At 48.2% G+C, this 222,970-nt stretch overlaps 2 protein-coding genes, 1 long non-coding RNA gene and 1 pseudogene across 26 annotated transcripts; 1 reads left to right on the top strand and 3 right to left on the bottom strand.

Moving 5' to 3' along the window:
- Window positions 1–6,486: 6,486 nt before the first annotated feature.
- PTK2 (protein tyrosine kinase 2) lies at window positions 6,487–173,154 on the bottom strand. Of its 23 annotated transcripts, none has more exons than XM_074316391.1 (35): window positions 172,924–173,060; window positions 152,713–152,812; window positions 124,144–124,370; window positions 113,526–113,692; window positions 101,701–101,788; window positions 95,639–95,718; window positions 95,017–95,079; window positions 92,537–92,591; window positions 90,478–90,618; window positions 89,886–89,963; window positions 88,665–88,772; window positions 87,067–87,184; window positions 81,113–81,143; window positions 77,891–77,943; window positions 69,028–69,111; window positions 68,012–68,029; window positions 61,439–61,495; window positions 60,071–60,091; window positions 58,869–58,966; window positions 55,018–55,102; window positions 53,806–53,906; window positions 51,909–52,024; window positions 50,975–51,075; window positions 47,946–48,035; window positions 45,228–45,432; window positions 33,752–33,863; window positions 26,350–26,436; window positions 24,037–24,174; window positions 23,305–23,436; window positions 16,976–17,032; window positions 13,512–13,551; window positions 13,083–13,192; window positions 8,870–9,025; window positions 7,992–8,072; window positions 6,487–7,720 (listed from the first exon to the last, which is right to left on the bottom strand). In XM_074316391.1, the coding sequence occupies exons 3-35, from the start codon at window positions 124,336–124,338 to the stop codon at window positions 7,508–7,510; spliced, it is 3,279 nt and encodes a 1,092-aa protein (XP_074172492.1). In that variant the 5' UTR covers window positions 124,339–124,370; window positions 152,713–152,812; window positions 172,924–173,060; the 3' UTR covers window positions 6,487–7,507. The 23 variants fall into 23 exon arrangements, with proteins under 23 accessions (XP_074172492.1, XP_074172493.1, XP_074172478.1 ...); XM_074316392.1 differs by lacking the exon at window positions 172,924–173,060 and adding an exon at window positions 155,704–155,727; XM_074316377.1 differs by lacking the exon at window positions 152,713–152,812 and having other exon boundaries at window positions 13,083–13,189; window positions 173,050–173,154.
- Window positions 173,155–177,421: 4,267 nt separating this feature from the next.
- Window positions 177,422–182,923, bottom strand: LOC141567908 (uncharacterized). The gene is made up of 3 exons (XM_074316910.1): window positions 182,821–182,923; window positions 182,298–182,769; window positions 177,422–177,827 (listed from the first exon to the last, which is right to left on the bottom strand). Exons 1-3 carry the CDS (start codon window positions 182,921–182,923, stop codon window positions 177,800–177,802), a joined length of 603 nt encoding a protein of 200 aa, XP_074173011.1. The 3' UTR covers window positions 177,422–177,799.
- A 27,425-nt stretch (window positions 182,924–210,348) lies between these two features.
- LOC109435720 (ferritin light chain) lies at window positions 210,349–211,649 on the top strand (annotated as a pseudogene).
- A 6,816-nt stretch (window positions 211,650–218,465) lies between these two features.
- On the bottom strand, window positions 218,466–222,097 carry LOC109443816 (uncharacterized). 2 transcript variants are annotated; one of them, XR_002136752.2, is made up of 5 exons: window positions 221,973–222,097; window positions 221,428–221,643; window positions 219,968–220,863; window positions 219,399–219,577; window positions 218,466–218,944 (listed from the first exon to the last, which is right to left on the bottom strand). It is a non-coding gene; the product is annotated as an uncharacterized LOC109443816 (long non-coding RNA). The 2 variants fall into 2 exon arrangements; XR_012490878.1 differs by having other exon boundaries at window positions 219,399–220,863.
- Window positions 222,098–222,970: the final 873 nt, after the last annotated feature.

The following is a 222,970-nucleotide window of genomic DNA, read 5'->3' as shown; positions in this document are numbered from 1 at the left end:
AGCCAAGCCACTCCTGAGAAGGAAGCAGGTGGTCGGACTCAGCCTGCAAAGTACCAACATTCAGTATGAAGCCAGGTACATGAAGACAGGATGGCACTGCTGTGGCTAGACCAATGGAGGATTAGAGGGGCCAGACAGTGCCCACACGTATGTGGACACTTGATGTATGAAGAGGTAGGCACCTGAGATCGGCGGGGACAGGCTTTTTGCTAAAATGGTGATGGGACAACTCGGTCCCCATATGGGAAAAACACATCCAAACCGAATGCCAGGTGGGTTACAGACTAAATGTGAAAGGCAAAACAAACAAGGAGGCTGTTTTGTTGACCTTGAGGTTGGGAAAGATTTCTTAAATGAAACAAAAGAACACTACCATGAAGGAAAATAATGAAATATTGGATTTCATTAAATTAAGAACTGTTCATCAAAAGACACCATACATGTGCCACTTATTTGGATTTTTTTAAAATTAGACAAAAAATTGGGAGACTACTAGGAAAATATGAATTCTGACTGGATATTTGATATTAAGGAATAACTACTCATTCTTTTTAGTTGTGACAATGGTGTTTTGATTACGTCTATAAAAAAGCCCTTATCTGTTAGAGAATCACACTGGTGCACTTTCAAGTAAGAAGACCCAATGGCTGGAATTGGCTTCGAAGTCAGCCAGTGGGGGCGGGGCCTGGCGAAGAGAGCAGGTAGGTGCTGGGCGCATGGGGGCCATTCTACTCCTCTTTTGTACATTTGAACTTTCCATAATAAAAAGTTAAAGAACAGCGTCATAGAAAAGCTGAGGAAGGCCCTGGAGCGGGAGCAGACATTTGCACCGCATGTACCCAACAAGCAGGAGAGCCTCCCTATTCAGAATATAGGGAGTTTGAAAAAAAAATTTAAGGCAATCCGGCAGAAAAATTGACAAAACACTTGAACAGACACACTTCAGAAGAGAAATGCAAAAGGCCACCAGGTGGGGGCGCTTCAAAGTCAGGAGGAGGAGACCTGAACGTCCTCACTGGGGACACGGGGTTTCTGAGCGTGTGGCGGCCTCGCTGGGGTTTTCTGTTTGAAGTTCTTTCCCCATCACGGCTGCAGACAGGACTTCCTGAAGCACCACCTCTCCCCTCCTCGCCCTGCCCCATCTGCTGCTCCCTTACCCCTCCCCGTCCTCTGGTCTCATCTCCACATTTCAAAGCACGTGAGACTGAGTCACTGCTTGCCCCTACTTCCTGGGCCATCCCGCTGCGCTGCTTCTGGGGTGAAGTCGCACAGGGCTGTGGCCGCCTCCTCCGCTGCCTCCCCAGCTGTGCGGAGCCACCCTGCCCCCTCACCACTTGTCCTCGTCATGCCTGAGCCCACCTCTGAAGGGTGCCAAGAAGAGCTAACCCCCAAGGAAGCTGGGAACTCGTTTTCACCCCGCAGGACCACAGCGTTCTCTTCATCTGCCTCCACCTCTGAAAAGTGCTGGCGAGGGGCACTGATGGATCGGGGAGAAGCCCCAGCGTTTAAGTAGTGCTTGGGTTTCTGTGCCCTAAACACTGTCTCGCAGGCCTCACCTGTCAGCAGAGGCAGTGGGTGGAGTCCCACAGCTCTGGGCCGGTCAGCGTCCTCGCACCTGCTGGTGTTAACACAGCATCCTGGGTGGAACCGCACGGGCCAGTGTGCTCAGTGGTGAGGGGACACACGTCTCGTTCCTGCCGTGCGGCGCGGCACACTGGTGGCACTCCGTAAGTGGTGGCCCAACACTCACCCAAGGCCCCGTGTCCCCGTATCCCCCCACGGAGGAGGGCCATCTGGGTACCAGTGGTCATGGCAGAGGACGATGGGAATCGTCAGTCTGCGCTGCTGCGTCAAACCTCAGGCTGGCCTTCACGCTGAGAAGGGAAGAGTGTTGCTGTTTCCAGAAAAGCAGGCCTGAGTGTGGCTTCGGGAGAGGATGGCCTTGCAGTATCCATGGGCTGGGGCCCTTCCTGTTGGAGAGACGCTTCCATCAGGACAGTAAACCTAGCGAAGTGCGCTCCTGGCCCACGTACCTGCCTGGTTTCCGTCCTCAGAGCATCGCTCATGCTACAGAGGGGAAACTGAGGGAGAGGGGCCACACAGCCAGTGAGTGGCCCAGCCAGGCTTGGGACCTGAGCGGGGTGGTGTAAACCTCCACACCGGCCATCTCCCGTCAGGTGCAGTGGGGCTGTCGCAGCAAGGGAGGGTCTGCACCTGATCTCTTGGTTGCTTCTGACGGTGAGGTTCACAGGATGCACTTGGCGTCAGTCGTCTCCAGTTTTGTTCACATACTTCCTAAAATAATTTTAAATACTTTTATCCCCTTCACACATTAAGTTGACAACTAAAATGTTTTGTGTTTAAATAGTTACAAAGAATACAATTTCTGGCATATCGTAAATATTGACACTGAAAAATAAAACTGTCGTATCACCTTAAAATGTAAGCAGATGGAATGTAAATTCTGTGATCAATTTGCTATTCAGCACGATCTGTTTGTAAACAGCGCACGACCAACCTCTCCTTTTAACACACAGATACCTGACGTCTCTCTCTGCCCAGGGCACTCGTATGTCTGTTTGAATTCTTCCAGACATTTATCCTAAGGTAATATTGCTACATCTGAAAGTCTTACTGATCACTCTACATACTTCTCTCTACAAAAAAATATGTATATAAATTGAAATTTCAAAACTTGTTTTATTTCCTGGAGGCTTTAAGTGTTAGAAAAATTCTTCTGGATTTATCTATCATTACAATTAATCAGCTCATAACTGATCAAACACAAATACATTACTAATTTGGAATAATAATTACTGGCCATGAAAAGTACACCTGTTGGAAACACATCTCTTAAAGCAAACGGGCTGCCTTTTCCTGTTAGTTCAAGGGTCCGGGAAGGACGGTGAGTCAGTGCTGGGCAGAGACAAAGCTCGTCAATTCCACAACCGTTTCTCATTCTGGCAGGTGTCAGCAGCGCTCACTACACACATGGAGAGGGAAGGAAATGTCACAGCGGGGTGACTCAACTCTGAACCCCTTCCCAGGCTGTGCCAAGAATCGCAGTGACCTCCTCCCAACCAGTGTGTGTGTGTGTGTGTGTGTGTGTGAGACCAACAGTTGACAGTTCAATGAGCTCTGCCTTTGGGTCAGGATAGCCAAGCTCTGGAAGTCACCTGACTTTTATGACCCTGATATGACCCCACCAAGATCTTTTACGACCCTGATAGTTTGTGTCTGCAGGAAAGGTGTGGCAGATTAGATCACTGTCCAAGGTCATGGTGACAGAACCCTCTCCCACGGGGAGCTTAATTCTCAATGCATAGACGCTGGGCTCAGTCGTGTGACTTGCTTAGGCCCTGGGGTGTTAGCAGAGCTGCCCTAAGAGGTTTTAGTGTGGTTCAGCCTCAGGCTCGGCCCCTCCCCATAGCCCACCCAGGTCACCGCTGAGAGAACCGACGGGAGCCTCCTGGTGGAGCACAGCCGCGAGCCGGCTGCCAGCTGCCAGCTACCAGCTGGTGCACAGATGTGGAGTGAGATGAGTGAGTTGTTTCACAGCGAAAGCTAACTGATCCAAAATCCTAAGGGGCTTTTTAAAAGACGGAAATTGACAAAGTGATTGTAAAATTTAAACTTAACTGCTGTCCAAAAAAAAAAAACAACTTTAAAATGGAGCTGTAGCTGCCATGCCAGGGGAACGGCCTAGCCTGTCTTATATCTCAAGTCTTGGAAAGTGAAAACAGGGCACAATGACTGCTGGACTGGCCGAGAGCAACCGCGCCCCAAACAACTACACAGGTACAAGCAAGCAGGCAAGGTGGCCATGGTGCCATTGGCAGACCGATGACTCTGCACCAACAGAAATGCCTCCTTCCACAGCCGCCACTGTCCCCTTCCCTGCTCATATACAACCAACGCCTGCGTCTCCCCATCAGAACACTGTGCGGGCCTCGGCCTGAATCAGTGCTTCCTCAATCGCTCTTTTTGAAAACCTCAAGTAAATGCTGTTGCCTCTCCCCCTTTGCAGGCCTTTTGATTTCTAGGTTAACACTGCGAATGAGTTAGGAAAGCCCCTAGGAAAATATGAGAGAAGAAAAAACAAAGCAGACGACTCCAGCAAGACTTCCAGGCTGATTATGAAGTGACAACCACCACGCTGGGGTGGCTCGTGTGGAAATGTGCTTTTCTGAGACCGACATCTACGTCCTTTCATTTAGAGCCACCAAGTTTAACTGAATCTATTTAGAAAGCTTTGGGAGACATAAAAATATTATTAATTCACCTATGCCTTTCTCAACAAAATTTTTTTAAGCTGAAGTTTTTATTAGTTCCTTACATCCATTTTCATCAGACTCCTAGCGCTGCGAATTTCTTCAGTTTATGGGAACATACGGCACATGGTCGGATTTGCAGAGCTAGTCCTTGCCACTCCCGGCAGCCTGACATACTTCTTGCTGGAAGGTGACTTTATACAAATACTAATGCACATTTCCAGGAATATTACAGAATCCACTGAGAATTAAATTAAGGAATGTGTTTTGTTAGACAGATTACTAAAAGCAGCCAGGTTGAGATTAAATTGAGAAAGGTCTAATATAAGGAATGTATCTATCACATAATATGTTGTTGCAAGAGAAGAAACCGTCAGTATGCTCTCTAACAGGACTCAGCTGATAACAATACACTGTAACATGTATCCAGGGGCAAGTTACTGGGGAGGCAAGGGGTGTGCCAAAGGCATGGGTTTCCTTTGGTAAATGTGTGTGGATGTTAATATTGATGTGTACTTTTGGTTTTTGAGATTAACTGAATGAGAATCAAGTATAAAATTCAGAAATAATTTCATTCAGTTTGTTACACATCCTGGTCGGGCTTTCTTATGATATAAAGAGAAAGGTGTAAACTGTTTCGAAATAGTCGCTCTGGCAGCTCACGTGTCATATTTACTTTTTGCTGTTGGGGTAGCAAATATGAAGCATTTGATAAGATAAAGACGAGGATTGATCAAAGAGCACTTCTTGAAATGATTTAGTAAAATGAGTTTCAACTGCCTTGCTGACAAATGCCCATCCAAGGCGAAGAGCCTGTGCAGAAGTTTGATCTGGGTTTCATGGAATGTATGTTGACAAATGTGATAGTCCCCAAAACATGCCAGTTAGATTTCAAAAAATGAGCATCAATGTCAGTTTCTGCTACCTGAAGGGGCTTTCTCTTTCCACTTAATGACACGCCAACCAGGATCCTGAGATTAGCCAAAAGAGAACGGCTTAAATACATTTGAAAAGCTATTTTGAGCATGTACAGGTGGCCTCACCGTGTAGCTGTTACCTGCAGAATAAGGAAGCGGGATCACCGAGATCTGACAGTCCCTCGGGCCAGGAGCCAGCACGCATGGACAGTGCCTCCAGCTCGCGTGCTGACACGCCGCCCTCCGTTACCTGCCTCCACTCGTTCTCACGACCAAAACGTGTTTCTTTTTCTTTGACTTACGGGATGTGCGGGACTTACCTGTAACTCTGGACTAGAGGGAAAGTCAGATCAGGAAGAAAAGGGTACGGATCTCAGGCAGACTGTCACTCTGAGGCATTGGTTCTCACTGAGGCGGTTCAGTCCCATTCCCCAGGGACACTGGGCAACGTGGGGACAGTGTTAGTTGTCACAGCCGGGAAGGAGGCGTGCACCTGGCTTCTAGTGGGTGGAGGCCAGGGCCGCTGCTGAAATCCTACAGAGCACCGGACGGCTCTCCTGCCAAGCCCTGGTACCCGGTAACGTACTGCACCCGGCACCCTGCTTGTCGTACTCATCCTCACAATCACCTCTGCACAGATGAGGAAACCGAGACGCGGAGACTGAAGAATGGCAGAGAACAAGAGACACTCAGAAGGATGACACCCCCTTTCTCAGAGGGCTGAGAGGCATGGGAACAGATGGCCAACATCACTGACATCTGACGAAGTAGATGCCACAACCACAGCAGGAAAAAAGACGTGTTCATCTGGGGACATTTCCTCCAATCCTGCACCGAGGAGCTCTGCTCCTGGCCAGCTCCTTCTGGGTCCCCAGTGCTGTGGACCCCAGTGCCACCTGTTCCGGCTCCACGGCTCCGATTCCAGCAGAATTAGGCCGGGTCCGGTCTGAGAGAGCTGCCGCTGACAAGTCCCTTCACGAGCAGACTTCATTAAGAGTGGCTTCCCTGAGGCTGCAATGACACGACAGCATCAGGGCTGCAAAGGCAGCGCCTTCCCACATGATACTGCTCCTGTTCTCATTTCTGTGCTTAGTAAGGAAGACGGAAGGGAAAGAGTGAGCTACACTGGGCCATCCGTCTGTGGTAACATCCTTGACTGGTCTAGAAGGCAAAGAAAGAAAGAAACTGGTGATCACTGACAGCTTTCTGGTACGGCATTTTAGCTGACAAGTCACCTGGAAACATTTTACATCGTTTGGAGGAAAAGAACCAACAGAAAGGATATTACACTGAGACCGTTACTGGTAACACCTTTTTAATAGGTCAAAGTAACTGTACAGTTCATTATATTCTTCCTGAGAATAATTTATATCCCCCAACGAACTAAAGGGAGGGCATAGTTCTCAAAATTATTTAACAGAATTGACGGTGTGACTGGACATCAAAAGGAAAGCAAATCTGGTTGCTTAATTGTCCCTGGGAAGGCAGATACAACGAAGGGTTAGTTAACTCCAGTGGCTGTCAATAGTCAACATGGCTTTGATCTTTCTTTATAAATTATATAAAAATGGAAAACGGGGATGGTTCCAGAACCTCTTCTCAATGCAGTTTGGAGGTGCTCTGGTCCAAAGCATTTCTGCTTCCAAATAACATTGCTACAAAAAACTGGCACATTATTCTGGTGAAAGAAGACCAAAGTTTTTAGTGTGTTCTACAGCTAGTTTCCAACCAGACGCTTCACATATCACATGAAAAGTAAAGGCAGGAAAGACGAAAGGGATGTCGAGTTTTTTTTTCCTGAAATGACTCAGGTCTTCAAAATAGAGCTTTTATCTTCTTTCTTTGTAAAGTGGTATTAGCATATTGCAACTGAAGAGTTCTAACAACAACAAAAATCCCAGTCTGGGTAACATCCTGTGGTCGGCAAAGAATTCTCAGCCCCCTGGGTTTCCCGGAATTCTCCCCCCAGCCCCTCCTCTCCCAATACGCAGCGGGCGCGTTCAGGAAGCGACACGTCACCGCCGTGCCCATCTCCACGAAAACACAGCAGAACGCCCACGTCCTCTCTCCTTCGTGATCCTTAAAAGCTTCTCAGGTACAATTTTCATTCTCAGAAAAACGCCACGTTTTGGATCCTGGACTTTTCTGAACACCATGATTAAAAGAACAAAACCAGAAATGAACCCAAATCAAAATGTGGTTAAACTTCTACGAGAGACTTTCAACCAGCTGTCAGCCGAAACAGCCGGCCTGCAAGTGCTGGCGACCGAGGACGGGCGGGCGGGCTCCTCACTGCGGGCGGGCGGGCGGGCGGGCGTCTCAGTGCGGCCGCGCCTGCCCAAGCATTTTCAGCCTCGCCTGGTCAATGACGTCCAGTAAGTTCTTGGCGTCCACGGCCAGGGCGTGAGCGGCAGTCAGCATCTGCTTCTTGTACTCGTGCTGGAGGCTGGTCATGACGTACTGCTGGGCCAGCTTCATCTTACTGATGAGCTCCCCCAGGTCGGAGTTCAGCAGCTTCTGGGCCATCTCGATCTGAAAGGACAGGAGAGGGCAGGAGAGCCACCTTCAGCGAACTTCTCGGGGTTTCATGCACCTCTCTTAGGTGCCTCCCCGAGAGAAACCTTTCTTTTCTGCCCTTGAACAACCACCCTCAAAGGCAGCAGGCTGTAAGGGAGCTGCACACTGAGACACTGCCCTCGGCACCACAACCCTCACTTGCTGTCTGCACGGCTTCTGGACGGACCCCGCGCACCCCTGGTGCCCCACTTGCACTGCCCAGAGCAGCGGTGCAGGGCCGGCCTACCTCTCGGTGAGTGCTGGCTGGCAGGACGGGGATGGTGTCATCCACAGTGGCCAGCAGGGTCCGCAGGGCCAGGCCGACCTCCTGACAGACGAGATCACAAGAGTCAGAGCACGCAGGGAGTTTCACGCCGACAGTGACAGGCTTTCCTCTCAGCTGGGAGATGTTTTATGTCCTTCCTACCACGTCTAGGACATTTTCAATTTCTTTTCCTCAGTGCCAAGACTCATCTTATAGGTTATGAGGCAATTCCCGCCTCCCCCCAAAGATTCAGATCTCTGAATACTCATCACTCTACTCCCCTGGGGACGGGGAGAGGGACAGACACTCCTGCCAGGAAAGGATGTCGGGGGGAAGGGATTGGAGCCCCGTTTCTTCGCCTTCTTGCTGAGCGCTTGCACCCAGACCGCACCACCCTCAGGGTTCAGAAACGCGCACCTGCCCACGCAGGGGAAGGTAGACAACAGCCTTGGCCAACAGCACCCCTTCTCGGTGTCTTCTCTCCCCCAGGTGCTCTCACAGCCTCTCGAGGCGAGCAAAAGGGGTGTTCTCGCTGCCACAGCACACACATGCACACACCCAGGACCAGTGTGCATGTTTGTAAACTACACAAATGGCCATTTACCGCCTGCTTTTCTGCTGAGTGTTTACTGGGTGAACAGTAAGTATTAAATCTGTGTTGCTCCAGGACATTCCCACCTGGAGGTCAAGGCCAGGAACAGCAATTCGTGTAAGGGCGGTTCTGACTCAACATGGCCACCGGCCACCGCGGTGTCTTCGGATGGACATACTTTAGTGTCAGGCATGACCGAGGGCATGCGGCGTCCCCGTGCAATAGGGACGCGGCCCGCTGGCTGGCATGAGACACGAGTGCCCTTTACCTTCACCATGGGGACGTACTCCTCTGGCGGGGCTGGCTGGATCTTACTGGACATTTCGATGACCGCTTTCACCAGGCCCGTCACGTTCTCGTACACCCTGTCATTGGAGCGGTCCAGGTTGGCCGTGGGAGGTGGGCTGATGTCCTGTGGCGGAAGCTGCCAACACAGAAGCCCATTACCTGTCTGCTGTCCACTAGGTGGCAGCATGCCACTGCCACGAGGTTAGCAAGGGTCTTTAAAAGAGATCAAAGCAGATCACAGAACTGATTTCTTGTCTGCATGGGGTACAGTTCAGTTTAGGATGATAGTGAACTAATTCATCCGGAATGACAAATAAATGAGGCAGTCATTTTTTCTAACTTTGAGCTCAGTTAAAGGAAATGAGATGGAATCATACACATTATACTAAAAAGCCCCCAATTATTTCAGAGAAGTGATTCGACATCCCCCCAGAATCACTCAGCAAAAGAGAAAGACTCCATGTATCTTACATCTTGCTGGGGATTTTAGAGAAAGCTGGCTAAGGGGTCAGCTGTTCTACTTAAAGACTAAGAATTTCCTCTCACTTTGGATTGTGCACGAAAAACTGTATGGCTCAGCCACCTAGTGGAAAGCTGTTCCTTTTACGATTCTAAAGGGCTGACAAGCAAGACTTCTGCAAGCACACACTGTCTGCCTGCGATGGTGCTGGCAGAGCCCAGCGCTACACTTCCTGGTGGAGCCATCCCCCCTCCCCAAGGGCCTAGGAGCAGAGGACCACCCACAGGTGTAATCCAAGATAACCCAGGCACTGAGCTACACAAGGGCCACTGGGAAATCTTCAACGGTATGTACAGTGGCCACCCCAGGTTCAAAGGGCAGTCTGTGTATTTTCAGAAGACTGAATCACAGCAGAGTCGTTGTGGGCTCAGGAACCTGCTGCCAGGGCTCAGTCTAAAATGTTAGGTGCCCGTTTCTGAGCTCTCGGGACACCTTTGCCCAGAGACTGGAACCTGGGTGATCCAGGTCTGGGCACGAGACAGAAAAGGACACAATTAGTTCAATCATTGCAAAGATATTCCATCTCACTCTCTGGCAAATGTAATTGCTGTTTTTGGTGTGGAACCGAGCAAAAGTACCCTCCCTGGCCCCAGATTTCTGGTCCAGTTACATGCAGAGTGCTGGGTGCAATACAGAGCTGGACAGACACACAGACACGATGTGCTTACCCTCCACGGCTATTGTCGCACGGAAGGTGAGGAAAAGTTAAAGAAGTTATCAGAGAAAGGGAAAAAAGAAAAACAATATTAGTGAAGGCAGCAGACAAACCCCCATCCACACAATGACAGAAGTCAAAGGCGCGCTCCTGCCTCCCAGCTCTCAGTGCACTGGTTCTGGAAGCAGAGCCGCCGGGCCGCGTGTTCGGGGCACCGGCATGTTCCACACCAAGGTCTGCCATGCGCCGCCTGCTTCCATGAAGTGAGCGAGGAAAACAACATGCAAAGCCTGACAGTGACCAGCTGGCAGCCGTGCAAGGATCAAGAGAACGAGGGTCTTGAAAAAGGAAGGCGGAGGAGATGCGCTGTCAGCACTGACAGCTGCCGTCTGACCTCTGACTGACTCGGAGAAACTGTGAAACCTCGGCCCCGTGCCGGGGCCCCGGCACCCGTGGAACGGCCCGTCACCTACCCACAGCACCATAACAGATTCCTGCCTTAGGCTTCATCTAAAGACATCAGGAGCTGATTTTAAAAACAAAACTAAAAGAACCCTTCTTTTGAACCAATTCTTTCTTATAGTTAGGTTCCCTTAAACTTAGCATTTTTATTTAATGTTTTTTTTTTTCTCTACAGCTTAAACTAGGGCTATCCTACCATAAATTAAAAGGCAGAGTTAGTTGGGGGAAATGGGTATATCCACCTTAGGATTGTCTGAAAAAGTATAACTTTGGTATGTAAGTTGAGCAGAACCTTAAATGCGGAGGCCCATCGCTCATGGGCACTAGACAGAGGGAGGTCGTTTGTCTGCATTGTGTCCAGGAGATGATGTCCCTGGACCTCACCGCCTGCACTGAGGGTCAGTGTAGCCCGTGGAACGTGGCAGGAGGTGCCCTTCAAACGGGACTAACAAGAAAGGCGTGGGCTCCGAGGAGGAGCCGGCTGCGGGCAGAGCTCTCGCAGCCAGGACCACGCCTGGTCTAGGCCCTGGGAGGGCGGCGGCACTGCCAACCTGTGTAAAGCGTCTGCTCTCTTTTCCTTTGGATTTCCCCTTTGCAATGCTTCCATGGACATTCACAGTGACACTCTCAAAGCAAACGCTTACTCTGCAGAGACACGTTCTCAGCTTATGTGCTAGAGCTTCACAACTTGGAGACTCCCCGGCAGACACAGCCAGGTCCAACCACTCTGCTGGTGGCTTAAAGACTCAGCTAATTCAGAACTGAAAGCCACCAAGGAAAAACTGAGACTGATTTCTGGCTGAAGGGCATTTGGATGCACTACTTTCGTTATACCTACCGTAGCTAAAGGTAAGCATGTCTGTATTAAAACAGCAGTGTTGCTTTTTTAGGCTGATTTCTTAACCTCTACCGAACAGATGGGTAATGACTACAGATACACACTTCATGCTTACTAATTATTAAAAAATCCTCACTTAATAGATTTACGTAAGCATAGAATTTCCACCAAGATTTCTACTTGCCTAATACCCTATATTAAGGGTGTTTCCCAGTTACATCTATTCATGTTATTCCCATTGTGAAAAATGAACATATGTTGGAATTCTAAGCTGGTGTTTGATCTATTTCTAAAGTTGGTTGTTCTTTGTAATACAAGCCATTTTGAAAAGTGTGCTCTTGTGGCTTATGAAAATGAAGGAAGCTCATTAACCTAATTTCTCGCACTTTAATTTATGTCAAGAAGCCACATCAGGAAGGGCGTGTCTTCCTTTGCTCCCCCCCAGAGATCAGCCAGTCTGCTGCCAGCAGAGTCGCCGGGAGGCGTCCTTAGGACAGAGCCCTGGGGAGCTGGGGCACCACCCGAGGCCAAGCCCCTTGGCACTCACTTCTGGTGACCCGCCAGCCGCACTCGGGGAGCCAGGGGGACCGTGCTACACTCTGCAGTGGGCAGGCTGGGTGCCACCCTCTGGGCCACTGGCTGACTTGTACCCTGTGCACGGAGACGACATTCTTCTCTTCCACAGTACTACTTCTCTGACTCCCTGGGACCGCCAGGGACCAGCCTGTCAGCTCTGGAGGGGAACCTGGGAGCAGAAGCACATGTCTGGACAGCCAGGTCTACGGCTAAACACCGGCTCAGCTATGGGAGGCAGAAGCTCAAACAGGCTCCTTAACCTCTGCAGACCTTGGCCCCCTCATGCGACATGTGGGAGCAAGAATACCACCCCCAGAGCTGCGAGGACAGGCTGTCACAGCACTTGGCACCGTGGGAAGGTTGTCCTAACTGATACCTTAGTCATCATACTCTAAGGTCCTTCCAGGACAAGATGCACCCTTTACTTGCACCACTAAGAAAAAAATGTTGCCAATTAAACCAACACACCATGCAGATTTCAGAGACATTAAAACGTGAAAAAAAGTATGTCAAATTAAGAAGCAGAGTAAATGTGAGAGTAACGGCTGTCTAGTGGGGAGTGGAGGGGCACCTCTCCTTAAACAAGCACAACAGGGGACAGCTGCTTCCAAGGTGTTCTGGACAGGCCTGTGCCCTGTGGACTTGCTGGGGACGGGAGGGCCCAGAGGGTCAGGAACCCGGTGGCCCAGCCAGCACCCCCAGGCCTCACGCTCCCCCGACTGAGGGCCGGCCCCACAGCTCGCACTGCGTTTACCAAGGCAGTTCTGGCCCTACTGGAAAATGACGCTGTTTTCCACCAAGCCACACTGACAAACTTGGTGACCATGAGCCTCCTGGAGGTCTCACTTACCCCAGCACCGGCTTTAATGAATTTCTGCAACCAGAAGCCACCTAGCACCTTATTCCAAAGCCCGATCAGAAGAACGTGTATTTAGAAAGTGAGGATCTGACCGAGGCCCGAGAAATCTATCACGTGAGAGGACAATGGGAAGAAAGTTTTCCTGGAAGCGCGTTCCGGACTCTGGGGGTTCGGCACCAGACCAGATTGAGTCCCGGAGCCCATCGCAAGCCCACCCTGTGGTCCGCCTTCAGGCGCTGACCACTCCATGTCACAGGGTCACCAACCGACGCAGGACGCCCACCTTGACACCCTCGTTGTAGCTGTCCCCGGGGCTGCTGAGGCCGGCCAGGCTGCCCAGGTGGCCGGGGGCTCCGGGGCGCGGCGGCTTCTTTGGCGGAGCTGCAGGGTCTGCTAAAAGGAACAAGTCGCACTGAGTACTGCAGCTCATGAGGGGCCCGTGGACAGCTCCCAGACAAGCTCGGGGTCCTGGCACCATGGCAGACCCTGTCTAGACACGGCAGCCTGGAGGCACGCCCGGCGTGACACAACAGACTCAGTTCCCAGTATTCCCAGCGTGGGCTGAATTCGGGAATCATGGCACTTGCCACAGCTTGTAGAGGGAAATGTGTTAAAAAATCCCAGTATTCCAGAGCTAAGAAAGTGATACATTCAAAAGCCGCTCTCTCCAAGTCACACAAACTTCTGATACACAATTCCTTTCTTCACGTACCTGGTTTCCCCACAGGCTGATAGATGTGTTGGTTTCCAGTCTGTGGGAGGAGAAAAGGTCGGTCAATGCACCAGAGTGTATAACAGGGTCACGACGCCCCTCCTGCCCGTCCCATTCCCATGGACACCTGTGATAAACGCTGGGTTCAAAGACCAACAAGATGAAGGGTGGGGTGGGGGGTTAGGCACATAAGCCCATAGTGCCTCCAGGGCGTGATGTGAGAACTGTGTCAGAGCAAGCACGGGGCATGATGCGGGCATGGACACGGCACTCACAACCAACCTAAAATGTTCTTTAAAAAAATTACATCCATGGATGTTTCCAGATCCCCTCCCAGGTGTGAACTCCAAGCCTTCCCAGCGTGCGGGCCTTTGCTCAGGAAACTGCCTCCCTCCCACCTTCTGATTACAAGAGGGGTGCAATGGGGAACAGTGACGATGAGAAGAGATCTCACAGAGCTGGGGTGTCTACACCTTCCATGTGCCTGTATTGTCATTGTTACCTGAAGCTCTGTGCGTTCCAGGAGCTGGTGTTACCCTCCAGCAGACCCGGACCCTCCAGCAGACCCAGACCAGCCATAGGCCAACCCAGGTAGCCAAACCACAAGCCCTGACACCCAGCGCAGGGACAGGGTAAAAGGCAGCTCCACTTAACAATCCGACCAAGTTCAGGCTGTCGTGCTGCGACAGCACTTAGAACAGCCTGGCCCAGACTAGCTTCACAAAGAGATACTTTTTAGAACTACATTCTACTTGTGAAAAGAGACTTTCTTTGCTTATTTTAAAATAATAAATGGCATATATACGTCAGGTACTGTACTTCCTGGACACCCACACCTTTAAACCACGAGGACTGTGAAATGGCAGAGGCGATCAGCTGCGCCCCCAGCCTCGCTGTTGCTTGTGACAAGCCACTGGGCAGTCCTGCCTGCACAGACTGGCAAAGCCTCAAGCTGGGACGTAAGAACGAGGGAGGTCCTTTAACAACTTGCCTCTGCGGACCGCTTTGCAGTCTGCCTGTCATTTGTCTGCTGGACACCTGCCCTGTTCCAGGCGCAGGACAAGGCCCGCCCGGTCGGAGCTCACAGCAGTGGAAGGAAAGCTGATACCCAGTGAGCACACAGGACAGCACACTGTGCAAGCTGTTAGAGCGGCTGTGTCCAGTGAGAAAGGACCTGGGCACCGGGCTGCGAGAGCAGGAAACTGCAGTGTTAGGTAGGAAGGCTGGACCTTTGGAGAACACGACTTCTGGGCAGACTGCAGTGGGGGAAGGTGTGAAGAAACCAAGGACAGCAGCCCCCAGGACGGGCAGACTGAGAGTCTGAGGGACCGAGGTGCCCAGTGTAGCAAGGAGTGAGCAAGTGCCGAGAATAGTGGAAACGTGGCCAAAACTAACAAAGGATACAGTTTGTTGGCTGTGCTGTATCGATTGATCCAGGCGGGAAAACACACGCGTTTAACAACCTTAAATCCCACAAAAAAATTTTCTGGTTGACTCAGGTACCATGAAAGTTCAAATAACGAGAAAATTCTATTCTCAGAACATTCTAGATTAGTATCGCGCACCAAGAAGCAGCCGCCCAGGTGTGCTCTGGCAGGGCAGGCACAGAAGCGCCCGCCTTCAGGGTGTGGTCAGGCCATGTTCTCGTGCCGCTGCGTGACCAGGTGCTGGGCCTGCAGGCTCACTCAGCTTTTTGGAGCTTTGCTTTTCCCATAAACTGAAGCTAGTAACATGTACCCACACGAGGCTGGTGCCACAAAGTAAACGTGCTGTCAACCTGTGCACTATTTTGAAAATCCAAAGATTTACTTTTTATGCAAACTGATGGGCTCCATTTCCAGGAGGCAGCCGTTCGTGTTTATCACGGGCTCAGACCTAGTTATAGCTACACGGCTTCACCAGACAAAGGGTCTCCCTGAAATCGTGGCACGTTTCAAAAGCACTGAGTTGGAGAGCTTCAGAAGCGGGCCAAACCAAACCGTTATCTTCAGCAAAGGACAGAAGGAAGAAGACACAGTCACAATGTGTACCAAGGCCCGAGAAGGAAGCAACCACAACCTAAACTGCACGCATTCAGCGAGGAAGCCAGCTGACCCAGGCTGGCCGCCTGCTGTCAGGTGCGTGGCTGGCATCTGCCTCTGCGATGGTGGCTCTGGGCATGTTCTCTTCTACAAGCCTCAGTTGACTCGTTTGTGGAGCAGGAATGGCAAGAGCACCTGCCAAGCGTGCTGAGGATTCAGCAAAGTCGCATGAGCAAAGCACTCAGCACAGCACCCTGCAGTACTCAGCACCTTCTCCATCAGTACTACGCACTCTTGCTGTCGCCCAGAGCTGGCGGATAGCAAATGCTACGAGACCGCACGTGGACCCTTCACACGTTGTCTGTTTTACAAGGTGTTTCTGAGTAATCCTCTATCCAGGTGTAATCCATTCATTCCATGTATTTCCTGGGTGTCTTCTATATGCCACAGACTGCAACGCCCAGTTTTCCTTTTTTAATAAACTTCCCTATTAGTAATGTTCTTTCTAAACAATCGGCCCCGTCACTAGGGTTTGTTTTCATGCTGATTCTCACTTTCTCCTTGACAGCTTAAGTCAGACTGCTTGTCACACGTTCATCTCTTCAGTGGAAGGAAGGAGGTGTGTGTGGGTGACTACACCCTGGAAGGGCGTCTAATACTGTCTGTGGGCCCGGGGCACCAGCACTGGCGGGAAATGCCAGACCTTCACCCGCTAGCGGCTGCACTCCCCTCCCAGGGCCCCAATCTCAGGGGCGGCGGGATTTACATCCAGATGAGGGCGGGCTCCTGGTGGGGTCCGTGCGTAGATGCGTCGTGGAGCCCGCCGGCCGTGGTTTCCTGTGTGTATGCACGTGTGTTTAGAAGTAAACTAGGGGTTGATTTCTAGCCAGAAGTCTGCTACCTGGCAGGCACAGGTTTCCACTTTTTACTGGAGCTTCTTTAAGCATTTGAAGAAATCTGCATTTTAACCAGACATCTGCTGATGGAAATCCTAACACAACCATTTTAACAACTTCCCTAAAAGACTAGGGAACAGTTCTAGCAGGTTTTAAATACATTTGGAATAATCGTAAACTAGCTTTTTAAAGAGTATCAGGCATTTCTGCTCACAACACCTAGAAGAAAGATTCCTGCTTCAACGCGTTTTCTGACTGTGGAAACTTTGAGAACCATGCAGTGAGAGTACACAAATTCAGCAAATGACGCGTGTATCGACACTTCATATGTGTACACACTTCCTCAGGGCACAGAGCGTTCAGCTCACTATGGGGAAGACTTGTCAGTGAAGGGGCAGAACACGCCTGAGGGCCACGGGGCGTGTGTGTACTCATCTCGGCTGACACGGCCACTTGGTTTACAGCACGGAGACGGCGCCGCTTAGCACAGCTCAGTGCAGCTGCCACGACGCCGGTCCCATCCTGGTGCAACGCGGCGGCTGCTTACCGGGCCCTGAATTCCGTCCTCCCTGTCGCTGCCTCGAGACAGCCGCACGTCAGGTTTCTGCAGTGGGGACAAAAGCAAACAGTGTCACGCTTGGCTAGAAGGCCCTCGGCACAGTCTGCAGGCACGTCCTTCCTTTCAAGACACAATTGTCCTCCTAGTAAGAAGAGCTGAAAGGTCCCCAGTTGGAGGAAAGTTCTCAAAACAGAGGTGACAAGCCCTGGTTGGCGGCCCCTCTCTGTCCACATGTGCCTGTGCCACGGCTGCCTCCACACTGGGAAGCTGCGTCTCACCTCTCTTCGCAGCAGCGGAGTGAGTTTTTTCTTACCTAAGAGAACCGCCACCCCAGGACACAGCGCGGGCCCAAGCCCTGCCTGCTTCCCGGCGGTGTAGGGCCAAAGCAACAATGTCCACTTACAAGTCTTTCCCCCACAATGCACCCAGAATGCAGAAATCAAACAGAGCAGTCCGGATTTACCAGGAGGAGGAGGATGTGAACTTCACTCACAGTGGGTCACCTGACCCCACGCGGCAGCCTGCAGGCCTCCCACGCCCACACGCTCCAGTGCCTGGGTTTCGTGGAGCGCCGGCAGCCACGCTGACCACACTGCCCACGCACACGGCCACACAGCCTTCTCGGGGTCCATGCCCTGGTCCCCTCCAGCCACTGTGTCTCACACAATGTGGCAGGAACTGCACAGTCACTACTTCCTTTGCTGCACAGACACTGCCTGATGCCTGGCTCGTCTGCACCTTCCACGCCTGACGAGGGCCTGGCACCCGGGACACGACAGGAGTGCTGCCTGCCTCCCCAGTGGATCGCTACCTGGTACAACGCAGGACAGACAGGTGGGAGGAAAGGAAGGACCTGGCACGGTTTCCTGTGCACTGACCGTCTACACCCCTTTGGACAAGGCACCTCACCCCTCCAAACCCACCGCCGGCATCACACGGTTAGTACCGGATTACACAATGCTTGGCTCAGCCATGTGCACACATCGGACGTTTAGCAAACCCTTGCTGAAGGAATCTTTAATCCAAATGCGAGGCAGAAAGAGATTCACAGACGAGGAATGTGATGCTTAGAAAAGCGGGATTAGTTGTCTGAGGCAACACGGGGGCTTCCGTCAACCCGCAGATGTTTCGTGAGCACCGGCACCGGAGATGTTTTAGGTACTTTTTACATAAGCAGCTCAGGTCTCTCGTTGCTTATAGAGCAAGGTGCTGGGTTTCATGGATTTACAGGAACTGTCTATTTTCATTTCCACGTAAGTCACAGGCAATGACTTATTTTCATTCCTTCATGCACAATAGTCCCTAACGTCATACTTTTCCAGAGAGGATTTCAATTTTACCTGAGACAGGCCTGTCCGACATCAAGTCCATTGTATTCCGTGAGTGGGGAGAGCTACACTTTTTCCTCACAGCACCGACCCAGGCCACCTGAATGAAAGCTGAGCACCAAGACCGGGCCAGACAACCCGTCAGAAAGAAGAGACTCCGTAACTGTGTCTGCTACTGGGTGAGACTAAATTCTCCTGTTTCCCCCTTACAGAATATTCTAGATCTGAAGACAGTAATAGCAAAGATAAAGTGAGGCGGGGTGGCAGGTTAGCTCAATTGGTTAGAGCGTGGTGCTGGTAGCACCAAGGTTGCTGGTTCAATCAGACAAACAGGGGCCTCTTAGCTGCCTGCTAACACTGATCCACTCAAGGAGCTCTAAGGTTTCTTTGTAACAACACACGCCCAGTACAAGTGACGCTCAGGGCTCCCTGCAGAGCCCCTGTGGGGGCGGCGACTGCCTGTCCCACAACCGGGGACACTAATCTTTGGTCCGGAGCGACCCTAAGATATTCTGTCTACGGGAACTTTGTGTCATATGAGCCATACGATCCAGGAGTCCAGATTCTCATCAGTGCAGCTCTCTCGGCTGCTGTGGAGATCAAACTGATGAGGAGGAAGAGCGATAAACGCCCTTTGAAAGACTAAGGCATTTTCCCTACTGCCTCCACTGTTTACACGGCACACGTTTAATTCTCAACCCAACCCTGAGAAAAGTACTACCCACAGCTTACAGAGGATATTATTATTATTTTACAGATTAGTGAATGAAAGCCTGAAGAGGTAATACAACTTATGTGGGGGCAGAATCACCAGGATTTTTAATTCTCATCTGGCTGAGTCCAGAGTCCAGGTTCTTTCCAGTAACCGTCTTAAACAGGAGCGCCAGGGGGGGAAGGGTCATCCTGAGTGCGGAGCTGCAGGCTGCGCTGTTTCCCTGCCCCGCCCAGGCCCCTGGCCCCCTGCCGTGTGGTCTGTCTCCCTTCATTCTCTGCACTCTGGCCACTGTGGCTGTCCTTCCGACCCTCACATGTACGTGGCTCCTTCCCAGCTGGCCGTGCGCCCTTGCACTTGGTGTGCCCTTTCCCTGGAATGTTCTTCCGGGGCTGGTCCATCCTTTCAGCTGCTCAGCCCTCCCCGATGGCCTATATGTTGTGCCCCCCTCTGTGCTCAGTCCCCTTGGTCACAATCAGGGGCTGAGAAAGAGGACAGGAAGTACGGAGCCGGGAGGGAGGCGGGGAGGTCAGCTCACAGGCCAGGACCCTGAGCAGGTCGTCCTATGCTAACCACTGGCAGATCTGAACTCAGAGAGAGACACGATCAGATAGATGCTTGTTTTAGAAATATCGCTGTGGCTGCACAGGAAAAACGGCTGGGAAGGGACAATATTTCAGAGGTCCCAATTTAAAATGCCTTAGGTGGAACGCTTACACTTTGCCCTCGGTCCCTTGTTGGGGAAGCTACGACTGGTCCCCCAGCTCTCATGCCGGAAGCAGCCTGGCCTGGACAGCTGGCTTGCTCGCAGCCCCACCCTCGACCTAACCAGGTAGCGATTTCTCAGCTCATCTTAGGAAACCAGGACTGTGTTGCCCTCGAAGCCAACAATGACAACAAACAAATCATTCTCACTTATGAACATCAACACCAAACCCCAATGAAACGTCACAAACAGAATAAATCACAGCCTTAAAAGAATGATCAACTCTGACTAAGTAGGGACTTGTCTCTGGGATGTGGACCAGCATAAACCCACGCAGAACACGCCACATAAATCATCATGTTGAACCTTTCAGATTTCTTAAAACAAAAACAAAAAAACACCCCAAATATTTCAAATGTAGAGCCAACATTGTATTTAACAGAGAAAACTACTATAGACAATATCTTTAAAAATAAAAGCAGGAAAATGGGCAAAGATCTATTTAATACAAAAGTTGGTAAGAGATGCTTCAGGAGAGAAATATGCAGAATGAAACGAACAGTGAAAATGAAGACAGAACAAGCTTTTTAAAAAGCAACAACTGTGCATTCGGAAAATCCAAGGAAATCGTCAGAAAGATGTCACGTGATAAATATTGAAAAATACAAAATAAATTCCTAAAACAAACTGCATATGCACACACAGAAATACAGAGTGGACAAGTTCAATGAAAACGAGACGCCATTACATCAGCGACAGGAAGTCTCAATGGCTGGGTAGCAGTTTAACGGGAACTAAGACATGTACTTAAGGAAAATCATAAACGCTACTTGGGAGGAAGAAAAGTCAGGAACGAACTCTGGGGACCGTCCTTCCTCTGAGCTGAGGGGACAGGCTCACTGAGGACGTCACAGCACTTGGGTTGCCCTCCAGACGTGAGGCGACACTGATGAGAACCTCTGGGGGGCAGTCTATGCAACTTCCTAAGTGGATTTTGAACGTAACTTGGAAGCCATTTGGAGGGATAGAAACGTCTTGCATATGGGTATAGGTCACATGGACGCACGTGTGTATAAAAACTCATTGATCTGTAGTCCATTATATGTAAATTATCTCAATAATAATAAAAAAAAAGCCACCGCGACTGACCCGCCAGCAGAGTGAACACAGTGCTGAGCCTTCCGTTCAGAAGACGAGAAGTCAGCCTGACTCAGTGCCTGAACTCACTGTCTGCTTCCCCACCAGCAGGCTCTAGGCGCGCAGTGTGGGGGCTGCTGAGAACAGGCTCGTGACCCATGGCACCACACACGCCGTTCCGTCCACCTGGAATGGATTTCCTGAGCCTGTTTCCCTGGAAAATTCCAGTTTGTTTTCAAGCCTCGGCTCCAATGTTCTCGACTCCAATGCCCCCACCCGCCCAGCTCACTGCATGCTGGCCTCCGCCACACCATCAGACAGCAGTGGTTTCACTCGCTTGGGAGCAAAACCTTTGCTCAAATGCGACTGTACCGGGGTACCGGTATTAAAATACATAAACTCTAGCTCAGAGAATTTGTAACATTTACTTTTTAAAACACACGTCGATGTGGGAAAATAGGCTCTCTGGATAGAAGTCGAAAACGTAAGGTGGTTGTACTGTTAGAATCGATATGGTACCCAAACGGATCCACTCAGCTCAGTACAGGACGGAAGAACCACTTTTTGAAGCTTGCCTTATCATCTCAAGAATGCCGTAACTCAGTTCACTCATTCAGAATTCTGACAGTGTGAAATCACTCACCATGTCCACAAACAGCTCGGGAACCTTACTGTAAATACACATTGAGAAGAAAGGCCTGTGGGTGCAGTTGGCGTTCCAGCTCCCCGCAGCGAGACATTATCCAGCGTGTGCCAGAGGCAGATGGCAGCGAGGTCACAGCCTCGAGCCCTGGAACAGGGACCTGCCCACACTGCCTGGGCGGCCTGGCCCACTTCCTCATCTCTAAATGAGGGGAATAAAGGCACAGGTTCACATCCCTTTAGCCTCATTTCCAAAATCTAAAAGCACTGAAGACTGGTGAGACTGTTGTTTTCTATTTGAAGCAAACGAACTTCATGCCTAAACCGGACCTGACCTGATGTGGGTCTGTCTTTCTATCTGTGACTGTGGACACTTGTGTTCTGCTGTAGCAGTACTTGTGCTTTTAACTCTGGGATACCACTGAAGTAGCACATGACATATGGCACGTCCGTCCCGTTACATTAACCTTCTGAAAGAAGAAAATCCTGAATTCCAAAGCCCACAGAACCCACGAGTTTCGGACACAGGATTTTGGACCTGTCTCTTCCTCACTGGGTGGCTGTGATGCAGGACGGTGACCAGAATCTAGTAAATACTATGTGTTATCCTGCTACATCGTGACAAAGGTGTGTGCTCATAAGTGTGTCAGACCTGTCTGGCACTCAACCGAGGATGGAAGCATGTGTGACATTCGCAGGCCCCCCCCCACCCAAAAAGAAGAAAGCGCTCCTCTTAACGTGACCTCATTTCAAGTTCACAGGTGTGCATGGGCTGGCAGGCTCTGCCCCAACACACTCTGTCTGCAGTGAGGCCACTGGCCTCTCCAACAGGTTCCAACGTGCTTCACCTAGCCTGACAGTACAGGTCGCTTTGTTTAATTTTAAACTATGTGTAAAAAATGAAAGGCACATATAAAGAATGAAACAGGGTCACACAGTGATGAAATCTGCAGAATACAGTCTGAAACTGCTGCCTCCTAACTCCATTAATTGATTTAATGTTTCTGTGCCTGTACAACTAAGTGATTTCACAACAGGGCTGGCTCCTGCCTTCACTGGTACCCAGTCCCTCGGCAGAGCCTGGCAGAGTTGGCCTCCGCGAATGTCTACCGAGCCCAAGTACGAGGGACCAGCTCTGGACCACACCGGACATGTCAGCCACTCAAGGTTTTGTGGAAACAGCACGAGCCCTGGCTGTTCAGTGGTCGCTCTCCTCAGGATACTTTGGAAAGACTGAAATGGCCGTGTGGGGTGGGCGGAGTGGGTTCTGAGGCTCAGGGCGCAGAAGTGGGGCCATGAGTCCAAAAGGGCCCTGTGTCAACTGACACAAAGGCCGCTCTGTCTCGCCACTTCCTCTCTGTCCCCAGGGTACTTCTGAGGGAGTGTTGACAACAGTTGCCAAGACAGGCATGTGCACCCACAAGGCCAGACACACAGGGAAGGAGGTGCAGTCTGCCCGGCCAGCACGAAGGAAGGGCAGCGCCCGCGATTCTGGCCACGCGGCGACATGCCCTGCAGCAGCACGGTCACACGTTTCAGGTGCAGGCTGCCACTTCAGGGGAGTTGTTTCTGTGTGAAAACCCACAGGACTGCTCGCCTCGGAGCCCACAATGCCACCACAGAAACCGTATAAGTGTGTTCTGAAAAGGTTAAGTCCAGAAAAGCAAGTGCCCCCGTGCTGCAAGTTCAGGAGGCAGGTGAACCGCTGGCTGTCCTGCGTTGGAAGACACGACTTCCGGCCATACCGCAGGTCCCCCGGGGCTCGGGGGCCGCCGTCCCGGGATGTGCTTACCAGAAATCTCTCCTCTTTCTCCAGCCAGCGCTGGTCTTCCTCCATCTCCTGCTGCTGTCGGATCAGCCGCTCCTCCATCAGGTGGGGCGGCAGCACCTGCCCGAGCCCTCGCAGGTCCCGGGCCGCAGAGTCCTGGGCGAGTGAGAGACAGGATCCTGCTCTCACAGCCCATTGTGATGCCCTCACGTTTTTTCTGTCTGTCTTTCCAAAAACTCAAGCAAAACAGCAAGGGTGGTGGACATGGGGCTCTTAGGCTGCCTAAACGGGACTTTCTGGAAGCCACGAGTTGACACGTGCCCAGCGCATTTAAAAATCGCTGCACTCAGCTCAACTCGCAGGGCGTCATTCTAAGGAAAGAATCCACGCCACATGCAAAGGATGCAGCGTTGTTACCAAAAACGGTGGGAACAATCTGGGAGTGAAGTCGTGGTGTGTGCTGTCAGTACTAACGGGCTGTCAGTACTGACGGGCTCTGACTGTCTTCCAGTCTCTTCCTGGGCCTCATGGACACGCTAATTCTATTCAACTTGGGGCTCTGCCTTTCAGATGAATGGGCATCTCTCCTTTCTTTAGTAAAAAGGATTCAGAGCCAGAAAGCACATGAGTAGATGGAGTACCTTGATCTTAGAACTAGGTACTCAAAACCAAGGAATCTTAGGGTTTAGAGAGGAAAGGGACCTTGGGCAAAGCTTCATCCGTGAGCAAACTGAAGCCCAAGGACACCGCACGTACCTCCATGTTGGGCTGCCACATCGATATCTCCTGTGCTCTGTGGTTCCACGCATCTGTCTGGTCCAGCAGGGGTGCCGGCCCCGGGTAGACGCTGCCGGCCATGGCTGTCATTCCATGTGAGCCCGGGTAGCCAGAGACCTGCGGGTGAGCAACGGCCGGGTCACGACCCGACACAGGACGCTCCTACACAGCTCTGCTCGCTCTCCACGTGAAAGGAGTTACAGAGAGTGCCGTGCGGGCAGAATACTGGCCCCCCAAAGACATCCCTGGCCTGTCCCCACAGCACGGCACCTCACAAGGCAAAGGGACTTTGCACACGGGATTGTAAATGAGGCTCTTGAGAGGGCAGATCATCCTGCTTATCCAAGGGGACCCAACGTGACCACGAGGCTCTTGAGAAGCGCTCAAAGGAAGCAGAAGGCAGAGTGGGACGTGTGACCACTGAAGAAGGGTCAGACAGGGCACGCTGACTCAGGAAGGGGTCTGAGCTCAAGAAGGCAGGTGGCTTCCAGAAGCTGCTAAGGACGAGGAAACGGATTCTTAACTACATCTTCAGAACAGGTCCTGTTATGGTCGGGCTAGACAACTAATGCAAATATTCACTAGAAAATCAGAAATTACCTACTTTGGAATCTTACACTTACTGCAGTGCTGAGAGCAGACCACCCTCCGTGCAAAAGCAACAGGAGGCCACCAAGACGACCGCCTTGCACTGCTCGGGAACTCCCTTTCCTGCCAGACCCACCACCGCACCCCAGCAACAAACAAACAAACCCCTGAATGTCTGTCCTCTAGTGAACCAGTGCTGGTGGGGTGAAAAGTTACTCTTCGCACAATGTTCGAACAATGACAACTCAGCCAGAGAGAAGACACACAGGTGGCCTTGGAGAGAAGGGTCAAGGCTCAAAGAAAACCAGTTTCTTCATATAGTTCTGTTCCCCAATCGATAGAGAGAGAACGAAATCAGTGCTTATTCCCATCACGCATCAGCGTCCTATGGGGTGGCCAGGGCTGTCAGGTAATTTTTTAATGCGATAAAGCAGCCAAATTAGGATTTCTGCAGAGCAGCACACCCTTCAGCACAGGTTTTGTGTATCTGTTCCATTTCCAGACTCTGATTTATACCCAAATTCCCTACTGACAGTATGTAACCTATAAACTTTCAAATAAGATATACAGATAGTTCTCACAGTTTACTTGAATGAAAATATCTAATGATAAAAACTTCTACTAAACATAAAATGCTACATCACCACTATTTTTGGTCAGAATGAACACATTCCTGCAAGAGAACGTTTAGGAATTTTCACAACAAAGATTTCAAATGATCTCAGGCAGTTTTCTACACAACAGCAACCAGTGAAAGGAGCAGAAGAGCACTGAGGCTGAGGCAGAACATGAAACAAGCACAGGAGCTGTCCTACAGCCGTTGTCATGTGCACGGTGTGGAAACGTGCGGCTTGGGAGAGGTTACGCATCCATCTGTTCCCTGACAAAAATGAACGGTTAACTTATTCACACAACTCTAACCTACACACTGTTCCACGGAGGCACTTAAAAGCCGCCTCTGCTCGGGGCTTCTACTCTAGATGGGACAACCTCGAACAAACACGCCCCAAACCTCCCGGCCGTGAATGTGCCACGGGCCTGTGCCTAGCCCCTGGCGAAGCCCCCGAGGCCTGCCAGCTCTGAGTGCTTTCTCTTTCTGCCGTCTCATCAGCAGGCGATGTCGTGCTTTCGCTAAACAACTCTGGTACCCAACTCCTGCTCGGTGCCCGCTGAGCTGTGCCTTCCTGCACACCAGGAAAAGCAAATGCCTTCCCTCAAAAACAAGAACAAAAAATGGCTGACTGCTTCTGGCCCTTTTCTTTCAATGATACCCTTTTCTAATTTGTATAGGATAGTTGTCTCTAACTCTTTCCACATCGGTCTACATGGCATCTCATCGGGCTTTTAAGGCAACTTTCAATTTCGTTCTTCCCTTCCAGAAAAACTGCCTAGTTTAGTGTCACCTCTGCATAGCATGTGCCTGCCGGGTCTGCCCTGTACTTTCTCAGATCAGGGAGAAGAGAACGGACCTGACAACTGTGGGACATGTGACTAAGTGACTACTTATGGCTGCTGCTTGGGACAGGATGGCAAGACAACGCTCCCTTAGATAGTTACTAGGCTGATGGCACTCTTGTCATTCTGTTCACCAAGTCACACTCATAAATACACAAATACAAAGCACAGACATAGACAACATACCTCCCCACCCCAAACATGCCGAGGAATAAAGAACACATCTTGCGTCTGAAATGACGGGCATACCTGGTAATGGTTGGTCTGTACCACGTGCTGTGGGCTGGGGTAAAACCCTTCACTGGACCTCGGACTGGGATAGCCAGGCCTGCTGGGCTGTGAACAAACCAACAGAGCGTCACACGAATGAGTATTTTGATTATTTTGGTAAATCTATGTTTTACTGAAAATAATAGGAAAAGGTATTTCTCTAAAAAGCTTAGTAGGAAAGGATGATAAAGGATGCCAAGACATTTCAGTGGGGAAACAGTCTTTTCAGCAAGTGACGCTGAGCCAGCAGGAGGCCCACATGTGAAAACACGAAGGTGGCCGCCTCCCACACAAACATACACAGAAGTTGACTCCAAGTGGATCACAGATCTAACTGTAAAAGCTAAAACTAGAAAACTCTTACAAGAAAACAGGAGCAAATCTTTGTGACCTTGGGTTAGGCAACGGTTTCTTAGAAATGACATCAAAAGCCCCAGCAACAAAAGAAAAGATAAATGAGAAATAATCTACACCGTGGGCGAAGGACTTGAGACGAGGACCAACAGCCAACAAGCTCATGCCTGAGAAGATGCCCGATACCACCCAGAATTAAGAAAATGCCGGGGCCGGCCCGGTGGCTCAGGCGGTTAGAGCTCCATGCTCCTAACTCCGAAGGCTGCCGGTTCGATTCCCACATGGACCAGTGGGCTCTCAACCCCACAAGGTTGCCAGTTCGATTCCTCGAGTCCCGCAAGGGATGGTGGGCTCCACCCCCTGCAACTAAGATTGAACACAGCACCTTGAGCTGAGCTGCTCCCGGATGGCTCAGTTGGTTGGAGTGCGTCCTCAACCACAAGGTTGCCAGTTCAATTCCTCGAGTCCCGCAAGGGATGGTGGGCTGTGTCCCCTGCAACTAGCAATGGCAACTGGACCTGGAGCTGAGCTGCGCCCTCCACAACTAAGACTGAAAGGACAACTTGACTTGGAAAAAAGGCCTGGAAGTACGCACTGTTCCCCAATAAAAGTCCTGTTCTCCTTCCAAAAAAAAAAAAGAAAAGAAAATGCCAACAGGGACGCTTCTGTGCAGTGAGCGGACATTCGTCCTGGTCTGTCACTTGTCAGCCGGGTGGCAGAGAGCAATGAATAGACTGACTCGCTTTCTTTCCAGGTCTGTAAAACAGGAGTTGAGCGGCAGGCACCCTGAAGTCCTCCCAGCTCTAAAATCCTCCTCCTGCTTGTGAGACACCTGGATTTAAAGTTCCTAGTGAAAGAGCAGTTTGGTGTGACACAGAAGTCTAATCCTGAGGGATTTCACAAAATGGAAACCATTATTCCCCAGCCAAGTGACGACCAGAAAGAAAGGAAATGGACTGAGGCCCCAGCAGGCCCAAGGGAGGACAGAAAATGCTTCAGTGCCTGTCTGTCTTTCCCACGGACATGCTTAGTCCTAGAGGGAGATGTGCTTTGCACCAGTTAAGCTCTGAATAAGTTGGAAGCTCTAAAGTCTCCCCCTCCCCCACTTACAATGTCCCCTCCACCTGTAGAACGTCTCCTGTCCTGTCCTGGGAGTATTTCCCACATTACTTCCTTCATGCAGCGGCAACCGAGTTCTCCCACCTGACATAAACCTAAGTCCTCTGCTCTCCACAGGTGTTAGAATCCTGGCCAGGGCTGCAGGTGCTCTGTACCTGCTCTGGCCCGTCCATCACGGGCCTCTTACCCTGAGGGTGGAAACCGTTTCCTTATCCCTGTAGCACCGTCCTACCTCAGTGTACCAGACGCAGTCCACTCCAGACTGAACTACATATGAGGACAGACCCCCAAGCCGCCCTGACACAGGAAAGGGGCATGAAGGGGGCTTTACTCTGATTGCTCGGGGCAATTTCCTAAGGGTCTCTGAAGTCCAAGGGACTACCCTTCAGATTTAGTTTTAAAGGTGTCATTTGAACACGTATTAAGAGGAGGCAAAATAGGAGTCTGACTCTCTCCGTACAGTCATTTTGAAGGGATGTGTTGATATGTGTGCATTACAATGGTTGTTTGGGAAAGGCTTCCCGGAGTCCAAGGATGGACGCACACAGCCACGAATCAGGCAGTACACAGAACACCTGACAGCCGCACGGTGTGTCCTCTGGCTGACATTCTGGAGGTGGCGAAAATGAAAACTTTTACTCAGCCTGTGCTGTGTGCCCCAAGCTAGGTACTTTACATACCATTTGATCCTTCGGAGAGCAATGTACCAAGCAGTATTACCGGCCCATTGTACAGAGGATAAAACTGAGGCCCAGAGAAGTCAGGCAATGAGGACAGGCTGCACGGCAGGAATGGCAGGACCGCCTGCTCCAGAAGCTGCTGTGCTGTGATGCTACTCTGACAAGCGCACTTCTGTCTCACCAATAAAAGGCAAGCATAGAGGGATTTGCCAGAGAATGGCAGTCTCCACACAATGTCTCACAGGGAGGTACAGGGTAGCCAGTGGTAAGGTTCCATTTCAAAGTAAAACCAACAGGTACAAGATGGAAAGAAAACTGCTCCACAAAGGAGGGCACAGCAGCACCCCTGCTCACGACAGCGTGGGGTGCTGCGGCCGTCGCCTGTGCTCGCTGCACACACGGACTCGGCACGGCGGGCAGGAGGGCGGGCGGAGAACCAGGCAGCCAGCCGGTGACCGGGCACTTCATCTCCCTTGCCTCCAGCCTCAGTGAAGGAGTGGCTGCCGTGAAGATTAAATAAGCTAATAACACACGTCAAGTTCTTCCGCGTGAGCGTCCAAAAGTGTCACCGCGACTAAGCGCTACGATTTACCAGGAACACGACATGTCCTCCTCAAAGAGAAACTTGGATTGTAAATAAGCAGACTATGGAGCTGAGGGCATTTTTCTTGATACCTCCCGAGTGAGGAGGAAGAGAAAGGAACACCTGATGTGCCCGAAACGAGCGTTCTCAGCTGGGCGGCCGTGCTCCTGGCGGGCGTTCGGGGTGTCTGAGGGGCTCTGAGATCACGACGGTGGGCTCTTAGGGTGGCGGGCAGGCAGGGGAGAAATGGGTCCGAGCAACAGGACCGTTCCTTCCAGATGTCTCTCTCAACCTTATGGAAGTAAAACAACGCGGCCCTGTAATTGGAACCTAGAACCAACTGTCTGGCATGGGAACACAAGTAGTATTTTGCACAGTTTATCAGAAACTGAACTTTCCAGAACTGCAACTACTGTATACTGACAGCCAATTTATTTTGTTTGGTTTTAACTTTACCAAGATTTCCTGCCACTGTAGAAAATCATGTCATCAGGACCAATGAGATTCCTTCTCGGTCGTGGCTGGGGCTGTGCTTGTGTTGAATCCACACACAGGTACACCTGGCCCCCCACACGCCTCCCAGTGTCACCGACCAGAGTATTGCCTACAGGTGAGTGCATACGTTATTAAGATCTACTTTTATTTCTCTTGTGCAGTTAGCGGTCTCCTGGCAGAACTGGCGTTTTGAGATTAGCACGTCACTTGATTACCTATGTGTTTCACTTCAGAATTAGGAAATGGGACATTGTCGAGCATTTTTTATAGAAATGGAGTGCTAGGTCTGGTTAGTGTTGAGAAACCCTGTTCGGAACACCTACTCCTCAAAGGTTTCATTTTCAGGACCCTTTATTCTCAAAACTTACTGAGGACTCCAGGAGCTTTTGTTTATCTGGAATGTATCTACCAACACTTTCAGTATTAGAAATTAAAACACACCCTTCAAAATAACAAACTAATTACATTTTTAAAAAACACTATTTTTTACCCCACCCCCGACCCCCCCAAAAAAGCCAGTGAGAGGAGTGGCGCCTCCTCGTGGCAGGAAGGCAGCCGCTGTCCGGGCTGCGTCCACATCCAGCCGGCGTGACAGGCTGCAGAGATCCAGCTCCGCACAGCTACACGCTTGGAAGAGGGAGGAACATTTAACAGGGTCTTGGCACAACTGTGGACACTTTTCTGACACTACAAGTGGCATTTTCTTAAAAGCGACTTGCCACGTGGAACCTGGAACCAGATTGTTACGTTCCATTAAGTCCGTCTCTGTCTTGTACTGTGGACCTTTACCTACGTGCGATGTGACCATTCGGAAAATCTGGGTCACTGAGTAATGCAGATCTTCCCAATGTTGACACATTTCAGTATACAATATGAAAAAATAATCACATTTGTTAGTACCACCCTGAGCTCATCAGAAAAGTTTAAGCTATCAAGGTCACGGTGATGGATGTAAGTTTTTCAAAATTCGCATTTTTGCTTGAAAATTCCAGTTTTATCACTGGCAACAAATACCATCCGTTGTTCTCCTTGATGTGACAGTCTCGCTTCCTTCTTTTGAGAAGGTATCTACCACACGCACAACTCAGAACCACCGCCGTGTGTGTGCCAGCAGCTCTTTCACATCAAACTGGTCTTCACGAGAAAACCGGTCCGTTGAGCCCGCCCCTCAGCCACACAGCGAGAGCTGTACGTGGACTTCCTATGAACGCAGAGAGACGTCTCACGGCTTCACCAGCTCGGTCCTGGCACACTGGCATCTGTTCTTATTGCGTGAGCCCCGTGGTAGAGAACTCAGTGCCGGATGGTACAGGTGGTGCCGAGGTGACAGAGCTTTATCCACTGCTACGTCTGTCAACACAGTGCATGAGGCAAAGGACGTCTCAACGTGATTATGACACGGCTTTCGATCTCAAGGCTCTCTCAGTGGTCTTGGGGACCCCCCGGGGTCCAAGGAGGACACTTTAAAACTGCTATTCTATTTTTCTCCTGAGGTTCCGCTGATCTCATGGGAATCTGCAGGACACATGAATGAGCCCTAAATGGGACCATCCCCGCACTGGGCCCTTGTCAGGCAAACATCTCCCGATGACTAGTGTGTGAAAAAACTGGTACTGAGTGCTGATGAAGAGATCAGTAACATAGGCTGAATAACCAGCTTTGTGGTTATAATGCTTTTGTCATTAAGTAACAATAATTAAGCTTTTACTTTTGAATCTTGAATGGGTGAAAGAAAAATATGTCCCTTTAAAAAACTAATTAAACTACATTACAAATTTTATTTATTAGTACATAAAACTTATCTACAAAAGGCTGAGATCCCCCCTGACTAGACGAGTTCTAAGTGGGACTGAGCTGTCCTAAGATACCTGGGGCAGATTTACAGAACTCCCTCTGCAAAGGGCAGAGGAGCCGGTGAGAGGAAACGCTGGCCGGCCACGTGGACACGGCAGACCAGTTTCTGACTTCAGATACTGGCCCCATAAAAGCAGAATGTGATTCTACGGCTGGACCGACGGAGGAGAAGGCAGAAGGTGCACACAGGTCTTGATCCGAACTGGCAGGGAACCGAACGATCAGTGTGTGTGTTTGTTATCACCAAGCATCTGTGTATTTACACATATGTAGATGATTGTCTAGCTGTTAAAACTTTTAGTCCAGGGTTTTCCAAGCGTTTTCTTGAAGGGTCCAAGAGTAGATATGTTAATCTTCGTGGTTCACACTGTAACCACACTACTCAACTCTGTGGGTGGAACCAGCCACGACAACCACAGATAAGGGTGTAGCTCATTCCACTCCAACTTTAACAAGAAGAGCTGCAGTTCACTGACCCATTTCAAAAGGCAGAACAATCTCTGATTATAGAAGAAAAAAAAACAACTGAAGAGATGCTGCATTTTGAAACTTCTCAAAAAAGAAAGGTGAGGACATTAAAAATGTAAACAGAACTAGCTCATCTTTGTATTCCAAACAAGAAAAGCTGAAGCACCTCCACCCACGAACCCAGTGCTTGGCTTTTTAAATTTAGCCAAAGGAAAATGTTTAAAACTCCTACACTGAGGTTGAGAAAAATGTTTGGATAAAAAAAGTTTGTTAATTCTGTGGGTTTTAGGGGAGTGCAATACTAGCTGGTGCCCACCACCAAATATGTACAGGACCTTACGTTTCGTGATATTCGCAACGCCCCTAAGAGGGAGGGAATATTCACACCCTCGTTTCACAGGCGAGGAGAGTGAGGTTGGGAAGAGGCAGGTCACTTGCCCGGCGTCAGAGCCTGATGGGATGGGAGCAGAGGTGGGCTCCAGGCCCGAGCAGTGAACTCCGAGGCCCTCCCGCCTCCCAGTACCGGACGAGGCTGCGCTGTTACTGGGGTGAGAGCCGGCAGACTTGCACAGACAGTGCTGGGATGTGGAGTCAGAGCTTCTCTGTGGGTAACTAAGGATTCTTGTTGTTGTTGGCCTGGGAGAGACAGGGAAATGTTCTGGTTTCCTCACTAACTCGCCCAAGTAACATCCCTCGGACAGGGACAGGGCCTTTCTTCTCTGGCCTCAATTTTTCTGTTTGTGGAGGAGGCCGGGCTACGAACCCTTCAGCTCTGAGATTCTGAAGAGCTGCATCAGTCACCCGTGTTCACGTTAAATGTGCGACAATGGTCACTGTCGCACAATTTAAAACACTGACGAACAAAATGCAAGCATTCAGGCATCATGATGAAAAAACAGGCACAGTATCTAAATAGCACTTTGTACTAACAGATTTCTGAACATTTTTCAAAAAGCAAATGAAGTAACGACTTATCAAAGATAAGTCTTTATTAATGTATTTTTAGCTCATCAGGTATCAAATACCAGGTAACTACCAACCTATGACCTATTTACTTTCCAGAAACTGACCTCAACTGCATTGTTCAGGGCAACTAAGCCAGCGTGTGAAAACAGCGCCCTGTCAAAAGCCTAAGGGGTCTCAAGCACCCCTAACCCAGGAGTGTCGGAGGGCCAGCGATGGCCAGGCCCCGAGCACAGCACAGTGAGGCAGCGGGGGCAGCTGTGGCCGCCTCGCAGGGGTCGGGGATGGGCAGCGAGTGGCAGGCCAGGCTGAGGACGCTGCTCCCACACTAACCCCTCGGCTCGCAGTCACAGGCAAGAAGGTGACAGAAAACGTGCACAAGGTTCTCGACAAAACAAAAGCAAACCCAAAAGGAACAGCTGTCCTAAGATACCTGGGGCAGAATGTGACTCCTTTAAATTACAGCGCAATGTCAGGCACTCCTGGCCTGGTTTTAGTCCATCTGAGGTTTTGGCCTTGACTTGACATCTGGGAGGTCCCTGACAACCCACAGGGAAAAGCCTCCCCCACCCCAGGCGGTCTGCCGCTGAGGAGGAAGGGGGAGAGGGAGACGGACAGAGCGTTTCCAGATCGCATTGAATCCAATCACCCGCGACTGAAGGGCCTATAGTTGCAGTGCAGTTAGGAAAAGGCGTGCACAGGAGAGCACTACGCAGAGGGGCAAACCAGAAACAACAGCTGGAGTTGCGAGGATGCTTTTAGAATGAGCCGGTATTCGGCTTCCTCCCCGCCCACAGCAGCTGCCTACACAGAAACGCACAAGTCAGGAAGAGGAGTGCAAAGTTGGGGTGGGGGCCTTTGCTACCTTGGGCGGTGCTTCGTCGGGCCCTCCGGAGTCCCAGGACACTGTGACCTGTCTTCTGGACTCCATCCTCATCCGCTCTTCCTGCTGAGCCTTCTCCTCCTCCAGGATTGTGCTAGAGAGACAACACACGGTGTGAGGGGCGCTGCCGAGCACACGGAGTGAGCACACACCAGACCCACGCCGACTGGCGGCGGGGGCACCAGCCGCTAACAGAAGAGGGTAACGAGAAAGAAAGGGAGAGGGGCTCAGACTCCGCTTCCCCAGATGCCTCTAGAACAGCCTCGGTCCAAAGGCAGTGTAGTCGCAGCACAGCCACAGGGAAGGAGAGGACAGCTGATACGACAGGGAGACGCACAGGGAAACCGAAGCTAAGTCGAGTGGAACGTTTGTGTGCCAGCGTCTATTCTGCACAGCACAGTCACCCCGAGAAATCCCGGCAGCACTTCGTCAGGCAGAGACATGTCTCAGGACAGTCTTCACGGGCACACAGGCCCCCCGCCCCTGGCCAGCTCGTTCTGGGGGGGACACATTAGCAATCTGGCCATGACCTCCCGAAGCTGCTCGCTGCAGCCTTCCTACTAACTTTCAGCTTAACCAGAACTTTCCCTCCTCAGGAAAATGAGGAACTATGCAACAGCATTTGCCAGCGCTTCTGAAAGTACTGGCTGCCTCCAACGGGACAGACCGACAGACCGGCGGGCGTCACATGGCTACTTACCGCTGCCTGACTGCTCAGACGCTATCTGCTGCCCCACATCGTCCTGCTGAGCAGCGTCTCGTCTTGGCCCTCTGCCATCAGCTAGCCTACCCAGAAGGCAGCCCCAGGAGCCTCTGCTAACCGCCCATCCCACTCCGACTCCCTGGGGCTCTGCGGGCGGCAGGTCTTGGAAACCTTCGTCCCCACCGAGGCCAACAGCTCTTTCCTACATGCCTGCAACTCCGCGTCCTAACAATGCAGCGCGTTCAGTGGCCAGCCTGCTGGGGCAGCGCAGTAAATAACCACCCAGAATTACTCACGAGAGTGAGGTCAGCTGCAGCGGACCCTTTCTAATCTGGGAATTTGCTCAACTGTTTCAGACAGACATTCCTGCCTGCCTGGAGGCTGGGGCGGGCTTTCTCATACAACTCGACTCACGCAATCACCTTCTAAATCAGGAAAAGACAGACACAATTCATTTCATAACTACCCTGAGTCAGCAAACCATTACTACAGATGTAAGGTGTGGTTTTTTTTTTGGTTTTTTTTTTTAAGGAAAGGGGATGCTTCCTTAATGATCACATTAGCACTTAGGAAAAAGCTTTCAGCCAAATGATTCCACCCCTTCCTCAAAACAGGATTTCGGTTTTCTGCTGGCTCCAGCTAGATGATCAGACTGAAGAACAACAGGAAACTTTCATGATACTTAAGAATTTAGTGTCACCCTCGAGACTTCCGGGCGCACACTAGGCCAGCCCTGCCGGCCATCGGGCCCTGGGTCTGACGACCGTAAATCTTGTTCAAACGCCCTGTAAGCGTGTTTGCTTCACTTGTGCTCCCAGGAGGCTGAGGGCTGCTACTGGACAGCCCGTCCTCACACCCAGGGTGAGCACAGATCTGGCGCAGACTCATATTTGTGTTAATAACGACGGTGAAATGGCGAGCAAAGCCCCAGTCAGTGGGGAGCCCACTGACCAGTGGGGAGCCCATGGCCAGCTTCCTGCACACTCAGCGGGGAAGGGCTGCGGGCGACTTTCTCCCACTCGGGGCACGGGCCCAAGAGGACTGTCCACAGCTGGGAGTTTTCAGCGCCCTCTCTCAATCACCCAACCCCCGAAATAAATAACAAAGCCCGAATCAGAATTTCCAAAAATTTTAGTTTTAAACAACTGAAAAGTCCATAGAAATAAAGAAAAAAGAATTCAAGTAAAAAAAAATTTTGTCCTTTCTTCCAACTTCTTCAAATAGTTAAAATGCAGGCCACCTACGAGAAGGCCACGTGTGACACAGTCTTGAAGGCAAGGGAACCTCCATTTAAACAGCTGCCACTGAGGCAATTTATTGCACGTGGCTGTTTTGTGAATGGGGCCACCTGATCTTAAGGTTACTGTTCCCCACAAAACCCTCCAAATAGGGGTCTCGTGAGGTCCCGCCCATCAGGAGACCCTCTCAGGCTCTGTCCACCCCCACCTGCTTTCCCCTATTCTCTGACCTCCTGAATTTACGGTCTGAATCCTTCATTTCTGCCCTTCATCACACACCAGCGTCTACGTTATTCCTCCGCGTTTTGGGATTTAGGTTGTAAGCTTCCCACGGCCGTCAGGCTGGGGTCCGAGTTCTCCTGTCGGCAGCACAGCACCCGCCCCTGACAGGCACTTCAGCATTTCTCCTACCGAACGCGCCCGTCTTGTCCGTCAAAGAACAGTGATAACTGGGAAGGGAGTCCTTCCATCTTAGTACTTCATTCTCATCCCCAAATAGCAGCTCAACATGCGTCTGAGAAACCCTAGTCTGCTGCCCGGAGGAGTCAGGAACATAAACTCCTAAGATAGCTGTTTTCACAATGGGAAGACTCTCCCGTAGATGGAGGAAGGGTGCACGAGGAAACATTTCTGAACTCTTCTCTTTACAGCTGCTGGAGAACCCAGAGCAACAGCTGGAATGTGCAGAGTGTCACGGAGGTCAGATTTAAACATATTTTCCCAAACTACAAGTATTTTTAGTAGCATTCCATTCCATTTGGAAGCTCTGAGTGGCCTAATGTGAACTGGCAATGAGCCCCGTGGTTTTCCTGGGATGCTGATTTCTAAGTTTCAAACTTGCAGGCAGATGAAACAGTAAAAGCTAAGACACTTCATTTAACAAACAGAACACGCGACAACAGCGTCTTTGTTCATCCAGGAGTCTCATCTAGGAAGAGAACTGTGACGAGGAGCAAGAGGCACTTTAGTGAATGTTAGTTTTATTTTTCACAGCCCTGGCTTGAACAGAAAAAGTCATCTAAGAGACCAACTCAGAGTAAAAGGACACGGACAGCCTGAGGCTGCTCTGGCTGTGTCCTCCCGGCCTGCGACACCCGTGACACCTGCTCTCAGCCTCCGTGAGCTGGGATACAGAGGTCTTATGAAATTGACGTTCTGGAGCAACAAAATGTGACTTTACTTCCAAGGTATTTTCATGGACGGCAAGAACATGGTCTCATAGGTTCTGTCTCCAGTGCTGACCTGAGATACAAACACAAATCTCTAGCACAGACGAGGTTCAGAGTGGAAAAGGGCCAGCAGCCCAAGTGGCTGAGGAGCCCGTCAAGTTGTCCCAGGAGACAGGGCACAGCTAGGAGCTGCATCTCTGCTGAGGCAGGTGACACAGGCAGTCTGGCCTATTTCAACTTGTTTCCTCATTCATAAATGAGAATAATGTCTGTTCTATCCATTGTCAGATGGAAAAATAGAGTATGTGAAAAAAGTAAAACCCCTAAGGAAATGTGAGTTAGTTCTGTACTCTTAGCTGCCTTACAAACTACTAGGAAAAAAATGAGTATTTATACCTATTTCATTTCTGTAGTATTTTTCCTGAGAGTGACTATACTATTCTTTTCTTTGAAACTACAAAACATTTCTTCCTTTAAATGTAAGAAATACTCTTTGCTTGAATAACTTTAAGAAAAAAAGACTGGACTTTGATCACCTAAACAGAATAATTTTATGGTGACATCACAAAATTTGCTTTGGATATAAAATCAGTCTGGGTTCATAGCTACTTAGGCTAATCTGAAAAATATCCAGAGAAATAGCAGCAAAAAATTGGAAGGGAAAAAAGCCAAGAGGGAAATGGCTTGTTTTGGCAAGTTCATGGGAATACCGGTTTTGAAACATGATCTCTTTTAATTACCCACCATCGCCTCACCACAAAGGAATGGGATTGACCTTTTAAGAACAATACAACTCCTGGTATCTTTGCAGAAAACAAGGCTGGCGACTGGAGATGCAGCAGGAGCTGGCGTATTGATGAGGGGCTGGCCCAGTGGAGGAACGCCACACAGCAACGAGGCAGCGCCGGCCTCTGCTCTTTCTCTCTGACAAATATGCACGGCAGGCTGGACATCTAGTGTCATGAATACACCGAGACTGCCTTTCTCTCTCTACTTATCATGTATCTAAACCTGCAGGAAACATGCACTTCTGTTTGGTTGTGCTGTTACCCATCTCAAAATTAGAACAAAAGTGATTTCTACTCAAATCTTACTTTAAAAGAGTGACCTCTTGGGAGTTCTGGCAAGTCTGAGTAGCCCCTCCTTGACCAAGCCTCTTGCAGGTAGCGACTACGGACTATGGAAATCCCAAGTGGCTCCATGAGAGCAGGAGAGCACCCACAGCGGTCAGATCCTGGGGGAGCTGGCACCACAGGAAGGGAACGTCTCCACATTCTAATGGCCACTATAGTCAGGAGTAGCCCCAGTCTTGCGGGTTTGAAGACCCAGACGACCAAGTTTGGGTCAGCACAGCAGGTAGAGAGTGAGAGGGGACATCTCAGGGAGGGGGGTCCCTCAATTCTGGGTATAAATTCTGCCCAAATCTCTAGCTGACTGCAAGCCACGCACATACAAGACGGGCTCCAAGCAGCGCAGCTAAAGCTAAGAGAAATGAATTGACATGCGATGCTGCCCACAGCATGGAGAGAGTCTGCCTTTTGCAACCAGCCAAGTTAACTATCTGTTAAAACCAAGGGACCAACCAACCAACTAGTCAACCAGCCACTCTTCAGAGGAATATAACTGAATCAAGAATTGCAATGTCAAGGACAATCTAAAATTACTTGATATACAAAATAACATGAAAATGCGATCCATTCTCAGAAGGAAAAAAAAAATCTAAAGGAGGAAGACTCCCAAGATGACTCAGAAGTTGGAATTATCGGGCAAGAGCTTTAAAGAGCTATTATGTTCAAGGACATAAAGAAAAACTTGTTCATAATTAATGAAAAGATAGGAAATGTCAGCAGCGAAATAGCAACTGTAAGAATGATTCCTAGATAAGAAACGGTTAAGACATCATTTTTAGTAGAAACAATTTAAGTTTTACACTAAATTCCCATCAAATTTAGATTTACTATTTACTTTTTTATCACTGGGAAGGCTAAGGACCAAAACCAAACCAAAGCAAACCAAACAACAACAACAACAGCAAAACGCTTACAGTTCAGGTACTGTGACTGTTTTAAGGTACAGAGAGAGGGAGCTGAGAGACAGCCTCACACAGATCGTATCTAGACCCAACAGGAGAGCAGCGAGAAGGAAAATACTGTAACGATGACTAAGGAGGAGTTTATACTCCACCTTTGAAAGGAATTTTGGAAGCAAATAACAAACCACTGAACAAAACCCACACGCAGTGAGGAACCACACGCAACCCCATGTCACTAACCAGACCTAGAGCTTCCAATTCAGGGTCACGTTTTAGGATCAATGAAGAATCCAAAAGGATTCAGAATAACTTGCATAAGATGCTGCTCACAGGTTAAAAATGTTCAATCCTTGTCTTCATAAAACATTTGTGAAATGTCAGAAAGACACGCTCTGTATTTTGGCAATGACAGCTAACACTTTTCAATTCTAATAACCAGATGGTTTTTAAGGTGACCGACAAGTTGCCTGTACCCTAAGGTCCCCAGGTCCCTGTAGATCCTCAGAACAAGCTTTGTTGTTACTCCTGTCCCTAGAACAGCTCTCACAGTGTGTGCTTCCCGGAGCCACATTCCACTGGGAGGTTTTAGATAATTTCAGGTAATCCCGAAAACTAGAGCATAGGTGGGATGTGTGGTGCTGCTCTTAAAGGGAGGCGAAGTCACCTGCCCGAGGCCACAGAGCCTTTTAAAAATTCTTTTTAAATTCTAACCTTCATAATACAACACACATAAGTCTAAACAGCAGGCTAAGCTCCTCCAAACTCTAGTCTTGTCTGTGCTTATACGTACGTAGGTTACACACACATACACACACACACACACACACACACACACACACACCCATTCACTCTTAAGTGTTGCTGGCTTGAACTGGCAGCCTCACAGATCGACTGAGATGCAGTTTGTGTCCTAAGACTCTGTAACTTCACTTGGGTATGACACCGAGAAGTAATACGAAAAACAGAAGTAATAAGTTTGTGGCTGCAGCCAAGCTGTTACAGCCCTGATCAAACACATCTCTCAAAGGCAGCTTGGTATGATACAGTCAACAGCCAACATGACAATATTAAGTTAAAATAACAAACACCCCCTCGATTCCCGGCCCCCAAGCTAAGGACAGGCTCTGCATTACGTACACAGGACGAGCCCACAGCAAGTAGCTGCAGACTCTGGCTCACACGCTGGCATGGCCGGCCTCTGGCTTGCCTTGCTACCCCGGGAGCACGCGGCCTCATCGAAACTTCCCAAGCTGCTCCTCATTGCACCTGCCATCCCAGAGGGTCACAGCATCAACACGCAACACACTCAAGACGCAACAACAAAATACACATAATGAGTATTTTGAAACTAACATAGAGAGACCACGTCACCCTTCAAGGTCCTTGGGTGGAGGCCTCCATGCACAGGTCGGCAAGGCTGACGTCCGTTTTGGCGACTTTGGTAAGGAAACCGCTGAGGAATTCCTTGTAATAGTATTTTGTTTCCTTTCAACCGAACAATAGTAACAACTTGCTCACCAGTCATGATCCTAAGATGGAGAACTTCAGGACTTCCAGTCACGTCTCAAATCAAGGTGCAGAGCATGAGAGCTGAGAGCAGGGCCCGCGCTCGGGTGGACGTGCTTGGAATTCCTCAGCCCCAGCCTCCGCATTTGTAAACTGATAATGATTCCACCACCTACACCCCCAGGGATTGTGAGGACTAAGACGGAATCACGTGCAAAGGTTCATGGCGCAGAAAGCACTCAGTACACACTGGCGTTTAACATCACAACCAGTAAAGCTAACGGAGGGGATGGAGACTTGTTATCAGTGACTATGGCACTGGTTCCAAAGGTCTTCCCACTGGGCTCAGGGACAGAGACCCACCCAACCTCATGGGCCACACCGATCCTTCCTAGGCCAGTGTTCTTTCGCAGAGAAAGGTTCAGGTAAACTGCTTACATAGCACATACCTTCTTTGACCTAACCTTCATGGGTAAAAATGGCGTGCTTAGAAACAAGGAGGGATTGCCAAAGGTTTAAACAAAACTAGGCTGGCAGCTGCAGCTTCCGTTCACGCGGGGAGCGGCGTATCGGTATATCCGCTTTGGAAAACCGGAGCCAGGTACTGAAGCTGGACTTGTGCACACCCACGGACCCCTGGACTTACACCCACCTGAAATTCTCGTACACGTGCTCACACTTACAATTATGTTCATACAGCAAGAGTCTCCAAAGCCCCAAACTGGCGACGGTCTGAATTGCCAGCAGTAGTGGAACAGATAAATGATGGCACGTCCACAAGTGGACACGAGACAGCAGCGAAAACAAAGCACAAGCCCCCAAACGACAGGGACGACCTCGCACTGCATGCCGAGTCAAATAAACCACAAACAGGTAAGTGCATGCTGACACTTCTGACGTGAGCTCAAGCACGGTGTGTGGGCACCCTCGGGGGGTGGGCGGTACTGGGCAGGGCCTTGGTGGGTTTCTGGCAGCTGGCAGTGTTGTGTTCTGGTTCTGGATTCTGGTTACATGGGTGTGCCCAAGTTGTGAAAACTGAACAAGCTGTTTACTTCTTAGCCTGTTCATGTGTTCACGTTTGTATGTCAGTAAAAAGTTAAGAAAATATAGAAAGTATTGCATAAAACTTTAAATTGACAATTTTGTCTATTGCCCTCATTTGTCTAAAAAGGATTTAAGTAACTGCACATGAAGTTAAAATGTTTCCCTAAACTGACCATCTTTTTTCATAACGGCACAGACACCTCAGTCACTCACACGCAGGACGCCTGGGGGTAAATGAACATGAGCTCCTAAAGGGCAAATATTAACGCTGTTTCCTGCGGTTCCCTTGGCATCATATCTACCAAAGAATGAGCTGAATTCACCAGGAATCAAACGGCTTTTTCATTCAAAAACTATGCAGCGCACTCTTACAACCTTTAGTCACACAGTACGAAAATGCGAGAGTACACACGTTAAGAGGAGTTTTCACCGTATATCGCTGTAAAATGCTCCTACTGAGGAATTTTCACACTTGATAATAGGCCACCTGCGCTGAACCTCATTCTGGTCTCAGTGAATTCGCACCGAGGAATCAGGAGCTAGGAGGAGACTCTTTTGAGTCACTGAGACCAAGCCATGACAGTACGAGCCAAGTCCTTTCTCTTCTGCCTCACAGCATTCATCCTGACATCCACTTTTCTCAACTTCTAATAGAGGGAAAAGCAAATGTACGGCCCAAAGGTGAGTGGGATTCCACAGTCATTTGAGTGTATTTGCGAAATTTTCTTTTAAGGAAGAGGAAGCGAATAGGATTTGGGAAACGTTTTTAACTGCCCTGAGGTAAGGGCTATCCAAAATTTATTACTTTGCTAACATCGTGGATAATGAAACGTTTGAAAAACTCAGTAAAAGAACCTATTTAATTACTGTGATACATGTTACATGTATGTGACCAAGCAAGCTATTATATTATAGCAAAATTTTATTGGCCTATTTGGTAGCCATACTATAGTGTTCAAAATGCAAAGTTAAACTCCATTTCTGACTAAAACAGAGCAATACAGGATAAGTTAATGTTCAATGACTTGTGCTAACTGTGCATAAGAAGATACCATCAATTATCGTCCCGGTACACTCGTGTGTGTGTGTGTGTGTGTGTGTGTGTGTGTGTATAAGCAATTCTATTTAGTTCTAAATTCATTTTGGGTCGTTTGTGGAGCTAATTCCCCTAATGGGACAGTCCTAACTTAATGTCTGCCTGAGCTCACTCATGCGAGGCACTAATTCGGGGGCTGCCTGGTCCCTCCCTGGGTCTGGGCTCCTGGCCCGGCGGTGCGGGCGACACCAGGTGAGTATGACCATCCCTGTCCTCAAGGAGCTTCAGTCTAGTAGGGGAGGAGACATACTAGACTGTGAGCTCCTCGAGGGCAGGAAAAGTGTTTTAGCCATCCTGCCCCAGTGACCGGCACCAGACGCAGCTATGGTGGTGCTCAGTGTCTGGGCCACTGGGCACGGGCGCAGCCCAGCTTGGCGGCACGGGGGGGTGGGGGGGGTGGGGGGAATCGACGAGGAAAGTGCTCAGGGGGCTGCAGGCGGAGCCTCGTCAGCTGGGAAGTCACGGAAGAGCCAGCATAGGAAACGAGCCGAGAAAGATGGGTAGGATTTCAAGAGGAGAAGGAGGCGTCCCAGGCCAGGCGGCGATGAGTGGCCATGGGGTGACAGAGGACTGCAGCCCGTCAGGTGTGGTGGAAGGGGTCTCAGCACTGCTCTGCACGCCTCGACCCAACGTGGAGCAGCAGGAACCCACGACGGGTGTTCAGAGCATGGGAGCTACGATTCTTCCCCAGATGGGGGAGGATGAGGAGGAAGGAAGGGCAGGGACGGGGAGCGGGTCTGAAGACACTGCGTGGGGCCTCTCCAGCTGCTGGGGGGTGGGGTGCCGATGTAGACACAGGCCCACTGTCACCTGCAGGAGGTGAGGGTGCCAGCTGGCCGAGAGGAGAAGGGAGCACCTTTGCGTTAGGATAGACATGATGTCCAGCGGCAACTCAAACCTCAGGCACGGGACGGGACATGTGAGAAAAGGGCAGGACAGGGGTAAACAGACGGAGGCCAGAGGATCCAGAGGACTGGGGAGGAGGGGCCTGAGAGGACTCCCGCCCACACTCAGCAGGCCAGAGGGACAAGGGCGTGTCAGGGAGGCAGGGATCAGAGAGGGCAGGCATCTGAAGGACAGAAGCTGTCAAAATCTGAGGAAAGATCATGGAGGAACAAAACAATGTCTGAGCAAAACAAGAAACAAAGCATGTGCAAAATCCAGCTCTAACAGTGAGAGACCACACAATGAAGACGCATGAGAATTAAGCAGTGAGGTTTTTAGCTTGAAGAATGCTGTCTGGAGACGCTGGGTGCTGAAGACCCATCGTGAAATACAGAGCAGACTTGTTCTGTGCGGCCCTAGAAAGCGGGCCTGGCTGGGCGGGACACAGGAGGAGCCAGCACGCTTCTCACTGCGTGAGGACCTGCCGCCCCGCCCGGTCTCCTCCAAGGCTTTGAACTCTGGGGCCTGGTTAGCTGTTGAATCCACAGAACAGAGCTGGCACTTCGCAAGCAGCTGCTGACTGGATGAGTCGCTTACATTTCTACCTGTCGGCCTGAGTTCTTCCTAGCAGGTTAAGCTGCCTGAGATAAGGTGAGACCAGAGGACGTCTGGAGAGGGTTCAAGCACGGGGGGTAAGACTGGGCTAGATGAGCTCAGGGTCTTTTGGACGCAGATATTTGGTAATTTTTATGAAAAAAGACTAAAATATAGCAAATAAAAAAACAATCTCACATAAAATCAGGGAAGTATGAACTATGAAAACAGGTGATACAGGGTACCTTAAACCAAGGCATTGGTTGGTTATGTAATTAAGCTCCCTAATTAAGCTCCTTGCGTATGTATAATACAAAAGTCTCTTGTTTCTTAAAGTATTAAGTCTCAATGTGGACTTTAAGTCAAGGCGGTTTGACAAATGCTCCCTGAGCACTTGTTAGGTGCCCGGTCCAAAGCTCGGCCCCAGGCCCGTCAGGAGCTGGAGTCTGGCTGGGGACACAGACAGGTCAACGAGAGACCCTGCTGGCCAGGTGGAGGCCCGCTGTGCAGACACTGAGGGCTGAGCGCACCCAGAAGTCCCTGTGTGTCCCCGGGCGCTGAGAGCGCCGGGAGGTCTGGGTCTAACACGCCCAGCACAGAGCAGGAGCCACCAAACGGCAGCTGAACGCCGATGAGGCTGCCTGACCTCTAGCAACAGAAGCCCTGGAAGATGCCAAAGCAGGGGCTCTCTTTGGGGTGGCATCGGTCAGGGAGGTTTCCTGAAGGAGCAGATTCTGAAGACTGAACAGGGTTCACCAGGCGTCAAAAATGGGGCAGAGCATTTCTGAGAGAGACAACCGCGTGTGCAAAGGCGGAGGCGGTGCTGGGAGAAGGAGAAGCAGGGATGGCCAGAGCCTAAGTGTCAGCGAGCGGAAGGAGCCGTGTGACAGGACGGGAGAGGCGAGCGGCGACTGGCTACGTTAGGACAGACCTCATGCACCGTGCTATGTGAGTTAGAAGTCAGGGGAGCAGGAGCCCATCATAATCTGAAGTTCACTAAGATTTTAAGATACAGTCAACTTAAGACCATAGCAAGGCATAAATAAATGCAAACTAATTGGAAAAGTAATTAAGTTTGTCCAAGCAAGAGGTGAGCCTTAGACGTGCTGATAAAATGACTGTGAAATGCTACTGCTGCGGGGAGAAGCAGCGTCAGCCTGCCCAGCCCGGCCCTCTCCCCCCCACTCCTACCTGAGCTGAGCTTTGAGCTCAGTGAACCGGGGCCGCCGGCTGGGGTCGTAGGCCCAGCATTTCGTCATAAGGCTGTAGAGGGTAGGAGGGCAGTTTGGAGGCATTGGCAGTCGTTCCCCATTCTCAATCCTTCCGATCACGTCATTGTTCTTCACTCCTTGAAAAGGCTTCACACCGTGCATCAGTATCTCCCACATGCACACACCTGGGAGGGGGCGGACACAGAACAGTGAGCTCAGCAGGAACCACCTCGGAGCTGTGCGATTTGGGGTGATCAGCCAAATAAATCAGTATTCAACTAACTCATACAAATTAAGAACAGCAATACTAATTTGATATAATGTGAATAGTATTAAATTATCAAAGAAAAAGACAGTTTTTCTAAGATTTCTCTAAAACTCCTGTATTAGAAGATGGCCCAGCAGCTATGCGGACACTCCCAGCTTAGTGAACCAGTTCCAAACAAGCTGGATGAACTTTAGGACCCTCCTTTTCAGTCCAACTTGCTTCTGACCCCAGCAGCTGACCTGTGGCCTAACAAAGAGAACCCCCAAGGTAAGCCTTCCACGTCCGGAATGGTCCTTTAACTCCCTGATGGAGGCGGCTGGTGCTGGCCTAGGTGCACAGGGCACCAGCATCTTGCTTGCGTCAAATTCTCTAATTAATGCCCTTTAGTTTTCTTCGCCATGGGTTCTCTTCCTTTTAAGTCCATTTGTGAGTTCTACAATGCTTCTCCTTCTCCTGATCTCGTGGGCAGGCCCCACCTCTCCCCCATCGTGGGTGCACCGAGAGCTGCCCTGGAACACAGGAGCTGCGGCGTCACTTCACTTGTGTGTCCTCAGCACCGAGAATGGCACTTGCCTCCAAGGAGACAGGCCTGGTCTCATAGCAACGTGAAGGAGACCCTGAAATCAGCCTTAAGTCCGATCGTTTCAAAGTAAAGAGTGCATGGCAAAAAGAACGCCTTAGTTCTGCTTTTCTCACCAGATATTATGACACTATAGAAATACTAACACCAGGAACCATTTCTTGAGACCTTAATCTCTCTGCACTCTTCTTTGAATGTACGTATGCTACTGAATCCTCACGCCTTATATTGCTTTAAATACTGTATTTTACCAAATCTAAGAAGACACACTATTATTTTATATGATGACAAGGGGGGAAATGCTGACAACTAAATGATGATACAACCCTTTGGTACCTCTTAGAATTATTTTATTCTTACCAAAGAGGTTTTCTAACTCTTTCAGAAAAGAAAGGAACAGCAGTATGAACAAAACAAAATCCTCATGAGGGTAATGTATCCACACAAAACATGTCCCCAACTAACATCAAAGGTAAAATGCACTAATTTGTAACACACCCCAGTTCTGGAAACGTTAAAATGAGAAAAAACAGGCATCTTAGAATCTCTGAAACAAGGAACTCCCTTCAGAGGATAAGCAAGCTGCTCTCTGGTCACACACCTAACAAGCGAGGCCTTGGCATCTGAAGCCACGTCAGCTGGACTCCAGAGCCTTCTCTGATCATGTCACGCTATTTCCTGTCCTACAGAAGAGTTCCTTCCCGTACCGAGTATCAATTAGGGCTCCAAATGGTTAATGAAAATCAACAGCAAGAGAAGAAAAACTAAAAGCAGGTACTTGATGTCTACAAAGTTACTTTCTTTTCATCTTTTGTTATCATCATGTAATACCACACATGTATTACAATTTTTTTAAATTAAAGTTTACAAAATTATTTTTACTTACATACCTACTAGTACTCGGAAGTAGTTTAAAATCCAGCAGAGAATACACACACATAAGACTATTTATAAGATTAACGCGTGAGAGTTATGACAGAGAGAAAGGGCAGGAAACGCAGAAAGGGGAGTTTTTATACCTGGCTTCATGGAAGAGGGGACATTTCAGGTGATCTCGAAGGTCAGACAGAACTTCAGCTGGAGGAGAGGGTGTAAGAATAAGGTGTTCCAGGCAGAAGGAGTCTCACCAGGAAGGTGGGTGGGGGCGGGAGTATCGTCCATACTAAAAAGGTGAGTAACTTTAAAATCTGGATAACGTGGGTGGAGGAAGTGGTGTGGAATGGGTGAGAGCCACACTTTCACACCAGCTGTTAGGTGCTGTGATGACTCAGAGCGGGAGGAGGATGACACTGACTGACGTGGAGCCCGGGGCGGGGGTGGGGGGAGGAGGGGGGAACAGGACAGACATCCAAGAAGTAACAGCTACAAAAGACAAGGATCAGACTTAAGGCTTGAGACAAGTCAGAAAGGAGGTCAGGTTCCAGAACAGAGAGCTGAAGTGCGATTTCAGATACTCTGGCTTTGAGGGGCGACTCCAGAGCCAGATGGACGGCTTTCCTATTTAAAGTCACTCACATATAAGAACGAGTGAGGTGGCACAGGGAGAGAGGGGAGAAAGAAGGAAACAGGAGTCTCCCTGTGATGGGAGACGAGACGGCGAAGGGCAACAAAAGGGAGGAATTGGGAGGAGACTGAGAAGAGCAGAACAGCACAGAAGCCACATCGGGAAGCGGGCGCACGTACGCGCTCCACAACTGTCTGCGAATGAACCAAAGAGGAAGTTTAATGAAGGAGATGCCAGGTGAGGGAAGGCAAATCAACCTCCATGTTCTAGAAAGAAATAATGCTCAGTTTGCTTTGTAGAACGTATGAAAGATGAGTGAAAAACACACAAACTTCAAAATACTCACCAAACATCCACACATCACTAGCTGAGGTAAAACGTCGAAAATTGATTGACTCTGGAGCCATCCATTTAATAGGCAATTTTCCTTTGGAAGCTGGAAGATTAATTTTAGAAAGTGAGTTTTCCTTGTTATCAGCTGAAGAATGTAACAGCTATAGCTGAGATTTTAGTATCAAAATAAAAAGCTTCAGATATTTGACCCTTGGACTTTGTTTCTTTGGGAGAACTACTTTTCCTTTCCTTGATGTTCTGAGGTCATTTGGGGGCATGAGTGGTTACACTGCGGTGGGGACACGACACTGGTGTCTTTCTCTGGGGAGAGGCGGGGAGCAGGGAAGTGACACACGCTTCGCAGCTTCTCAGACTGGGTCCTCATCTACAGGCTGGAACCCTGGCTTTAAGAGTGGCCTGCTAAGGACCTATGGTCCATTCCCACTTGTGCAGTTATGTTCCGCAAAGTCACCTCAAACACAGAACCACTGCACGTAGGGAAATACGTGCACATACATACTTAGCTCACATAGACCTTAAATCCTAAGTCCACGGGTCCTGGTAGGTTTTAGTTTCTTTAGAAAACTAGAGTGTTCAGTGACGTGCCCAAAGCCACCCCTACTAACAGGTGTCACAAGTGGGATTTAAACCATCCCACTGGCCCAGAGCTAGAGCGCTGTTGCCGTGCTGACGGCCCCTTCCGCCCCCTTCCTCCAGCTGGAGCAGACATGTTTCACTGCTGTGCGCATGTCCTCACATGACGACAAAAGCAGCATGAGGACGGGTCTGCGGGGCTACAAATGTTAGCCAATAGGCGAATGTGCAAACATGGAACCCACAAATAAAGACACTGACTGCACCCTCATCAGTATGCAGAGTGGAGGGGGCGATGGGATGAAACAGGACTCTTCTGAAGGAAGCCTGGAATCATCCCTCTTTGAAGGCCTAAGAACTTTCCTTTGTGCCACAAGGGAGACAGCTCATAGCGTCACTAAACGGTCCTCCGACTGTTGGGTGACCAGATGAACCACCCAGGCAGCGTAACTCTCCATATGGACTTCTAATTGTAAGGTAGGAACAGTCTCTTCAAACACGCTACGGGGTATGACAGGATACACGCCAAGAGGAACCGTGAGCGTGAGGCATGCCAGGGAAGGCTGGGGGAGGTGAAGGAGGCCCAGCCCAAAAGGGTGGAGCAGGGGCCCTGGGCTCTGGCAGCCGCCCAGGCTTCGGACTTCCTCCTGTAAGCAGGCCGTGCTTCTGAAGACTTCCAGCAGGAGACAATTCTATTCGTTTCGTTTACTTGTTTCCATTTAACTTCCAGCACCTTCATGACAACTGAGGTCAGATCCTCTGTCTGAGTCCTCCAACTGTGCTCTGAACTGAAGCTCCCTAACCTTTAGGGCAGTTCTCCCGAAGCCTAATGAAGTCTGTGCTCACTGACCTTTCTGAGACGACAACACACGCGAGAGTGGTGCGCTGCCCGATTCCATGCTGTGTAAGTGATGACAGCCTGGGCCACCCTTACTGACTGGAGCTCTTACTAGGATTCTAGGCCCTGGGCCAGTTAGGCTGTGAGCTGGACATGAAACATGCTTTAAAACAGTGGACAGCTGACTTGGTCGTTTTTAAGTCTGATGATTAAACCACCAAAATGAGTCAACAACCAGGTAATCTTTTTTTCACACAACAAAGGGTCACTTTTAAAACTATTTCAGGCTGTAGTTTATAGGAAGGATGTGGAAAGAGAATAGTCACGAGCTGTACTATAAAATAAAAAGTCAAGCAACCTGAGGCAGAAACTGGCCCTTGTAAAGTGGTAGGAATCAGCATACGTACTAACAGCACGATAGGGACTTATAATCCAAACCTTAGCTGAAGTACCAGGAATACGAAGTTTAACTAATTAGAACATGTGTTCAATAGTAATTTAAAGGGCCAAGTCAGTCTGATTCCAAGATTGGCAAAATCAAAGAAAAATCACGAGCCAGATTTCAGTTCCAAAACTAATGGATCCAAGTGTCTGCAGTTAGTCAACAGGAGATTTCAAAGCCAAATGGCTTTCTCCTGGCCGATGTACCCGACCCTGGCGTGAGGTGTCTAACGACGTCTACCAGGTGAAGGACGCCTGTGCTGATTCCAATTTTTGCTGTTAAAAATAAGCTGCAACGAACATTCAAATACAGGCTTTGTGTGAACACAAGTGTCCAGTTCTCCCAGAGAAACGTCTAGAGTGTAACTGATGGGTCGTATGGTAGTTGCATGCTTAGATTTTAAGAATCTGCAAAACTCTTTTCCACGGCGGCTGTATCATTTTACATTCTCACAATCAATTTATGAGTAATTTAGTTTCTCTGCATGTTAGCCAGCACTTGACATTATAACTATTTTTCATTTTAGCCATTCTGATCGGTGTGCAATGATATGACTGAAGTTTTAATCTGCATTTCCATGAGGGAGAATGTGCTTATTTGCCTTCTGTATATCCTCGTCAGTAAAACCTTTCTTCCTGTGTTTTGCCCATCTTCTAACCATCTTGTTTCTTTTTTGACTCTTGAGTTTTAAGAGTTCTTTCTATATTCTAGTTGTTTGTTGGATAGATACGTGGTTGGCAAGTATTTTCTCCCACTCTGCAGCTTGTTTTTTCATCCTTTTAACAGGGTCTTTGCAGAACAAAAACTTTAATTTCCATGAGGTTCAATCTATCAATTTTTTCCTTTTATGAACCATGCCTTAGTTGTCAAATCTAAGGACTCTTTGCCAAGCCCTAGATCGCAAAGATTTTTTTGTTTGTCCTACAAGTTTGAGATTGTCAGGAAGCCTAAGACCCATCCTGAGTGGCTGTGGAATGAGGTTCAGGCCGGGGTCCACTTTCCCTGCCTGCAGATGCCACCGTTTGTTGGAAAGGCTGTGCTTCCCACATGGAGCTGGTTTTAGTTCTCTGTCAACCATCTTCTGAGCATGTTTCCTAAAAAATAACTTAGTCAGAAACAAAAATTATTACATTTCCTCACTCTCTCTTCTGTATCGCTGATTTCTTACCTTTGTAGTAAGTACTGTCTTCCATATACCGGGATAATCCAAAGTCTCCTAATTTCACACAATCATTTGAGGACACCAGAACATTCCGAGCAGCAATGTCCCTGGTAAGGAAGAGTTGGGGACAATAAATGTGCACAGAAACTACACACTCATCTAAATCATATAAGGACATGCACTTACTTTGAGAGACAGCTTATATACAATGCAAATGGGAGATTTATTTATACACAAAAAGAGGACACTTTCATTTTTTCCTGCAGCTGTAGTCCTTTTGGTAGATATTTACCTACTAGTCTGATGACCAGAATTGTGAATGGTGACAAAGTACATGATCAAATAATGAAACCTCATCACTTTCCAGACAGCCATATTACCAACTGCGTCACTGAGACGTCACACACAGCCGTGGTTTGTCCCTGCTGCTCCTAAGAGACTGCATTAAAGAAAATGAAAGTCTCTTCTGAACACCTGTAAATGCTCTTGCTGATGCAGTCTGCATTAACGCTCGGTAACAAAACTGACATAAAACCAGGCCAACAGCCTCTAACGGCTTTCACTTGTATCCCAACTAGAGACCCCAGGTACAATGAGACATTGCAAACAATGCCCACAGCTATCACTCGTGACACTGTGGTGTCCTGGGAAATCCCAGGACAATATCTGTTTTAAGACCATAGGTTCACTGTGCTAGTGCCATGGACAGGCTCTCAAGAATATCCGTAGGAGTAACTGATACAGGATGTTTCAAAGTCCGTGTGAGGGACAACGCTTTAAACGCGCATATTAGCGTGCACGGCACGTCAATCGCCTAGGGCTTGTACAGCACGACACTCCAGTGCTGTGTCCAACCGAGTCGAGGGGTCCAGAGGGCCTCAGGACACAGCGAGTACCTGTGCCCGATCCTTGTTTCTCCAGAAGGCTTCTTGGACCTCACCTGTGCACAAATCTTTTGCTCTCCAGGTACGCGAGAGCTGTGCTGAGCTGGTAGGCATACAGGATCAACGACGCCAGGTCCAGATTGTACTTCCTGACTTGCAGAAACGACCTCAGCTTTGGGGCAGAGACCAAGACAAAAGAAAAAAGAATTAGTGACGGAGAAGAGAAATCAACAGCAGAAGAGCCACATTCAACATCAATCTGCCTATCTGCAAACTCCTTTTTATCAGAATGGCTTCAACTGTCCCCTAATAAAAAAAAGCATAATGACTAAAACATACTAGCCCAGAAATCACAGTTAATCATTCTTTATTTGAAATCCTATTGTAAAATTGGAATCTTCACGACTGTAGACAAATTTATAAAAAAATACAGAAAGCGGCTTCCAGGGAATGAATAAAAGCATAGCATAAAATATTGCTAAATAATAGTTAGAAAACAAAAAGATCTAGTTACCATTCAACAAGCCCAATATACTGGCAAGGTCAGCTCGCCCCTCTCTAAACCTCACTGTGTCCGGGGCAGATCTGAGGTAAGGTGATGAGAAGGAGGGGAGGTAAGAAAGAGGTCTCCCCCCACACCATGGAGTTCTGGGTGCAGACAGGTAAAGTGGTCACATGCTGGGTATTTCTCCTACTGGGCTTAGCAATTCCTACTATCACTCATGACTAGTTCAACTAAATGCTAACGTAACAAAGAAAGGCAGAGGAATTTAACACTCTTAATTCTACAAAATCAGTCCATAAAGGAGAAACATTTAGCAATAGTTTTTAAGCCAGAAGAATTAGCAAATTCTTCAAAAGCAAAAGCAGAAACACAGGGTAAAAAACACACACAAAAACTCCATTTTATCTGGAAAGGTAGAGCAGAGGAAGAAGAAATGTTGTAGAAGCCTTAAAATGCTTGCTTCCTCGAGAAAACTCGGTTATTACGTGTGAGCAGAAGAGCAGTGGGGAGCGTTCAGGCCGGGCCCTGTGAGCGGGAAGGAGGGCTGGCGTCGCCACGGAGCAGAGGAAGGACCCAAACTACACTTTGGTTCCTGGGGACTGGTAACCCCAATACTCATTAAAAGCAAAAGTGTGGTATCCTTTTAAAAAGGTGGAATGTGTGTAACGTTTTAGAAGGTTAAATTACTAAATTTCAGGACCAGCAAGTCAAGTGTGGGCATCTGAGAAATGGACTGTGTTTATCCACAAGTGGGCCGGCTGCGGGCTACAGGGCAGAGCACAGACGAGACCGGTGCTGGGCCCACGCCCGCCCTGCCCGGGGCCTATTCCGCAGGCCTGGGTGGGGCCCAAGCATGTGCATTTCTGACAAGTTTCTAGGGGACGGTGATACACTGATTAACAGTGTCTGTCTTCTGGAGAAAGTCAAACAAGGAGACGTGTTCACAATCGGTTACTCATGTTTTAAAAAGAAACTCATGACTAATGCCAGTCGGTCTAAAAGACTACAAAGCAAACTCTCAGAAAGATTAAGGAACTGATTCGATTTACCTAAATTTAGCTTTAATTGACCCAAGCTCCATTAACACTGCTTCCTTTATCCTGAAAACACGGGGTGAGCTCTTTAGGCAACGGCCCCAGAGGGAAAAAGAACCACCTGAGCATGTGCTGCTTCCGGTGCTGGGAAAACTGTTGCCTGGGGAAGGGCTGCTACTGGTACTGAGTTAGGGGTTACCTGGGAACCTAATGATGGAGACATACCCGGACTCTGACTTATACCACAGGATATGTGTAGGTCACACACTTCCTTTCCTTAAACAAAGGACACCAGGTAGCCAGGGCAGCCCGGTGAGTACTAGGCAGGAGGCCCCGCCCCCGGCAGCCCCGCCCCCGGCAGCCCCGCCCCCGGCAGCCCCGCCCCGCCCCCCGGCCAGGCCTGGGCAGCAGTACCTCTCCCAGCGTGCACAGCTCCATGATGATCCAGACGGGGTTCTCCGTGATGACCCCGATCAGCTTCACAATGTGAGGGTGATCAAACTGACGCATGGTTACTAGGAACAACAGTCCACAGTTACTCTCTCGACAGGGTGTTAGGGGGTGGTGGCTGATGCATCTGTGCTTCCTTGGCCTAGACGCTCCGTGGAAATAAATTATTTGAGACAGAACCCCGCCAGGCCTTGTCCTGTACTCAGGCCGGGGACACCGGGACAGGATAAAGGACATACTTAGATGTAACTGATGAATTGAAAATACGACTTCCTCTATGACTTCCTAATCTATCGGACTGTCACGTGATAAATATTCATGGCCTTGGGAAGAAGGCAGTCAGTCGTTGTGTAAGTGACGAAACACACGAGACTCGTTCACACAACCCCTGTCGACCGCGTGCCTCTAACGGGCAAGCCCTGTGCTGGTCCCCGGGTCTGAGCAGTGGGCAAAACAGACAAGGTCCTTGCCCCCATGGAGCTTAGCGTCTAGAGGGAGGGAGAGGCAATATGATTTTAGGCAATGCATATGTAATTACAAACACTTCGGAAGGAAAGGACACAGCCCTGTGACAAAGCTTCTAAGGAGAGACTACTATATGGGGTCAGATGAGAAGGGACAAGCCACGTGAGAGGCAGAAGGACATCCCAGCTTGGGAGGAGGTGGGAAGGCACCCGATGGACAGATCCCGGCCGTCTGAGAGTCTGCACTCAGCACAGAAGACCTCGTCGGACATGGCTCTCCACAGGCAGCTGCCTCATGGGAGGTTACGCATCGCGAGCCAGAGGGTGGTGAGCCTGCGACAGGATGAGGGGACTGGTCGTGGCCCTTGCTCCCCACTAGTCTGTGCGAGCTATCGAGGCAGGGACTGTGTCCTGCTCACCTCCGAACGCCAGGGTCTGGTAGCACCTGGGCCGCCGCCACTTCTGTGTCTGCCCAATTCCAGTGCCAAGATGTTTAATGGTACGAGGTATTGGAGAATAAAGGGACAGTAAACCAACTACCTTTATACCCCAAACACCATGGCTTACCTGGAAAAATGTGCAGCTATGGGTCTCTATGAATAAGGATATTAATTTGTAATTGTCTCATAAAACTCAAAACATTATTTTTCTTCTTCACTTTGGATTTCACAGAAAGTCAAATGGAGTTCCACAGAAATTTCTAGAAACTTACAGGCTTCTTGAAGGAATTTCTCTCTCACGCTGTCCGAAGTACAGTTTTTACAGGTTTTAATTGCAACTGCCAAAGCTGGATTCTCCTGTATCAGGGAAATCACAGAATCACACACATGCAAACAGAGGGTCTTTATATGAATCGGTGGGCACAGTCATGAAAGCCTGTTGGTTCTGCAGCTACGTGGACTCTGGACCAGACAGGACCAGAACCGTGCAATCTTGAGAGTGACAGGACACCTAAAATACTCTGCATAACCCCCCAATAAGAATGGCCGTGTGTGTGAAATGTTGCAAGCCATGCCCCAGTTCATCTGGCCCACGTTTGCGGCCAGCCATGTTGTGGGCACTGTTGTGGGTGTCAAGATACACCAGTGGATGACAGGCAGCGAGTCGGTTCTACTCCAGCGTCCAGCTTCTGCTCCAGTGCAGAACATGGACAGGAAACCCCAGGAACAAGTCATTCTGCAGTGGGCGGGAAGGCATCGGCGTGTGTACTGGGAGGCGCCCATCAGGAGATGGCGGCAAAGAACTGGGGGGGTGGGGGGGTACTGTGGAGTCAAGGCCTGGGCGGGGTGGGGCTGTGAGCTCCGAGGGGCCAGGCACGTGGGGCCTTCTAGGCCACTGGGAGGACATGTACTGAGTGGGCCTGGCCGGTGCACGGTCTGGGCCGAGGCGTGTCACCGCTGACCTCCAGCTGAAGAGCAACTCTGTCGTGGTACCGAGAAAGGGCTACAGGGAGGTGACAGCTGCAGGTGGAGGCAGTGGAGGTGAGGAAGGGCTGAGATGCTGGCCTGGGTGTGACAGAAGTCGAGCCCAGGTTTTTGGCCAGAGAAACGGGAAGACAGAAGAGGAAGATGAGATGCCCAGCTCTGGACGTGACAGGCTGAGGTCACCCACGTCACACAGGTGAGGGGGCAGTCGGGTGCCGTGACGGGAGTTCAGGGGGAGACTCAGGGCTGGATAAGAAATGGGAAAGTAGTCACAATATGGACGGGACGAGAGGCAACTGCCCCAGGAGACAGAGGTCCCAGGACGGCGCCTCTGGGCTCTACAGTGACGTCAGGGAGGAAAAAACACAACGGGACTGACAGGGTGGCCCAAGAAAATGTGTGGTCCTGGGAGCCAGATAAGTCCATCTTTTCTTGACCAAGTTGAAGAGAGAGCGTAAGGAACGCAAGGAATAAGAGGCCACGTCAAGCAAAGCAGAAGAATCCCATCGATGAGTCTCACCAGCAGCGTAGGTGCTTGTCTTCTTACTTTATGTTGTCTTTTCAGACCATCTATGTGTCCTATGTCACACTGACTGTTTTGTAAGGTGACTCACATTCTGTTAGCGGCAGACGAGACGAGCAGGACCAGAGGGAAGGAGAGGAAAGAGGGAGAAGGTGGGGACGGGCACAGGTGTGAGACAGGCTGATAGGCGCCTCCCCGCCTGTCTCTGCAGTGGGTCCTGAGAGGGGATGAGAGCCACGGGCAGAGCCTGCAGCCCCAGGCGGGGAAGAGAGGAACCACGGGTGCCCGTTTCTAGTCTTTCTCTTCCTTCCCGGGGAGGGGCCAGCTGGCGTCACCATCACACAGTTGTGAGGAGAATGGAGCCACCTGGTCCCTTGGGAGGGCTGTGTGGCCTCGCTGTCTTTAGTTTTCTCAGTAGGTCTTGAGCATGTCTGTGCTTTATGGCAATCACGTCCCGGGGCTTACAGGGCATCTCACACTGGAGAACAGGTGGCAGGAGGACCTGGGCTGCCCACTGTGGGGGTGACGGGGCAGAGGCTGAAAGGTACGTGGCTGGCAGTGACATGCCCCCTCTGTGATAGGACACTACTTCCGGAGTGACTGAGGGCAGTGTGTAGTTGGGACAAACTGCAGGGGTGGCAGCAGCTTGGTGCCCCAGTGCCCAGTACCCCCAGCATAGGAGGGGCTGCTGCTTGCCCCACGGCCTGGCTGTGCAGTGGTGCCCACGGTGAGTGCCCGGCTGACGGAACCTGAATATGCCACACTTTGCTCAGAAGAGCTGTTGCTACGTAACTATGGGTAGCTGCCCACATAAGCTCTAGCCTCAGGCAGAAGACACTGGCATCGGAGGAGATGTGGGAAGACAAGCTATTACTTGTGACCTTCTCAGTGTTTAACACCCCTGGGTACAATCCTCAGGCCCACTCTAGTCTACGTTACCTCCTCCGGTGCCGAAGGACTCAGGTACCTTCACCTCTGGCTGACCCCCACAGTTCTGTCTCTAGTCTCACTTCTCCTTTCAGCCCAGACTCAGAGATCCAACCTACCCAGTCCCTGTCCTGACTAGGATGTGGCAATTATTTTAAACTTGATGTGACCTAAACAAAACTCTGGATATCCCACTGTGATAGTTAATTTTATGTGTCAACTTGACTGGGCCATGGGGTGCCCAGGTATTTGGCCAAGCATTATTCTGGGTGTTTCTGGATGAATGTGACATGTAAGTTGAGACACTGAGTAAAGCAGATTGCTCTCCCTAATGTGGTGGGCCTTGTCTAATCAGCTGAAGGCCCGAATAATGCAAAAGGCTGACCCTTGCTGAATAGGAGGGCACTCCTCCTGCCGCCGCCCCTGAGCTGGGACATCAGTTTTTGCCTTCAGATTAGAACACCACCATCGGCTCTGTTGGTTCTCAGGCCTTCAGATTCAGACTGGAACTAATCACACCACCAGCTCTTCTGCGTGTCCAGCCTGCCAACTGCAGATCTCAGGGCTGTCAGCCTCCATAACCATGTGAGCCAATTCCTAATAAATTTCTCTTTCTACACACACACACACACACACACACACACACACTCACACTCACACACGCACACCTTCTTAGTTGTTTCTCTGGAGAATGCTGACCAATACCCCCACTATCAAACCCGTTTCTTCCTTAGTCTTCTCCATCTCATTAAACAATCAGTACTCATCCAGTTGCTCAAGGTAAACAACCTAGCAGCCATTTTTGATCCTCTATTTCCCTCATCTCGTACACGTCCACAATCCAGGAGCAAGGCCCATGGCGCCCGCCACAGCACGAATCCAGGGCCAGCCCCGCCCTACTCCCACCACTGCTGTGAGCTCACCACCTCCACCCCCACAGCCACCTCAGTCGAGGGCTCCGTTCCCAACAGCAACATGGCTGTGCCCCTCTGCCACCGTATGCCCACAGGGCATCCCATATATGACACACAGGGACCAATCACTAAAGGCCACGTGTCGTATAATTCCACTTAGATGACATGTCAAGAACAGGCAAATCTACAGAAAAAGAAGAGAGATGAGTGGTTGCCAAGGGCTGGGGGTGGCGGGAAGGGTGCGAAATAGGAAGTAACAGGGGTTTCTTTTGGGGATACAGGAAGTGTTCTAAAATTGACAACTCCGTGAATGTACTAAAAAACCACTAAACGGCACACATTAAGAGTGGATTTTATAACATATGAATTGCATCTCTATGAAGCTATCAAAGAAATAATTTAAAAATTCACTGCTCTCTTTTGGAGGGCAATTTGGGGCAAATCAATGTTCTTTTCTCGAACATGCAGGTAAGTGGGAATCCTGGCCAAGCTGACGTTGTTCCTTCATTTGTTAATGCCACCTGACAGGACAATCCTCTATGGAATCTATTCCTGACGGCAGAGGCTGAAGGAGTAAAACGAAGGACACCAGGCCCAGCCCTCTAGGAGATCATTTTGCCATTTTTTTGATTTTGGAACCTCTCAAGTCAGTTGACATTACGATGAGCTTAAAAAAGACAACCGTGAATATACCTCGAAGAGCGAAGGGCTTGGGAAGACAGACAAGAGGCAAGCGAACTTAACGGTGAAAAGCGGCCCAGCCGTTTGGACTTACTGGGCTCACGTAAACGCCTTGGTGGACGTCTCCAAACTGGCCCTCTCCAATACAGCGCCCAAGTTCTATTCTTTCTCTCTGAATCTCATAATCCCTGGCTGCAAAACAGAATCCACATGTCAAGAAATACTTACGAACAATCTCATTAGTGCAGAAACAACACTTGGCACATTTCATTTTATCGTCATCCACAAGTAAAAGTTTCATCAGTGACATGTCTTTCCAGACAACACTTTAAGCGTAGTGGCATTCTCTTAAACAGCATGTTAAAGGAGTTGACGGAAGTGCCACGGCACTGGGTGAACCAAAACGATGAGTTCCAGTACAGGCAGACTTTTTGGGTAGGTTTTAATGTCTGCTTTAGTTCACATCTATTTGATAGTTTTCTAAATAATTCCTCCAAATAATAAAGTATATGCTTAATTAATGAGCACTATTAGTCCAGGTATTAATATATGCAAGCTAAAAACCAGTTATTTAAAGCAATTATTTTACAAGTAACTAAAGTTTGTCAATGTGGAGGCAACACAAATTGTGTCATGAGTAACTGTACGTCCTGAAAGTTTAAGAGTGTCCCACTTTACTGTAACCTCATCGCGACATTATTCACGGAGCTAAGAGAGTTTAAAGAGGAAGCTTCTAAAAACTGGTTTCAAAATGAGATCAGTTGTGATCAGGTTGAACACATTACGTAAATTATGAATATTTTATACTTTTGAGAGCATTTGCTTCAAATTAATATATAGATTGTTGACTTATATATACAAAACCAATTATGTACAGGCTGTTGAGTTGAGGCACCTGGAAAGAAAATCTCCACTAGGAACCGAGGAGCTTGATTCTAATCCAATTAACTGCTCGGCCCGGATTTTGACGCCTTCCAGTCAGGAGCGCCATCCCACAGCCCACACTGCACACACCCCGCTAGTGTGGTCGTCCACAGGGTAAGATGACGGTCAAAGAGCTTACAACTTTCTCCTCGGTTTATCAAACTCTATAGCATGTAGAAAATTCAACCCAAATTTTAGGTGGTATTTTCCTCTTTAAAATCACTTTAGCTAGTAGTTCCATTGATTTCACAGCATGAGTAAACCAATGAAAAATAGTTTAAAAATAAAAGGTAACTGAAAATGGAAACATCCGTATCATTCCATAGGTTGCAATTGCAAGCAAATGCAGTTATTTTAAAGGAATCCTGTTACCTTCATCTATTCCATAGCTTTCTGTATTGCAATTAAGAGAGAAAAAAATTGGAAGACCTTGCTTAGAAAGAACTAATAGCAATTAGGTTAACAACAATAAACTCGGAGAGTACATTTCAATAATATTTACTTTGTTACATATTTTAACACAAATAAGATTTAAAAAGAGGACTAGGTACAAGTGAAAAAGCTATATCTCCGCAAGTTAACTTGATGTAATGTAAACCACGCTTTAAGGTTCTCGCCCATTAATTCCTATATGATAACTCCTTTTTGTGGGGTCTGGACACGAGTTAGTCATGTTGCACATTTACTACTCACCTCTGAACAATAAACATACAAATAAAATTTTGGCTTTTCTCCAGGAATGTAAAATTGACTATATGGCTAACCCAAAATTCCAACCTAAATGGAAACATTTTCCAAATTGCTACTGCAAGTCAAAAATGTGCCCACTGAAGTCTTGGCTTTTGCCTCTGTTTCGAATGGCTCTCAGTACAGAAGCTCTAGAAAGAGTCCCCCAGGGTTATGCACGCCTGAGAGAGGTGGTCGTGTGTTTCTCCTTGTTTCGGTAACATCTCCTCAATGTATACAGTAAATGTAGATTTGAGCATCTTTGGGAAGATTTACACAATAGGGCATTTCTATTACAAACATGTACAGCTTTACTGAAATCAGGGCCTCAGATGTGAATTATTACAGCCTCTACGGCTATAAGGTGGACTCACAATTGGGCCTCTTTCAAAGGTAGGTTTACAATTTGTTTTATGTGAATGAAATGTCAAGGGCATCTCCAATTCAAAATCTGGTACTAAATACTCCAACTCGAAATCCGGGCTTCCAGTTCTCCTCAACCAACAAGCAGCACAGTGGAGAGAAACCGAGTGCTGACACTTCTGGAAACTCCTTAAGGGGTCTCCCTCTCGCCCCACACCTCCCACCCGAGCTGTACAGACTGGATGTGGGGAGCTTTTGATAACAAGGACTATAAAGAACAATATTTCAGAGGGGAAACGCAATTCACTGAATATACACATTTAAAGAATCGAATACAGATGTACGTATTTAACTTGAAATAATACTTTCTACACAGAGGAAACACTCCAATCAATAAAGCTTATATTATCACAGAGCCAGAAAGCGAGAGGACAAACGCCCATCACTGCACTGAGTCACTACAGATCTCTGAGTTTCAGGCATATAAAATACAGAATTCTGCAAGTTGAAGAGTATTTCTGTTATGCATTCGACAAGGTATTAAAAATAGCTCTAAAAGGACAACAAATATGTAAAACTTTTAAACGTGAGATATTTAAAAGTTAAATGCCTGTCAAATCTGAAGGAAAACAAAATCAGCCGTCTACTTACTTGAGGGCATAGTGTAAGTATCTTCTTCGTCTATAATCTCAGCATAATCGTCTGTTTCTGTAGGAAAGGAAAGGGTATGTTGGAAGAGGTTAAATGTTTGACCTCCTAGCCTTTAACATAATTTGAAAGGCAAAATGGTCTGCCTAAATCCCCTACTATGCTGTCATCTTCTTAAAACACTATTACTCAATTTTTGCTCACACATGAGTCATTTATGGAAATAAAAGTGACATCATGCACCAGTGTGTTAGAAGACACAGACTTGTTTCTCAGAGGGCAAACAGAGCTAACACAGAAAGCCCTTGTGAAAAACAGAAAGACATGAAACCACCATGTATATGGTTCAAATCCACCTATCTGTCCTGACTGCGCAACGCCCCCTCGACTGCACCAAACACGTGTTGAAAACCACAGCGTATCTACTGGGATGTCTCCAACCGAGACCGGTATCTCCAAACACAGTGTCTGACGTGATTCATAATTAGACTCTACAGGGTAACACGAATGTTCTTCGGAAAACAAAAACAGCAGCCCCATTTTTGAGATTACTGGACTAATTCATTTCATTTGTTCAGAGTGAAAGCAACCCAAGAATTTCTCCCTTGTAACTTTTTCACTCAGATATTTGAAGAGCATACATTAATGTCAAAGGGTGACAGGCCAACCAAAAAGAATAAAACGAGAACAGCATATTCAAGTGAGTTCTCTTCTGAGAGAAGGTCAAGGGTTCCAGTGTTTCCATTTCTTCCTTTCAGTGATACAGTAACGTAAAAACCCACCACAGGACAGAAGGGTTACTGCTGATGTATTGCCCGGCCCACCCACCCCGACTGTTTCCTTTTGCTGGTTTTGCTGAGATGTAAGTGACATGTGACACTATATTGACTGGAGGTGGACAATAGAACGATGTGATACGTCGATATTGCAAGATGATCACCACAATGAGTCCAGTGAACACCTATCACTGATATTTTGGGGGCAGATGACATGGTTGTATTTAGAAGGGAGTCCCCTCCTTCTAAGACACACATGTGGAAATATTTACAGGTGGGATGGTATGATGCTCGCTGCTAAGTAATTTAGAGTGAAGAGACCAAGAAAACACGAGTGTCATGAGTTGGTAATTGCTGAAACTTGTAGATGGGGTTCATTATACTAGTTTCCCTTTTTAATGCCTACATGTTTCCTAATAAAAAGTTTTTTGAAAGTCCACCACCATATTAATGGGAGAAAAACCCATGTGAAGGAATCCACCACTCACTCGGGTAATGATCCCGCTGGAACATCTGGAAAGAGGGAAACCTCTAGTTGCTGCACGTGTAAGGATTTAAGCTGCTGGGCCAGGAAAGGAGTGGAGGTCCTTTCTGAATTATCATTTAAAGAGAGCTCTATTTTGATAACTTCATCTGGCAGCCACTGTAAACCCCCAAGAAACTAAAAGCTCAAAGTTCTTTCTTCTGTGATGCCATTATTACTTCATTCAGGTATTAAATTATAGGCACCAAAGAAAACAGAGGCTGTATATCTAGTTCACGCCCTCTAGGATGTCAATCCTTCCCCCTGCTACTAGGGCAATGACTGAGATCAAACCTAAGCGCTCCTGGGAGAATTCCTTTCTTCATTTGTAATCATCATTTACAATGATTAAAGTTAAAAAAAATTTTCAGCTGGCAGAATGTAAAGTCAATAAATTAATTCTCTTTAAGACATTGAGCAAATATAACCTGTTTGTAGGTCCAATGTGCCAGGTGGACAACCTGCATTATTCCTACAGGTTTATAAATAATACTATGTACGGGATTAAAGGAAAACATCGAATCTTCCCCAAACCTTACAGTCTTTCGTTTCTCTATTTCTCCCTCTGCTCCTGCTCTTGGTAAACTGTCATGTTCTAGGCTTTCATGCAGGATGGCTTAACAAAAGACACTGTGAAATGACATCTGGGGACAGAGGGAGCGACTCAGGCACCTGTGAGGAACGGGACTAAGTGGCAGGTGGGGGAGGAAACGACTCTCACAGCAAGACCAGTTTCTCTCTCTATCGGGTAATCTACTAAGCTCAGCTTCATGCCACTCCCCTCAGAAAGCTGATGTGACTGAGGCTGAATTGCCACAATCAAACGCTGCCCTTCCTGCCTGCTGTCACACAAAGCATGGACCTTTGGAGGAAAGGGCACCGGCGGACGCTGCACTGGCAGGACGCGGGCTTGAGAGCTGCTCAGCCATCCTCCCTGCGTCCCTCCCAGCTGCTCAGGAATCTGCAGCAGCCCCTGCACTCGGCCCCCAGCTTCACTAAGGAAATGTTCTGGACCAATCCACTGCACAGGCACCGAGGGATCCCACGGCCGTGGGGGTCACTGCCCGCCCGTCCTCAAGCCTCTTTCTCGGAGGGCGGGTGTCTGCTGCCTGTGGAGAAGGTACGAGACTACCCACAGCAAAGCAGTGACTCTCGCGGGTAAGGGCTCCCCACGCGTGACAGCGCCTGCTGGCTCAGGGCCGCTTCCGCTTTCAGCCAGGGTGACCGCCTCAGAGACGCCTCCTCAAGCGAACCTGCCCCCCACCCGCACCCCCTATGCGCCCATCACTCTTCATCACATTGCCTCATTTCTCGTCCTTGGAACCTATCCTTGCCAGCTGCCTGGCAGCCCTTGGTTCCTTGTCCACTGCCTGCCCCGTGCCCAGAACGGGGCCCCCATGAGGGCGGGGCCCTGTGGGTCTTGTTTATCACGATGTTCCTGGCACCCAGGCAGTGCCCGGCACAGAGAAGGCACTCGGCAAGTCCTTGCTGAACAAGAACAAACGCACTGTGGTGACACAGGGAGTGAACGGCGTGTCCCGATGCTGGGGAAGGGAAGCCATGTCACTTGTGCGAGGCCAAGTGGTGAAGGTGGGAGCCGCAATGCTCAGGACAAAGCACAGACGACACATTTGGGGGGGGACCTGCTTGGCCTTGAGAAGTCACCTCCCGGGCTCAGGTGTGAAATGAGAACACGCACCCCAGGGGTGTTAGGAGGCTCACACTGCCACACAGCTTCTCCTGCTTCTTCTGGGCTCTGGGGACGGGGAGGGAGCTGGGCTTCCTTCCTGGTCTGACAGCGATGGCTTCCAGGGCGGCCTGTTTATAAAGCCCTCAGTGGAGATACTGACCTCTGCAACACTTTGAAGGAGTACAGACAAATGGCTAACATGTATCAGGCTAGCACACCAAACTGATTTGGGAAAAACCAAGTTGCAGGCACTTCAATTCAGCCACAGTCACTGTAAAGAACCTGTAAATCTCCCTTTGACGCTCTGTGAATTCTATATGAAGCCTTTGGGGACTATCAAGGCTTTCCGGGAATTATTCACGAGGACACTTGGGTGCAGGTGTGTGTACTGAGGGGTAATGGGAGTGGAGAAGTTCTGCTGCCACGAACGGAGCTCGTGTCGCTCCTGAGCTGGTTCTCATGGAGCAACAGCCAGCACTGCAGAAGGTAACGGACCCCCTGAGGTGCTGCTGGAACCCCCACAGGCGTCTGCACTGGCAGCACTCGCCGTGTTCCTCCAAGGATTCTGGATGCTGATTTGGTTCTATTCTGTATTTTTCTTTCCTGGCTGTTAGGATTATGGATAGTATGACACTGACAGAAGTATATTTACATACTCCAGGGCCTCTGAAAAATTGGAGCCCAGGCTAAAACTGCCTGGGCCTCCAAAACAATGGCATGATCCAAGGAAAATATAAGAAAAAGGGAGACAGGTTCAAAGAGCTGGGCACAAATGAAGCAGGTAGGTCTGCATCCCCACTTAGTATTGAAGATGGCAGCTATTAATAGTATTCTTGAGAGTGTTTGCCCCATGCCAGACATGCTCTGCACAATCCCGTATACTGCCATTTAATCCCTGGGAAAATCCAGAGGTGGCACTGTTATCATCACGCCTGTGTCACAGGCAGGGCACTGAGGCACCAGAGGACATGTAAGCTTCTCACGGTCCCACATCGATCAGCGCGGGCTGGCTGGCATCAGAGCGCTCCAGCACACGGCCTTCCACACGCTGAGGGGCACCTTTCCTTGTGAGACATGGACTGTCCCCCAGGGATATTCTGGGGACACCCCCACCCCCACCCCGGCCCCTGGCACACCTTTGCTGCAGGGCTGCTTGTAGGAAGGCTCACTGGGCCTGTGTACTTGGGAGACAATTTTGGATCCCTGGCCCATGAGTTAAATATTTCAAAAATAAACACCAAAAAAAAGAGACTTCTAAAACCCTGGACAGTGTTATAATTTGAAAGGCTTGGTATCACAATATGTGGTAAAGTAAAAACGACAGGGAGACATAGACAAAAGACAGAAACGCACAGGTCAGAAATGAGAAAAGTACTGAGTTCTCATCTTAAAGCAAGGTGAAAAGAGACGCAGTAAAGTCCCTTCTGAAAACATGGACACGCACAGAAAGAGCCTGGTGCGCTGGGGTCACTGGGCGGGGGTCGTCCTGGAGTCTGGGAGGGACGCTGGTGGACAATGAACATCATCCATTGCTTGGAAATAAAAGCAGCTGCACAAATGCCTTCAGGCTCCACATTCCTGAAACGCTGGCAGCCTGCTGAGCTTTCCTGGAAGAGGCTGCAGACAACGTGATTCTGTCACCCGCCTCCTCTGCTCGCCTGGCAGGAAACAGTGCGCTTTCCCCCTGGTGGTGCTGGTGTTGGCTTGGACACCTGCATTCTGACACCTTGTTCCCCTGCCTGGCCTCCCCGCCCCTCAGGAAGTGTGGATGAGTTGCCAATCCCGCAGGGTGACATCTGCAGTGACTAGACGGCTTCGGCAGCTCAGGGGACTCACCAGTTGCACTGCTTCTTATCCAACCTGGGAAACCCAGACTCGCCCTTAACCCTGCAGCCCTGGGAAGCGGTGGGATGAGTTCTTTCCTGGAAGCAAGGAAGCACCCCGCCGGCCCTGTGATACTCACGAGCTCATTTAGCTGCGACCCAGCCGAGGCATCGGCCACCTGTCCCCACATAAGGCCAGAAAGCGATATTTCAGACTTTGCTGGTCACACAGTCTGCACTGAAAGCCTTCAGCTCTGCCGTCCACAGCACAGCGTGTAAACGAAAGGTGTGGCTGTGTCCCAGGGAAACTTTACTACGGACACTGGAGTTTGAAGCACAGGGTTTCCATGCCACAAATACTATTCTTTGGATCAATCCCCAACCATTGAAAGACATAATAATTATTCTTAGCTCAGGGGCAGTATGACAACAGGGGGGGGGGCCTACTTGGCCCGGGGACCTGGGTTTGCAGACCCCCGACCTAGACCAAGTGATTAAATGCTTAAGGCTCAGCTTACGCGCCTGTAGAATGGGAATAATAGCACTTGCCCCACCTAATTTATAGTCCTGGGAAATTCAAACGTGGGCAAATGCACGGAAATGCTTTCCTTCCGTAAATAATGTGGGCACAGCCACCTAAGCAGACCTCTGTTTGAGTCCTTACGCTCAGTAATTCTTGTGACAAGCACGGCGACTTCACAGACGAAGACACAGCAGATGAAGCAGTTCGCTCACAACCACTCAGTCAGCCGGTGACAGGACGGGGCAGTGGGAGGCCAGACCTGACAGCTGACCACTCACTCATCGCCCAGCAGCTGCGGGCTGGTCAGTGTGGGCTGGTCAGTGTCTGAGCCCTCTGGTGGTCAGTGTCCCCACCTGCGTGACGGTGAGGACACATGCTCTGAGAATGAGGATTCACGGCAGACGTGCTCCTCCCAAGAGGCAATCTAGAAATGAGCTCGGCCCTTCGTGCTGAAGTCTCATGAAGAAGACACGCTTTCCCAAAGTCATAGTTACGTGCTCTCTGTGCTCATTAAGCTGAAGTGACCAATCCCACCACAAAAATGCACACAGATGAAATCTTCAGTAAAAGCGACCTTTCAGTTAATTGTGAGGGGAAAAAAATGCACCTCCCCCTTAATTTTAGTGTAAACAATCTTACTCCTTTCGTCTGAAAGAGTATAAAGTTTCATGCAGCCCGTGCACAAAGTAAATGGGAAACGTAAGACACTACACGTGACTTTTCAATGTCCAGTTTATTAAGTGCTATCAACAACTGCCTGAAAAAGCACCTTCTCACCACCGCTGACATTTCTCTAATTAGTTTGTGTGACTTACTCATTAGTTCGCATTCTTTCCTGTCCACTACCTCACTCCCAAACTCAGGATTACTGCATTTATGCACGTACTTGGGAAATAGTGGCTGGATCTCTCCCATTTCCTGCTTTCAAGTAGGACAAATCTTGCTGAATGATACTATTTTGACAGTTTTCCTACAACTCTGAAGTTTTAATCATGAAATCTAGAAAACTCACTATGAATACATACAACTCAAACTTACCACTCAGACGTGATAAATGACAGTTACCCTTTCCACGTCAAAGCCCTACACAATTTTCAGGAGATCATTTGTTCACACTGTCACTTTTCATACTTGTTCTCTTGGATCAAACCCCATTTTGCCTTTCATTGAATACTGAACTATGTTTATATCAATAAGTAATTATCTCATATTAGTAACATGAATGTGAAAAGAAATATTACCGTCCCCACTAATTTCATCTGCAGATCCAGGAGGCATGCAAAGAAAGGGGGGGAGCAGGAAGAGAGGGAAGGAGAGAGAGGAAAGGGGGGAGGGGAGAGAGGGAAAACACTATTAAAATGACAAGTAAATCAAAGTGCAAAGAAAACAAAAAATTTACCCCCCAAGGTCTAATTCCAAAGACAAAAGAGAGATTGCAGCAGGAAGTGTGCTGACACGATTTAAAGCATTTCGCGGAGTTCTAGGCAGGCAACACATTATACAAAGTTACAGAGCAGCGCTGTTGACTTTAAGTCGGTTTCTACCACACTGAGCAAAACTAACTGCATCGCCTCTCACAATTAAATGTCCAAAACGGCTTCTACCCCCTCACCGGGAATTTGTCCCCTTAGAGAAAACGAAAACAGCTGGTCCTGAGAGTGTGCTTAACGATGACCAGGGGCCCGGCCCTGCTGGGGCCCTTCTGGGGAGCCCAGCACGCAAGCGTGAGGAGTCGGGTACTCGAAGATCTGAGGACAAGTCAAGTTTCCATTTCCATTTATGCAGCATTGGAAGAAGTTCTGTTCCATCATTACAAATACTCTCTGCTTTTCTAGAACACCCTCTACAGCACGTGAACAGCTGCCCTGAAGCACAAAAGCAGACCACAGGCGCTCACTCTGGCCACTCATTCCCCTTCCCTGGGCCGCATGCTGCACCAGGAAACCCACACGGCAAACACGGGCCCTGCCGCCTCTGCGGTGTGACGCTGAGACCCACTGATGGACCCGGAGTGCTACTTCTTGCCCTGCCCTGCATGTACAATCTGCAAACAGGCCAACAAAGTCTTCCGTCAGCAGGGCAGCATGAAGACCTGCAGGAGAGCTCTCGCCGCTGTGTGGCTGCCGGGTAGTGGGCAGCACACAGGGACACCAGTAAAGGGGTGCCCTGTGCAGGGCCAGTTACAAGCGTCTGGTTAGACCCGCTCGCGGCCCGGGCGCCGGGTTAGTAAGAGCCTGTGCAGGTGTGAGCGCAGTACCAGCAGGAGGAGGGTCGTGGGCACAGAAGACCAGAGGGAGAAAGCGCCTGGCCTTCTTAACTTTATGCGGGCGGGGACTGACTCCTTTACAGAGAGGCAGGAGGAGGAGAGAGAAAAACAGAAACATTATTTCAATTCGAAAGGACACTATGTTACAAGTTAAGGTATACTATAAAAACAAACACAAAATTGTAATGTTTTATTTGACTACTGATACTATTTCTCACTATGATTGACTTGGGTTTTAAAAAACGTATTAACATTTTAAAACGCAATTTCCTCTTATAGCAAAGATTAGCATTAGATACAGAAACTTCTCAAGACATAAGCAGAGTCTCCACGGAGCCAAGTGAGGCATACGTATCTTTACAGGTAACAAATCCGAAACAAAAGGAAACAAGACAAAAAACAAAGACCAATAAATAATTCAAGGAACATCTAACATGCAACCATAAAGACAAAATGGCAGAATACTAGCAGATCTTGATTTGTGAAACAGCTTTATGAGCAATTTCCCCAAACCATCAGCAAAGACACCAACACACAGAGCTAAGGGGACATCTTAAATAAATTACCTTAACATAAAAACTGGTGATGAGCTTGTTTGGACATATAGGATGCAAAGCCCCTTCCCACGGCATCATTTACACATTCACTCCCTCATTCACACACTCCAAACTCATCTGAAAGCCAACTCTGTGTTAGGCAACTGCTGGACCACTAGATACATCCTAGTCCTCTAGGATCTCACTGCACAAAAGAAAACAGAGAAGCAACAATTATATGTGGTAAGAGCATCAGTGGGCATAACAAAATGAAGTCAAACAACGGACACACAGCAAAGCCCTTTAAGATGCAGCGCTGATAACATGTGACAGAGGAGACATAGGTGGCATGAACATTTAACAACAGACCCACAGGGGCCGATCAAGAAAAATGAGGACGTTAGGTGTGGGCCGAGGCAGAGCATGGGTCAGAGTCAAGGTGGCACAACTTACGGATGTATCAATGCATTAGGAGCAGAAATGAGAAGAAGCGACATAAAATCTAGTGGTATTTTCGGACGGTATCCTGTGATTCCAACAACATTTAAGGCAACATCAAGGGCATCACAAGCTCAGACCAAGTGGATAATGTACTTTCCTTTCATCTCTAGTTACACACACAAATAAAGCAACAGACCTGTCTGACCAGAACTCTCAATCTGTGCCTCTCCTCAGACGTTGGTTTAGTGTTGACAAAGTTGAACTTTATCTGAGCCCCGTGTTCCGAAAATGGTCCTTCTGGGAAATCATCCAACCTGGGGTTGTCATGGGAACAACCCTGCCCTCAACAGTGTTAAAGATCCATGAATCCCTAACGATGCTCAGAAGAGAAAACGCCATAAACAACAACAACAACATCTGGCTAGGGAGGCAGCTTGTTATTTAAGAATTGGTAAATGAAGGGAAAGAATAAGGCATTTCTCTTTAGCTGACGAAGGCAAATTATCTTTAGAAGTATTCCAGCTAAATAACCGAGGAAGAAATGACAGAATTTGCATGTCACTGTTTTACGACCGCTCATGAAATCCAGGCATGGACATCAGTAGCTGCCGAAGCCATGAGGTAAAACGCTCAGGGGAACTCTATAATGGATGCATCACAGGCTGACCAAACCTACCCATGGGTCTTACGTCACAGAGAGAGAGCCAGGTGTCATGCACGTAACCATGACTTATTCTTGTAAAAAACAAAATTCACGGAGCCCGACTCTGATCAGAGTTCTCTCGATCCTCACAACTGGCTTCCAGGAAATACCGGGGCCTGAGAGGAACGCCGTCAACACATCACAGAGATGTGATCGGCCATATCCAGTGTGGGGAACAATAGCGTGACACAATTTCTTCAACAAATAAACTGCAATCAGGAAAACAAACAAAAAAAGAGTCCTACCCGAGAGATACAGGAAAAGACAGGAGCTACAGCAAACCAAGTTCAACAAGCAATGCTCATCTGACTCTCAGATGCTTTAAAACGCCCACTGGGAGACACGTGCTTTTGAAAGGGGGCGGAGACAGAGATGAGCTGCAATTAACTAGTCTTTCTTTACTCTTTGTATGTCTGAAGTTTCCCATGATAAAAGGTTTTTAAAAAATGAAACATTCAAAAGCATAACAATATCCATTCACTTAAGTTTCTTGCTTGTGAAAGTATCAAATATTTTTGTCCTGACTCATGCAGTTTGATTTTAATAAATTACACAATTATTATGTAGCCACAACATGCTACAGACTGGTGGGGTGGGAGGGGAGGGCGGAGAAGCCTTGATATCAAATTCTAGAATTTATACTAAAGTTCCAAAGTTTCAAGCCGTCCTTTAAAATTTTTTTTCTGTAAAGGAAATAAATAAAATGGCCTTTTGATATTAGCAATATCTGTTTTTATATTTAGCAGGATGACACTTGGGCTGCTTGTATTTTAGGAATACAATTTTTAAAGATTATTAAAGTTCATTCATGATTGTGCTAATAATTTTGGCCAGAGGACTAAGGTTAGGAGCCAAGCACACCCAAACACTGTCCATCGTGACGCATGTTTTTATAGAGACAGAAATGCACTTTTGCCCCAAGTCTCTCGGCAGCAGTGCGTTACCCCGTACTGTATGGAGGCCACAGGGAGAAGACGGGACTACTCTCCACCTGGAAACAAAATTCACAGGTCAAGGGAACAGACGAGTGCGGCCAGGAAAGAGTCTGTAAAGAAAACATCCTCTTTCAATGTGTGTTGTGCTCACTACTGCTCTGCTTTGCCTTTGGGCTCTTCGTCATGAGACAGCGTCTCAGCTGCTCCCTGGCAGGGGCCCAACAAGTGAGCGTCTCCACCGTGCCTGCAGCTCAGAGAGGAGGTTCAGGTCAAGGGCGCTGCTTTACCACATGACGTAGACACTTCAGCGCCCACGTGCCACTGGAGCATTTCTCTCAACTCTCTCAGAAACTGAGAGGAGAGGGACGTACATGATTAAGCAGCACCCTCAGATGGCAAGAGGCAAAGAGAGCTTGAATGACGGCGTGGTGGGGGAGGCGGGCTGGGAGCAGGGCGGCAGGGCGGGGCATTGAGACGATTCACTTCCTTCCTCAGGCTCAAGCCACTTCCTGTCTATACCCAGTGAGAGACGAGGGCAAGCCTGGGGGCTGAGTCTCTGCTAACACCACTGGTGAGCTGAGGAGAATTCCCTGTGCGCCAGGTACTTACTGGGAAGATGTCAGTACCATCCAGTACTTACCACTCTGCACACAAAACGATCAGCGGCACTAATGTGATGAAATTATGCCATAAAGCATATAATTTACAAAAACTACTCTAAATGTGGCATTTTAAAAAAATTCCCGAAAGCTGGCATTTAAATCAAGCTTTCAGCAGCAGACAGACTACCCTGTAAATCCAGCATTATCAAAATTGACACTGGGAAGTAAACCATACAAAACAATTGCTTCACACCTGAAAGCAGGGCAGACTTTTGAATTTCAACCTGAGTGTCTGTCAGAAATGAGTCAGTGCCAGCTATTCCCAGCGAAGGGGGAGCCACGAAGGAATCACGCTTCTAAGTACCCCTCCCTTCCTTCCCCGCCCAGCGGACACGGCCCAGCCCCTGCAGGAGTCAGCGGGGTCTCACGCAGGGGCAGTGGGCTTCCAAGTGCAAGATCCGGCGCCCCACTCAGGTTCTCGAGCGCTGAGACTCTGAGCTGCCAAGTCTCCTCATCTGTACGTGGGGATATTACTGCAGGAACGGTCCTGAGGCTTACACAAGCTAACACACGTGAATGGGCCTCATTCATGTGTGACTACGTATGTCTACAAAGCAGTGACATAGCAATGAATGGATGACACACCTGTATTTCAGAGATGACAGGAAAAGAGAAAAAATGCAATAATTACTATGGACTATGTACACATCACCTTGTTATATTTTACAGAAGTTTACAAACTACTTTTGCATGTGTAAAATAGTTGTAGAATTTGTAATAAAGCAGGTTAATGAAAATAACATTTACTTTGTTAAGTATATTTCAGTTTAGAATAATTGTCAGTCACTAATGTGAAAAACCTAAAAATAATTTCATATAAAGGAAATGATATTGAATGATTAACAACTAAACCAAAAGAATCGGTTACAAAGTAAAAACAAACAAATGTTATTTGCAATAAATATTGAAAAAGTCTCCTCACAAAGGAATCAGCAGAGACATCCAACCAAACATTTCTGCCCACAGGAAACGGCCACTGTGCTGGTTTCACGACGGAAATGAAAGAGAAAACCTGTTTCACAGTCGCCTCATGCGCGATGCAGACAGTTCACAAGCCCGCAGGCACCAAGGCTGAGCCTGCAGCTCTCCTCGCACCCACCTGTGGCACCCACCCACTGTCCCCCCACCTACTGCCCCACCTACTGTGGCACCCACCTACTGTCCCCCCACCCACCTACTGCCCCCCCACCTATCTACTCCTCCCCACCTACTGTCCCCCCACCTATGGTTTTACGGCTTAACAGAGGCCTGGTTATTAACAAAACAAAGCAAATCCTAAGACACAAAACCAACAGAACAAAAACAATTGATTCTTTCAAGACGTTTAAATTCAGCTTTCTTCACTCATTTTCCTTGGAAATATCTGCTTCCGGGGACCTGTCACCCACACAGACTTCGCTCAGGCTCCCCTCCCGATCCAGGTCACACTCCGGCTATGACCGCCTACAGACCTCTTATTATAAGCACCAGCCTCTCCGTTCTAAGTTCTACCTGAGCTCCATAATATCTAAGTGCAAGTTTCCTAAAAACTGAATAATTAGGCTAAAAAAATTACTTGAGGCCGTGTAGATCTGTTCACCTTACACTTATTTTTATAGAGAAACCTTGCCTAGGTTCCAAAGAAACTCTTCATATATTCAACACCAATTGTAACTGTGATCTTACTGAAGGTCTGAGAACTACATTTCCTCTGCAAGGAAATGTGAATGAGAGCCTGGTATCACGTCTCTGGAAGGTAAGGACACTGTTTCATTTCCCAGCCAGGGATCCATCAAGAGCTGAAAACTCCAGTTATCATGACCCTTATTCTGTCACCTAGCCTCCACACCCCTTGCCTAAAACCTCCTCAAAAGCATCCAGGAAAACTGGGTGACCAGCTCCCGGGAATCCAGCAGCTGTCAGTGTCACTGCTGGCTCTGAGCACACCTGCCTTTCTGCCGTCTGCTCCCGCTACCTGGATGCATTCCTCCATGTCCCAGCTTGTGTCCACACCTTGCGCTGGCACTCATCGGTTCATTTGAAGCCATTACTAAGCACTTAAGTCCCAGACAATAAACAGACAGAGTATGGCTTTACCTATGATGGGGCTGCGGTCTAGAGGACAAGGGGCTTTGCTTCTAAAATGATTACATCCACGTAATGCCCAGAGAGCTGTACAGTGGGCTAGAGAACCCCGAGGAAAAAAAGTGCTGGAGTAGTCAGGGAAGGCTTCCAGGAGGTGGTGACATCTGAAGCTGGTCTTGAAGGTAAGGTAAGACCTTTCCAGTGGTGAATAGAAGCATCTTCCCAAGTACTTCTTCATCTATACTTGGGGCAAATTCCCTTACGTTGGGGCTAAAATACCATAGAGCCTGGAGGACAGTTATAACCTGAATTCCAACCCCAGCTCCATCCTTTTCAAGCTGTGTGAAACTGAACCAGTTTGTTTCCTCTCGGAATTTCTTTCCTCATATCTGTGAAATGGGGGGATGAAAAGTCAGGCTTAAACAAGACAATATCTAATGCCATGCGCAGCACGCTCAACCCTCAGGAAGAAGATATGTGTCCCTACTAGCTGCATGTGAGTCCTGACTACCCTGCCCCTGTGTCCCCTAGCCCTCTACGCTGCTCCTCGCTGCTCCCAACACCGAGGCCTGCATTGCCAGCCTCTGCTTCTGGGCCCAGTGCTCTCTGTCCCTCGGTGTCTGCGGGATGCCATCTCTCACTCCATTCAGTGACCTGCCCACGTCACCTGACCACAGGTGACAGCACCCCTCCACCCCCCGCTGCACAATGGCTAGTGTCTCTGGTCTGTCTCCTCCACAGAACGTCAACTACATGAAGGAGGGATTTGCCTTTGGTCATGATCACGCCCCGGCATCTAGAACAGTGCCTGGTACACAGCAGGTGCTCAGGAAGTATTTGCTGACTGAGTTAGCATAAAACAGGAAACGGACAGCAGAAGAACACCCAGTTTGTAGGGGTCATAGGCAGTAAATGAGACAGAGCATGACAGAAGCACAGTCACGGCCCGCAGGCCGACACACCACAGCCTCGGCCCACAGCCCAGAGACAGAGCTGGCACTGCAGACGGCGAGCTCCAACCCACGCGAGGGCAGCTGGGGCCTCTGCCCCAGTGTTACTGCACCCACATGGTCCAGGGTTTCCAGGTCACTGGGTAAAGAAATAGCCTTGAGCTTTAGTAACAGGACCGGGTTTCTAGGTATCAGCTTAACAGCATAGGGATCAAGCGAAAGACATAAGCTGCTGCTGGCTAGGCTGGTAAGAGGGTGTTTTCTGGTCTTTGTGGAAGATGCAAATACCCCACTGTTAGTCCAGTTCCACCGAAGTGAGCAAGCCATCGGGGAACGACGATGGATCAGCAGCAACCTACAAAGGCTGGCGCGCTCACCAAGTCACCCTGGGACACTGGGCGCGCTGGCTGGACCCGTGAGTCACCAAAGTGGTCTGATACGGACAGTGTTACTGACTGAGGGACGGAGACACTGACACGTGAAGATACAAAGAACATCCTGGAGGACAGAATGCTTGAGCAGAACCACAGGAGGAAGAAGGTGGGCGGAGGGGCAAACTCCCAAATTCATTTGGCTAAAAGCAATGTGGGGAGGGCGAGGGGAAGGGCTGAGCTAAGGAGCCTAAACTCCGTCTGATGGATCACAAGTGATTCCTGAAACCTGACCGGAGAATCGCCTGTTTAATTCCATAAAGCTGGAAGCAATCAAAGACTTCATATTGGGAGGGGACTGAAGTTGAACTTCTAGTTCAGCGATAACTAGGCAGAAATACCCGAGGCAGAAGCACAAAGGATGTACCACCCAGAGGCTGGGTGACGACCAGTTAGTCGCTAAAGAAGCTCCAAGGTTTGACAAGTGAACACCTGAGACGCGGATAAAAAGGGGTTGGGGAGTTAGGAGGCACGAGAGCCAAGGTACCAGGCAGACCTGCTGTGTTTCAGCACTGGCGGTAGAGTCCTGACACCTAACGGATGGAGTGACTGGAGCATGTGCACACACACACACACACACACACACACACACACACAGAGGCACGTCAGCAGCCCCGGGGCCTCACGCCTGGGCAGGCCAGCAGACGGCCCAGAGCACTGACAATTACTCAGAGCCAGCTCAAATGTCACCTGCTCTACAGAACACGCCACCCCCTCTGATGGCCAGCCACCGTTCCCTCCCCTGGCTCACCATGCTCATGCTCACACTCATGCTCACGCTCACACTCACGTGCTGGCCTTGTCTCTGCAGTGAGATTACAAACTCTCCGAAAGGCCTGGTTTACTCTCCTGAATCCCACTCCCACCACGGCCTAAACAAGCTCAGGCCCAACAAACCCAAGTGCTAAGCACCTCAGGGCCTCAGCGTCCCTCCCCGCCGGGGCAGGGAGAGTGTGGAACAGGCAGCGTGCAGGCAGGCACGATGCACTGTACGTCAGAACATGCTGGCAACCCTGCCGTCGCCAGGCCCGGGACACTGCCCGGCAGCCCCAGTGCTGGCACTCAAACCTCCTCTCCACCCTGCGAGGACGCGGCTACGCCTCGGCGCTCCGACACACACCCGTCACACGCAGCCCATCTCTAGAGTACCTTCACCAAGCACACAAATATGAGCACAGTATCTCTTCAGAGGGCGCTTATGGGATGCGTGTGCACAATAAAACAGTAACAAGCAATCACAGTTGTATGCTGGAACACAAAAAGAATCCAGTCACCAACTAGCCAAAAGCACCAAACAAAATTTCAGGAAAAATTAATTCATGCAAATTAAACTAACAGGAATTAGGTTTCTTCTAAGTCGGATTGTCAGATACTAGAGTTATTGAGAAGCTTTTATGTATTTTAGAAATGTAACATGTCTCTAAAACCAGATTGCACACGTGTGTGTACAGACACACATGTGTATCTGCGTGTACGTACATACAGCACTTGTATTCTAAGATACCAAACTTGGGTCCAGAGAAGATGCTTCTTCTCCCTCACCCCTTGTTTTCCACATTTTTCAATGGGGAAAAAGACATATATTTTGAAAACATACCAAGGAAAGTACACCACACTCATCATACCAACAAATAGTTAAGATAACGCTTATACCAGTATCTTAACTACATTTTTAAAAAAGCAACAATTCAAACACAATTTTATGTTAATTGTGAAAGACAAAACTGTTTAAAAAAGTTTCACATATCCTGAACTTTAAGAAAACAATAAGTATACAAAGTATATTGTTAAATTCTGCTCAATTGCAAAGATAAATGGTAACAGCAACTTCAAAAGTAAAAATTCACTCTGAATATGATTAACATGACAGTAAAACTGGAAAACAACTTGGAATTCATATATAACCTTGTGAGTAATCTAGTATTATACATGTTATATCTCATCAAGAAAAAAATCTATGAGCCATATTTAAACCTATTTCATGGTGGGAAAATTAGGCAAAGTGGGACAGTCAGAATGCATTACTTTTATAAGCTATTCCAGAAGGAGTAATCATAATAAAAATGAACAGACATCTAACACGCAATGCTCCTCCCCCAACTGCTGTAAGCGTTTCTATGGCAGTCTCTTACCTGACACGGAGACAGCATGTGTCCGCACACCTTGCTTTTCGCTGTTGGCGAGCCTGCAAGAGACGAACCTGCTGTGAATGCTGGGCTCTCAGGACCACACGGCTGCCACATTCGAGAACCGGGAGGACCACACCACCTCCGTGGGGACTTACATTCTAGAGGGTGGGGGTTTTAAAAATTGGATTCTACTACCCAAAACCCTTAAAAGAAACAGACTGCTTTAATGTTTTAAAGATTAGAAATTAAGATAAACAACTGAAGGAACATTGGACTGCTCTGAGAAAGCAATTCAGGACAGTGACTTAAAACACTGTAAGACCATTTAATGTGGTGGACATGGTTAGATACAGTTTTAAATTTAAATCCTGGGCTGCAAGGGATTGCCCAAAAGTTATAAAACAGAGGGAAAAAAAGAGCTGGAATTGAAATTTGCTCTCTAAAATATAATTTGAAATACTGTTGTAAGATTGCTCCTTCTTCAATTTAGAGCATGTATGAAAGCAGATAATATATTATTATTACTATTTAGACTGAAAAAAGGTAAGCTTAATGTATCTGCTACTATTTCAGGAAATGGCTCAACGACATTTGTATTTTACATATTTACACACATAAAATAAAATTTTGACCAAAAGTTTTAGGGACATTTAAAAACTGGAAGTATAGTTCAGTTTAAAATTTTTGGAAAGCACAAAAAACATACAATAAAGGAATCCTACTGTCTTCAGACATCAAAGTTACTTTGATCTTTTTGTAAAAGAAAACTTTTTTTCCAGACACATCAGCATTTACTATCGAAGTACTGAATAGAAATGTTTCCTAGTATATAAATTTACACTAGGAAATATTTGAACTTAAAATACTATATGATTTTTGAGAACTAGAAATATTCCATATACAACTATAAAATTTATATAATGAATAATTATAGCATAAAGCCACAGAATTGAGTTCCTTTGATTGAATTCACTAAATAATCTGAAATGATACTTTTTATAAAAGTTGAACCAAAGTTATTTTCTAACAAGCCATCAGTTTCTCTTGCATTGCAGCTAGCTCTGACCTACACTGACAGGAAGTCACAGCGTGCGGACTCAGGAGAAGGCCACGTCATCCGCCTGCTCATCTGGCAGCCAGGACACTGGGTCCCCTTCACCACACTGCCTGCCTGCTGCTCAGTCGCCTCCCTCACACCTGGGTGGTTTCACCACTTTCCTGGGCAGTAGCAAGAACAGGGGCTGTTGCACTATGATTTAAATAAAGGTTTCTGTGTTTATTCAGTTTTCCTAGTACCTATGACCACGTCTGACCCACCTCCTTCACTCACTTCCGGTCTCTGTTTATGGTTCCTGTCTGTTTTAGGCCTCAATGTCACCCTTACAGACTTTCCACGATTAAAGGTACTCTGAGCATGAGTTCCTGGCCTGACGTGGGACATTACTAAATATCTATTAAAGACTGATGATTTTGTGAAACACACGGCCTAAAAGCTACGAGAAAGAGGGCCTCCTCAGCCCCACTCACCTACACAGCTACTGTGCACCTACTATGTGCCACATACTGCCCAGTGTCAGGTCTACAGCGCCATATGACGCAGGCCTTCGACGAGCCACAGGGTGTGGACTGTGGTATGGTAAGTACTGCGGGGACGCAGCAGATGTCACAGGAAACGACAGAGGATGGGACCGGAGGAGAGCTGGCCTGGCTGAGGACAGGGGGCAGGAGGACAGCGTGGTGCTCCAGTGACTGAGACAGCCCAGTGGAGCTGGACAACAGCGTGAGGACTGGCGACACTAGGCCAGAGGCGCCGGCAGGGGACCCGCATGCAACCTCAGAGCACCAGCCAGCCGTGCCAGGGCTGTCACTACGCATGTCCTCACGCTGCAGAACCGACAATGGACAGGACGGTGGGCAAAACTGGACAAAGATGGGCAGGAGGTGGGCCAACAAAGCTAACCCAGCAGGCCTGAGGCCGCTGTCCTGAGGCTGCCCTTGGCTGCGGTTGGGGACTTGGATTTTAGGAGGGTTCCCGCAACCCCCTAACTGATAAGGGGATGATAACGTGGTTGAGCCTAAACTGTCTGTACCAACAACAGGGTGCATGCTGACGCCGGCTTTCGTCCTGGGAGCCTGGATTTGGGTACACGCCAGGCAGAGTGTGTACATGACCCAGCACCGAGTCTCCAATGGGCTTCCTGGGTAGACAATACTTCACGTTATCACAACTCACTGTGAGAGGAACTAGGGGGTTCCTGCCTGAGCCTGTCCTGCTTTCTTCTGGATGTCACCCCCGGGCCTTCTCCCTGTGCTGGGTTTGCTTTGTGTCTTTTGCTGTAATACAGCATAGCTGTGAGTGCAACTGTGTCCCTTTTAGACGCTGAGTCCCTTTTAGAGAATCCCAGAACCCGGGGTGGTCTTGAGGACCCCGACACAGGCTTCTAGTGGAGTGGCCAGACAGGTGACACCAACAGCTAAAATTAGAAGAGGGGCTGTGGGAAGGTGGTGCAGTGGACAGATGTGAGGGGTTTAGGACAGAACTGAAGGAATGACAGATGATTGACGATGGAGGCGAGGGAGCAGGATGGCACAACGGTGCCGCGTTCCCCTTTCCCCAGCGGCCTCCGAGGGGAGGGGCTGCTCTGCGGGTGCAGGGGGTTCAGTTCAAACTGCTCTCTGAGCTCTCGGCTGGGGCTGTTTACTGCCCTGTATGTCTGCAGGCCTAGATTTAACTTTCTTTGGGTCCCCAGTTCCTAACACACTGGCTGAGAATAGAAATGTTATTACATAAGTTCTTATGGAAATACTGTTCAGTTTTTTTAATGTTATAGATCAACACATCTATTATGAAATTCATGACAACCAACAAGTAAAAACTTAACATACGTTACTTATTGTTTAATTTTCTTATGTGTAAAATAGCCGGAATGGTAGCTGTTTTCAGGTTCTCACAAAAATTAGCGATGACGACAAAGGCGGCATCATCACGTGAGTATTTTTGAACTCCTTACCGAGCTTAAAATAAAGGGAAAAATTCACTTTAAACTTTTGACTCAACCTAAATACATGATTTACAAGTGATTTGATTTCTTTCTGGAAACACTTGTTTTCCACTTCCCTGTTCCTATGTGTGGAAATCTGACTATTCAGGCAAATGGACAGTAAAGCATCTGATTCCCTGACGTTTTTAGCACAGTGACTAACATATGACAAAGGAGCACTTACTTTGGTATTGATGGCAAAGCCCGTTCACCTTCTGGGGAAACAAAAAGAGAAGAAAATGGTAAGGTTGCTTCTACTCCTTTGGAAAAGATCATGAGCAGAAATGAGGGAGGACGCGCCCCACTGCAGATTTTAGCCACAACCCTTCAGAGGAAGCAGCTACACTGCCCCGCTTAGGCACTCACGGTTCTATTTCACTGTGTCCAACTAACATTATCGGACTGTCGGCGCACAGGGTGCAAAAGGAACCACCTAATGACAGCAAAGCTCTGCATGCTGAGGCTTCCTTCTGGTCAAAGCCGGCATCCCTGACCCGAAGCCCAACACTCTGCACCGTAAGTGACACACACGCATTAGCAGCACCCCCAAACCTGGGCAGAAACACAGAGACCACGGATCCACGCGTGTGGCTGCCAGAGGGTCTGAGGCACGGCAGGAGCCAAGGGACAGGCGGGCCTGCAGAGCTGTGACGTAAAGGACTTCCCCAGTCACGAGCGTGCCACGCGTGCCGGGGAGCCCTCTACCGCCGGCGGACGTCTGCCACCAACGATGGGGTGGGCACGTCCCCTGGGGCACAGCGACTGGCGCCTGCTGGTCTCACAGTGAAGCTCAGGACTTCGCTCAGTGGTGCAGGGGGCTCTCCCCACCCCTCCTTTTGTGAAGCAGGCAGAGTGGTGTCCCCCAGGTTAATCCCTTCTATCTGGATGAACTGAACAGGCTCCTGCCGATCCAGCTGTGTCAGGATCAGAATAATCCTCCCCCAGTGTGAATCCATCAAGTCACTCCCCTGCTACAATGTGTGTCCCTCCATAGCTGTTAGGAGGACGTCAGCAGCTCAGCTGAACCCACAAAGCCCAGCTGCGCTTCCATCGGCACTCAGCTCCTGTCTTCCGTGTTTGGCTGTGTGGGGGCTAAGGGTGGAGCTGGGATGTGCCCACCCACCACCCATTTCTCTGTGGCCTCCCCGGGCAGCTCCCTGGTCACACCCCGGTGCAGGCACACATGCTGTCCGTCCCAAACTCTTTTCCTGGCGTCCGCCCGGCCCTCAGTCCCTCAGCCCACTGCGTGGAAGTGGCTTTGTCAGTGGCCTCTCTAGTCTCGTCCTCCACCATTCCCTGACCTATGCGACTGCATGTCGCTTTTCCTGAATGTGTCATGCTGCCTTCACACATTCCTTCCCTTGAAAGACGCTCTTCCTTCTGGTGGGACTATCACCCCTTAACCTCTCCAGCCCCACTGAAGCACGATCTCCTCTAAGAGCCCTTCCTGGAATAATACCTCAAGAGGCTCTGGACGGCCCTTGTGCATTAAGCCAGCGTTTCCCACAAGTCAGATTATGCGAAGTCAGACTTCACCTGCCCGCGGAGGTCCCCAACACCTAGCAGAGCACCTGGCACTCAGGGGCTCTCAGCCACTGTTGGGTAAATGAATAACTAAACCAGCCGTGGACCCCAAGTCAGTGGCTCTTTCTGAATAACTGTTTATTTACCTATAAAACAGATCATACTGCCTCATCTGCAGGACCAGCTGTGAGCTTAAGTAACAGAGAATATATAGAGGGCGCCAAAAAAATGTAAACACATTTTAAGAAAGGAAAAAAAGTGCATTAAAATTGTAATGCTCGATACATACTGGTAACAGAAGATGAATACAAGTCATGTGTACACACGTTTTTGGCCCCCCTGGGACAGGCCCACCGCATCATTCCAGCCCAGTTTCAAGCAAAACAACCAAGTCAGACCATGGAGACCAGCCACAGGCAGAATCCCTGGAAAACCCCATCGCGAGTTTACCATCCCGCGGCACCAGCACCACGTGACGCTGCCCGGCACTGTCAATGAATGATGCGGCCTTCAAATGACACGTCAGGGCAGCTTCTGGGCGCTCTCTGTTGAAACTTGTACGTTCTCGTGGGGGAAAAAACCCGTTATTCAATATTTGGTTAGTACAGACTTCCTAAGTAGCTGGGCAGCAGCAGAGGGAAGGCGCGAATGAGGGGACTAACACCTGAAGGTCTTAGGCCAGCCCGTTTCCAGGAAGCCAGAGGTAAGAAGATTGAGGAAAACGGCAGCCAACGTACTGGGCGGCAGCGTCGTTACAGAACAAGTCCTCACTCACTGAAACGCCCAGTTCTGGGAGGTAACGGTGAGCATGGCTTTCCCTTTATGAGTTGAATGAGTAACAGGACTTCTCATGCCATTCCCGTGGTATGGATCTTACCTCACTGAATAAATTCCCCAGGAATAAGGGTGTGCCTTGTATTAACCCATGTATTTTTTGAGTTTTAGAACTGAGACTTTAAATTTGGAATAAAAGTTTTTAGCTGCTGTCTTTTAATTGAACAATGAATACAGGTTCATTGTAACACATTTAAATCATAGAGGTCTATAATGTGGAAAAAAGTGGAAAATTGAAGCCGCCCCCTCCCTGCTGTCAATACGACTGCATCCTCCTTAGAAGTATCACTGCCCACAGCTGGGTCCGTAACTCTCCAAACTTCCGGACTTCCTTTATGCTCACACACACACAGGTCTGGAGATAGACATGTATGCACATGTAGGTTTTTAACCCAAAACCAGTGCTATGTCATCATTTCTAACAGCTGCGTGGTACTGTGTCAGGTGTGCTCCTCAGTGATTCAGTCACCGCCTTGTGTGGACACCTCGCTGCTTTCCAAGTCTGTGCTGTGTACACAGTGCAGAGTGGCACCCTGTGCCAGTAGCTCTGCAGGGCTGACTTCTAGGAAGTGGCCTCCTGGGCAGGGAGCCACTGCTCCCCTGTCCTCCGAACACATAATGCCAATCTGCACTGGCACCAGCAGAGAGTGAGAGCACAGTGTCCAACAGCCTTGCCAAGAGTGGGTGCCAATCGCATAAACATAAGGTGGCGTCGTCCTTGTTTGTGTCCCTACATTTCCTGGACATCTGTGTGCCCGTGTTTATCTGTACTGGGTTGTCTCATTCAATGAGCTGAAAGAACACGTGAAAAATCAGAGATTTTAATCCTTCACTGTATGTGCTACAGGAAGTGCTTTCCCCTGTGTCATAGCTTTATTTCACTAACAAAATCATGTGCATATTTACATAATGGACTCTATTAATCTGGCTCTTTATATCGTCTGAGTTGTTTCACGCACCCCACCCCACCCCGCAACACACAGCAGTTACGAGTCATCCCACAAACAGGAATCTCCTTAACAACGAGCAAATGACGACCCTGTACTCATCTGCATAATTGTTTTCCTCTGAGAATTCTTCCAAAATTGAAAAACTGCCATCGAGCTTTCCTGCGGGTAAGGGGCAAGGTCACCCAAAACCTGGCGGATTCGGTTCAGGGCACTGGGCTTTGTGGCTCTTACCGTGTTGTCTGCCCACTAAGTACCACCCTGAAAAGCACCTGATAACCATGGAGGATCAGAGCGAGCAGACTGCACCTGGGCGTGCGCAGAGCTCGCACGGACAGCTTCTAGGTCATGTGTGAAGCTACGCTGTTACACACGTGAACATGCCAGGCACGCTGCTCACCGTGAAGCACCTTATGATCCAGAGAAGACAGATGGGGACGCATATACTCGCTATTTAAAGCACAGTGCCAGAAAAACAGTATATTAGAGTGGGAGAAACATGTTTTACATTTACGTATTTGAAATTTTAAAAAATCTAAATTAAAATGCACATGTGCTCTTGCCCACATCTTTCTGACTATAGTCCGTTCATGATTATTGACTTAAAATATTATCTCAGACAGGCAATGTATGTTCGCGTTAGGTAGCTGTTATAAAACAGTCGTGTAATAAATAAATATTCTGTGATTTAGAATACGGTAAGTAAATTATCAAGTGTAATAATTCATTCTATGAAGACAACACAGACTTGGTAACACCTCTGCTCTACCAGGTTTGTATGAAAAGCACTTTTGAGTTTCGGGTACCCCCCACCCGCTCCAGAGCCGCAAACTCTTCTCCTGCCTCTAATAAACTATTCTCTTTTTAAAACTCAAAACAAAACAAAACAAGACAAAAAAACAAAGAAAAGCATTTTCATTTATACTCTGTTCATGTGAATGAAGGACGTAACACATCTCATTTCATGAGATTTGATATCAAAACATTTTCCCCGGAGGAGAAGAAAAAGCCAATTAGAAACCACCCCAGGAAGCTGCTGAAGCTTTGAACATGGACTGGCTCTTTTATGCTTCATGGCTGCACGTTAGTTTTTTAATGTGTAATAACAAAATGATAAAAGAACATTTTGGTAAGTTAGGATGAAATTTTAAAAATTATTTACTAAAACGGACATAGACAATAAGTCATATTTAACATTTTTTTTGCAAAATATTATGTGGACTGCTCTCAAAATGTTTAAAATAGTATTTACAAGGTATCCAGCCCTGTTTAAAGCACAAAATGAAAACCCAAGAGCTTATGGCCACAAAAGTGTGAACTGAGAAGACGAGACATTTCTAAAAGCAACTTCATGACTGTATTTCCTATAGAGAAAGCTGCGACAAATCTATACCACATTTCAGAAAAAACTAATGAGTAGGGTTTACTGGTCTGATCGCAGTGGGAAGAACCTCTCTGCTGCGTTAGCCATGACCTGGAATCCACCCACTTACTGACTGAAGTTTTGGCTTATGGGGTTTGCTACTGTTTTCAGAGCACAACAGCAGGGCACTAACTTTTAAACAAAGGTTCCAAGGATTCCTCCACTTCACACACACACACACACACACACACACACTCACTCACACACACATACACACACAGACACACACACACACTCACACACACACACACTCACACTCACACACACACGCCCTCATCCTGCTCCGACCACACAGGGCACTGGGCTTTCTGCTGCGTCCACACCAGGAACTCACCACTTCATCTTCTGCTCTGTTTTCCTACTTCCTCCGCACTCTCACTCCCAGCTCCGCCTCCGTGGACACACACCACTAGGCCCTTCCTGACTCCTCCCTCCGAACTCGCCCTCGGCACGGAGGTGCGTGCTGGAAGGAACCCTGTGTCCACCGCCCCGGAGCTGCCTGCTTGATGGGCATGCAGTGGACCCGCCTTCCACACGACGCTACCAAATATCACTCTTCTCGCACAGAGGAAATCTCAAAGGCACGGGTCATGCAGTGTGTCAAGCTCACACAGCAACCAGTAGCAGCAATGGGGACAACAAGAGAACGAAACTTTGTGAACAGTATGTGCCAGGCTCATTCAGCTCACATCTGTCCCCCAAATACCAACAAGCGAGGTGCCACTCTTCCTGTTATACACACGAGGACACAAAGGCACAGAAACAGAAAGGTCAAGTACTTCACAGGCGGCAGCCCAGACAGCTCGTGACCTGAACCCGTAAGTTGATATGCCCCCAAAGCCCAGCTTTTCCTGCTGCCACTGCGCTTCACCCTGATGGGGATGTTTTCGTTGGATTATTTCAGAAGTCCCCATCTCTGAAACAGCCCTTCTTCCTGCCTTGCAAGAAGCCACCTCATTTCTGAAGTGATGTCACCTTCCCTTAGGCTAGTTATGCATTCTAACCGCTGATTTTCCGTCATGACTTAGAACCAATTTTGCTCTTGGATTGCTCCAAGCTTCTGAGAGTATAAGAAAAAATAGAAAAGAGGCTTTATTTACATGTATTATACAAAACTTAGAAAACAAAACCCAAAACATGATCCCAAAAGCTTATTTAAAAATACCAACGGTAACCTAGAAAATACTCCAAGTATGTTGCGCAAAACACAGCCGCTTTCTTTAAGCTCTATCCAAACCCAGCCCCTAGGCTGAGCTGGGTCACTTCCCTAGGAAAACAAGAACACAGATTTACTGAGCTGAATCAGGCGATCGGTCTTCATATTTACAGGTATCGAAAGGAACTGTGGCTGCTGGGGGTAGGCTCTCCTGACAGCTCAGTGGGCATGCTCCAACAGCGACAGCAGCTCACCTTTCTGGGGTCTGATGATGAAGGACTGCGTGGCCCCATTCACCAGCCGGCAGTACCCATCTATCAGGTCAGCCATATTCTCAGCAATGGTCAGGGACGGCGCTGTCACTGTCAGAGGCTGGAAAGGGCAAAGACCAAGAAAGAGCCGTTATTGTTCTGCCCCATAATCAAAGGGGCAGCTGCTCTGTGACATCAGAGCTCTACATACACTCAAACACAGAGAAGAGCGGGAGTGGAGCGAGCATTGTCCTAAGGTCTGAGCAAAACAGGACGTCTGACATTGGAGGACTTTATTCCTAGACTATACGACAGAAGGCAAGCCCAGATGAACACAGAAACAGCACTTAAACTGAGACTCCCTTTCTAGAACAAAAAGGGGTAAAACAAGTATTTTCCTTCAGAATATGTGGCTCCTCTGGCACATTCCAACTAAGGGAAGAATTTAGGTAATCAGTAAGTTCAAGCATGGCTTCTTTTAGGAACTAGACTAACGTGGAGTGCATTTTATCAACCATCCATCACAATTTTTCTAACATTAGAGAAAATTCGTCAAATCTCATTACTTTGAGCATGCGTAGCGTGTTCTGCCTAAGAGCTCAGGAATCACTCTAACATAAAACATGCGCTTTTGATAGACTTCCTGGAGACCTATCATTAAGTGCTACCCAGGAGATAAAGCTGCACCTTACTTTCAAATACAGGTATATGCTAATTCACGCAGTGTTCATAACCCTCTTCTTAATGCACAATTTACTTTACCTGCATTATCCTAATATTATTTGGGGGAGGGGAGAGCAAAAAGAAAGGACAGACTGAAAATGATATGGTGCCAAACAAGAACATTCCCACGCTACTTGCAGGAACTTTCAATTTGCAGTAAAGTTTCAGTGTTTTATGGTATCATCTGTTACCTCTGTGTGAGCATTGCTCGTCCATGTGCGGAAAGGGCCACCTGAGGCAGTGCTTGCCAAACGGTCATTTCTCACACCACGTCTGGCTTTACTTATGTGCTCGTCAACCACACAGGCACTGGGGACCAGTGGGACGAGCCCCATCTCCACCACTTACTACTCAGGACCCCGTCAACCTCTCGTACTCAGTTTCCTCAACTACACAAGGGGGACCACTACAGTGTCTCAGAGCGCCTCTTTCCTGGGTTCTGAGAATGGCAGTGCTGCTCCTGGCTTCTGTGCAAAGTGCTGGCACAGTGAGGGCCACGCGAGGCAGGAAGAAGCACCAGCTGCTGCTGCTGCGGTGTTTACTATAATTATTGCCACCCAGAGACCGTCACATACAACACGGTCTGGGAGATAATGTTCTACAGAACATACACATCTCTATAGAAGTCCAGCAAGTTGATGTCCTTGGTAACTCACAATAATCTTCCAGCATCTTCACGAGAATGCTCCTGACTTATTTTTAACCCCATCTCCTGTTCTACGCTTGGGAGCATTTAATCATTAGGATTTGTAAGCTAACACTCACTACACAAGGGAAAGGTGTGCCTTTGCTGGTCTGTGAAGACTTCTTCCTAAAACGCCATTATCCCACCATGCACTCCGTGCAGCCTCCCGTAACGACGCCTGCACTTGCCGTACCTCGGGCGCGCCGGCTATCTTCAGCTGCAGCGTTCCCTTCCTGTCCTTGTCTTCGCTGTTGGAGTACTGAATGGTCTGCACCTGATGGAAGTCGGCCAGATGCGTGGGCTTGGGAAAGAAAAGACACCAAGTGTGGGCCTCAGACAGAGCCTGGCCTCACTTCAGCTGTGACGTTCTCACAGAGCCGACCCCAGCCCACTCTCCTGCACACACCCTCCCGAGACGAGGTGTCTGCGCGGCACCCAGGGGGCCAGGGAGGCACATGCCCTCCTAGGAGGGGGTCACCGAGACCAGAGGGAGAAAACACAAGACAGACGGAAGGAAGTAGGAGGCGACCTGACTTGACCACTTGCCGGCCTGGGGTAAGGTAAGCGTGTGCAATTCTTGGTCGGAATGAAAACTCTGCTCTCCTTCCCACAAAGAGCGACCTGGGCCACTCTCAACACACCCTGCGCCTGAATAAGTCTCTGGAACTTCCTCAAGTTCCGAGTGGAATGGAGCTGGGGAGGTGGGAGGAAGCTGAAGGACCCTTCCCATGCAGACAGGCCAAGGCAGACTTCATTTTCCAAGCAGAATCAACTCTTTCCTTCTTATGAAGACAAAATACGCCCAGCTGTCTCGTATCCTCCTGGCATTTCACCACAAGGATCGCTCTGCACGCAAGGATTCCTACACAACTATACAAAGTGATTAGCCTGTTAAGGCCTCTTGTTCTCCGAATGTCATGGGGTATCAGCCTCGCCCGCCAAGTGTCCCACTCAGCACAGGTTGTGCCACTGGGACTGAGCTGGAATTCTGGTTCAGAAAGTGACCCACACTCAGCGTCCCTTCAGAGCAAAGCATCTTTACAGCTCCGCTTCCAGGCACAGGGATGTCTGTCTATAGGGCCGTCCTCCTTCACACGGGTGCCCCCAGGGAACCCCCATCCTCCCTGTCCCGGCCACAGGGCAGCAGCGGCGTTGCCGCAGGCATCTGCCCACTGGCGTCTCCTCGCCGCTCTCTGGCTCTGTCACAGTCCCTTTTCTAGCTTCTCCCCTGCTCAGCCTATAAGTGGTCACGTGCCACAGCACTTGAAGTGGGCCCCATTCCAGCCCCAGCTCAGCTCAGCTCAGCACAGCCCGGCCCAGCAAGGACCCTTTCCTTGGCTCAATCGCTCTTTACCCACAACCAAGCCCAACGGGGGACGTGTGTCGTGTGCACAGACAGCACTGCTACACTTACATTGCAGCCCTTGTCTGTGAGGTAACTGATGCCTTCCTCGGGGCCGATCGCCAACTCCACCGAAATAATCCAGCTTGACTTTTGAAGGCGAGACAGGTGAGCAGAGATGTGCCAGAGAAAACAGAAGACATATTTTAGATAAAGAGCCACGGACATTTGAAAGAACCAATGGGGAGTTGGCTTAGCTTGCGTTAATCTATGTAACCAAATAACATAAAACATTTAGAACTCCATCAATCCAATGTCTACTGAGCCCAGACAGAGAGATGCTGTGCTCATCCCCGTGGTCTGACGCTAATCGTTTCTCTGGGAAGGTAATTGGAATAAATAAACTAGCCCTTCGAGAAGAGCTCATCAATAAATCACTGGGCTAGGAAAAAAAAAAATCTAATTATGAACATGGGCATGCTATTAAAAAAAGGTAAGTTTATTCTCACATCATTTTTTTTGCATTTTTCCCACCGGAAGTGAAAAAGCAATATCTTCCTGTTGTTAAAAACGTGACAAATTCTAGCTCAATCAGAACTGTGGACATACACACACAAGAAGAAGCTAAAGAAATCAAGCCCAGTCACTCTGGCCCCACACTTACACCAAGAGCACACTTGAAGCATTCTTTGTCAAATCTGTACACCGGAGAAAGGATCTCAAAGAATTTCAGAATACTTTCTTCTCTGTTAAGGTTGGCAAACTGTCTAAACGTCTGTTGGATCAGTTTTCTTAGTGTTTTGGCCTGCAGGACACAATCACAAAAATCTTTTCAGAGTCAACAATGAGTAAAGACCATGGCGGTGCTAGTGAACAGAAAGGACGTGGCCCCCACCCCCCGCTGAGTTCCACCTGTGCTCGCATTACTACACAGGTCGTATTGATCAGGGACTTATCCCTTTTTGTAAATAACTGGAATAAAATACACGCAACACAAAACACACTATCTTAACCATTTTTAAGAGTACAGTGCAGTGGTTTTGCGCTTTATTTCTTAAATTGAAACTTATAAGGCAGTAATTTGCTCATTAGAACATGTCGAAAGTCAGGCATTAAAAGCAGGTCCCATATCTGCCCGTGACAAGGACACGATGAGCGGCTCAAGGTGCTTGCACGTCCACTGCTGGGGGGTAAGTTGGCGCAGCCTTTCTGAAGGGCAACTTGGTGATACAAATTAAATACCAAAAACCCCACGTCTGGTCCCAGAAATGAAAACCCCAGGACTTGACTCTTCACGGGTGACTACAGAATGTGCACAGATTCAGCACTGGGGGGCTCACTGCAGAGCTGCCCACAGTTAACACATGGCTGGGCCATACGGACAGACGGACACAGTGCCCGTCTGTCCACCCAACGCTCTGTGCAGCCCTAAGAGCTGACTGACCACACCAACGTCCGATCGGTGGCATGTGCAGAAGTCTGACAAACCAGGGTACACATAGACGCTTCTACAAGGAGAGCAGGTGGGATGCCTGCAGACACGTGTGAGCACCGTGAGCTCAGGCATGGACGCACCCCAAGGACGTCACAACCAGGTGTGTCTCCTTCCTCTGCAGGAAACAAGGCATCTGTGCACGCTGTGCAGTTTTACACCAATTCTCACACAGAAAACTACTCAGAAGATGATACTCCTTCTGAATGAAGCAGTATTATTAGGTTGAATCACGAGAAAATGCTGCTATTCAGCCATTTTGAACTACAAAAATCATTTCATATTAGTCAACCTAATATTTATCAGCTGCTGCTAGCAACAGTGGACCCGAGGGCTTCTCAAATGAAAATGTTATGATGTAATGCTACAGAAACTGTCCAATAAAAGAATAATAGGCTGAGAAGACATTAACTGAAGAATTATCCACCCACCCACCAAATGCTAAACATACGTATGTTACCACTATATGCAAAACATGTTTGAAAAAAGCGACGTATAATTGACATATAACACTATATCAGTTTTAGGTGTACGACATAATGATTCAATATTTGTATATATTGTGAAATGAATGCCACAAAAAGTCTAGTTAGTAACATCCATCATCTCACATAACTGCAAAAATATTTTTCTTGTGATAAGAACTTTTAAGACCTGCTCTCCTTACAACTTTCAAGTAAGCAACACAGTATTATTAACTACAGTTAAAACACGAGTAACTATTGATCTCTTAACATTTCTAGTTCTGAAATTAGATTTTTACTGTGAATTATATTCAAGGAAATGGAAATCTGGGTGTTTTTGTAGATTTGCTACCTAACCGTAGATGTTCAGAAGAGCTGTAAAGACAGCACAGAGGGGCGTGCAGGCTCTTCACCTCGCTCCCCACGCACATCCGACGTGAGCGGGCACACGTCAGACTAACCGACTTGTGCTCACCGTGCAGCAGTGCTCTCTAACCCCCGTGTGCCCACTCACATCCTTTTCCTGGCCCGGGATGCCGTGAGGCCTTCACTCAGGCCTCCTCAGTCTCCCGCAGCTGTGACAGCTCTGGGCACTTCTGAAGAGGTATGATCAAAAGCTGTCCTCTGAACACCTGGCTGCCATCAATACGACTAGAATAACTCAACTCTGCACATCCTACTTTTATAGGTAACGGAGAAACACACACCACGGGGCAGGTATTTGCACACTATGGTCATCTGATGCCGATAAACCAAGCTCTAGTTACCTTGACAGAATCCAGTAAACTCCTAGGAAAAAATCGCTTCAAACCAACATCTTTTCTGAAATATAAAAAGAAGGGTATTAACACATAACACCACCAAATCAATTAATATAGTGACACTGTTGCAAGAACAAAAAAGCAATTTAAATTATTTCTCCTCCCATATATTATTCAGGAAGGAAGGAAGTATAATAACGCTCCAGTTTACCAGCGAAGTCCCAGAAGGGGTGAGACATATCATTTTCTAGATATACGCAGAAAACATCAACACAACTTGCTTTAAAGAGAAAGTCTTTTTTTAAACACTTACTGAAAACCCATTTAAAATACTGCCTCTTTGCAAACTACAACGTATAAACTGTTACTTTCCAAACACTGCTTGAAGGTTAGCCTTATAAACGTCAGCGCCAAATGGGTAATGTTGTATTTGCAGAGAAAACAGGCTGCCCCATTAGGGAAAGATTTGGGAAGTACTATGGAACTCTTAAAAACAGAATCATTGCATTAGTACTAAAAGTCGTCTATTTTTAAAAATAAACTTTTTTGATTAAGGGACTTATTCACATAATCAAGGTTTATCATCTCATTTTTACATAGGAAACAAAAAAAGAGAAATTAAGTGATTCGCCTAAGGTCAAAGAGCTAAATGTGTGAAAACGTTGGAAACCCCAGTGACTTTATTTAAACGAGGCTACAAAATAAATCGTTATTATCAAGAGCCTCAACGCACCCTGGCCAAGCAAACAGATGGGAAGAGCAGATCATTCTTTTTGTCTACTTAGTGACCCGGGATTTTTGGCCACTAGATGGCAGTCATGTGCTGGGGAGGTGAAATTAAAGCCTGGAAACATTAAGGAACGTGAGGACAGACACGTGGGAAATAGTACAAAAGGGTCAAGACTTAGAAAAGTGAAAGGCAGGTGTTTTTTTTAAGGAGGGAGTAGCTCACAGTGGCCCATACGGGGATCGAACTAGCAACCTTGGTGTTATCAGCACCCGCTCTAACCAACTGAGCCAACCAGCCAACCGAAAGGCAGGTATCTTTTCAGATAATTGGCCAAATAACCATTTAGAGAAAACCACTCCTATTTTTTCTGAACCGCCACTTAAACTGAGGACTGACCTAGTATTCATCTACAGCATCAACTGAAGGGCAGGGAAAAGTCTCCTTAAAATAATTCTTCCTAGTAAGATATCCTAGTTGATCTCTAAAATTTTTCATTCAACTCCAACCAATCCCTTTTTGTGCTTCTCTAACCTGCTCAGGGGCACAGCAAGGCGACAGGTATGTCCACACACACACAGCAATCACAAAGATTTAGTGAGTGTCTACTGTGACCTGCACAGGGTCATGGCCCTTACGTCACACTAACATATGACACCGGAAGTCAAGCGATGAGTTAGCTTTCGGCGTTCTGAAACTACACAGGCCCCCTACGTCGTGCTCATTCATTCATTACACCTTGGCCCAAAGAAGGCTCCTGCAATTACCAAAAATAACTGTCACAGCTACTACTACCAGTTATTATTTCAAATGGTTGTACCTGTTTGCAACTAATTTCCAAAAATATTTACTTCTTTTATTTTTAAATAAACATAACTCCCCTGCAAAATCTTGTTTTCAAAATGATGAGCTACCAAACTTTCAGAGTATGATAGTAGTTGGGGTGACCTAGAAAGTCCAAATAAAACCCAAAGCCATGGAAAGACTCTATTTCAGTAAATTATGGAACCTTCCACTTTATTTTTTACCAACATCTTCCAAACGGCACAAGAATGGCAGTAATAATATGGCCTGAAAAGTGTTGACAAAAAGTTGCAGCACTGCTGATGAAAATAAAATTGACTTCTTCTAGGATGTACTGAATATCAACTATCTTTGGTAAATTATCAAAAGATGAAGAGCAGAACCTCAGCACCCCAAGATATAAGCCCCAGCTGGGCGTAGATGCATTTTACGTAATATAATTTTATAGTCTAATACACAAATCAATTCCATTGCGGCAAAAATTTTCAGGTTTTCTAAGTTTTCTGGTATACGAGCAACAAATAACTTCCATGTCTCTATACTTTTTTTTTTACTAAGGAAAAAACTCCTTAGTAAGCTTATAAAGAGAACATAAACAATAATTTACAGGCAATGATAGATTTCAGTATAAATGAGAAGTGAAACTTTCACCCCAATATGATTAAATATAAAGAGACAAATAATTTATTACGTGTATATTAACATATCATAGACCTCATCAGACTAAGACACTTAACAACGAATTTAAGTGTTTGCTCACACAACTACGGTCATCAAGACTTCTTTTCTTAATAAAACTTTCCCTCTTCCAGATAAAAAATTTCAGAAACAGTAGTGTTTCAGATTTAGTATTTAACGTTAAGTGAAGATAAACTAATAACAACCACAGTTTGAAGAATGACTCTGTCCTGAGTAGTTGCTTTGCTAGGGCCGTTTTTCTATGTGTAATACTTACTCTAATACTTCATAGTTAGACTTCTTTTCTAGTGCATTGCCCCGCATCTCCCAGTATGATCGCCTAGAATCAGGAAAAAGAGGCATTTTTACACGTATGCACGGAGAATGTCTATGTTGTTAAACGGTAACTACTCTGTGGCTCAGCCACAAACATTCTGATAAACTTTGAATAAAGAAGGAATTTGAATCACCGCATTGTTCCCACATCCTAATGAAGCATAATCAGTTAAGGCAGCCCTTATTTCTACTGAACAATCTCATTTGCCCTTTTAATGTGAAGCAGGTCTGGCTCTCTGTAAAGATAAGACAGGTTCCAGTTGTAGAGAGATCAGCTAAATTCACTCCTCTGTCCTCCCTCTTTTCTCAAGAGATAGCACGTGCCAGCACAGCAGCTACAGGCACACGAGACGGCTGCTGTGGCCAGCTGTGCACCACACCCACCCCTACAGAGGCACGGGGACACACGTCATGGAACGCTCGACCTCACTCAGAATCTTCTCCAAGTTTTACTCACATTTCATTGACAATCTTTATGAGGAAAAGGAAAACACTGGGGTAATTTCCAGAAATAATGAAAAGCACCAATGAGTAAAGCCCTCACTGCACAGATATCACCTCACCGTATTTCTAGACAGCCCAGCTTCAAAGCAGTGTCCTGGTCCACTTGGTCGGCGAGCTCTAACATGTAATCGCTCTTCACCTACAAGGAAAGGAATGGGGAAACAATGCTGTTTGACAAGAAACCACTTTAGACTTAGTCACTCAGTAAATGCTGTGGGGCCCCTTTTACATACCTTACATGTACCGTGTCATTAATTAGGTTACATGCTGGATATGAATATGAATCTTGATACCAAAAACTAGCGCAAGAAACAGAACGGTCTCTCCTCCAAGGAGAGCTTACATGATCTACGAGCACTTAGATGGGGATTTAAGAAACAACCAACACCGTCTGAATTCACGTCCCAGGCTGTCAAACTGAACATCAGAAGGAAGACCTCCATTTCCACACAAACGCGCAGTGGACGTACTTTCTGAACCCAAACGTCAATTCAACAGCATTTTTGGACCTTAGTGTGAGGGCGAAGAAAATTTACATGTTTCAAAATCCGTATGAGCCGCATGAGGTGCGCCCCTGCCCATCATGTGAGTGATCAACATGCGAAGTCATAACCTGCTCAACACCTGACGGAATTTTATAAATGCCTCCTAACAATGACTCCATCAACTGAAGTAACTGAGGGGCCACAGCAGTACTACCCACCAGGGCGCAGACATTTTCAAAGGTGAAATACGTGAAACCGTGCAGGTGAGCAGGCAGGGATCAACGTCGGTAACCTGACCTGGGTGACAGGAGCACCCATTCTGACCTCAGTGAAGGGAAAGCTATCTCTGCCCCCACGAGGAACTCCATTCTTCTCATGAGTAGATCCGTCGGACAAAAAACTGCCCTCAACTGTTAGATTATGAATTTTACCCAACAGAACTGTGAAAATCCGTCTTGTGTCTAGTACTTCACAGTAGCCTTGATCTTGCCTCTTGGTCCTCCACGCTACAGCCTTTACTCTCTGGCCGTCCCAGGAGACGTGTGCTGACCTCTGCCCTAGACAGATTCCAAACTTCTCGTCCCTAGCCTGTCGGTTCACCTGCACAAAGGATTTCTACTCCCCAGTCACCCTGCCACATCTTTCTTACAGGGAAAAGAACGGTCTTCAGATACCAACGCCCTCCTGGACGTGCAGAGAATTTATAAGCCGCCGACATGCACATGTACTCCCCGCCTCATCCCGCCCTGTGTGGCAGCAGCGGCTCTTTCTGCACCACACACCACGCCTCTCAAAATTTGTGCTTGATTTCCTGCATTAACACTTAGACCTTGGTGGTCAATGAATATTTACTGACTGAATGAGAGAGCAAATGAATGAATAAACAGTGACCAAACGAGTTCAGCGGCCTGTTTGTGTAAACATTATTTTCCACATAAGACTTACAAGCAATGGGAATTTCTATTCCTCACACACAGTGGGCATTGGAGACTGACTCAACGGAACTGAACTAACTACTCAATCCACTGAGTAAAAAGCTTTCATTCTAGAATCACTTTGTTTACACTTCAATTGGCTCTCTCTCCTACAGAGCAGAAAATAAACCCAAATTTAAAACCTAAGCTTTTGCCTAAGTAGATTTATTATCGAACACAAAAATAAAGGCACAAGAGATAAACCAAGAATGAGTTATACACGTCAGAGAAGCAGCACAGTTGTTCGGACTGAGACATGCGGGGTTAGATCTTAGTCTTATGGTTTAGTACTGACTTCAAAGCAACCCCAGCAGGGTATCAATTACATGTTGAGAAAAATGCATCATTACAAAATTGTCCTCAAGATGAATTACTGTCATTTTTAAACATTACTCACAGGTGGGAAAATGTAATCACCTGTTTTATTTCATTCATCAAAACCAAGTTCCTGTTAGTTGCAAAACTGGAGAGAGGGGACATGATCACTGAACAATCCCTTTGGGAAATCTCCTTTTTGTGGATGTGACTGTAAAGTTCTACGAGTTGTTTTTCCTGAAGCAACAACGTGCTGCTCTTGACCCTCAGAGCTGTGTGGCCATGGCCTGAAGTCCACTCACGGTCTCAAGCGCCCAGTGTATTCTGGGAAGTTCACTGATCCAAGACGGAGCAAGTCATCACAACAGGCCCTCAGCACCCCTGTCCCCCACAGGCCCTTCCGTGGCAGCTTCCCTTGGCGGGAGGACCAGGCACCATCCCCAGGGGCGCCCCGTGCAGTCCAGCCCAGCGCAGCTCCCTGTCACCTGTCACCAGGCGCTGTCCTCTGGAGCCACGGGCAGGGTCACATCCTGACGCTGGAACAAGACTCAGGGTCCTTTATGCTCAGTGTTCATTTCTTTTATAAGACATTTCTGGACTACCTTTCATCTCCTACTAACTCCCAGAGGAATTTATTGCTGTCATTTGTGAAATACAGGCAATTTATTGACCATTTAAGTGTGTGCGTGTGTATAATTGCTTAAGGTAAATATACTCAGCACCACGTCAGGCAGACTTACAGGTACTAACTCATCTAATCTTCACAGCATCACTGTGAGCTGGGCACGACTCCCAGCCCAACTTATTAGAAAAGGCCTAAGAAGAGTGTAGATGACAGCAGAGGAACCACGTATTACTCATTTAAGGAGCGTCTGCCAGGGCCCAGGTACCACACTGAGTGTTTGCATATTATTTATAATGTTTACAACAACTCTTCAAGGTAGGTTTGAGTAGTCCCAGTTTACACACAAAGATCAGCAAAGTGTACTTATCCAAGGTCACATAGCAAGTGTCAAAATGCCGACCCCGAAATCAGACGTGCCAACCCTCCCACTCAGGCTTCTGTCTGTGCCCGCGCTGTGGGCTTTCTCTACTGAAGGCACCTCAGTGCCCAGTGGGGACTCCTCACATCACCCTGGCATCTCCAGGGTCTACATGTGGCTTCACAGGCCTCTCCTGGGCCGTGTCACCACTGTCACTCGATCGTGTTCTCCTTTTACGCCTGAGATCATAGTGTTCGTCAAAGCCAGGGTCAGCAAATTTGCAAGTCTTCCAAGAGGACACCTCTGAAAGCTGTGTCTTGTTTTTCTAAATTGATCTGTTTCTATGTTGATATCAACTTCCTACTTAAAAAAATAGGATGTATTTGAACTTCCTGCTGTGGGCAAGTACTGCATTTATATTCATGAGTTTTTTCATCTTACTCTGCAATAGAATGAAGGTTTAATATAAAAACTGCCCACATCTCTGGTGGAAGGTATTAATAACCCTCAATTACTCCATAATGTATTCCATATTTGAACTCGACGCTTTGGCTACCACATGAGACTCTGTTTTGTTTTGCTCTCTTCTGAATACTCTGTCAGCTAACAAATTCATTAACTAGACCCAAAAGTAAGACTGGTCAACAAGAAATAAGTACGCCCAGCACCATGCATGTTCCTACAGACAAGTTTCGGTTCGATACCATCTAGTTAAGCGACGGTTCTGGACTCAGCATCGTCTTCCCCTTCCCACTGGATCTCTCTTTGTCAAAGAAACCACTGGTTACGTTACATTTAATGTCAAGAGCCAATGGATGGACATACTCATTGAAAATTTTAAATATTTGTAGGAGAAAACATTTGTAGAAGATACCTTCATGTCAGGCCCAGGCTTCCTGACAGCTGACAATTTCGATAGTGCCAAATGGTTTCTATACAAGCTCGTTAATATGACAACTTGACCATAAACATGGACATAGCTCTTCACACGAATGGCCACCACTATTTGCAAAAGGTTGTCAATCAAATATGCATTTAACAAACACAAGTTCAGAGAGAGAGAGCAGAATGCTGTATGGCAAAGGAAAAATTCAGTTTCACGATAAAACAATATTTTTCTTGCTTTAGAATGAGACATTAGCTTTAGCACCAAAACTTATTTTTATAGTCTCCTGCTCTACAGTGCATCGGGTTATAACAAGATTCTAGTTTATTTTTAGAGTGTGCTTATATCTTCCAGGATGTTCTAAAATGGGTCAAAAACTTTGAGTGAAGCATTTACAGTAGCTCACACTGGTCATCACATCTGGGACCGAGTGCATCCAGGAAACGACCTCCAGCCGGCCACCCAATGCGCGCTATGCCAACCGGGTGCCACAGACTGCAGCACGTCCCGTTAGGAGGAGAAAACCTGGGGTCCCGGGAAGTGCAGTGCTAACTTTCATCAGACGAGTGGGGCGAGGTCTTCCGAAAGGGAAAACTAGGACAACCTAGTAACAGCGTGAGAGGAACAAAAAGTTGCCGACTTGTAGGTTGGCCTAGAAATTATAAAAAGGAGTAACTGTGAGCCACTTAGGCCTGTATCAGGCATCCTGGAAATCAGTGTCACTAAAGTAGTCGCAGATTTCCTCCCTGGCTGGCTCTTCTCAAGGAAATTATGCCAATAATAATACAGATCATCTACACAACAGAAAAATACAATACAAACATGTCAGTGAACTGAGCTCTGCCATCACCTGCTTCACCGAAACCTGCAGTGCCCCGTGTTGCAGAAGGAGGAGCCGTGCGCACGTGAGAGAAGCCGCCCCTAAACTGGAACTGACTGCAGTGCGCGGAGGCTCCCAGCAATCGCGGCTGCAATCGCAGCATGACCTCCCTCTCCGCTCCGCCAAGTGTAACTCTTTCTCCCACTCACCTGGCGCCACTGGAACGTTCCCAAGTTTCCACGAGCCCTTTGCCTAACACCTTCCACTGTCGGTAGGACTGCCCCAGACAAGAAAACAAACCCCAGTGGGCGGACACCTCCTGGGCTCCCTGCTCCCACAGCTTGGATCCTCTAAGCAGGAACGCCCTTCTGTCTCGATCACACAGGGAAATGCCCCACCCTCTCCCCTGCCCCCGAATCCGAGCCACCTCTTCTCTCCCCTGACACTGGGCTCAGACTGACGCGACTGGCGTCTCTCTTCTTCACTTTCATGCTCTGTCTTAGTTCGGTCTCTGAGTTCTAGCACATCCACTCACCAAACCTGCTTTCTCCCACCGCGACACCCCATGTACTCTAATTTCTTGCCTGCGTGGCTGAAGCGCCCCCTAACTCACTGGCAGCCCTTTACAAACCCGAGCCATCCCTGTCCTGCCAACACATCAGGTGGTCTCGTTTAAAAAACATTCCGATCAAGGCCCTCCCTAATGAAATTCTCTAAAAGCTCCCAATAATCGCAGGAGAAAAGCAAAACCCTCTCTTTACATGGTGCCGTCCTACCTCTCTGACCCCGCGGCTTCTCAAAGCACACTGGCTCCGATTCAAACGTATGGTGTTTTCTAAAGGACATCGCTTCCCTGTCTACAAAGCTGGAGGCTCCTCACGTGGCAGTTGTCAGGGGAGAACCCTGGACTCCAAAGCTCTACTGGGCAGCAGACCCTCTGCACGGCCACGCAGCTGCCCACGCACCAGACTGAACACAACGGGGCTGTCGCCAGGACTCCGCCACTAGACCGAGGGACTGACAGAAGGTACGCAGTATGTGACGCGTGTCTGCACTCCTGACCCACAGGAGATAGTTAGTGATTATTTTTATTCAACCAACAAATTCCCAAGTGCATTTAATGGCAATATTGTACGTACAAATGTCTCTTTGATACTCAGAAAATTCTGGGGGACACTTTACTAATGCTAACAAGTAACATTTGGTCATAAATTGTGTTGGTTCATGTAAGCCACATATAGTTACTGCGTAACTAATACCTTAAGGGGTAAAAAGCAAGCTACCCTTAGTGTAAAAAAGTCAGTTTGGGCTTTATTATACAAATCGCTTTTGAGCTATTGTTAGTTGGTCTAACAATAAATTCTCCATCTGACAAATGGGTTGATATTCAGGCATGAGGGCGACACTTGAATGAAAGGCAGAACCACGGCTGTGTCCCCCAGGACTTACCGTCTCCACAAAGAAGCATCTGGGGAGCTCTGCCCACGCACACAAAATTCACAAAGTTCTTAATTTCTCACTAGTTAAAAGATGCTCATTGCCACACAGTGAGAATTGTATAGTCTCCCAAATGTTGGATTTAATTCTAAAATAAAACTAGGTAAGAAATAGGATTCAAAGGAACAAAGGAATATGTATGTTAAACCGCCCTCCTGTACCTGTTGATAGAAGAAATTCAGAGTTGGCTTGTCTTCAGTAAACTGGCTTAGAAATCCTTTTGGCAAATAACGAATTCTCAATTCATATCTAAAAAGCAATGCACAAAATAGAACAATTAGAAAGAAGTAATTTTCTCAATTCATACTCTATAATTACAATATGATGGTGAGTATAACACTGCCAATTACTCTGAAATATTATTTTAAAAATATGTTAAAATATAATCAATTAATCTGTAAATGCTTTATTTTTCAGCACAAAAACATGCACCAGTACTGTCAGCCCGACCATTCTGCAAGCAGACAGAGCGTGAGGAGAAGCCCAGACGGGGCCGCAAGTCCGTCCAGCCCTGAGTCACTTCCCACCACTGCCCGAGGGCAGCACCACCGTCCAGTGCCCTGTGGCCCACTTTGTCTGCAGGGAATCACACAGTGTCTGTCCCCTCTGGTGCCAGGCTTCTGTCCTTCACCCCTAGGCTTGTGAGATTCCTCCAGCTCCGGTAGCTGTAGTTTGCCTGAAGCTGCAAGTATTCCGCTGTACGATACACCACAATTATTTATCCACATTACTGCTGACGGCCATTTGAGTTCTTTCCTCTTTTTGGCTATTGGAATACCTCCTTTATCTTCCTCTAAGAATAATGTGTTTGCTCAGGAAGTCGAGCTTCAAGAACTGGCTGTAACAAATTAATTTCACCACACGCTCTCTCATCGCTTTTGTTCTCTCCCTCCCTCCCTTCCCCCTCTCTACCCCTGTGAACACTTTTATGTATCTATTTTGGTGAACGTATGTCCACATTTCTATTGGGTCGCCACTAGGAGTTGAACCACCGGACAGTAACAAATACGCACGTTAGCTTTAGCTGTTATTACCAAAGAGGATGAAGTTCCAATTTATACGCCCACCAGCCACATGGGGCTCTGGTTCCTCTAGACCCCCAGCTCCACTTGTTATTTCTAACTTTGTCGTTTTAGTTACTCTGACAGTTATTGCAACAGTACGTGGTGGTTTTAACCGGCGCGTCCCTGATGGATAGTGAAACTGCATGCTTCATATGCTAACTGGCCGTGTGCGGTAGCGTCTCTTCTGAAGTGTGTTAAAATGTTCCTGCTTCTATCTGTTGAGTCGCCTGTCTCCTCGCACTCGCCCAGGGACCTGCAGGTGTTCTGAAGTGCTCTGGGCGGGAGTCCGTCCTTACCCTGGGACTGGCCTCTCTCACGCTGCGGCTTGCCTTTCACTCTCTTAATGGTATCTTTTAAAAATGACTTTTAAAATCGTTTTATTTTAATGTATCTTTTGAGGAGGAAAGGTCTTCATCTTTATGTAGTCCTATTTATTCTTTTCCTGTTTAGTAAATTCTTTTAGTGTTTTGTTTGTAAAATATGTGTGTACCCATACATTATAAAGATATCTACTTTTTCTAAACATTTTGTTAATTGATCTTTTAAAAAATGTAATAGGTTCACAAGGAAAAAAATGCAAACAAAGTAACCAGTACAACTCTTTTGGTTAAAGGTGAAAAAAGTGGGAGCTCACATGCAGGTTCTGCTGAGATTTCCAGGGGTCCATCTCATCGAAAAGCACAACTGTAGCCCATGGGGTCTGTTTTACTTACTTTTAGAAGGAGTGCAACAACTTATTGCAGACAGTCTGCACTGGCCAACTATTTCCAGAAGCAGAACAGAGCTTGTGTATTTTGAATTTGGGGCTTAGACACTTTATATGCACTACTTTTCTGACTCAGCACCACCAGAGGACAGACGTGATTATTCGTATCTAGCGGACTGGGAAACGCTGTTCAGCAAGCACAGCGCCCAGTTCCAAGGCGGCACGCTCCGGATCACGCCGGGCGCAGGGGCTCTGGGTATCACCGCGATCCCACTGCAACGGTACGGAAACAGGTCCCAAATCAAACATTTGGCAGCCTGCCTCCATTCCGTGCGTCTAACATGCAGCACGCTGAAGGGGATGGTGATGAGATGGCAAACACTAGTGACAACTCAGTACATGGCCGGAACTGGGACGAGCATTTTAACCACAGGACTTGTTTTAATCGGCACAAGCCTAGGAGAAGCAGAAAGAACGTGGATCTGGATCAAGAGCACCCCCGCCTGGACCCTGGACCCACCCCTCGGTCACTGTCCGCCATCACCTCTCTGTGCCTCAATTTCCTTACAAGGATGTTGGGAGAAATAAACGAGCCAGTAAACGCAAAACACCTAGCACAGGCGCTAGCACATAAAACCAGCGGGCTCTTGGGTTGGTTTATTACAGGAATGATGACTCCACAAATATTTATGTCAGCACCCATCATGGACCAGCACAGGGAATAAAACAGGCGCAGAAAGCTCGTGTTTTTGTGGTGAAGTCAGACAGCAGAAGCACAGATAGCCGTGAATCGTAGGTCACGTTACAAAGACAACAGCAAGGTGAGGGGAGTGAGAAATGAGGAAGTACCGTAAACAGGGCAGCCAGGGCAGGACACTGATTTAGTGGCATCTGAACGAGACCTAGAGGAAGTGAGGCAGGGAATTCAGGAGTTACGTGCAGGGAAGAGTTCTGCTCAGATGGAGGAGAATGCGTCACGGTCCTGGGGTTGCAGGATGCTTGCGAAGGCAAGTGCGGCTAGAGCCCATGAGTGGGGACAGCGAGTAGAAGAGCTTCAGAGAGCAGGGAGATCACGTGGGACCTGCACGTTGTGACAGTGAGAAAGGAGCCCCTGGGGCAGCATGCACAGGGCAGCCCCCTCACAGGAAACACATGCTACGGACTGGTCAGGGGACGCTATGCAGAACGGACAATGGGGCCAAAGGAAGCAGCAGGAGACCAGGGGCAACTGCAGTACTGTGGGGGAGAAATAGTGACCAGGTGACTACTGCACCCCATTTTCACAGGTGGGGGGAAAGTTTCAGGGAATTCGGTGACTTGCCCAAGGCCCCACAGCTATCAAGAGGCAGACACAGGATTCCCCTCCAGCAAGAACATGCAGATGCCAAAGGCAGGAGACTACGAGAAGGCACCTGGGCTTCAACATCGGACACTCACTGGTCCTGCTTGTGTGCAGACAGGCAAGGTCCTTAGATCGTGGGAAGGATTCTGGTCCCTGCGTCAACCCCCGCAGTCCGGCATGGCTCCCCCCACACGCAGCTGAAACTTGTTTGCCCAAGGTCACCAGGTTCATGCCCAGTCCCGTCGACGGACTGGGCCCCACAGCACAGCAACCACAGCTGACTGCTCACTAGTGCCGACATCCCCACTCGCCTTCTCTTCAGGAAACGTGCCGTTTTCCTTCCCCTTGGTTACTATTCTGAGAGCCTGGCTACCTGCGGGGACATTTGCACTTCTCTGCCACGGGCCCTCCATGGGTTTCTGAATAGCACCTAATGTAACATGCCCAACGTGAAATCAAACCTTTGCATCTACGCCGAAGTACTACATTCTTATCAGTGCCACTGACATCTAACTTCCTCAGTCTATCACCAACTCTGAGCACCAGGACGGCCACAAGCTAACCACCTAATGGTGGGAGGAGCAGGAATGTTCTTGAAAAGGTGAGTTGGACAAAGGAAGTGCTAACCCTGACACCGAGGACGAGCCAGCCAGTAAAGCAAACCAAGCACCACTTCACGGAACAACAGAGGTGGCCCTCGTGACCCACGCGGTGTGGACACTCTTTCTTACAACAGACTTCCAACTGAAAGCCCTAGAAGGAAGGATGGAAACAGAAACTCATCATTTGGCAGAAATTACAGTATAATGGCTGCAAGACTCATCAATGACGCTGAGATGGGGGGTAGGGGGGACATAATGAGAAACAGGTATGTGGACAGTCTCTGTATCTCTCCAGAAGATGCTTCCTACTTACAAAGGGAAAAGAGTAACTTTATAGAGAAGAAACCTGGCCACCACATTAACCAAATGACCCAGGTTAAAACCTCCAGGAGGAGGAGTCATGTGTCATTACAGGTTCCTGATAAAATGGGACAACGTCCTGGCCGTGGCTCTCTTGCCCCGAATGCGTAACCTTAATACAATCCTGGGGGGAAAGACCAGCCAGTATTCCTCCCAGATGTCAAGGTGATGATGGACAAAGGCAGATGAGGAGCCGTCCCTGACCAGAGAAGACGTAAGGAAATGTGACAGTTCTGAGAGGCGACGTGGGATTCTGGCGTGGACCGTGGACCAGAGGGAAGGGACGCTGCTGGACAACTGGGAACTCTGGGGTGCGTCTACAGATGAGTTAGCACTGCGTCCGTGTGAATTTCTTGGTTTCAATAATGTACTATGTTTCTGTGAGATTTTAACATTTAGGGAGGCTGCTATTTTTGCAACTTTGGATATATATTGAGAATGTTAAAAACTCTCACACGTGAGACTGATTGTTCTGTAGCTGTGGCAACAAACCCACCAGAACCCGTTGTAAACCAGCTTGGCCAGTAAGTACCTGCTGTACAGCCAGAGACGACTGGAAACTTACGCATCTTTGTGCTGTCAGTGTCTGGTGCAGAACCATCCAATTAATGTCTAATTAATAAATCAGCCAATGTAGAAGTCCATCCTACTTTTCAAAGGTGTCACTTCCAAACTTGCCAGAGTGTTCCTCTAATTGCTGCCTTACCGCTTGAAATCCTTTTAAGATCTCTTGCTGAATTCTGTGCTGGAATGAAAGACTGGCTTTTCAACTTAAGGTAAATGCATATGGAATGTCACTTCAAGATAACATAAAAAACTGTATCAAAATACAACCCAAGACTTCCTAAACTATCAGTGTTCGTTTTCTTTTGTCATCTGTGAAAAAGGACACCTTTCCTCTAGATAAAAGATTTTTTTCTCCTGCAAAGGTCTGGCAAAGGAGCGCTCTCTTTCCAGAGTGAGGAGCTGCTGAAGAGCAGGAACAGAGCAGCGCTCGCTCGGCAGGGAACGTGACCCACATCTTGATAACAATGAAAAGGGCTTTCTTTTTCAAGTGGGGCTCTGCAAAAGCCCCACAACACTTTCTCAAACGCCAAGAGAGCCTTCTCTTACCTGGCCCTCAAAGCCCAGATTCAACATCTGAAAGGGCTGGCGTTTCCCCAAAATCTCTTACAGTCTATTTATAACTGATTAACCCACTCAGAAGCGGAACAGCACATTCCACGCAGGTGATCCCAGAGAACTGAAATTTAGTTATCAAAAGTCAGTCAAGCGGAGTTTAATTATCAAAGTACATACAAAACTTTTACGTTTAAATATGTTTGATGGCAATCTCTCAAAACTGTGCAGCTCTGTAAACTCAGTATGGTTCTGCAACTGAAACTTTTTTGGCTGACTGATCCTACCAAACACCACCTACTTAACTGGGATCTCCCAGGAACCCAGTGACGGGTGGGCCAGCTCCCGCTCCCAGCTCCTGGACAGACCAGGAAGGAAGCAGGGACAGGAGGTGCACGTACTAAGTGAGGGATTTCAAACTCTGCCTCAGGACTCGGTTCACCCCAGTTGCTTTGGGGCCTCATGGAGGTTGGGGGGCAGGCTGCCCCCCTGCAAAGGCTCTGGCCCATCTATTCCCTCTGACACTTTATTTCTATCTTCCACGTTGCCTTACTCAACTGGAGTGTTTCCAACAGTAGTTTCAAGTTTCTTTTGCTTTTTACTTTATAAAATTGTATCATGCTAGCTCCTCTTCTAGAACTTACTTTTTTTTTAAATATTGAGGGAAAATTCACATAACAAAGAATGAACCATTTTAAAGTGTTCCATTCGGGGCGCTGGTGTTTGTCCCCTCAGCACGTGGTCCTGGGCTGACTTCTGCACAGTTATGGCTGAGATCCACCCCACTGCTGCACGTCCCCACGGTTCATTCATCTGCCCTGTGGAACGGCCCGCCGTGTGTTAGTCCACAGCTGACAGCACGGTCCCGGGTTCGCCCCTGAACACTCTGCATCTCCAGCCTCGTACAGAACTGGGAGTGGAGCAGTGGGGCGGTGGGGTACGTGTGACTCAGTTTCAAGGGGACGCTACGCTGTTTCCCCAAACGGTTTACCAATTTACATTCTCCCCAGCATTGCAGGCGAGACCCTGCTGGAGCCACAACTTCTCCAGCTACTGACACTGTCAGAGAACCTCCCAGAACCTCACTATGATCCAGACAGGACCACATCTCCCTACCTGATCACAAATGACGCAGACAGTGTTTTCCCAGGAATACTGGCCAAACCTGTTTTCTCTTCATGTCTCTTGCCCATTACAGAGTGGCTGCAGATTGCATATTGCTCAGAACTCTAGGAGCCACCTTTGTGGATTACATGTACTGCAAATATCTTCTCCCAGGTGCAACTTGGTTTTTACATTACAAATATATTTTTAAAAATATATTTTTTGACAAACAGAATGTCTTAATCTCAATAAAGTCAAATTTGCCATTCTTTCTTCTTACAGTGAACATTTTTGGGGTATTAAGAAAATCTTCCTACTCCAGGGCCATAGAGACAATCAACTACATCTTTCATTAAACGTCTCTTTTTAAAAACTTGATCTCAAGTGGATTTCTGTGTATCGTTTGAGGTAGGATCTAATTTTGTTGTTCTTCTCCCTATAAGAATAGCCACTTATCAAACCAACCCTCCTGTCACCAATGACATGTCCTGGCCATCGGTCAGGCCATCCTGCCTGAGACAGGTAGGAGTAAACATGTGCTGCGCGCCCGCTTCCTGAGGCATCTGATGAACAGAACACTCAAGGGCACGAGTGTGTATCTCAGGCTGAGCTAACAATACGCCAGATCCTACAGCGTAAAACATCTTCCACACAAAAAATGCTCCAGCCGCACAGCACGGAAATTGAAACCCAGTTATTCTCTGAGTGGAGCTCTTCCCTCTGGACATGGAGATCTCACTTCTCAGAATTAAAGCAGAACTGCAGACGCCCTCACGGGCCCACCTATGAACTGAGAGACATGTCTGCGGGCCCGAGAAAACAAATCATAGAATGCTCTCTTTCTTGTAGTTACAAATCTAACACAGGAGCAGAGAAGGAACAGCTGAACATCTGGACTCGGTGTCCACTCTGCCACCCACATCAGCTGCATGACCTTGGGAAAGTTATCACGTGTCTCTGAGCCTCAGCTTTCTCCTGAAATGGCAGAAGGAGAACACCTCCTGGAGAAGACTCTCGTGATACGAATTCATTTTGGAAGCCAAGTGCTTAGCATGTCTGCTTAGCGTGTGTAAACGTGGGAACAGTCTCACGAACATGAACTAGCCCTGCTCAGTTCCTACTTCAGTACAAGTCACACACCTTCGGATTATTCTGCCTCGCGCTTTACTTTACAACGTCATTATCAGGGATTCAATTTTCACTAGTTTCCTTGTTGAGTACCTGCTAGTACCAGGCAGAACTAGACCCAGGACCAGAGCAGGGACAGAAACAAGGTCCCTGAGGAGGAAGAAGGTACCAGGAGGCAGTGGGGTCCACAGACAGAGTGGGCGGAGCCAGCCACGGGGAGGCCCCCGGGGAGCACCTGCCCTGATGGCGGGAGTCCCAGCCACGCTGGACATGGCAGAAGAGCATAGTCGGCAGTCACAGCAAGATCAAAGGCCCAAGGAGTGATGCACTTGGCTTGTTCAAGAACCAGGGAGCCAGAGGGACCAGTGGGGCAAGTGAAAAGTTCTGAAAGACAAAGGCAGAAAGAGAAAAGAGGTGGGGGCTGTTCTTAAACCAGCACGGGAGCCGGCAGGAGAGAAGACGCCATCAAATCGGGTGCAAACCCGAGTATCTGTGAAAACAGAAAACGGCACTTCCAAAGGGGGGGGCTGCAGGAGGAGACGAGCGCTGAGAGGGGCTCAGACTCGGGGCTGGCTCCGGGTGCGATGCATGAGGCACACGCTTCACCGGATGCTTACACTTTACGACCCACCAGCACACCCCGTGAGCTCCGCCTTGGAAGCACAGCCCTGTACGGCCGCTTCTCCGTCTGCGACTACTTCCCAGTCGTCCACCTGTAAGGTCTTTTGCCTGGGTTACTGCCACACTTGTTTACGGTTCCCTGTGTCAGCCAAGTAAAGGGTGAATTCAGTGACAAAGGCAGGTCTCCAGAGAGTGGAATGAGGGAAAGGCGTCCCTAGAGCAGCCCCAAACTTACAGGCTAAGCAGAGACTGAACGATCAGCAACACAGGAGGAAACCCTTCACCAGGACAGTCCGGGATCCCGGAGGCTGCGTGAAGAAAGTACTTAGAGAGAGGGAGCGACAGCCGGGGGCCTGCAGGACGACAGAGAGCCCGTTGGGGGTTTAGAGCAAAACATTAAAGCCACACCCTCCGCAAGCTGGATTTTGTACATCGAACCATGAGTTATTTGAGGATGTGTTTTTAAACTGATTAATGTACTGTTACGTGCACAACCCTGTATTTCCACGTTAGAAAGAATAAACACATAATTTAAAAACTGTTTACTTACTATTGTGTTCCTTCTGTTTTAATTGTTAGGAGGTAAGCTTTATTCTTCTATTAATATTTTTGCTTTATACATTTTGAGAAATGTCTTTAGGAATTTACAAGTTAAGGCGTTATAGCTATTTCTATACTTACGAAATTCTTGGTGAAATTAGAATTTTATTATTATTATTATTAGTGTGCTCTATATCCCTAATAAGGCTTTTCTGCCTTTAAACTTTTTTCATAGAATATTAATAGAGCAATACCAATCCACCCCCGCCACCCCATTATGGGTAGTGAAATTCTTTTGTCTGTCTGTCTGTCTATCTACCCACCCACCTCCTACCTACCTACCAACTACCTAAATGAAGTAGAACAGAATAGAATGACACTGAAGAGAAAACCTTAGACTTTAGTGTAAATAGTAAGGTTAAGTATGGTTTTGTGGGATATATGTAGATCCATTCCATATAAATAGTTCTAAGATATACACACATCTACATGTGTACTGGATCTAAAGGTAAAATATATTTCTCACTGTAAGTCAAAGAAAAATGTTTGCCCATCACTGTTTTAGATAGCTCTTATAAATAGCAGACAGCTGGAATGTATTTTTTAATCACACACTAATCACCTCTGATCATTTTTGGTTAGTATACTTGCATTTATTTCTAAAATCTCATTTGTGATTCCTCTTTATCCTGTTTCCCCATGCTTTCTTTTTCTCCATTTCTTGCCTTCTTTTGGTTGCTGCATTTCTCTAACACCTACTTACCTACCTACTGTTTAAGCTGTCAAATCTGTCCCTAATGCAGTAGCTGTTACCCTAACATAGAATTTTAAAGCTTTGCTGACAGAGCTTTAGTTCTGACCACCTCTCTTCTGACACACATTCAGTATCTGAGCTCTACTTTAATATAAAAAAGTCAGTTCTTATCATTATTTGTTTTTAGAGCCAATGTTTATTTAGATCTACCCAGTTTTTTTGCTAGCATTCCTTCTTGCAAATGAAACCCTCCGTCAGAAATCATTCTTTTTCCAGAAGGAAAAATGTTTGTACGGGATTCCTGTGGCGGTAAACTCTCTAAGGAAAATATCTCTGTGTCCCCAAGTCCCTGGGCAGACAAATACAGGTTGCCAGTTACTCATTCTCACCACCTTGAATATTAGTCCACTATTTTCTTGGTATCTCTTATTGCCGTGGAGAAAGAAATCTGAATTTTTCTCTGATTGCTTTTAACATCGTCTTTTTCTTTTCTACAGCATTATTTTACTATATTCTGCCAAAGTGTGGACTTAGTTTTATTAACCCTGTTTGGGATCTTACGTTAACCCTACATTTAAGGAGGCATGTGTCATTCATGGATTCTAGAGAATCCTCAGCCATTATCTCTGGATTATTTCCTCCTCTTCATTCTTCTTCTCGTCGTCTAGAGTTCCTCGCAGAAACGGGCTGGTCTTCTCATGCCTCATGGGACATACACTTGCTGTCCTACTTCCCATTTGCTCATCTCTCTGAGCCACGCTTTGGGCGTTTCATTGGATCCACGTTCTTGTTTACTAACTTTTCAGCTATACCGAATCTGCTGTTCTATCTATCTAATGATTTCTAGAACTTCTGTTTGGTTCTTTCCCAAATCTGCTTGGTTATTTTTGATAGTCTCCTCTTCATTAGTGACACTTGAAATTCCCTCTCCTTTTAAATATTTGAAATAATCAGTATTGACCCTTCACACCCTTGAAAACACTGCAATGATATCCACTGAGGCTCACATTCTCTTTCATTATCCCACCCACTCTCCACACAACCTTCACTAATCTTATAAGCCTAAGATTACATTATTCCTACTGAGAAAGGCATGTTGATTTTAAAAACGTGCTAAATCCAAGTCGAAGCTGTGTCCCAAACCACCATGGCTATACAACTTAAATCCATTTTGTCGTGTCTGTTTTCATCGGTGAAATAGGGGTAACAATAGTCTTTACCTCATAAGGTTTTGGGAGAATGAAATGAAATAGACATTGTAAAAAGGACAAACCTGCACATGGTAATAACCAGCACGGAGCGGGCCCCGCACCTGACTCTCCGCAGCCCCTCCATGGTGACGGCCTAAGTGTCTTCATCACCAGCTCACCCCCGCCCTTCACGTGGGCAGGGTCGGCCTGTGGGAAGCTCTACCCACCCCAGTTCAACATTTCCTTACTTTTGAGAATTCAGGCCCCATCAGAGAAAGTAGTGCCTACTCATCTTTACTTGAAAGAAAGTAAAATAAATGGGCTTAGAAAAACAAAAACAAAGCTCACATACTCAGATTTACATCCAACCCACATTTTATAGAGCACTAAGAATATCATTACAATGACCTACGGCTCTGACGTGTTGATATAAATAAGAGGATAACAGAATTGTGTCAGATAACTCACTTTGGAATAGTCTTCATTGTTAAACATTTATTCGATTAACTGACAAAATAGTTGGAGGTCAAATCTTCACTAGCCATTGATGTTAACCAAGCAAACTGTACCATCATGGAATTCACTCGGTTTCAGTTATTTGATAAATCTGAAAGTACAATTACATTTCTCTGCTAAATTCTGTAGCCGGCATAAGATTTTATTCAACTAGAGACTGAAGAACCTAAACATGTTAGTTTTTCTTTAAAAATCTCTATTCTAAGGGACAAACGTGGGTGCCTGGACTGGAGCCGCCGCCACCTGACGCCCTCTTCCGTCTACCGTCCCTTTTTCCTGCAGCCTTACTGAGCAACACGACAACCCCATTTTTACAAGTTATATTTCACTCCGATGTAAGTGTTTTAGACGTACGATTTCCAACTAACATGTCAGTTTACATAATAGTGAAACAAATTATTAGGAGAGACCCAGAGAAAGGTCAATTGTCGGGAAGTCTTTTAATTGACCGTGAATCATTTCCGTTTCCTTAAGGTCAGCAGGAATCACTAGATCACCTCCTAATTTAATGTCACATGTGAATGCCAAACACATCCCCCTGGGCACAGTAAAGCAAGGTATGGAACCCATAATAAGACAATCAGGTGTGGTCTCCCGGGGGCAGATCAAGTCCTGCTGCACGAAACGATGCCACAGAACAGAAAGGCCAAGAATCAGGCCTGGCATTCTGAGAGCAGAGGGTGAAACAAAGTGGCACCAGCAAGGAAGCGTGGCCAGAAGGCTCAAGCACTCAAAAGTCAAAGGTGCCCCAAGGACAGACTCAGCGGAAGTGCAGAAGAGAAAGGCAGACCCCATGGTTAAGAGTTACCGACCAGCTGGACACGGAGGTCATAGGACAATCAGGGTGAAAATGCAGCACAGACATTCATCCTCGTGTGCGTGATTTAATACCCAAAACGAATCAAGTGTGAGCGACACCAAAGTAGGTTTGCGATCTTACTTCCACTCCTCTGGGGGGTGTGCCAGCTCATACTTCTCCCTCACGTTGGAGACACCCATGTCCAAGTGGAGCCAGTGAACCTCCTCTGACCGCAGGTGACTGAGGCGGAATCCATAGCAGGCCACGTGCTTTACTCTGTGGCTGTCCACTATCTTCTGAATGATGCCCTAAAACACACCCCCACAAAAACGACTGTTATAAACAAAAACTGCATGCTGAAATTAATGCAACATTCATTTCTTTTCGTTAATTATCAGAAATCTTTGGTAAACAAGTTAAATAAATCACATCATTTTACTGAGGAATCTTTTTTCTCCAATAGTGTTTTTATGAACAAGGCAAAGTTAAAACACAAAAGGTGGCTCTTCCCTTTTCTTGATTGATAAACAAGGCATGGAAACATAAAAGACATTTCTGCAGCTCCCCCTGTGAACCATCCCCCAACTTCCCACCCTTCAGGCGTCACCTGCTGAGGACCAGACCCAAGGAGGGGGCCACACTCTCTAAACCAAGGACAGCGTATTGTTCGAGACCAGGCTGCAACTAAAACCATTTTTTAAAAAGCACACATTTAGGAACATACGATGAAGGCCATGTTTCTGATAATTTGGATGATGTAGGACAAGTTATTCGAGGTAGGGCCTAACCAATCTGTCTGCTCTCTGCACAAGAATACAGAGCAATCTAAAACAGCCCCCAAATCTGATGCTTCCAACATACGTGGCCCATGAGGTGAAGATAATCTCTGAAGGGAAGGCTCCCTGGAGGGAGTGCACACCTGACTCTGGCCCTGCACCTGCACAGGTGCAGAAGCTCCACGTGTGTGTCTGTGACTGGGCGCACGGGGACCTCACTTGGAAATACGATGGAAACCACCCGCCGCCCTTACACGGTGTGCTGCTCTCTCCCCACAATCTTCTCAACTTCTCAGGCCATTAATAAGTTGTTTTAATGATGCTGATTATTAACACGAAAATGTCTACTAAAGATATCATCATGGGTTTTTTAAAATGAGCAATTCACTGAGGCTATAATATAACTTAAAACGTACGACACATCTTACAAGTTCCCGCACACACTGTACATACTCCTTTTTCACAGCATGATGTTGCTGATAACGCAGTTAATGATGCCCCAGCCCTCCCAGGAGAACAGATAAATGGCACGTACTACACACAGAAACCGACCGGCACCCAGTGTGTCACACGGACGGCAAGTCGTGTGCTGCGCTCCTGGTACCTGCACGTGGCCGACCTCCCTCTCAGCCGGCTCAGGCCCGGGGACAAGGTCTGTATCAAGCCCAGGAGACTGGCGGAGGGAGGACGGAGGGAGGGAGCAAACGTGGCATCCGTGAACAAAGGACCAGGCGGGAAGAGTCAAAGGTAGCTTTATAAAGAGGAATTCTCACGGGACAGGAAAGATGGGTGGAACTGAGATAGGCATAAAACGTCCTTTCTGGCTTTTGGATTCAAGGCCAGGAACTTCTGACAGGGCCACCACGAACGACAGTGCAGGCTGTGCCCTGAGTGAGGGCGCCCAGCCGAGGGGCCAGTGGGAGCGGAAATCCAGCCTGAGCTCATCTTCAAATCTTGCGCGCTGGGGGTGGGAGACGTGCCTAAGGGAAGGGACATCTTTTTCTAGTAGTTCTCTCCAACGCGCCTTCTGCAGCTTCTCCTTGCCAACACACAATCCTTGAGCTGCAAAGGACGGGAGCTGGCGCCTCTTTCAAAGCCCCACAAAGGTGCCTTTGTGTGCGTGTCTCAGCCCTGCCAGCTCACTCCGAGTGCACACCAAGCCGTCACCCTTGCTGAAGCACAGGGCATCTCCTTACTGCACAACAGCTCATTGGCACTGTCGATTCCAGAGCGGCCTTTCTCCTGTTACAGCCACACCTCACGTCTGGACCTGTCCGTCCCAGCGCACCTGTCTGTCCTTCCGCGCCCAGACGCAGTGTGTAAATGCAGGGCACACACCATCCTGACGCTTGCATTGGCCATCAACACCCCAGGAGAAACGCCACATTTCTGGGTGCCCCCCACCCCACAACCCTTCACAAAGGTTACTGTCCTGTCCTCTGACCTCCAGGGGCTGCCCAGGAGCCATCTGCAGAGAAGCAGTACTGACGAGACAGGCCCAGTCCAGAACTGCGGTGCTTTGAGGAGAAAGCGGGTTCCCAGTCTTGGGGTTTTACGGAGCAGGTAGGATTTTAGTCAGTTCATTTGATCAGACTGTCCAACGACACCCGGAACGATTTCAGCTTTGGGCTCACATGGCGAAGCGTTCCTGTGCTGTGGCACCTCGTGACTAAACAAGGCCACAACTTTCACTCTCCACTAACACTTGAAAGGCAGTAACAGACACCTTTTATTTCCTATTTTGCTTTTTCATTCTATCTCCATCTTGTGTTCTGTCCTATTTCCCATCCTCTAGCACCCCTGTAAATTTCATCTCTAACTCAGTGTGGATGAACAGCAGCCAAAATTATGACTACACCAGGGACATAAACATTTGATGCTGAATACATATATTCAGGAACTCAAATAATTCTGAAAACCAAATAGGTGGTTCTGGGTAACCGAACAAATAACGTTGAGAACTATTTAGTGAGGCATACATACTGGACAGTACTTTATGGAAACCACACACACAGACACACATGCATGTATATATTATTTCGGGCATACATACAGTTAGAAAATTGGCTGTCTCTAGGGAGCTAACAGGCCTGGGGTACGCTATGCCTCTAACGGTGGCTAAATTAAAGTTTCTCATCCTGGCTTTGCAGGTCATGACAACCTGGTCCTGCAGCAAACAGGACAATAGTTGGCCACTCTGAAATCACCATTTATCTGTTTGTATCATACCCCAAGCTTTGGACACACACAATTTTCCTGATTAAATTGTCATAGTAAAAGGATTCTCCTTAAGGTTGAAAATAAAAGCAGCCAATGTCTGCATCGTGCGTCCAGCGTGTCAGGAGCGCAGCACAGCGCACACAGCTGACGGGGGACAGGTGGGTGCATTTTCACGTCCATGTTTTGGGAAGAAAGGGAGGTGGAAATGCAAATGCAATGCTGTGAACATCTTTCTAGCTGTTGTCACACATACATACAAGCACTGCTTAGAAACAGACATGCTGGGTCAAAAGCCACTCAGAATGTGACATTCTGATAATACAGCCAGAATGCCCACCAACAAAACTACCCCAATTACACGTGACACATAACGTTAGAGACAATCCCATGCCAATATCGGCTGAAATCAACCTTAAAATGTTTACCAACTTGATGGACCAACAAAAGGGGTAGGGAGACTTCTCTGTTGTTATAATTTCCATTTCCCTGACTACTTGCTAATGAGATGAGGCTGCAATTTTGTTTGTTTCTAGAAGTTCTTTTTTATGATTTGCTTGCTTCAACTTGGCACTTAAGTTTTAGACAGCGCTTCGAAAAGCAGTGACGTTTTCGCACTGGCAGAAAGAAGCCATGCAACCTTCCCCTTCCCGTTCATCCATCTGTGAATGCGCATTCACTCATTCGTTCAGGGAACATCTCGAGAACCAGTGTGCGCATGGTGCTGGCGACACCGTGACGGCTGAGACACGCTGTCACCCTCAAGGCAGAGCCTAGGAGGGAAGTCATGATAACAAACACATGCAAAGGGCTAGTCAGTCCGTGGGGAAGGTGGGGCAGGGGGGCAAGACAAACGGGATATTTGGTATTTTCAGCGATCGTCTCACGGGTAATTACCAAGATTTCTTTATTACTAGGAGAGATACCTAAGACCACACATATTATTTGTCTCTTTACTTCCTCTTAAGAATGACCAAGTATTATCATCACTAGTGACTCATGTTTCACTATGTCCAGTGGTTACTTTTCTGTGTTTCTTTCCCTCATATTCTTCACGTTTGGAAAATGAGCCAGTTCCCACAGCTCTTCTCTGATGGCACGTGTACCGACCGGAGGCTCTCATCACTCAGTTACCAGGAGGACCCGGAAATCCAAAGCCCGTCCATCTCCCCCTCTTGGGTCAGCAGCACACTAGGGGTTCCCCTAAAGCTCCTGAGACAAAGCGGTTGCTCTCTCAGTTCCCTCCTACACCGTAACAAATGGCCCAACCCAAGGGGCTTACTGTAACAAACCCGTTACTTTCCACTTCTGCAGATCCCGAGTCTAAAATGGGTCTTTCTGGGCTAAAATCGAGGTGTCAGGAGGGATGTGCTCCTTTCTAGAGGTTCCAGGATGGCCTTTTCCAGGGGCGAGAGGCACCTGCATTCTTCGGATCACGGTCCCCTTCCTCCATCCTCAAAGCCAGTGACACTGCCTCTGACCTTTCTTCTGCTGTCACCGCCTCGGAACCACAGCCAGAAAAAGTCTGCTGCTTTTAAGGACTCAGTCTCCCCATCTCAAGGCCTTAGCCCTGGCCACACGTGCACAGGCTCTGGGGATGAGGGTGTGGACATCTTTGGGCTGTTATTCTGCTACCACAATCACCATCTCTAAGGAATAAGGGACACAGAATTCTCCTTTCTCAGGCTCTGATGTCTCAGATTCCCCTTCTCAACACTGCTTTTGGGTCTGTTTATCCTTAAGGTTTTTCTTTCTACCTCTCTTCCTATGTGACACTCTCCATCCATTAAGGAAATAGCTGAACTTTCTAAGGACTTTATAGTCCTCTCTGGCACCACAATTACTTGAATCCGTAATAATCAACGTCCCAGTTTTAAAGGGTGCGCTCTCCCGCTCCTCTATGAGACAGAACCGCTGACATTTACATCGAGTGATGCCACCTAACAGCAAACCCTCCAGGCCTCCGTCTGGGCTTGAACTCAGGGGAACAGCCTGAAAGAAGGGTTCCTTCCCCTGCAGCTACTAGTCGTTCTTGGCACAAGACAGCTCTGCACACAACTCTTTTAACTTCCACAAACTCACAGAATCCCACATTGTTTGTGCATTTTCCCACTCCAACCAGAAAGCTGATTTTAATGGATCAGAACGTTGCTTTCCACTGCTATGCTGTATCCACTAACAGCTTGGTCCCAATAGCTAATACTCACCCAACCACGTACACTCTCCTTTTCACAAACTACCTGGGGGGGACACACTTTGTCTACTTATTACTACGGGGTCAGGTAATCATGTCAGCCTTTCTCTAGTGGCTCAAGAGCGGTACTGAACCCTGAGAGTGTGCTACCTGTTTACAAAACTTCCCTGAGCCTGCTAATAAATCTGAAGATGTTTTGAATGTGATGAGAATATTGCCCAAGAAATTAACTGCAGCGTTACACCGTACTTGCCTGAATCTGGTGTCAGAGCATAAAGTGAGTTGTTCTAGGCCTTGCGATTTAAACAGTCAGAATGGTAAGGTAGGGATGAGGGTTTGATGGACACATCAGTAAGGCCAGGCATGGTTTTGGACAGGTGTAATCTCCATCAATTCAATTTCTTTTGTGGTTATTAGCCTATTAAGGCTTTCTACTTCCCTTTCCTAACTTATATTTCTCTCAGAAATCCTCCATGTCATCTAGGAGATCATGGAGTCATTCAGAGAAGTGTCTGCTGAGCACAGGCTGCGTGCCTACTAGGCACCACTGACACGCCATGAAGCAGACAGGTCCCAGCTGTCACAGCTGCCAGCTGAGTGGAGGAAAGTGAAAATAAATGAGCAGTCAATCAAGAAACAAGATAATTTCAATACGGAAAAATCAGCTCAAGAAAATGTAACAAGCCAGGTGCTGGGACAGAAAAGGTGGAGGACGGACACCCTTGGGCAGAAGGAGGCAGGCGTGGGAAATGAGATGACAGTGGGCGACGGGGGCCAGGGCCTGAGGGTCCTGTCGGCCACCGCAGGAATCTGGCTTTTCTCTGAGAAATGGGGACTTCTTGGAGTTTTGAGCAAATTACTGACTAGAACAGTGGATGTTAGAAAAACAGTCCAGGAAGCGCAGAGTAAAGCGAGGCACGAGTAGGACAGGTCACCGGGCATGACAGGAAAGGAGAGGGTGACGGGCCCCTGAAGGACTTGAACGTCACCCTAGTGAGGCAGGAAGCCTCTGGAAGGTTCTGCGTGAAGGAACGATGTGCTCTGGCTTTCGTTTTAACAGGGTCATTCTGGCTGCTGGGCTGTGAGCATCCTGAGGGCGCAGTGGGGAAGGCAGGACATCAGGAGGCCACGTGACAATGTACAAGAGAGATGGCGGTGGCTGGAAGGAAGCAACCCAGCAGTGGAGGTCAAGAAGACGACGTGCGCAGTCAGTTAACGTACTGTAGGGTGTAAGCAAAGCAGGAATACATTGTTCCAGGGGCCACAGCAACTAGAAGGGGAAACGCCAGACCGAAGCTCTGGGCAGGTCTTCTGTAGTAAGAAGTGGGAAGGCCAAGAAGAGAGGGACTGAGGCCACTGGGTGGCATTAAGATCAAAAGGTCGGAATGAGACCAGTCAGACGGGGGTGCAGCTGTGGACGAGGCAGAGGCTGGCTGATCCTTGAGAGCCCATGACGATGTACGACACGTGAGATGCAGGAAGACACCTGTGGGACGGCAGGTACAAGGGGCACCGCTGTCCCTTGCAGCCATTGCCCTGAAGGTTTCTTTCTGGGTTCACCGTTTTTCATGCTCCATTATGCCATCTAATTGTTTTTTCAAAGACAGTCTATGGTATTAACTTTCTCCATCCTTATTTCTCTACGGAAAACTTCATTCCACATTTTTGTGATTGGTATTCTAATAGGTATATGCTTCTGAGGCACATACGGTTCTTTCCCAGAGCCCCTTGAAGATACAGTCCAATGTTTTCTGGCATCTAGCATCACTGATGAAAAGTCTGATGGAAATGTCATTCTTCTCCACAAGCAGGGGACTTCTCTGGTAGAATTTGGAATTTGCTCTCCTCTCGTTATTCTGAAGCATCACTACAACGTTTCTGGGTGGCCAATCCGATTCGATACTGTCCAGCACGGAGTCATCTTGGCTCCTGTGGATGACCCCGTACTTATCGCCAAAGGTGCCTGGAGCACGGTACCGACCCTCGGCCGACGCTACGGCCGAGATAAGCGAGGTTTGCAGCCATGGGTCCTGACCGCTTAGTGGTAGAACATACGGGCCCATCATAGTTGCTTAGTAATCATAACTGGATTTATGACTCGCACCTGATTTTGGTGGAGCTTGGCAGTTACACAGGTCGAGGCTGTTAACTAGATGGAAGGTGCCTACCTGCCCGTCTCACAAGCCCCACCACACGGAGGCTCAGACCTCCTCACACCCAGGCGCCCCTGTGGGCCAGTGATGGTGTTGAGTGTCCAAGGCTATGAGGCCCGCGCCTGAGACGTCCAGATCTCATCCTGAGTACCGTTTCTCTGCTGTTGCTGTTCTGCATACTTTGCCTATCAAAAGGATTTCTGTGAATTTCTGTGAATCCTTCCAGCAACCAAACATGTAAGCTAATTAATGTGTGTAATTGGCATAAAAATGTAAAAGGAGTAAAATTTATTAATTGAAGCATGAAAAATAAAACCTCTGTAATGAACTATTACAGGATCCAGGTATCTTCCTGGTAAAAATAAATTTTTCAACTTCTCCAAAGGTTTTGGTTCTTCTGAGTCAACCAGTCTCTCTGATAATTATTCGCTACAGAACACAACTGTTCAGAAGAAATCTCACGCAAGCCACATGTCATTTTAAATTTCTAGTAGCCACATTAAAAAAGAGTAAAAAGAAACAGGTGAATTCAATTTTAATAATACATTTTACTTAACCTGAATGTGTCAGAGCGTTATCTTTTCGACACGCATTCATATTGAATGACTGATGAGATAGTTCACATCCTTTTTCCACACTAGACCTTTGGGATCCAGGGTGTGTTTTCACACCCACAGAACATCAGCTGAGAGCGGCCACATTTGCGAGCTGAACCGCAGCGCACGGCCACCATCCCAGGCCATGCAGGGCGAGAGGCAACACCTGGATCTACTTATTCACAACTCCAGGCAACAAGAAGCTCTGTCCTTTCAGAAAACAGTGGCAAGGCTTCCGCGCTGCTGCCGTCACATTGGTCCGTTTCTCTCTGCCAAGTGACCACACGTCCACTCTTAACTTCCCCCCACCCCGTTTCTGTTCTAAAGCCATCAGGCCCTCAAACGTTTCTCCCATTTCACTCTTGCCCGACAGCGCAGGCCAGTCTCTGCTTCCACAGGGTTCCTCTGATGTCTCTTCTTGGGGAGAAAGATGTCATAGGTGTGCCCTTCAGTGCCATTTGGTGCAGATGCATCCATTCATTAATTTACAATTAAAGGACTACATTTTCAGCGGGGTGGGAATTAGGGAGACAGGGAAGGGATTAGAAAGCACAAGCGGTAACTACAATATTGCTACAGGGATATGAAAGACAGTTTAGGGAATATAATCAATTATGTTGTAAAGATTTTGCAGTGGGTCAGATGGGCACCTGTCTTATTAGGGAGACCACTTGATGGACAGTGTAGATGCCTGACCACTGCGCTGTACACCTGAAGCTGAAGCTGAATAATATTGTATGTCAACTAAAATTTCATATATATATAGTCACGGGATGTGGAGCACAGCATAGGGAATAGAGTCAATGGAACTGTAATAGGTATATACGATGCCAGAGGGGCAACAGATGGGGGCACGGGGGTTATCACTTTGTGAGGGGTGAAATGTCTATTACATTGTTTTGTACACCTGAAATAAAAAAAATGAAAGTAAAAAAAGGCTACATTTTCAAACATTATAGCACTCGCTGAAAGTGGGTTTTTATGAATAATACCAGTTTCTACCACACTGACCCAGTGCTGTGTGGATTTCACGCTATTCCAGGAAAGCACTGTGGTAGATCAATGCCAACTGAGACTTCTCTGCCTCAAGTTGAAAATCACCAACTGATAAGGGTAATTAAATTTCAAACATTTACCAATTACTATGAAATGAAACAACTTGCTTTTTGGCCACAGATTTGCTTGTGGTGATCTTCATCCAAGTTTGAGAAGTACGTTCTCATAACTTACGTATTTGGACCTAATTTATAACTTTTCCTTCACAGATGGACGTGTGCTATCTGGTGAGTTCCTAGCATTGGCTGTGAGAGCTGACAGGTGCCTAGCGATAGCTGTTTTCTCCATGTACCACTCGTGCGGCACGTATGGCACTAAAGCCACGGCACACTCACCACGGACTCTCTCCACGGTGAATCAGATACAGTAAATCTTGAATATTTGCTAAATGTCTTTTCAAATTCATAATCTTTGAAAGGTTCCCCTCCTGTACAAATATTCTGAATTTATTAAGGCTCATGCAATGGTTTAAATACTTCCTCATTCATTGTATCTGAAATTCACAAAGACGAGAACATACACTAAGAACCTTCCCACAAGTGCTCCACTTGCAAAGTCTCTCTGCAATTATCACCTGATTCACGTGAAGGTAGAACACTGGCTGCCTCTCTACCAAGCGGTTGTGTTTATCAGGCTAAATACAAAACAGAACTACAGAAAAACTAGACAGGGGCAGCAGGCTTCCAAAAACGTTTATGAAGAGAAACCATTATATGAACAGGTATTAACGCATATTTCGATCCCGAATGAGTCTCCTCTTAATAATTAATCCATTTGAATAATCAGTATTGCAATATTACAGAGGTAACCAGAAAATTAGATATAATTCAAATGTAATATCGCAGTGTAGACTGAAATCTAAATTCTACTATTCCCTGTATTTTGCTTAAAAGTAGTTAAGACATGTAAATGAAAGAGTAGCAAATTGATTACTTTCATTATTATAAAAACAAAGGGGGAAAAGACGTATGTGTTCCTCCCAGTGACTGGACACTTGTCCTCCTTCGAGATGAGTCTGGACTATGTGGAGGGGGCAGGAAGGAGGAGGCGTAACATCTGATCACAGTAAACACTTCCTGAACATCTACACACTGAACTCAGTTTTCTGAAACCACAGTGCCCCTCAGTGCGGCTCTCAGCAGCCTTTGCCAGGAGTGCTTCTCCCCCGGTTCTCTATCCCCAGCGCCCACTCACCCCATGTCCAGTACCACTCCTGCAGTGCCGGCTCCTGGACGGCCTTGGGGAGCGCCTTCTGCACTGCACTGTGGTCAGGCCACGGGGTCGCTCCCCCAGCAGACTGCGAGCTGTCCTACCAGGGCCTTTCCTAGGCCCAGAACACGGCCATGCGTCGGTACATAGAAGCTACTCAACAATTTTTAAGAAACTATCCTATTTGGAGTCGTGCAAATACCTTCAAAGTTACACTCTCTAGAAAATAACTTTCTTATTTCGTAAGTATTAGGGGCTATTTTAATTGCGTTAGTTCTTTCTACCCTTCAAAGAATGAAAAAGAAAATCAGGGGTGAAAAACAAATCGATGGCATTATATGAATAATACATATGATTCAGTTATTATTTTCCTAAGACATTTTACAACAATCGAAACTCTGGTCAGTCACATCTTAGCTGAGTAAGTATCATAAATAAAACGCTAACCCCGCTGTAATACGGGGACACACACTATTACTTCCCATCTCTATTTGGTGGGTACCCCTGACGTGCAACCTCCACACACACGGAAGACGCCTCCTAGGGAAGCAGACTTACCCTGACGTCAGTGGCGTCTCCGTGCCTGATGATACTGGCCCACGTGGCCGGCTCGCTGTTGCTTTCAAAATAATGAAAGACCTTTAGCACGCGTTCCATCGCTCCAGGGGAACGTTCCACACTGGCACCCAGGTGAGTCTTGGTACTTGAATTCGGTGTGTGATTCAAGTTTGGGTCGAGGTAAGCAGCTGCCATTATTTTGCTAGATGCTAGGTACCTGTCATATTCTGTAAGACAAACAAAATAATTTTCACAGTACAATATTTGAAATCGGGTTAAAATGTGATGTTGATACCTACAGTAACAAGATTGTTTTATATTCTCTCCCTCTGACACGTTACACACAGAAGGTGAGCGTGAGGAGAGCTGGGACCTAATCCCACAAAATAATCAGTGTTTCCCGCCACCGCCCCCACACCCAGAGCTGTGCCTGATTTGCGGTGGCATAAAAAATATTAAAAGGCCAAGGGTTCTATTTCAGCTCTGTCAAAAAAATCAGTTATCTACAAACAATGTAACTTAGCTTTCCCCTTTCCTTTAATCACAAGCTTTAAACTTGTGGGAAGATCTCATAGAAAAACGAAGTATACTAATTTTACTGTATACTTTTAAAAACTTCTACGTGAGATGCAAGTTCTTTGTTCACACAATAGAAATGTAGTAAGTGGTCATTACATATACTAGGCATTCGTGATGAAAAACTATAGCTCAAACAAGGTTCTCTGCTTAGTCACTTTGCAGGAGAGGCAGACACGTCACAACAGAAAACAAAATAAAACCAAAAAGCATCAACAACTGCATTTTTAAAGAGCAACAGGAGGACTTCCATTTGAATCTGAGGGAATCGCTTGGGCAAGACTAGAACTCCCACTGAGAGAAGCCAGCAAAGCCAGACTCAAACACAACGCCAGCAAGGTTTGGGGTCCCAGGCATTCGGAGGCAACCAAGACAACAGGTGACAGCGTCCTTTTCCTGAAGGGTATTTGCCAGTTCTGTGCCTCTAAGAGCCTGAAGATCCAAGAGAAAGCCACTCGTGAGAGAGAAACCGCACAGCTTTTGGCAGTGAGGGACCAAATCATGTGTGTAAGGGGCCCAGGATTCCGGTGAGAAGGACGGGGTGAAGAACTGAGTCCCCCTCTCTGCTGGTTGTCCCCTTGAGACAGTCACCAGTCCTGAAAGCCAGCCCAGAGGGAGCTAAGGGGAAGACAGGTAAAGCCGATTACACCCTTCTAACTTCCGACACCATAAAGACCTGACAACACAGTATAAACAAAATCGATCTAATGGACACAGAAAACACTACACCCAATAGCAATTCATCTTTGCAGGTGAAATTCTTACTAAATAGGCACACAAAATATTTACTAAAATTGACCTCATGCTGGGTGAAAGAGAAGGATTCATAAATATCAAAGGACTAAAATTATTCAGAGTATGTTCTGTGTCTAGCATTAAACTGGACAACAAAAAGATAACTAGAAAACCCCCCAATTGTCTGGAAATTAAGCAACATATTTCAAGTACTCATTAGCCAAAAAGGAGCTCAAAGTATTTTGAACTGAATGATACAATAAAAAGAAGTATGAAAACTGGATGGATGCAGATAGAATTGTGCTTAGATTAAAATCTATACTTTTAAATGCATATTTCAGAAATGGAGATTGGAAATCAATGACCTGAGTATTAACATCTAACAGTACAATTTAGAAGCTGAACACACTGAGCATATTTCTCTGATAAGAATAATGCAACTGAAATTATACGATAGACCTCTCACTAGGCTAATCAAGGGGGGAAGGGTAAAACTAGTAACATCGAGGGTGAAGGAGAACAGATAAGAGATTAACAAGTAATAAGAGGTAATAATAGAACATTAATATATTAATAAGAAAATATTATGAACAACTTTATGCCAATGAATCTGAAAATTTAGATGCACGCACAATTCCTTGCAAAGTACCCCCTACCAAAACTGAAACAAGAAATATAAAATCTAAATAGACCTATTCTACTAAAAATAGTTCATCTGTACTTAAAATTCCCACAAAGGAATATTTGTATTCTTATAACAATTTAAGGACGAAATAATATTAATCTTATGGATATTCTTCCAGAGAGTAGGGAACATTTCCCAGCTTGTGTTGAAACCATCAAAACAGTGATACAAAAACCTAACGAGGACACTATGAGAAAGGGTACAAACCAGTATTTCTTATAAAAACAGGTACAGTAAAAACTATGTATAGTGTCAGGTGGGTACTAGGCATATCGGGGGATCTCTTCATAAATTATATAAATGCCTAACCACTATGCTGTCCACCTGAAACTAACATAAAGTAATAATGAATGTCAAGTATAATTTTAAAAAATATAGTCACAGAATGTAAAGTACAGTATAGGGAATAGAGTCAATGGAATGGTAATAGCTACGCATGTGCAGTGTCAGAGGGCAGTAGACTTGTTGGGGTTATCGCTTCACGAGGGGTGTAACTGTCTCATCATTATGCTGCTTTGTACACCTGAAACTAATAATAAATAAACATATAATTTAAAAAATAATAAAATAACAGATACAAAAATCTATACAAAATATTAGCAAATTTTATTAGTAACATTTAAAAATTATATGTTATGACCAAGAGGAGTTTATTCAAGAAATGCACAGGCAGCTAAATATTCAAAAAGCAGTCAATGTTTCCAGCAGCTTTACTCAGAATCGCCAAAGCCTGGAAGCCACCAAGATGTCCTTCAGGAGGTGACAGACAGACAGACTGTGGTCCATCCAGACAACGGAACATTATTCAGCGCTAAAAAGAAATGAGCTGTGAAGCCATGGAAAGACACGGAGGACCTTAAATGAATGTTATCAAGTAAAAGAAGCCCGTCTGAGAAGGCTGCACACTGCGTGCTGGTAACTCTAGGACATTCTGCAAAAGGCAAAACCAGAGGCAGTAAACATTTCAGTGGATGCAAAGGCTGGGGGGTCGGGGTGTTGGGGAAGGATGAGCAGGTGGGAGCACAGAGGGCTCTTAGGGCAGTGAAACTGCTCTGCTCTGTACGATCCCATGATGGATACACACCTTTATCCATTTGTCCAAACCCATAGAATGAGTGAACCGTAAGGTCACCTATGGACTTGAGGTGACAGCCACGTGTCAGTGTGGGTCCATCAGTTGTAACAAAGGTACCACTCTGGTGGACATCGGGGGGCTGTGCACGCGCGGAGCAGGGGCCAATGGGGACCCTCTGTACCCTCCCCTCCAACTGTGTCGTGAACCAGGAACTGCTTAAAAAACATAAAATCTTAAATTTAAAACAAGCTATCAATGTAATCCACCATATTTTCAGAAAGGAGAAGAATCATAGCTACCTCAATATGTACAGAAAAAGCATCTTACAGAGTTTATCAACCATCCATGGGGAAAAAAAATTGTTACCAAAGTAGAAACGGAATAAATTTCCTTAATCTGATGAGCAGTGTCTACATTAAAATTAGAACTGGTGGAAAAGCAGCCTCACCCATCCCACAGGCCCTAAGACCGGGAGTAAGTCCCGGATGCCCCCAGCAGCTCTACGTGTAGTTGGCACTGTTCTGGAAGTCTGAGCCAGATGCCAGGGGCAAAGGGAAGTAAAAAGAGGGTTAGGAAGGAAGACATAAAACTATCAGCATCCGCAGACTCCACCATTACGTACGAAGGACATCTATAAGAATCTGTCGATAAACTATTAGAATTAATCAATGAATTTAGTGGTCTGCTGGATCATGGAACAAGAGCCCCTATGGCTCTGCCGGCGCCGCGACCTCGGTAAGGAAGGAAGACTAAAGAGAGTACAGTGGCAACTCTTCCTGAAAAGAAACCGCGCGCCTCCCGAGTGGGCAGGACTGAAACACGCACGGTGAAACATCACTAATTACTCAGTACTGAGGCAGCAAGGCAGAAGCCACCCCAAACCACGACCCAACCCGAGCTACCTCCGGGGCCCAAACCGAGGGCAAACCCCTCATACGTGCTCAGAAAGCAGCCGCAGCGGCTTGGAAGATAAACCATTGTTGTGGTACCAGTGAAGCACTTTCCCCGATAGAATGTGATTTTGTTGCACAGTTTAGTGCTTTCACCTGCTTTCAAAATCCTACTTGTGCTATGATTCTCCAACTGACCACATTTTCACCATCAAGCCTTTCTTGACCTTTCGAAGTAGTTCTGCATCTGATTCTGTCAGCAACACCCACCTCCTCCGTTGGTGGCATGCGTGTCTGTCTGCTTGTTGGCCTGGAGGAGGCTGAGAGCTGGCTTCTGGGTCACCTCTCGGCAGTGACACCAGCACGGGTTGGTGAGTGAGTCTGAGGATGGTCTCCACTGCGGATGAGAAGCCCAGAGCTGCTGTCTGCTACACTCACTCCTCTTTCTCCAAACAATGAACAGAATTCTCTGCGCTGTTGCTGCGGTTCTGTATGTGTTTTTGACCCATGGCTAAAGCTGTGCAGTTGGGGCTGCCAATTCCATCTCCAACTGGTCAAAGCCCTTCAGCTTCCTACCCACCGAGGAGAGGTCAGAGGTTGGCTCTCTCAGGGCTTGGCTATAATTGTAGCTTTTCTCTCAGCTGTGGCCAGTTGTATCTTTTGTAACTTTTTGAGATTAACCAAACTTGGGAGTCTGATACTTGTACACATTACAGAGTATCTTTTTCAACAAAGTATCAAAGAAGAGCAAATGAAAATTTTAAAAACTGAAACAACCAGTTTTCCCGAGGCTTAGACCCATACTCCTCAAACTGCCAGTGGTGAAGGACCAGTTTGTTTTATTTTCCAACCTGTCATAGACCAATACTTTTGTAAAACACAATAAAAAGGAATTTCTAGAGAAGTGAAATTTAAAAATAAAAGACATACAAAAGCCAAGCACAAAACTTCTATCGTCAGAATCAATAAACATAAAATTACTGTCAGGTTGCTGTAAAGGTTCTAGATGCGTCCACCAAATTCTGCTCTTACTTTGCCCTAGGCTGGAAGCAGTTCCAGCTGCACCCCCGCCTGCTACCACACTGCGAGGCCCAACTTCTCAGCCCGGCCGCGGCAGGAAACAGGGGTTGCAAGTGCTTATGGAAACGCAACGCAGAGGTCTCCCGTTAGTTCAGAGGAAACATCTCAAGGGTTCTTGGCGCCCGACTTTTTCTTCTCTTGCAAGAAGCAGGGCAGCCCCAAGTCAGGGTGTGAGGAAACAAGGTGCTGACAACCCTGGAGCTCACTCAGGGGCTCAGCTCCCAATCTGACATAAATGCTCCATAAAACAGCACACGAGACCACGGGAGAGAAATGAAGGACCGTAATGTGCATCTTGGTCCAGAGTTCCCGAGTTTATATTCACTGACACAGAGAGCCCACCGAGAGAGCACCCTCAGGCCTGAAATACGCTGGTCCTTTAAGAAAACGCGAGGTACTTGCCAGAATATGAGAGAAGCAAAGACTGTAAATTACTACAGTTATTTTTTTTTTTTAAATCTAGGCAAACAAGTCTGAAGAGTTTTTAATAATTTGGGAATAATCCTAGTTTAAGTAAATCCTTAAACTAGGCTGGCGTAAAAGTTTTCCTCTCCCTGATTTCATTCTTTGACACAAGATTTCAGTTTATTTGCTCATAAAACATCTAACCTGAATATCCTACATTTTCTATACTGATTTTGCTAGACAGAGAAGCTAACGTTAAATTACTTAGATGTTCAATATTATAAGATCAAAGTGCGGCCACTTGTATTTTCCAAAAGTAGCTGTAACGGTATCTCCCATTCCCTCTGCTCTTCCACCAGTGTGACCCTGACACCCTCCTTTCAAGGGGCCGAGTCTGCATCCCTCCCCCTTGACCCTGGGTGGGCTTCTAACGTCCTCAGCTAGATCGTAAACGGTGAAACCAGAAGAGAGAAAGGAAAGGCACCCCAGGTTCCCTGGGTCCTCTTGGGCTCTCATGGAAGCCAGCCGCCATGCTACAAGGAGGCCGAGGAGCCCCAGAAGAGCTGAGCTTCCCGAGGCCAGCATGGCCATCCGAGCCATCTTGTGCAGACAGAGCCACACAGGATGTGACACAGCCACCTTGAAAGTGGACCCTCTGGCTCCCAATTGTGCTACAACCACCTGGAGAGATGCGCTGCCCCAGCTGAGCCCTGTCCAGGTTACGGATCTGAACAAAACAATGAATTCTCGTCATTTTAAGCCACTGTGTTGGGATGGCTTGTTAGCAGTAGATAAAGCATGTCCTCGACTAACGTAAGCATAGCTGGTTCTCACTTTGTGCGAGAGCGTGGGACCTCCACGTGACTTCCCAGAAGTAACGTGAACAGCACATGCTGTCTCCGTCACCCCACTGGACCCTGAAGATACAGACAGCACCTCTTCAATGCCTCCTGATATTCCAGGAGGACTCGGCTCCACAAGCTCCAAAGCTTCTGTGCTCTCCCGTCACATCTGACCCAAGGGAGTTAGTGCGCCTTCTTCCCAAATGGCCTTGGTACCTTCTGAAGTTGGCATTCTTCCAACCTTGACTCCGCGACCCACTGTGATGGGCTCCAGGCCGCTCTGTCCTGCATCTCAGAGCCCTGGGCTTAGAGACAGGCAAGCACTAGCCATCCCTCCATCGCTTTTAACTGTTTCATGTCTGTGCCCCCTTGAAGTCACTTCCCAAATAGAAGGAGGTTTGAAAACTGAGTCTAGCCCCCTGTGACATTTAGAGACAGGAGAGAGACGTTGGAACTACCGGAGGAAACCAGCGGCAGCCAATAGATCAGGAGGCAAACCGGGAGTGAGCGCTTAGAAACAAAGGCAGAAAATGTTTCCAGAAGACAGATGTGTCGTCTGGACACTACCTGGTCAAAAGCAGACTCTCAGCATTGGGCAGGTTAGGAGATCCTGGTGACCCCGAGACAGTGGTTTCAGTGCACTGTGGTGGGGACGGGGGTCCCGAGTGGGTAAAGAAGGCAGTGCAGGAAGCAGAAGGAACGCCCAGCACTTTGCTGCAAAGGGGAGCAAAGCCCGAAGGCCACTGAGGGGCAGCAGGGGTTTCCAGCTGACCTGCTGGCCGGCACACAGAGGCCACACAACAGTCGCTGGAAGCCAGGTCAGGCGATTCTGCAGATGTTCACTGAGGACATGACGACAGTTTTACTCACAGACAGCACATGTCTAGCCTCTATGAAATAAGACAAAACTGAGTCAAGTATTATAAGGTGAAAAACAAAAACACAAACAAAAAGCCTTTTACTGAACACTGACAATACGTCAGGTACCAGCGGATTTGTTATACATGCTATCTCATTTAATTTCATCCTGATACAAATCCTAGGAAGTAAACATGAATCCCAATATACGGGAGAGAAAACCTGAGACTCAAAAATGAGAGAGTAACAGGGTCCCGATTACCCCCTGCCCCAGTAAACAATTAGAAAACGGCATGAAACAGCTGGGGGGGGGGGGGAATCAGCAGCCATTCTTCCGCTTGGGCAACTGGGTGAGAAGTGATGCCATTCGCTAAATAAGAGACACAAGAGGGAAAGGAGGGGGCAGGAAGCAGGATGAATTCAGTTTGGGGAACAGGCCGACATGCCTGAGCTCTCGCCAGAATGAAGGGAGCTTCAGTATTTGGGAGCCTTCGATCCAGAAACCGTTATCCTTTGGTTCCAGAAAATGCTCTTGTGGTGTTTCTTTGATGTCTTTATCCTGTTTCTCTCTCTGCCGCTCTCATTATTGGGATGCGGGACCTTATGCGTCATCACCTTCACTTCTTTCTTTTCTCCTCCATTTGTCTTTCCCGTCCACCTTCTGAGAAGTTTCTTCCCCATTACTTCCAAATGCTTCCCACACGGAGTTGATCTCTGCTCTCTTAATTGTCTTGTTCTCGAATGCACTTTTAAAGAATTCTGTGGGGCCTTCACAGAGGCCGTCTCCTGAGCTCTCTGGAGATCCGACACTGACATTAAATGTTTCACCTCGTTCTCTTAGCTTCCTTCTGTTTGCTGTTTCATCTTTGTGGCCTGTGAACCGTTTTCTCTGTACATCTCTCGGTTTTGGTCTCACGTTTTGAAAGCAGAGGGTGCCTTTAAACAAAGGGTTGTCTGCCAAGGAACCCGTGCAGGACGGTGGCAGGACGAGCCCTGCGCTGAGAAGCAGCCAATCAGCTTGAGACCCGAATGTCAGACTCTCCTTTCCTCGTAGACCAGTCTCCTCAGGAGAGAACGTTTCCATGTCCTGCCAGGCCGAGTAAAAGCCGCCACAGGATTCCGGGGACTGTGGAGCGAGAAAGCCTGCTCCACATCACTCGACCCCCAATCTTGAGAACAAGAACACATCAGCATTCTCGTACTAGCTTTTACTAGAAATGTCCATCGTGACGTTTTTTAAAGCTATATAAGCAGACAACCCACGTGGGGAAAATAACTTATTATTATACAATAGCATTTCAACTGTGATGGCTCTGAAGACTCGCTGGTTAGTGCGTCCCTCAGAATACTGAGATGGAATTAACTGCCGCGAGCAGATTACTGACTTACTCTGGGCAAGACCCCTGGAGACCAAAGCAGCTAACACTTCACCGCAATCACAAACACAAACATTTACAAGAACGAGCCCAATATGGGATTTGATCCTGTAACTGCAGAAGGCTGGACATGACACAGCAGAGGCGAGTCTCAGAGCCGGCTTCACAGACAGTGACATCTGAGCAGGGTCTTGATTAAGGTCTACATGTCGCCCAGTAATGCTAAGAACTGTGCCTGCCACAACCACATGACTCTTAAGTTACTATAGAAGTAACAACACCTCCCCTGTGAGTTGAGATAATAAATGTGAAGACCCTTGACACAAAGTCGCCTGCAGGAGACGATGACAGTTGTGAAGGAAGGCCAAGGAAGGGAGCACCGAGTACGACTGTTCTCCAAACGGAGAGCCTGCCAGACCCGCACATTTCACTGAAAGCACCACCCTAGCCCTAAAAAGCACCTTGCCAGTGACAAGTCACAGCATCAGGAATCCTTGTCCAAGAAGGGAACAGAGCACCATTCTTGCTATGATAATATCCGCTATATTTGAAACGTATTATTAAATCCAATAACAAATTAAGTGCAAGTGTTTCTTTAGAGTTTTCTCCTATACCTTGCCCTATAAAAGAAAAATATGGAGTTTCCAAAACTGAAACTGCGCCGCCAGTATACCATTCCATCATGAACTCACTTAAAAGTTAAAACAAGACTATTCAACAATCTGGGATGCTTACCTTCTCAATGAGTCTGTCAACTCTACAGAACAGTACGGATTTTACAGTGAAAACAATTAATGCCTGATATTCTAGTGGTACTTCATTTCTTTAAAAAGGGGCGGGGGGGGTAATAAAACAGACCTTGGGGAGATACAATATGTGGACGTCACTCTAGTTAACAAGGTCCTGGTTTTTTCCTTGGAGGTTTTTTTTCCCCGTAAGAGTTTATTTGAGCCAAACTGATGACATATGCTGGGGAGCAGGATCTCAAGTGCTCCCTCCTTAGTGTTTTTAATAAGACAGACTACACATGTCTTTCAATATAACATTTTCTGGCCAATGTAAATATAAGGAAAATTTATATTTACATCTTCCAAACTCAATATGTAATTTTAAACCAAAGTATGTGTGGAGAGGCCTCAAGTTAAATCAAATAAGAACTGTAAGACCTCCAAATCATCCCCCGAGTTTGAAAAGCCGAGTGTCAGAAAACTGGGGAACACTCTCCTGCAAAGTGCTACAGAAGTCTTTCTTCCAGAAGGACCCGGAAGCCTCTAACGGCACCAGCCCAAGAAATACAGAGCATAAACAATGGGAGCGCAAACAGGGTCCAGTGTGCAATGTTTGCACCCTAAACATCTCCCACTGACAGGACTGCATGAGACCACCCTGGCTGGAGAGCCACACCAGGGGACTGAGCACCTCTGGGACTTCTTCCCGGAACAATGGGCTACCCCTCCGCCCCCATCCTCTGCTCCAACCCCTCTCAGCTTCTTCCCTTCCTCAACTTTCCTCAAGCCTCAGTTTTCCTCACTTCGTAATTCTAGGGAACTACCTTCTTTTTTTATTATAAGTTTCTGTCTGCATTTTCCCAGCAAACTTACCTAATGCTGTACCACTTTACTGTACATGTAACATTTAGTGAAGAGCATGCATTTTCCATATAAACAACTGTTAACCATACAGTCTGGTAATCAAGACACAATAGTTGAGCGTTTTAAATCTTACATTTTGGATTCTATTTACAGTCTTTTCACTGGGTTTTCAGGGAACTGGTTTAATGTTTTGTGTTGGTGTACATAATTTTCCCTTTGTAAAATAGAACACACACTAAATGGGAGATGCAGCTCTCATAAACGTTAATAATTCTGTACTGAAGTCTAATTTGTAAAATGCACAGACCTCAAGTGCACAGTTCGATTGCTTTGTACACACACAGGTATGTGGGTCCCGATCCTCTGCCCACCCAGACCAGCTATGGGACATTTCCATGGCTGCTTTCTCTCGTGTCCATTTCCAATTAATAACACCCACCAAATGGAGCCACTCCTCCCATTACTGTCACTACAGGTAAGTGTTTCTTAAGCTTTATGTAAATTAACCACAGAAATGGAAACATATGGGAACACTTCCCAATCTGTCACGTTGCCATGAAAACCTGGAAACAAGATTATAACAACAACAAAATTACAGACTGATATCCCTCATGAAAATAGACAAAAAAACAAACTTTATATGCAAAATACTGCATATTAAATCTAGCAAGGTATAAACAGGATAACACAGCATGATTAAGTGGGATTTATCTTGAGAATGCAAGGTTGGTTTAACAATCGAAACATAATTCAGCACATAAAAAATAAAACAGAAAGAATCATGATCAATTCAATATACAGAAAAAGCATTTGACAAAATACAATACCCTCTCATGATTTTAAAAAACCTCCAAGAAAATTAGGAATTAAAAGGAAAGTTTTTTTTCCATTTGATAAAGGATACCTACAAACACAGAGACAAAACTCGATATGCACCATGTTTAACTTTCTCCCTGAGGTCGGGACAAGACAAGGACGCCCTCGCTCCACTTCAGTAATGAACGCCATCATGAAGGCCCTCGTCGAGGCAAAAGGCAGGACAAATAAATGAAAACCATAAAGACTGGAGAGGAAAACAGTCTGCATTTGCAGACACATGATTAGAAACTTCTTTGGAATTTTCTATTTGCGCATATAAACCACCAGAACTAATCAGTGAGTACACGGGAAGGACGCAAGGTCATCGATCTCTACATACTAGGCCAAGAATTGGGAAATTAAACTGAAAACCCAAAAACTATCCATTGCAATACATAAAAAACAAACAAACAAACAAACCATGAAGGCCTCCACCCTCAGATCTACGACACCCTGCGAGGAGAAGTTAAAGCAGATGACGATACCTGGGTACACACACCCCAAGTCTCAATACTGCGCCACCAAAACAGAAGAGAACAAGAAACTAATTAACTCCACAAACTACTGTAACTGGTAAAACTTCCCATCCATAAGCCCGCAAATTCAACTGAATACTGTGAACAGCTGGCAAAAAAATTTCACCAACATCTATAAGAATAAGAACACAGAAAATGAACCAAAGCCACATGTGCCACAAAACAAACTAAACGTTTGATCCTCTTTTTAATCAAAGAAAAAAGTTACTACCATTGGTTTCTTTTCAACACCAAACTCCTATAAAATACTTAAAATATGACTTATTTTACATAACTTTTCAGGAAAAAAGGTATAAAAATACAAATGTGTAGAACTTAAAGATGTTAAATATCCACATAAATATAAAATTATGTGAGCTGCATCAATAACTTTATAAAATTTACACTAATATTACTCAAATGCAAAATTAAAATATTGTGATAGATAATTGTTCTAAAGTTAGAGTTTTCTCTTAACTGAAAACTGATCAAGTTATGAAATACAGAAAACGGTAAATTCCTTACAGTTTGAACAATCACAGATGAATCTGAGTTCAAAGATATGCAAACACTCGTTGAAAAAATCAGTGTCACTAACCGTTCAAGTATGAGAAAGGACGCTACTCACACAAACCTCCATGGCCCTTCTTACCAGCCTCCAATGACTTGAACCCGTGCTGTTCCAAGCAGACAAGACGACTCAGTTCCCCAATCCATTCCCTGTTCACCACGGGAGTCTAACGTGTCCGAGGCCCGGGGGGGACGCACCATGAGCAGGACCACAGGCTCCTGTGTCCTCGCTGCGCATGTCGCTGTGGGGAGCCAACCATCCAGACCAGCAAACTACGCAGAAAACAAAGCCCAAGAGATGGGGAGGACGGTGACAGAGAGAGGATGGTCCACGTTACACAGGGTGGTCCAGGAGGGCACATCTAGGGTCCCCCTATAATTCACTGTCTAACTGGGGACTTGGAGGGGTTGGAGCCCAAGAGCTGGATGGAAGCCTGGGACAAAAGGCAGAAGCTGGGCCACTCAGTGCCCCGACCTCACTGAGAAGGTCACGTAATGAGCAGAAACCACATGTCCAACTAAAAGCTCTAGACACACATGAAGAGAATCCTGGAGAGAAGCAGCAGCCTCTTCCCCAGACATAACGATGGCACGAGGAAGAACCTGAAAGACAAAGAAACCTTAATACTATTATTTTTGTGGGTGACGGCCCTGATGCTCTAATATTCAAAACAGGGACAAAAAGGGGGTTCATGCGTCCTTCTGGCTAAGACGCCAGGAGCAGAGGCGGACCCTTCCCGAGAACACAGGCCGCTGCCCCCTCACCTTTGCTCAAACACCGCGTGCTGCCGACCTTTATCTCTTGCCTACTCACCCCCCCCCCCGCCCCGTTCTCCATTCCACCTTGGCAGGGGCAGATACCTGCTGCTTTCCTGTACTTGATTGATCATAGGGTTCTCAAGAATTTTTTTCACTTTCCCATTCCTGAATCCCGAGAAAAGTTGGTCAGGAAATCGGGAAAATCGGCTCCTTGAACCCAGGTGATTGGTAGTATCAGCCATCACTTTGTGGAAAAGATTCATCATGGAGAACAGAAAACAGTTTATATCTCGGGATTCGGGAACAGGAAAGCAAAAGAAATTCCTGAGAACGGGCGGGAATTCCCACCTGGAAACCTTAATTTATCATACGCTCGCTTCCTCCCCTTACCTGCTCCATGCTGGCGATACAAACACATCACAGGAACACCTACCAACAAGGAACTTCGCACAATGGGAAAAGTTTAACAAAGGAGAGGGGCTCTGAGAGAAAACCAAGGAATCCAGCTGGCACGACTGGGGGCTCGCAGGGACTGGAGGGCAGCAGAGGGGCAAGAGGAAGAAGAGCATCACCACCTGAAGACGGTCCAGGGGCTGAGATGGCACTTACGGCGAAATGGCAGTGAGGGACGGGGCACACGGGTGTGCAAAGCCACGTGGTGGCTGAGGGGAACGCGTGGAGACGGTGCACAGGGACCAGACAAAAAGACCTGGGACCGAGCCCCAGGAGCAAGCCCAGCCTGCTGACTCCTCGCCAGACACCTTAGTGCAACTCCAGCTGCAACCAGTGGGCCTGAGCACTCCACGGGCCTCGGTGCCTTTGTAGGCAGAACTCTCACAGCACGGAGCACCCTCCCCACCTCCTCCTCTAGAAAAGAGCCCCAGACCCCACCAATTCACGTGTTTTTCACCCCCAAGTCACTGACTGCTGATAACCGGTCAGAGCACACGGATTCAAACAGCAGTAAGATGTGACGCTGGCCCACAGGAAGCCCACACTGAAGAACGCGAGGCAGCGGAGTGGGCCTGAGCCAGGCCTGTGGGGAAGCTGAGGCAGAGGTGCCAGGGCGCAGCCTGCATGCAGAGGACAGAGGAGGAGGGCGGCCATGTCCTGGAGCGGGATCCTGAACGTTTCACGCAGAAGGAGCTCCACAAGCATAAGGGGCCCGTAGCAGCAGAACCAAGCAGGGTCCTTTCAGCAAAGTGGCCACATGTAGTGCTGTGCGGCAGGAGCCTGAGACAGATGGGGTGGGAGAGAGACGACAGTCTCTTCTAACACCACCCGGCATCCGGGTGGGCAGAGGGTGGGCTGCACTCAGCTTGGCATGCCCTGAGGGCCTACTATGTGCCAGGCACCATGAGTTGTCCCCTGGCTGTGTACTCATAAAACGTAGTCACCGTTCTGGAAAGCATTTAATACCTTTTGCTGTAAATTCGTAGGCATCCGATATTCATATCAGTGTAATCATAAAGACCTTTATATGCTTACAAACCAATACATTTTTAATCTGTCTGCCCCACGAGTCAATTAGCTCCTCAAGCTGTCAGACCGGATGGTCAGGATCCCACAGGAGCAGGGAGGACCAGGGACGTAATTCCCAGGGGAGCCATCAGATGTGGGAGCCTGGCCCAGGCCCATCTGTTAGGACTGGAGTGTAGCACGTGTGTTGCTACCAGAGGAAACTCAAAAGCCAAGTCACTCCTCACCCTGAGCTGTTTTGAAGGCGTGCGGATGCGCTAACCCTACATGGAACTGATTCACTCGTTAAGGTAATATCCATTTGTGCCAATTGCTTGCCAAGCAGAAGAACCTGACCTAATCCATCTGGCAAAGAAGGCAGAAATGAAACAAGTACAACACCTAATGACCAATCGCCGCAGACGCTGGGCAGGACCCAGAGAAGGCGCAGGGAGGGACATCAGAGAGAAACTGCTTCAGGATGAGAGGGATGATAGCTCATTTAAGCTGAGACCTAACAGGTAACAGGAGTCAGCCAGGCAGAGCAGGAGAGAAGACGGTCACAGGACGAGGCCACTGCAGGTGCACAAGGCCTGAGAGGACAGGGCTTCGCCGTTCACGGCATTGACCAGTTCAAACCACTGCCTGATGAGCACGAGGCCACCGGATGCGGGACGGAGGGCGGGGATGCCTGGAGGCCGTGCTCAGGTCCTGCGCTTTCACCCGATTCTAATGGGGGGCCACTGGGCAGTTCTAAGAAGAGTAACAGCAGATTTACATTTTCACAGAATCACTCTGGTAGTTGTCTAGAGCAGGGGTGTCCAAACTGCGGCCCGCGGGCCAACTGCGATCCTCAATCCATTGTTAATTGGCCTGCAGCAAATTGCAAAAATGTATTTAGTTTACTTAAATAAACCAGGTGAGGCAATACGTACTTCACCTTGAGTGAGTGGCCTGGCTGTTTGTGTATTTTACCGCATATGGCCCTTGGTAAAAAATGTTGAAAAAAGTTTGGACACCCCTGGTCTAGAGGATGGATGGATAAACAGGGAGACCAACAGAAAGCTATTCCCATGGTCCTGCGAGAGCTGAGTCACAGACCAGAGACACACTGTGCAGACAGAACCATCAGGATGAAAAGGCAGATTCACTGTTCACGGAAGGAGGTGTCGGACAGGCATCCTGCACCTGTGCCATGAACAACTGAGTACATGTGGGTCCAATGTTTTTATTAAGACGGAGGGTTTGCGGAGCGAAAGATGTCAGGGCAACAATGAAGAGGCTTATGGGATCTCGGGCAGGGAAGTGTCAGATGCTCGTGAAAAATACAAATATAGACATCAAGAGGCAGTTGATCACGGGCATCTTGAGACAGAAGAGAAGCCGGGCTGTACACAGAGCTATTGGGATGGATGGATGGACGGACGGATGGACGGATGGACGGAGTCATGACTTCAAACCACAGAATCCAGAATCACATAAATGAACTAGTAATAGTACATTCCATCTCAATCTACTACTGAAAGATAATATTAGGTTGGTGCAAAAGTAATTGCGGTTTATGCAATTTTTTTTTTTTTAACCTTTTAAACCACAATTTCTTTTGCACCAACCTAATAGAAAAAAAACCAACAAACACACTTGTTCCTAACACCCAAATCTCCGACATCTCTAATCCTCCCCAGACTTTCAAAAGGATGAAACAAGTCATGCGCACACTGGTATAATCCAAGAACTCTCCAGGCAGGCCTTTCTGCATTTCATCCTGGACCACACTCAGCACTGGAACATCGCATTTACTTCAATACTCGGAATTAAAACCGTCTGTAAGCCTAGCAAATTAAGATACAGTTGAACACATGTTATAACAAAGTCCTTCTAAACATGTTAAGATATAATCTTCCACGTATGGAATCTAAGGTGCACTCTTTCCACCAAATTTAACAGGACAATAAACTTTATTACAGAAAAGACCCCAGAGGTTTTAAGGATACCTTAAAGATTTCGGTTCAAAGTATAAATATAGGTCTTTCTCATTATTTTCAGCCTGTTCTAATAAGTACTTTACATGCCTCCTTAAATTGGGACACTGCTGTTTTTTGAGGTTAATGGGACTGATGAAATCACAGGTGAGGTTTAGAATGTCTAACTGCAGGCAGAGATGTGTGTCTTCTTTGGATCCGGGCTTTTCTACTTTGTCTTCATCTAACAGGAGTTCCTTCCACACTTGACAGCAACCAATTCGGCCACTTTGTACACAGCGACATGGTTATCCTTCTCACATAACAAAAATTACCCGGAATAAAACCTACGGCTTCCTGCCTCCCTGCCCTGATGCGCGAGCAAGCCGAGATGGCGGAGGGGAAGAGCGCTGAGACGCCGTGAACGGGCTCACTGTGGGGGCAGCGTGCTCGGCCCCAAGAAGGGGCCTCAGTGTTGTCAGAAGCTGCTCCTAAACGACCCAAAAGCAAGGCCCTTCATCTGAGGAGACGGCCCGCTCCAGCCTTACAGACGAGGCTGATTCTGGCTGACGCTGTCCCACCTTTTCCTGCTTCTACACACGTGGGCTCTGCCATCTTGCCCAACCCGTTCCACGTTCATCCAAACGACATTTCAGCTAAAAACACCTCCACTCAGCAAACACAATGGGAACATAACTTGCTTGGGTCAATTGCTTTGGGACGGGCAAAACCACTCCAGTCTCTTCCCCAGTTTCTATTTCTAAAGTTACCTGGAATTTTTACAGACCTGGCAGCTGATTCTTTCATACCCTACTGCCACTGGGGTCACCGGTCTTGGATCCAGCCGAGGCTCTGGGGGCGAGGGCAGAGCCTAACAGTTCCAGCGAAGGATCAGTACTGACACATAGCTCCCAGGATGGAGGTGGCACGAGGAAAGTACCAAAATTTCCCCCAAGTCCAGAACTCTGCCTCTGAGAACTCCTTACTGTTTATGCCAATTATTCCAGTCCGTCCTGAGGCTACAAACCCAATTTAAAAAGTTCCCAAACCCCTATGTGGAATCAAAAGAACAATAAACAAACAAACAAAACAGAAACAGACTCGTAGATACAGAGAACAAATTGAGGGTTGCCAGATGGGAGGGGGGTTGGGGGGCTGGGTAAAAAAGGTGAAGGGATTAAGAAGCACAAATTGGCAGTTACAAAATAGTCACGGGGACGTAAAGTACAGCACAGGGAATATAGTCAATAGTGTAATAACCGTGTAAGGTGCCAGGCGGGTACTAGACTAATTGGGGGGGAATCACTTCATAAATTATATGAATGTCTTACCACTATGCTGTACACCTGAAATTAATATATAAAATATTGAATGTCAACTGTAATTAAAATTTTGAAAAAGAATTAAATGCTCTATCATCCAAAACATAAAAAAAAAAATTTTTTTAATAATAAAACTGGTCACATAAAAGGAAAAACAAAAATTTCCCAAACCCAAGCCCCTTTGAAATTCAAGAGTTTGAATTAACTCAGCAAAACCTTTACTCTAAAAATCTAATTATTTAACAAAGTGACAGGTGCTTCGTCCCGGCAGCGTCATACTAAAAGCATCCTCATATCACGTTTTAGAAATGCTTAAAAGCCGAGAAGAGAATTAATGGATAAATACATGAAAACCAATTTAACGGTGACACTCAGTTGGCTGCCACCCCATCAGTATCCTGTGGTCCCCCTGAGATACCGCAGCCCTGTGCCAGCCCTTTGCCCCGTGCAGGCTCCTCCTCCTAAGAGTACTTCCTACGTGGAGTACCATGATATTTGAACAGCGTATTTCAAAATGATAATAAATATTTTATTAAGTTCTTCATTAAGGACTTCATCTTCCAGCTTAAATATTCACTACAGTGTAAGCAAAGCAGCTACACACTTTGGTCTTATTCATACATAAATTATATGGCATTTTTAACTTCCACACATGCTCTCCAAATACCGTCCTGAATATTATAATGACAAGCCTACACTTTACATTCACCAAATGAAAACCCTAACAACATGAAGTGGAAAGTTGTTCATTTACAGTACTGCTGACACTTCACGACAAGCCCAACTTACAATAATACGGAGTTCCAAGCTAAATATAGTCTTTACAGTCGGTAAAGGAAACCAAGTTTTGAAATAAGAAAACCCATGTTCCTCTTTTTTGCTACAGTCCTATTTAAGTTAAAGCTGGTCTCTTTATTCTTTAAAAACGTCCACATCACAGAATGGATATGGACGTCTTGATTAAAACACAAAATAAAACAAAACTTTAAGAGACATAGGACAGAGCATAAAAAAGGTAGTTTACTCACTTAAGATGCATTTCCAACCAATTTTATTCACGATTTGAAAAGCCATCTAATTGGTTTTAGGCAAAAGTTGCAAACCCGTACCACATCAATCTTCATTCTGCCTTAATTTAACTGTAAATCTACTTGAAATAAATTCTGAAAACCTCTTATCCAACTTCTTAGTACAAAAGCATGAATTGAAGCAAAATTGAAACGGAACAGATCTGTCCATTCTTTATACCTTTGGCCCAACACATTGGAAATGGACTACAGCCGCTCTTCTCCATGCAGACGGCCCCGGCTGCTTTCCGGGCCTCTCGGCCCTCCAGTTCCAACAACATCAACTCAGTGCTATAAAGCCCAGGCGCGGCTTCCGCACTCCGGGCCCCAGGCCATGGCTCCAACACGGTCTGTTTCCGACCACAAGCGAGACCCAGCTGCCCCCGGGCTTCTTTTTTCAGAGCCTGAAGCAAAATCCGGGAGGTGTCCCTTCTGCAAGATTCCGCAGCCCCGTGGAATGCCTCTCAGTTACACAATCTTCTCCTGCTTCCGCAATCTGAAACACAGACCGTCCTGGCCAGATGAAGCCACTGAACAGAATGAAACCAACCAGTAATGTGACCCGCGGGCCTGTGTTCCTCGATTCATTCAGGGAAGGAGGGGACAGAGGGAGGAGAGGAGGCCAGCACCTCATTAATATGCTAATCTCACCCTTCTGTTCAATTCATTGGCAAACTTCTGTTTACAAAACGGACAGGGATTCCGAAATCAAGTTAGCTGCCAATCAGGTCTGACCCAGATCGTGTCTGTAGACGCCGCCTCAAACCATTTTTGTTTTTAAAGTCATGCCTTTGGCATTTTTCCAGCCTAACTGACCTTACGGTTAAAAAGATTACCTTGACAAAATAAGAATCGCTTTGAAAAAAAGAAACAAAATCCTCATCAACAGTAAAATCAAGTCTGTAAAAAGTATGTCCATAGCAACACAAACATTTCTGAGGTCAAATTTTTTCCAGATTATCTAGAAAACACACAGAAACAAGAACTTGAGGTTGCCAAATGTTTGTACAGTTAACTTGAAGGAATACTGACAGATCCAACATGCCTGATCGCCTTTCTTAGCTTCAGATTATGTAAGTGAGAAACAGACTCACACTGAAGGAGCAGGACAGAAAACAATCTGTACTAGCAATGTTTTAAAATGTAAAGTTACTTACTTTTCCATCAAACTGCGAGATAGTCACGGTCATCTCAAAAATTCAGCTATCTGAACACATTCCACTTTAGCACTAAGACAACAAGTAACGCGGCCCTGAAACCCTTGTCGTCTGAGTAGCTGTAACACAGTCAATCGCTACAAATATATGGGTCATTCTGTTCGCAGTCAATCTCACACACTAATAAAATGTCAAGTGCTTTATTTAACTGTGAACGTGACTGAGGCATTATGAATTCACGAATGTCTGAAAACAAGAGCTGAACAAAGGCTAAGAACAAGAGGCATATCTGTGTCCAGGGACGCCCCAGGACAGTGTTTCAGTTCTAACACGCTGCTCTTGCTGATGGCTTTGTTTCCAGCTCCTAATAGCAGCCAGAGCTCAAGTGACCTCTTCTGTGCCCCAGTGAAAACACATCATTCATCAGTGTGAACTCTGACCCCAGGGAAGAAAAAGGGCTCCAGAAAAACCCACAGGCAAGCAAGCTAGAAAAAGAACAGAAGAAACATGCAGATAGGTCAATTCAAATGCATAAAAAATAGCCCCAGCTCCACCATTACCAAGAGCCCAGAACATAAAGGCCTCCTGGCATCACAGGAAGAACGGAAGTGAGTCTGATAACGGACTCAGACCCCTGACAATGGCTGGGGGTTGAATCTGAACCATCAACTGACAGGCTGTACAAACAACCCAAGCAAACTGTGTATCTCCCTTAGAACTTATGACTCTCGAAAGTTAAAAGTAAAACCTACCTCCACTCGTCAGTCGCCTCCGGTATCCTACACACTAAACACAGATTACATGCAATTTTTCTATCTTCTAAGCAAGATCAGAGCTACCACATCTTTTAAAGGAAGAGGCACAGTGTCACTGCACCCACCCGTTAGCCAAGAAGCCAGGGGTCGTCACACACACACCCCGTGTCAGAAAAAAGGGACATGAGCAAGACTGAACAGACGCCACAGCACCAGCTGCGCAGAAAAGAGAGCGGCTGGTGCAAGCAAACAGGGGTGGAAGCTGGCGGTAAGGCAGGCAGGGAGGAGGGGACCAGGGGCAGACTCGGAGCTTCGGACGTGGAGAGTGAGTGTAGAGAGGAAGGGAGAGGAGAAGCCAAGCTTCTGGCTGAAGTAAGCAGTGAATGGCAGCTTTCTCTTGCAGCCCGGCCAAGCTTTGGTGACAGCCCAATACCACCTCCTACTGTACAACGTCCTGAGTGGCTAGGGCAACGACAAGGTAAAGAAGCATAGCCTCCTCCCAGCCCGAAGCAGAGCCCGATGGGAGCAGCAGCCGTGGGGAGGTTCGGAACCAGCCCCGACACGGAGAAGAGAGAGCAGACGGTATGAGAGAGGAAGTGCCCAGCTCGCAACAAAAAGAGCAGTCACACCAGCCACGGTGCCAGATGCTTCCATATGTGACACAAGACGGTTAGTACTGACAGTCCCAACAAAGCACTGTCTTCCCCTTTTTTCACAGGAGACAAACCTGAGGCTCAGAAAGGTCCAGCAACTTGCCTAAAAGCCAAAGAGCCAACAAGGTGAGAGAGTGCTGGGCAGTTTGGCGGCGTCAGTACTCCTGTTTAATTCCTGCTAAATAGTAAGAACAACTTATGCTTTTAAAGTCCCAATCCAGTGACATCCTGGCAAGAACCGGAATAGCCTATAGTTAATGGCAACATAAGTGAAAAAAGTAAGCAGTCTGTTTCTGCTGATTTATGAATTCTATATACTAGTTTATAAAGGCCATCGCTCACTGTGATTTTCAAAACAAACTCTTTGTAGTGTCAGAAGAGTTAAAAGCAACTCTAAGTCCCACTTCACAAGTAAAGTCTTCGTTGAGAGCCTTTTCTTTACCAGAAAGATCTCACTATCTGCTCAGACCCAAACCTTAGTCATCACTGACTCTCTGTGTCTCTTACCACAAAGCAGCTCATTGGCAAAACCCTTCATCCTCACCTTCAAGAAACCACTGACCCTTGAACAACGCAGCGGTTTGGGGTGCAAATCCCCACACAGTCAAAAATCCCTATGTAACTTCTGACTCCCCCAAAGCTCCAGTGCAGTCGTCCCTCAGTTGCCTCAGAGATTGGTCCCAGGACCACCCCCCACCCACAGACACCAAAGCCAATGGACGCTCAAGTCCCTTATATAGATGGCCTAGAACGACGCATACAGTTGGCCCTTCGCATTTGAGGTTGGTTCAGTCCTCAGATGTGAAACCTGGGGATACGGGGGGCTGACTGTATAGCTATTGAAAAAACTCCGCCTGTAAGTGGACCCATGCAGTTCAAACCCATGCCCAAGGATCCGCTGTGCCTCCAAAGCCTGTAGTTCTCCCCACGTCTACTGCCGCCCCAGCCCAGCACTGCCACCTCGCCCCCGGGGTACCGCTGCAGGCCTCCTCCTGATCCCCAAGTCCCTCTCGCCACCCGACACTCCACTCTCACCCAGCAGCTGCACTGAACCTTTCAAACGTCACTCACACCGTTTCACGCCTCTGCTGCAACTCACCGCCAGGCCCCAGGCCCCAGAACCCGGCCTGCAAACGTGGCGTGGTCGGCGTGGCCCTGTGCAGGCGGCTCCTCCGTCTGCACCATGACAGGCCTTGCCTGTCCCTGTCAGCAAGACGTTCCTGCCCAGATGCCCACCAGGATCACTGTCTCTCCTCTGCCAAGGCTTTGCTCCAACGTCACCTATGTCACGAGGCCCATCCCCACCGCCTCGTCTAAAATTGCGCGGCCCAACCCTTCGGCTGCGTCACCCTCCCCACGCCACTGACACCTTCTAAACACCACCTGACCTGTCAATACACTATGTGGACTGTTGAGCTGCCCCCACCACAAAGCCACCTGCATGGTGGGAAGGAGCTCTCTGTTATGCACATGTTATCTCGAGGGTCGGCTCCTCAGTGGTTAGTACAATGTCCTTCTGTCATCTGTAAGCAGTAAGGACATGGCAGAAGGAATTTCTAGTTTATTTCAGAGGCCATGGCTGCAGAGGTGGTGTCCAGACTCCAGACGTTGTGATGTCACAACCCGACGACACTGAGCACCCTGCCAGCTGCCGGCCAGTCTGGGCACCGCTTCACCTCCAGGACCCAGCACAGGGACTCGGTCAACACAGACAGAATTAAGGGAATTAAACTTAGAGAAAACCTTGCTTTTTCATGAATCTAAAATGGGAAAAAGAAACAGTGACATAAAATCCAGGAAAACCCGTGGACCGCCGCTTCTTACACCACATAAAAAAATCGATCACACAATTGTAGTATTCTGACACTCCTATCAAAACACCTACTGCAAATGTTAGCAAAGCAAAAATAAAACTAGTGTGTCAGACTAGACAAAAATTATTAGAAGGCTAGAGAACGATGCTAGGAGCAAGATCAGTGAGCAGAAAAGGGAATTCCCAACCCTTCCAAGACCACAGCTTTGTGCAATCTGGCTTCCTCACAGACCGCTGCCCTACGTGAGAAAGTCACAGGGAAGGAACTGGTAAGGAACTAAGTGCTTAGAAATGTCACTACCAGCACTTCACACAAACGCAAGCCGGACGCTCCCTTTCCTCATCAGTTATCCTGGTTGATTTGCTTGCCGTAAGCAGTAACACCAAAACTTCCAGTAAAGTGCTGGTAAATACTTTTATGTCAGCCACCAGGAGAAATATAAAAGAAAAATATAATTCACATTATATACACATTAACTCAAAATTTATCTTCTCTTATCTGTTATGTCTGTATCGATCAAGTTACAGATTTAAATAAAATCGACACTTACAATATGGCACCATGTCCATTAGCAACTTACAATTACCACACACCCTAACTCCGAAAGTGAGGCGTCCTGTCCTAAACGAACTTCCATTAAGACTCATTGAATTATCATTTCTATGTCACTGTGTCTCACTGTTTCCACCACAAAAAACAAATAATTTCCTGAAAATTTCAGTCTATCAACAAAACATATCACTTGGTAAGGACGAAGAACTCTAGCTAATAAAGGATGTAATCACCTTGTGAAGACAACAGGAGGTCTCAGAACACTGCGTCTCCAAAAGGCGTTGGTACTGGTGTTACTTGCTTTCCCAGCAAAGCTTCGTAACAATTACTCTGTGTCCCCTCTGTCACTCTGGAGGGACTCTGGGGAAGCTGAGAAAGGCACTGAATTTGCAACTGGAAGACGCAAAGGAGCCCCAGTGAGACAAAGAAAGACTATTCCACTACCCCGAACCTGTTTGTGCACCTGTAAGATGAGGACGATGACAACAGCCATCAATTCCTGAACAGTGACCACGTGCCCGTCACAAAATGGCATCATAGCAACACTAACACTAGTGCACATATAACGAGGATGGTACAATGATACCCAGGTAATGTTTACTATGTGCCAAGCCCTGTTCTAAGTCTTTCAAAAATCCTGCCTGATTTCGTTACTGACAACCAACCCGAGGGGTTGACTTTATTACCCCTGATCCACAGCTGAGGAACCTGAAGCACAGAGAGCCAAGTTACTTGTTCAAGGTCATAGGGCTTCTAGGCAGCAAAGCTAGAAATCAAACTCAGGCAGCCGGACTCCACAGCTGGCGCGCCCGACCAATTCTGGCCACAGTGCTTTCTCTCACCTATTTTCTCAATCAGGACTTCCGACAACCAATGAGGCGCACGATGTGATTTATAATCCACATGTGACACGTGGACAAACAGGAACAGAGACGTGAGGGAACACACCTGACATTACAGCTATCTGATCAGAGCTGGGACACGCACCAGCGGCCAACAGCAGCCAGACCACACTCAAACCCCCACCTAGAATGCCACCTACCTAATGCTGTCAGGTTTCCAGAGTCAGGAGGACAAAAGGGACAAAGAAAGCAAGAGAAGAAACATGTCCACAGGAAGAACAAACAGGCAAGAAGCTGCTCTTGTCGCCATGCATCCCCAAATTCACCAAACCCTGCACTCACTCATGTGACCGTCCCCTGGTGTCAGCACAACGTCGGGCGAGCGCCATCGCAGTCCTTGCTGGACATGCAGCTGGTGCCAGACAAATGCATCAAAATCACCAGGAAAGACGCGCAACCACTGCATTAAGCAACACTGAAATATAGGAAATCAAAGGGAAAACGCAGCTCTAAAAAGGCAGAAAATCTGAACAGTACTGAACTAGAGAACCATCACAGGCATTCATTATGGCTCTTTCTTATCTGTTTTGCTATATAGGCGATCAAAGCTAAATTCTAGGTTTAGAAACTACTGGGAGGTAACTTGCCATCAAGTTTAAAAGAAAAAAAAAAAAGGCCCCTGAAATCTGTAAGAAGATGCTGCTTCAGTTTTTCGAATATACTGGTAGAGGCACGGAAACACGGGCCAGGACAAGAAACTCGGCAAACAGTTCAACCTAACTACAGGTGTTATAAAACAGAAGGTCCTTTTGCTTATATTGATCAAATAACAGAAATATCAAAAGACAACCAAGTGGTTATTTATTTCAATGTTGACACTGCTCAAATCAACTCGGAGATGTTATTTTGTTGAATACACATATACACACCCAACTTACGTCACTATTTCCCCAGTGCACATTTTTTACCTTATAAATCCATTGAGCTGTGGTGTGACCACTCACCTTATTTAGCAAGTAGCAACAATGCAAAGGACTTCCTTCCCACGTTAGATAAGGGAAGCGGAGAAAACCTCTGGCTTGGATGCCTGTTAGAAATCAGGCCACGCGCCCGCGATCACACAGCTACCGTAGGAAGGAAGGTCGCCGGTGTCAGGAGGACCCCTGGTGGTGAATGTCAGTCCCTTCGACAACCTATGTTTCTCAGCTACAAGAGTGAAAAGCCAACAATCTACATTTTCAATCTACCCCTCCTTATGGCTTGAGAAAGCAAACCGTTTTGACAACACGACTCCATACTCAGTTTTCGAGAACGAGCAGGAGCATCTAGTACGGATCTGTCCCTTGCTCTAGTTACACTCTGAGTAAAAGGCGTTAATAAGGCAACTTCTTTCCAGCTACACAGTGGCTGGTTTTCTGTGTCAATTTCCCTCCCCCCCACTTCTGGTTTTGTCACATTGGTATTGACAGATTATTCCAATTTAGCAAGAAATGTATGCACTTTTCTAATTCTACCTAAAGTTTTTTACCCTTAAGAAATGTTAAAACCAACCTCACATCTACTGGGATGATTACTATTTAAAAACCCAAACAAAAGATAACAAGCATTGGCGAGCATGTGGAGAAATTGTAACCCCGTGCACTGTTGGTAGGAATGTAAAATGGTGCAGCCGCTATGAAAAACAGTATGGAGGTTCCTTAAAAAAAATCAAAATAGATTTACCACGTGACCCAGCAATCCCACTTCTGGGTGAACACCCAAAAGAAAGCAGGGTCTTGAAGAAACGTCGGCACACCACGTTCACAGCAAGCAGCACGACTCACGACAGCCGAGAGCTGGAAGCAAACCTAGTGTCTCCTGAAGGAGGAACGGCCGCACAAGATGTGCCGCACATCCAGACACGGAATGTCACTCGGCCTTTGAAAGGTGTCATCCTGACACCTGCTACCACGGGGATGGACCTGGAGGACACTATGTGAAGTGAAGCAAGCCAGTCACAAGAGGACACATACTGTAGGATCCCACTTACAGGAGGAGGTACCTGGAGCAGTCGAATCCATTGCGACATCACCTGGTAACGGTGATGATGGCGGTTATATCCTCAGACCCAAGTCACCTAGATGCAGTTTTTGTTTCATTACTTTTGTCCGACTTCAAACTGTCATTCCCACAGGCTGCTCTGAATGCCACCAAAATGCCCCCCACGCGCTAAACCAAAGAACGAACCTCAATCCTCCCCTTAACCTCCCGGCATGGTCGGCAGAGTCGCTCACACCGCCCTCCCTGAAACGTTCTCGTCCCTTCTTTCCGCGGAGGCCAGGCTCCTGGTCGGCCTCGCACCGACTCATGCCTGCGGCTCGCTCCTCCCCTGAGCCCTGAATGGCCGTGACCTAAACGCAGCTTCTGCTTGGTCGTCGCCCCCTGTGCATCACTCCCCAGTCAGCCAGTGTCATGTGGCTTTCCTCGTCCAAGCTCCAACGCCTGCTTCCAACTGCTGACGTGAGGTCTCCACTTGGATCCCTAAGGGCTCTCTCACGGCTGCTCACCTGGTTACCTGTCCAACCTGCATTCCAATGCACATTGATGAAGAAGAAAACTTTTACGTAACCTCTGCTAAACACTGCTCCCCACGAAGCTATCTTGTGCTCTACCGACACGAACTACTCTGAATAGCTAAAGGTGCTATTATCGTAAGTTATACTTGCTATGCTCCTGCTTGTTCGGGTCTAGAATTGATGTTGTGGTAAGCACTAAACATTCCTCCGTTCATACTTCATGAAAACTAAGTGGGTTAAGCAGAGAAGATACAGAGATGAAATAATAAAATCTTCACCCTCAAGGGCTCTCAGAAACGGACGTGGCACAAATGCACACAGCGCAGCACTGAGGACGGGGAGGGGCTCAAGGAGGGCGGCAAGTCGCTGGGCTGTGAGCTCCCCACGACCTGTAACACACTCACACCGAGCAGAGCACACACCGAGCAGGCTGTCTCGCAGCCAGTAAGGAGCCGAGGGAACTGGGAAACCAGGAGCGACACTTCCAGGCCTGCTAGGACATCGACACCGCATGACATAATTTCCTTTCTCTAATACCTAAGCTCTGTAGAAAGAGAAGTGGGTTTGGGGGAGAAAGGAGAACAAAGGAGGAAAGGGGAATGACCCTCAGAAGGAAAAGAAAAACACAACCCAGGGCCCTGCCCCGTGGGCATCTAACACACACACACTGCCAAAGTCCAATTCAACGTGATTATAAACTATCCTGAATCCTGAACCCATGACGTCCAAGTCCATGGGTTTAACCGTAGCAACACATTGGTAAAACAAAATGCTTCCCAGTGCCATAACCACAGAGAGATCTATGAACCTTCCAGTATGAACTCCTGTCCTCGACTTACCACTAACCTACCAGAATGAGCAGCCTGGAAATAACATAAACTGGGATGGAACCTCGATTCTACAACTCCCCCACTGCAGAACAAATTTCAAAGCTACAAATTCCAAAGCTACAAATACGCCCATCTCTCTGGGGTGCGGTTTGCCCCTTGTTAAAATGGGGAAACACCCCCGAAGAATCACTGCGACCACCTGAGTGCTGAGGAAGCACGCCCCACTCTCCGAGCACCTTCACCGCAGCCTGGGAGGGAGGTCCCACAGTAACACTCTTTGCCAGAGGAGAAGCCAGGAACCGGTAGGTCGTTAGTAAAGAGTTGGTACACGAAGCCAACACCAGCGTCCAGGGTGAGGCCAGGGAGTCGGTAAGTCCCAGCTTTGCCGGCTGCCTCGGTGACCTTTAACCTCTGTACTTCAGTTATGCGACTGTGAGATGGGGGAGAGGAGTGACCCCACTCACAGGGCTGTCGTGAGGACTCAAGCCGCAGTTGTGACTGAGTGTGTAGAGTGCGCAGGCACTATTCTAAGGCACGTGCTGGTGTTCTTATCAGTGGCATGTTGTTAGCCATTATTCTAACACCGGCTATGTCAGAAAACATACATATAAAGTATGGACGCATAGGAGGCACTGAACAACTGATCTTTCTTCCCTCAGCTACTCTGCAAATTCAACTACCTTTTCTTTGTTTCCACTGTGTATCGAAACTCCAAGGCAAGTGAAAGAAAAAACAAAGAAACGAAAAACCAAGACGCAAGCAAGCGTAACAAGAGAATTATACTCACAGTTCAGAAGGCCACGACAGCTCAGAGAAGAAGTCCAATGAGGATTTACAGGAAATACTCCTAGTTCCGCTTTGCTCTTCGCATAGTAGTCAAAGAGAACCTGACAGGAAAAGACAACATGGACGTATGAGTCCACCTCTGTGTCCCTATTTATTCAGAGCTGTGTGTCACCACCTTTACAGTCAGCTTCATTACCTACCACGCACGCTGTGAGGAACGAGGGATAAAAATGGGACACCAAGCTCCTGTCTTCAAACCTACCTTCTAGTGAAGAAAATGCAGGTGAAGCAACTGAAACTACTGAAATAGATCAGTAATCATAAGCTAATATGGCATAAAGTTAGCTAAAAAGTTCAGGGTAAGATGACAAACAGAATATACACATCTTGCCCCTCCCACTAAAATTATACTAAAGAGGTATTTTTCAAATTTTTTTTAGAAAAACAGCACAGGGAGAACCAAAAGGAGACAAAGGGATACCACTTTGCAAGCTGTGAGGAAATCTTAGTTCTAACACGGAAGATGGAAGGAGAAACGCAGGATAAAAACCTTGGAAGACACAGAAAGCATGAAAGATCGGAAGCACACAAAGGCTCACGAAAGGCAGATCCTGCACCACCACAGAAAAAACGGAACCAACTCAGCGCCACAGCAGCGTCCTCCTAGAAGACTCACGGCTGCAGCATCAATGCAGACGGAACTGGGGGTAAGGGAGGCAGAGGCTGAAAGCATGGAGGGGGGGTGAAGGTGGGTGGGGCTGCAGCCAGAAGCCAACACCACACCTCCACGTGACCCCCCCCCCCGACAGAAGACTGGAGAGGGTCCTTCTCTGTAAAAAACAGAGTGTCTTTACACTGAAGTCACCTTGCCCAGCTGTACAAAACAGAGGTGGACCTAATCACTGTACACACACTGAAATGTGAACTTTCCAGCTCCCCTATGCCACCCACACACTCAGCTCCCAAAATTCTGTAGTCAGAATTCTGTGAAAAAGAAACAGAAGAATTTTTTTGGGGAATCTGATCAGCCCAAGAAGAAAAACCTAAAAATACCAACACTGGGGATTCCCCAACAAATGGCCCACCCAGAATATCCTGATGTAAATCAAAAGGCCCCACCATGTCAAACAGGAGAAGGAAGGAAGGAATGGAGGGAGGGAACATGGGAGGAAGAGAGAGGAGGAGGGAGCGGGGGAGGAAAGAATGAAGGAAAAAAGAAAAAATACGTTGCAGTGGAAGTATAAGAAAACTACAAATTGCCCAGGACAGCCAAGTTAACAGGACTTTCAGACAGAAGAAAACAAAAGGGAGAAAATATTCAGCACAGTCACTCCAAAAAAGTTTTCCTAGAATTGAAGATTACAAGTTGGCAGAATGAAGGAACCCACTGAATAAGCAGAATAGTAGATGAAAACAGACCCACAGCTCAGTACACCATCATGACATTTCAAAGGCTTGGTTACATTTTAAAACTTCTACAAGCTTCTAAAGATGGGAGAGAAAAAAATGTTACATACAAAGAATTAAAAATCAGAATAGCTTCTGAATTCAATAACAGTAACATGAAAACAAGAAGGCAATGGAGCAGTACCTTTGAATTTATGAAAAATAAATGCCAATATAGAACTCTATACCCAGCCAAACTATCAATCATGTTTTCAATCACGCATGATCTCAAACATTTTACCTCCTAAGTACCATATCTGAGAAAGCCACTGTAGAAAGTCCTCCACCAAAATGTGAGCATAAACAAAGTACGAGGAAGACCTGGGATACAGAAAACACGAGCTTCAGTGGAGAAGAGATAAAGATAAGGGAATCTCCAGGACAGGGGTGAAGGGAGATTCCAGAACGGCAGCTGTGCACCCAGAGGGAAGGAGGCCCAGCTGGGCAGGAGCTCCAGAGAAGGGGTGTGGAGGTTTCTTCACCTTGCCCAAGGGCACTGGACCATCTTTTTAAAGTGATTAACCTCTGGATGACTGATCCACCAAAATGAAGAAGTCAGCGAAGAAAAACAAAGACAAGAGATATCACAAACTGTGGAGAAAAGCCAAAAGGATGAGAGCAAGGGAATGTCCAGGGACAACACAGTGAAAGGCAGAAGGAGCAACCAGCTCAGTAGAGAACAGAGATTTCCAGGAAATTGTCTCCAAAAAATAAAACGTGACTAGATGAGTCTGTGTGATTGACCTTGTGGGAAACTCACTAAGAGGCTATCGGAAAATATGGGGAAAACCAGGAATAGGTATAAAAAGAACTAAGAGCGGGGCTGAGTGGTCACAGAAAGGTGAACACCTGTCACAGTACCCTGTGCATATCTCCATCATAGGACTCAGCCCTCTGTACTGTGATCAGTGACTCACTTCTCTTTCCCTCACCTGACTGGAAAGACCTTCAGGGCCATTCCTCCTCCATCACTTTTCAGAACTCAGTATAAGGCTTGCCACAGTGGTACACACAAAAGCAATGGTTTTTTTTTGCACTTGTTTATGTAATGAGTACCCACTATACATACCCGGCATTCTTCTAGGGGACTAGAATTCAAGGATATACAGACCTTGCTTGCCCTTACAGGGTTTAAACTATCTTTCACTCTTGAGAAAACAAATATTTATCCTATATTCTCATTCTCCTCCAAAGAGGAAAAGTTCACCCGTGGCTTACAGAACTTTAACAGTCCAGCTATCACTATGGACTTGGGTCCATAGTGATGGACCAAGACCTGAGGACGCTTTCTTGACATGACACACATTGTGCAGTATGAAGAGAGTACCAGCCTGGGCATTAAGAAACCTGGCTTCTAGTACTTTAGAATTATGACATTTCAAGAAAAGAGAACCCACATTCCTTCATATGACCTGTCAGGCCCTTCCTGATCAAGCCCCGTCTAACTCACCAGCCCAACTTCTCTCACCATTGTCTCATACAAATCCTACACTCCAGCAAAATTAAACTATTTTCAGTTCACAGAACCACCAGCGTACCCTCTTACCTCCCACATTAGCTGGCTCTTCCACCGGGCGCTCCCTCCCCTGGCTGAACTGGATGCAAACTGGCAGGGGCTGTGCCCCTCCCTCCAGGTTAGGTGGCTCTCTCCTGCATTCCCTCGGCATTCCTTCCCTGACATAGGTATTTATGGAGTGACTGGCACATACCGCACATTGTACTGAGATGAGCACGCACGGCCGTGAACAAGACACGGCCGTGTGCTGCCGCTTCCACTAGAGCGGGTGTTGAATCTGGCCTCCTCAGTTCCTTCCTCCACCCACACAGCAAGATTCTAGGGACAATGACAGCCTCTTTTACTTCTGCAGCCTCAGGACTGCAGATACCAGCTAAATAATTTAAGCACTGTTAAATAAACCCAAAGTGAAGGCCAAAAAGCTCCAGTTGGTTGCAGTAGGCAGGTGATGCTGCTGAGAGGCCTGCCCCCCCCTTTTTTTTTTTTTTTCGCTTCTTTCCTGTTGGAAGTATAAACCTGAAAACATCTTCATCGAAATCTTGCAAGTCTCTTGGGACTGGTTTCCTTCTTCGTGCTAAGTGCAAAGGCAAAACATCCCAGCTACCCCCAGTCTGGCTTTCGTTCCCCACTCCATTCCCAACAGGATGCACTGCAGCAAACACGTAGAGCACAGCCAGTAAACGTGCACTGGATGAATGAACGGCGTAAGGAGGGAATAAATGCATGGACCCCCCGCCTCTGGGCGCCTCTGCTTTAACAGCATCCCATCCTATCAGCACGAGGCCTACTGCGCGCTATGTTAGCAGCAGGCAGCGTCATGAATGCCACATTCAACACTGTTTAGCCCATCGATTAATTTATCTTTATCAAGAACATGGATCTACGTATTTTAACTAGGAAATTGATAAAATATGAGCATAAAAATTTGAACCAGTTCAAACAGGACAGAAAACTAGGTATTTCTCAAACTGTGTAATGAAAAGGCCTAAATTCTTTTGCTCCAGAAAAGATAAAGAAAAATTAAACTTGGCTCGTTATACAATGAAATATATTGTCAGCTCCCTGAAGATATTTGTAAGATGGACACTCTACGTTTTTGGTGGGATGGGCGCATTTTAAAGCGGGTTGATAGATGCCTGAGCAGCTCGGAACCCTCACCCTTTCCAGCATGTAGACTAAAATTTCCCACCAGTCACACATCTGAATCTGTGCGTCACTAACATGTAAAATATGTCCTTTCATCATCTTGCTTGCAATGTTCGCATTTCAGCGCACAAGCCGACTCAGCCAACTTTCTATCCTCCATCTCTCACTAAGCCCCAGTGACGATCCTCATCATGGGAACAATGACAGCCTCACACTGGGGGAGTGTCTGGCATGTTCCACACTCTCCTAAGTGCCTTCCGAGCACTAGCTCCTAACCCTCACAGCCCCAACTGGTTACTACTATTAGTCCCGTTTTACATGTAGGGAAACTAAATCTTAAAGACATTAAGAAAATGTCCAAGGTCACACAGCAAACAAGGGAGAGGTGAGGGATTCAAACATCAGCTTGTCAGCAGCCTTAAAACTATGAGGCTCCTCTGGCTTCCACAATTAACCAGATAATAGTGTTAGAACAATGCGCTGGCCTTTACAAAAACAAGCATGACCGAATAACTTCCTAAAGCTGAGTAACATTCAACGTGACATACTGACAATTGTAAGACATCTGGGTGGAATTAAGAACATAGGCTGAGCTCCTGGAAAAGAAATGGTCTGTTTAATACTGAGTGCTAAATAAGGCCCAAACCCACTACTTCTTAACCCATAACATCGTAGCAATTTATCTGTGATGGTGTCCAATGTCCAAAATATGCAACCACTTCACAAAGCTGTCCCTTCGTCTAAGCTGAGTCTACCGACAGTTTCTGGACTCAGGCAAGCTGCAACCTGCATTCTGAAAGAACAGGTCAGAAGGAACTTCCTGGAAAACCAAAAATATATGAAGAATGTGAGTATGATTATGAAAATCATCTGTGCCAACAAAAGCTTCCTTATGCTTCAAAATAATTTTCTAGCCCAAAATATTGCAATACTAGACGGTGGAGCTGCTCGTGGGGGGAAGACTGTGTCTCTGTGACCTCGGGGCCAGTGCGTGGTACAGGGTTTGCCATCCCACTGGCATGAAACAACTGACTAAATGGATTCATGAACAGAAAAGAGACGGAACAGCGCCTAAATTGTGAAAAAGCAGTACTAACAATACTAACCAATTTCCTGTTGGGCGTGCAGCAGAGCACATGATGAATACAAACTGTCTTCCGGTCCTCAGACAATCTGATCAAACTCCATCAGGAAGTAAGATCAGCCTTTAAATTCCCACAACAAAAATTACTAGACTGTTAGGGACTACATTTGCTGGACATCAGGTTGATTCTTCCCTAAACAGTAAGTTTTCAATTGTTTATATGACGAGCCACATACTGAGAACGATGTTACGTCACATGTATAAGAGTTCGGATAATCTCTGCTTAACGCAGGAGAGTGACACAGTCAGCGTCACACAGGGAGCAGGGGTCAGCTCTGAGATTCAAAGCAAAATCTGGCCAAAGCCTGTGCTCTTCACACTGCCTATTTTGCACTGCAAATACCAGCTCCAGAAAATTCCGTTGTGCGCAAGTCTTCAAAATGTTAAAGAAACACCATTCTACTCAAACTAATTAATAGACACAGTTCATACAGTCAGGACCAGGCAACCCTTCAATCATATTGAAAAGAACCCGTGGCTATCATGGTACATCGAGGGTCATTTTGTCTACCTGAGAGACACACCGAAAGCAGGACCCATGAACCAAATGCAGAAGTAATTACAAGGAACATCACCCATGGGGGCGGAGAGAGAACGGCTCCAGGGTGCGAGGCCCTTAGGCATCAATGGCCGGCCAGGACTGGACAGCTCACCTGGGTGATGACGGAGTTTGCAAAGGGAAGGGTCCCGGGTCCAGGTAAAGAAGAAAGAGTAGGCACCCTTCATCCTGTCTCTCCTGGAGAACACAACTAGAAACCTGGACAGAGTAACTGCACAAGCTATTGGATGACTCTGGAAAGTAAAGAGGAGCAGGCGGATTAGGAAGGAAGGCTGGAGCTCAAACCACTACGACGATGGCAGATTTAAATATGACCAGCGTCTCCTAACATAATACCCTAAATGTGGCAGATGCACTCCAAACTTATTCAGCACAGGAAGGACTGGGAAAATCTTAATTTTGGGAAAAGAAAATCGAGATAAGCCAACACTGAGATGAGACAAATGTCAGAATAATCCTATACACTAGCCAGTAGTAATTCTAGAAACACCCAACAAGCTCAGTATCATCTGTCTTCCCTTTACCTCTTAAACCCACTGGCTCTGCCCGCCCCCACCCCCTTCCATGAAAACTTCTGTATTCAAGATCACCAATAACCTCTAGACCACTCAACCCAACGGTCAGAACTCTGCTCTCACTGGACACGTCAGCAGCTACTGACAAGGGCTGGTCCCCCACTCCCCTTCTCTTGGTTTCCAGGAAGCCACCTTCTGCTGGTTTTCTTACCTCACAGCTGCTTGTCCTTCTCTCAAACCAGATCATTCTAGAATCCCCCAGGCTCTGCCCTTTCTCCTCCTGCCTGTGCTTACCTCCCAGGCAAACTCACTTTAAATGCTGTCTCTGTGCTAGGTAACAACTTTCACACTGCATCCTGGCTCAGCCCGGGTGACTGGCTGTTGTGTTGGCCTGGCCTGGCCTGGCCACCTCTGCGTCACAGCCACCACCTTGCTTATGCCCTGTGAGTCACAGAGGAGCCAGGACTGCATCCCCAATCCCTTCCTGCTACGACTCGGGGTCGGAGGTAACCAATAAGAGGCGCTCCAGGAGACTGGAAGATGAAGGACAGAATTCTCTGCAGGCAGGTGTGGGCAGGAGCACAGCTGCAAGGAGATGTGTAGGGAGAAAAAAGAATTCACCAGCTTTGGCAGCTAAGACCTAGAAGTCTTCTACTGAGAATTCCCAGCGGCCTCTGAGAGACACCCCAGAAAGCACCTGTTTCAACCCGAGATCAGCAGCAGAGGCTCCAACTGTCCAGATCACTCTTGATTCCAGATGACCTCCAGGGAAGCCCTTCCTTGACCTTCACCCCTGCCAGCCCTTCCAAGGGCGGTGATGGAGGCTAATTCCTTGTCCGGGCATACCTCAGATATTGAGGGTTCGGTTCCAGACAACCGCCATAAAGCAAATATTGCAATAAAGCCAGTCTCATGAGTTTTCTGGTTTCCCAGTGCACATAAGTTATGTTTACACTAGACTGTAGCTTATTAAGTGAGCAATAGCAGTGTCATAAAAAAACACCAAGGCACATAACTTAATTTAAAAATACTTTATTGCTAAAAACTACTACACATCATCTGACACTTCGGTGAGTCAATCCTTTTGCTGGTAGAGGGTCTTGTCTCCATGATGATGGCTGCTGACTGGTCAGGGATGGTTGCCAAAGTTTGGGGTGGCCGTGGCAATTTCTTAAAATAAGACCACAATGAAGTCGCCACATCAATTGACTCTTCCTTCCGTGAACGATTTCTCTGTACATGGGAAAGTGTTTGATAACATTTTACCCCGAGTACAGCTTCTTTCACACTTGGAGTCAGTCCTCTCAAGCCCTGCCACTGCTTTATCAACTAAGTTTATGTGATATTCTAAGTCCTTTGTTGTCATTTCAACAATACTCACAGAATCTTCACCAGAGAAGATTCCATCTCAAGCAGCCACTTTCTTTGCTCATCCGGAAGAAGCAACTCCTCACCCCTTTAAGTTTGATCATGAGATCGCAGCAATTCAGTCCCATCTTCAGACTCCCCTGCTAATTCTGCTTCTCGTGCTGTTTCTACCGTGTCCACAGTTACTTTCTCTACTGACCTTGAGCCCTTCAAAGTCACCCATGAGGGCGGGAATCAGCTTCTTCCGAATTCCTGTTAATGCTGATATTTTGACCTCTTCCCATGATCGTGCATGTTCTTAATGGCATCCAGCACGGTGCGTCCTTTCCAGAAGGTTTTCAATTGACTTTGCCCAGATCCATCAGGGGAATCACTATCTATGGCAGCTATAGCCTAAGAAATGTATTTCTTAAGTAAGTCTTACTTCTTAACAAGACTTGGAAGGCGAAATGACTCCTTGAGCCATGGGCTGCAGAATGGATGTTGTGTTCGCAGGCATGAAAACAACATTAGTCTCAACGCCATCTCCATCAGAGCTCCTGGGTGACCAGGTGCACTGTCAATGAACAGTCGTATTTTGAAAGGAATCTTTTTTTCTGAGCAGCAGGTCTCAACAGTGGGCTTACAATATTCAGTAAACCATGCTGTAAGCAGATGTGCTGTCATCCGGGCTTTACGGTTCCATTTTTAGAGCACAGGCAGAGTAGATTCAGCACAACTCCTAAGGGCCCTAGGACTTTCAGGATGGTAACTGAGCACTATCTTCAACTCAAAGTCACCAGCTACATGAGCCCCTAATAAGAGAGTCAGCCTGTCCTGTGAAGCTGACTTCTGTCCGAGTCACTGACTTCTCTCTACGCTATGAAGGTCCTCGATGGCATCTTCTTCCAATATGAGACTGTTTTGTCTACACTGAAAATCTGTTGTTCAGTGTAGCCACCGTCATGAATTATTTTTGCTGAATCTTCTGGATAACTTGCTGCAGCTTCTCCCTCAGCACTTGCTGCTTCACTTTGCACTTTTAAGTTATGGAGACACCTTCTCTCCTTAAACCTCATGAACCAACCTCTGCCAGCTTCACACTTTTCTTCTACAGCCTCCCCACCTCTCTCAGCCTTCATAGAATTGAAGAGTTAGGGCCTTGCTCTGGATTAGGCTTTGGCTTAGGGAATGTTGTGGCTGGTTTGATTTTCTATCCAGACCACTAAAACTTCCCCATAACAGCAGTAAGGCTGTTTTGCTTTCTTATCATTGGTGCATTCACTGCAGTAGCACTTTTAATTTCCTTCAAGAATGTTTCCTTTGCATTCACAGCTTGGCTAACTGCTTGGCACAAGAGGCCTATCTTTTGGCCTGTCTCGGCTTCCCAGGTGCTTTCCTCACTGAGCTGAATCATTTCTAGCTTTTGGTTAAAGTGAGAGACGTGCGACTCTTCCTTTCACTTGAACACTTAGGGGCCACTGAAGGGTTAGTAATTGGCCTGATTTCAATACTGTTGTGTCTCAGAATAGGGAGGCCCAAGGGAGAGAGACAGAAAAGGGGGGAATGGCCGGTTGGTGGAGCACTCAGAACACACATAACATTTACTGATTAAATTCACCGTCTTGTGTGGGCACGGTTCATGGTACCCCAAACATTTACAATAGTAATATCGAAGATCACTGGTCACAAATCACCATAACAAATACAATAACAATGAAAAAGTTTGAAGTATTGCAAGAATTATCAAAATGTGACACAGAGACCTGAAATGAGCAAACGCTGTTGGAAAAATGGCGCCAACAGACTAACCATCACTTGGAAGTGATCGATCTGTAATGAAATGACATTCTGACAGGCAAACACCAAGAAGCATTTAGGATAATTCTTCCACTTTCTCAGCTGGTTCCCTTTTTAAGTCTGCCATTTTACATGTATTCCTGATAAATTTTACCTCATTGATTTTAGCACTTCATTTAGCACAACCTGTCAAAATGTTTTAAATTTTTGATTCTAAAAATAAGCTACCTCCCAGCATGACTCCTGATTTTTATTCAAAATCCTGATTTAAAAATGTTAGGACAGGTGTCAAATATGACACACTTCTGGAAACATCTTATGTGTAAAAATTCTGATTTTTTTTATTTTGTGGTAAATTATACTACATGTGGTGGTTGCAACATGTATCTTCCACCTAAAAGCAGTAATTTCTTAAACTTGATAGTAATGACAGAAATAATCATTTACATACTGTTTTTAGGCCTCATGCAATGAAGGATTAAACTTGTCCAAGGAGAGGCTTTGCCCCTTCCATGGTCCTGGAAAGTAACCTATCAGCACGTGGAATACCCTGCCTGGTAAGGTTGTCTGATTAGCTGGGGACCCTGGGTGTCACCCCATGGCCTCTGCTGACAATGTGATTTATGGTGCAGCCTGGGCCACACTCTACCAGCATGATCTCTGGACGGGCTGGAGACTAAGTCCAGCCATGCTGGCAGCGCCTACACGACTGATCCCCCCTCAACAGACATCCTGGACTCCAAGGCCCAGGAGAGCCTCCTGGTTGGCAGTGCTCAGTGTGCTGCCACACAGAGCTGCAGGGAAGAGTAAGCACGGCTCCCTCGGACAGGACGGCGGGAAGCTCAGGCCTGGTCTCTCCTGGATCTGCCCGACGTGCCATTGCTTTGCTGATTTTCATCGGTATCCCTTCACTGCAATAAACCATAACTGTGAGTAAAAAGGCTTTCCTGAGTTCTGTGAGTCCTTGTACAGAATCACTGAACCTTCAGGTAGTCTTGGGGGCGTCCAGAGCTACAGGTCTTTGTGGTTTACAAGGTGTGATCAAACAATACGGTGAATGTTTAAATTAAAAAAAAATGTATTACAGTAGAAGGCACATTGCCATTAATCCCCCTCAAAATACACCCCCTCACTTCGAACACAATTATCCCATCATTCTTGCCACTTTCTGAAGCAGTTCTGGAAGTCCTCTTTGGGTTATGCTATTGTGACTGTCTCAATGTCCTGAATTGATTCAAAACATTTGCCTTTCATGGTTATATTGACTTTGGGGAAGAGCCAGAGGTCGCACGGTGACAGTTCCGATGAGTACGATGGATGAGGACACACAGTAACGTTTTCACTTGACAGAAACTGCTGTACCACAAATGATGTGTGACACGGAGCCTTTCTGTTGTGATCACACAATACGGTGAATGCTGCTGCCGAGTGCCATCCAACGGAAAGGCAGGACCTTCAATATGGGAAGCAGCGCGCCGAACCTTAGTAACAGCGTGTGACAAGTTTCAGCTTGTTCGGTGCAGTCAGTTGGGTGTGAGCTACGGTTAGGAGAAGGTGTGTTTTAACGTGTGCCATAAATCATCCTCCATCATGACAGCACTCCGTGTCACACATCACTTCTGGTATACGGCAATTTCTGTCAAATGAAAACATTACGGTGTGTCCCCATCCACCTTATTCACCGGGTCTGGTACCATGCGACTTCTGGCTCTTCCCCAAAGTCAATATAACCATGAAAGGTAAACGTTTTGAATAAATTCACGACGTCGAGGCAGCCACAACAGCGCAACTAAAGACACACATGAAAGAGGACTCCAGAACTGCTGCAGAAAGTGGCAAGAACGATAAGTGTGTTTGAAGTGAGGGGGACCATTTTGAGGGACATTAATGGCAATGTATCTTCTACTGTAATAATTTTTTTTTCAATTTAAACATTCAGCATATTGTTTGATCCCACTCCTATTTTCACCAACACTAGAACAGTGTTTCTCAACATGTGTGATGAGAGTTTAAAATGCAGGTGACGTGACTGGACTCTACATCAGGAGTGTTTATTCACCAATTCTGTGGGATGGCCCCAGGCATTCACATTTTTAATACACCCTCCTTGGTGGTTCTTATATACACCACATTCAGAACCACGGACCCACCTAAAAGCCTCAGACGGACAGGGATTGTCTCTTCAATGAATCCCCACAAGCTAGCACAGTGTCTTCACAGGGTAGGTAGGTGCTCAAGAACGCCTCATGGAAACCCCGTAAGTGTGACACATAGGTGAGAAGAACTAACATTACTAGTTTTTTAAAACTTAGAACATATAAATATGTCAGTCTTGTCAGTTCTCAAATATCCAAGATAAGGCGGAAATAAGTGAATGGAAACGATAAGTTGCTTGGGAACAACAGATTCAGTGACGTCCATTTCTTATGCTACTTTGTCAATAATGTCAATTGTTTCAATCTCCTCTCTGCCAGTTAACAGGAAAGTTGAGTCTTACAAGCCGTCTTCACACCCTTCTCATCTACTGAAAGAATGGACACTGATCTAAAAGTCAGGACAGCTAGGGCTCTCTGGACAGCTCTCCCACTCACCATCAAATAGTCACTTCCCTCCCTGGGTTATTTCCTCATCTCTAAAGTGAGAGCCCTGGGCCAGAAGACCCTACATTTAGATCAACCCCTCAAGCTCTAGATGATCAAAAGCAGTAAGAATAAAAGGGGCAAGACCCCAGAGAAGTTTTGAATGCGATCCAATGAAATAGTCAAAAGGGCAGACTTGTAGGATAGATGAAAAGCAAAGACATCAACTCTTCACCAACCAAATAGTCAACTATGAACTGTCAAAATTAATTCAATGAATCACAGTTGTACACCTGTGAAATTGAGTGTATGTTAACTATAATTAAAAAAAAATTAATTCAGATGTAGACAATCTGCATTTAAACTAAGTTCCTCCTGCAACCTGTTCTATTAAGTCGATTCCTTAAAGACACGGCTAATGCTATTTTTTCCAAACAAAAAGCAAAGCTGCCACCTAAACTTCGCTGTGACCCTTTAAGCCCAAGGAGACTCGAAAGCTTTTCGCCTACAATGAGTCACTGCTACCCCCAGCCTGAAATCTTAAATGGTCCAGGTTTTCACTTTTACCTTCTACACCATCACTGAATTCCATCATTTCTTTGCCATTCACAATTTTGTGCTTGGTGGAGGTCACGATTTTTCTCAACAGGAAAGAAGAACTTTCTCCAAGGAAAACCCATGTCCAACCTCTCCCCTCTAAGACCCACCCCCGCAGGACAGCCACCTCTGCCCAGCTCACCAACTCTCTCCTTGGAGTCTGTAACTTCTACATGGCATACAACGCCGACGGCAAGCGTGACCAGTACACCAGGTGAGCCTGCCTGTGGCATGTACTCCCGCCGGAGTCGCCAGCGGCCCTGCCTCTCCCACATGTGCTCACCGAGGAGCTCACCACCACACGGTGCAGGTACCGCTTTAAACTCACAGTCACACACTTCTAACTCGACAGAGGAAACTGCACTCATTTTGGGGGCTGGCATATCCTACACTGTCCGTCTCGCGCAGCCACGTGGCTAACAGGGTAACACTTTAGCTTTGTCTAATGAACAACAGATAGCATGTTGAACACATTCCATCCCAATTAGAATCCCAAACACCTGGCTGGCCTCCATGTACCAAAAATGGGTCTTGTTTTAGCTTTTGGAAGGGAGGCCAGGGGGAACACTTTAATTGCTGGTCGAAATGGTTCAATTTAGGAGACAGCTGCTGATGTTTGCATTTGATTGCAGTTTGGGATGGATTACATTTAAAGTCAAATTCCTAAGATTTGGATGGTTAGCCCTCCCTTTGTAGAGCCCCAGGTGCCCACAATCTGACAAGAAGGCTCCTTTTGATAATCTGATGAAAGCCCTAGGGCCCCTCCCCAGGGAAAACAACTCACATGCACACAGTTCTACGATTTCTGGGGTTCCCAGACCTACGAGATAATGTTCCATCATTAGTATTTGCTAAAGAGCAAAAAGAGCTTCATGAACTTGTCACCAAAGGGGAACCCTGGCAGCCATGCTGGCAAGTCCCCTGGACTCCTGGCTCAGCCCTTGCTTCCCTGACCTTCTGGGGCCGGGAGATGAGCTCCGAACCAGGCTTCACGTCTGTCACCAAGCTCCTCAGTCATGCCCTTAACTAAGGCCTTCTTCTTTCTTTATTTGTACAACGTGACTCTACACTTAAAAGAACACAGGCAGTTAAATCAGACCATCTGAACTCTGCCCGTCACTCTACTAGCTGGGCGACACTGGGTGGCCATTTCCTGAGGGACAAAGGTTTGCTTCCTCTCCCCTTCCAACGTAAGCCTTGTAACTGCAGCCCAACCATTTCCTGCCATGTAAACCTGTCCGGTCGGTACGAGAATCGAGTACAAACTGCAAGGATGTGCCCATGGCATCCACTTCACCTCCTTCCCTCCCAACCCATCCTGTACTCCACACTGGGCACAAACATTCCGTTCCACAAACCCCCGCTTCTCACCCTCTGCACTTTCACACAGGTGTCGTCGGTGTGGAAGGCCCTTCTGGCTTTCCATCGTCCACTGAACTTCTACAGATCCTATCAGACAGCTAGGACCTCCAGAGGTCACCACATCTGGTCCACAGCCAGTTTTTGTATCGTTCCTGGGCTGAAAAAATGGTTTTAAATCATTTTAAAGGATTAAAAAGAAAAGGGACAGGCCATATGTGGCCCACCGAGCCTAAGTGTTTACTGTCTGGCTTTTAGCAGAGAAAGCTTGCTGCCGCCTGAACATGACCGTCCCTGGGGAGGTGCCCGCTGGGTCCCCAGAACACCTGCTATGCCACGGCACTGCAGGCCTCACGCTGCACGCCACGGGCTGCATCAGACTCGGTCCCCTCGTGTCGGTGCCACTAGAGCTTAGCACCGCACCAGACACAAGACAGACGTGTAACAAATGCCAAACAAACGAATTAACTGAATAGACCAGCTCAAGAACCAAGTAGGGAAACACTCCAAGTGCAAAGGATTGGCCTTTAGTAATAAAACACTACACAAGTCTGTTAAAGATCTAATATGAGCACTTTACACTGGTATCCACTTTACATGGTAACTGTACTTATAACCTCGAAGGCTGAAATCATAAATACAGACTATAGATGAGGACACTTAGAATCACAAAAACTAAACAACTGATCAGAAGTCACATGACCAAAGGCAGGGAGCCAATGTTTGCATTTACTGTTTCCCCGAAAATAAAACCTACTTGGACAACCAGCTCTAATGCGTCTTTGGAGCAAAAATTATTATAAGACCGGGTCTTATATAACCAAAAATTAATATAAGACCCGGTATTATATTATATTATATTATATTATATTATATTATATTAATTATATTATATTAATTATATTATATTAATTATATTATATTATATTATATTATATTATATTATATTATATTATATTATATTATACCTGGTCTTATATTTATAGTAAAATAAGATCGGGTCTTATATTAATTTTTGCTCCAAAAGACGCATTAGAGCTGACTGTCCGGCTAGCTCTTATTTTCGAAGAAACACAGTAGGTCTTCTGTTTCCCAGATGAGATGCTCTTTCTATTAAAAAGACTTGCCCCTCTAGCAAACTCCAATGCCTAGACAGCTTCAATTACGAACACCTGAGACTTTAGGGGAGGGACAAAATTTAATTTCAGTTATTTAATTGTCATAATTTCCAAGGTAATGCTACTTTTTCTAAACAAACAAAACAAAAATGAAAAGGACACCCAAAATAAGCACTAGGCTAAATGGCCTCAGAATAACCACAAACTAAAAATTTTCTTTCATTTTCTTTTTTTTTTAGTCCCTGAGAAAGTAAAATTAAACAGCTTAATTAACAAATGCCACTGAAAGGCAGGCAGGCAGGCAGCTGCGGTCACAGCGTGATCCCCTTGTCTGTCAGCTGAGCTAAAACACACTGGCAGGTGAGGCGGTCACCTGTCCTGAGGCTTCAGTTTGGGGAGAACAGAGGCCAAAAGCCGATAATGTACATTAACACCTCAACGTGAGCCAGGAAACAGCACAAGTGTTTCCAGAGGCAGAGATGAAATACAAGAAACTGTATTAACTAAGTCTAATCTAGTATTCTAACTTACTTTGCATAACTAAGGGATAAATTACGCAAAGCTGGCGTTTAAGCTTCTGAGGTAGACCAAGATCTTCTGTGTTAGCCAAAATGAACTGTGCTATGGGTCTGTTTAAAATAACATTAATTTCTAAGAAGTGGTTCCATATACAACACATTTTCTGACTACAATCCAATGTTAGAAATAAGTCACAACAAGGCACGTAAAAAAAATTCATTTGGAATTTATCAAACACTTTAAAATCATTAGGCATCAAAGGAAGTAATGGAAATTAGAATAGATATCTAAATATTGACCACATTTATTGAACAGAACAATACAGGCTTTATGGACTAAATAACAAAAATACCTCACATCAAAATTTAGCCTTCAGGTGAAATAAGATTCCTTAAAGGAGACATAAAAATACAAATCATAAAGGAAAACACTGATAAAGTCGACGATATTAAATTGAGAACTTTAGGGGGTGGCCGGTTAGCTCAGTTGGTTAGAGTGCGGTGCTAATAACACCAAGGTTGCCAGTTCGATCCCCACATGGGCCACTGTGAGCTGCGCCCTCCTAAATAAATAAACAAACAAACAAATAAAATGAGAACTTTAGTCCCAAGACACCTCTAAAGTAGAGACAAACCAGAAACTGGAAGAAAATATTTGCAACTTCTATAATGACAGAGGACATATGATGACATCCGCACATAGAAAGAAAAGCTACAAGTCAGTGCAGAAACACACGAAAAGAAAATTAGGCCAATGACTTCACAAGCCCTTCACAGAGGAGAGAAGAGCTACGAGCACTGTATTAAAAGAGGCTCAATAGCATTGGTAATAAGGGAAATTCAATTTAAAGCCACAAATAGATATTATTACACACACCCCAGAATGGCAACGCTGGGGCACCCAGGACTCCTTCCATACGTTAGCAGGGGGTGAAGAGCAACGAGTCCTTTGAAAGCACACGCGCACTCCCAGCTGTACGGGCTGGACATGTCACACGCGTGGGAAGCAGGGGTGTGTCAGAGTGTCTGCAACAGCAGGAGGCTGCCAACAGCCCCAGTGCCCGTCAACTGCAGGCCACGTACACACCGGGGAGAGTGAATGGAACACTGACAGCAACCAACCCTCAGGTGGGGCGCAGAGTCAGAGCTGAGCCGGCATGAGCAAGTCACGGAAAAACACATACAGTGTGAGTCCCTTCAAGTTCAACACAGATAAAAGTGACACAAGGTAAGAAATGAAAACACAATCGCCATTCAATGAGCAGTGTTTGAAGCGCTGGGGATACAGTAGTGAATACAGAGACATTTGCTTTCCGAGTATGCATCCCAGCCAAGTGAGAAAGAAAAACCCAAGAAATCAGGCAACTACAAACAACATGAGACGGTGAAGAGGGCTTGGAGGAGGAGGTAGGGAGCTAAGGGGGCTGCAGGGCGGGTGGTTACCTCAGGTTTCCCGATGGGGGGTGGGGGGGATGTGATGGGAGGGACGGGACGGCTCCATGTGTCAGCTGAGCGGAGGTGCCCAGAGTGGGCTTTACTCTTCTCTGCATCAGAGTGGCAAGCGGCAGCCGGGGCCAATCTGGCCCCGTCACTGGTTTTTGTACAGCGCATGAGCTAAGAATGTTCTTGAGACTTTAATCACCACTGATTAAAGAAACAACGAAAAGAATAATACAATAACATTTCATCGCACCTGAAATTATATGAAATCCAAATTTGAGGGTCCAGAAATAAAATTTTATTGGGAAACAGATAACTGATTCCTGTACATACTGTCCATGGCTGCTTTCCCACTGCAATGGTAAGGGCTGACGACTTGTGACAGAGGCCACACGTGACCTGCAAAGCCTAAACTGCCCTTTACAGAGAACGGGGGCCAGCCCTTGAGCTGGAGCATTAGTGGGGTTTGGGTGCCCTTCCTGCAGGCTCTCAGAGCACCCTGCTTTACACCTTGCATGCAGCTTACACATATTCTTTCGTATCTCTTCAGTAGTTCATGAAATCGGTTTTTGAAAAAAGACTGACATATGAGAATATTTCTCTGATGAACCTTTGCTCTATGAAAGCCACGTGCTTCTCCTCTAGCCAATGACTAAGTCTAACGAACACCGCAAAGCGAAGCAAGCTGCCATTTATTCTGACTCGAGTATAAGGAAGACAGACGACAGACAGACAGACAGACAGGAGAATGTGGAGAGGTCCCACGGCCTCGCTCACTGCCCAGGTCCCTGGAACTATGGGACCCTCGCTGCATCACCGACTCACTGTGCGGCCGAAGAAAACCTGCAGCGCTACATTTCATTACTTGCCCAACTTAAAGCAATGTGTCACGAATCGCGTCACATTTTAGCGGGGGCCACAATCTCTGTCCAATGTTAGCATGCATGTCCCCAAAACAAGTGCCTTCACATCTTTTAAATATACACTGGTACCTCTGAATAGTTACCAACATTAATTAAGTAACGGTAACTGTTGAAGGTGCTGATGAATACACAGGGAGCTCATAACGTTGTTTTTGCACAGGTCTGAAAATTTCCCCAAGGTTTTAAAATAAAACTGAAGATTCATGTTTTAACTTCAATTATTAATACTCATGTAATAGAAGCTGTCATACAATTCCCATTTATGCATCTTTCAAAATCCTTAGTACAAAATAGTTTTCCAGCATCCTTACGACTGACAAATTAAAAAAGATGTGTATTTCAAAATCCACGTGAAGACACAGCACTGCGTCTTCTGGTCCTCACAGGAAAGGCGGAAGCTGTCAGCAGAGACTGAGAAAGAGAAAGGACACCCATCCAGGGGAGCAAGTGCTATCCCCTCAGAGTCCTCTCAGCCCTTGTCAAGGGCCCAACACCACAGCCACCTCTCCCCCTTCAGTGGGACGAGCAAATCTGTCCACGTGCCAGACAGCTTTATGAATTAGTATAGTGAGCACTCCTTCCCCACGAGCGGGCTGCTCCATCAGTGTCCGAGCCCTGTTCTTCATGGGTGGGTGGGTGGGTGGGAGGGAAAGAGGGGGAGCCAGCAACCTGGGCCTCTACTTTCTCTGTGTGCTGCACAGTAAATGATGGAGCTACTCCACTCCCCTTTGAGCTGCAATTTTACAAACTGAAGACACAGAAAGGATGGAGAACTTTGAAAACTGGCAAACTTTTAATGTACGTTTGCTTTTAATAATTACTATCTTTTGTGAAACTTTGCATAAGGCCAGGCACTAGTGAGCATCAGAACATCACACGCTGTGTGTCATGTACCCCCTCCCATCAGCCTATGGTGCTAGTATTTGGCCAATTTACTGGACAAGAAGATAGAGATCAGGATAAGTTAACAAACTAGCTGAAAACCGGAGTCAGATTCCACCCCGAGGCCATGCCCTCAACCACTACACTCAGTGGGCAATGCCATCTCCGAGCCACACTTTGGAAACCGACGCCTTGCCACTAGAAGTGGGGTCCCTGGAACCCCAGCACTGGTGTCACCTAGAGCCTACTAGAAATGCAAGATCTGATGCCCCACTTCAGACAGATTGAATTCGAACCTGGAATTTAACAAGACCCCCAGGCGATGTATGCGCATGCCCAAGTCTGAGAAGCTGCGCCATCCTGCACCACACACTGTATCCTGACATTGATCATTCAGCTCAGATACAGACCCTCGTGTAGTTACCCTGAGCTTTCATCTCTGCTGCTTGCTCTCTGATCCCAAAGCAAAGGCTGACAAGTGCAGGCAGACTACTCCCCAGGCAACCAAGAGGGTTGAAAGGACCAGCCCGTGTCCAAGGCCCGACCTTTCACCTCTGCGGAGCCTCAGTCCGTCCTCACTGTGACAAAGCCTGAGCGGTCACAGCCCCATTCACTGCTGTGGGGGACGTTCCTCCTGAAGTAACGGACAACACTCACCATGCCCCGAGTGGCTAGAAACGTGCCCAGTCCTACAGGGCCGGGGCCATCCACAGCCTGGTCAGCAGGCACAACGGGGCCGCCGGGCTGCTTCAGCGTCTCTCTGATTGTACCTGTGAACACTCTCCAAAGACGGCCGCTCAGCGAGCTAAGGGAGGTTCCAACTCAGTCCTAACAGCAGTGATAACAACACTCTTAGCAATTTACAGGATTACTGAGTGAATGGATGGGACGTCCTTTTAGGTTTTTCTCTCATGACATTTTCTTAAACCTCTGGTTTCCGCTTCCTCTCGATATGAGAACCTAATTTAGGTGCAGTAAAGCAATCCCTGCACGTTCCCACCAGCCTCTATCCTTGCCTGTGCTTTTCTTCTACTGAGAACCCCGCCCCATCCTTCCCCTCTCCACCAGGCTAATTCCCACTGATCCCTCAAGAGTCAGGGTGCAGCCCTCCTGCCGCCCCCAGCCCCCTGCAGCTGTGCAAAGCACTAGTGACATGGAATTGCAACTGCCTGTTGACTAGACCAGGACCCCTCCGGGCAGGGATTCAGATCGATACATAACAAGTGTTGTCACTAAATCTCAGCTCAATCGGCAGGTATCTGTAAATTAAACAGCAGCACTCAGTGGCTTGCTCTCAGCACAGCTTCCCACCTCCGCACCTACCCCAGTCTGAGAAGCCACACTGCACCTTCTGGAGAGGCGTCATGATAAGGTCTCTAATGGGGTTCAATCATGTCCTTTAGCTGCAGGCAGGTCCCAGAAAAAGTCAAACTGTGAGCAGCCGGGTACCTGTACCAGTGGGTCTCCTGTGCAGACCGGCGCTGGTCCCAGTCCACGCAGTCCCGACGAGCTTCTCAGTTCCGCCAGCGGGGTCCGACGGAACTCCTGCAGCGAGGAAGAGGTTCCCTAGCTGCGCTGTCCAACGTGGTGGCCACCAGCCACGGGGGGACTCAGCACGTGACAGGGGGCCCGTGTGACTGTGGAACAGAACCTTTCATTTAGTTTTAACTTGAACAGCCACGTGAGGTGAGTGGCTGCTCTAGGAGACGTAGGCCCAAGTCCAGACTCCAGACACTGGAGTGAAATGAAAAATGAATTTCCTTGGTTCCTTAACTGCAGGCTGGGGTTTGGGCCAACCCTCTCCTTGGTGAAGACTGACAAAGACGGATAAACTACTTTCCAAATCTTAAAAGCAACCAGAAACTGACAAGACAGTAAGGAAATACCAGGCCCAAATTAAAGTGAAATCAGGAACCCAAAGAGATAAACAAGCACAGAAACCACCTTTGCCCGGAAGTCATTTGCCAACTGGGAAATTTTCAACAGTACAGGAAAAGAGGGACAGGAGTCAAAGGCTGGGTCCCCCAAAGTGTCTAACCTCACTCAGCAGTACCCCAACGGCTACACAGCTCAGGAGGAGAGGAAACCAGGAGGAACCACCTCCCCAGCAGTTACAGCCCACGGTGGTGCAAAGACCCTCGAGACGTGAACGTGGTTTAAGGTGATCCCAGACTGACTGAAGCAAAAATAACGCTCTGAGGGGAGCTGCCTGCATTCCAGGCCTCGGAAGAGCCCTTTGTGACCTAGGACTAGGCACAGATTTCTTAAATACGACGACGAAAAAGCACAATCCATAAAGCAACAAATTGATACACAGGACACCATCAAAATGCAAAACTTCTGCCCTTCAGAACTGCGAAGAGAATGAAAAACCAAACCACAGCCAGGGAGAAAAGCAGAACTTATACCTGATAAAAGACTTGTACCTAGAATATGCAAAGAACCCAACAAGAAAAAAAATTTTTACCAGGCAAAATATTTGAACGACAAAGATATATGGATATCAAGCATATGAAAAGACAGTCAGCATTACTAGGCATTTGGGTAATGTCAATTAAAACCACAATGAAATAGCATTAGTCACCTATTAGATGAGCTAAAATTTAAAAGACTAATCATATCAAGTGTTCCACCAAGTGGAATTCTCACACACTGCTGGTGGAGACGTAAAGTGGTGCAGCCACTCTAGAAGACAGTTCCGCACTTTAAAAAAACAAAAAAAAAAAACACAAAAACTGTTGACTTCTTTAATTTCAAGCCCACTGCCAGCGCCAGCCAGGTAAGGGCCCAACGTGCCAGCCCCATTCATTTTCAGGGCTAGTTGATCAGGCAGGTGAGTCGTCACACACTACTTAGGAGTTTGGCACTTTCTTAAAAAACTAAAAATACACCTACCATATGATCCAGCCATTACAGTACCAGACCCAACCATTCCCAGGAAACACGAAAGCCTACATCCACACAAAGACTTGCACAAAAATATTCAAGCCTTTATTTACAATAACCCAAAACTAGAAAAATTCTCCACACGCTGATCTACATACATCCACGGTCATCCCAAACAATATCCAGAAGAAATTCTGTGGAAGTTGGCAAGTGATTCTAAACATGTAGAAATCTGCAAAGGTCTAGGACAGCCGAGGGACACCTGAAGGAGAACCAAGTGACATGAGTGCCAGGTGAGATGAGACTTATTCCAAAGCTACAGTAATGCAGGCAGCTTAGTACCCGGGGAACTGAACAGAGTCCAAAAACAGATGCACATACACACAGACCTCTCATTTACAATAAAAGCGGCTCCGCAGAGCGTTAGGGAGGAGGCTGCTGTTTTCAATCAATAGCGTTGGGACAACTAGGCCCACATGTTAATGAAATTGGACCCCTTCTTCATACTACACACCAAAACCAGTTCAAGAGAATTATCAGTTAAAGGTGAAAGGCAAACTTAGAAAGCCTTTAGAAGATAACAGAGGAATTAATTCAGCAACTCAAGTTGGGTACGGAAAGACACAAAAAGCACCAATTATACAGAAAAAGACTGAGAACGACATTGCATTAAGCTTAAGAATGTCTGTCCCCCAAAAAAACAAAAAAACAAAACAAAACACAAACACACCACAACTGAGTCAGTGAAACTGCATGTGATCAAGTGGGAAGAGATAGTGGCAAAATATATAACCACCAAGGACTTATGTTCTGAATAATACACAGAAGTGTACAAATCAATTTTTAAAAACCTAATAGAAAAATATGCGCACTCTGTAAAACAGTGAATGGCCAAATGGCCAGTAAATGTATAAAAAGATTATAACCAGGAAAAGGCTATTTAAACCACAAGCGGTGATACTCCAGAAACCACCAGAAGGGGTGGGGAGGAAAGACACACAAGACCAGAGAGGGGCTGAAGGAGGAATGAGAGAGAACGCCAGTCAGTGGCTGGAGCCTGTACGGTTTAGTCAGGAGGTAACCGCAGAACCACTGACTGGCTGGGCCGGGCCTTCTGATACAGTAACTCACTATAAACTGTAACTTTCATTGCGCCCGACCAATCTTAAGGAGAAAGGTATTGTTCAGATGGCGCTTTCGCAGCAGCGCATTTCTGTTCTCGTCTTCACAGCGCTGGGCAATGATTGCAAGTTTGATCGTGGGGCTGGGGGGGGGGTCCATGCCGAGGTGGGGGGGTTCACAGGGAAGCATCCTTTTCGCTGTTTTGAACTGACACTGACGCCCCCCGTCTGTCCCTCACTCTTCTCTTCTACCTTTGTAACAACTCGGCTGGACTCCAGACCCCACAGTCATCACGGTCACTGTAATCGGCTCCCTTCAGGACCTCAGCAGAAGAAACCAACTACTGAGCAGCGACCCCCTCTCGCAGTATGAGGAAGCTGTCGGGGACCCCAAGATATGGAAAGGACGCTACACAGTCCTCGCCCGAGCTCACAATACTCTGCCATCGGTGCAGCTAATTCAGTGGGCGACACAACACATAGGAGGTACATCATCATTCCCATCTTTGGACGTCGTGTAACTTTTATTTAGCCCTTTCCTTAGGAAAAAAGGGAAGGACAAAACCCAAAACAAAATGTATTAAAGTTTGATATGAACTTAATGCTACGCAGAAAACCAATTCACACAATACTGCGTCATCAGTCACCCCAAGATTGGCAGTCACCCTGACTCTAGTATAAGCCAGCCACTTTTTCGGCACCAAGACAAAACCGCCAGGGAACGCGCGCCTTAAACACTTGCAAGCACACTCTCCTGCTATCGGCCAAAAGCCACAAATCCAGGGGCCATACAAGCTGCTTTCAACGTAAACGTGTTTGTTTAAAATCCAAACCAAGACTAAGCATAGAACATCCAAAATCCCTCAACAAAATAGTTCTTAGTGTCTCCCCAAGACCCAAAATGCTGAAAAGCATATTTAAGAGTCCTGATGCGAAGGCAATGGCATTAGAAATCTAAGCGGCCAAGGAGACCACACACGCACCTCTACCATTTGGGACTGATTTCTGCCACTACAACTTGCATTTCTTTTGAAACACCCAAAGCTTCGGCTCACCAATGCACCAGGCACCAAAGGTCCTGGACAACACATGCCACCGGTCAGCCTGCCGGCCCCACCTCAGAGCCTGAGTGGAGTTTCTTGGTAATTTCTCAGCTCAACGGGACGGGATGGTGACGCTGTGTCCTGTGACCACACTGAGAACCACTGCCAACTACCTGGGGCTCATTGAGCTCTGTGTCCTTACCTAAGTGAAGGGAAGTGACCTGTCACTCAAAATCTTTGATCTGAATGGCAGCATGACAGTAAAAGACTCTTTGAACAAGTCAAGGGAAAGCTGGCACACTGTATAATTGGCACTACAGTATTAGGAAGACGGGTTTTTAAAAATTGGTTTCAGGGCATAGTGCCAAACCCGTGTAAAGCATCCAATGACTCCAGCTCATTAGCAAAAGGTACATGAGAGCTTCTGGGGCAGCCACGGAGCATCTTTTACAAATCCCACTCATTTGGTGTCACCTTGAGCAATTTTCTGTCCTCAGAACTTAGAATGAGTCCTAATGAACCACAAGAACAATTTCTAGGGGGAAAAAAAAATTTCAAAATTGTACAGGGGCAGAGCAACACCTTTTCCTGGCTCAAGTGTGATGCTACCGGTACCTGAAATAAAGCAGACAACAGGGAAAACACAGATAAGCCAAGTTCTTCCCAGGTATCAGACCTATGTGGTCTTGAAGGGGGTTCTTTACCGAAGCAAAGCAAGCAGCAGACTGCCCACTGATGCAGTAACAGTTCTCAATAATCAGCAGGCTTGAGTTCTTGTCATTCAATACGTGTTTATTGTGTCCGACACTGGGGGAGGCGGCCGTGTATAAAACAAAGTTTCTGCCCTCGTGAGAAGGTGCTTCAGTTCTCATGAGAAGACGCACAATCCACTACAAACATACAATGCATGACACCGTTTAAGCTCTTCCTTCAGTCCAGCAAAGACAAATGGTGGTCCCGAGGCCGTGAGTAGACACAAGCGCCCAGCATTCACAGCAGAACCCAAGCCACCAGACAGCAGGACTTCTGATCCAGAATATGGAGGCAGAGGGAGATCCTAGGCACGGACAGCCCACAGACATGACTTTTCAGGTTCTTCTAAGCCTTGGTTTTGGTCCATTGGCCCCAAATAAAGGAGTAGAGAGTATGTCAACCCGTAAAACCAGGATGGAAAATCCTAAATTGGTGAGAATGCACACATTCATTTCAGAAATACTTTTACAGCAACAATGGTTACAGGTGATAAATACAAGGGTTACAACAGGCTTATACTTACACCCGTGGGAGAAACATGCAATTTGTGTTTCCCTCACGTTACTCCTGCTTCCCACACAACTGTATTCATAAACAACATCGACCCCAAAAAAGGTCACCGATGAAAAAACTGTCAATGTGGAAGTTACTAAAGCATGTTCTTTGACAGATAACTGTCAATCACTGTACCAAGCAGTATACATTTTTACTTAATTCTAAATTAATTTTAATTAACCAGTTTTCGTTGTTTGTTCATTAAAATGTTTCCTGACACTGTGTTGGCCAGATCAGAACTTCATGATCTGAAAGTATCAGATTCAAATAGAAGACAGACTCACTTAAACTTCCCCAGACACGGTAATTACTCCTGCACACTTCACGCCTACGTCAGGAGGCGGGGCTAAGATGCTACACACAAGTGTGCAGTGCTGGCCCCTCGGCCTGGCCCATCAGGACCCGCCACTTTCGGGCTGAGAGACCCAGGGTGAGCGACGCTAATTCTAACCTTGCAGTGCTCCGTCTGGAAAATGAGGCTAGGACAGCACTGTCACTCTCTCGTTCTTGGGAGGGATACAGGAAAGGAAGCACTAACGCACTCAGCTCAGGTTGGGCACGTGGAGTGAAACACCTGTACCTGACAGTACAGCGCCCGTCCCAGATTTCATCAGTCTGTAAAAAGGTAGTGACACCTCCCAACAACACATGCCCACACAGGTACCCAGTAGGTTACTCTGCTTCCCCATCACTGGATGATACTCAAATGCAGAACTGAAGGCACTTTTCTTGTTTCAAAGTGTTTATGGTAAATGGTGGTGTATGTAAAATTTCGGCAGGATTTTTAAAATTAAATATGAAGCTTGTAAGGAGACACCTTCATGCTGCTAAAAATAGGTAAACTGTGTGGTGATGCTACTGGTATTTTTCTGAGGCTTCCAACTGCTAAAGAGCGGGAATAGTGCCACTTAGGCAAAAACATCCATTTCCGACTTCTGTCTATAAACCATTTCATTAGTGTTTATGCAAATCAGACTATAATTAACAGCATTTGCTAAAAATGCCATTTAAGCTGGAGGTTGAACTATATATGCTTATCTGAATTTATTTCCATCACAGAGCCTAGTAAAAAAACAATACAATTGTTACAGAGAAGAGCAGAGGGGCTTCTCTGCTGCTTTACACTCAGAAACATGTGTATGCAGTTCTGAATGGTAAGATCTGGCACAACTTCTAGAAATTCATGCCAGAAACTGGTAGATACGAATTTCATTTCTCTTGTTTTGCCTTTTTGGTAGTCATGAAATGAAGGGGGGTAAAAAACTGCTAAAATGTTGGTAGAGAGAAAAAGCAATAAAGAGCTGAAATAATCCACTACTAACACAGTTTACAGAGAAATCCCTTCCCATTGTAGCGGGAGGGAGTGAAACTCAGGTGCACCCAGACCTGAGGTCCAGCTGCTCTCCATCCTCTCCATTCCAAGGACCCTTCGAAGAGCTGATCACCAACTTCACGCTTAACTGCTATTTGCATTCACCAACTTCCTGGACTTTGTTACCATTGACTCAAATAAGGTCATTTGCCCAAATTTTAAAAAGTTGCATTTTACATAATTTATGTAAAATTTGCATCAGTAAAAAGTCTCAAAGACCTCCACAGCAATTTTTTGCTAATTACTTAGGGGATTTTACTACGGGAAAACAGTGATGAAAATGTTCTTAAACTGGAGCTTTAAGGCAAAATAAAGTACTATAGAAACTAATTTTTTCTGTTTTAGCCAAAAAAAACCACAAAAACCTCATTTCACAAATATGATAAAAATAACAGAACTTTTAATGCTACTGAAATTTAAAACAAGATTTATTCTACTTACAAGTAAAAATAAGTCTAAAGATGTTTAATTTCAAAGGTTAAAGATTTATATATTATATTAACACTTTGAATCGCATCTTTTGTTACCCTTAAGACAATTTTTAATTATCTTCTCAAACTTTAGACACCTTAAAATACAGGAAAAAAGGTTTCCGTAAAAAAAAATATATATATATATTTGTTTTTAGCAAAGGAAAAAAAGGTAGACAATGTATTATAAAATGTATACTAGAACTTTTTTTAAAATTAGTTTCAGGTGTACAAAGCAATAAACTAGTTGGACATTTATCACTCACAAAGTGATAACATAACCCCCTCCCCCAACTCCATAAAATCTTTACAGAGATATGAACTGAGATCCTACTTCTCTAACTCAAAATAACATCCAAAGAAAAGATAGTAATTCTCTGAACTATTTCTTACATTATAGTGTATGTCTATATCCACACACATATATATATATAACATAGAATATGTAGTAATTTCTTCTGCAGGAGCTAATGAATAACTTTTAAAGGGACTAGTTTTAACAATACAACTACATTATTTAGACAATTTCTCTAATTTCCTACCAAGAAAGTTATGTGACCAGCTGAGGAACCGAGTTTTGAGAACTAGTACATTAAGTTCTGTAATTTCCAACAATGGGCACGGAGTGTTACAGAAACAATTTGTTCAAAATGCCTTAATGATCCTCACTGCTGCTCCTAAGGTCCACTTCCTGCAGACACTTCATCACCGCTGCATTCATGCAACTCCACTCCTAATCTCACACTCACTCACTTTCGCTGAACTGCCAGTCTCAAAAGAGGCTTAAGTCACATCTCCTCTAGGAGTCCCACTATTTGCCCAAACCATAAATACTAAGTTTTGGATTCAGTGTCTGTATTTACCCTCCGACTTGCTATCTGATGGCTAGTCTGTTCATTCAGTGCCTGTGTGTACTCAAGTCTCATGTGATTGTGGGCTCCTTTAAAAGGGAACATGTGTTTTCAACAATCTTTTCCAGTGTTCATTATTCAACTGGATTGTTTGGTAATGACCTGGAAGAAATTCTTTAGAGGAGAATTTATATTATTTGATCTTGCCATTTCGGCAGCATTTAGTACACAAAAGTGTTCAAAAGAAACTAACAGTACAGTCAGCTAGTTTTTCCCCTCCAAGGAGAGCCACAATTATTAAAGAAACCATATGCTCATAAAGATACTGAAACACGAACTTCCTTTAAAGTTTCATGTGTTTAAATATTGCAGGGTTTTAAAAAAAATTAACTCAATAGTACAACTGGATAAAAACATTATGCTGTACGTACCTCGACAAAAATAAGCAGAATACTAACTTATGTATCTTTGATCACTGCATCCACGTACTTTCCTCCCACCTTTCAAAGGTTTTCAAAGATGGGACAACTGACCTGAGTGCTCAGCTGTGTCATTTCGAAGAGGAGACTATTTTCACTACCCGTTTTAGAAATAACATATTAAAGGTGAGGCTCTGTATTTCACTTCAAATAGTAATGGCCTGTCCCTTTTTCCAACCACGAAAATATGTACCTTCTAAGTAAAAATCCCAACGATGGCCATCTTAAGTACAGATCCCCAAACTCTTACATCGCCGTCCGCTTAACCGCATTTCACCCAGTTCCCATAATCACTACAATATTACTACTATCTTAGCCGCGCTGCCTAAAACCCAGCTGCAGGCTAACTATGCAAGAATGAGATACTGTTGAAAATGGCTCAAATTTTTTTTTTTTTACCCTTAGTGCATTAAGTTACAAAATCCTGTACTCAAGTAACAAAACACACACACACACACACACTCACACACACACACACACACCCTCCTGAACGCGAAGGGGTGTCGCAGAGGAACAGCAAGTACTTGTCCCCCTGAGTGACCGGTCCTGCAGCAGCGTTGGGGGCTGGGGCAGAAGAGGAGGAAACTTGGGAGGCACAATGAATCCAGCCGGTGTTCAGGGCCAGCGCCCGGAGACTCACGGGGCCACGGGAAACTTGCGCGCCCGCAGCGGGGACGCCGGGGCCACCGCCGCCGCGGGTGCGAGGCTCACCGCCCGCAGCCCTCGGGCCCGTCAGTCTCCACCGCCGGTCGCCCCGGCGTCCCCGCGGGTTTCCCTCTTCCTCCTCCTTCCTCTCGCTCCCCTTTTGTTTTGGAGGCACTTGGCCCGCTCCGGCGGAGGCCGGCCGTCCTCCCGGAGCCGCCAGCCTCCCGCATCCTCGGGCCCCGCCGGCTTCCCCGAGCCCCGGGCTCCCCGCCCCCCCGCAGCACCCCGCCTCCGCGACCCCCCGGGCTCCCCGAGCTCCCGGCCTCCCCACCGCCCCCGGCTCCCCGATCCCCCGGCCTCCCGGAGCCGCGGGCCGCGGGCTGGCGGCGCGGGAGGGACCGATCTGCGTCGCATCTGTCGCCGGGACCGGCGGGTCCGGCTCCGCTCGGCCCTCCGCCCTCGGGCCGCGGCCCTGCCAGCCACCAGCTCCCGGAGTCGGCCCGGCCCCCGCCCCGCACTCACCCGGACCGCGCTCGGCGCGGGGAGGCGAAGGCTGACGACGACGGGGCGGCGCGGCGGGCGGACGGGCCGCGATCCCTCCCACGCCTCACGCCGCGGGCGCACAGCGGTCCGGTCCCGGCGGCGGCGGCGGCGGCGGCAGCGGGCTCGCGCCCTCGGGGCCGTGCTGCGTCGGCGCGTGCGCGGCGGCCGCCTGAGGTGCGCGCCCCCCTCCGCCGCGCGCGCCCGCCCGCGTCCCGTCCCGAGCTTCCGCCTCCCGGAGGACCCGGCCCGCGCATGCCCAGCACGCCGCCGGGCTCCGCTCCCGGGATCGCGCCGGGGACGCGGGGCGGAGGTCCCGGGACGGGCCGGGGCTGCGTGCGGCGTGGCTGCCGGCCCCGCGGGCCCGCGCGGGAGCCCCGGGAACCCTGGCCGGGGCGGGGGGGGCGCCCGCTGAGCGGACGTCCTGGAGGGCGCTGTGCGCCGGCGGGGGACACTCAGGGGGAGCCCGCCCATCCCTCCCCTTCCCTGTGTCCGAGCCCCACACGCGGCCTCTCTGGAGGTCGCCCTGGTCGGCGGCGCCGCAGCCCGGCCCAGAGCCGGACCCGCCGGTGTCCCCGGGCCTGGCCGGTGACCTCTGGGGGCTTCATGCCCGGCCTGAGCAGGTAGGTGTCCTGCGCCCCTTTGCAGATGGGGAGGCTGAGGCCCGGGGGTTTGTCTCAGTGGGATCACAGCTCATGCGGGGCGCGCCGAGGTTTGATCTGGGAAGTCGGTCTGAAGGGGCCTGTGAGTCGGCCAGAGGGGGACAGATGAGCCACCTGGGCGCCAGCTGGCGCTGGTCCGCGGCCGTTCATCCCCACGCCGCTGCCCGGGGTCTTGCAGTTTGATCGGGGGAGGCGGATGCCGGGGCCTGGGAATCACCGGCGGGGGCGTGTGAAGTGAGAGTCGGCTTTGCAGAGAAACTGACGGGTTATGACTGGAGCATAGAGGGGGGGGTGCGGCGGGGGTAAAACGTGCGACGGCCGGGGCCTCGTAGTCGGAGTCGCGCCCACGGGCCTGGACTTCATTCTTTCCGCAGCAGGCACCTTAGGTGTAGGCAGAAGGCGTAGCTGGTTTGTCCTTCAAAACAAAAAATCACTGGCAACCTTACGGGAGGAAGTGAAAGCAGAAGCAGGGCAGCTTTCATTTTTATGGTATCACTTGAATCCTCGCCACAAACCGGGAGGCAGGACAGGCACATGCTGCTCTTTGAAAGGTGAGGTCACTGAGGCTCACCAAGGTGACCCACCATCCCTTTCTCTGAAGCTGTAATTTGGCTGTCACTATAACAGGATCCGGTAAAATAAATTGCTTTTGCTTAGCAAGAGTTTTGCCTTATTTAATGTCTTCTTTTTTATTGTTCTTTAAGGAAATGTAGCATGGTTGTTTTTTTAAAAAAAAACACACAAAAAAAACGACATTTAAGATTGTAAGGAATTGTGTCTCACAACGTCGGCCCCAGGACCTTTGCACTGGCTGTTTACCTGGAACTCTCCCCCTCTGCTTGGAGCTTCTCACTTCCTCACTTCCTTCAAGCCTGAAGATGTCACCTCATTAGATGTCACCTGACCATCTGTGTATAATAGGAACCCCCTTCTACGCTCCGTTCCCCACGCTCTTACTCTGCTCTGTTGTTCCCCAAAGCACCTATTGTTCACCACAGTCTTACAATATGTACTTGTTTATTTCTTGATTGCCTGCTCCCTCCCCTAGAATATTAGATTCATTAGAGCAGAGACTTTGTTTTGTTCACTTCTGGGTCCCTGGCACATAATAAAATATTTGTTGAGTGATTGAATGAAGCTTTGGGTAATGTGAAGTTAGAAAGTATTAAAAGTATAAGAAGGGAGTGGGAGTCAGGGGAGGGGGGTGAGGGACAAAGGGGATTGTATTAAGGATGTCTTTGGGGGAGGGGTTGTGCTTTGTGTGGTAGACTAAACATGGCCGCATCGCATTACCGCACGGGTCACGGGTTAAACATCTTTAACACTCCTGCCAACAAGAAATGGAACCTAGTTATTCAGCCCTTGAACTTGGACAGATCTTGTAACTTCTTTGACCCTTAAATGTGTCACAGTGATGTACATCTTCTAAGCCAAGGCCCCAAGGGGTCATGTGGTTTTCTTTTCACCCTTTTAAACAAGCGCAAGCCGGCCTAGGGAGGAGGCCATGTGGAGGAGAACTGAGGCACCCTGGCCGACACGCTGCCAACTGCCAGACGTGTGGGTGAGGCTGCACTAGACCACCCAGCCACAGTCAAGTGTCCAGCCAGCTACAGTGACACGAGACCCAGAGAGACCAGCAGAACTGTCAGCGGCACCCAGCCCAAGCTGCCCAAGCAGGGAACTATGAGCAAATAAAATAAAAACTTGCGGTTTTAAGCTTCTACAGTTTGGGGTAGTTTGTTCCACAGCCATAGATGACCGATCCATCCACTTTCCTTGACTCTACCTTGATACGTTTGAAGTTCATGTTCTTGATGGGCGGCTTTGATTATTCTTCGGCTTACGAAGCAAATAGAAGACCTGATGCAAATGAGGAGAGGAAACAGGAGGAAACGGAGACCAAGCTGGGAAACAATGAGCAGCTGGATGTCTAACAGACCCTTCTTACCCCTTAAGCGAACTTGTGCTGCTAGAGAGGAGTAAGATGAACAATGGCACAGACTCAGGCTCAAGTTCAACCATCAGCAGCATCTGAGGCTGGGCAGGTTGCATAACATCTCTGAGCCTCATTCCTCACCTGTGGAAGGGGACTTACAAAGGATTGCATGAAATCGGGTTATTGTAGGAGGAAACGAACCATCCCGTAAAACGCTCGGCAGGCAGAGTGCTTGGCATAATGTCCCCTCAATAAGCGGTGCTGATTAGCTATCGCATTACTGCACGGGTCACAAACAACCTTGATCATGGGCTGCCCAGAGCCTAGCATTAATGAAGGCGGCTTTTCCTCGAGCTCTGTGGGTCAGGTCCTGTAAACCCTGTCTCAACCTCACAGCAAACCTGCAGCATAGACAAGTTGGCATCACCCCTGTTTTATTGATGTGAAAACTGTGGCTCAGAAAAAAAGAAGCAATGAGACAGAGCAGGGCTGGGATTCAGTGCTTCTCCCTGTGCCCTGTGCAGCCTCTGCGACACCCAAACCCTGTACAACAAACAGAACCCAGAGCACCCTTTGGCTCTCCCCTTCCTGCACTGTGCAGATGGGCCGAGCACTGACCTTGTGTGGGAAGCTTTCAGGAAGGGCTTCCTGTGTTGGCAAAGCAGCTGCTCAAGCCTGGGAGCAGTTCCCCCTTGAGAAGCCCCCACCTCCCCTCCCCCGGCTAGTGAGGGCTCAGGCCCAGGAGAGACGAGCTCAGGGCAGGCAAGCAGAAACAGATGTTTAAGGGTACGGGGTGGGTGACAATAACGAGGGCACGGAAGCCAATGTCACCGAGAAGACAGGCCCAGGCGACTGCCCATGTCCTGCCAATGACCAGCACACACGTCGCCTAGAGGAGCTGCAATGAAAGAAAGGGAGACCCAGGAGACACTTCTACATCCGGTAAGATGTGCCCCTGGGAGCTATGGGCCTGTCACACACACACCCAGGGGTGCTGGCCCTCCTGGTGAGAATCAAAGACCGGTCAGGGGAGAGAGACCTGGGAGCAGTGGGGTGAGAAAGGAGTCCGACAGAGCTAAGTTCAAATCCCAGCTTCCCCACGTGATAACCACTCAACCTCTGAGCCTCAACTTCGTCACCTGTAGAAGGGAGGAGAGGGACAGCGGCAGGCTGCACGAGCAGAAGGGAAGGGGACACCGGACGCCCCTAGAGAAGATGCCCCAAGGGGAAGCAGAACAAAGGAGGGGCCGTATGGGGGACCAGAAGACAGAGTGCCTCCTGCAGATCCCAGCCAGGCCAGCGTAGACATGAGATGGGCCAGAACCGCTAAGTGCACTTGCCCAGGAGGGAGCCTTCTGGGCTCAGGCTGTCCGGACCGTGAGTGCAGCTTTTCGTACACATTTGATATCCCACTTGCACACGTTGTGGGGGTCACGTTCAGCAAAGACGGCTGCTCATTTCCTTTGTTTCCAGCCTCTAAAACGTAAGCAAGCTGCTGTTTTGAACACTTCCAGGTTCTTTCATCTTCTCAGCTTTCTTTTTCCTTTTCTGAGCCCCATTTTCCTATTTTCTATTTCCGTCATGATCGTGTACTAATTCTCAGTGGTCTAGAACAGTGCTTCCCAAACAGCCCGTAGTGAGGAACCCGCCCTTCCATTCCCCCAGTCCACTGTGGACTGATGCGTTTGTAAAATGCAATTAAAATGAATTATTAGAAATACATGACATTTTTTAAAGGCAAAAACATACAAAAGACAAGCCCCTGTTTTTGTTACTAGATTCAAAGGACAGAAAACAACTGTGCCAAATAGCTTGGGAAGTTTTTAAAAGTCTTAATTCCTGTCTTTATCTCCCTGCAAACTGATAGCAGTATGCAGACCAGTTTGGTTCCACACATCACACTATCAAAAGCACTGGTGTGTAAGATTAAAAAAACAAAACGTGACTGCATTCAAAGGTACACATTTGAATATGCTTTCATTAAAAAGGTATATATTAAAGGCAATGCAAACAAAAATGTCAATGTTTCCATATATGTTTATAAAACAATGGTTTTGTTTCTGTTGTTTTATTTCTATTCCAAATGGTCTATCAAATGAAAAGTGAAGTACAAACTATAGTTAATAACTATAGATTTTATATCAAAATTAAATAAGGCTAAATTTTTTAAAATTTAATATTTGGGAGTTGTAATTCAATCTTATTTAAATTCGTATAAAAATAAAATGATTTGCATTCTAGTATGCAGTATTCTTCTAACCCAATATAAAGAATTGGTGTCTCTCTTCAGATACATTGCTTCTGTGTATATACAAAATATACAAATTTTGTGCATATACATATATACACACATTTAGAATAATAGGAATTGTTGAATATCGCAAAATATTCTTCAACTTCCATCTGCAACTAGTGTGAATACCACACTAACTGAGGTAGCGGTGATAGTTGCACAACTCTGAATATACTAAAAAGCATTGAATTGTACTTTTTTACAAAAAAAAGGGGAGAACCTGACTCACTCGTGGAACTTGAGATTCAGGCTCACCAAGACCTATCTCTTGAGGATACTCTCTCCATCTTTCAGCTTCAGGGTCCATTCTAACACAGTTCTCTCTTGTGACGGCAAAGTGACCCCATTTTATCCCCTCAACAACCTCTGGAGAAAAGTCTGCCCCTTTCCAGCAGTTTCAAGCGAAGTCTCACTGGCTCTAGTTGTCCAGGCTTTGGTCCCACACCCGCCATGAAACTGGGCAGTGCCAGCCTCACGCAAACTAAACCAAAAAGAGTGATTTCCAGCAGGAAGGGAAGGGGGGTGGGCAGCCCAAATAGCAAATGCCCTCCTCCCCCCTTTCATCTGGTAACAGGCCCCCACTGTTACTGCAGGACATGTCCTGCCCACAATTCTCATGGTCCAGAGATGGAGGATGGTGGTACCTTCCTTCTTGGGCTCTTGGCTCCCTCTTAGGATGTAACTCTGGAGTGAGTGTCACAGAGCAAAAGCATTTCGGTGGGAGACCCTCAGAGCCTGCACGTGAGCCCCTGTCATAGCACAGTCACAGCTGACCCACCTGCCGTCCTTCCTTCAGCCCTGAGGGCGGCTGCATGCTCCCTGTCTGGTTCCCTTAAGTTAGCCAAAGTCAGCGTATAAAATTATGGGCACCACAGTACACTCTCAATTAATAACAGATATTATTGTTGTTGTCTCCCAATGTCTTGGGAACATTACTTTTTCTTTGTAATAGGCCTAATTTCTAGAACCGTCTTAGATTTATACAAAAGTTGTATAGTGCAGAGGTTACCATATACCCTGCACCCAGTTTCTCTGTTAACATCTTTCATTAGCATGACATATTTGTTACAATTAATTAACCAATACTGATGCATTCTTGTTAACTAAAGTCCATAGTTTGTTCAGACTTCCTTTGCTTTTACCTAGTGTCCCTTTTCTAGTCCAGGGACCCATCCAGGACACCACACAATATTTAGTCGCCACAGCTCCTAGGCTCCTCTTGGCTGTGACCGTTTCTCACTTTCCTTGGTTCTGATGGCCTTGAGGGTTCTAAGAACGCTAGTTGGGTATTTTGTAGGATGACCCATTGCTGGAATTTACTTGTATCCTTCTCATGATTAGACTGAGGTTATGGGTTATTGGGAGGAAGACCACAGACCCAGGGTGCCATTATCATCACATCATCTCAAGGGCACACACTACTGCTATCAACATGACTTAGACTGTCGACGTTGACCTTGGTCGCCTGGCCGAGGTCGTGGTGTGTCGGGTTTCCCCACCATTAAGTTACTCTCACCACACTCCTTTCTGGACTGTCTGCTTTGAAAGGAGGGCTCTATGTATAACCCACACCTAGAGCGTGGGGAGTTATGTTCCCTGCCTTGAGGGCAGGAAGTATCTACATAAATTATTTGGAGTTCTTCTGTATGGGAGAGTTGTCTCTTCACTTCCATCTGTTAATTTATTCCGTCATTTATATCAGTATGGGCTCATGAATATTTATTTTTTTACTTTGGGTTATAATCCATTACCACTTTATTTTGTTTCTCTTGGGGACATGGTTAATGTACGAAACTACCTTCAAATCTGACCTCATCCATTCAAACTCAGGCCCGTGTTTGCGTGGATTAGAGCTGCCTCGTGGCAGGAAATCAGTCCCGATGATGCATAGAAATTTCCATTCATGAAAAGAGCCAGGTAGGCAGCTGGCAGTGGGAAGAGATTGATGGGTCTGGTTATAAAGCTTGAACTCACCTCGCAGGGCTCTAACGTTCGTTCCCTCATGCTGAGCCCCTAGGACGTGCCGCCCAGCACGCTAAACACCAGGTTGCTTCATTCTAGTGGGAGCAGACAAGTAAACAGGTAATTACTACACACAGCCAGCCAATTTATGCTGTCGCAGAGGTCAGGTTTGCATCAGGTCTTAAGGCAGACAGGCCGGGGAAGGACATCCCTGGAGAGAGCACAGCACAGGCAGAGTGTGAGAGGAACACAAGCTGAGCTGGGTCATTGACAAAGCAGGGCGTTTGGGGCCTGACTGTGTTGCTTGAGATTGTGGGGGAGAGAACAAATGACAATGTGAGTCAGTCGGCACTCAGCTACGAGGCTACCAGAGCAAGAGAAAATAACCCTGGTGCTCTTAAGCCAAAGGAGTTTTACTGGAAGGCATCTCTGCAGGGTTAGCCTCAGCTGTGATTAGCAGAAACCCTACTGAAATAGGAAAACATACAGGGATTGTTTCTGTCTCATGAAGAAAGTCCGGAGGTAGGAAGAAAACTGACAAGGACACTCCATACATCCCTCAGAGCCCAGGCCCCTTCTATGCTTCTGCTCCACCACACAAGACTTCCATTCGCAGATCACCTCAGGGTGTAAGGTGGCTGCTAGAGCCCCAGCCGTTACTTCCACATTCTACGCAGCAGGAAAAAGGAGGAGGGACCAAATGGCATGCTCTCCTGAATGTCCCACCCAACACTTCTGCATACATCCCTTCGGCAGAGACCTACTCATATGGCCACACCAGCTTGATGGGAGGCTGGGAAATGAAGTCTTATAGCCAACAAATCACAAGTCTGAAAAAAGAAAACATGAAGAGAATGCAATTGAGGAGGCAACCAGGAGGACCTGCCGCAAAAGGATACCGGGGGCTCCGTGAGCCAAAGGGAAGCTGGAGAAGCAGAATGAACACTGGGCAGAAGCAACGGGCCTTCTGGGGACCAGGCAGGAGAAATGGTCAGGGAAGGACCTCGCTGGCCGTCATGTACCACTAGTAATCTGTTCCTACAGCAGGCTGATCTTGCCACCACTTGCTCAAGATTCAAACTCCCAGACAGGTGCATCCAAGTGGCCTGTCTAGGTCACGTGACTGTGCCCTGGCTGCCACTGGGGGGAGGGGGGACTCACTGTCCATTTCTCTGGTGGGAGGTGGAGTCTGGTCCACTCGCCGGGAGGCTCAAGCTGTGGAAAGGGGGTTGGCGTAGGGCCGCCACAAAAGACAGACACCCCCCTGGAGCCACACTTGGGTTCCTCCTCTGGAACGTCGCCATCTCTGAAGAATCCAGCTCATGCTCCATCTTCCACTAGCTTTTCTTGCCTTCTCTTCCACCATCTCTTCCCCCTCTCGCCCTCTTACCTTTCTAGACGTTTCTATATTCTCAGTTCCACTGAAGCGGGAATAGTCAATGAGACAGTGTCAGAGCTGGAGAAAAGAGACGAACATATATACCAGCCTGGACCCCAGGAGCTCTACACACAGTGCTGTGTCGCCCCCCACAATGCCGACTGTTAAACTTTAAGGATTTTACAAGCCGATTGTTAATTGTTAAACCCAGCCATCATTAAAAATCAAATCATGTAAACTTAACAGTTAAATAAATTATATTAAAAACAAAGGTAATAAATATCCAAAACTCATCATTTCCTAATTATGTTACTGCAAGTAACTATTATCGATGCTCTTGTCTACTGTCTCTTTATAGCAGAACCCCTACGTAATGATGAGCTACGGCCCATCTCTTCCTGACCCTGCTTTCAGTGACGTCACATTGGGAGCTTGGAACCAGCCATGGTGGGAATATCTATGACAAGGAGGTCACAAACACTGCAAGTTAGGGTTCTCCCTCTCCCCGGGAGTCTGTTAAACATTTACCAGCGTGCCACTGTCTGTCTTCATTCTATCTCATTTGATGAGATGACATAGTCAGGATTTGGAAACAGGTAAGACAGGGACATTTAGAGCAAAGCCTCTTAGTCCAACACAACGAAATTCATTCTAAGTACCTGTTAGTTCTGTACCTACTTTTTGCTTCCTCTGCTGTGACCGTTAACGACCATGGCTATAATTTTTGAGCAACTATTAGGTTGGTGCAAAAGCAATTGTGGTTTAAAAGGTTAGAAATAATTGCAAAAACTGCAATTACTTTTGCACCAACCTAATATTAGATACCGGGCATATGAATTTTGTAGTCTCTTATCATCACTTTCAAGTTATATACTATTATCCTATTTTATGGATGAGAAAACTGAGGCACAGAGAGCTTAGGAGACTGCCTGAGATCAAACCTTTTGCTCCCTGCCACAGGCTCTCCTGTCTGGCTTGGTGTGTACCTATCTCTTTCTAACCTGAAACAACTCAGAAGCTAACAATTATGTCACCAGACATGTTGTCACTTTAAATTCCAATTGGTCTTCGTGCGTACCTCTTCTGCCTTTTCTGAAGTGTGCTTTATTCTTTGGCTTGAGCTATTTTCCTTCTCATCTTCTCCAGGCTTATGCTCTTGCATTTAACTGTGATGTGATAACGCCCTTTTCTTTTCTTTAAAGTTATCTAGCCAAAGCAAGTGGTAGTTTATAACCTCCACCAGATAATTAATGTGAGTGACAACCCACGGGCATTGCACATACTTCAGCAGGGTTGGGAGGAGTTCACAAGCACCAAAGCTGGGAATAAATGACGGGGGACAGGCCTGCACCCACTCCCCGGAAACGCACACTCTACAGACGGCATCTCACAGCATCCTTATTGACAAGTAACCAGTGTGGTCGCCCTAAGGGGAGACTTAGTCCCAGCAAGGTAAGGGACTCCCCCAGGGCAACAGCAACAGGAGTTCGGGGCAGAATCCAACCACGAATGGGATTACCTCGTGCTGAATCGGTGTTTGTTGAATGACTAAATGAAGGTTTCCCTAACTACTCGCTTCTCCCCAGGATCACGCACCCAGTGTGTTTCCTTGGACCCTCTGACTTTGGTTTGTATTTCTCGACTTGCCTAAATTAGAAGCTCCTTAGGATAAGAAGCCAAGTGACTTGAACTACCTAAAATTGAGTTCCTTTGTCTTTACAACGGAGGTCATCGTAATACCTGCCTCATGGGGCGGTTTTAAGGAGTAAGCAATACAGGCCTAAGAAAGAGCTAGTGTCTGGTTCCTGGCCTTGCACAGACACTCATCTCGTAGGAGGCACTTAAAACTTCTGTTGGTCAGATGCACAAACGTTAGCCGTCGTCGTTCTGGACTTGAATACATGTCCATAGTTTGTAATTCATCTAGTGGGTCCAGGACACTACATGTTCTACAGACAGGTTTTAACGATACACATATACAGAGACATGTTTCTAAATAGGCAGCTCAGAGCCGTCTCCACAAAGGACTAAGGGACTCTGGGCTAGCCTGGGTTGGTAATTACCATCTCCACCTGGGAAAATCCCCAGTGACTCAGCTGGGTGGAAATGCCACCTATGCCTCAGGGACAGGAAAAGAGCTGGGACCTTGGCCAGCCCCGCTAGGCCAGCAGCTCTCTGGTTCCTAGTGGAAAGTCAAGTGGGTGTTCACTTGCCTTGCAGGAAAGAACACACATCAGGGAACCATAGGCTGCCTCTCCGGCCTTGGTCACTTCACCCTCCTCAGCCTTGGGCTCCTGGCCTGTCAAAGGAGAGGGTGGGGTGGGGAGCTGGGGGTAAGGGATGTGGGGGACACATAGATGAGCTCCCAGATGGCCCCTTTAGTTCTGAAATCCTATGAACTCACAAAAGGGTGACAATTAGTCTATGACAGCCAATTAGCGGTCCCCCCCAGGAGTTCTCTGAGGAAAAGGAGGAAGCCTTGCTCACACACAAATTGCAAAGTCGGCAGTGAGTACTCAATAAATAAATCATTTTGCCCACTTTAAAACAATGCTTTAGGAAAATTCCCATACCTCCAACAGACTCACTTGTGGCAGCAGGAAGATTTCTAGGACAAATTGCAAGGCACTTGGTGTTGCCAACCAGCTGGGGTTTTGTGTAGATTAGTCCTGAGCCCCAAGTCTGTCTGTCCCCGAGAAGCAGGCCTGGAAAGGTAACCTAGACAATGGTTTCCGCGACAAAGGAAGCTGAATTAGGACTGTGGCAGGCCAACGTGTCTACGAAAGAAGGACTGTGGGACAGGACTTCCATATAAACCCAGCAGTGAGAGCTTGTCACCCCTGGAATCCACTGCCTTTGGTGCAAGTGGGACGCCTGTAATAAATATGTGGATTTGTTTGTATTTCTCAAGAGAATGTAGAATTTGAGAGCTGGAAGGATGTGTCATCCTGTATTTCCTTTCTGTTTACCAATCTGCCAAGTCGAGGACTTTCGTTCCAATGAGCACAGTTGTTTGCCTCACAGGGTCGGAAAGCAGCACCTGACACAGGATGACTCCATGCACAGCTGTGGCTCCGCTGCCTGCGGCTGCCTTGAGGATGGATGAGGCCTGGCACGCTGCATCCAGCTGTCTCCTTCCAGTTGATAAATCGATTCATTGAGCACCTACTATGTGTGAAACGCTTGGCCAGGTGCAGTGGAAGGGCAAAGAGGCAGACGTCGCTTCAGCTCCGGCTGGCTGCATTAACAGATGCCAGCAGTTCTCAAGGCCTGTGCAGGCGTGGAGGTGCCAGCTGGGGAGAAGAAGGGCCTTGGGGGGGCACCGTTTCTGGGGGCATGGTCCTATGCCCCCCTCCTCTTCCCTTGTCCCCTGGTTCCTGCTGTCGCTGTGAAATCTCTCATTCTCCATGGTCGCCTTGCACCAGTGACCCCCAAAGCTGGACCTCAGGCCAGGGTTCTGCCCAGAGTTCCAGACTTGGGGTCCAACCAGCACATCAAGGACAATGTGCCCCAGACAGAAGCACTCCCCCTCCCCCCAGGCTGCTCTTGTTTCTAGAACTGGGGCCTCTTCCCTAACCCTTTCCCTGACTCTCCCTGCTGCCCCCATTGCCTCCATGTCACCTGGTTCTAGTCCTGTCACTTACGGCCCAAATCTTTTCTAATCCATCCTGCTCTTTCCATCCCCTAGGTGTTGCCTACCTGGGTCCCCAGGGCCACCCCAGTTCCCGGCCTGCCTGACACCTGGGTCTGTGCATCTTTCCCTGACCGTGAGGGCTAATCCATATCCGTCCTGTACATTCCTTTTGTGCAAAAGTCAGCCAGGGTCCCTTTCTGTTGCTTTTGCCCAAATCACCAGAGCCAGCCCCTGTCTCATGCCCCGCTCTGTGCAGTGCTGGTCCTGACAACTGGCGTGCCCTCTGGCGTAAGCCTGGCCACATGCCACGCACGTCACCGCATCTCCTGGCAGAGGCAGGGGTCCTTACTCTTTGCCGCCCGCTCTTCCTTCTACTTCTCCCTGGACAACAGTCGTGGTGGCAAAGTTGTGGAGCCAGAAGGCTCCTGGGACCTGGGGCTGGTGGGTGCAACGGCAACTCTGCCTCCCTCGTCTCCTGGCTGCTTCTCTCGAGAGCACTGAACCATAGTAGACCCTTCAGGACGGCCCACGCCCAGACCAGGGGTGGCCTTGAACACATCACCTCCACTGAGTCGCGTCTGGATCCTGACAGAGCACCAGCGTCACAGCGTGCTCTCTTCCAGAGGAAAGGGACGTACATGCTGCCTCTGACCAAAGCCAGCTTCCTCCCCCAGAACCTCTCCCCAGCACCTTCCAGCTGTTCAGATGGAGCCGGAGTGGACGAGCGGAGGGGGAACGAGCCTCAGACCCCAAACAGCTGCTGCCTAGCTGTGTGACCTGCGCTAGTCACCTAACATCTCTGAGCCCTGGTTGCTTTATCCAAAGAGTTAGCGATCCTTCCTTCTGAGATTGCCGTGAGGAGGGAGCCATGAATGCACGCGGGTCCATAGCCGGTGCTTGGTAAGTGACCACCTGTCGTGGTCCTTGCTTGATGAGAATGCTCCCCACCATGCCCCCCATCCCACCCTCTACCTGGGCATTTGAAAGAAGGAGCAGGACAGCTGGGCCCTGCACCCTTTCTTGTCTGAGTGAGGAGCAGGGAGCCTGGGGGTGGGCACTGGGCCGCTCTTCCCTCAGCCTCGGTGGGGGGTGCCGGGTGGATGGGGACAGGCCCTGGCGAGCCTGGGGGGAGGACAAGTTTAATTCTTACTGGGGTATACGATGGTGTCTGTGAGTCAAGCCATCCGCGCCCATAATGAAGCCGCTATTTGGGTCTCCAGCGTCTTCCTCATTCAGTCTAAACTCAGGAGGGACAGAGGGAAGTGCTATCAACAAATGCCTGTGTAGCTCTCAGGTACCAGGCCCTGTTCTAAGCGCTTTGCCAATCTTAACCCATTGCAGCCCCGTAATAGCCCAGTGAGCAAGTGAGTACTGTTACCCCCACTGTACAGACGAGGACACGGAGGACCAGAGAGGGTAACTGGCCCAGGAGTCCACAGCTAATAAGTGGCAGAGCCGGGGCGTGCGCTCAGGGGCCCCCACTCCCCAGTCCCTGCCTTAACCACTGCTGCAGAACGCGTAGCCTTCCTCAATGCATTCTCTAACATTCATTCAATCCACACAGCATTTGGCCTGTAAAATGTATTAGCCTTATATCCCTATTTTAAGACCAAGCAGTGGCTGGGAGGAAATAGATAAGGCATTTGCGCTTCCTGGAGCTCTGGGTCTGGCAGACCCTCCCATCCCTGTGGGTCAGTGTAACTGAGCTGCAGACGGTGAGGCATGGGAGAGCACACAGGGTGTGTGGGAGCGGCTCCCTTCTGGTCTGCACGACTGCAGGCGGAAATTACTAACTGGACGTCAAAATGCATGACCCACCGCAAACAAATTGAATCAACACATGGAAACCTACCAGGAGAGGGAAGGGGCGAATGGAGCTGCAAACCAAAGGAACAAGTCCTAGCATTGGAATCGGATTAGCTGTTCCGAGCACATGCTCATCTTCTCTTAAATAATTAATGCAAATGTAGCGAACGGTGCATATGGCAAGGGGAAAATCGCAAGGAGGAAGGAAGTGGTGCTGTGGCTTTGCAAACCCACAAAGGGGAGGGCCTGGAGGGCTGGGGGTGCTGGGCACGGGGGCACAGCTTCGCAGGTCTGAGGCTTCAGGGTTTGGCCCAGTTCCATCACTCACCAGCTTTGTGTCTGAAACCTGTGACACCCCGTTTCTCCATCTGGCTGAGGGGCCTGCTGGCACGTGGCAGCAGCTCTCCGTCAAGGCTGGCCATTATTGCTGGAACAAGCTGTGCCTTGAGGTCCAGAGGGCACAGCCCTGAGGAGCCGGTGGGTGGAGTAGGATGGAATCCAGTCAGACTGGGGTGGGGAGAGGAGAAGTATTTCCAGCAGGGCCGCACACTGTCTGGTTATTCTCCTGGAGCCAGTGTGGTCTAAAACAATGCTGTCTGCCCAGAATGCACTGGACAAGCCCTCAGGGAGACTGCTGTGAGCACCTCTCGTGGCCGGCCTGGGCCTGGCCTGCGGCTGCCACGGTCACACGGCAGAGTGTGGCTGGAGGGCTGGCTTCCTGGGCATGTGACCGGTGCAGTCACAGAAGGCCCTGCGCGTAGAAGGGGACCCGTGACTAGAGTGCAATATTCTGTGGTCACTGTCTTAAATTCTTTATGACTTTATCTTTGAATCTGTGTTTCGTAAATGAAGTCAGGGGACAATGGCATGCACTGGGGCCTTAGAGCCTCGGCTCACACGTGGCCGCACCCCCATCTCCTCCCTGCCTCCCTGCCTCCCAGTGCGCTGAGCCCCATCCAGCCTCACCCTTCCTGGGTCAGCTGCCACCCTCCACCCCTCAGCAGGTGGGGGATGGTAGTGGCTGTCCCTGCCCTTCGCTGGCACCACCACGGCATCCTTCTCTGATCCAAGTACCAAAAGTTGCACCCTATGGGGGTTGTCCTCCACCATGGTTGGGGTGATGGCCCATGGGAAGGGGAGATGGGTTTCTTGCCCTTGGCCAGAGCACTGCATTTTGGTTTTGCCTTGGGCCCCGCAAAGTATACGGCTGGCCCTGTGTGGCTAGGGCAGTACAGAGGAGCCATGACTGCTCTCTGTTATCCCCGCAGGAGTGGGGGGCCCTCCTGGGCCCCTTTGCCTCCTCTCAGGGCGACAGCTTGGCATGGAAACCCCATGGCTCGTTCCACAGAGCTCTCGGCCTCCACTTGGAGCCTCCACCCACCGACCTCCACGCGCAGAAGGACATTTCCCGGAAGACCGGACAAACGAGCTGGCCCTTCCAGGAGGAGCAGAGCTGTGTCAGGCTGGGAAAGGCACTCTAAGCTGGGGGAACAACATTTGCTAAGATCCCTCAGCTTGGAACAGCCTTGCTGTTCAGGGACTCTGGGCATTGGGCCGGATGAGAGCGGAGGCTTGGAGGCAGGAGAAGCCACGGTGCTGGACGAGGTTGGGGCCACACTGAAGGGCTTCACACGAGAGCCACACAAGTTTGGGTTTTATCTGTTTGGCTAGTTCCCAAACCGTATCAGGCGGCCAGGAGCAGAGGACAAAGCGGCTTTACTGAAGCAAGACAGTTCCTTGAAGTTTCATACCGTTTCCTTACTATATATGTGAATGGTATTGCTGCATAAGACAGTCATGTCTTATTTTATAAAAATATTTTGAAAGACACCCGTGAGGAACGGTGATGCTGAGGTTTTGGGGGAAATCGCCCTTTCCTCTAGGAAACGCTTCCTCCTGGGGCTGCTGCAGTGGGAGAAGCCCAGAGGAGGGCAGAGAGAGGGGGATGAATGAACGATTGATCAGTTAAGAACTGATAGATCACTGCAAGTATAAATGGATATTTTAAAATATATGGACAGGTGTGCAAAGGCGTGCAAGACACAGTCCCTCCTCAAGACTCTGATATCCCAGGGAAGGAACAACCCCACATATGCTAGTTGCATGAATCTCCTACGGCTGCTATAACAAAGCACCACAAACTTAGTGGTTAAAACCACACAAATTTATTCTCCCACAGAGGTCAGAATTCTGATGAGTTCCATGGGCGAAAATCCGGGTTGGCCCGTTCCTTGGAGGAGGCTCCAGGGGAGAATCTGTCTCTTTGGCTTTTCAGCTTCTAGAAGCTCCCTGCACTCCTCGGCTCGCAGCCCCTTCCTTTGTTTTTAAAATGCATCACTGCAACCTCTGCTTCCATCATCACATCTCCTTTTCATATTGAGCCTTTTACCTCCCTCTTCTAAGGACCCTTGTGATGGCGTTGGGTCCACTCGCTAATCGGGGATGACCTGCCCATCTCAAGGTCCTTAACTTAATCACACCCTCCAAGTCCCTTTTGCCACATAAAGTCACATTTTCACAGGGTTGGGGGATTGGAACGTGGACATCTTTCGGGGACCAGTACTCTGTGTACCACACTCATGATTGCAACATGTCCAAGTATCAAAGTGGGACAAAGGGATTTAGTGGTCTAATGGGAGAGGTGACATTTGACCAAGGAGGTGGCAGCTGAGCTGAGGTGACAGTGGGGAGCCATCCAGGCAGAAGGTCTGAGGCAGGGAGGGCGAGGGTGCTGGTGGGAGATCAAGCAGTTGACTGAAGCGTCGGGCAAGTAGAGGGGATGGACGAACACATTTGGCACGGTGCCTGCATGCCCTTCCCGTCCGAGCTGCCCCTCAAAGCAGGATGGCCCTGACCTCACCAAAGCCCCAGCTGACGAGAGCAGGGCAGGGTGGGCAGCTCACTCTCGGAGACAAGCCCATGGGCTGGCCATGCTGACGACCTGCCTGCACCTGAAAATCAGTTGGTATCAAACAAACCAGGGTGACCAGACCAGCTCATCTGTCTCAGGAATTTGGACTGGGAGGTATGGAAAGAATCCTGGAGTTGATGGTGGGGCCCGAAATTAAAAAGATACACAGCGAGAGGCCCTGGGGCAGGAAGGCCCAGGATGGAGATAAGGAGATGAGGACGGCATGAGTAAGCAGCCGTGAGTAAGCCAAATGTCTGAACGGGCTGTCTCCTGGGAGGAGACAGAGATGCTGCCCCCAAGGCGGGGAGGCAATGAAGACCTGGTCTCCCCACCGTGGGGGGGAGCCGCCTCGAGACAAGCCAGGCCTACAGGCGGTCCGTGGCTCCTGTCCTTCTGATTCTCCTGGGTCTCCCGTGTCCCATCCTGGCCCCCGTCCCTTGGGTAACCAGAGTAAGCCCTGGTCCTGGCAAGCCCAGCAAGCACGGCAGCAGTGGAGGGCAGGCCAGGAGGAAGCACAGGCCTTACCCCAACTTGCTTCCAGCTCCTTTCCTGCAGACAAGTCTTTCCCAGCTCCATCTGATGACCCCCAACAACATCCCTGTGCCCCCACCTTCCGGCTCCAGACGCTGCCCCATCCCTGGGAACTGGAAGTGGCACCTCACAGTTCAACAACACAGGAGCCCCGGTGACTCAGCTCTCCCCAAAACAAGTGAGAACGGGCTTTATGGGTGTGCAGGGGTCTCTGTGGGTGCTTTAGAGAGTCACCTTCTCTGGAGAATAATCAGTATCCCCATTTTACAGACTAGGAAAGCTGGCTTGATGACTCCCCCAGGGTCACGTGGCCATGCATAAATCTCTCTCCAACTGAGCTGCTCTGAAACCTTACCACAGTTTTGGAATACACCAGTTCACTAATTTATCTATCCAGTGTTACTAGTGTCCGCAATAAGCTAGTTATGGGGACATATGCACATTACACACTCACTGCCGAGGCTTCTGTAGGTTGTCAGACACTACAAAGTGCTATAAGAAAACACAATACACGATAGGGCCTTGTAATGGGCAGGGACTCTGGTGGGCATAGATGGGGGTCAGCAAGGGCCTCTCAGAAAAGCTCACTTCTGAGCAAAAACCAGAAGGATGAGAATGAGCCAGCCACGTAAAACTCCGTGGAGGGAGCATTGCAGGTAGGATGTCAGATACATACCTGTTATTTATTAGAGGCATGGTGTTAAATCAACAGCATTTCATCCCTGGGCTGCACTTGCAGGGACTTCGGGAATGTGCACCATGGAGATGACACCACACATATGGATGTAACGGCTCACGTGTGCAATGGGACCGAAACTGTTGACAGCTGCGTGCTCCCTGCCCACTCCTCTCCCCCCCACTAGGAGAGCTCCACTTTGGCCGTGTTCTCTGGTCTGCTTCCCCACCCTTCAAGGCGGACCTTCTCTGAGCAGATGGATTCTTGAAGGTTGCATCGAGTCAGGTGAAATGGAGAAGGAAGAAAGAGAAAAATCAAGGGAGCTTGGGGAGCATGTGAGCAGGTGACATGACAGCTCTTGAGGCCGAGGGTAGTGAAAGAGCAGGGAAAGGAGCTTTGGAGAACTCTGTGTCACCTTTCTGGTATGTGAAGAAGACAGGTAAAGGAGTTTCATGGGCTGAAATTTCCAGGGGCTGCTGGGCTGTGCTCTCCGGCCCCGACACCCTCTGGGGCAGAATCGTGTGGGTCACGGCTTTGCAGACGGGGCATTTATGTGCAGTTGTGGCCATAGATGGGAGTTTGGATTCTATTTTGAAGGTAATGGGGAAATACAGAAGGGACCATTGAACAGACGAGCGGTGTAATGTCACGTATGTTTTAAAAATATAACCTGAGGTGTTCTGTGGGGAGCTGGCAGGTCGGGGAGCGGCAGTGAGAAGCAGCAGAAGGCCTTCCATCAGATCTGTCTGCCCCACCGGCCCGTGCTGCTGAGGTCCCAGCATGCCTTGCAGCCACCCCTGCCCAGAGGTGCCCTCTGCCTGGTCCATGTCTTCTGGTTTAGAGCCAGCCTGGGCGTCTTCCCTCTTCCCTCTTCACCAGCCTCCATTAACACAAGATACGGGTGCCCAGACTGACTCCATTCCACACTCCACAGCCCCCTTCATTCTCACTGCACAGTCTTCCCACCACCTTATTGCCAGACTCTGGATGAATGTTCCAGAAGCTGACGAGATGCACCATTGTCTCCCGTGCACGCACAAATGCCATGGCAACAGCAACTCCACGACAACAGCAAAGAGCCAGACTGGAATTTGCCAACCCAGAGAGCCGACCATCTGCGAGGCCAAACCATCCAAATGGTGCCTATTCTGAGTGCTCTGTGAACCCAGCTTTGCACGTCGCAGAGGCGACATTTAAGTGGCATAGGAATAAACAGTGGGTGCGCGTGAAACCCCTCCGAATGTACATTTTTCTGCCCCCGTGTGACTGAGGAGAAGAAGCAACAGGGAACAGATGTGAGCTGGAGGGCAAGGTGGATTCCAGCAATGGGAACCTTAGACCATCCTTAACGGAGGGATTCTCGACTTAGTTCAAACCCAGGATTCCCCTTTGAAGCGCATCGATCTTCTAGACACCACTTTGTATAGAGGCAAATATCTGTGCATCCTTGAATCAAAGGCCCTGACCCATTTCACCCTCTGGGGCTTGGGTTTCCACAGGCTTCCCTTCATCCTAAGAGTTTTCCTACAGAATACGTCACACCAACTCAGCACCGTGCTGAACCTTCCTGTGGATTATGTATCTCCTTTACTCTTTGCAACAAACTTAGGAGCAGGCACCGCAGTGGCCTTCTTTTTAAAGAAGACGAAACACGCTGAGATGTTAAATGCCCCGGGGAGTCCAGCTGGTAGGAAGTGGAAGAAGGAACTGAAGTAGGTCTTTCCCGCCCCTGGTTGTGAACTCGCGGCCTTCACCCAGGGGTCAAGGCCGCCTGACTGATGCACTGTGTGGACAGAAGAGGGGTTCTCCGGAAAGTAACCTCACAGGTGATCTGCTCATAAATTCCTAACTGGGCAGGTCAGTGGTAGTCACGCCCCAGGCCTATAACTTTTTAGTGAAAGATTCATCTGTGCCTGAATCCCTGTGCGTCGTTTCTGTGCATCCAGGTTGACACACCTTTGAAATAAGCAGAACTCCCCTCAAGAACACCCATGATCTTAACTTTCCTGTGATCCCATCCCTTCCTTGCTTCCTCCCATCTCTGCATCATTTTCCTGACATTCCCGCCTTAATTCCCAATGCATAAAAGAAGCTGCAAAACTGTCCTTCTCGGGAGCATTTGCGATCCTGCCTCCCAGCAACTGAGTTCAGTTTTGGCTCAAATAAACTCATAAAAATTCTCTACAGATTTGGACATTTCTTACATTGACAACTGGTACAACTGCGCCTGCATAGTTCTCTGGTGCGTGTTCAGGTCAGAGACGACACCAGGTGTGCTTGGCTCCGTCTAATGACTCTTCTCCGGGGCCTGCCCTGCCTGTCTAGGCAGCTTTAGTTCTCCTGGCTCCATCCACATCCCCAAGACGCTCGTCACTGCCCCTGGCAGGCCCGGGCCTCCTTCCTGTGTCCCTCCCTGGCCCGGAGCTCCTGGAGGACTGGGGCTGCACCTGCGCATCTCTGAGACCGCAGACCCTGGCCTGGCCATCTGGCCCCCCACGTGCGGGTCAGAGCTTTCTCCAACCTGGGGACCCCTCTTTGCTTCCTCAGCACCCAGCCTTAATCCCATGGTCTCAGCTCGAGTGTCACAGCAAAAGGCTACCGTCTGGCTTAAACAACAGAAATTCATTTCTCACAGTTCTGAAAGCTGGAACCCCAAGATCAAGGTGTCAGCAGGGTTGGTTCCTCGTGAGAGGTCTCATCCTGGCTTGCAGACGGCTACCTTCCTGCTGTGAACTCACATGGTGGAGGGGAGAGGGGGAGAGAGAGAGAGACAGAGACAGAGACAGAGACAGAGACGGAGACAGAGACAGAGACAGAGACAGAGACAGAGACGGAGAGAGGGAGGGAGCGCGCTCTGGCGTCTCTTCCTCGTCTGAGGACACCAGTCTGTCAGATCACAGCTTGGCCCTATGACCTCATGCAACCTTTCCCACCTCCTTAAAGGACTCATTTCCAATATGGTCACATGAGGGATGAGGCCTTCAACATATGAATGGGGGGTGGTGGTGGTGTTGCTTCTTCCTCCATGTTATGAGTTGAACTATGTCCTTCAGAAAGATTTGCTGAAGCCCAAACCCCAGTTGCCTTTGAATGAGACCTTATTTGGAATTAGTCTGCAGATGTAATCAAGTTATGTGATTAGGATGGGCCCTAATCTAATATGACTGGTGTCCTTATCAGAAGAGGAGAGACAGACACACAGGGAGAACGTCATGGACCAGCGGAGGCAGAGGTTGGAGTGACAACAGCTGCAGGTGAAGAAATGCCAAGGATTGCCACACTAGCCAGAAGCTGGAAGAGGCAAGAAATTCTCTCACTTAGAGCCTCCAGTGGGAGCGTGGCCCTGCTGAATTTCAGACTTCCAGCCTCTAAAACTGAGACAAGAAATTTCTGTTGTTTTAAGCCACGATGTCTGTGGTGCTTTGTTATGGTAGCCACAGGAAGCAAACTCATTCCGAGGGCCCTCACACCTGTTCTCCTCTCCCTACCCCACCCCCGCTACCCCCCACTGCCTGGCTCAGGCCCTTCCCTCTCTTTCCTTTTCATCCAGCAGCCCCAGCAGGCATGGCAGGTTGCCACCGGTGGGCACCAAAGTGCCCTGGGCTGTCCCGCACCTTTGCCCATGCTGTGCCCTCTGCCTAAGCTGCGAGCTCTCCCTTGTCTGCTGGTGAACTCCTACTCATCCTTAAAAACCCAGATGGGAGGTCAGCTCTTCAGTGGGCCATCATGATTCAACCATTCCCTTCACAGTCCCTCCTTTCAGCCCATCTCCTTCCTCACGTTCATCATGCTGCAGCCAGTTTAATTGATTCTTAGTTTTCTACATATCCTCTTCCCCCGCCTTTAGGTATCAGCATTAAGGAGCAAGGATTATATCCCACGGCAGGGACTCAAACACTTAGGAGGGTTGAATGCACAGAGGGCTGGCTGTCTGGCTGGTCAGATGACGCTGGCTCTGGGTGAGCAGTGCTCTATGTGGTGTGCCCTCGGATAGGCAGGGTTTGTGGGACCTGATGCGTTTACAATTTGGGGACGGCGTCTCCTTGAAGAAAAAGAATACAAAACAGGTACAGAGCTGTAGAAGTGAGCAGTGTGAGTTGGGCGCCCTAAAGTGTCTTTGGAATCATGGCAAGTTCACCTCTGCTGTTAGTTCTGCTGGCAAAAGCAGTTATGGGTTTCGGTGCAAAGAAGCCTCAAAGGGCTCCGATGTCTGGGTCACAGGCACTTAGCCGCTGCCGATTTTCCCCACTTCCTCCCTGCTCTGACCGCTGACCGCAGACGGCACTTTCACCGAGATTGCTTCCTCTTGAGCTCGCAGGTCTGAGGTGGCCCAGGAAAGCCCTGATACGAGCAGCCTTGGCTGTCTCAGGAACTTGGCTGCTGCCATCGACCAGCCAAGGCGAATGGGGACAGCACCACTTCTGAGACTTTCCCTGCTTCGACCTTCCAAACCTGGTCCCCTGGCCGGCCAAGCTCCACGTGATTTTCCCAGAGGCTGCGATACATGGAGGGAAGAAAGCTGGAGTGGAGTAATGACGACCAGCGCTTCTGTCACTCGCTTGCAGGCTCGTAACCTTGGTGTGGGCCTTGGTGTTCTGTGGAGTATGTGTTAGTTTCCAAGGTTGCTATAACCCGTGACCATAAGCAATTCATTCTCCCATAGTTCTGGAGGCCAGAGGTTCAAAATCAAGGTGTCAGCAGGGCCGCGTTCCTTCAGGAGGCTCTAGGGGAAATCCTTCCTGCCCTGCCAGCCTCTGGTGGCTCCTGGCGTTCCTCAGTGCGTGGCCTCATTGCTCCAACCTCTGCCTCCATCGTCACGTGGCCTCCCCCTGTTTCTTCTCTCTTCTTATAAGGACATTTATCACTAGATTTAAGTCTCACCCTAAATCAAGGACGATCTCTTCTCGAGATCCTTCACTTATGTCTGCAAAGCCTTTTTCCAAATAAGGTTCACATTCACAGGGACGGGGGATGAGGACATGAAAGCATCTTTTTGGGGGCACAATTCCACCCACTGCACATGGAGACAGTGATCTGACTCAACCTCATGGAAGGGACAGACAGGAGGAGAAGCGATACAGAAAAGCAGAAGGGCTGGAAGCTGCCTGCAACTGCAGAGGTGGGGGGTGAAAGGGCTCAGTGTACCCCCCACTGTCAGCTGCAGCCCCCACTGCACAGAGAGCTTATCCAGGGGCCCACCAACCACATGGCTGCCTGCCCTGGGGGCCCTCTGCCTCTCCTCACTTATGTCTGTCTGAGCAGCAAGACCACCACCAGTTCTTGGGGGTTGGGGGCTGGGCGCCTGCCCTTGTTTGCACCCCACCTGGCTCCTTCCTGGTGGTCACCTTGACTGCATGGGACAGAGCAAGTGCCCTTCTTGTTCTGAGTCAGAACTTCTCCCACTGCTTCTCATTTCCACTTTCCAGCCACAGAGCTGACGTTTGGTCCTTATCTGCCTCCTGACTCAATTTCCTAATTGATTCAGGACACGGGGGGATGGGGTGTGACTAACAGACACCCTCAGCCACCCACACTGGGGCTCATGGTGGTTCAGTTTGATGTCCCTGTTTGTTTGTTTTTGTCTGTTTTTCCCACGAGTGCGATGAGACGGTGTGGACAGGCCAGGGCTGGGTGGTGGGCGATGACACACACAGCTGCTGGACGCACAGGGATTACTGAGTGAGGTGTGGTCCCCTTTCCAGGGGGGAAGCCTGTGGCACCAGGACTCCATGTCGCGCAGCCTGTAAAGAAGTGCATGTTTCCTGCCCCTAATATGGTGACTCTGACCTCCAGGCTCCCGGTCCTTAGACGCCTGGGGAGGTAGTTGCCCGCTGTGGCTTTTGGTGCCTAGGGGTCAGGGTGGAGGGTTTCCAGGACCCCCTTCCTCCTGCCTGGTCCTTCCCAGCCCCCTCCCAGCTTGCTCCACCGGAAGCCCTCCCTCAGGTATCACTTCCTGCAGAAGAACTCTCCTTTGGCCAGGAAGCACAAATCTGGATGTGAGAGGGACAGCCTGGCCTCTCGGGGGCTATTGTTTGGCATTTCCTTCTTGGCCGTGGGCCTCAGCTCCAGAGCTTTGCCCAGGCTCCTGGCCTCCTCTGCTGAGCAGCTGCCCAGGATCTGGGCTCTCCCAGAGGCCCCTAGGCCAGGAGTCACTGCAGAGTCACGACGGAAGCAGTCCTCAGTTAGTCAGTCAACAAACACCCGCTGTGGGCCCTGAGATAACTACCACTCGGCTCCTGTCCTGAAGAGATAAGGGTGTGGTAAAAGACCTGAGCCAGACCACTCACAACCATTCAGAACCACCCAGCGGGCCCTTCCCGAGCTCCTCATCACAGAGAGACAATGACATGAAACTTGCCATCGCCACCATTTATAAGGGTCCGGTTCAGTTACACAAAGGATATTCACATTGTGTGCAATCGTCACCACCTTCCATCTTCAGAACCTTCTCATCTTGCCAAACAGAAACCCTGTCCCCATTAAACACTAACTCCCCCCCTTCTTCCCCTCCTCCTCCCGGCCCTGGCCCCCAACATTCTACTTTCTGTCTCTATGAACTTGATGGCTCTAGGCACCTCATATACGTGGAATCATTCAGTATTTGTCCTGCTGTGTCTGGCTTATCTAACTTAACATAACGTCCTCCAGGTTCATCCAGGTTGTAGCAGGCGTCAGAATCACCCTCAGTTTAAACACTGAGTAACACTCCATTGTCTGGATGGACCACCGTTTTGTATCCATTCATTGGTTCAATGGATACTTGGGTGTTTCCACCTTTTAGCGACTGTGAATAGTACTGCTATGAACATGGGTGTGCAAATAACTCTGAGACTCCGCTTGCAGGTTTTTGAGTGTATACCCCGAAGTGGGATTGCTGGATCAGAGGGAGAGACAGACATGGAGAGAAATAGAGAGACAGACAGGAACACAGAAGAAGACACAGAGAGAGAGAGACAAAGAGAATTAGACAGAGATGAAATAGATAGACGGGGGGGGGGGAGGGGGCAGAGAGAGAGAGAGAGAGAGGGAGAGAGACGACAGGCAGACGGTGGCTGAGATACTCTGAGAGAGGAAGGGAGGGTCCTCCTTGCTCCAGGCCGCTGGCAGTGGGCCAGTCCAAATCCGTGTGGACAGTCTGGCTGGAAAGTTCCTGGATTTCCAGCTCCCTCACTGGTTAAGCCATACTGAGTCCTCCCCATGTCCCTGGGGGTGGGGGGCAGGGTGCCCAACGCTAATGCATCATGTGATGACACCAAATTTGGCCCAAAGAAAACAGTGTGGAGCAGCCCAGCGAGTTCTGACATCAGCTCCATGTCATCACGTGTGACCTGTCTTGTGGCTCAGGGCAGTTTGGGCGGCTTCCAAGGGAAGTTCAAGTTGCTTTGGCTTAAGGGGATGTGCTCATGCCTGTGTGTGTGTGGTATGTGTGGTGTGTGTGAGTGTGTGTGTGTGTGGTATGTGTGGTGTGTGTGTGAGTGTGTGTGGTGTGGTGTGTGAGTGTGTGTGTGAGTGTGTGTGTGTGTGTGAGTGTGTGTGTGTGTGAGTGTGTGCTGCTGTTTGTGGCTCAGAGTGAACGACAAGGCCCTGATTCCCCAACCCTCACCAGACACACACGTTGACATTTCCATGGGCACACCTGTCTCCAACCTTTTCCACATTGATGACCTCATCTGAGCATCTGAACCCCCAGGAGATAGGGACTATTACAGTTTGAGAGATGGAGAAACGGCAGCTTAAAGTGGTAACTCCACGTCACAGTGCTAGGATGCGGTGGCCGGGACTTGCACACAAGCTGCAGGATCCCCTCTGCTCTTTCTTCCACATGGCGCACATACATCCTGCCAGGCATTCGGCTAAGAAATAAGGGTGTACCTACACAAGCAAGATGGGCCCTGTCCCAGAAGTTTGTATTTCATTTTGGGTGATGGACAGGTAACCTGATTCTCTGGGGGAACAATATGTGTTTCCTGAGATGAGGAAAGACTCAATCTTGTGTGAGAAGAACACAGAGCACAAGACTGAATCTGCCAGGGGAATCCAGGAAGGCTCACTGGAGGAGGTGCCCCATGAACCAGTCTTTAGGCCAATTAGGATTTCCATCAGCTGCAAGTACCCGCAACTAACCACCGTGGCTCAACCAGTAGGGGTTTATGTTTCTCTCCAAATAAGAAGCCTCGGTGAAGGCAGCCCAGGGCTGGAGCAGCCCACTGAGTGGTGGTCCTGGGCAGGTTCCTTCTCACTTCTTGCTCTACCATCTTTAGAGTGTGGCATTTGTCCTCACAGTTGCAAGATGACAGGTCCGATTCTAAGCTTTAGGTTTGCAGTCCGGGAAGCAAGAAGGGGAGGGTAAAGTTCAAAAGCAAAAAGTCAGCAGAGGCAGTAGGTCCCGTCAGTAAGAAAGGCATGCTGGGGAGCCCCTGGCCAGCATGCCGTGAGAAGTCATTTCCAAGGCATCCACACACAATCCAAGAGACGGGCCCAATTGTGTCTGTCACCCAGTGCTGGCTTTGTCCCGATGTTCTGCTTCTGTTTGCTTCCCGGGCTGGGGCTCCACAGGCGCCCTGGAGTCAGTTCTAATCAGGCAGTGTTTAGCCTGATTCGGAGCCCCAGATCAGCTTCCACTCAGCCTGGCTTCGCTCGCAGCCCCTGCCTGCCCTCAAATTGTTCAGTCCAGATGGGAGACTCTGCTGGCAAAATCAGCACGTGCAGGCAGCCGAACAAGTGGTGAAGTGAGGGGCACTAAGAGGGGCACCCAACCAGCCTTGAGCTCAGAGCAGACTTCCTGGCCAGGCAATGATGTCTACAAGGAGGGAAGGAGACTCAGGCCCTGCACCCCCACCCGCCCCAGGATCCCATGGTCTGGCGGGGGACACAGGCATTTATAACATTGTGCTGTAACTTCTGCTTCCAGCTATGATGGAGTAGCTCATATCAAAAGAACCCCCTCACCCCGACTCCACAGAAAACAACTATGAAACATTCCAGCTTTGAACTGGAAAAAATACAAACTGAAAATGATCTAAGAGCATGTAGAGGCCCTAAGGCCACGTGGAATCAGGGGCATGATCCTAGCAAGGGAGAAACACACCATGTCTACTTCCCCCTCAGGGAAACACTAAGTCAAAGTGTGAGACATACGGGCTGGACACTAGTACCCACAGCTTTTACAGCCCCATCATGACTGGAGTTCATGGCTAGCAAGGCAGCCGGGGCCCAAACAACTGTGAGAAAAGGAACCCAACGAGCAGGGAGCCTGACATTCTGTGCGGCTATTGCCCTCAAGATGTTTGTGAGCTGTTCAGAGGTGAGAGGCCAAGATACCGAGAAAAAAGTGGAGGAGTGCTAAGAGGTTAAGATGATAAGCTGAGCTTCTGGCAGTCCTGAGGTGCTGAAGGAAAAGAAAATTGCAGTTCAGAGCCATCCAAGGAAGATGGGCCTTAGTAAACACCCCCAGTTTTCAGCGGAGACACCTGCAGGCTAGGCTATCGATTCATGCAAGTCAGAAAGAGACCAGTCCTCACGGGGCCTGAATCCAGTCTCATTTTCTCTCAATTCCTCATTGGTCCCAAGTGGTTTTGCCCTCCGTTCATCACCAGCCAGAGGAAAATCAAACCCTCTCTGGAGTACAGCAGGATCCTCCAGAGGCTCTATGATTTTTCAAACACAAAGACTGCCATTTAATAAAAGAACAATTATCATCCAATAGAGCCAATAAAACAAAACAAAAGAAACAAAAAAACCAAAGACAATCAAAAAGGCTAGACACTAGGAACAAACCCAAAAGTGATACAAATATTGGTATTGAAATGCGATTACAAGGTTGGCATATAGATATCAAGATGGAGAATTTCAGAAAACTAGAACTTAAAAAAGAACGAAGTGGAAATTACAGAACTAATAAAAATAATAACTACAACTAACAACTCAAATGATGGGTTAACAGCAGATTAGATACAGCAGAAAAGAGGGTCAGTGAAATAGAATGCAGGTTTGTAGGAAATGCTCAGACTGAAGCATGGAAAGGAAAGACAGGATGGGAAATACAGGAAGAAAAGCACAGTAGAGCAACGTGAGTCACTGTGGCAAAGGTTAACATATGCGACGTTACAGTGCTAGATGGAAAGGAGAGGATAAAGCAGAAGTGACAGGAGAAGAAACAATGGCTGAGCCTTTCCAAACTGACAAAAGACATCAAGCCACAGATTCAAGAAACTCCAAGAACCCCAATCAAGAAGAATAAAACAGTCACACCTGCGTACATGATTGCCAAACGAGTGAAAAATAAAGCCAAAGAGAAAATCTTAAAAGTTGCCAGTGGGAGAGTGCCCCCCGGCATTCCCCTGGATCTGTCTCTTGCTTCAACAGTGTTTGGACGGAACAGACCCTGGGACACCCCTTCTTCCAGCCTCTGACCACCCTCCAACCTTTTTTCCAGTCTCAGCCTTCGGAACCAACTCAGCCATCCTCGGCCTCCGAGACCAGCTAACACCTTTCTTTTGTTAGCTTAAGTCCTATTGCGGAGCAACCATGAGCTCCCAATCCCAAGTTCGTCAGAATTACTCCACCGAGGTGGAGGCCACCGTCAACCGCCTGGTCAACTTGCATCTACGGGCCTCCTACAGCTACCTCTCTCTGGGCTTCTGTTTTGACCGTGACAATGAGGCTCTAGAGGGCGTGAGCCACTTCTTCCGCGAGTTGGCCGAGGAGAAGCGCGAGGGCACGGAACGTCTCTTGAAGATGCAAAACCAGCGTGGTGGTCGCGCCCTCTTCCAGGACCTGCAGCAGCCTTCCCACGATGAGTGGGGTGAAACTCAGGATGTCATGGAAGCCGCCATGGTCATGGAGAAGAACCTGAACCAGGTCCTTTTGGATCTGCAGGCCATGGGTTCTGCCAGCACAGCAGACCCCCATCTCTGTGACTTGCTGGAGACCCACTTCCTAGACGAGAAGGTGAAACTCATCAAGAAGATGGGCGACCACCTGACTACCCTGTGCAGGCTGGCTAGCTCCCTGGAGGGGCTTGGCGAGTATCTTTTCGAAAGGCTCACCCTCAAGCACGACTAGGAGCATTTGGAGCCCAGAGGCCTTTGACAGGCCCCTCTGCATCCCCCTGACATTAGGCTTTTGCCTGAGCCTCTCCCTTAAACCAGTAGGCAGCCTTCTAACCACCCCAGAGCCCTCTCCCCAGCCGTGGACCAAATTGAAACAATAAAGCTTTTTGCAGGGGAAAAAAGAAAAAGTTGCCAGTGGGAAAGACACAATTATTTTAAAAGGAGCAAGAACAACGGAACTGAGAGAGATGAGTTCTCAAAAGAAATGATAAAAGCCAGAGACAATCTTCAAAATGCTGAAAGAAAACTATTGACAGCACAGAGGTCTACATTCCTTGGCTAAAAGATACATCAGAAATGAACGAGAAATAAAGATGTTTTTAGATCAACACGTGCTGTCAGGATTTCTCACCAGTCAACCCATGCTAAAAGGAACACTAAAAGTTCATCAGGCAGAAGGAAAATTATCCCAGATGAAATGAGTAAAGTGGGAATGAAGTGTGCCACACAAAGTAAATAAGTAGATAAAACTAAATAAATATTGACTGTTTGATGATATCTTATAGAATTTAAAACATATGTACAATAAAAATAATAATAACAAAAAATGTTATCAATGAGAACTTACAATACGTGGTTTGAACTGAAAGTCTTACCTGAGACGAGCAAAACATGCACCTCTCAGAATACCAATGTGCCTACTGCCACCTAGTGGCATATACAATAATTGCAGGGAAAGTGTAGGAGAAAAATTTTACCTAGTCACCAAAAACCTCGAGTTATAAAGTGACAGTAAAACAGGGCAACCTGGCATCAATAAATGAATGAATATTTATTTGTTCAATAAATATTTGTTGACTGAATAGATCATTGCCACGCTGCTCTGTCAGCTGCTTTACTTCACAATCTCCATGATTTCTTTGTCCCCCTCATTTTAAGAGTTAAATTGCTTTCCCTTGCCTTTAGAAATTTAAAAAATTACCACCAAAAGTGTAAAAATAAGAAATATCAATCATCCATGGCCTTAGTACTCAGTTTCCAGAATTAATTCTGATTAACAATCTTTATAGATTTCCCTCCCATCTTTAAAAAGAAACAGTTCTCACCATTTTTATAGATGGGCATTGTATGTATGAGGTATTGTTTGCAGAAAGTATTCAGCCACCAAGAGGGTTGAAAAACACTGCTCAAGGTCAGCACTCAGGCCCTTGCAGCTTGCCCAGTCCCGGAATTTCAGAGTAGAGACCTTTCTGCCTAAACACATGCACCTCATTAAGAAGTCAAAGCACACGTCTGTGATCACGGTGTAATTACCTTGCATCCTAATTGGCTGCAGACGTGGGCCTGCAGGCATGGAAACTACCCCGTGAGCTGGCTCCAAATCAGCTGAGGCAGAAGGTGCTGGAGCCCAGGTATTCATAGAGGCGGCAGGAAGGGAGTGATCTTTGCTCGGGCTCCAGCTCTGCGCCAGGCCTGGCACCCAGGTCCTCAAGCTCCAGATCTTTCCCGGTCCTACGAGAGGTGTTGCCCTTCCTTCCTTCCTCCCTCCGTCTGTCCCTCCCTCATTCCTTTCCTTCCTTCCTTCCTTCCTCCCTCCCTCCCTCCTTCCTTCCCTATTGCCTGTGCCAGGCCCTGGGGACACAGAGGTAGAAAGGCAAAGCTTATATCCTTATCACAGCCCCGTGACAGCATCACCAAGAAAATGGCTGTGATGGAGGTGGGTGCAGCATGCAGGAGGAGCCCCAAGAGATTCAGGGAAGGTTTCCCAGGGGACTTAAAGCCGGAGCTGGGACCTGAAGGATGAGGAAGGGCATTCAGGTGGAGGGAACTGCATGTGCGAAGTCACAGAGGCATGAAAGAACCCGCCTGGCCTGGGAACTGCCCACAGCTCTTCATTGTGGGAGGACGGTGGGGAGACCTGCAGGAACCGAAGCCCCGGTGCAGGAAGTTGGCTGGGCTGGGCTGGGGTCCCCTGACTCATTTCCTGGACCCTCTGGCTCCTTGACCTCCTTTGCAACTTGGCTGCTTTGGGAGGAAGTGGCCCTGGCTTCAGCTGCACAAAAGGAGGCTTTGACGTTGGAGAAAGGGAGTGAGGAAGGAGGGGCGAGCTGGTGTGTATTTTTGGATGCTTCTCAGGAATCGGCTGCACCGCCTCCTCCAACACCATGGCAACCAGCGGCAGCTGGGGGAGAGGCCTGCAAGCTGGGGCGCGGCTGCTTAGAGGGCCAAGTTGAGAGGGGAGGGGGCTAAGGGTGGGGACCTCTTGCTCAGGGAGAGGAAGAGGGCAGCTCTGTGGCCATGGGCGAGCCGCTCCCCCTCTCTGAGGCTGTTTGGGCACCTGGAATATGAGCGTAAGAACAGCCATTGTGCTGCTGTCAGCCCATGTCCTCCAGGAAGCAAATGCCCAGGGTGAAAGCCTGTGAGATGAGGGAGGGGCTGGGGAGCAGCTTGCGTCGCCCCACAGCCCTGGGGGTGGGGGTGCTCAGCACGGCCATTGGGGAGCCACGTGGCCCATCAGAGGTGGCCAGCACCTGTCACGAACCAGCCTGCCCGGTGTCCCCACTGCACTCAGTCACTGTCCACAAGCCCCCAGGGGAGACAGGGCCGAGGCTTGAATGCAGGGGTGGACTGCAGGGTGGGCGACGGGTCCCCAGTCAGCCACCTGCACTTAGAGGTCTGAGTGGGTGTCTCATGGCGGCCCCACTGGACAAACCCGTCTCCCCTGCCAAAGCAGGGGGCTTTGCTGTTTCCAGAACTAGTTACAGCAGCTGAGGGGACGGACAGGAAAGGAGATGGAAGAGCCTGAGTCTGTTTCCTGGGGCTGCTGTACCAAATGGTTAGACTGCTGGAAACAACAGGAACGTACTGTCCCGCAGATCTGGCATCAGGTGTGGGCAGGACTGTGCTCCTCTGCGGGCTCTGGGGGAGGGTGCGTCCTGCCTCTTCCAGCTCCTGGGCGTCCTGGGCGTCCTTGGCTTGTGGCCTCATCCATCCAATCTCTGCCCGTCTTCACGTGGCCTCTCCTCTGTGTCCCTCCTCTTCTTACAAGGACACCAGTCATTGGATTAGAGCCCACTCTTCACGAGTGTGGCCTCATCTTAACTCCTTCCATCTGCAAAGACCCTATTCCCAAATGCCGTCACATTCTGAGGGTCCAGGTGATCATGAATTTGGGGGGCACACTTCAACCCACTATAAGCCCTGTTTGGGCAGCCGGGGTGGGGTTACTGTGTGTGTTAAGCAAGGGTTCTGGGAGGGGCACTAGGGTCGCCATCAGGGACCTCAGAGGGTGGGCTGGGGTTTGTGGCTTCAGGTACATGTGGGGGTGGGGGAGGACAGGCAGAAGGAAGGTGGGACTGAGCCAGGAGACCAGAGTCCCCGTTCCCTGCCCACCGCCGTACACACATGCACACACTCACAGGCGCTCCGGACAGCGTCTCTCCTCCTCTTGCCCGCATGGTCCAGGGGCGGGGTCCTGCGGTTCCTGAAGCCTCCTTCCAGGACCCAGTGACTGCATAAGCTCCTGCCCAGGGACCCTGGTCCCAGCATGTGGGCTTCCCTCACCTCTTGGAGTTTCAGTGGTCTCATCAGTGAAATGGGTAACACACATGCGAGGCTGGGAAGGGGTTGGAAGCTTGGCAGGGGGCTTCTGGGCTGTGTGACTCCAGCGCTGGGCCCATGGGGCTGTCCCCCGGCCTTCAGCCCAGGAGCAGCTAAGGTGGGACAGGTTCTCTCTGCCCCATGAGGAACATGTGGTCTGCAGAGGCAGGAGTGGGGTCCCCTAGCTTCCGGGGCTGAGCTGGCAGCACGTTGGGCAAGCCTTCCCCCCTTGGGTCCCGAGTTGAGCCCCTCGGGAAGTCGGCCTCTCGGCCCGGCTGGCTCAGCCCTACGATGCACCCCTTGCACACTCACCGACACAGAAGGACATCCTCTCTCACAGTCCACTTATTGCCTACACTCTTACACACTCATAGCCACACACGTTCACAACCTCACGCAGCCACACACACACTCACACTGGCCACTCCTTGGGGCCATTTGCGCCAGACCTCCCATCCCCACGCCCAGGCTGCAAGTGATGAGACAGCCCCTTCTGGATGCGGAAACTCCCCTCCCCCACCCCCCTGCTGTTTGCTCCCCTTCCCTCCTCTCCCTCTCTGCCGGGGCCTCTCCCACCCTCCTCCTGCCCCACTTTCTGAGTCGTCCCAGTGGAACTCCAAAACTCTGAGAACAAGCAGTTCCCGGCCCACCCCACTGCGTCCCTCCTAGTCCGCTCCCTTCAGCCCCTTCCAGGAAGGTTTGGAAGCCAGAGTGGAAGCGTGGGCAGCTGGCCATGGAGCTGGGCGAGCTGCAGGCTTACACATAGTAGGGCCTCAGGGGTCCAGCTCTCAGGCACCAGGCCCATCTTGGTCCAAGTTCATTTGGGGAGGCTGGGGCTACCCCAACTTCTAGGTCAGGAGTCCCCACCCACACCCAGCCCCTCCTGCACAGATGTCCCCTCCCCAGGGTCCTGATTACCCATCATTGATAATGCGACAGCTCGGCCCAGTGTCTGTCATTCAACCCCCTTGGCCCGCCGCTGTCCTGTGTGTTGATGGCGTGTGTTGCTGGCACAAGTCAGCATGTACAGGGAGGGGGCTGTGTTGTATCCAGGAACTGAGGTCCAGCTCAGCCCCACTGAGTGCCTAGGTGACTTTGGATGGTCTGTTTCTGGGGTGCTGCCTCCCTTGTCAGCTCTCAAACCCTGCTCCGACGCCTGTCAACAGTCCCTTTGCCAAAGTCCTTCCAGAAAATCATTCGCGCGTGCCATCTGTTTCCTTCTGGGACCATGACAGATATGATTTGGAAAAGAGACAAGTAGAGCAGTGGCCTGGTCCAGAGTCAACGAAGGAGGTGGGGAGGGGCCTTCTGCAGTCCCTGGAGGGCTGGGAAGTGGGGAAGGTGGTGAGGCAGGGGTGACTCGGGAGCGGGAATCTCTTGGGGCTATTGGGGCACACACGCAGTCACCCCACCTGTGAGGAGCAGCTCTGGCTCCTTTTATAGGTGACACTACTGCAGCACAGAGAGGGCAAGTGACTTCCTTGAGGGCACACAGCGGGAAAGCAGCAGAGCTAGAAATGAAACCCTGGCCTACCCATGGCCCACGTCTCCTTCCCCTGTGACCTCTGGGTAAATAAAACCTTGCCCTGTGGCCGTTTGCTCTAATGGGTTTCACCCTCTTGCCCCCAACAGAAAACCGGGCTTGTCATTACGCCAACGCATCTGCTCTCTTTGTGCTGTCCAGTCCCTCACAGCTGGTGACCTTGCCGGAGTCACGCTGAGTTGGGGTGGGGGCCTTGTGTGGACAACTCCCCACCCCTCTCTCCGTCTGTGGCTTGGATTACAAAGGCCATTATTTATTCTTTGTCTGGCTTCTGCCTGCCTGCCTTCCCTGGCAGATTTTTTTTTTTTTTACCTTGAAAAGAAATTGATTCAGGGTCTGCAAACCACCCAACTGACTTCCTGCATTTGCTCGGTGAGAAATGGCACTGCACCAGCCCTGACTGGTCTCAATTCCTGCTGCCACCCCACCTTTATGGCAGCATTATTTGTTCCCTGGAGGCCCCCGTTCCCCGCCCCCCCCATTCAGCATGCAGCAACCGTAGCCGTCCCCCTGGAGCCTGAGGAACCCTGCTGAACCCTGAACCCCATCCTGCCACCAGTACCCCAAGTCCTGCCTCTGGCCCCAGGGTCCTCACACCAGTCTGAGAGGGGCAGGTGGGGAGGTCCATCAGATAGAGGGGTGCAGACGCCAGGTGGGCCCTCAACCTTGAACATTGAGTCTGCACTGAACTTCAGCTCCTGGAGGGCACTGCTGGCACAGTGTAGTCATTAGGGAGAGTGGGTGGGATCCAGGCTGCACAGGTTTTGACCGTGTGCTGGTGGTGGCCAGATCCCCAGGGAGAGGATGGCGTGGGGGAGGGGAACCAGAAGTGGGGTACCGAAAGGAACCCAGCCCAGTGTGAGTCGTTCAGCTCCCCTGTTTGAGCTCTGTGTGCTGCTGTCCCTGCCCTCGGCGACCTCACGCTCAAGTGCAGCCACAGCACAGAAGCACCTGTAGCTGGGGGCTGGGGTGAGGCTGGAGGGCAGCGGTTGAGGAGGGAGGCTGCCATACATGGGGGGAATTGGCTTGTGCAAGACACTGAGGAAACAAGTAAGCTAACACTGGTAGATGTGTGCCTAGGGCTGACCCATCCAGCTGGCAGGGCCTTCTCCTCCAGCTTGGCCACTTACTAGCTGTGTGACCTCAGGCAAGCTCCTAAACCTCTCTGTGTCTGTTTTCTCATGTGTAACATAGGATGATGATTGTCTTGTCTGCCCCATAGGGCTGCCAGGAGGATTAAACGAGTTAAGGGTGTGCCTGGGTAGGAATCTCTGCAAAGCACCAGGTCTGGTTACCAACAGAGCCGCAAAGCCCCGCTGGCATTGCCGGTGGTCCTGTGAGACCCTGGATGAAAACACCCCACCCGCTCCCCCAGGGCAGACACCTGTCTCACCCAGCACTGTCCCCAGGCCTGATCAGCACACAGGGTCCCGAGGCTCTGCTGGGGGACCTGTCCGCAGGGTGGCAACGTGAAACAGGCCTCCCAGGGCCGCTCCGTGGCCAATGGGCCCCAAAGCCACCTTTCAGCCTCCCACTCACCCCTGGGAAGGATAACCAGGTGTGCCCAGAGCAGCCCACCTACCTTGGGTCTCTCTGGAGGCGGCAGGGGCTTGCGCCCTCTGCTGGCCTCGTCCCATTATTGCAGAAGGTAGAGTCAAGCACCCAGTAGCAGGAACATGCTCGCTCTGTCCGAAAGCAGCAGAGCTGGATTTGGATTTAGGACTGTCTCCCCAGCCTATGTGCATGCTCCCTGTTTTCATTAACCCAGGAGGCTCCGAGTCCCTCTGTTCTCCCTCCCTCCCTTCTGCCAAAGGCTCCTGTCCCCAAGGCCCCATTTCCAAGGACAATGGAAAAATGCCCTTGAGTCACAAACCTTGACTAGGAATGAACGCAACTGAGCCTGGGTCAGGGCTGCTAGGAGCTCCTGGGAAAGAGAGGGGACTGACTAGAGATAAGTGATGTGTTGTCCTGTCCCTGGGGGCCACATTCTGGTGAACAAGTCACTGCAAAAGTCACTCAGTAAATACTTACTGAATGGATATGTGACTAAATAAACGCACTCAGTGCCAAAGTTGTCAAATCCTAGGCCAATTGGTAAACTCTTACTCATCCTTCAAAACCCTGTCCTGGATCACCTCTTCTAGGAAGGAAGCATCTTCTGAAACCGTTCAAGGGGGTCCCTAGAACATTTTACTTTAGGGCAGAATGGGATATGCGTTACAGTCAGGCACAAAAAAGTGCTATGGAATGCTGGGGAAAGGGGCCGACACTTGCAGAAGTGGCCGTGGGAGGGAGGAGGAGGCAAGATGCTCAGGGAGGGCTTCCTGGAGGGCAAGGCAGCGTCTGAAACCAACCTGGAAGGGTGGCGTAGTACCAGGAAGTGAGGCTGTGGAGGGGTCAGGGTAAGTGTGTCTCCTAGGGCTGAGCCATAAAGTAGCATAAGCCAGGTGGCTCAGAACAACAGATGCATTGTCTCACGGTTCTGGAAACGAAGCTGTGGGTAGCACTGTGGTCTCTCAGGCTCCAGGAGAGGACCCTTCCTGCCTCGTCCAGCTTCTGGTAGCTGCCAGCGCTCCGTGCAGACATCACTACAGTGTCAGCCTCCATCTTCACGCACCCTTCTCCTGTGTCTGTGCCCAAATCCCCCTGTCAGAAGGCCAGCAGTCATTGGATTGGGACCTACCCTATCCCAGGGAGACCGCGTCTTAACTGGATTCCACCTACAAAGGGCTTATTTCCAAACAAGGTCCCATTGCCAGGTACCGGGCTTAGGACTGGAACATATTTTGGGGGGACACAACGTAGCCTACAACAATAAGGGGACTTGTTCACATTTGAGAAGTGGGGAGAGAGGGGTTCCGTTTGGGAAGAGCGCGAGGAGAGAGAGGAGCTGAGTGAAGATGCTGGAGATGTAAGTGGGGTGACCACAGAGGGGCTTGAATGTGCTGAGGTCAGAGGCACGGGTGGGAGGTGGTCAGCTAGGTGGCTGGAGAAGTCACACGGATTGTGACAGCCCAGGGGCTGAGCCCTGACTCAGGCGCAGGCTTCACATTTAGCAGTCGCTGGCATCACCCCATTTAACTCCATGACACCCACCTACCTGGGTGGGTGCTGTCATCAGCTTCACTTTACAGGTGAGGAAACTGGGTTCCTTAAGGCAGTGCTGGCAGCTCGAGGGCCCACAGCTGGTAAACTCTGAGCTGAGGCTTAAACCCAGGCCAGGCCGTCTTCTCAGCCTGCAGCCAAGCAGCTGAGCCAGTGTGACTGTTGTACAGTCGCCTGTAGATGTTAACGTGCTTGTGTGTGATTCACAGACCCACACACTTGCACAATCTTTGCTCTTTTGTGTGTTTGCACACCTGGAGAGGACAGCTGGAAACGTGGCCTCCTCTAGGTTATCTGCTACTTTGTTTACATTCCCTGGAGCTGTCACATGTGGGCAGATTATTTTTAAACTGTCTGTTTTGGGGGCATTGGCTTTACCTCGCTGGCTGAATTTTGAAGGGCATTCAACAAACTGGGAATGGCTCCCGGGCGAGGTGGGGAGGGAGCCAGCCTGGCTGGGCCTTCCACACACACCGGCTCATTAAAACCTGCCAACCTCCCCAGACTCCCGGGACCAAGTGGCAGGGAGGGATCTGTCCCAGGGTCGGCTTGACGGGTCCTTACCTCTACATGTGGTCTGTGACCAGCTACAGCCAGCCGGGCAGAGAACTGCCTCTTCCCCTCCTGTAAGTCTCTGCGGAGAGCTGCCCTGCCTGTTCTGGATATAAGTCCTTTATCAGACATATCAGTTGCAAATATTCTTTCCCATCCTGGGGGCTGTCTTTTCACTTTCTTGATGGTGTCCTCTGAAGAACAAAAGATTCTACTTTTGATGAAGTCCGATTCTTTGATGAAAACCTATCCTTTTCTTTTGTTGGCTGTGCTTTGGTGACATATCTAAGACACCATTGCCTAATCCAAGATCAGGAAGAGTTACCTACGTTTTCTGCTAAGAGTTTTATAGTTTTAGCTCCTACATTTAGATCTTTGATCGGTTTTGAGCTAATTTTTGTACATGGTATGAGGTAGGGGTCCGAGTTCATCCATTTGCATGTGAACGTCCAGTTGTGAGGGTACCAGTCTGTTGAAAAGGCTATTCTTTCCCCCATTCAATTGTTTTGGCTTCTTTGTCAAAGATCAATTTACCATACGTGTCAGGGCTTATTTCTGGGCCCTAAATTCCATTTCATTGATCTACTGATCTATTCTCATGATAGCACCACACAGCCTTGGCTACCACACGTCATAGTAACTTTTCAAATGAAGAAAGCTGAGTTCTCCAATTTTGTTCTTTTTTTCCAGATTGTTTCAGCTCTACTGGGTCTCTTCAATTTCCATGGGAGTTTTAGGATCAGCGTGTCGGTTTCTGCAGGGAAGGTGGCTGGGATTCGGATAGGGATTGTACAAAGTCTGTATGTCAACCGTGGGAGACTCCTTCGTCTTAACAATGCAAGACCTCTGATCCCCGAACATGGCAAGGTGAGCTTTTCATGGGATCTTATTTTTCAAGGAGGTAAAAACTGTACATGGTGGAAAAAATATTTAAGTACAGCAGGGTGACAAAGAATAAATAAGTCACTTGCCCTTTCCTCCAGGCCCCTGCCTGGGACTTCCAATGCCAGACTCAATGTGCTCTCCAGTGCCCAGCAAACACGATACGTGTTCTCCGACCTTCATTCAGCCCAGACTGTGGCTCTGTACGCTGTTCTTCACCTGCTTTCCCCCTTATTGGCTGTAGTAGGTGGTATTGGGGCTCTGCCTGGGTCCCCTGAGAGCACGTGTGTGCACGCACCCCTCTCCTGGCTCTCCTGGTTTGGGGTGCTTTCTCTCCCAAGGGCCAGCACCTGAAGCTCTTATTTGCAGAACTATTTGGGCCACCAGAGTTTGCTTTGTTGACACACGCGGAAAGTCAGAAGTGGCTGGACATTCTCATTTTCCTGGAACACCCGTATCGGGTCTCTTGCCTGGTAAGAGCATAACTTACCCTCCAGAGCCCCCTACAGGGTCAGGCTGGGCCCTTCCTGAGCTTCACCCCCTGCATGGGGCCCTCCCCATCCTGGCTCTGCACCCCGGGCCCCACTTACCCTAAACCTCATGGCTGCTGCTGGAAACCCAGCGAGGACAACAGCGCGGCCCAGTCCACTCTGCTCCTTTCCTAGAGAACATGCTTCCTATAACTGCTCAGCGTCTCCTTAGTTCCACTGTGTTGATCCGACCTTGTTTATTCAGTTGATGACCTTGCGCAAACATTAATTCTACCACCTCGCACACATGTGCATGGATGTGTTTAGAATAAATTCCTAGAAGTAGAATGGCAGGGTCAAAGGATACATGCATTCATAACTAAAAATGTTGCTGTATTACCCTCCACAGAGGTCGCGGTAGTTAACGCCCCAGAGATGTTGAAAGGTTTTTGTTAAAGGGCAGTGCTGGCCCAGCCCTTTTCCCCCTGTTTCCTCCAGGGGGCGCACACGCCCTCCTGCATGGAAGGGCAGGTCTCCAGGGTTCCTGTGGTGGGGAAGGTGAGGCCCAGAGCCGGATTGTCAGAGCTGGAAGGATGCACTTTTTTTTCACATGAGGGAAACTGAGGCACAGGGAGGAGAAGAGACTTTCTGTTCATGCTGTTTACCTTGCACTGTCCACGCTAGTGACGTGAAGCTCTTGTAATGCCACATACAATCCACGCTGTCATCTCTCCTGCAGAGCCCTCTGTGGCCCGGACTTCAGTCTGCTGTGTCCTGTCTCTGGGCTGCTGAAGGGGGACAGTACACGTCGCTGAGTGAACGAATGAATGAATGAATGAATGAATGCATGAACAAAGGAATAAGCACAGATGCTGGCAGTGGTCTGCTGTGAGTCACAAGACACAGCGGACAAGAGCCCTGGGAGTCGCTGAACTCCAGGTCTGGAGGATGCACTGGGGCCTCAGCCCGTCCTCCTGACGCGTCAGGGTGTTTTCATTTGCTATTTAATATTATGTTAAGTAAAGAAAACAATTCACTGGGGCTCAGGGGAAGGGCCAGGGTAGGGATATAAATGTGGGAAGTGTGGAGGTTCAGCGAATAGAGACGTGTCGGATGTGAGTGAAGGAAGACACAGACCACAGACATGAAGGAGGAAGAGTCTGGACTGCAAGTCGGACCCTTGCTCTGAGCAGGCAACTTAAACTCTCACCGATCCAGCTACCCCTCCGTCCACTAATTCACCTGTCCCCATCCATCCATCCAACCCCCCCATCCATCTATCCGCCATCCACCCTTCTGTCCATCTGTAATCAGTCCATCAATCTATCCACCCAACAAATATTTTCTGAAGTCTACTAGGAGCCAACCCTGGTGACTATATGGTAAACTTGCTCTCTTCTCTAAATGAGGGTGACTTCCTTTTGAGGATGTTATGCCACGACCACATTTGTAAGATGTCAGGGACAGAGCAGGTGCAGAGTAGGAGTTTAATGCATAGATGGGCCCTAACTCTCCAAAGTTCTGCCTCATATTATTTCCCTTTTTCTCCTGAACCGCTAAGAAGTCAAAAAGGCACTGGAGGCCCAGCTTCATGCAGGGCCAGCTCAGGTCTGCAGAAGACGGTGGGGAAGCAAAGGGCAGGGCACAGAGGGTCGTCTGGGCA

This window comes from Rhinolophus sinicus, linkage group LG12 (genome assembly GCF_036562045.2).
Source record: "Rhinolophus sinicus isolate RSC01 linkage group LG12, ASM3656204v1, whole genome shotgun sequence".
Classification (NCBI taxonomy): Eukaryota; Metazoa; Chordata; class Mammalia; order Chiroptera; family Rhinolophidae; genus Rhinolophus; species Rhinolophus sinicus.
The sequence above is the reverse complement of the archived record's forward strand: the minus strand, read 5'-3'. Positions and strand labels throughout refer to the sequence as shown.

Coding starts and splice junctions, on each gene's coding strand:
- PTK2 (XM_019724478.2), bottom strand. CDS start 143,048: ATGTTGTTGGAACTGGAGGGCCGAGAGGCCCGGAAAGCAGCCGGGGCC. Junction 90,619..92,536: donor GTTTACTGGATTCTGTCAAG/GTAACTAGAGCT, acceptor TGTGTCCTGCAG/GCCAAAACACTAAGAAAACT. Junction 33,864..45,227: donor GAGCTCAAAGCTCAGCTCAG/GTAGGAGTGGGG, acceptor TTGTCTCTCTAG/CACAATCCTGGAGGAGGAGA.
- LOC141567908 (XM_074316910.1), bottom strand. CDS start 182,923: ATGAAGCCCCCAGAGGTCACCGGCCAGGCCCGGGGACACCGGCGGGTC. Junction 182,770..182,820: donor GCGACCTCCAGAGAGGCCGC/GTGTGGGGCTCG, acceptor GCTCCCCCTGAG/TGTCCCCCGCCGGCGCACAG. Junction 177,828..182,297: donor CCGCGCCGAGCGCGGTCCGG/GTGAGTGCGGGG, acceptor TCACCAATTTAG/GATTTTCCATCCTGGTTTTA.